Source organism: Ambystoma mexicanum, chromosome 10, assembly GCF_040938575.1.
Source record: "Ambystoma mexicanum isolate Mex_15411 chromosome 10, UKY_AmexF1_1, whole genome shotgun sequence".
Taxonomy (NCBI): Eukaryota; Metazoa; Chordata; class Amphibia; order Caudata; family Ambystomatidae; genus Ambystoma; species Ambystoma mexicanum.
In genome coordinates this window covers 785306808-785595165 of record NC_090932.1, presented here as the reverse complement: position 1 = coordinate 785595165, position 288358 = coordinate 785306808, and the positions used below count along the sequence as shown (strand labels likewise).

General features: G+C 46.1%; 1 protein-coding gene across 1 annotated transcript; it reads right to left on the bottom strand.

Moving 5' to 3' along the window:
• Positions 1–100527: 100527 nt before the first annotated feature.
• LOC138491748 (lysosomal amino acid transporter 1 homolog) lies at positions 100528–256902 on the bottom strand. Its single transcript, XM_069618445.1, has 7 exons — positions 256479–256902; positions 192909–193038; positions 174385–174472; positions 156136–156257; positions 120456–120551; positions 115153–115338; positions 100528–109790 (listed from the first exon to the last, which is right to left on the bottom strand). The coding sequence occupies exons 1-7, from the start codon at positions 256655–256657 to the stop codon at positions 109689–109691; spliced, it is 903 nt and encodes a 300-aa protein (XP_069474546.1). The 5' UTR covers positions 256658–256902; the 3' UTR covers positions 100528–109688.
• Positions 256903–288358: the final 31456 nt, after the last annotated feature.

Sequence of the window (288358 nt, the reverse complement as noted above, 5' to 3'; positions counted from 1 at the left end):
CACACACACACAACACACCCATAACACCCCCGACCCACACCCTCAGCACACCCCCACCCACACCGCCAACCTAAACAAAGCCCACTAGCCTTCATCTTCACGCTGGGTTCCTACAGCGCCAGTTCCCTTTCACTTCGGGAACCAGCGCTGCAGGGTCCTTTTCTTTTCTTTTATTTTTAAACAGAAGGCTGCAGGGGTGTCCCCTGCAGGCCCCGGTCACTATACCATAAAGTACAGTGAGCGGGGCGATGCAGGGGACACCCCCGCAGCCCCTCTTCCTCTTTAAACGGGTGTGCCCCGCAACCCCCGCTCACTATACCATGACATGAAGTGTAGTGAACGGGGTGATGCGGATGACACCCCCGCAGCCACTGTTTTTTTTAACAATGCTACCACCAAAGGTGGTATTTTGGTGTTCGCACCTTTGGTGGTAGCATTTTTAGAACTTTTGGTCATTGCAACCATTTTTTGTCTGTCAAATCGGCCTATACCGAAGACAGTCAGTACCTATTTGCTTTAATGCGGAAGGGCGGTCCTATGCATTCCTTTGGACCCCCTAAGGTTACACTGAAAGCCCAAGTATCCACAGCCAAGCATTGAAAACACACATAGACATGTTTACACCTACTTCAAATACCATACTGCTCCAATATGTTAATGATTTGTGGATAACTATAGATACCCAACCGCAATGCCGGAATTACACTGTGTGGTTATTACAATTTCTAGCACCACTGGGACAAAAAGTGTCCCTAAAAAACGACAGTTCTGCAAAACTCAAGTCACCTATTTGGGACACCTATTGTGAAAAGGGGAGCGTAGATTACACCCTCAGCGTATAGAGGCTATAATGAAAATGCATGTCCCTATCACACTTAAAGATGCCAGAGGGTTTTTAGGGATGATTTCATTTTGCAGGCAGTGGATTCCAAATGTTTTGCTTTTAGCAAAACCACTGTTGGAACTAACACTGAGTAGCACTACAGTTACCTTGCCATGGACTGCTGCTAAGCAAGCAAATGTTGATGTTTTAAAATCTGCATTGACTAATTCACTTGCTTTAGGCACTCCTGATTATAAACAATTTACATTGTTTGTGCTTGAAAAAACAAGGCTGTGCGTTATCTGTACTAACTCAACAACAAACGAGTAAAAACAGACCATGTGCATATTGTTCTTCTACATTGGACACACTGGCAAAAGCACTTCCAAATTGTTTGAGGGGTGTATCAGCTGTAGCCATTTCTATGAAGGAAGCCAATCCCATAATATTGGGACACCAAGTTACAGTGTCTGTGCCACATTTGATATGTTATTGAAAAAAAACTAAAACACAGCACCTGAGCTGACGTTATTGGCTCCAAACATTGGCATACAACATTGTAACACTCTAAATCCTGCCACATTGGTACCCCTCCCATTAGATGAAACATAAGTAATGCATTATTGTGTTTTAACAACAGATAATGAAACAAAGGGACGGGCAGATTTGGTGGATACCCCGATCGATAAACCTAATGGTACATTATATGTGTATGGATCATGCTTTAAATTACCAGATGGTACCACCACGACAGCATATGCTATTACAACATTGAACACCATTGTTGTGGCTTGTAGGATATCTCAGCATTCAGCACAAGCAGCTGATATGATTGCCCTCACCCAAGCTTGTGACTTGAACTCAGGTCTTGCAGTTAATATTTACACTGACTGTCAATATGCATTTGGAGTAGCTCACAACTTTGGCCGCTTATGGGCTGAGAGAGGATTTTTAACTTCACATGGGACAAAAATACAGCATGGTACATTGGTTTTGAAATTATTGTATGCACTGACCCTGTCACAGAATCTAGCCATCATCAAATGCAGCGCAGAAAAGGCCACTGTTGGAAAAGGTACTGCTTTTGCTGACCAAATTGCAAAGGCAACTGCACAGTCCCCTGTATCTCTCATGTATGTTACACACATGATGCAACCATAGAATATCATATTTGATAATACCCCTGAGACTGCAAAATATTCAGGCTGTGGCTACTGAGCAAGAGTTTCAGGATTGGAAACTGCATGGGAAATGTATAGATGGATATTGTGTGGACTCACAGAATGAACACAGATGGAATTTGCCAAACAAATACATACCCATAATGTTGTCTAATGCCCGTAGCTCATCTCATGTAGGTGCAGATGGCATGCTTAGTCTGCTGATCACAGTATGTAGAAACACTAAATTAAGACAAGCATCAATTGTGTGTTGTGGAAACTGTCATGTCGGTGCTGTCCATAATGTTAGCAAGGGAAAAGGTGCACCAAAAGGACATTAGACCTCAAGAGTTCCCTTTTGAAGCCCTACAAATGGACTTCATTGAATTGCCTCCATGCCAAAGAAATACATAAGTATTAGTAATAGTAAGCATGGTCCGCAAATGGGTAGAGGCATTCCCATTAAAAGATAATACTGTCTTGAGCAGAGCTAAAGTACAAGTAAAGGATATGTACCCCGATTTGGGTTGCCACACACTGATTGGAGTGATAATGGCATTCATTGTGTTAATACCATGATGGCATTGGTATGTGAGGCTTTAGGCAGAAATGTCATGCCATCTACCATCCCCAAGTAGCAGGATTGGTAAAGAGAATGAACTCTAAAAAATAAACTGGTGAAGATATGCGCTAGTAGTGCCCTCGGATGGGAAGATGAACTCCACTAGCATTATTCTCTATGAGAACTATTGTGTATTCAGGTGTTGGATTGTCTCCTTATGAAGTAGTCACGGGCCACCCAGCTAATGTATGGGGTGTGCCGATTCAAAAGAGATTGAGTACTGTACCTTACCCTTTGTTGATAGATTACTGTAAGGAGCTTACTAAACTTTTGTCGTTATCCGCAAACAGGTCACTGACAAATTGCCAAAACCACTGGAGGGGCCAGGACACAGCATTCAAACAGGCGAGTGGGCCTACATGAAGAATTTTCAGCGAACATCTGGATTGCAACCAAGTGAAAGGGCCAAGGGCAGGTGCTACTAACCACTCAGACAGCATCGATGTGCAGCAGCCACAAAAATTGGATCCACTCTAGTCATGTGAAGCCTGAACTGTCCTCTTTGCTACCTGCCCCTGTGGATAATGCATTGCCTGGTAAGGAGACCCAAAAGCCCCCTCCCGGTGGTAAAACTATTGACTTTTGTAGTAACATTGCTAGTCCCAAAGACATTGCTGGAGCAACAGAGGGGCCGCAAATTTAACTTGAGACCCAGGAAACTGTGAACCGACAGCTACTGAACTACAAACTGTGAATAGGAATCCCTGTCTGTGAAGGACAGCTACCAGGTGGTCTAGACAGCCATCTTTAATGGACTACTTGGGGGTGAGGTAGTAATAAGAGACACTCCATAGAAATTACAGCGTGCTTGCAAGCTGTGCCTTTGCCTTACCTAATACATGGTTGACAAATATAATATACCATGACAAGTGCATACCATCAAATCACTCCAAAGAAGTTCATCCATTAATGACAAAAATACTGAATGTATACAACAAAGACTTTTATATATACTATGTTGATTCTTATCATATTGTGTGTTATCGGGGGTGGTTATTCGTAGAAAATGTTGTGTATCCAGCTGTTTAGAATACCACTATTGCTGTGCCTAATTTATCCACTGTACAAAAATACCACAGGAAGACATTTCTAGAGGAAAATACTTTTGTTTCACTGTTTCAAAACACACATGAAATCATCAATAGAAGCAACTGTTATATCTATCTGTATTACCCAGCCTCTGTTGGTGACGGCCTCCCGCTACAGTGGCTCTCTTTACCATTCTCTACCTCATGTTATGCGATACATGTAGCTGCGGCAAGAGGAGGACCCTCTTTCTTCTGCATATATGCTAAAATAAGTAGCACCAAGCGTAACTGGCCAGGTATCCTGTATTAGTATCTTTATGAAAATCGTCTAAATAAAGAGGGTTGAGAGAGCATCACAATGCCTAATGGAGCCTTCCTGCTAATGAACCTGTTCCCTAGAGAATGGCAGCAATAGTCCTCCATTATGAACTCTCAACTGCCTTACTGTACACCAACGCTCCACATAAGGAACAATGCTGTCTTAGGTAGTGGGTGCATCTCCAGCTATGGTAGAAAGGATACAGGCTTTACCTTAAACAGTAATTATACATTGCACCTACCGCCTAAGGTGTTGATAGGTCCTCTTCATGTAGGAGAATCAGTATATTTTATTTGTGCTACCAATGCATATTCCTGGTTACCTTCTGATTGGGCAGGGTGATGTCGTATGGGGTTTGTGCTGCCTGCTGTTACAGTAAAAGATAGCTATTGGTCTTCTCTCACATCAAAAGCGTTATGTAATACAGGATGATACTGGATCTCTCTTAATTTCAGAGATATACGCAGATTGACACCACTGTTAAAAGCCCCTATAAGTGAAACATCAGATGCCCTTGCTAATATCACTATTGAGTTGAAAGCTGTGTGCCTTGTAGCAATGCAGAACAGAGTAGTACTCAATATGATTTTGGCAGAGAAAGGAGGGGTATGTCAGATTATTGGGAAAAATTGTTGCTCGTTCATAACCAACTCCTCCCCCACAGTGTGGCATGCCATTAATAATCTCCAGAGTATTGTGGACCAAACACACTTCCCTATGGTACGTTAGATATTGGTGGATCTTTATGGTCCTTAATGACATTTGATTGGAAATTATTGTTCATTATTTTTGTTTTATTGGCCATTTTGCTTTTCATATTTCTTTGTATTAACTGTGTGCCTGCCTTTAACCAGACATTAGCTTCATGTCTAAGACCGCAGGTAACTTCAGTATGCACCACAAATGCTTTTATTATGCAAGAGAATGTTATTAGAAATATGCTGGCCATAGATGTAACAGATTGACTTCCTTACTGATATTACATTGTTATAGTACAACTATGTTCAAAAGTACCAATAGTGGAAAATGATTTACAAATAATTGTAGGCACTTTGTAAAATGAATGAACAATAGTTCTATAATAAATTGGTCTGTGCACACGGTTAATGTGTGCTTGTCTTACAGAAGAAAAAGAAACCATTTTGTTTGCACGTACACAATTATTCTTGGAACAGGTTCCGGGAGTGAAAATAGCAGTTTACAGCTCTGTTAGCAATAAACAGACCTGGCTATGTGTTCACATTTAGCCTGGTGAGTTAATGCCTGTCATGAAGTAATGTAGCACCAAATGTATAGTTGTTTATTCTCATAATAACATTAGAGGCACGGACAAACTTGCTTGTCATCCGTGCTCTATGTATTATGAATAAACTATAGCTGTGAAGATTTTGAAATGTTCTGTGCCAGTGCCTCATTCTGCTGGATATGGGCAAAGCGGGCATTATGAAAAGCATTGCCCACACCATGTGTAAAAAGCGGGGGTCATATGTCTTATCAGTGTACTGTACTGAACAAACTTTTCTAAAAGCAAAATCAATACTGTACTATTTCTGAACAATTTCAAAGCTTGGACGACCATGTTAATTCTCACATCTGTCACCATCCACTCAACTCATGGAATAGATCCTGTGTGGAAATGTGGCAGAATTCCTGGAAAAATGTGGCAGTGTCTACCCCAAAACAAGGGAGCAATATTTGTATGAACAAGAGGTGTGGCTTATTTCTGAATCTTGCATAATAGCTGCTGGTTCAGATGCAGAGCAAACAGGAGGCTTGTGAGTCTGGAAGACATATAGAGCCTGAGTCATAGAATAATCTGCATGGAAAATGTGGGACTTGCAAGTCCCTGTTCGTCGATTTATGGAACACACTGCGTGGGGCTTACCTGGGACTTTGGAGGAATCTGCGCCGGTCCAACACGTCGCTGCGACACTACAAAGGCCTTGCGCAAGACTCCAAATGAAGGGCCGGCCGAGCCTGCGCAACCACCTGAATAGGGGGCGGAACAAGTGGAATGAGGAAGCACAAGCAAAAATGTTGGCGTTACGAGGGACGTTCCACAGTCAAACAATTGCACCGCCCATACGCACGCAAAACAAATGTATTCATGGGATTGAACAGGGATCGCCGGCACGCGAAGTACACGCTAATCCCGAAACACCTATGCCACGCGATACAGGCATAAACGTCAAAGTGCACACAAACAAATAGATAAAAAGCCTGCACAATCAACAAACGCACATATACAGCCATGATGAATGCACTTGTTGCAGCAGTCATCCTGAGACACCGCAGGAGGAGGAGGATGGTCAGGGACCGACACTTCCACCCAAGCACCAGCATTTTTGGGATGCCTGATGACCAGGTCTTTGCCAGGTATAGGTTCCCCCCCATATCATGCTAGACCTGGTAACAGACTGGGAAGATGACCTCACATCACCCATCCTGTGCTCCCAAGCACTGAGCCCCTTGCAAAAGGTGCTCACTGAACTGCTATTTTTTGGCCACTGGCTCATTCCAGCAGACCAGCGCCATAGCGGGTGGCATTTCACAGGCCACGCAGTCCCGCTGCCTACACCAGGTTTCTCAGTGGCAGCGGCCATGAATAACACTGATGAATGCACGAGCACACTGAGGTTTTGGAGGTTACCATGCATAACCTCACGGTATGCACAGAGTTCCCCTTAGATGGTTTGCCTCAATTGTTGCATCTCACATTGCAGCAGTCTCCTGGAGGCTGCCTCTTCCTCTTGGTTTGCGGCTCTGTGGGTCAATAACTCTTGCCTCAGGGCTTCCCTGTGGGCCCGACCCTCTGCAAGCAGGGATACCTTCAGAGACCTCAGATCTGACCGCCGGCTCCTGCTGTTGGCCTCCATGTGCAGCCTGTGTGAGCGGCATGTGGACCGCATTGCCTGCAGCTGTTGCGCTGCCTGTGTAGCTGGTGGGATCATGGAACTGGCCACCCTATCCATGGCCTCAGCCAAACTATCATAGGAAGCACCCTGTCGGTGCTTAGCACGCAACACCTGCGGCTCCCACACGGTCTGCCCGTCCTGCACATGTTCCCCATGTGTGCGGGGCCCACACCTGCCTGAACCAAGAGAGCATGGCCCTTGATGTGATGCCACTGTCTCTGGCTGCAGGACTGCATCCCTCCCTTTGAAATCTGGCCCAGGCCCAGAAACCACAACATGGGAGCGTGGCCTTGCAGTCATAAGCACCATAGGTGGCCATGGCACCACTGACTGGCCTTGTGAAGGCACCTGCCCCTCTGCAGACTCACGGGTCACAACTGCTCCAACACTTGGTGCACTCACCTCCAACAGCATTGAGTATTCCACCTCCAGTTCAGCACCAGAGCTACTGGATTCATAAGAATCAGTGTCATATCTGGACATTCCCAGGATGGTCTGTAGCACCAGTGAATTCTCCTCCACTGGTGGTCTGGACCGGCACAGACTCTTGTTCCTCCTCTTCTTCCTCCTCTGCATCTGGTGCCTCCTCACCTGCACAAGGCCATATAAAGACATGAGGATTCATGTGAAATGTGTCAACAGTAAACATCTGTATCACATTGCTGTCATGTAACACAATGCCAGGCATGTCACCATGAGAGAAATAGCATACACGCACTATGTACAAGAAGCCATCTGATCATGGCATATGCAGACAGGCAACAAAATTCCATGTTCCTGCCTATGTAGCCAGTGGACACATTGCCATCACACATGCTCTCTCAAAGCACATTATGGCACATGGCACAGCAAACTATTGACAAATACATGCAAAATGGGCATGTCATGTGGCTTTGTAACATGCTATTACATTACATGTCAACAGGTACACATACATATTCACATCCAAGTGCACATCCATCACATGCCACACCAGTGTTGAACTGGCACAGGAAGTGCACACAATGTGGACATGGCCTGAGTGTGGAGTCCCAAATGAAGTATGACTGTAAGAGTAACACCTAGACAAGGTGTGTGATGTGGGGAGAGTAATTACATGAACTTGGAGGTAGGTAGAATGGACAATGATGCACAAGAGGTACAAGGGCATGGACCAACGGAGTGTGTGCTGAGTGAGGGAGGGTAACAGGGATGAGTCCTCACAACAATTTTACACCAGGTCATTGCCATAGATGCAACAGGGATGTGCACAGCGTACAAAAATGCAATGTCAGTCATGGCACGCTGTGAGGCCTGTTGGTAGTCTTCATGGAAGTTATCTCTAGCATGGAACCACCTACGTACATGTGTGAATGGACAATCTACACCATGCAGTGCATGAAGTGTAACTTGTGCTTCAGACGCATGCACTTGTCTAGCAGAGCAGAGTTACTGACATCACTGATGCAACTAACTAGATGGCACGTAAGGGTAGCGTGTTGTAAATGTTGTTTGTGTATGCTGGTGGGTGCTGACTACTGTCACAATGCCATGTGCAATGGATGTACGACACATGGGTTTGTATCCACTCTAGAGTACATTGGACATGAGTCAGTATACCATGACATGGGTGAGCCAGGCAGAAGCGCAACACAATCATACATCTTTGTTTTGTTTACCTACACATATTCATGATGCACAATCTTGGTCACTCACCGGACGTGCCCTCGTAATATGGAAGGCCTTCCACGCCTTGCACCTGATCCTTATGAAAGAATTGCCAGAGCAGAGGCAAGGTTTGCGAGGTTTGCACCCAGCTTGGACTTGGTGCGACGGTTGAGGTCATTCCACCACTTCATGACCCGAGAAGCAGTGCACTTCTGATACCCTAAGGAGTTTATGTCATTGTGACATGCTGCTAATGCACCATATGCTCAGCAGGTTTAAGTGAGCTCCCGGTTGCAGGCACATGTCATGGTGGTGATCGTTCATATAGTCCATGAGGATCTGGAGTACTTCATCATTGAAGTTCCTCTTCCTTAACATGCCGGCATCCTGTGCCATGCCATGGGGTTGAGCCTCTTCCTGCTGTACAGGCTTTGCCTTCTTGGCACGTGGTGTTTGGGACCACTCAGAGCCTCAGATGCTGGAACACTAGTGGCCTGGGGCATGGCATCACCCACTGATGCTGGGACAGCAGCTTCCACTGCGCGTCTCTTACCCTTCTGGGCAGGGACATCAGCTTCCACTGGACATCCCTTACCTTTCTGGGCAGGGACAGCAGCTTCCACTGCAGGTCCCTGAACTCTTGGGGGGGGCAGCAGCTTCCACTGCAGGTCCCCAAACCCTTGGAGGGCAGCTGCTTCTAAAGCAGGTCCCTGAACCCTTTCGGGATAGCAGCTTCCACTGCAGGTCACTGAACCCTTGGGGGGGCAGCAGCTTCCACTGCAGGACCTCGAACCCTTGGGGGGGCAGCAGCTTCCACTGCACATCCTCAACACCAGCCACCTATGCCACCTTTCCCTCTTGGGACCTTTCCACTAATGGTCCAGGTGTACTTGAACAAAGAATGGCACACCAAGCAATTGTCCTGGGCAATTCAAGTGAGGGGGCAGTGTATGTGATGGAAAATGTACTTATGTGGTCCAGCAATGCTCAAAAGGACCCCTGGTGACAATATTGCAGGATGGATAACGTACAGGCACCCCAAAAAATTAAAAATATAGCAAAGGCGAGACCTTGATAGCTTCCGTAAAAAGAAAAAGTGTTACGCGACATGCAGTGGCACCCAGCAACACAAAAAATGCATACGGGAACCCCGGAAAGCTACTGTAAAGGTAAGAATGGAGCACTCGATATACAAGGGCACCCAGAGTATGAAAAATGTGTACGCGACTCACTGCTAGTCTCAGAAAATAGAAAAGTAGATGTGGGTATGCACGGAGGAAAATCCCCCACCAAAATAAGAAGTTTGTTTGGTCCCAGAAGTGAACGAATTGTATGGCACCCCAAAAATCACAGTAATCCACTCCTCTGTGTACTCCCAATCGTACGTATGATCGGCTTTGCTTCTATGCGTACTTCGGTATCCCCGATTCTGGCGTACTGAACACCAGCGTGTAGTGCGTGTCACATAGGTTATGCGCTGAGGACCTTTCCTGGGATTTCATGTCTCTGTGCTAATTTTGAATGTGCAAAGTAACCGTCACTCTGTTTCCGGCTGCCCGCACATTATACACAAAAGACATCAGCTTCCACTGGACATCCCTTACCCTTCTGGGCAGGGACAGCAGCTTCCACTGCAGGTCCCTGAACTCTTGGGGGGGCAGCAGCTTCCACTGCAGGTCCCCAAACCCTTGGAGGGCAGCTGCTTCTAAAGCAGGTCCCTGAACCCTTTCGGGATAGCAGCTTCCACTGCAGGTCACTGAACCCTTGGGGGGGCAGCAGCTTCCACTGCAGGACCTCGAACCCTTGGGGGGGCAGCAGCTTCCACTGCACATCCTCAACCCCAGCCACCTATGCCACCTTTCCCTCTTGGGACCTTTCCACTAATGGTCCAGGTGTACTTGAACAAAGAATGGCACACCAAGCAATTGTCCTGGGCAATTCAAGTGAGGGGGCAGTGTATGTGATGGAAAATGTACTTATGTGGTCCAGCAATGCTCAAAAGGACCCCTGGTGACAATTTTGCAGGATGGATAACGTACAGGCACCCCAAAAAATTAAAAATATAGCAAAGGCGAGACCTTGATAGCTTCCGTAAAAAGAAAAAGTGTTACGCGACATGCAGTGGCACCCAGCAACACAGAAAATGCATACGGGAACCCCGGAAAGCTACTGTAAAGGTAAGAATGGAGCACTCGATATACAAGGGCACCCAGAGTATGAAAAATGTGTACGCGACTCACTGCTAGTCTCAGAAAATAGAAAAGTAGATGTGGGTATGCACGGAGGAAAATCCCCCACCAAAATAAGAAGTTTGTTTGGTCCCAGAAGTGAACGAATTGTATGGCACCCCAAAAATCACAGTAATCCACTCCTCTGTGTACTCCCAATCGTACGTATGATCGGCTTTGCTTCTATGCGTACTTCGGTATCCCCGATTCTGGCGTACTGAACGCCAGCGTGTAGTGCGTGTCACATAGGTTATGCGCTGAGGACCTTTCCTGGGATTTCATGTCTCTGTGCTAATTTTGAATGTGCAAAGTAACCGTCACTCTGTTTCCGGCTGCCCGCACATTATACACAAAAGACCCACGCTCCTGCCTCCGAGTCATTTAACCTGCCTCCTACTGCCCTGAGCTGCCTCCTAATGAGCCATCTGCTGCTGCCTGCCCAGTGTGTGTGTGCCTGCTGCCCACCTGGCCTGCGTTTTGTGTGCCTGCTGTCCAGCCATTGCTAGTGCTCCTGTCCTTGGCACTGTGACCACCTCAGCTCATTCACTCGACTCCCACCATGTCATACCACCACCATCGCTCCACAGCCCACCTACAGGACCACCTTATCAATCCACACCTGCCTCAGGGTTTGCCAGGTCAGCACCATAATCTTCTGACCAGAGTGGCAACCCCATGGCAGCGTGGCAGAGGGCTGTCAACTTCACCGCCAGGCAAGTAAACATTCTGGTGGGAAAGGTCCCAGATAATTTTGATGCCCTCTTCAACCCACCGATGCAACGCATCAAGGAAGGACGTCAGAGGATCTGGGATGGGATAACGGATGCTATCAATGCAGAGGGGGTGACATCCCGGACCTGGGAGGACCTTAAATCCAGGACCCACAGCAAGGCTCTGTGCTTCCTCCAGGACATCATCTGATGTGATTGATTGCTTATCACAATGCTTGAGGACTCGCTGTTGATGTGTGTGTATGACATGTATGCCACATGATGCGTGTGTGGAGCATACGCTATTTATTGTTCATGAGAGTACCACGCAGCATGATGTGAATGTCTGGAGTGATGGACATGCATGTATGTGTATGTATGTGGATTGCATGTACATGTGTGTGGTGGTGTAGGATGATGGCTGTTCCCTTGACTAGTGAACTTCATGTGAATGTTTGTATTGCCATGCACACATTGGTGCAGTACACTGATGTTTGTGTTTTGTGTCTCCTTTTCCATAGTTGCATCAGAAGAAGAGGGTGGTAGCAGTGCTATGGAGCATGGCAGCAGGGATGCCTCCACCAGGCAGAGGGGCAAGGCCCAGCCACAACCACATGACAGCACATCGTCGGGGAGCGAGGTGGCTGGGGGCGCATGTACCATCGGGCAATGCTGATGGGGATAAGTCCAAGAGGGGGAAGGTGGGAGTGGACTCCTCAGCAGCGGGGGGACGGGTGATGCAAAACAGGGGCCATCCACTGCGGAAGACGGCCCAGAGTCATCCAGGTTGGTGGGGGTGGAGAGGGAGATGGCTGTAGAAGCACAGCCCATGGAGTCAGGTCGGGGTGTTGAGGTGGACATGGCTAGTGCACTCCTGTCCCTGGGCCATGAGGCTGTGCAGGCCGCCATGGAGATGCCTGTGCAAAATATTCGCCCTGGGCCAGCAGATGCAGCTCTATGCACCGGCCGGGATGCCTCCACCCAGGCCCAACCCCTGTTCTTGGATGTGTACACATAGACCGACACCCAATGCCATCAGCTGTTGCCATTCAGGACTACGTGCTACCCCTGCAGGGCGTGGTGGCAAGGCATACAGTCGTCATATGTGATGATGTGCAGGATACACTTAAACTGCTTGCACATCATCACAATGAGGTATGCCGTATCCTCACCTGGCTTTCAACATGCCTGGTCCACTTTGTGCTGTGTGGACTGTTCAGTAATGCGACCCCCTCCTCCTCTTCCTCCTCTCTGCGCCAGTCATCCTCCGGGGTGCCTTCCGGCTCAGATAACACCAGGGTCCCCTGTGCACCAGTCCAACCCATATTGCCCAGTCTGGTGGAGCCAACATCCCTGCCCGAGTTGGGAGTTGAAGGTCAATCAGCTGAGGTGGTCTCCGTGCCTAGCCAGTCACTGACAGGGTCATCGGCAATGGAGGGACAGCAGACACCCAGAAGCAGGGCAGAGTCCGTACACCCCTCAGTATCATCATCAGACCAGAGGGCGTACAGATGAAGCAGGCACAGGGTGCTGTGGCAGCAGCAGACTTTAAGGAGGAGGCTATGTATCTCAGAGCCCATCGAAAGGGGGCTGGTGCGAGATGTGGAGTGGGAGGAACACGTGGACATCAGAGAAAGGATGTATTCTGTATTCCGGTGCTATGGGCAGCAAATTGGAGCAGAGAGGCAGCAGGCTTGGGAGGCAAGGGTTTTGATTGCCAGGGCAGAGATTACGCTCCATTGTGCAAGGAGGCAGGCTGCCATCCTTGTGGCCACTTGCAGGGAAGTGGAGGGGATTGAGAGACATATGCTGGAGGCCTTGTAAGCCCTCCAAGCAACAATGGATGCCTGCCTGGGGGAAGTGGACATAGCACTGGGTGATGCCCTGGTAGAGAGTCTGAGTGAAATTGGTGATGAGGATCTGGAGTAGCCCACTGCCTGTGTATATAGTTATTTAGGTGTAGGTTTCCTTTAGTTGATTTTTAATTTCACCGGATATTTTGGACATTCCTTTCCCTTTTTTTATGTATATAGTTATTTAGGCATATGGTTTTCATTTGTGAATTTTTCATGTACATATTTATTAAATATAGATCTTAATGTTTGATACATTCTACACTTCGTGCATTTCATTTGTGTGTCAGCCTGTTTGCTAGTTCTATTTTGAGCCAGTGCATCTCTCTATTTCAAGTCACGTGTCTTGTTGCATACATGCTTGTGTATTGTTGTTGCTGGGATGGTTGCAGATGGCAGGATGTACATGTGTCTGACATGTGGTGGTATGTCAATAAGACAAATGGGTGTGCACTATCTATTTGGATTTACATTGACATGTGCTGCATCACTCTGTGTTTGTCATCACTGTGGTTGGGGTGGAGAGAGGTGGCCTCACTGTGGGAGTTCTCCATGGTCATCGTCATAGCACTTGACTTTGTTATTGCTGTGTAATATACATGTCATGCATACACCGTCAGCAGCATGTGGAATCACCCAATGCCTTCTCTCAGGTGTTGGTCAACCTCTACCAGTTGAATGCAGTAGTGGCACATATTTCATATTCCTGAGTGGCTTCACAATTCACAATTGACCAGGATCTGGGAGTCATGCTCTCTCTCTGACTGATCTACCATCATCCATTCATGGACCGGTCATTTGATAGTTCCCTAACAGGTATTTTGTCACACAGCTCACTCATGCTCAGACTGTAACATGCCTGCCCATTGTTTGTGGATCTTGCACAAAATTCTGGTACATTTGCTTCTGTTGTGGGCACACATTCAGTCAGTGTGCTTTGATGCCATGGCAATGTGGCAATGCCAGCATACACCTGTTTTAGCAATCACGTGTCACATGTGTATGTCGGGGGTTGATTAAGGCCTGGAAGGGTGTGTGAACAGATGCACCACTCATGGATGGAGCTCCGGTAAATGCAGTTGTTTGGATTTGCAGGATACATATTAATGATTAAATTCATGCTGTGGTCACACCACAGAGGTTCAGGTGAGCAACAGACGATCATTGCAGTGGTGAATTTGTGGGGTACATTTACCCATTGAACAGAATTCCCCTCCATCACCAAGCTGCACTTCAGCGGTCACCAGAAGAATGGTTACGCTGGATCCTTTGAGCACCATTGCCTCGCACCAAAACTGCATTTTGCAGCTACAAAATGATGGCTGAACTGTCTTGCCATGCACCTATTGGGCAAGATGGAACAGGGAGCACACCAAGAAAGGCTACAAGTGTGTTTCCTTGGGTGCACCAAAGAAGAGAATTGAAAAGCAGCGCTGCTTTGCTGCTAGCTCTAAATGTCTCATTGAAAAAGGAAATATTTGCTATTTAAAATGATGGTGCCCTGATGCACTTTTTCACCTATTCAACAGTACACTGCTTTTATCAGTGAGAACCAACTATGCCCAGCCATATTCCAGTCGTGCCTTAGCAAAAGAAAGCATTTCTCACTGAATGACAGGCTGTGTCAGGCAAGATCTGGGAAATCACCAGAAACTTTACTCTCAGCTGTACGGAAAAATGCTTGACTTTTATGCTACAAAATGTCAAAAGAAACTTTTCAAAAGAAACGCTAGCTCTCTGTTCATATGTCGATTTCAGTGGAACTGTGCTTTGGACAGATTGCTATGTAAGAGAAACTGACTAGGGCTGCAAACAATGTCTGGAAACCTGATGGGAGAGAAAACCGAATTTGAATGGGACATCCCAGCAGAATTCAACACATGTCAAAATGTGCTTTTGCAAACAAGAAAAATATCGGTTTTAAAAGGGTAATGTTGAATACGGCCCTGTCCTTGCCTTGAAATGTAAGGGGGGGTTTGGGTAAAATCTAATATGATGTTTTATTTTAACAGACTTGCTTCTGATTCAGAATAAAATAAAATAAAATAAATAAATAAATGGATTGGCTGTACTGGGGAACCAGCCAAACAGGTTTCCTGCTTGGCTTCAAAGGACATTTGTGTGCTGGCAACAGGAGTGGCCTTCCCCCAAAAGGAGCCACAATGGATTTCTGGGACACCTACGTGTTACTTTTTGCCCCGGGGAAACCTTGAATGAGCAAGAGGAAGAATATAACATGCCCATCAGACTTTGTGACTGGGCTCCAGCTTGACACAATAGATTCTGGGACACCTATGTGTTACTTTTGGAAGTGACAGCTCCCATCCACTCAAACTAAGGGCTTCCAAAGACAAACTCCCAGGCAAACCCTGAGATAAACTGACATTTGGTGACAAAGGCCAGTCCATTTGGCTCAAAAGACAATTTTAATGAATAAATGTTGAGGTTGTTATTTCTACAACCGGGCAACACAGTAATGGAAACATTTTACAGTTGAAATGTCATTTTTGTGGCTTTAAAACAAGATATTGTGGCTGTCCATAGCATGTATGGGACGGAAACGCCAGGAAAATGTGAATTGTGGGAAAAGTACATATGGTGGAATGTAAAAAATTAAGGGAAATATGCACTAAAATGTACATATATCTAGAATTGTGGAATTTTGGGTGAAGCAATTCCCACTAAAAATCGCGAAAAAATGATTTGAAGGGCAAAACAATGTCGTACAGACCTGGGAATCAGACTGCCATGTGCTGTGTGAAATATGTAATCTGCCGATGTAATTTGCAAAGGTGCCACAATTGTAAAAATGAGTGATTTATGTCATAATTGATTTTGTGCAAAAATGACTGTGGGATGGCTTTGTACTTCATAAAACACAACCCCACAAAATGAGTCCCCTCCTGGAGGAGGCGACGAACATAGGCTGACCTATCTGGTTCTTAGGGGTAGGTCTAGCTTAGTCCTGCCCAACAATAAATCCTGTGAGGTCATCCGCTTTATAAAAAGAGGAAGCTCACAGAGACAGGGACTCTCTTCGAATTTTCCAGCGCCTGCGTATCCATATATTCCACTTCACTTTGGAAGAGCCCAAACTCTACTGCCAGGCCAGAGCATAGCTGACCCTATCCAGGCAGGACCATTTATCCAGGAACCCCACTAAAATCCCAATAACTAGGGGGAAAACCTATGGTACCCTTTTGGGAGTATCATGTGACCAGACCGGCTTTTAGCCCCACTACCTGCATACCATCTGTACCCTTGCTATCCAAAGACCAGACAGGCCCAGCTGTTTGCTGTAAGGAGAGCCCGCCATGCTGTGATCAGAGCCTTTGAGTCCAGAAATCTGATTGGCTGTCCCAAATCCCAAACTCAATCGCGGATTGTGAGTATTTCCCCATCCCATAGCACCACATTGCCTACCCCATCTTGATACTTTGTCTTTGTTCCACTCTCTAAGTAATCCTATCCATACCCTGGTAGCTTTTTTAAAACTGTCAGAATTATTTGTGCATCCTGTCCTTGATCTCTAAGCATTAGCTCCATTCTTCTATTCATTTCTGTCTTGCATAGATCCTTAGTCATATTTTGAATAATTTAAGTAATTCCCACATAAGGCTGAACGCAGGGTGAAAAGGTTAATGTTGCAAATTAATCTTGGAGCATACCGTGTCTTTCTTTAACAAGCTAGTCTTTATTATCTACTTTAAGTAAAACTTGTCCTTTCTTTCCAAACCGACTTTCTCTGTTAAGTGCATTTATTTTCCCAAAACTGAATCTCCTTCTACATTGAAAATCTCACCCAGGTATTCAGCTAGAGCCACTCTTTCACTTCTATATTATCCCTGTAATGTGCATCTATCACCCAGCCTAAAAACCGCATTCCTATTCTGTCTATTTCACCCGTTTATTTTTTTTTTAAAACTTTTGACATTTAAAATTGCAAAACAGTGGAAAATGCAACTGTGTTCTTACTCTCAAGTTACTATCTCTGATTTTGGCTGCACTGTGTTCTTACTCTCAAGTTGCTTTCTGAACTGTATGCCCTTTGTTGATACCTTGCCTTGTAGTTCCTATTGATATTACATTCCTGATACTGTGATAAATCATATTTACCTCATTTATTCAACCACACGTTTAAATTAATTATTTCAATTTCAAGTGTAATTTTATGCAATTGCAAAGGGTTTTAAAATCCCTGACTCCTTACTGCTCCTTTCTATCCACTCAAAATTCAATTCATTGGGGTTTAAGGGAGTATTACAGGGGAAAATCTTAACTTGGGTGCTATCTACCCGAACAGTAAATTTGCTCCTATTCATCTGTGCTTCGGTTATTAATGATTAAATTCATGCTGTGGTCACACCACAGAGGTTCAGGTGAGCAACAGACGATCATTGCAGTGGTGAATTTGTGGGGTACATTTACCCATTGAACAGAATTCCCCTCCATCACCAAGCTGCACTTCAGCGGTCACCAGAAGAATGGTTACGCTGGATCCTTTGAGCACCATTGCCTCACACCAAAACTGCATTTTGCAGCTACAAAATGATGGCTGAACTGTCTTGCCAAGCACCTATTGGGCAAGATGGAACAGGGAGCACACCAAGAAAGGCTACAAGTGTGTTTCCTTGGGTGCACCAAAGAAGAGAATTGAGAAGCAGCGCTGCTTTGCTGCTAGCTCTAAATGTCTCATTGAAAAAGGAAATATTTGCTATTTAAAATGATGGTGCCCTGATGCACTTTTTCACCTATTCAACAGTACACTGCTTTTATCAGTGAGAACCAACTATGCCCAGCCATATTCCAGTCGTGCCTTAGCAAAAGAAAGCATTTCTCACTGAATGACAGGCTGTGTCAGGCAAGATCTGGGAAATCACCAGAAACTTTACTCTCAGCTGTACGGAAAAATGCTTGACTTTTATGCTACAAAATGTCAAAAGAAACTTTTCAAAAGAAACGCTAGCTCTCTGTTCATATGTCGATTTCAGTGGAACTGTGCCTTGGACAGATTGCTATGTAAGAGAAACTGACTAGGGCTGCAAACAATGTCTGGAAACCTGATGGGAGAGAAAACCGAATTTGAATGGGACATCCCAGCAGAATTCAACACGTGTCAAAATGTGCTTTTCCAAACAAGAAAAATATCGGTTTTAAAAGGGTAATGTTGACTACGGCCCTGTCCTTGCCTTGAAATGTAAGGGGGGGTTTTGGTAAAATCTAATATGATGTTTTATTTTAACAGACATGCTTCTGATTCAGAATAAAATAAAATAAAATAAATAAATAAATGGATTGGCTGTACTGGGGAACCAGCCAAACAGGTTTCCTGCTTGGCTTCAAAGGACATTTGTGTGCTGGCAACAGGAGTGGCCTTTCCCCAAAAGGAGCCACAATGGATTTCTGGGACACCTACGTGTTACTTTTTGCCCCGGGGAAACCTTGAATGAGCAAGAGGAAGAATATAACATGCCCATCAGACTTTGTGACTGGGCTCCAGCTTGACACAAAAGATTCTGGGACACCTATGTGTTACTTTTGGAAGTGACAGCTCCCATCCACTCAAACTAAGGGTTTCCAAAGACAAACTCCCAGGCAAACCCTGAGATAAACTGACATTTGGTGACAAAGGCCAGTCCATTTGGCTCAAAAGACAATTTTAATGAATAAATGTTGAGGTTGTTATTTCTACAACCGGGCAACACAGTAATGGAAACATTTTACAGTTGAAATGTCATTTTTGTGGCTTTAAAACAAGATATTGTGGCTGTCCAGAGCATGTATGGGACGGAAACGCCAGGAAAATGTGAATTGTGGGAAAAGTACAAATGGTGGAATGTAAAAAATTAAGGGAAATATGCACTAAAATGTACATATATCTAGAATTGTGGAATTTTGGGTGAAGCAATTCCCACTAAAAATCGCGAAAAAATTATTTGAAGGGCAAAACAATGTCGTACAGACCTGGGAGTCAGACTGCCATGTGCTGTGTGAAATATGTAATCTGCCGATGTAATTTGCAAAGGTGCCACAATTGTAAAAATGAGTGATTTATGTCATAATTGATTTTGTGCAAAAATGACTGTGGGATGGCTTTGTACTTCATAAAACACAACCCCACAAAATGAGTCCCCTCCTGGAGGAGGCGACGAACATAGGCTGACCTATCTGGTTCTTAGGGGTAGGTCTAGCTTAGTCCTGCCTAACAATAAATCCTGTGAGGTCATCCGCTTTATAAAAAGAGGAAGCTCACAGAGACAGGGACTCTCTTCTGAATTTTCCAGCGCCTGCATATCCATATATTCCACTTCACTTTGGAAGAGCCCAAACTCTACTGCCAGGCCAGAGCATAGCTGACCCTATCCAGGCAGGACCATTTATCCAGGAACCCCACTAAAATCCCAATAACTAGGGGGAAAACCTATGGTACCCTTTTGGGAGTATCCTGTGACCAGACCGGTCCCCACTACCTGCATACCATCTGTACCCTTGCTATCCAAAGAGCAGACAGGCCCAGCTGTTTGCTGTAAGGAGAGCCCGCCATGCTGTGATCAGAGCCTTTGAGTCCAGAAATCTGATTGGCTGTCCCAAATCCCAAACTCAATCGCGGATTGTGAGTATTTCCCCATCCCATAGCACCACATTGCCTACCCCATCTTGATACTTTGTCTTTGTTCCACTCTCTAAGTTATCCTATCCATACCCTGGTAGCTTTTTTAAAACTGTCAGAATTATTTGTGCATCCTGTCCTTGATCTCTAAGCATTAGCTCCATTCTTCTATTCATTTCTGTCTTGCATAGATCCTTAGTCATATTTTGAATAATTTAAGTAATTCCCACATAAGGCTGAACGCAGGGTGAAAAGGTTAATGTTGCAAATTAATCTTGGAGCATACCGTGTCTTTCTTTAACAAGCTAGTCTTTATTATCTACTTTAAGTAAAACTTGTCCTTTCTTTCCAAACCGACTTTCTCTGTTAAGTGCATTTATTTTCCCAAAACTGAATCTCCTTCTACATTGAAAATCTCACCCAGGTATTCAGCTAGAGCCACTCTTTCACTTCTATATTATCCCTGTAATGTGCATCTATCACCCAGCCTAAAAACCGCATTCCTATTCTGTCTATTTCACCCGTTTATTTTTTTTTTAAACTTTTGACATTTAAAATTGCAAAACAGTGGAAAATGCAACTGTGTTCTTACTCTCAAGTTACTATCTCTGATTTTGGCTGCACTGTGTTCTTACTCTCAAGTTGCTTTCTGAACTGTATGCCCTTTGTTGATACCTTGCCTTGTAGTTCCTATTGATATTACATTCCTGATACTGTGATAAATCATATTTACCTCATTTATTCAGCCACACGTTTAAATTAATTATTTCAATTTCAAGTGTAATTTTATGCAATTGCAAAGGGTTTTAAAATCCCTGACTCCTTGCTGCTCCTTTCTATCCACTCAAAATTCGATTCATTGGGGTTTGAGGGAGTATTACAGGGGAAAATCTTAACTTGGGTGCTATCTACCCGAACAGTAAATTTGCTCCTATTCATCTGTGCTTCGGTTATTTTATAACAGAAGGTCAAACTACGTATATTTCATCATTTATTCTGTAATTATCACCCCATTGGTGATTGCTGCCCAATATTAAAATTGTGTGATCTCATTGGAATTTTAAAATAAATAAATATTGTATTCCCACCTACCGGCCTGGTTCATGGTCCATTGTGGCCTGGGGTATTTGTAAAAGAGTGTGTGAAACTGGTTGTGTGCCAGCTCAATCTGAATTCGTAGAAAATAAAGAAAAATTATTCTCTTTGAGCGCTACATCCTAGGCTAAGGGCAAGAGTCCTGGTCTGGCGTGTGACGCCCGATTGTAATCCTTTATAATGTGTCACACTGTCAGGATAATGCCTGCAGGAGGTGTCACAGGTAAGGGCTGCTGTGGGATGGTGTCCATGCTGGCGGGGGCTGCCTGCGTGGGGTGTCCCCTTGGGAGGGGGCTTCCTGCAGGGGGTGTCACAGGTGAGGGGTTCTGGGGAGTGGTGTCCAGTCTGGAGGGGGCTGCCTGAGGGGGTTGTCACTTCAGGAGGGGGCTGCATGCAGGGGGTATCACAGGTGAGGGGAGCTGGGGGGTAGTGTCCAGTCTGGAGGGGGGTGTCCCTTCGGAAGGGGGCTGCCTGTGGGGGGTGTCACACGTGAGGGGTGCTGGAGGGTGGTGTCCAGTCTGGAGGGGGCTGCCTGCAGGGGGTGTCACAGGTGAGGAGTGCTGGGGGGTGGTGTCCACTCTGGAGGGGGATGCCTACAGGGGTGTCCAGTCTGGACGGGGCTGCCTGCAGGGGGTGTCCAGCTGGAGGAGGGCTACCTGTGGGGGGTGTCACAGGTGTCACAGGTGAAGGGTGCGTGGGTGGGGGTGTCCAGTCTGGAAGGGGCTGCCTGCAGGGGGTGTCCAGTCTGGAGGAGAGCTGCCTGTGGGGGGTGTCACAGGTGAGGGGTCCTCAAGGATTGTGTCCAGTTTAGAGGGGGCGGCCTACAGGGGGTGTCACAGGTGGGGGTTGCTGGGGGGTGGTGTCCAGTCTGGAGGGGGGCTGCCTGTGGGGGTGTCACAGGTGAAGGGTGCTGGGGGGTGATGTCCAGTCTGGGGGGCTGCCTTCGGGGGGTGTCACAGATGAGTGGTGCTGGGGGGTAGTATCCAGTCTGGAGATAGCTGCCTGCTGGGATGTCCGTTCGGGAGGGGGGTGCCTGCAGGGGGTGTCACAGGTGAGGGGTGCTGTCCAGTCTGGAGTGGGCTGCCTGTGGGGGGTCTCACAGGTGAGGCGGCCTGGGGGTGGTGTGCGGACTACAATGCTGCTTGTCCAGTAGGGGGGTATGTGGACAGGGTGGGTGCCGAGGGTGCAGGGGTGAACTCACGTTTTTTTTAATGGGTGTAGCCTACACTTATGAGGTGGCGCACAATTTTGCTGGGATACGGGCTGGGCTTGTGAGGGAGGGCACGCGTTTTCTCTGGGGCGCGGCTGGTAATGTGTGGTGTTGTTGCACAATTTTGCTGGGGTGCTGGATGCTGGACCACGGATAGCGCGGAGGCTTGCACTGTGTTATTCCTTTGACTTGCTTTTTGGTGTGCGTGGGGGCATATTGGGGCCGTTCCCCACGCAGTTTGTTGTTACTTGCGCAATGGCTAGTCATGCCTCTTGAAATCCATGAATATTTGTGCCATGCACATATTTTTCTGCGCCACGGCTCGCACATGGTCCATCTCGGCACGCGGCCCTTCTGCCATTTCTGCACCTGATTCCATGAATAAGGGCCATAGTGGCATGTCTGATCAGTAGATGGGGGTTGAATTAGTAATCCACATGTTAGCTCCAGTCCATGTTTGACGAATTTTAAGCACCTTATTTGTCATTAAGCACTAGAACGTTTTAGGAAATGTTTGCAAGCATGATTGAAGTTTAATGAGTGTGGTAAGATGGTAAATTGATTGTGTGAGTGGATATGTTATGTTTATGTTTATGTTTATTGAATTTATATAGCGCTTTACGCCAAAGCGCTTTACAGATAAACAACAAGATACAACATTTTGAGAAGCTTATTACAAACGTGAAACAAACCAGAAGTACAGTATATGGAACAATTTACTCAAGGGGAGGGGAGGAGGAGGGAGGGGGGGATGGGAAGATAGAGGGTTTGAGAATCAGGATCGATGCTAGCAGGGTGGGGGACGTGGGGGAGCAAGGGGGGAGTCCCAGGTGGCCTCTTGCCCTCTAGGTGGCAGTGTCCAGTAAGGTCAGTGGGAGGAGGTGGAGGTGGGTGGAGGGGGGGTAGGGGTTTGGGGAGGGAAGAGGGGGGTAATAATATCAGCACGGATGCACTTTACACTTGTTTGGTAATTAAATGTCCACGTTATTCACATATTGTTTGTATTGTGCTTATATTTTATATACAAAAATATAATAAAAAATGTACACAAAAAGAATGTGAGTTGAATTAGAATATTTTTCATGTATTCCATGAGCTTTGAGCGAGTATGTTAGGAAGTGAGGAACGTTTCGGATGGCTGACACTTGACGATTTTATGAACACAGGGCATGTCCATCAGGTCTCAAGTGATACCACCCTCTCGTTCTTTATCTATGTTTAGTTCCTTGCTTCGAGACATAGAGTAGCACCATTGAAACATTACTACAATGTCAAATCTACAATAACGAACTTTGTCAAGTACCATAGGTTCTGCTTTTCAAATGGAAATAGTAAGTGTCTTTTGTCCTGTGATGGCTTTAACATTACTCTGTAGATATATAAAGGCAGACCTATTGCCTTTTCTAAAGCTTGGTAGAAATGTTGAAAAGATAGAGGGGGCGCTGTTGAGCAGCCAGGTAGATGACCACCTAGTTTGGGAGCTCCGGCCCCACACTATCCTTATTTGAAAATAACTCCTGCAATATCCACCGCCTAGACACACTACGCGATCACCAAAACTGGCGGAAAGGACGCAGCAGCTGCAGATCAAAATTGGCGCTCAGGTGCTGAATACATGAGACACAGGGTACACTTTCATGCGGCACCGGCTGCATGTGGTACACGGCCTGAACCATCTACTTGTTGGACTGGCCACCAGCCCCAATTGTTATCCGACTTTGTGCCGCTGGGGTAGGCTGCACTGCGAGCGATGACCAGCACCTTAATCTCCCGTGGATCCTGTCATTCGGCTCGCCACGTGTGTGGCCTGACTGAGGAGCTGCGGCCGACAGGAGCGACTGCCATGAGTCCCCACGCAGCCCGAGGATTTCAACCTGCAGCATATGTGTATGGTGGTTCGCCGATCGCGGCACTGCAGGGACGGCTTGGATCTGCCGGGACACCGCCGAGTAGCGCCCGGCCAGGTGTGGGGGATCACTGCAGGGGAGCCGACTTATGAATTTCCCAGGGGGGGCCAAATACAGGAAGTGACATCACTGGCAGTTATAGGACTGCAAATTTGCATGTAGTCGCCAACTTGGTGGAATGACGCGCGGGGGGGTGGAGGCGCGCGCAGCGCAGAACAGTGGAAACATTGGCTAGCATGTACTGCATATAGTAAAGTCAGGTAAGAAGGAGATTTAAGCCTTTGAGTTGCATTCCAGTAGACCATCACTGCCCCTACTCCACTCCTCTATAATCATCCAGGTTGTAGTAGCCCTCAAAAGGCAGAGAAACACAACTAGGATGGGAGAACGAAATGCTGTCCCATCCTGTGAGTGTGTCAAACGTCATAGCAAAGACTGTGCGTGTGCCTCCTACCTTGGAGCACAATCTCGCTAATTTGGTGCAAATCTCGCAAGTAGGAGCATGGGAATCCCCTGCGTGTGAGTGGGCTGCAGACCCCGGATCACATGCTCACTTCTTCAGTGTGAAACTCTGGCAAAGGCTCTTTGGGCAAGCATTCAGGATCGGTCTCACACCTATAAACAGTGTGATATATTGAATAGACACCTCACCCCTTGGAGCATAGTATCAACCGTTGCTGGTAATCTCACAACTGAATGTACAGTTTCACTCTTGGTCATCTCAGTGACCCCATGTATATTAATGGAGTCAGTCTCCCATCTGGGAAGACAATTATATTTCTGTTAAAACACTCTGAATTGTCACTCCAGTTTTCTCAATCTATAGATCCATACCATATTCATTCAAAGTGTGTGCAGGGGTGATAACTTTTGTCTGAGAAAGCTCATTCTTTCATTCAGGAGAGATAAAGGGGTAACAGACCCCTGTATGTGGGATCAGGCTCATTTTGCCCCATGGCCCCTCCAGAGGGAGTGAGCAGGTTTTAAGACACTGCTGATTCTGCTATCCGACAGGCTTGAGCCTTCTATCCCTTGCCCCATCACGGCTCCCAACATCCTGAGCGGCAGTTTATGGACAGCAGGCAGCTTCAGACATGCCTGTTGCCAATTGAATGTAGACAGATCTACTATTTAGACACTGGGAGAGAGCCATGAATCCACATTGGTGGTGAAGAAGCACTCAACATACAGAGCACAATGGTATAGTGTTGCAGACCTGCTGAGAAATGACAATTCTGAGCATGTGAGCAGTAGGCTGGATCATTGCTGCCCCATATAAGGTGTAGAAGCCTCTGTGAGAAGTGGCAGTACGGTCCCAATGGTGAGAAGTATAATATTTTCACATTAACTATGCTTAAGAACTTTGGGTTATCGAATAGTGCTGCTACATTCTGAGTAATTCCATCCCTTTAAATATATGAGCTCTTGTATAACCACGACAGTGTTCAGTTATTCTGATGATGACAGACTTGCTCAATAGTTCTGGTTCTGTATCATTAAATGTACTTCAGATCTTTAGAGTATCGGAAGGATAGCTCAGGGGCAACGTGCTCGGCTTGGAAGCAAGACGACAGAGCAACAGGTTCGATCCCTCGGTCTGCGCAACACAGGTTCACTCCCTCGGTCTGCGCAACACAGGTTCACTCCCTCGGTGCGCGCAACACAGGTTCGCTCCCTCAGTCCACGCTTAGAAACCTCTGGGTAGTACACGCATTATAAATAACCAATTAAAATAAAAAGAAATACATCTGTTGAGAAGTGCTCGGGCCTTGTCAATAAGAGTGTAGCAGCTCAACTGAGAGGTGCTGATGTTGTCCCATCAAAAGTATAGCAGCCCCACTAAGATGAACTAGCATTGCCTCAACAAAAGCATAGTATTATCGCTAAGAAGATTCAACAATTATAGATGCCCTGTTACAGCAGTACTATCCCATCAAGAGTATAGCGAGCTAACTGAGAAGTACCAGCATTACCCCATTTCAAATATGGCAGATCTACAAGAAAGTGCTGGCTCATACGCCTCCGCTCCCCGCCCATAGCATTCACCCTCACCACGTGCACACCCAGAGACATGCAAACAGTCTAATTTGCCCTCTCCCTGGCCCTGCTCCCTGCCCCCTCCCTCGCTTTGCATCAGTACCTCCATTTCTAAAAATACTTCTGGGTTGGGTGTACCTCTACATCTCTTCAACCCTCTTGCTAGGAGGGGTGCACAGATGTACAAATACACCAAACCCAAAACGATTTTTAGAAATTGAGGGAACGTCTTGTTTTGCATCTGTGCCTCCATTTCTAAAAATCCTTCTGGGTTGGGTGTACCTATATATCTGTTCACCCCTCTTGCTAAGAGGGGTGAACAGATGTACAACTACACCCAACCCAAAACGATTTTTAAAAATTGAGGGACAGTCTTGTCTTGCATCTGTGCCTCCATTTCTAAAAATCGTTTTGGGTTGGGTGTACCTCTACATCTGTGCACCTCTCTTGCCAACAGGGGTGCACAAATGTACAAATACACCCAACCCAAAACGATTTTTAGAAATTGAGGGACAGTCTTGTTTTGCATCTGTGCCTCCATTTCTAAAAATCGTTTTGGGTTGGGTGTACCTCTACATCTGTGCACCCCTCTTGCCAACAGGGGTGCACAAATGTACAAATACACCCAACCCAAAACGATTTTTAGAAATTGAGGGACAGACTTGCTTTGCATCTGTGCCTACACTTCTAAAAATCCTTCTGGGTTGGGTGTACCTCTACATCCGTGCACCCCGGTGCACAGATATAGAAGTATACCCAACCCAAAACGATTTTTAGATATTGAGGGACAGATGCAAAGCAAGAGCCTCTTGCTTTGCATGTGTCCCACAATTTCTAAACATCGTTTTCCCCTGCTTTTACCCAGGCCGCCACAGAGAGACACAGTATGGATGGAAAAAAGGGCCATCCATACTGCGTCTCTTCTCTACCGTGAGGGGGCGGGGGGACTCAGCCCCGACTTCAATCTGCGGGGCGGGTGGGAAGCGGCGGGCCCCGCAGCCCCCCGTACTGGGTCACTGCAAGTCCAGTGGGAGCTGTGCTTTCACATTGCATCAGGAACTGGATCATCGTCTGCCGCCCCTGCATCCCAGCGGGCCCCCCTTACAAATGCCTAGCTAACCAAGCCCCACCATATCTTTGCAGCCGGCTTTCCAGACACGCGCCTACCCGCCAGCAAAGAACGGCTCAGACCCACTGCCTAACCATTCCCAGGTTCAAACTCCAAAAGGCGGGTGGATCTAGCTTCCCCGTCCTAGCCTCTAAGCTTTGGAATGCTCTCCCTCTCACCATCCGTGCTGAAGAAAGCTTTAACGCCTTCAAATCCAAAACTAAATCCTGGCTCTTTAACCAGCCTTGATGCCCAGACCCACTTCGGCAAACGCTTGCCACAAGCTACGTCTGTATATATGTATATATTGCCTGTATGCCCTGATCACTATGTACTGTAAATGTGTTGATTTTATGTAACTGTTCGCTCATGTAACCATGTCTAAGTTGCGCCCTGATGCCTACGGGCCTGATGGTGCACGTTACAAATAAAACAAATACAAAATACAAATACTCAGCCCGATACACGGGTGGGTGCATGCAGTGACCTCTCCACAGGAATGCCTGCCCTGCCACTTGATTTGTGTGGGAACCATCATTGTTTTGCAGAGTGGGCGCGATCGTCGGTGCTGGCTGTGCTGCTGGCTGAGCCGACACCTTCAACTGGCACAACCTACTCCCGGCCTCCTGCCTGAATACACACAACAATTCCTTTTGTGATCCCTGGTGCTGGCTACGGAGCTGTAACAGAACATTGCCAGCCTATACTAACACCCGACCCCCACATTCCATCCAAGGCTGTGCCTTGCTCCAGTGCTGCGGGACTTCCGGTGTCGGGGCATGTTCAACCAACACCCCTTCTGCTTTCCCCTGCGCTCCCGACATCGAGAGGACATAAATACTTCAGCAAGGGGCTAGTGGTGTGTCACTTCCTCGGCTGTCCCACCTTCCCCTTCATCTCTGGTGGCAGGGGACTGCCGAGCTACAAATTGCAGTGAAGGTGAGTCCAGGCACCTAGGCCCCCTCACAGGACCCCACTTGCCCATTCGGGTGCTGGAATGCAATAACACAGATGCATAGTGGGCCCAGGGGAGGCACTTTCTATTGTTGCACGGTTCCGCCACTGAGTGCTTATGGTCTACAATGAATGGAGTGCAATTCACACGGCCCGCAGCTAGCTGGTGACTTTGAGGACATTGGGGCAATCCAAAAGGTCCTGAAATAGCCATTGGGCCCCCACTTGCTGGTGGGTCCTGTGTTACACCTGCTCCCCATCCCTCACATGACCTTGTGCTGGGGTCGCTGCCTTGCACTAATGCTGGCGACGCTGGAGATGACATCATAGGGGTCCCTATTCCCCATTCAACCACACCAACGACGGCGTTGGGGTGAGCTGCAGATTATACAAAACGGGCTCCTTTGCAAGCACCCATTGATGCTCATATGGGATCCCGGTGGGTGTGTTGGTGAGCGCGGTCCCTTGGGTATAAGATGTCCTGATGAGCCCACACCTGGTGGTCAATATTGTGCCATGGCCTACAAGATTCCTACGAGGTACCCTGACCCGTGTAGTAAAAGCCTGGGCCCTGGGAGCTCCATATAAAGGAGGTCAGGTTCCCCATTAAATAACATAGAGCGAGCATCCCCTCTGCTATGTATGATCTGTTGGGGCCCATCCGACAACACTCCGGTGGATACATCACCGATGATATAGATAAATTGACCTTGTTCTGGAAGATAACTGGGACGGCTCTCCCTTGGTCACAGACCCTTCAGTAAGTTTTCCGGGTACTTGGTGATGCCCCTTTTCATATAGCATATCCTGCTCCAACTCTGAGGTGAGGCAACATGACAAAGGGCTCTTGGGACAAGAAAAAAGGGCCAATGGACTTATACACTAATACTCCGGCCAAAAACTTTGGAGATATTGAGCCGGCTCTTGGTGATGAACAGACCTCAGCCTCCAGCTCTGCCACGGATGACCACTTGCTGGCGGCTATGCAAAATGGGTTTATGGTGGTCAATATGAAACTGGATGACATTGTATCCACCATAGGTTCCCCGAAGTCCAAACTAGAGAAGGGGGCGCTCATATAATGGAGGCAGAGACGAGGAACAGTGAAAAAGAGGACAAAGTTAACAAACACAATTGTAATATATAGCGCAGTTGCAACAGGAGGTAAACAAGATCTGCAATAAATGTGAGAACCTTGCAATCGCGCTCACGGCACAACCTCCACATCATGGGGATCCCGGAGGCGACGTAGAAAGTCCTGATGGAGCACTTTGTCGAAAACATATTGAAAATACTGTTTGACCCCTCAAAGTTCTCCCAACATTTCTTGGTGGAGAGGACACATCGTGTTGTGGCTCCCGTCTCCAAACCAGGAGCTCCACCCTGCACTACCCTGCCCAAGCTCCTGAACTATCGAGACAGAGATCTCATCTTGCGTCTGGCCAGAGAAAAGTGAGCACTGTGGTATGAATCCTCCGATATTCACATATATCCCGACTCTTCCACCAATGTCCAGGCTGAGCATAAATAGTACAACCCAGTCAAAAAGCTGCTACAAATGAGACAAGTCCCATACGCACTACTGTACCTGGCAAAATTGCACATTGTGCACATGCTCACTTTTTTGAGACCCTGGCGGAAGCCACAGCCTATATAGTAGCCTCAATTTCCATTCCAGTCCTGAGGCGGGACCGAGAGGGCGGTCACAGCCTGCACTCTGCGCAATAATGAGCACGATATTATGGACAATGATTGATCAACGCTTTTCTAAATGTGGATACACAAATTCCGGGAGTTGGGGCTGACTACAGTTGTGCAGCCATCTGAAAAGTGTCATTCCCTGCTCACGGTGCACCCCAGGGTATGTCCAATTATGTTCTGTGTTTTTATGGTTTCCATCGTCGAGTTGGGGGTGATGATGTGGGTGGTGGGAAGGAAGTGTGTCAGGTTTGGATTTAAAGACACACAAGTAAATCGTTGGTTACAGAGGTTACACAAGTTTTGTTTTGGTGTACGTACCTTATTAAAAATCAGTGCAGACTGTTCCTTGATCACACATTGCACTTGTATCCATTGGTTACCCCATGCAAATCTGGGCCCTCATCTAATATAACCATGATGCCATAGATAATAAGATCTAATTTATGTCATGGAACATCTGTGGCCTCAATCACCCTATTAAATCACGCAAGGTGGTGGCATACATTAACCGCCAGGCCCCAAAAGTTTTGATGCTCCAGGAGACGCATGTCAAGGGGATGCTCAATGAAGGCTTTGCAGCTAACTGGGGACAGCAACGAAGATATACTAACTACTCATCGCAATCTGGAGGGATTATGACACTGATACAATGCTCAATCCCTTTTCAGGAAACCAAACACTGTGTAGATCCACAAGAGAGATATGTTATTCTGTGGGGTGGATTAGCAAGTGTCGATACAGCACTGGTAAATACATATGGCCCAAATATAGATGACCCTGAGTTGCATGGCCAGGTGATGGGCATGCTATTGGTGGGAGCCTGCACACGTATTATTTGGGGGGCGACTTCAACTCAATCCTGCATTGCGTGCTCAACCTCTCCAGTGCCACCCAGCAAGATTTAACAAATGCAGGTCGCACAGTTTTGCATATTATGCAACAACTTGAACTAGTTGACGCATGGAGAACACAACCCTAGTATACGTGAGTACACTTACTACTTGTCGGTGCATGACACCAACTCCAGGATTGACTACTGGCTGGTTCCGGCCTTGTTAATGGCACAGGTACAGGACTGTAAGATTCTTCCTCAAACAATCTCTGACTACTCTCCCATTACACTGACAGTACTTTGGGATGGACCGGCAACTCCCGTCCCCCGTGGCACATGCCTTCCACATGCCTGCTAGACCCGGTCTTTCTAGAGATGCTTCGTATTGGAGTTACAGATTTTTTTCATAGAGATGAAGGGTCCATACAATATCACTCTATTGTATGGGAGGCTTTCAAGGTGTGGGTTAGAGGGGAGGTGATCTCAATAACTTCAGGTGCTCTGAAGAAAAGAAGATGCAAGCTGGGCAGAGCAGAATCAGCCCTTAAGAAGCTTGAGAATGAATATGGCCCCACATATGACCGAGCATTACTAGGACTCATCAGAGGTAACTTGCTGAAGTTCAGAGATTTGGCGGATAGGGAGGTTCTGTTAAGATGGATTTCTGAACTCTGTCCTGGAGGGGCAGAGGTTCAGAAGGCCAGCCTAGTTTCTTGGAACAGGGTAACCTCTGGACAAGCCAGACCAATCAGGGTAGCGATCGCGGCGGTCAAGACTAGGTCTCAAGAGGGGTGAGGGTGACTGAAAGCCCGCAACGAGCAAAAAAAGCAAGGACACTTACAAATTACTCCAAGCAGGTGTTATATTAAAAATATAGACACATTTATTACAAGGCCTTTGTAACATTGACCGCAGCGAGCAATCACAATAAAACTCAAGTAAACCAATACATCACAATCAAATACAATATATATACAAATACAAACGAGTCGAACAAGTTAGACGCACGAAATGTGTAGACCACCTAGATGGGGAGGAAAACAGACAGTGCGAATAATAGTTAGACCTAGTCTGCCTTCAGAGGCACCTAACTAAAAGGAAGTCCGAGCCCTACGAAGAGTGGAGCCTTGTGCTCAAAAGTACCTACACACTCTGGTGCCAACGGGCAAAGGGGAGTCTCTTCGAGGGAATCAGACAGATCAGTTCGATGAACAAATGAAGATGAACAGAGCTCCGCGACTCAAGCGCAGCCTCCACTGTGGGCAGAAGCAGAGTGCGAGCACGGAAAGGCGTGCTGTTAGACACAGCGGGGAAAAGCTATGGGCTACTGCAGAAGGGCGACCAGTTCCTAGCGATGCTACTCACCGGTCCCTTTTGCAGGCAGACCCAGACTTCTCCACGTCAGTTTCAGTGCTGGCAGGTTCAGATACGAGCAGGGGACGTCTCGGAGTCGTGTAGATTCCGCAGCAGCAGAAGTAGAGTGGAGGATGTCCCAAACGCAGTGAACCCGCACAGTTTGTCACCACAGCAGGGCGACGGAGCGGTCGTGTGTATTTCAGCCCAATGTACACTGCTCACTTCAGACCTGGGAATGCCAAGTGTACGAATCGTGTGAGAGTGACAAGGACTCGTAATACACCACAACCAGACGGCGGTTGCAGAGCATGACTCCTGAGTAGGCTGGTCAGTCTGCTGGATGGCCCAGAGACACTTCCTAAGGCTTACGTGCAGGAGATGGTGACGATGCCGAGAATAGTTGTTCCCACTATTCCAAGGGGTCGAAGTACCAGTACAGGCCTTCTCGTTCTATCAGAGGTAGAAAGGGTTTCACCAAGCGACAGCAGTGCAGAGGAGCAGTCCTTCAGCGGGTCACCAGCGATTCCTCGGTTCAGCCTCGTAGTTGCAGGATACTTGGCTCCTGTATTCCTTCGTTCGTGAGAACTCAGGAGATCGACATGGTAGTGGTGTTTCCAGCCTCCTCTTATCCACGGTTCCCTTCGCGCCAAAACGGAGGGGACCCAATGGGTGATCTGCTCACAAAACACTCACACCATACGTGGACCTATCACGGACTACGGTGGTCCCAGGCATTCACGACACACTAGACTCTCTGGCACCCAGGATGTGTATTGGGACCAGACATCCCAACCCACATCCTGGAGGCACACACAAGGCCTGTAGAAGCCCGCGAAAGCATCTGTGTTTCGCGGGAAAGTACATGCCCAAATAAGGAAGGCCCCAGGTCTGCTCGACCTGGGGAAGGTGAAGGGGGCAAGACGGTCAGCGGGCAGGACAAAGAGCCACGTGGTCTGGCCATTTTGGGAGCCGGGCCACCATTTTGGGCTAAGCGCGAGAAACGCGCTTAAATGCCAAAAGGAGCTCAAAAACACAAAGAAACAATTGCTGCCACCAGTCCCGTCCGTGATTCACTTGCACCGTTCATTAACAATCCAAAGAGAGTATCTAGGGCCTGTAGAAGACTAGAGACCCAAGAGAGCAGTGACTTAACTTACAGTGCCCTCTTGTGTCATGTTGCGCGAATGCTGCAACATGATAAAAGAACTACGGAAAACAACATTTCCCGGTACTGACTGTCTTAAGGGCATGTCAGTTTCCCCATAAGAATGGAGCGAAAGCCCAGAGGAGTGCGGTAGAAGGCTGCACTTCTCTGGCAAAGTCTAGATCATGGTGATAACAACAGCAAAAAGATTAGGGGTTGCCACATGGAAGGAAAATTACCCACAATTAAGAAATCTTTCCTAACACTCGCCCCTCCCAGACTATGGACAGGGGGAACTAATCCACCCCTGGATGAGTCTCTTGTTCAGGTCGGTTAAACATTCTGGACAACCCATCAGCATTACTATGTTGGACACCTGGCCTATGCTCAATAGTGAAGTCGAAGCCTTGTAGACTTATGGACCACCTAAGCAACTTTGGATTCTCTCCCTTCATGTTCATTAGCCACTTTAAGGGCTTATGGTCAGTTTGCACAGTGAAGTGGGTCCCATAGAGGTAGGGTCTCAGCTTCCGTAGGGCCCACACAACAGAGAAACATTCTTTCTCCACTGTGGACCATCTAAGCTCTCTGTCCTTAAGCTGGCGACTAATAAAACCAATAGGGTGTTCCTTACCCTTCTCATCTACTTGCGATAGTACAGCTCCTATCCCAGTATCAGCGGCGTCCATCTGCACAATAAAAGGTCTTTGATAATCAGGGGCCCTGAGGACAGAGGCCTGGCACAAGGAGTCTTTTAAGCCGTTGAAGGCCTTCTCACACTCGTCGGTCCAAGTTACCTTCTTGGGTTTCTTCGGAGTAGTGAGGGCAGTCAGAGGGGCAGCTATGGTGCCATAGTCTGCCATGAAGTTGCGGTAGTACCCCGTGAGTCCTACGAAGGCTCTCACTTGGGTCTGTGTAGTGGGGGTAGGCCAGTCTTGTACTGCTTGTACTTTACTGGGAAGAGGCTGTATCCTCCCTCCACCTACTTCATGTCCAAGGTAAACCACTGAGCCTTGTCCAATCTGGCATTTGCTAGCCTTTATGGTCAAGTGTGCTTTTTGAAGAGCCTGGAGCACAATCTCGAGGTGATTCACATGGTCTTCCCAGGTGGCACTGAAAACTGCTATATCATCCAGATATGAAAGACAGAATTCCTCCAACCCATTCAACACATGATTCACAAGCCTCTGGAAAGTGGCAGGTGCATTCTTCAACCCGAACGGCATTACCCTGAATTGGTTAAGACCGCCTGGAGTAGAAAACGCTGTCTTCTCTTTGGCATGTTCTGCTAAAGCTATTTGCCAATAGCCAGCAGTGAGGTCAAATGTGCTGAGGTACTTGGAGGCACCCAAAGTATCGACCAGCTCATCCGTTCGAGGCAAGGGGTGTGCATCTGTCTTGGTGACAGCATTCAGAGCCCTGTAATCCACGCAGAACCTCAATTCAGAAGTGCCTGCCTTTGGAACCAAAACCACAGGGCTGGACCAAGGACTACTAGAGGGTTCAATCACCCCAAGGTCTAACAGCTTGTTGACCTCGGTCTTAATGTAAGACCGTACTTTGTCTGACATCCTGTATCCCCTACTTTTGGTAGGTACACTGTCTCCTGTGTCTATGCTATGTTTGCACCAAGGTGTCAAACCAGGCGACTGGGAAAACAGGGGGGAAAACTGCCTAAGCAAACTTTTCACCTCAGCCTGCTGATCAGAAGTCAGGTGAGGGGCCACTCGGACACCCTCAAAGGAGCTATCTGAAGGACCTCTTTGGAACAGGTCGGGGAGAGGTTCAGACTCCTCTTCCTCAACATCTGAAGCCAGTAGCAGTGCTGCGATTTCAACTCTTGGGACGAAAGCCTTCAGCCTATTTACGTGGAGCACTTTTGGAGCCTGTCCAGGCCTTCCAAGGTCCACTAAATAGTTGACCTCACCCAGGGGCTCCACCACTGTGTAAAGGCCTGACCATTTGTCCTGTAAAGCTCGAGGCCTTATGGGATTCATGATCAGGACTTGCTGACCAGGTGTAAAGTTGATGAGGGAAGATTTCTGGTCTTACCAATGTTTCACCAGTGCTTGTCCTGCCTTCAATGTATCACTAGCCAAGCCCATCAGAAGTACCATCCGTTTCTGAGCCCCAGCATATAATCTACTACGTTGGTAGTGACAGGGGGAGTGGGCATCTCCCATCCCTCTTTGACTATGGCTAATGGTCCCCGTACAGGATGACCGAACAGAAGTTCGAAGGGGCTAAGGCCAACACCCTCCTGTGGTACCTCTCGGTAGGCAAACAGTAAGCATGGTAAAAGAAGATCCCATTTTCTTCTCTGAGGTTCTTCCAGAGCCCCAATCATGCTCTTTAACGTTCTGTTGAAACGTTCCAACAGACCATTGGTCTGGGGGTGGTATGCAGAAGAGAACTTGTAGGTAACCCCACATTCTTTCCACAAAGCCTGCATATACTTTGACATAAAGTTGCTGCCTCTGTCAGACACAACTTCTTTAGGGAAGCCAACCCTAGTAAAGATGCCAAGTAACGCTTTTGCAACCGACTTGGCAGTTACAGTTTTCAATGGGATGGCCTCAGGATATCTGGTAGCATAGTCGACTAGCACTAAGATAAACCTATTGCCTAAGGATGTCTGTGGGTCAAGGGGACCAACAATGTCAATCCCTACCCTTTCTAATGGTATTCCCACAACTGGGAGTGGTACCAATGGAGCTTGGATTGTTGAGCCACTCTTACCAGATAACTGGCCGGAGGCACAACTCCTGCAGTGACTTTCTACTTGCACCCCCATCTTGGGCCAGTAGAAGTGCATGGATAACCTTTGCTTGGTCCTCTTAATACCAAGGTGACCAGCAAGGGGCACTTCATGCGCCAGCTGCAGGAGGAAGGGTCTTACAGCAAGGGGAACCACCAACCTCCTATGGTCTCCTTCTGTAGACTCTGTGGGCTCACTATACAGGAGTCCACCTTCCCAATAAATCTGATGCGTCCCAGGAGGTTCACCCTCAAGCTGGGAGCAGGCCTGTCTCCTTAGGCCTTCCAGAGATGGGCACTCACGTTGGCCTTTACTGAATTCTTCCCTGTCAGGACCACCTTCTACTAACAAGTCTTTTAGTTCAGGGTGGTCATTGGGGTCAAATACTTCAGGCATCGCCACCTCCTCATGAGGCCCGGGCGATTGACCAACTTCCTCCACCGCGGTGGTAGGCGAGTTCGGGGGAATGTTCTCTTTCCCTCGTCTTGGCTTTCTTACTCCTTTCGCCTTGGGTTTCCCCTTCGGCTGGGGCGGCGTATTGGTCTTGGCCAATGCTGCTTGTGTTTGAGACCGTGTGCAGGATCTGTCGGCAGTGTCTCCTATGAGCCCTAAAGCTCTGAGATCGTTGCCTAACAAGACCTTTCCTGGGACGTTTCTCTGAATGCTCACTGGAATCCTGACTGCTGTACCCTTTAAAGTAAGATTTACAGGTATTACTGGAAACATGCGAGGTGGGCCGTCAGCCAACTTAGTGGGCATCAGAGTAGCTCTGGCAACTTCCTCTGAGTCTACCAAGATAGAATCCACTACATTTCGACTGCACCCACTATCCCTAAAAGCTGGAGTATCCACTCCATTGATCAGCACACTGTCTTTAAAGTAGTGCTTGGTATTATCTGGAATCCTAGCATAAGCCTCTGCGACTTTAGGCTCCCAGGAACCCAGGCAAACTAAAACTACCTCAGCTTCTATCCCACTGGGGAAGGAGTCTGAGGAGAAGGATGCTCCCGTAATCTCTTCTTCCTCGTAGGAGGAGAAGGCCAGATTAGCGGAGTGGACCCCCAAAGGTTTAACCTTACACCGGGGATCCCCCTTCACGTGGTCAGTTGCTCCACAAGCAAAACAAGATCCATTGGGTCTGTTTACATAGGGAGGCTTATTGTAACCAGAGTTCTGTTTCAGAGGCTGACCTCCACTACCCTGTGAGTTCTCTTGTGTCTTACCCTTATTTTTCTTTTTGTGGCCCTTTTGAGAAGAAGATTGATCAGATTCTCCATCCTCCTTATCTTTGGACTTTTTCCCTTCCTCCTGCGTACCAGGATGAGTTTTGTCCTTATGGGGCACTCGATGTGACACCCATAAGTCTGCTGCAATGGCCAGCTTCTTAGGATCTATCTCCTTTGAATCAACCAAATGCTGCTTAAGCTCCGGGGAAGAAGATGCAAAAATATGTTCTAGCATGACAAGCCTTATCATGCCTTCAAAGGTAGAAACCTTATAACCTTCGACCCAGCCAGTAAAGTTTTTTAAGGATACGGTTACATAAGATACCCAAGTACCACCTTCTTTTTTCTTATACTCTCAGAATCGTTTTATATATTGGGCAGGAGTCTTTACAAACTTTAAAATGAGAGTTTGCTTTAACATTGCGAAATCCGCTCGCTCAGCCTTCCACATTTCCATAATGGCACTACAGCCAGAATGGGGCAGTCTGCTGAGTAACCAGGCAATCTTATCAGCATTGTCAACTTGTTGAACTTCACAGGCATACTCAAACATATTCAGCCAGTCCATAATGTCATTCTTTTCCTCATACACACTGAGCAGATCTTTTGGAGACTGTGAATGAGAGGAGGCCCCAGACCCATGTCCAGGAACCTTGGATCCATTTGCAACCTGAAGCTTGGCCAGTTCCAACTGGTGATCCCTGTCTTTCTGTTTTTCTGCCTGTTCGATTTTTAGTTTGGTCATGTTGAAATCAAGCTCCTTCTGCCTAAACAGCAGTTCTTGCTTCTTGAATTCAAGCATGGCCTCCCCATCAACAATGGCAGAGGAAAGATTAGACATCTCATCCTCCCTGTCCTCGTGGTCGTGGTGGACCAGTGCAGCGGCAGAACCGTCGGTTCTACCAGTGAGAGCAGCCCCACCTCCTTCCGCACTGTCCTCAGAAGTTATTGCGTCAAGCTGTGCTTCTTGCCACGCCACGATTCTTTGGATCATATCCAATTTGGTGCCTTGAGAGGATACACCTCTCTCCGCACACATCTTTTTCAATGTTTTCAGATTTAGAAGCATTTAAAGTTAACAAGGTATTTGTTTCCATACTGTTAGATAGGACTATGGCCTTTTAAAAGTTATACTACGACAATTCACTACGTGTCCTGGTAGGAATAACTTGAAATGCCTTTGCTCGTGCGCAACACTGGATACCTTCAGTCGTATCCCACCGCTGTACACCAATTTGTTAAGATGGATTTCTGAACTCTGTCCTGGAGGGGCAGAGGTTCAGAAGGCCAGCCTAGTTTCTTGGAACAGAGTAACCTCTGTACAAGGCAGACCAATCAGGGTAGCGATCGCAGCTGTCAAGACTAGGTCTCAAGAGGGGTGAGGGTGACTGAAAGCCTGCAATGAGCACACAAAGCAAGGACACTTACAAATTACTCCAAGCAGGTGTTATATTAAAAATATAGACACATTTATTACAAGGCCTTTGTAACATTGACCGCAGCGAGCAATCACAATAAAACTCAAGTAAACCAATACATCACAATCAAATACAATATATATACAAATACAAATGAGTCTAAGGAGTTAGACGCACGAAATGTGTAGACCACCTAGATGGGGAGGAAAACAGGCAGTGCGAATAATAGTTAGACCCAGTCCGCCTTCAGAGGCACCTAACTAAAAGGAAGTCCGAGCCCTACGAAGAGTGGAGCCTTGTGCTCAAAAGTACCTGCACCCGCTGGTGCCAACGGGCAAAGGGGAGTCTCTTCGAGGGAATCAGGCAGATCAGTTTTATGAACAAATGAAGATGAACAGAGCTCCGCGACTCAAGCACAGCCTCCACTGTGGGCAGAAGCAGAGCGCGAGTACGGAAAGGTGTGCTGTTAGACACAGCGGGGAAAAGCTATGGGCTACTGCAGGAGGACGACCAGTTCCTAGCGATGCTACTCACCGGTCCCCGATGCAGATAGACCCAGGCTTCTCCGTGTCAGTTTCAGTGCTGGCAGGTTCAGATACGAGCAGGGGACGTCTCGGCGTCGTGTAGATTCCGCAGCAGCAGAAGTAGAGTGGAGGATGTCCCAAACGCAGTGAATCCGCACAGTTTGTCACCACAGCAGGGCGACGGAGTGCCCGTGTGTATTTCAGCCCAATGTACACTGCTCACTTCAGACCTGGGAATGCCAAGTGTACGAATCGTGTGAGAGTGACAAGGACTCGTAATACACCACAACCTGACGGCGGTTGCAGAGCAAGACTCCTGAGTAGGCTGGTCAGTCTGCTGGATGGCCCAGAGACACTTCCGAAGGCTTACGTGCAGGAGATGGTGAAGATGCCGAGAATAGTTGTTCCCACTATTCCAAGGGGTCGAAGTACCAGTACAGGCCTTCTCGTTCTATCAGAGGTAGAAAGGGTTTCACCAAGCGACAGCAGTGCAGAGGAGCAGTCCTTCAGCGGGTCACCAGCGATTCCTCGGTTCAGCCTCGTAGTTGCAGGATACTTGGCTCCTGTATTCCTTCATTCGTGAGAACTCAGGAGATCGACATGGTAGTGGTGTTTCCAGCCTCCTCTTATCCACGGTTCCCTTCGCGCCAAAACGGAGGGGACCCAATGGGAGATCTGCTCACAAAACACTAACACCATACGTGGACCTATCACGGACCCCAGTGGTCCCAGGCATTCACGACACACTAGACTCTCTGGCACCCAGGATGTGTATTGGGACCAGACATCCCAACCCATATCCTGGAGGCCCACACAAGGCCTGTAGAAGCCCGCGAAAACATCTGTGTTTCGTGGGAAAGTACATGCCCAAATAAGGAAGGCCCCGGGTAGGCTCAACTTGGGAAAGGTGAAGGTGGCAAGACGGCCAGCGGGCAGGACAAAGAGCCTCATGGTGTGGCCATTTTGGGAGCCAGGCCACCATTTTGGGGTAAGCGTGAGAAACGCGCTTAAACGCCAAAAGGAGCTCAAAAACACAAAGAAACGATCGCTGCCACCAGTCCCGTCCGTGATTCACTTGCACCGTTCATTAACAATCCAAAGAGAGTATCTAGGGCCTGTAGAAGACTAGAGACCCAAGAGAGCAGTAACTTAACTTACAGTGCTCTCTTGTGTCATGTTGCGCGAAAGCTGCAAAATGATAAAAGAACTACGGAAAACAACATTTCCCGGTACTGACTGTCTTAAGGGCATGTCAGTTTCCCCGTAAGAATGGAGCGAAAGCCCAGAGGAGTGCGGTAGAAGGCTGCACTTCTCTGGCAAAGTCTAGATCATGGTGAAAACAACAGCAAAAAGTTTAGGGGTTGCCACATGGAAGGAAAATTACCCACAATTAAGAAATCTTTCCTAACAGGTTCAATTGATATATTATCCCTTTCAGGCATGGCGATACAGGGAGGCAGATAGACTGGGCCGGCTTCTTGCTAACGCTGTTAGATCTGGCAGGAGTATGCAACATATCACAGGGATTAGGGTACTGCAGAGACTTCAGTAGCAGGCCTTTGCATCTGGCCTTCGCAGGTGGCCGGCTGCACTTCCCAGATTGTTGTGGTTGTCAGAGACAAGACGGCAGCTGGTCAATCAGCTTGCTCAAGGTCAGGGGCAGGCTGGGATCCTGCTGGTTGCATCAGCACAGTGGCAGCCACTTTACCCAGGTCTTGGGGCACAAGTAGTGAATAGTAGATGGGGAAAAAGTTGCATTTAGGTGCAATTCATGTGCCGGTCCCTGGATGGGAAATAGGACCAGCAAAGACTTTGGTAGCAGGCCTTTTCATCTGGCCTTAGCAGGTGGCCAGCTGCAATGCACGTCCACAGTCATACGAGTCTACTGAAAAGATATCTTGGAAGCCCAGGGAATACCTATTTCAGCTTCTGTCTTTGCTCCTCAGTCTCTCAGGCTTCAGCAAGATTGATCCAGTCTTCAACCATCTGTTTGAAAACTGGAAAGACCTTAGGCATGGCAATTTCAGAGGTATCCTCCTGTTGATTGGGGTGATCTTTATTTTATGGTCTTCACCTGCACAGGACGTTCCATGGATTCGAGGTAGTTATATTAACTCTGAACACCCCCTCATCCTTCCTGATGTCACAGGTTACTTCTTCAACCCTACAAGGGCATGAAGAGTACATCGAGAAATTCCCCCTGTGACAGGAACTAATATTTTCTGGAGGAATACTGTCTTTGATCTTGAAATAGGAGTGAGGAATTGGTCCGATGATTTTGTTACCTAAATCAATAGAATAATTATCATTCCAATAAAGGTGTCTGCACCCAAAGCGATACGTTGGGGGTCGCTGTTATCCGTCAATATTTGAATGGTGTTGTGTTCTAGATCCACTAGAGGTGTTGGATGTAAATACAGATCTTGTTGTCGGAGGTAAGAATTCAAATTTGTATAGGCGTCCTGATTTTTGAGGTTCTGTCCTAGCTTAATTTTTAGGGGAATGGTAACCTCTTCTCGCACTTGAAATTCAACCACGTAAGGAAGTAATCGAGCCCACTGGAATAATTTTTCAGTTTTGTCAAAGCCTATGGGGTTATCCCCCCCGTATTGACCATACTTTATTATTCATTTGATCCAAATTGATTGTACATTGATTGAGAATATCTCTACTTAAATGAAATGCAGATGGGACATCTCTCATGACCCAACAATTGTGTTCTATGCTTTTATTGCCGATGGACATTTTTAGCATACACCTGCTATGAAGGAAATGTTTTCATTTGGGGTTTCCCAACCTACTTCCCATTTATCAATCAATTTAAATGTGGGAATGGTCTGATCCTTTTGGAGTTTCCTGAATAATCATTCAGTGATTAAGCTTTTTCCATTGTCCAGGCATACTCTGGCAAGCACTGGCTCCTCCCTCTCAATTATCTGAAAGGGGAAAAACACATTTTCACTCTTTTTCAGAACGTTGGTCAGACTTTGAGATGGTTTTTCATTGGACTTAGACTGTCTTCTGACTTTGGAATGTATAAAATATCAGGGTGCTCCCTTCCAGCGTGGAATGCCACTTAAAACTGGGAGGAAGTGTTGGGGTGATTTTCCTGGGGGCAGGAAGAGCCGTCCGCGGACCTCTGGGGTGGGGAGGCCCCAACTCCTCCCATGTCCCAAAAGGAGTACGAGACACACCCAAGTGCAAGGTAACAACTGCTATTTATTAGAGTAACGGCAGGGATATGCTCAGACCGTATGCATCCGGAGAGGCTCTCGTACTTAGTGGGGCTCGCAGGCCCTTTTTACAGCAGTATGACGCGCTACTTGCGTCACCTGGGAAAATCAGCACAAAACCTATGGCCACTTCGGGTTGGTTCCCCGAGTGGTAGGGTTAGTATAGTTACCCTATGGGAGGAAATGTTAGTGGATAAGGACGGGTCAGGTGGTACACTTGGGCTGTCCCTAACAGTTGCTACATCAAAATTGTTTCAAGGGGACCCTTGGTGATTGGCTAAGAGTAATGGCGTCAGTGATGAGCCCCCTGTATTCTGATTGGTTCTTCCGCGAGCCCCCAAGCCTGGGACCATCGCCGTTGCCAGCTCGCGGTGTACCTGACATTAGCAACAATGTGCAACTATGTGTTTGTGGGGAACAATGGACAGGTCTGCGTACGGGCTGGTGAGCATGTCTTTCCCATCGCTGTAGGTGTCCAACTTGCCGCTTCATTGTTGCAAACGTGGGACCCTGGTGACTTTCTGTCTCGTGAACTTGTGTTTTTCGGCTCTGAAGGCTTGGCACCGGCAGGTATAACCTTGGCGCTGGGAGCGCACATGTGGGTTGCAACATCGTGGCCTTGGCTATGAGCTCTCGTTGGGGGCTCGTTCTGCATGGTCAGCACTTGTATTTTCGTTCTGGGAGGATTTTCGTATGCGAGGCTCCTGCCTGGCGACTCTTGCTTGCGGCCTACTTGGGCCTAGTTTGTGGGTGGCGGTACATAATCCATACTATGGAGGTTGCGGGGTGACAGAGTGTCATACAGAGCATTAGGTATACATGGTGGTGTCTTCATAGGGATAGGTAGCGAGAAAGCACCAGCAAGCATACACACAAGCTCTTCAGGCGTCTTGCGTTTCTGTGGTGCTGTAGAAGGCCTATGTGAAAAATAACAACGATGCATGTCTGTGGGTATGTAGTCCGCTACGTCATAGCACTGAGTATATTCTTCGTGTGTGTTGGTGTGTGAGTGACCGGTGTGCATGGTGGCACGTGTGTTCTTGTCTGTTGGCTATGTCATCATGGCATCTTTAACGATGATGATTTTCGTGGTTGGTGTCTAATCGAGCTGATCCATGGCGCAGGCGTCGGCCTGATCTGGGCGTGCTAGTGGGCATGCTCCTCGTTTGTGTATGCTTTTGAAGCAGGATACTTTGTCATCTGGTAAGGAAGGGAATTGTTCGAACTCCTCTCGTGGGGAGTGCTTGGGCCTTGATCCCCTAGACCATGGTCTGGATGAGACTGGGGGGAGGGTGCTTTCCCATTCTCCTACTTCAGTCCCCCCTCTGGTCGACTTGTCAACCACAAAATTATCCTTTTCCGTATCTCCTCTTACTCTCCATACTTTCGTTATTCCAGCCAGGTGTCCATAGTGGTTGACGTGATCTTCAAATGACCAATAAATACATATAAACGCAGCCTCCACCGGGTTTGCAGTAGACCCACTTTCCATCGATTTTCAAGTATTTGCTTGCGCAACCTTTCTCGTTCTTGTATAATAATGTCTGTGTGCTTGTCATCTTCGGCTGGTAGTAGGGTGTGCATGCCAACCATTTCCATCATTTCATCCGTTGTACATGCTTTTCTTGCCTTCCAAAACCTCATTCCTATTAACACAGCCATTCCCACTATTATACATCCTACTATTAATTTTAGTCCATTTTACAGCCATGATGGCATCCATGACCATAAAAATGAAAACCAGCTGCCATCTTTCTTCACTCCTTTCCCTTCTTCTGCCATCTTTGAGTGCATCGTGGCAAGTTGTGATACTGCCTCAGTAAGTGTTCAATTGTCTGCGTCATTAGCAGGGTTCAATGTGCAACATGATTTTCCAATTTTTGCACAAACACCTCCTTCCATTGCCGTAAGGAGGTCCAGTACATATCTATTTTGTATTGCTTCCATTCGTACAGCCCTCAATTCTTCTTTTATTGCATTAAATCCAATGACGGTGGAATTTATTGTCATCATTAGCTCGCATCGGGTTATTTGGAGCCATTTCGCATTTGCATATGCCTGCAGTCCTGGATGTATTATTGATAAAACGAACATTGCTGCTCTGCTAAACAGTCTGTGTCCTGCAGGAATGTCACTGAAAGCTGTTTCCGATCTTCCCCACAGGTATTTTTCTATCAGTGGTTCTCCTTGTCTTTTCACTCTTGACAAGATGCCTGTGTCGTTTCTTCCTGTACCTTCTTCAATAGTCAGATGTCGTCTCCTCCTTTTGTTCCCTTCGTCCATTTTAGGGAAGTTGCCCAAGTTGACATGTTTCTGAGGCACAACCAGAGATGGTACGTTGATGTGTACCATAGTGCATATTCCATTCCAAAATGGTGGTAATCTGTGGTATGCCTTATCGCCGCAGGCCCAATAGTGGGCCATTAGAACTGCTGTGCCAACAACCCCCTCACGTATCAGTACTGTACTTTTACAGTTGTTGTTACTTCCAACATCAACATCGCTGTTGTGTTGGTAGCACAGTGTGGGTGCAGTTAGCGGTAGTATAGTTATTGGGTCTTCGTCTTTCTCCAGCCATGTTAACAGTGGTACACTCTTTATCCATTCCGTCCAACATTTGTGGTTTGTTTCATTCATTCTGTGAATATTTTCATTTGCGGATGTTACCATATTGCTCCCCACAACTCCCTCTGTCCATCCTTCATTCGTGTATATCTTCCCATATATTACTATCAGTGGTCTTTCCCAGCAACCTAGTTCCCCAGCATTTTCACTTGCATACCAATCACACGGCAGGTATTTCAATGTTACTTTCTTTGTTTCTCCTTTTTCAGGACCATCCGTCACATATCGGAACCCTTGAGTATGTTGGCGGTAGCTATTGTACATCATAAGTGTTTTGATGAAGTTGTTTTCATATGGGTATGAGTCCCTTGTCTTCCAATGCAGCGATACTAGTATCCCTTGAAATCATCCTTTTGTTTGGAACATTGCCAGATATATCAGGCATTCTGCTGTCTTTGCTGGCACCTCAGTAGCTACAAATGTCCTTGATGCGCTTATGGCGTATGGGATCAACAAGCACACATAGCAGTAGTCCTTGGTTGTCTGCTTACCAATTTTGGACATGTGCTGATACCACATGTTGTTTGAGATGTGTGCTGAATCTGTAAGATATGTGTCAATCCCATTATTATCTGCATATGTGCTACGTTTAACCCTTTCCCTGTTTATTCTCGTTCTGCTTGTACCATCTGACACCGTACCTGTTGCAGCCATGGTGGGGGGTAAATTAGTTTTAGGTGCAGCCATAACATGATAAGCATAGTGCGTCTGCCAAACAGAGGCAGTGATAACCAACACACCTATTAGTTTTATTACAATAGCTAATATCACTGGCATTTTCCTCTTACCTTTGCTGCGGTCCTGCAGCTTATTATCTTTGACGTTATAGTTCTCCGCCGGAAAATTTCTAAAAATATGTGTTCATTTGTTAATTTTCTTTAGTCAAGCTCTCCCTATCAGGTAGTCGTTTAATGCCCAGGCGAAAAGCTGTTCCCACGCTAATCTCAGTGAACTATCTCTCAGAGCTGGTAAGTGCTCGTGGAGATGTGGGAATGATAGTTCTATGGCCAAAATGAATGTGTTGTAATACACACGTATCCTTCTCCTTTTTAGATATTTTGGGCTTTTTATAGAGTATACAAATTGGCGTGACAGTGCTTCAGGGGTATTATCATCTGTGGGTAGCATTTACCCCTGGGCAAAACGCAATGTTAGTTTCTTCACTTTTATTTATACATAAACAGTTGTGTGCAATACCTGCATGTGCGAGACAAAAAGAGAAAGAGAACATGCACATGTCTACAAGTATGGTGCAACGTGACAATTTGTTAGGAAATGTCCTTTATTTAGGTAGTGGCAGGGGCGGGCTGGCCGGGGCAGGGTTTTGTTTGATCTGGGATCTCGTGACCATGGGGTGGGCTATGGGTGATTGTCCAAAGTTTTTAGGGGTGTCTGTAGTTGGGGAGGGCTCAGGGCCAGTGTCGCAATTGTCTTTTGTTGCAGTTGTGCTTCGTTGTCTTTCGTTGTTGTTGCTGCTGCGTTTACCCTGTCGTCAACGCAAGGGCGGGTCTGATCTTTGTAGGGCTTGACGCCGTGTAAATGGTTCCACATTTCTTATCTCGCAATTTAACAACTCTAGGAGCTACTGCTTCCACCTGGTGGGGCCCAGTGAACCGGGGGCTATTCCACCGGCGGTTGAAGTTGCGTAGGAGGACGTGGTCCCCTTCCGCAACAGTCCAGTGTGCTGGTTGTCCCTGTTCCTCGTTTGTTTCTTCTTGTTGAGTGTTTTTTTCGACCTGCCCCGCGTGCGCTCGAGCTGTTGAGAGATAAAGGCGACACTAGTAATCAAGGAGGACACATATTCGTACATTTCATCACCAAAAACATTTGCAGAGCTATCATAATCGGTCATGGCTCTTGATGGTGGCTTAGTGGAAGGTGCATCTGACGTCTAGTCACCACCTCGAGGGGTGTGAGGTGGTGATCTGACCCTGGCCTATTCCTTAATTCAAACTGGGCCAACGGGAGGCAGTACAACCAGCTTTACTTAGTTGTCTGCTGAATTTTAGCAATTTCTTCTTTCAGGAGGTCGTTCAGTCATTCACATAGACTGTTAGCCTACGGGTGATATGCGCATGCAAACTTGTGTTTAATGCCAAGTAGTGCAGTTATGTGTTGAAACATTTCATTGGCAAAGTGCGGGCCATTGTCTAACCGCAGCACTTCGCAAACTCCCCACCTCGGGAAGACCTCCCTCACCAGGAACTTGGCTGCTCTGAAGGCATCTGCATGAGAGCAGAGCCCAGCCTCTATCCACCTTGAAAATGGGCATACCACTACAATCATGTGTCTGTGTCCTTGACATACATTGATCATGTCAACGTAGTCAATGTGCAGGTGCAGAAATGGTCCTTCTGGCCGGTGTATAGTACCTTTCATCACTTGCAGCGTGTGACCGGCTGTGAACTGTTGACAGGTTAGGTATTTGCTGATAAAGTTTGCAACATGGGAATTTAACTCGGGACAGAACCAGGCCTCCTTTATTCGTGCTGAAATCACTTCCTTTCCTGTGTGTGTGGGGTGGTGTAGCTGAGCCAGGGCTGTTTTCAATAGGACTAGGGACATCGCTACTTTGCCTTTATTATTCTGACGCCATAATGCATCTGTGGGGGACATTGTGCACCCTCTTTTGACCCATAGCTCCTTTTCCGCCATGAGTGCTGCTGCCTGCAATTCCATAATTTGAGTTTCAGGGATGTGTGTGTACCCCTCCTTCATCAGCATCTGTCTTGCTCCCGCCCTCCCCTTATCTTCTTGTTTTTCTGGGAGGTTCCAGATCTCGCTAAAGTACGCAGCATGTTTGGCATGTGTATTGCTGTTTCATTACCTTTTGAGATAGGGTCATCCCCGTTAGTGCGTGCCTGACACTTCACCAGGGCTATTTCTCTAGGGTCATTAATTACTTCAATCGGTTCAGCAAGTAGGAAGGCATGTTGTACTGCGGTACCATCTGCTCTTCTGAACCCCCTTCATTGCCATTTTATTAACCCTGAGTGCACCGTCGATGTGACGTATGCACTGTCCGAATATATTGTTACCCTCTTGTCATTGCTCTCATTTAGTGCCAAAATTAGGGCCACTAGTTCTGCTGCTTGGGCTGAGTAATGTTGTGGTAGCTGAACACATTTTACTGGTACATAAATACAATTGTCTGTCAGCCGAACCACTGCTGCTCCTGTCCTTCTTACCCCATCACTCTGGTCAATTGTTGGGGACCCATCAATGTACATTATCTCTCCCCCCTCAGGGGCATTTTCCTCAACCTTTCTTGCGCTGGAGTAAATTTCAATGGCCTGATTGCAATCATGAGCGTATTCACCATCTTCAACTACCTCTACTATAAATCTTGCTGGATTTACATTACTGCACCTAACAATCGTTAATTCTGGTCTTGACAAAATAATCTCATAGCCTTATGCCCTCTGTGTGGTCAATGTCGAATTGGGCTTGTTCAGTATGGCAAAGAGGGCCTGTTCCACAAATAGTGTGGTAGGGCATCCCATTGTTATTGATGATGATTTTTCCACCACAAAGGCTGTGGTGGCCAGGCTCTGTTCGCAAGGGAAGTAACCTAACATTACAGGGTCCAAGTGTCTGCTGTAAAATGCTAAAGGCTTGTGTCCCATGCTTGTTTTTTGTGTCAGTACTGCCTTCATTACTGCTGAGTCGCAATGTGAGAAGATGAAAAATTGGTGTTCATAGTTTGGAGTGGCCAGCACTGGTGCTGTTGATTAGGGGTGTCACGGTATTAGTTTTATGACGATACGATAACCTTCTTGGCAAATGACAGTATATCATGGTTATCGCGGTATAGCAGGTGGAGTTAACTAATCTCAACAAATATTTTCTAAAAGGTCATAAATTGTCAGATTTATCATCACAAACAAAACCAGGCACCCAGGGTCAGAATTGGGCTTTTCAACATACTTTCCACTGAAATGCCACCCCTTGCTTCCACGAAACACAAACACACGTGTGGAGAGGAGGAGGAGGAGGAGGGGGAGCCCTGCTGCGACTGGCAAAGCAAACTGAATAGCTTTTCTTAAGTGGTCATTTAGACTTTTAGCTCCCCCACTGGCTACTGGTGAAGATGAACATGTTGCTATCTTGATAACCTGCATGCCACAGATCAATGGAGGCTGATGGTAGTATGCGCTTGTGCACATACATACACACACACACACACACACACACACACAAACACACAAACACACACTCTCTCTTTACGTTACAGCCTTTAGTTTACTTGAAGTCCTAAAGGTGTTCAGTAATCATGGACATGTTACCCTTTGGTATAGCAGCAGGGACTACCCACAGAGATGAGTGAATTTCACAGTGTGACTTATTATTTGTAAATTCAATGATAGAACCAGGGAAATCGCCCATTGTAATATGTTTAGCAGACATTATCCATTATAAATATATAAACCCCAAAGCCGCCAACCCAAAGTAAACCCTTTTCCTTCTTGGCACTGTATTTATTCTTCCTATTGCTAACATATTGATTTTGTGTCAGGCACGTGTGGTTTATGGAATGACATTAAACACTGCTCCAACTGAAACTACTTGGCAGACAGCACACCCAACAGTGCAAGACCAAGACTGCGCAGCACTTGCTTACTGCAGCCTTTCCAAATCAGATTGAAAAGCACACTTATCGGTATGAACCGTATACTGGTATAAACAATGTGATGGTTATTATTGTTCAATTAAGTGGTTCACGATATCTTTAACGGTATACCGTTATACCGTTACATCCCTACTTTTGATATGGCGTGTTTTAATTTGTCAAATGCCTCTTTCATTTCTCTTGTCTACCCCAACCTTTGTTCCCCATTCTGTGCTTCTCTGAGGGCCTCGAGCAGGGGTCCCACACCCTGCAGTAGTTGCATAGGCCCAGAAACTACTGTAACTCTCTGTCTGTGGTTGTGGTGTGTTTGTTATGGCTTGTGCCCTTTGTGGTGCAATGTTCCTTCCATGCTGTAAAATGAGCTGACCAATGTAGAGAACCTGTTCTTGGCAGTACTGTAACCTTTCCTTGTCTACCTTGTACTCCTTCTCAGCTAACACTGTGAGCATCTTTACTGAGTCCTTCCTGCACCTATCTTCTGTGGTGCTGCAGATGATGATGTCATCCACATATTGCTGCACTGTGCTCTCCATCTCAATGTTTCCCATTTCCATTTGTATCACTCTATTAAAGATGGATGGTGACTCACAGTACCCTTGGGGCAACCTTGTGTGTTTCCATTTTGTGTTGCGGTATGTGAAGCTTGTCAGGTCCTGTGAGTCTGGGTGCAGAGTTATCGAGAAGAAAGCATTTTTGAGGTCAATCACAGTAAACCGTGATGCCTCTGCTGGTATTCCACATAGTATGGTGGCTGGGTTAGCTGCTATGGGGTACTCTGCTTCTACAATGTAGTTCAAGGGTCTCAGGTCCTGGATAAAATGGCAAGACCCTCCTTTTGCTTTGCGTACAGGGTACACAGCAGTGTTGCATGGTGACTATGGTGGTACTAGTATACCATTGTTTATTAGGGCTGTTATTGTTTCATATATGCCCTCATCCGCCTCTTTTGATAGTGGGTATTGCTTCACTCTTGGTAGAATTGCTCCTTTTTTCAGTTTTATTTTTACTCCACCAATGCTTTTGATGCAGCCAACGTCATATGGACTGGTGATCCACAGGGATGTTGGTACAGCTGCCATGTCTTCCTCATAAAATGGCACTGGTGTAGGGGCAGGTGCCTCTAGTGCCATCGCCATGTTTTGTGCCACTTGCTTGTATGTTACCTTTCACCAAATGTTAATGCTCATCCCAAACACCATCTCTCCCTCTCTATTGTCGTCTGAGAAGAGCTCCTCATCAGATACCTGTGTAAGCCTGCACCCCTCTGCCAGTGCTATTACAGCTCTCCAGGCCCTCCCCTCCCTGTCCTGGACATGTACTGCGATGTAGTCTGAAGTTGCCATAATGCTCTCGATGCTTACTGAAATCATTTTCCCCTCCTTTTCACTTCCTGGTGTTTCCTGTCTGAATAGGTAAACTGCTGGCCTCCTCCAAATTTTGCCATCAATTCCAGGCAACCATGCTATTGCCATGTCTGTCCCATATTGGAAGAGGTCTCCGTCTACTGGCTCAGCCCGGGCCACTGTTGGCCGCAGTAAGCCTGCAGTATTTGTCATGCTGTGAGCATGTTGATGCCCGGTGTAGAGCAAATTATGCCCTTCTCCGTGAAGGAGATGGTCATATTCAATCTGCTCATTATATCTCTTCCAAGTATGTTTACTGGTGACTGCTTCGAGTACAGAAATGGAAGAGACATGTTGTGATCTCCTATAGATAAGGAGATGTTATCAGTGAAAGGAACCAACCCTCGAGCCCCAGAAAATCCTTGAGTGTGCATGGCCTCGCCTGACAATTTAAACTTCCCCTCCCTTATGCAAGACCTAGTGGCCCCGGTGTCAACTAGGAAGGAAAGATTTTTGTCACCTATGGCCCCCTGTATGCGTGGTTCCTCCGCAGTATTAGGTGTTACTGATAGGATGGGACACATCAAAGACATCTGTGGGCTGTCCTATTGTGGATATAGTGACTGACCGCTTCCTGTGTAAGGGTTGCGACCCAATGTTGTCACCTTCCCCAGCTGTGTCTGCTGTAGGGGTGCAACAGTTGTTGATACTGCATTGTCCTGTATTTGTGTGAGCTGCTGTACCGGTTGTACTTGATGTTGTTGTGTTGCTATCGCCTGTTGCTGTGGTGGTGTGTATGTTTGTACCTGTTGCTGTGGTGGTGTGGATGTTTGTACCTGTTGCTGTGGTGATGTGTATGTTTGTACCTGTGTCTGTGGCTGTGGTTGTGGTTGTTGCAGTGGCGCTTGTTGTTGTGGTAGGCATTGTTGTGTTCCTTGTTGTTGTTGGTAAACTTGTTGTTCCCCCATAGGCCCTTGTTGCCCTTCTTCCCCCCAGGCTGCTTGGGTGGGCCTCATCCTGCAAGTGCGTGACATGTGTCCCACCATCCCACAAATCCAACATATTGGTGGTTCTCTGGCCTGCCATGGGAAACCCCCCGTGTTTTCTTGGTATCCTTGCTGTCCGTTTGGGTAGTAGCTCCGGAACCCTCCCCCTTATTGTTGTGCAGGCGGGCCATAGCCCCTCCCTCTCATCATGACACCCCTCCCCCTGCAGTTGTTTGAGTACCCATTTCCCATCTGCATATATCCTCCTCCTGCGTACGCGTGTATGGTGGGGGTGGGGGCGGGGGCATCTGTTGTGTTATTATTTGTGCTGGCTGCTGTAATTGTGCTACCTGTTGTTGTGTTGTGTCTTGTGCAACCGTGAACTGCTTGGGGGCTGGTGTTGCTACCACAGGTGTTGTTATTAGTGCTCCTTCCATGGCATATTTAGATAGCTTCTTCTGTACCAATTTTCCCTCCTCTGCCTTCCTATCTTCCTCCTTTTGTTTCATCTTTTCCTGCCACATCCTGCAGTGGTGAACTATAGTTAGTTGTATTTCTGGCCAGGCCTTAACTTCCATCCCCACTATTTTCTTCAGCTGCCTTTGTTCTTGCTCCGGGAGCCCTTGATTAATATATGGTAGAAAATTGCTAGTGTTGGATGTAATCAACAGGATCTTCATTCTCACGCATCTTGCATGATGTTGTTGCTCCTATGTCTGACGTGTCTGTGTACTGAACCCTCAAAGCCTGCCACACCACATGTCTGCAGTTGGCAAATGGCGCTCCATCATGTGACGTGCCTGTTATTGTGACCACTGAGAAGCCCCATCTTTTCCAGATGTCATCTGCAGCATTCCCCAATATTGATATTAGGAGCCCCTTCACGTCCCCCACCGCTAGTTTTTGCCCCCCAGTGTGTTTTTCCATCTCATATATCCACTTTCCTGCTCCTCCACTTAGTGATGGGAGTCTGCATTTTATGTTCTCTTTATCGGCATGCTTCCAGGGGACATATTGTGGTTTGGCCCCTCCCCTTTCCAGAAGTGGCATTAAAGTGTACCCCCCTCATTTCCCCCAGTGCCCCTTGGGTTATGTCAGTGTATTCATCCTCTTCCTCTGTGTCAGGTAACTCTGTAATTATATCAATATCACAATGGTTTGTTCTATCGTCCCTTCATCCTTCCTCCCTCTCCTGTTACCCTCTTTTCTCACCGTGGGCATGCTTGACCGTTCTTCCTGTCTGCATCCTGGGAGGTCTCTAAATCTGCCGACATATGGGTTGTGCGCAGGGGTGGGTGTCAGTGGGCATGGTGTTTGTACTGGTGTCGGTGTTAATAGTTGCAACATTGTCCTTGCTACCTCTCTTGCCTGTGCTTCACCTGTGTTTTCTTCTTCCCTTCTTCCACATGCCCATGGTGACTTGCAGTTAGTGAGTGTAATGTACAGTTTATCTAAACTCTCCCTATTGCCACCTCGTCCACTTTTTCCCGAACATTCCTCCTCCTCGCTGCAAAATCCATCAGGAAAAGACAATCCCCACTCTGTGCGTTTTCCCCCCACTGTTACCGTCCTTAAATCTAGTAAGTCCTCTTCCTTGTGCTCACCTCCTTTAACAGCTGCCCCCTGTGTTGACGTTGTAGCCACCTCCGAGTCCTGGAGTGTGTATGTTCTTACTCCGTGCTCCACTCTCCTATCTCCTCTCTCGTCTTCCTTCTTTCCCATTATTTCACCGCCTATTTCCGTTCGCTTCATGTGTAGTTCTTCCATTACTTCTGCACTTACCTTCGCTAATATCCTCTCTTCTTCTTTGCTTCTCTCCCATTTTCCCCCTTCCCTTTTTAATATTCTCTCTATTACTTTACCTTCTTCATACTTCTGGGCGCTTTCAGATAGTATCTTCTTTTTCCACAGTTCCATTTCCCTATCCTTCTCTTCCTCCTTCTTTTTCATTTCCCGTTGCTCCTTGCGTGACACCCTCTCTGCTATTGCCCTCAAACGCTCCTCCTCCTTCTTCCTTTCTTCTGTTTACTCCTTCATCCTCACCTGCTCGTCCTTATTCTCCTTTCTTTCCTTCGTCCTTCCTCGTGTTCCTTGCTCGAACTGTCTGATCAGTGCGCTTCGTACTTCTCTTAATTCAGCCAACCTTACCTCCAACATTTCTTCCTCTACCTGTGATATTTGGCCTTCTCTTGTCTTATTCACCTCGGTCCCTGTCTGTGTGTTGTCCATTTCTTCCTTGTTCACTTTCCTCACTGCGGCCTCTTCTTCCCTCAGAGCTTTAGAAGCACCTGTGCTGCTATCCATTCATCTGGTCCTATGGTTGCGATGTGTTCCCCAGTTCTCTTCCCTCCCCCCGTGCCTGCCTGTGTGGTGTTTAAGTCTATTGTGCCTGTCGTCGCCGCCGCCCCCCTCTGGTAGCTATCTGTAGGGGCGTATGGTGGAGGGCTGTACACAGGGTTTGAGTACCCCTCAGTGGCTGTTAATTGTTGTCTGGCGGCTTCTCTTAATTCTGTTACTGGGTACAACCCTCCTTCTTTCTTCTTTACTACCTTCGCCAGAGGCATATCGTCTGTTCTTTCCTTTTCCACCTTTGCTTCTGATACTGCAACCGATTCTTCTTTCTCCTTCTTGCCCTCTTCTGTGCATAGTGCATTGCTGCTTGCTCTGCCCACGCCCCCTCTGTTCTCCTTCTCCTCTTTCCCCTCCTTTGTTTCTTTGCTCCCTTTCTCCTCTGTTGCCCCTTCCATAGTAAACATTCCCATTGCCCCTGGCCTGGCTCCCTGGAACATCTTCCATAAGTTAAACACCTCTATATGGTGAGCTAATTTCATTCCTTTGTATGTGTTGTGTATGTATGTCAATAGCGAGTGTTGGGTGTATGAGTCAAAGCTGCCGTTAGGTGGCCACGGTGTTAGTATTTTGTTGTCTGTCCCTTGTGTCCAGTCAATGCTGTACTTTATAATGTTCTCCTTGTGTGGTGATAGTGATGTACAAATGTGCTGGAGGGGTGTAGTTAAAGCGTTTCCCCTCACTCCAGACCCTGACCCGTAGTATGTGGCCATGTTACAATTTTCTTTTTCCCAAGATCAACCTTTTTTACCTGGCCCGTAAACTGGGGACTTCCGAATGTCCGCTGACAAGTAATACAATTGCAAATATACAGTTCCTTCTCCTTTATTATTTGTCCCCCTTGATGACACTAGTATGGCCCCCTGCGGCTGTGGCGCACAAAGCTCCCTGCGGCTGCGTGCCCTCTGTGGCATGCTTTTACAGCTGCCCCACCTTCCCTTCTTCGTCAAACCTCTCCCTCCCTTTTCTCAACCCCCTTGCTGAGCGTGACTGGCGTTCTCTGTGAGTGTCCACCTCTCCCTTTTTCGCCCCTCCCTTATCGAGTGCTGCCGGCGTTCTCTGTGTGCAGCCTCCTCTCCCCTTCTGTCCAGCCCTTTCCCACTTCCTGTCCCTCAGCCACCCCTTGATCAACACGAGATGGTCGCAGTGTCCTATACAAGCCCTACGGGTGATGTCACCAACTTCTGCAAACTATTACTGGTAAGAAAACTTCATAAAATCAAAAGAGCGCGCAATATGTTCTAACCCTCTTGTCCCCCGTAGATCCCACAGCTGTCTTCCCACCTCGCCAAGAGTGGAGGATGCAACAATCAATTAACTTATTACAATCGGACTGCGCACGCTGCATCGCCTCGCGTGTGATACGCCCCCCTCTCTCAGGGAGCTTAACCAGCCAATCGTCTTCCGCACTTGGGAACAAAACTAGTTACCTCCTGCGGGGAAACTTCATCTACCTAACGAGCTTCAACACTCAATTAGTAGGGATCCTCGTCTACTCAATGATCTATAACGCCAATTCATAGGAAAGCCACACCCCTCCCCAACAGGTGCCCCCGATCTGGACAAATCAGTGCTTTCTAACAACCACACGTGGTACCTTTTGGCTCCACCCAATTCACTTTGTGAAGTGGTAGAAGACGGCCCTCGTGCCTGTCCAACTACCGCTCACTCGTCTATCACCACTTATTAGTTAGTCAAACCTTCTGCAACACAGTGTAAACACCTCCCACCACCCTTTTTCACAATGCCTCCCCCCTCCCACACAATATTACATTGCTTGTTGGGTGTGTCATACTCACCAAGTCCTCGTGAGCCGGGGCCGCTCGACCGCATGCACCCCTCCAAAGCAGCTCGCCACCTCCCCTCGTCTGGACCACGTCTGGACACTCGCCAGCCGCGGGCGGGATACTTTTCAAGTCGGCTCCCGAGGGCCAATATCCGGGTTCCGCTGCCCAGTCTTCTCGCAGTTCCGCGATGGTCCTGTAGTCCTCAAAAGGGAGCAACGGTAGAGGGGGCCGCGCTGCTGGCTTGCTTCTTTGCAAGAGACCTTGGAATGATGCTCTCAGGGTAATAGACCTCAAACACATCTCAGCAGTGCCTCCAACTTGTCGGGGTGATTTTCCTGGGGGCCGGCAGAGCCGTCCGCGGACCTCCAGGGCTGGGGAGGCCCCAACTCCTCTCGTGTCCCAAAAGGAGTATGAGGCACACCCATGTGCAAGGTAACAACTGCTGTTTATTAGAGTAACGGCAGGGATACGCTCAGACCATATCCATCCGGAGAGGCTCTCGTCCTTAGTGGGGCTTGCAGGCCCTTTTTACAGCAGTATGACGCGCTACTTGCGTCACCTGGGAAAATCAGCACAAAACCTATCGCCACTTCGGGTTGGTTCCCCGAGTGGTAGGGTTAGTATAGTTACCCTATGGGAGGAAATGTTAGTGGATAAGGACGGGTCAGGTGGTACACTTGGGCTGTCCCTAACAGTTGCTACATCGGAATTGTAACAAGGGGACCCTTGGTGATTGGCTAAGAGTAATGGCGTCAGTGATGAGCCCCCTGTATTCTGATTGGTTCTCCCGCGAGCCCCCAAGCCTGGGACCATCGCCGTTCCCAGCTTGCAGTGTACCTGACATTAGCAACAATGTGCAACTATGTGTTTGTGGCGGACAATGGACAGGTCTGCTTACGGGCTGGTGAGCATGTCTTTCCCATCGCTGTAGGTGTCCAACCTGCTGTTTCGTTGTTGCAAACTGTGTCCCAGACGTGGGACCCTGGCGACTTTCTGTCTCATGAACTTGGAATCTTGTCAGTTCAGCTTGGTCACGTGTGGGGACACCGTAGCTGGAGCAGAATTGTGAGCATTAGATTTGTGTTTTTCGGCTCTGATGGCTTGGTACCGGCAGGTATAACCTTGGCGCTGGGAGAGCGGCATGTGGGTTGCAACATCGTGGCCTTGGCTATGAGCTCTCATTGGGGGCTCGTTCTGCATGGTCTGCACTTGCATTTTCGTTCTGGGAGGATTTTCGTTTGCGAGGCTCCTGCCTGGGGACTCTTGCTTGTGGCCTACTTGGGCCTAGTTCGTGGGTAGCGGTACATAATCCATACTATGGAGGTTGCGGGGTGACAGAGTTTCATACGCAGCATTAGGTATACATGGTGGCGTCTTCATAGGGATAGGTAGCGAGAAAGCACCAGCAAGCATACACACAAGCTCTTCAGGCGTCTTGCATTTCTGCGGTGCTGGAGAAGGCCTATGTGAAAAATAACGACGATGCATGTCCGTGGGTATGTCAGTCCGCTACGTCATAGCACTGAGTATATTCTTCATGTGGGTTGGTGTGTGAGTGACCGGTGTGCATGGTGGCACGTGTGTTCTTGTCTGTTGGCTATGTCGTCATGGCATCTCCAACGATGATGATTTTCGTGGTTGGTGTCTAATCGAGCTGGTCCATGGCGCAGGCGTCGGCCTGACCAGGGTGTGCTAGTGGGCATGCTCCTCGTATGTGTATGCTTTTGAAGCAGAATACTTTGTCATCTGGTAAGGAAGGGAATTGTTCGAACTCCTCTCATGGGGGGTGCTTGGGCCTTGATCCCCTAGGCCATGGTCTGGATGGGACTGGGGGGAGGGTGTTTTCCCATTCTCCTACTTAAGAAGGTTGTTATTCAAGAATTGAAAAAGTTACCTTTACCAGTTTGTTCTCCTACAGAGATAACGGTGATGTCTGGGACCTGATTATTCTGGAATTGAAATTCCAATTTCTTGGAACGCTGTTCGATTAAATGGTAGGTGCCATTCAAACTCGCATAATTTGTACTCATTTTTATTTTTATAGGCCTGTTAGTCTGGTTCCTGAGTGTGATAATTTCCAAAGGAGATTGATCCCCTGTAAACACGGTGTGTCCTCTGGAGTCACAGCTATCACCGGATGTTTTAAACAATGTCGCGCAATTTTTATTTCTAGATCTGCAGTCCTTTGGCAGAAATATCTTTCCCATCAACATTTTGAGGTGTCTGGGAAGAGGTATGGGTGGAATCTGGTGACCCTCCCCTTCGTATATTCAGTTGGTTGAATGCCTTTTTGCACATGAGGGTGTCTTCGGATCCAATATCCACCAGAGCTAATTCACACTGACCCTGTACCATGACCAGGGCATAACATCTGCCCTCTTTCTCCTCAAGGGTGCAAAGAAAGTGCAAGTTATTTGCCAACTCAGAGGTCCTTTTCTTGATATTAAATGCCAAAACTGTGTGATCTTGGGCGATTTTCCGTGTCGGAGATCGGGAATCTGTAGGAAGGAAATTAGATTTCTCAATGTGCATAGTTGGGTGATCTTCTTTCTCCCTGGATTCTTTGATGTCCCCCTTCACCTGAAGACAATTCTCAGAACCTGCTTGTCGGCAGGATACCTTTACAGTTTCTGTATAATATGGCTTGCATATTTGGGGTCTAGAAATCTCTTGCGCTGAGTCGGTGTCCATATTTGCCCAGTCGAAATATGGGTCCTTTGGGACCCATTTTTCTTTGGGAGAGATTCCCCCATTCCCAAACAAGAAGATTTCTTTACCTGATTCCCCTAGGGATTCTTCTCCTTCAAAGGGGATTATCTTGTTCCGGTTCTCCATAAAGTGGGTTATTCTTTGGCCTCTTCTACTTACCCTCTGTTTTTTGGGTTTGAAGGGGTAGAAGGGCCACTGGCAGGCTGAGAGGTTTCCAGGGGTTCTGTTCTGGGAAGAAAGGACACTTCCTCTAGTGCTTGGCATCTCCCGGTCACCCTGACCCCACCCTCAGGAACCTGCTGCTTGTTGAGACTTTCCTTCAGTCATTCCTCACCAGGCCATCAGACCAGGGTGTTGGGGGATTCTGGAAAGCAGGGTGAGGTTGAGGGTCTGAATGAGCCCTCAGCATGCACCACAGTTCATCAGTCAATTGCTGGACCTGTTGTTCCAGCTGAGTAACTTTCTCGGGGTGCTAGGAAAGTATCTGTTCATATCTTTGCTGCTCCCTAAAATGGTAAATATCCCTCCACACAGAATAACTCAGGTATTGGAATTTTCCCCGATAATTTGCTGTCCTAATCCCCCCTTGTTATGTTATGTTGCATATATTTATTAAGCGCACATTCGCCCGGAGGCACCTTGGCGCTAGAAGCAGAAGTACAAAGTTTCCTTCGAGGCAATTGAAATAAAAGAGTTTTTAGAGACTGACAAAATCTAAGATGGTCAACTGTTGCATGGAGAGAAAAAGGCAGGGGTTCCAGGCCTTAGCGGCAGCCACCGAAAAGACACGACAACCCATCCGAGACAATCTCACACGAGGCATCCAACACTTGGAGAACAGACTGAGAACGGAGACATCGGGCCGGAAAATAGCGAGGAAACTTAACCTGTAAGTATTTTGCCCCTAATACATAGAACGCACGATGGACGATACACATAGTGTTGAAAAGAATACGTTTCTCCAATGGCAGCCAATGAAGCTGTCTCAGTAAAGGCGACATGTGAGCCCCAAACGGAGAAAGTAGCATGGCTCTAGCTGCGGCATTCTGAAGAAGTTGAAGCCAGTTAATAAGAAAACAAGATAGAGTGAGTTGCAATAGTCAACAGCACTCAAAACAAGTGCCGCCTGACATATTACTGGAATAAATGGAAGAACTTGCTGCAAAGTATAGAGCTTAAAATGGCCACTCTTACAGACAGCAGCCACCTGTTTGTCCATTGAGAGGGAGGAGGTAATGTTTACCCCCAAATTTCTCACAGAGTGTGACGGCAAAGAGAAGGGGCATCAGATATCTGGTTCAGGGATCTATTTTCCTGGAACCAAGGAGGAGGAGGAGAATTGTTCTTGAATTTCTGATTTTGAGGGTACCTGTTGAATAAATTCAGGGTGGGAGGTGAATGGTAATTCCCTCCTAGGGGAAGTTTGGAGGGATGTTTCCTGGGAAAGTACTTACCTGGTTTGGGAGGGGGTGTTTTCACATACCCCAGGATTGGTTTTGTACCTTTATATCAAGGGTTTACACAGGTGGCAGGTTCAGAGAGGTCATATTTTTGGAATCCGCCTGACTACCATATGGCTAAACCAGGGCAGAGGGTTCCATCTGCCTTTCTTTCGACTTGTTGGCAGGAGTAGTACTTTTAGGCCCCCCCATCTCCAGGTCCAAAAGAGGGGTAATTTTCACCTCTGTCACCTTTGCAGCGGCTGGTGTGGTAGATGGCTTGGTGGTTTTGAGGTTATTTTTCTTGTTAGTGTGCTTCTGGACTGCATATCTCCTGGTGGCTTGCTCTATTACCCCATCCAATGTCCTGCGCTCATGGAAATCATGCACTTACTGGGTAATTATATGCTTGGGAAGCGCATGGAAGTAAGTGGTCACACATTCCCTACTATTCATATTCACATGCCTGGAAGTCTGCACAAATGCACGTTTTATTTGTGTACAAACTCTCTAGGCACCCGACCTTCCCAACATTGCAAGTTATATTCAGCCTTTCGGGCCTCTTGTGGATTCCTATGAGTGGAGCAGTGGTTCAAAATGGCTGCCTTATAGGTGGACCTTTTATAATGATCCTGGTCCTGCATTCCTGAAAAGAAACAGGAGTACTGAGCAGAAAATGTCCATTTTGCAAACTCCATGCAATTGACATCATGTTCTATCTAAAATGATTACATCATTTGCTCATAAATTTCTAAGTGCACCCATACCAAATACTCTTATGGTATGGGTCTGGAAGCTCTTTGGGGCTTTGATTTGTCTGATTGGGTCTTTAAAAAAATCCTTTCTCTGTTTTGCTGTCTTTCTTTGCCTTGAGTCCATTCACCTCCTGATTTAGAGCTGTGATTTGAAATCCATTCCCTGTCTCCTAAGTGGTCCCTATCTGTATGAGATTGGAAATACCTCTCAGAATCAGGGGGTCTGGACTCCTCCTGCCTGTGCCACTGTGAACTCTAGGGGCACTTTCCCTGTCGTCACTTTTAGGCCCAGGATAGAACACATGTGGCCCTCACAGGTGGTCGGCTGCACCTCCTGGCTTGTTGTGGATGTCACAGATGAGGGGCAGCTGGCCAATCAGCTTGCCTAAGGTCCGCGGCAGGCTAGGAGCCTGCTGGTTGCATCAGCACAGTGGCGGCCCTCTTACCTAGGTCTTGGGGCACAAGTAGTGAATAGTAGATTGGGAAAAAGTTGAATGTTGGTGCAATTTGTGTGCCATTCCTGGATGGGCTTTAGCAAGATTGATCTATTCTTCAACCATCTGCTTGAAAACTGGAAAGACATTGGGCATGGCAATTTCAGAGGTATCCTCCTGGTGGGTCTTCACCCGGACTGGACTTCCCATGGATTCAAGGTAGTTATTATTAACTCTAAATACCACCTCATCCTTCCTGATGTCACAGATTACTTCTTCAACCGTATAAGGGCATGAAGAGTACACCAAGAAATTCCACCTATGATGGGAACAAATATTTTCTAGAGGAATATCATCCTTGATGTTGAAACAGGAGTGAGGAATTGGTCTGATGATTTTGTTACCTAAATCAATAGAATAATGTTGGGCATCAACCATCATTCCAATAAAGGTGTCTGCAACCAAAGTGAAACTTTGAGGGCACTGTTATCCACCAATGTTTGAATGGTGTTGTGTTCTAGATCCACTAGAGGAGTCGGATGTAAATATAAACCTTGTGGTTGGAGGTCAGAATTCAAATTTATATAGGCGTCCCGATGTTTGAGGTTCTGTCATAGATTAATTTTTAGGGGAATGGTGACTTGTCGAACCTGTCCTGGGATGGTAACCTCTCCTCACACTTGAAATTTAAACACATAAGGCAGAAATTAAGCCTACAGGAAGGATTTTTCAGTTTTGTCAAAGCCCCCTGGGGCTACCCCCCAGTCGTGACCATACTTTATTATTAATTTGATCCACATTCATTGCAAATCGATTGAGAATGTCACTAACTAAATGAAAGGCAGATGGGACATCTCTCATGGCCTAGCAATTGTGCTCTAGTTTCATTGTTGTCACTTTTATGCCCAGAATAGAACACAGTCCCTTCTTCAGACCATTGCTAATGGATACTATCCCCCTTCCAGGTGGTCTGGGGAAATCCCTGTATTCACCTGAATGAGTGGAGGTTTTAATAATGCCCTTCTTAGGTTGAAGTTTAGAATTTTCATTTTCTGCAAAGCAGGTCAGATGTTCTAACTCTCTGGTTTTCTCATCATATGAATTTTCAGGGTCATAATTTCTCACTTATATTAGCTCTCAGGAGGACACATTGGTCCAGCCACCTCCCTTTCTGTTTGGTAGAGGTAAATAATCATCAATGTCAGATAAGGACTGGCCTTCTATATCAGTTTGGCAAGGCCTAGTTAAATCCAGCTGCCTCATGTTTCCCTGTTCTCTATAAGTGGTATGCATGAGATCAGTTCCATTATGTACATGGTAGGTTGTGGATAACTGGCATGAGGTCACTGATGGGAGGGGTGCCTCAATGACTGTTTTATATTACTCTATTTCATTGGTTAAACTCTCACACTTGCCTCACTTTTGTTTTATATTTCTTTATTTCATTGGTTAAACTCTCACACTTGTGTCACTCTTTCTCAATTTCCTGTTTATATTCAGAGAGCTGAATGTTTAACTCTGACACCAAACCTTGCTGGCTCGGAGCCACCATTCAATCCTTTATTTTCTGTACTTCATCTAGAAGTACCACATATTTCCTCTGAGAGTCTTGTGTTATGCACAGATATTCAAGGAGCTTTTCTTTCAAAATAGCAAGTTCTTTCTCTTGAGCATCTCTACAATGCGATGCCTGTGATAGGCCAGCTTCTGCTTACCCCAAATGTTCCATAAAATCTACATTCTCTTGCCTAATTCTGTTCAGTCCCTGAGAACCCGACGACCCTTTCCTGCATCCATTTTCAACTGATTTACTTTTTGTATTGGGCCCCTGTTATCCTGGTTCAAGAGGAATCTTTCCTTAATCAGTTGTATGTTCTGTTGTTTCAGAGTATTTACATCTTGGTGTATCTGATCAAAGTCATTTTGGGAATCAATCTATTTAATAATGAACTGACAGTTTTCACGTTTTAGTTAATTTATGGTGTGTTTAAAGGCCATAATCTCATCCAACAAAACTCTATTGTGAATAGTTTTATCCTTGAATTCGTGTTGAAGTTGGCTCATGGTTTCTGCACTCTCTTTATGTGTGCCTTGCAGTGCAGAACACTGCATTTCCCGCTCAACACTCTCCTGCTGATATGCTTTTAGCTCATTTTTTAGCTGCTCAATGAGATCTTCATATTTGAGCTCTAAAATCTGACTTTGCTGTTACTTATCATCTAATTGCTGAAGTGATTTCTGGGCATGTTCCAGGTCTCCAGTCTGATGCAGCATACTGGCCTCTTTATTTTGCAATCTCTCTTCACATACTTGCAAATGGAAATATAAATGAGATATCAGCAGAGCCATTTGAATTTGTTCCTCCCAAATATTTTGGGTCATGCAGAATCCCTCTTTGTATAGCATCCCACCTTCAAGTCAAATGTCAGTGCTAGGTAACCTCATGTATCATTCTAGCTTGTCATCCTTCAGCGTCCATCTCTGTCCACTTACCTCAAAAAATACCTTAGCTGGGAGATGCTTTATGGCCTGATCCATTTCCATGGCACTCATTTTAAAAGTGGCTTTTTTGCAACTTTGTAAACTCTCTTTACACCTTAACAAAAACCTTGCCCATTATTCCTATAAGATTTCCACAATCAATGTCAAATCAAATCAGTTCACTTTTGTGTTACTCTGCACCATTTTATTCCTCTGTACACCTTACATCCCTGATTCTCAGGGGTCAAGCCACATTGTGTTTTTAACAAAGCATGAACAACCTGCCATACACCATACTGACTTTGCAGCCAAATGACTGGCCTGCTAAACAATGCACTTGTCATGAATCAAAAACAGAAAGCTAGATCCTGACTGCGAGTGCCTACTTGTAACGATATGTAGAGAAGGAGCCAAGTACCCCCATGACAACCACTTTGCCCATATTCCCTATAGGTTGGGAACCAGAGCGTGAGACACATGCAGCAGCATTAAAACTACAGATACCAAGGAGAATCCTGGAAGCAAGGTTCCCGTTGAGAAAGCCATACCTGCATACACAACAGTATGTTGCCCATTTTAATGAAATTCCAGAGGCAACAGGCCAGATGAATATAAGAGAACAATGGTGATATCACACATGATGCAAGGCTGACATACATAGAAGAGATGCAGAGACAAGCGAATGCAGATATTGTATAAGGCATCAAGAAAGCGTCAAAGATAAGTGACATCTTGGGCTCAAGATGAAGAAACATATGCTAGAGAAACGATGAAGATATCAAGTCCTTTTATACGTGTACATATACAAAGAAATGCAAGCAGATGAAGTATTCTTGAGGCTAGCTTTATAGTGGATACATTGTGGCATGTGCCAACGTATACATATATAGGAGTGAGTAAAGAAGGGATGTTTCCACTACGTATTATAGCAGTACTGTACAAGAAAGGAAAGTCTTTCCAGTGTGTCGCAGTTATAAAAGAAATTCTATTAACAGGAGTGAAACTCAGAAAGGCGAGGCTGGATGAGCCCCAAAAAGCCAAGGTCGTATCAGACTGGGATGAACAGACATTGGAAACAAATTGTCTAAAAGAACAAAACTCCTGTTCAGAAGGCATGGACAAAAACAGGGAATACATCAGAGGTCTATAAGAAAATAGTATTTTAAATACACTAGAGCTCAGTTTTGTGGACTTCAGTCACATGGAAGGATGAAGTTGTACAAACATGACGACCACACCTACGCATGGAAGCAGAGCGTGCCTTCACTCCCCTAAATTCTCCAGAGCAAAGAACACTCCCAAGGACAAGTTCAAAGCCTTAATTGACAGCAGCCCACTGAAGTGATGATAGATGAAATGCTCATTGGTGAGAAACTATTCTTATGACCAACTCACCAGCACCTGGAAGCCAAGCCTGCATGCTGCTAATGTAGGTGGAAAAGTACTGACAGATGTACGAATGCCAACCAATTGTAGGGCGCCGTGTGATTAAGGGTCCTATAGTTTGTGTAATCAATGGGACATTGTGTATTTAGTGACGTTCATAGTTACCTGTTTTAGGGGAAGGCGTAGTTGCCCCACCTGATGTTAAGGAGCCTATTACTCCCTTAGACTAGTATGGAATGTATACTAAGATGTTCCCGCCAGTCCTATCACTTTCTTCAATAGGTTTTTGTAGTTTGCTACGTAGGATGACGTTGGTAGATACGTAGGTTAACATCATCAATGACAAGCTTTTGTTATAAAAGTAAGCTTTTTTTTAAAGATGCATTGAGAAACCATGCGCTGAGACGTCCATTGATGTCCGGTGTACTCCCTGTTTTAGATAATTGATATTAAAACAGTTAACCTTTTTGCAAATTACCCGAGTCGTTTTGATTATTGATGTTTGAGTAACTTCTGCATCCCCATTCCTATCCAGGGTATCATTACCTCATCTTAAAGGTTTGGGCAGAAACCACCAGTTCAGATATAAAATTAGTACACATGCCGCCTTCTCTGTGGTACAAAACAAAGCTTCAAAACAAAACTCACTTTTTGGGATTTTACTTTTGGGTCTCACTCTTCTTCCTTCTCTCCCTGAAGCAATACAAAATCTCTCTTCTATCAGGGCCACGTTCTCACTCTCAGGAGAGAGTGTGCATTTTTCAATTAGGAACTACACTTAGTTTCTTTTAGCAAAGCACTTCTCTACCCAGCACCAAAAACCCAGACATCCAGTTACATTCAGCACCCCTCTGCTTAAAGGCCAGGTCTGAGGAATGGTGACAGTTAGGAATTTCGTTTTCAGACAAGGATACCCCTTCTGGGGTTGATAAAGTAAATAGGTGTTCCTTATTACATTAACAGACTATAGTTTTTATTCACACTGGGAGTGATTTTTTTTTCATTTCGAATGATAACCAAAATCACTGCGTTTTATTTGGCTACAGGGGAATTCATTGAATTATTATTTTTCTAAATATACTAAGGGTTTACTTCCATACCCCCAATCCATTAACTAAAGGGAAGGAATTAAATCAAGCTAATCGCCACACTGGGTTCTGTTGGACAAACTACTTAGATTGGATTTCTGGTTTCGGTGCTCAGGAAAGACATCAGCATTTCTGGGTCCTCTCTTGTGGAAGCACAGGGATCTGGTCAGGCACTTCTGTCATGGATAGCCGCCAGTATTCATCCCTATATTCTGCTCTCCTTGCAAAGATCCCAGCCTCTTCAGTCTTTCCCAATTGCTGTCTCAATGTAATGTGAAGTATGCAGCATGTTTTCAATAGTTGCACCCAGATGATTATTTGGCAGCTCTCTGACAAGGTTACATCCTGCAACCCACTTTCGGTATTCACCCTGATGATGTTATGCAGTTATTCCTTTTCTGGCTTGTGCATCCACTTTTTAAATTTAAAGCTACATCTCCAAAACAGTAAAAATAGGAGGAGTTAGCTTATTAACCCTGAATTGGACCCCTATGGTCCTCTCCACCCCCAAGGCCAAGCACCTCTCTGTGGATAGGGCCCTTGACTTATGTAGTTGAAATGATGGGAGGGATGAATCCACCCACTGGAGCTTTCATTTGACAATTTTCAATGTTTCACCCAGTAAGTCACTACATGGCAGCTTTCTTCATTTTAAACATAAACCTAACATATATATGTCTGGGTCCCTCTAATCATACCACTCATAATGGACAAAATCCTATCTCAGTAGGAGATTGCAGGTGTCAACAGCAATTCTTCACAGTTTATAAATAAATTACACTTTTTATCAACCTAAACTTTTCTAGGCTATCTAATTTTTTAAGCTGCCCTCTTGTCATGACCTACAGAACGTGCCCCATTTGGACTTCCTGGTACTTGTCTCAACGGGGCTTGTACTCCCTGGTACTCCCAACATGGCCGTCCAGCGTGAAACACCTTCCTCGCGCTACACATTGCACGTAGCATGTTCTATTAATAGACCACACCCGCGCGGCTCAATGCTATTGCGAAGTAGCGACCAGACTGGTGCTCCGTAGCTCGCGGTATTGCTTCCCTGATTCTGTCCCTACTATCTCCATTCCTAGTCCCTCTCCTTTCTTTCTTACTTCCTGGACTTGTGTGCTGAGTAGTGCACTTTCTTCATTTCCCGGATTCCTGGATCATGGCATCCCGGAACTTTGAACGCACGCTGGAGTCGGAAGAGACTTGTGCAGCCTTATTCAAGACCCGATCCGTCCGCAAGAAGGCATCGACCAAGAAATCCAGCAAAGATCGGGCTCAGGTGAGAAGGGGGGAACTCCGTGACAGTTTGAGACGCCACCCGACCGAACTCGATATGGACATTGAAGCGGCCGTTCAGGACCTGATGCGTGGCAATCAAGAACTAACAACCGAGGTACAGAATCTACAGGCGGAAAACGCCGCTCTCAAACAATTATTTCTATCTCGTGATTCTGTCACAAAAGAAAGTGTGATGCTGGGCGGCATTGTTGACAAATACGATGGGTCGGCAAAAACCCTTTGTGGATTCCTGGATTCATGTTTGGTCCACTTTACTTTTAAGCCCTACTACTTTTCGACTCCCAGGGCTAAGGTGGGTTTCATAATTTCTCACCTTTCAGGAAATACCTTAACATGGGCTACGCCCTTCCTTAATTCGGCGATGCTCTCCTAGATGACTATGATGGGTTCATACAGGCTTTAAAACCATGTTTGACCGCCCAGAGCAGGTCTATAGTGCCCAGGAATGCCTGTTAGACCTTCAGCAGGGATCCCAGGATATGCTCACCTTTGTAACCCGATTCAAGCAATTGGCCAAGGAAGCTGATTGGTCCCCTGAGGCGAGTTTTACCCTTTTCAGGAGAGGACCGAATGAGGAGATTAAGGATGAGTTGGCCAGAGTGGCTCGCCTAAACTCATTCCAGGCACTAATGGACCTTGCTATGCAAATAGACTTTTGTATCCAGGAAAGGAAGGCAGAGAAGAAGAAATCCAGAGGAAATCCTCTGAAAGTGTCCTTTGAGAGCACCACCAAGACGGACACAACCCCATGCTCAGTCACTGAACCAGAACCCATGCAGATAGGAGCCTTCCGTGGACCTATATCCCCACAACAAAGGATGAGAAGGATTCATATGGGGTTGTGCATGTATTGTGCCTCAGATAAACATTTGGTTAGGGAATGTCCTCTAGCCCCTCCTCGGCGTTCGGGAAACACAAGCTCCCAATCCTAGATGCAGCAGAGCTTCGGGAGAGAGAGGTTTGCTCCACATCAATTCCATCCTTGAACTCTCCTGGACAAAACAATTTGGTGATACTGCAGGCCTTCCTATCGCCCTCCAAGAATAAGACCTGTTCCATTTTGGCCTTGGTAGACTGCAGAGCTATGGGAATATTCATTGAACAAGATTGGGTTGTTAGTCATCACATTGCATACGAGACACGAAGCACCATGCAGCCGGTGGAAGCAATCAACGGAAGACCCCTCACTTCAGGGCCCATAAGCCTGCAGACTAAAGAGATCCAGCGTTCTATAAATCATCACCAAGAGCGGATTAGATTCGACATCATTAGGTCAGCTCATTACCCCATGGTATTGGGTATGCCCTGGTTACAGAAGCACAATCTGTATATCAATTGGACAGCAGGATCACTATTCCTAGGCTCAGAGTTTTGTATGTCTCACTGTCTATTCCTGGATCCCTCCTTGACACCCCCTAAAGAACCACCAAGAGACCAGCAAACACCACTCATGGTTTCCAATATCATACAAGTCCCCGAGGCCTATCAGGGATATGCTGATGTTTTTTCAACTGCCATAGTCCAGGCCTTACCCCCTCACAGACCTGAAGACTGTGCCATAGATACAGATCCCTCAGCAGTGATTCCCTTCGGCAGAATGTTCATCCTTTCCGAACCTGAGAAAAAGGCCCTCCGAGAATACCTGGATACCAACCTTGAAAATGGCACCATAAGACCTTCAAAATCTCCAGCTGGTGCTTCGTTGTTCTTTGTTCCCAAGAAGGACACCAAGGAACTCAGACCTTGCCTCGACTATCGTGGCTTAAATCAATGCACTCTCAAAGACCGGTACCCATTGCCCTTGATCTCGGATATCCTGGAAGCTGTGAGAGGTGCTGTAATATTCACAAAGTTGGATCTCCGGGGTGCCTACCATTTGATCCATGTCCGGGAAGGAGACGAATGGAAAACAGCCTTTAGAACACCCTTTGGTCACTATGAATATCTAGTCATGCCCTTTGGACTATCTAATGCCCCCACAGTTTTTCAACGTTTCATGGATAGGGTGTTCTCTGACATGTTATTCCTCTTCGTCATTGTCTATCTGGACGACATATTGATCTTTTCCAATGACCTTCTAAAGCATGAAGAACATGTAAAGGCAGTATTACAACGACTCCATGAACACAAACTTTTAGCCAAACCCGAAAAATGCTTGTTTCACGTTACTTCTGTTCACTACCTAGGATTCATCCTTAGTCCAGAAGGAATTGGTATAGACCCTTCAAAGGTAAAGGCCATACTGGCATGGCCCGCTCCCATGTCCGTGAAACAAGTTCATTCCTTCCTGGGGCTTGCCAATTTCTACCGGAAGTTCATATCCACCTTTTCTGAGATCGTTCAGCCGATCGTTGCTCTCTTGAAGAAAGACACCCCCTTTATCTGGTCTACACCGCAAGATAAGGCATTCCAGCATTTAAAGGCAGAGTTTACGCAAGCCCCCATCTTAGCCCAACCCGACATAAATCGACCATTCCGAGTGGAAACGGATGCCTCTAACTACGCCATAGGAGCGGTGTTGAAGCAGGAATTTGAGGATAAACTGGAACACCCCATTGCTTACCTTTCTCGAACCCTGACTCCCAGTGAGACACACTACTCCATCCTGGAAAAGGAACTGTTAGCCATCCGCCAAGCCTTCACTGAATGGCGACATCTACTTCTGGGTGCTAGACATCCAGTTCAGGTCCACACGGACCATCGGAATCTTCAAATTCTACAGTCATTGGAGTGTAGGAACAGTCATCAGGCGCGTTGGGCCTACTTCTTTGCCCAGTACCAGTTCCACATCACTCATGTTCACGGTTCACAAAACCTGATTGCTGACGCCTTATCTCGATGTCCTGACTATGTAACTACTGAAGATAGGGCCTATCCTAAGATGTTTCCCCACACGATCTTTGTAGCTCAAGCAGTCAATCTCCTGGAAGAAATTCGAGTGCAAACCCAATCCTCTGATCTGTGGAAGGATATTTCAAGGAAGAATCAATGGAATCTAAGAGTCAAGGGAGGATATTTATTCAAGGATAATGCACTGGTCATTCCCACACAGAAATGACAACAAAGACTAATAAATCTCTGTCATGATACCCTTCACTCCGGACATCGTGGCATAACCAACACCCTCCACCTCATACAAAGACAGTTTTGGTGGCCTGAAATGAAGACCGACGTACAATAGTACATCCAAGCTTGTGCTATCTGTAGTCAAAATAAACATGATAACAAGAGACCGGCGGGACTTCTACTGCAACCTACACTGCCAACAAGGCCATGGGAATTCATTGCTACAGACTTCATGTGGAATTACCACCTTCCCGAGGATACACAACAATCATGGTTACCATTGACTTGTTCACTCATATGGCTCATTTTACACCCCTGTGTAAGCTACCATCCTCATCCGACTTGCTGGAATCTTTCTGGAACACATATTCCGTCTGCATGGACTTCCTTCCAAGATCATATCTGATCGAGGACCTCAATACGTCTCACAATTCTGGAAACTTCTGCGTCGCATTTTGGGAATCCAACGTGCCCTCTCATCAGGTTATCATCCCCAAACCAACGGGGCCACAGAACGTGCTAATCAGACCCTGGAACAGTATCTTCGATGTTTCGCCACCAAGGTTCAGGATGAATGGTCGCTCCTGATACCAGTGGCTGAATTTGCCTACAATTCCGATCATTCACCACTAAAGACCAGTCCCTTTTATTGTAGTCAAGGTTTCCATCCATCGGTTCTACCCTCTGTTCTCCCTCATCCCACACCGGTACCTACTGTCAACTCCTGGATCGAAACCCTCACGTACACCAGGAGGCCAAGGAATACTTAGAGAAGGCCAGAACACAGACTAGGAGGTATGCAGATTCCAAAAGAAGACCAGGGCCTTCTTATGCAATTGGTGATCAAGTCTGGTTGTCCCTGAAATTACTACCCCCGACATCTACGGCCAAACAAATTGGCCCCTCGGTACTATGGTCCCTTTCCCATCAAGGAAATTATAAATCCAGTCTCATACTGGATCAAACTACCCGACTCCTGGAAGGAAATTCACCCAGTTTTTCACACATCCTTATTAAAACCCTACATCCAATCCTCCCGGAAATCCTGCAGACCCCCTCCTCTGATAGTCGACAACCAACTGGAATATGAAGTGTCCCGAATATGCAACTCCAGGTATAAACGAGGTCAGCTTCAATACCTGGTTGAATGGAAGGGATATCCTCCTAGTGAAAGAACTTGGGAACCACTTTCTAAACTCAAGGCCCCTCGACTGCTCAGAAAATTTCACCTCATACACCCGGGCAAACCTGGAGGAACGGGTCTTCGGAGGAGGCATGCTGTCATGACCTACAGAACGCGACCTTTTTGGACTTCCTGGTCCTTGTCTCAACGGGGCTTGCACTCCCTGGTACTTCCAACATGACCGTCCAGCGTGAAACACCTTCCTCGCTCTACACGTTGGATGTAGCGTGTTCTATTAATAGACAACACCCCCCGCGGCTCTGCACGTCTCAATGCTATTGCGAAGTAGCGACCAGACGTGTGCTCCGTAGCTCGCGGTATTGCTTCCCTGATTCTGTCCCTACTAACTCCATTCCTAGTCCCTCTCCTTTCTTTCTTACTTCCTGGACTCGTGTGCTGAGTAGTGCACTTTCTTCATTTCCCGAATTCCTGGATCATGGCATCCCGGAACTTTGAACGCACGCTGGAGTCGGAAGAGACTCGTGCAGCTTTATTCAAGACCCGATCCGTCCGCAAGAAGGCATCAACCAAGAAATCCAGCAAAGATCGGGCTCAGGTGAGAAGGGGGAACTTCCGTGACACCTCTCCCTGACTTCTGGCTTTGGATGTTTTCTGGGGAGCTAGGAACACATTTTAGGTTGTAGCATGAGTTCTCAAGGTTGAATTTTGATGGAAGGTGTAGCAACAAAATGGTCTACTTGCAAAGATCCCAGCATATTTAGACTTTCCCAATTGTTGTCTCCCAGGCCATGTTATGTCTGCAGCATTTTTTTAATAGTTGCACCCAGATGATTAATTGGCAGCTCTTTGGCAAGGTTACATTCTGCATCCCTAATTCCATATTCACCCAGATGATTGTTTGCAGTTCTTCCTTTTCTGGCTTGTGCATCCACTTTTTAACCTCAAAGCCAAACCTGGTTTTAGCTTATTAGACCTGAATTATAATTGGACGCCTACAGTCCTCTTCACCCCCAAGGCCAAGCACCTCTGTGTGGATAGGCCTCTGTAGTTATGTAGTGATGTAGTTGAAATGATGATAAGAGGGATGAATCCACCCACTGGAGCTTTCATTTGACAATTTAAAAATGTTCACCTAAAAAGTCACAACATGGCAACTTTCTTCCTTTTACACATAAACCTAACAAAATATATATTTTTGGGTTCCTCTAATCATGCCGCTCAGAATTAACAAACTCCCATCTCGCTGGAGATTGCAGGAGCCAACAGCAATTTTTCACAGTTTGTACAATAATTACACAAGTTATCAACCCAAACGTTTCTAGGCTGATATCAAATTGTTTAAGCTACTACCTCCACGACTTCCGGACATTTTCTGGGGAGCTAGGAACACATTTTAGTTTGTAGCTTGCGTTCTCAAGGTTGGAAGTTGATGTAAACAGTGGCAACAGAATGGTCTTGGGATAAGCTTTAAAATGATAGTTGTGTCATTTGTCTGCGATGTACGGTTCTTGAGAAAACCAACAAAATATGATACTTAATACAACTATGTCAAAATAATCACATTCATATTTCAGTTTTCACATTACATCTCTCTAAGCCTTAATTGGTGGTCTGGCCACTGGCTTCCTTTGTTAGTGTTCCAGCTATAAAGTCCATTAACATTCTTACAAGGTCAAAGATCAGGCCATGGTTTTGCTTATCTTGAACAGCATAGCAGATGTCCCCACCTCCATGCTCAGGGAACATTTCCCTGGGAACAAACCTGTGATCAGAAGCTCTGAGCTGGCCACACATCGAATTTAAATATATATATTTTTAAGAGTTCAATCCATTTAATGGGAGTCTTTCTGTTGACCCAGCATAGCAATAATTTCCTCTGTCATGCACGAATACATCTCTTCTTTCTGGCCTTGACACTTCAAAGCAATTGTTTTTCAGATGGAGAGCCTGAGCAGAGCATGCGATGGGGAAGGTCACTGTTTTTAATTTTGAGGGCAAGAGCCTTTAAACTCACACAAACCTTCTGTGTGCTGAATAACAGAAATACTTGCATTCCAATCTGCCACATTAACTCTTCATGGGAGGCCTTTTAATATCTTGAATCATGCTGTCACTTATTTTCTCATCATGAAATGTTACTTTTGGCAAGGGGAATCGTTTACTTTATGTGTTTATTATTTCAGCTGCAAAATGCACCCACTTTCATGATCACAGATTCTGTTTTGCAAATGCCATTCTTTTCATGTAGAGCAAGCCTTCAATTGTTCTTGACTTCATCAATCACATGCAAGGCCCAATCGATAAGTGGATTTCTCTTTATTTGAAACAGCATTATGATATGTTGCAGATGCAAGTGAAATACTGCCTTTCATTTTGACATTCATCTCGGCATGTTTTCAATGACCTGCAATGTTTAGAACCAATGTGGCTAAATGCAGTTTCCTTCTTTTTGGGACAAATATATCCCACAGTAGATGGTAATTCAGGTGTAGGTTGTCCCAAGATGGATTATAAGACATCCACAGAGTCCATGGAGTCAGACTGCAACAAAGTAGGAACAGAACATGGACAAACAGCAAACACCAGCCAAGTGCAGAGAAATACTGGAAGGAATAGTAACTACCAGGAAGGGTTAAGGAAATTAGCCAAGCAGGAAGGCAAGGGACAAGCAGAAACCAGAATGCAAGAAGTGAGGAAAGCCTGCCAGGAAGCAGTAACCAGATGGCAAGAGGCATGGAGGACCTGTCAGGAAAAAAGGAGGAGAAGACAAGGCAGCAGCCAGTCAGGAACAAAGTCAAGCAAAAGGCTGGTATGGAGGGCCGAACACATCGCAGAGTGGAAAGCATTGAGGCATGCCTCCCGCTAAGCTGCAGGGGTTTAAATACAGACACTTCAGTCACAGCGAGGCCACCAGACCATGGCGGGACACCATGGCAACCATCAATGCCACCTATGTATTGCGAGCATCAGGACATTGCTCACAAAGATGAAGGATAACAAGGGGCTGAGTAATCAGCAAAGAGACAGTCTTCGGATATACTCTGGGGCCACACAGCACCCTTTCCACTCCTGTTAAAGCTGCCAACTTCCGGCAGATGGGGAAGTGTGTAAAGCGTGTGTGACACTGTTTAGTATTTCTACTCTGCACTTTAGGTTTCAAACGGGCACTCCTCTTTCTTTTGTCTGCTCCTGCACTACTTTGTTCACAATCGTCTTTTCATATTTCCTGTCCAACATTTAGTAATTAACTCGACTTTGTTTTATAATTGCATTCAAGGCTACAATTTCTTCTAGCCCTTATGTATCCTCCTAAATAAATATTTCAATTGACACTGTGACAGCGTGTGCCTTGTAGCATTTGCAGAGGTTTTGCAAAATGTTATTTTGTGTAGCTTTCCTTCGTGTACAAATATTTTTCAATCCATGAAGGAAATTTCAGGTTTACTATGTATGTACTTTATGCCAAATTCATTGCTATTTAGGTACTCAAAGTAGCCCAATAAAGCCTCCTCACTTCCTTTCTAAATAAACACTGCATCCTATATACATCTAAAGTATTTCATTGCTATCCTCATGATTTTCTTGTGTACAAATGTGTTGAACTTGATCCATAAATTACTACTAAATGGGCACATTTTGAGCTGATTGCAACCTGTTTAAATGTTTGTTTTTTTTCTTCATAAATTCATCGTTTACTATGTGCAATTTCATTTGATGCAATTGCAGACCATGAGGAAGTGGTATACAGTGAACAGTAATATTAACAAAATTTAGAACAACGAATAACTTTTATAACAAATGAAAAATAACACAAAACAAATGTCCAATTCTTTGTTTAAAGTATATATGGAGGTGGGGTAAGGGATTAAAATGGGTGGGGAGGGTGTTGGGGTGGGGTAATAAAGCGGGTGAAACGTGGGGCTTCTGGAGGGGACCCCCCAAATTGAAAAAAACAAATTAACTTTTTCGTTGTTTTAATTTCGTTACAAAAGTATGTGTTATTGTTTGATTCGTTATATGACGTGGAACCGAAGAAGTGTACATTTTGGACTACACGTTATGCACTATAGTGTGAAACAAGTGCAAGCTTCAAGGGGCATTCGGGACCACTTTATATGTGATTACATTTAGTTATAAAGAATAGTATGTATCCATATGTATTGCGTGCAACGTTATAGTATAGTAATCAACAAAGACGAATTTTAAATTTAACTTTAGGATCTGGATAATCCCAAAGTCATGTGGTTAGTTGATTGTCCAATATGCATTTGTTTTTGTGCTAATTTTTAGGTATTGTGAAAGAAAGTTTGCTCTCTGCCAGCCTACTGCAGGGGCATATTTAGAGGGAGATCAGCTGCTTGATCAGGCATTACGTGTGGAGCTTGCTGAAAGCTCATTTCCAACAGCAGCTGTTTTTGGTCCATTAAACGTTGTCCACATTATGTTTTTATTACATTGTACTTATGTTACTAATGCTGATCAGTGCTTATGTGGGTTGTCAACCTACTAACATCTATAATGGCTGTCATTGCCCAAGCAATTACTACAGTCCTTTATGAATATAACTGTAAACGAGCACACATTGCAGTGTTTTGGGGCTGTCTGTAGAGCCTCCTTGGGCCTCTGCTCTACTTGGCCCAGCACCCTGGATCGCCAGTCAAACATTGGATTTCCCTTGAGGATGTGATTGGCTTCAAGCAGGCAACAGGTGCTTGCAGCTCTGTCATTGTTTAGCAGCTCGCGCCTTGGACAGTGAATCGGGATGAGCAGCGGCTATAGCTGTGCACCCCATATGAAGAATGGACGCATCCCATTAATAATAAAAACTAGCTGCAGCATCCACGGCAGCACGCAGGTTTTTCTTTTAGACACACTCTGGTCACTTCTAAGTATTTTCCATACCTTGTATTCAGATTCTGATTAAATCAATTGGAAATAGAAATGCCATCAATAATCTCTCAGTGAATGGTAAAAGAAAAATGATTCCCTTTTTATAGTTTTAATGAGTGTTGTGTGAGGATGTAGGAGTCGGCTACAAGGGTGGTATGTTGATTGGCAGAGACTTTTATTAAAAGTAAAAACGAGGGGGAGGGCGGGGTGATGAAATCCTAACTAGGCCCAACTCCAGTAGGGGTTTCCCTTGCTCAACAAAACAAACTAAAAAACTGCCTTGCTTTGCAGTTCAAAAGTCAAATTCTAAAAGTGTGGAAAACATAGCATATGACTCCCCCCCGCCCCCTGAGTCTTTTCACGTTTTCTCAAACTGTAGAGGGTCCCAGGCTTTTATAAGCAGACCTGGCTCCCAGGTACTCTGATGAAGAAGAACAGCCTGGATGCCTTTCCCAAGCCATGTGGAGGGTTAGAGACCCTTGTAAGCAGACTTCCAGATACTATGTGCAGCGTTCTGCACAATCCAGACCGCAGCAGACTTCAGCAGACCAGGAGGTAGGCTTCAGCGCTTTACTATCTTTCTATCAGATATAAATATATCATGTCAAAAGCGCTACCGCGCTTGGTTGCAATACGACCCAGATTTTCTGCCGCTTCCCGGCGCGCTCGCCCATGTTTTACTCTAACTTCTCTACTGCTTAGTAAAATGATTTAATAAGTGCACGGCAACTTATAGTTCACATCAATGTCTACGGAACGCCCGTTCGTGCGCACTCTACGGTTATTTCAACCTATTTGTGTCAGACAAACTTGTTTTTCTGATATGCACACTTAACATTTTTGGCGCATATTTTGGTTTGAATAAATTACACTCCATAAACACAAATTCTTTCTGTTTAAAAGCTATGGCTTTTTAAACCACACATACCTATAATGTGTTATTTTTGACGTTATCTTTGATATGATTTCTCATAGGGGGATTTAACCCATGACTGTGTGTTACACCCAATTGAAACCTTTTGACTTGAGAGTTAGGTAAGGCCGGCAAGGGAAAAAATCTCCAAAAATGTCAATCATTCAAGCAATTGTCTTTTTTTCTTTCGATTATTTATTTGCTAATAACGTTTTTGTGTTTTTTGTCATTTGTTTTTGTTTATTTGTTTTTTCTCAATATGACTTATCTTTGACCTCCCTACCCTTCACCCCTCCTTTTTTCTCTGTGACTACACCGCACCATGATTTCTTTTTTCGCTATGGGTCTTGTTCAATTTGATTTATCATGACCTATGATTGTAATGCATATCCGTCTATTTTGCTATATGTTCACTGTCTTTATGCTACCTATCAGCATTGCCACCAGCCCTGATTTGAAAAAGACACTGGTGTGTCGAAACACGTGTCATCCGTAAAGGGCATTTTCAATTTAATATAATAAACCAACCTTCTCTTTACAAATACTCAGTGTGGCGCGTTTTTGAGGTGTGGAGAAGTCTTTTCAGATAATTAATTTGTGTCTGTTTGTACAAATATATATTGTTCTTTTTTTTAAATCTCGTATTGACATATGTTAATGAACCAGTCTGAAAACAATAGTGAGGCAGTACCATGCTAAATTCTCTATATTCTTGAAGGAGCCATAACGTAAGGATTATTACATTACATTACATTTATTGGATGACCCCTGCGTGAACAGTGTTATAATTTGGTTTGGAGGGAGGATGTATGGGCCTTGCCCCCTGACAGCATCTGGCACCAGAGGGAAAACCACTTAGGGAAGATTGAAATCTCACAGTGTCAAGAGACCATGCAACTGGCAGTCTATGCGCTTAACAGATACTTTGTGACATTACACAAATTAAAAGTGTTTGTTAGTCTGTAATATATTTTGGTTGTGTTCCTGTTCTTGTGCATTGATGATCTAAAACAAAATCAAAGAAAGGTTTTAAAAATGTATGATTATACCACTCTTACATGGTGGCAGTAGGTTTGGGAATCTATGTAGGTATTTTATTTAATTAGATGTAATCTTGAGTATTCTCTGCCAGTCTATTGTGGATCAGCGTTCAGACTGCGGGATTTTGCCCACAATGACTGGGGCACAGCTGGATTACATTGATCCACAGGAGAGGATCGGGGTTTACTTTCATCACACCCCCCACATCTTGGGCTGAGGTGGGATACAGTGGCGTAAAACAAAATGTGGGCCGCCGCTGCAATCCCTGCTGAGGGCCCCTCAAGCTTCTCAAAGAATCAGAGGTTGTACCAGTGTACTACAGTCTTCAATGGCTGGCCTGGGCCACCAGGCATGCGCAAAGCATAGGTGACCAAGCTGCTGATGGGAGGTGCTGAGCACTGATCTAGATGTAAATTTGTTTTAATCAAACCTTACATCATTCATGGAGCAAAAGAACAAGGGAGTGACAGTGTCTGTGCCCAACAGTAACAGTCACCCCTGTGCACGAACCAGTATTACTATGCACATGCTAATACTATTGGCAGCTTTTTGGTGCTGGGAGGGTAGGTGAATCCTGAGGGGCCACTGGCATTAAACAATTTAAGTTCAACGGTGGCAGGAAAAGATTTTTAGTGGACAGCCATAAACATCTCCCACAAATTGGTGTGAGCCACCAAAGGTAGCGAGGGAACCCTAGTTATGTAGGAGGTATAGATGCTGCTTTCTCCCGCAGACATTTTTAAAGAAATAGGGAAATAGGGTACAATTGGTTCTCTAGGATGGCAGCTGACAGAAAATTAGTCAATGCTTTTTCACCAACAGTACATGCATGTATTTTTACTTTTTCTTGATGGCCGTGTCCACAACATATGCCAGGATTTCCACTGTAAGTCACTTTTGTGAAGCTGAGGCCACAATCTATCTATGCCATGTGATATGATAGGTTATTTATAACACGCTTAATACCCAGAGGTTTCTAAGCATGGACCAGGGGATCAAACCTGTGTTGCTCCATGTCGTCTTGCTTCCAAGGCGAGCACGTTGCTCCCAAGCTATCCTGCCAAATCTAAGTTAGAAGGAGACATACAATGATGTGCCATGTTCACCAGTATTTGATTTAAATAATAAAGAAAATGCCTAACTTTCCTAATGCTAAGGGTTCCCCTACCTAACGTAACTAGAGTAGAGTGCTAGTCATAAGTCAAAGACGAAAGAAAATAGTCTGTGTTCCATCCAAAAAGCCCTACTCCAGTCCTACGGCTAAGACAAAAACACCAAAAGACTATGAGAATGACTCCCTTCTCCTGTGATGCTTTTCAGCACAGTTCCTTTTAATAAGGTACCTTCCAATAGTCTCTGCCTATTCCTCTTAATATCCCTTTTAGTTTCTTCAAGGTATCTTCCCAGGCACTTGTAAACCTGGTCTCTGCACTCTTCAGAATATTTCTCTTGAAACTGAGAAATGTAGATAAAGTCTATGTTTGACTCTTGCTTATTCTGTACACTTGGTCTTTACTAGGACAACTATGATGACAACTATGACTCACATACTTTTGGTACTCTTGCCAACTACTGAGATGGGCATGCAGGGTCCCTGAGTGACCTTCACTCTTCTTATGCCTTGGCAATTCACTGGGACGAGTATGCAGGATTTTGGAGTGATGTTTAGTCTACTGATATCTTTGTCACTGACTGGGTTGAGTATGCAGCATCCCTGAGTGATCTTTGCTCTCGTTATATCTTTGCCCCTTATTGGGACAACTATACAGGATCGCTGAGTGATTATCTACGTCTCGTTCCCCGGGCCTCTCACCTTCCCCTGTACCTGTACCTGTAGTGTCAAGGGGTCTACATTACCAGATAAGCGTGCTTTTCTTCTTTTCCATACTCGGTCAGAGTGGTTCTCTGGTTTCTTTTTCTCTCTGCTTCTGACAAGCTTTGCTGTGTCTCAGCAGTATCAGTGACAAAAGGGGATTCTCCTGGTTTCCTTTTTACACCACCACCTCCTTCCTTTTGCAGGATTGCAGCCCTCGTGTATGTACAGGCATCAGGTCTGTTCCTGGCATGCAGCTTCTCTGGCACACTGACAGGAGGGCACTCCTTTGGCCCCACTTCCTGCTTCTCTGGGTCCACATCTTTTTATGACGCACTGCTGAGGCTTCCCAAGTTTATCAGGAAAGACCATCCTTTGTATTTGTGACACATTCATCATACCTCTTATCTTCTTCATCTCAGTGTTTAATAGACAAGCACACTTTATTCCTCCTACGCACTTGCTGATCACAGTACGAAGGCTTTTTCAGGTATAACATTACAGTAGTGTATGTAAGAGGAGTCTTTAAATGTGTTATTCAGTAGTGCAGTGTTGGACTGTGGAGGATAATATGAAGAGAGCTCCTCTTGGAAAAGGGAGTCCTTATCCCCAAGAAGGAAGTCTCTTCCTGTGAGGTCTTCCATTCTGCCACCACTAGGGGAATGTTTGCGTAGTGTGCTCACCTCTAGCCACACAGGATCGGGCTCCACCTTTGGAGAAGTGACTGAATGCCTCGATTCATCATAGCCAGTGTCTGTCACAAGAAATACATTTCAAAAAGCTGGAGACACAATCTATGCCAGTATAGTGACTGTCATGAACAAGCAGTCACCAACTATGCCAGTAGGGGGACTGCCAAATCACTATTTCATGAACATATGAACACAATATATGCTAGTGTAGTGACTGTAATACTCTCCTGAAGCTGCAAACAAAATCGTTTTAAGTTCCAGTCAATACAAATCACTTCCTTTTTCACCTTCCTCAAAGAAAAACATGTTTTTATCTCCTCTGTATGTATGGATGGCATCAAGACCTTTTAACCTTTTCAGTTGAACTGAGCACCATGTTGGCAGCCGCATAACATAGCAACATTCTCCTTTAACGCATGAAAATAAATGTATGCTTTGCAGTGTACACGTTCCAGACTGCCTTTGCTGGTACCCTAAGGCCACCACCTCCCTCTGGCCACTTGCAACCTCCAGCAATGTTTTTATCACCTGTTTGCCTTTTTACTATAACCTTCTCTGTAGAAGTGATTAATACATTTTCAGTGAACATTTAGTATTTCTGCTCCCTGCCGGTTGCCTGTCCCTTTATGATCTGCAGTGATTAATCCCCTTGCTGCATTCTTTTCACTCTGTTATAATATGCACCCGAAAGGTAGCTTGGATAGTTTTTTCCAGGTGAAAGGAAGCCCCCAAAGCTATGATGTGGCTTATAGATAGGCAACTAAAAATCAAACTACGACAAAATGATAAACAGGGCCAAACAAAGTTGAACCCCGATTTGTGGACCCAATAAGGGAAAAGGGAGACCATGCAGTCCAAGCCTGAGGTCATCAATACTTATCACAAAGAGGCAGCCTCACCAAGGCCCCTCTGAAGTCTGTAGAGGCTTGATTTAACAATAGGACATGTCTACGTATCAAGGAAACCAAAGAAAGCCCCATGAAAATGCGGCAGCGCAGGCACACACACACCCTCCTAGTAGTATATATTCAGTGAGCTGCAAGTTAAGACAGCCTCCCTGATGACGTGTATTGGCACAGAAACCCATCGGAGGAGAACACCAGTGGCCTGGAAGGTTGTGTAGGGAATTGGAGTGCACTCCTTCCTTGTTTTTTCGATTTTTGCAGGATCTTGAAGTGTGGAATCTCCAAGACCTGACAGGGTGCTGCACCAGGGTGATATATGCCCAGCTTTGGAGTGCCTCACTGTAGGCTACTCCCCCCCCTTTCTCCACTGTGGGATTGGGCGTGAGCATTTTCCTTGCTAACCTGATGATAATCTGGTGCAAGGGCTTCTGGTGGATGTAGTCATCACCTGCACCTGCGGTGAGCTGCAACTTAAGACAGCCTCCCTGATGACGTGTATTGGCACAGAAACCGGTTGGAGGAGAACACCAGTGGCCTGGAAGGTTGTGCAGGGAATTGGAGTGCACCCCTTCCTTGTTTTTTCAATATATTTCATGGCCACAGTAGTGGCCATGTAGTTATGGTTAAGTTGCTGTTTCCATAGGAAGAGCACTTTTTGGGCGGCTTATAACTTCCCTCTCCCTGGACGAATCCTCACCAAACTTTGCAAAAATAGTCTTTGGGTCACTCTGAAATTATTTGCAAAGTTAGGTGAGGATTCGTCCAGGGGGGGCAAAGTTATAGGGGAGGTCCCAAAACGTTTTTTTTTCCCATAGACATAATGGGAAAAAACTTTGCTCACGCCTACAGCCCAAACCACTGGACGGATTTACACCAAATTAGCGGCAGGAGCGGTGGCTTGGTCCCGAAAGCGTGCTTTGCTTTATTTGGTGTAAATCCGTCCAGTAGTTTTTTAAAAAAATGACAAAAATGTAAGTGAAAAAAATTACTGATATCTGTGTTCGCTTCGCGGACACACTTCCCTGTTCGCTCTGCGGACAGGACGGTGATTGGGCAAGCAGCTTGCGTGATGTCCGCGGACATCTGACGTGCTCTCTCATTGGATGCGTGAAAGCGTGCAGTGCGTCTGGCTTCAGAGATGCCCGCCATCTTTGTTCCTCGCATGAGAGGCTTTGTATCCCACCTGCACAGTAAGTCCCCCACTCCCGCTCATGCCCGTGTGTCTCCTGTTCCTCCCACCCCCCGCTCATGTCCGTGTGTCTTTCTCCCTCCCGCCGCCGGCTCATGTCCGTGTGTCTTTCTCCCTCCCGCCCACCACCCGCTCATGTCCGTATGTCTTTCTCCCTCCCGCCCATGCCCCGCTCATGCCCTGCTCGTGCCCCGCTCGTCTCTCCCAACCGCCCACCCCCCACTCTTGCCCCGTGTGTCTCTCCCACCCCCGTGTGTCTCTCCCCACCCGCCGCCCACCCCCGCTCATGTCCGTATGTCTCTCACCACCTGCCACCCACCCCCCGCTCATGTCCGTGTGTCTTTCTCCCTCCCGCCCACCCCCCGCTCATGTCCGTGTGTCTTTCTCCCTCCCGCCCATGCCCCGCTCGTCTCTCCCAACCGCCCACCCCCCACTCTTGCCCCGTGTGTCTCTCCCACCCCTGTGTGTCTCTCCCACCCGCTGCTCATGTCTGTGTGTTTCTCCCCACCTGCCGCCCGCTCATGTCCGTGAGTCTCTCCCCACCCACCGCCCACCCCCCGCTCATGTCTGTATGTCTCTCACCACCTGCCGCCCACCCCCCGCTCATGTCCGTGTGTCTCTCCCCACCCGCCGCCCACCCCCCGCTCATGTCCCGTGTGTCTCTCCCTCCCCTCCACCCCCCCTCCCGCCCCATGCGTCTCTCTCCTTCCCCCCACCCCCACTCATGCCCCGTGCGTCTCTCTCCCTCCCCCCCACCCATGCCCCGTGTGTCTCTCCCCCTCCCGCCCACCCCCCGCTCATGCCCCGCGTGTCTCTCCCCCTCCCGCCCACCCCCCGCTCATGCCCCGCGTGTCTCTCCCCTTCCCCCACCCCCCGCTCATGCCTCGTGTGTCTGTCTCCCTACCCCCCACCCCCGCTCTTGCCCCGTGTGTCTCTTTCCCCCTCCCGCCCACCCCCGCTCTTGCCCCGTGTGTCTCTTTCCCCCTCCCACCCACCCCTGCTCTTGCCCCGTGTGTCTCTTTCCCCCTCCCGCCCACCCCTGCTCTTGCCCCGTGTCTCTTTCCCCCTCCCGCCCACCCCCGCTCTTGGCCCGTGTCTCTTTCCCCCTCCCGCCCACCTCTGCTCTTGCCCCGTGTGTCTTTCACCCTCCCGCCCACCCCCGCTCATGCCCCTTGTGTCTCTCCCCCTCCCGCCCACCCCCAATCATGCCCCGTGTGTCTCTCTCCCTCCCCCGACCCCCGCAGTCTAGCAGTGCACGGTGGTGGCGCGAGTTATGGTTGCTTAGCTTGCCATAACTGGCGAATTTCAAGGGTTTTTCGGTTTTACTTGGAACCATAACGTTCCTTTGACAAAGTTTTTTCACTGAATTCCATAGGTTTTTAGTAGCGCAACTTTACCATAACGTCCCTTTAACAAAGTTTTTTCACTGAATATACATATATATATTTTTCTTTTGTATGTGTTTTGGTTCAGACATTACTGTGTAAACCTTTCACTATTGTACAAAAGAAGCAAAAACAATTACAGAAAGAAAAAGAAAAAACATTCTTCAACAAAATTACAGATATATTTTCTTTCTCAAACTTAAAAAAGATATCACATTACTCAAGATCAGTTGGGTAAGCAGATTCGTAGTTTCTTGCCCTAATGACCTAGCTCACCCATTTTATTCATTATCAAGACAAGGAAACCACGCAAAGCCAAGACAGAACTCTGTCGTTGGCCACTCATCAAGCCAGACCACATGAATTAATTGACAGTTTCCGTCCCCATGTATCTTTTCCTTTGATGGAACAATGCCGAGCAGTCTGCTACTAAAAGCTTGATGGTTTCTACGGTATTCGTGTTGTTACAGAATCTGCACGAATGTTCACCCAGGCCCTGACCCCACTTGCTCATGCACTCCCAGGTGGGAAGTTGATTCAGCCTGAATCGGAGCTAGATTGCTCTCATCTTGGGACAAGGAAAAATCAGAATGTACTTTGAATGCTCTTCTCTTTTGGTGAGGAACTTACTGTGACCAAGCTATAGGAGAGCTCTTCCTTCTTTGAACCTATCAAAGAGAGTCTATCGTACATTTGCTCTTTGAAGTTCGTAATAATGACCACCGATTCTCTGGTTTGTTCCGTACCCAAACTCTGATAGAGGGTGGATTAAGTAGTTTTGCATACTCCGCCATCTTTCTCCATTTAGCTCTGGCAGCCAGTGATATTAAACCCTTGATTTAATAGGACATGTCTATGTATCAAGGAAACCAAAGAAAGCCCATGAAAATGCAGCGGTGCAAGCATGCACACACTCATATTAGTATATATTCACAGGCATAGACTTCTAGTTCCAGAAACGTTTTGTTTTGGCAATATTAATTTAGCTGCTATTTGGTGCCAGAAATTGTGAAACAGGTGGCAGGTAGATACTGCAAGACCTTACACCGAGGAAGGTGAGAATACTGGTTCTGCAAATGAAGTGGCACACTAAAATAACAAATCTAAACCCCTTCCTTATATTTATTACACACATTAAAATGCTACAAAAATGAACTGAGCAAATCAAGGAGTGCTACAGATATTACAGAAGCACTTTCTTTTTTTTGTTATTATTTAAAGCATGTATCAGCTGCCAGCCCTACATGCATGCAGGAATGGCATGTGGGCCTTTCAATGTTTCTAGATGAAATGGGCCTGATATTCAGGGGGTAGTCCAGCAGCTGCCCCATGTTGGCAGTCATCAGTCCTGTGAGACTACAAGATACTCCTTTCTTTTAGGACTTTACATGGTCGCTTTGCAGTGCACACATTACAGGCTGCAGTAGCCCACCTGTAGGGTCTTGCGTTTGGATAATAATGTGGTTTATTCTTTTGCGTTGCGATAGCAGGATGCCCTCTGAGGGTGTCTGTCCACTTAGAGGGTTAGGTTCAGATGTTCCTCCATCCATGGGTGGACTGTCTAGGCGGTGTAGTACGCGTTGGAAGGGGTGGCGAAGGTGGGTATGGGAGTTCGGCTATGGGTTCCTGGTTAACTTGGGCAGTGATCTGGTTATAGTTACCAGCTTTTGGTGATTGATGAGAGTTCCTGGGTAATGCGAGGGCCTAGGATTCAATGATGGCAGGCAATGATAGAAAACACCTAGACTCAAGACTCCTAGATAGTGGGGGAGAGTCCCAGGCTCCACAAAATGGCAGGCAGTGATAAGAAACAGTAGTGAAAATAGCTAGGCAAGCTGCTGCACCAGGAAACAGCACAACAAACATGGCTCGAACAACCGCTGACCCGGCACCCACTTCAGGCTCCAAACTGAACAACAGGCATCGTGAGCCATCCCCACCCAGAGCCAACACTGACCGAATGGTGGCATGCGCCCATGCCCTACCCTCCATCGGGCCCCGCCAAGGCACATTCATGTCTTACAAACGAGAGAACCACAGGCTGAAATTCTCTTACTAGTCTCTCGGGCCCCAGAATGTATATACAAATAAGTACCTAGACAGGACTTTCTGGTGGTCTCATCTGTTCTCCAAAAAATTATTTTCGTGAGGACTCCAATATCTATCGATTAATCCAACAAAATGTCATTCATTAATTTACCAAAAACCTAGAAAAACATACAGTAATGCTCTTATGATGAAAAACTTCTATATACAAACAGTTCCTGGTTTTAAAAAACATTCCTTGATCAACAATATATTTTTTCAATGTGGCTTGAATGCCTGAATTGAACTTGCTCACAGCTTTGAGACCTATCTTGGATGTTATGCCAGGCTTGCCAAGGGACTGCAGTAGGAGATTGGTGAGTGCCTCCATGGTCTCCACAGGCTCAGAGTAAGTAATATACATTTTTTGGTGTTTTCCCCCCCTCACTTAGAATGGAATTGTTAAGTGAGTGCTATAGGAAACCCTGAGCAAATGGGTGACTCGATATTTTTATGAAGAAAAAATAGTCACCCTCAAGCTAATTTCCAGCGATTATATCACATATAACCGAGAAAATGTATGCTACTGCTGTTGTAAATATTGCAATTCCCTGCAACATGATTCTTTATTCTCCCACGGCTCAGATCTCAAAGTAGGGACCATTACCTTAGGCTTCATGTGACCAAGCCCGTCCTTGAGATGGGGACAAAGCCGGGGTGATCAGGGGATCTCCCCACACTATCTTGAGCCTCATTGTCTGCTATCGAGAGGAGATCCTTTGCCTTCTCAGTCATTCCAAACAATGTCCTCTGGTCCAGGCATAGCACCTCAATGCACCCACACTTCACTTTATGGTGCATTTCCAGCTTCGGTGCCAACAGAGAATAGGCATTTTCCAAAGTGTGTCCCTACGACACCACAATTACTCTCGTGTAACCCAGCCTTAAAGGACGGTCTGACTTGATTCATCCCATGCCAAGGTGTGTGCCACCCTTTGGTTTAATGGTAGCCCTGGATTGTCCATGCCGAGGGGTGTGGGGGGGGAGGTCGGAGTGTGGAGGGGCTGTGCCCCCCCAAGAAAACGTAAAGTGAGAGCTCCAGAGACTTAAAAAAAATGAAAAAGGCGCAAGCTCTGCACATGCCCTACAGGTGCCATTTTTTCTATTTTCTTTTGTGCGCAGAGCTTATTCCTTTTTTTCTCTCCTCGGGAACCTTGCTCTATTGTTTGCTATGCAACCTAGGGCCCACTCGTGCGCCGGCCAATGGTGAGCAGAGCACATCTGACAACATTATTCCTCTGCCCTGGGCACAGACCGGAGACCAGAAGCAGAGTCGTGTGAAGTTGATGTTCCATGGTCGGGTACGTTTAAAAAAAGTGTTTGTATTTTGTGTGTGTGTTTCAGTATGTTTCAGTATGTTTCAGACAGTGTTTGTATTGTGTGTGTGTGTGTGTTTCAGTATGTTTCAGACAGTGTATGTATTTTGTGTGTTTGTGTGTTTCAGTATGTTTCAGACAGTGTTTGTATTTTGTGTGTGTGTGTGTTTCAGTATGTTTCAGACAGTGAGTGTGTGTGTGTGTGTTTCAGTATGTTTCAGACAGTGTGTGTGTGTGTGTGTGTATATATATATATATATGATTTGTAATGCGTGTACATGTGTATTTATGTGTGCGTGCAGGGTCAGTCCTTTGCAGTGCGATACGAAATGTAGCAGGACCTCTGAAGAGGTGAGCATAGCAGAATTGTGCTGGACATGGTAAAGGAGGGGGAGACCTTTGGCATGATCACTACCAACTTGCATGCATCTCCAGCTGACCTAGAAATTACAAATGAACAAGCACCAAAGCTACTCAGGTGCTGGGTGCTTACTCGTAGGTGGGTTTGGGGCTGTCGCCCATGCACACCCTCATGGGCTTCCTAGCCGAAAAGCTATGGACTGGGGAGCTTTGGCAGTACCCGGCTCATGGACGGCTTTTGGAAACTGCATGGGCTGCATCCTTCCCAGCCATGGCACACTTAAAGCCCTGGTGGGGTCCCCATGTATAGCCCTCAGCGCTACCACCCCCTCAGGTACGTATCTGCAATTGGCGGCGGGTAGTTGATAGCTGCAGATTATCACGAGACGGGCAGCCAGCAGGGAGCCGATACACCAAAGGCCCATTGAAAAGCTATCAATCAGTCTTTCTCATTAAGGGGCTAATGTAGACCGAAGCGGAGTAAAAAGACAACAAGGTGATGAAAGCGTTGCTGGACCACATCTACCCCACCTAGACAATCCACCCATAGATGGAGGAACATCTGAACCTAACCCTCTAAGTGGACAGACACCTTCAGAGGGCATCCTGTTATCGCAACGCAAGAGAATAAACCACACTATTATCCAAACGCAAGACCCTACAGGTAGGCTACTGCACCTGTAATGTCAAATACTCAAACCATCCTTCTACCAAGGACACAAAATTCCAAGCACAAAATTGGGTGCCGCCAAAGAGAATTGGAACAAGCATCAACCCGAACGGATCCACACCCTCACACTCCTCCAGTAGTCGCCACCACGAATACAGAAAACACCGCACCAAACAATAAAACCAACAGAACAAACATAAGAGAAAAATCCCAATACCTTACAACGGACCTCACAACAACCGCAGAACCTTGACACTTCAACACCACCGAAATGTCCAGACAAGCTGAAAAACAATAGGAACGATGCAAAAAAAAAAAAACAAAAAAAAAACAAAAAAAAAAAAAGAATAGAGGACCCTAGAAGAGAAAGCTACGATACCAACGCCCTTACTCAATATATCACTAAAATACAAGAGCACTGCCAACAACCACATCAAAACACAAAAGACGATGAGGAAGCTGCAGAATTCATCTACACAACTATTAATCTAACAGACGGCCGCAACGATGAAGCCGCATCCATGGAACCCCAACCAATCTACGACAACAACACAGAAGCACTCCACTGAACAGCTGCAAGTTTTAAAAAGATCCACTGCAATCTAATCAATGCCAGGTAAATGTCCAAACATGCCACCAAGATCTACAACCTCCTCCGCAACTGAGGTTTCGACATCCTATTCATAACCAAAACATGGCTGGGCAACAATTACACAATCACACTCCATAAATTTCTCCCGACAACTTCAAGTGCACACAAGCAAACAGGAAAAACAAAAAGAGAAGGAAGACTGCCAATAGCATACAAGGAACACCTGAAAATTAAAACAGTAGACCCACTAAGCATCGAAAACTGCAAGTCCCTAATCCTTCTATCAACAAACCTCAAATTCATCCTGGCACACAGACCACTGACAAGCGATGCTTCATTGATGCTTTCACAGAAGCAATCACCAACATAGCCATCACACAGGAACACCTGATAATCCTTGGTGACTTCACTCTGAAGACAATGAAACTACATCAACTAGTCAAATGAGCAATTCACACGGCAGGACATACACTAGACACAATCTTCGCCAGCAAAAACTTCATTACCACAGCACTACTAATACAGATTCTCTGGAGCGACCACTTCATCATCCCCTACGTCATCACGATGGCTACACCAACAATCAAACAACCCAGAAAACTGCCAACTATCATGAAAAGAAACTGGAGGACTATTAAAAATAGCAACCTAATTGAACTACTGGAAACCAACAAACCATTGGCAACAACAAGCTGACCTTGAGAAAAAACAGAACTACTTCACAAGTGGATCACCCCAACAATATAGAGATCTCCAAGGAAAAACCTTTTACCCCATCGTGCAAAATAGCGACAGCAAAATGGTTTGCCCAGCTACTCCGCGCTATGAAAAGGAAAACAGGAAGCTTGAACTAGAATGGAGGAATAACAACAACCGGGACAATACATTTCAATGCCAACAACAAATCCACTCATTAAAAAAAAGGAAATCCAAAAGGCCAAAAAGAAATACTTTGACAACAGAATCGCCAAAGCTCCCAACACCCAAAACAAACTGTTTAAAATTATAAATGAAAGGATAAACCCCCCCCCCCTTGGCTGCAAAAATACAAGAGACCTTTGCAACAACCTTGCAGACCACTACAAAAACAAAATTAGCACCATCCAATAAATCGTACAAAGCAGACCAAGCAATCTCAACATGTAACCCGCCCACCCAGCCGAGGATCGCTAGAACCAACGCCAATGCTTCCCCCAAATATCAGCAGAGACATTCATCAAGCTGGTAAACCGCAGCAACAATGCAGGCTTCCCCATGGATCCGTGCCCCCCAGACATACACATCAATCCTCTCACAAGGAACACCCATAGAATACTACAGAAACCTTTTCAATCAATCAATTTCAATAGGGAAAGTACCACAATCTTTCAAATCAGCATACATATGCCGCTCCTCAAGGACACATCGGGCAACGTGGAGAACCTCTCCAACTACAGACCCATCTCCAACATCCCATACCCAGCGAAACTACTCAAAACTTACGTATATAGAATAATACAAGAATTTATAGGAGAACACCTACTGCTGGACCAGGCACAAGTAGGCCTCAGACCGATGAAAGGAACAGAAACGGCACTGCTTTCAATCTGGGATGATCTAAAGGCGAATGCAGGCGCAGACAAAAGCACAGCTCTAATACTTCTGGATCTATACGCAGCATTTGACTCAATCAACTACGATATCCTCATTGGAAGAAATAGGAAGGATTTAATCCATAGTAAAACCAGGTTGGTAATTCCTAACAAACAGAACATAAACCACATGGATCAAACCTTTCAAATCCACCTCAAGGGAATCCACCTGTGGAGTACCACAAGGATTAGCTTTCTTCGCACTGCTTTTCAACATATACTTGGCTCCACTAATCAAGCTCATAAAAAGACACAGCCTCGCATGTTACAACTACGCTGACAACACACAAATAGTTTACAAAATACAAGACACACAGGAAGGAAATTCAAAGCAGGAAGACTGCCTACAAGAACTCTACAAGTGGGTGAACTCAAATAAACTCAAACTCAACCCGGGCAAAACTGAAATAATTATCGTATCCAAATGCGGAGAAAACAATCACTACATCCCATGGCCGACAGAACTTGGTACAGTACCAGCTCCATCAACGATAATAAAGAACCTGAGAGTTTTGATGGTCAACGAACTAACACTGGAGCCACAAGTAAACGCTATAATCAAGAAATGTTTCTTCCCCCTACACGCAGTAAAAAGGATCATATGTTTCCTCTCTTTCACCCACAAAACACTCAACATCATTGCACTCATGTCCAGGGTACACTACACCAACAGCCTATAACTAGGAATGGCAGAAGGGCTGTTAAAGAAACTCCAGCACATTCAAAACGCTGCAGCCAGACTACTGCTCAAACTACCACGAGGAGAACACATTACCCCAGCACTCAAAATGCTACACTGGCTATCAATAAAACAGCAAATAAAGTTAAAATCAGTGTGTTTAAAGCACAGAGCAATGCACGGGCAACAAGCAGAATTCTTAAGCATGAAAATAAACACCCACCACCCAACAAGAGCACTCAGATCAAGCAACAACATCTGCCTAGAACCAAAACCATACAACAAAAGGAAATTCAGAGGATCATCTTTCTCTAACCTGGAATGAGCTACCAAAACACATATGCAATACAAAGCATCATCTTCAATTCAGAAAACTTGCCTCTTTGCTCCAGAACCAGAAGGAAATGAGTAGGAAGAATATATGCAGCGGAAAACAAGAATCACAGAGAGGGAACCCATCATCCCTAACGTAATCTTCCCGAACAGGAGGGCAGGGGGAGGATGCCAATACCACTAGCCCACAGATGAAACATAGGTAGGCTAGGACCTCATAGGGGAATGGGCAAGGAGGGACCAGGAGGGTAAGAGGATGATGCCATGTCCCCATACCGCTAGTCCACAGAGGAAACATGGGTAGGTAAGGATGACCCACACAGGAATGGGCAGGAAGGGACCAGAATCCTTTAAACTAAAGATCGCCAAAACCAGGGAGGGGGAACCAGACTAATTCAGCTAGGTACAAAAACCATTAATATAGCACAGACAAAAACCTTGGCCCACTCCATACCTAGACAAACAAACTACAATACCAAACTCACAATCTCTATGCAGCAAAGAAACACAAAGACTAAGAGGTAAGAAAATAAAAAAAGAAAAGAAAACCCACTAACCCAACTATAAAACCTCAACTTTCCACATACACTTCTCATACAGAAACCCAAACAACCACTTCTACCCACAGGAGTCCGCACATACCTCACCAAACTACAACAACAGAACACATAACCCGGATCAACAGCTCATGGGAACTCCCATCTACCCGATAATCGCACTCAAGCTCAGCAGACAGTGCAAACCGAACTGAAGCTGCCAACAGGACATCACAACTCTCACTCTTCTATTCCCACTACACCCTACGAACCCCTCACCCCTCCTTTTCAGATCCGCCAGAGGGCCTGGGGATCACTCCGGTGGTGATGGTGCATGGTACAAATACCTTTAATATTAACGTTAACTTGGGCCTCAATGACCCTATGACCATATGACCATCAAGCCACCTCACTGGCTAATGCCCTCGAAACCCTAGGCTTCAGGCACTGCATCACAAACCCTAATCACGTGAAGGGCCGCACAGTGGACTGGATAGCTGACAATACCTGCCAAGTCTCAACAAGCACCAACACTTCCTGCCCTTGGTCTGACCACCATATTATCAATTTCTCCATCCACCACCTGGGGAAACCTGAACTTACAGCCTCACCACTACCGCCGTCAGTCACGCACAGCTCACAGAAGCTTACATAAGAAAATATCATGCCTTGGCTGGACACACCTAGCCTTAAAACCCCATTCGGTGCCAACCCCAATTCACTAGTGGACACATAAACCTCAACCTAACTAAAGCAGTGAACACCATTGACCCCCCCATAGCTCTTCGCAAAACTAAACCGGTCAGACACTCCAACTCATGGTTTACCCCCAACCTCCTAGAACTCTAACAATAAACGGCAGGAAGAACTAATGTGGAAAAAAAAATCCTTCTACCACCCTGAGAGGAGATTTTGCCAAAAACTCTAAGCTCTATAAATCAGCAATAATCCCAGTAAAATCCACCTCCTTCAATGCCAGAATATCCAATGCCAAGTCCGCACCAGAGAGATCTTTACCATCTTTAGGGAACTGGAGACCCCAGCCGCACATACCTCCACCCTTACCAAGGATGAATCCTGGTGCTCCAAAATCCAAATGTCAATGCTCAATAAAATCGACACCCTAAACAAAAAAATTCTAACCAATCTAGCCGACTGCCACAAGTACCCCCTATGCCCCAGCCACAATCACCCCTACCACCACCACCGGACTGCCCTAACCTCTTGATCCCCCAGTTTCACTTTTAGGAGATCTCAGAGACTGAAGTCCTAGCAATAATCAAAAGTCTAAAACCCTCGTGATGCAAAGGAGACATATGTGCAGCACCCATCATGAAAAACTGTGCAGGAATCCTACCACCACTCATAACTTCATTCATGAAATGCCTTCTTACCGACAAGCACAGAGCCCATCAGCTTTAAGGAAGCCTGGGAACTCCCCCTCCTAAAAAAACAAAATATTTAGACCCCTCTATTCCTACCAACTACAGGCCATTAACAACTCTCCACTTCTTACTAAAAATACTTGATAGGGCAGCCTACCTACAAGTTCAGCACTTCCTTGAAACTAACTTGTCCTAGGAGTGCAGCAGACTGGCTTCTGCCCCGGCCATGGCACAGAATCAGCCCTGCTAGACATTAAAAATAAATCAGCTGGATGAGATCAGGGATGAGGGAAAGTCAGCACTTCTCTTCCTTCTAGATCTGTCTGCTGCATTTGACCTGGTCAGCCGCTAAATCTTATGCCACCACTTCAATACCTCTGCCGACTTCTCCCCCATGGTTACTGCCTGGATTGCATCATTTCTGGAAGGATGTGTCATAAGGGTATTCTCAGAGGATGCCAATGACTCACCATCCCCTGTCCCATGTGGGGTACCACAAGGTCATGCATATCCCCAACAAAAACAACATTTTCACTAGGCCCTTCTTCGACATCCTGGACTCCCTTGGCATAGCTTACACTAACTATGACATCCACATTTTGTTCCCTCTCACAGATAATTAGAAGATTCCAATACTGTCAACAGTACATACTCCTTGATACAGTCATGGATGGCAGCTAACCACCTGTGTCTTAACAGTGACAACACCGAAATCCTGCTCGTCGGACCACCCACAGCGCTAAAAAATCTCAATGAACATTAAACTGCCTTCCAGATCGATAACATCTTTGCCCCTGTCTAAGCTTCTGTAAAAACCCTAGATGTGCACCTTGACGCCACCATTACGACATCCCACCATGTGAACACCATTGCCTCCTCAGCAGCCTACGCCACCAAAGTATTAAATGCTGCTAGGCCTTTCCTCTCTAAAAACAGTTGTTTAACAATTCCCAGAGCAATCATCGGGTCGAGAATTGATTACTGCAATGTCCTCTTCGGAGGCACCTCTTCTAGAAACATCCCAAAATTACAAGTAATACAAAATAATGCCCACCGTGCAGCGATGAACATTCCTAAAAGAGAACAGATCTCAGCAGCTAGAAGGGAGGCTCACTGGGTGTCCATTCGAGAATGAATCATTTTCAAAACCTTGCCCATCATCAATAAGTGCCTTTAAAAAAACATAGCCCTCCCCCCAACCTCTCCCAGAAAATGGCAAAAGCTCACTCTACAAGACCCAACAGGACACTGGACGTTGATCGCTTACTCCTACCCAAAGTTAAACAAGCAAAAGCAGGTGAAAACAGTGGAACTCACTCCTCCCTTCGCTGACAGAAGAGACATTTTACTGTGTAGTCCGAAAAGCACAGCTGTTTGCCTAAACTGAGCCACCTCTGTGCCCTGCTCCTTTTACCATTTACAAACATATTGTATATTAAAGTCTAATGTAAATAACCTTTATCTGTAACAGCGCCTTCATGCCTCCGAGTTGTTTGTATGCTTTATAAATGAAATAAAAGGACATTTTTGAGCATGTCGAGATGCTCGATGTGCAACCAACTGCAACGCTGACTGTTGTGAAGCCGCAGTCGCTTAAAGACACCCGAGACATCTCGACCAGTGCTTCAGAACCACTGATCAGCACTTAGACAATTCCTGACCCCTAGCCACCGTGTAGGCCAGCCTGCAGCCGTTTGTCCAGCTTCACTTGCCGAACCGTCTTGCCGCCCGATACCCGCAGCTGATCTCCGTCTTGAACTCTGTCACAGAAGCCTGGATAGTGCCCTAAAGCCAATTCGACCCTGTCGAGCACCAATGACATCTACAGCACAAGGTGCATTGTGGTCCTGTCCCTCTGGACCTTCCCAGAAGACCCCTAGAGACATATTAGGAACCATTGTTCCCTTTGTGCTGAAGCCAATGTATGGGAGCAAGGGTCTTTTTGACACCCCTACATTCTGTATGACGTGAATCTTATGCTCATGCAATCATTGGAGACGTTCTGAGATCCTGGTGAATGGAGCTTGGAATCCATTGCAGGACACACATCTAATTCATTTAGTACGTCCCAAGACTCCATTTTGTATAATTCCCGACTCCATCTTTTACTAGACCGCACTGGGATTTCTAACAAAGCGCTCCCTCCCTTCTCCCTGCTCCGCGTACAGCTCACTCCCACCTCCTCCTCCCCTGTCTGCGCCACAGCTGTCCAGTTCTCACAGAAGCTTGGGTGCGAATTGTTGCAAAGTGACAATGTATTACTTCTCTTCCTCTGAGATCATTGCCCTGTGTGTGACCGGGCCAAAGCCTAGCTTGCGAAAACCTTTTTTCTCCCCAAACACACCACAGCTCTCCCTCACCCCCACCTTTAGGACTTATTGCCTGTGTAACCCCTGGGTTCCTTTCATGTAACAGATGGTGCAACCCGTTTCCCATGGGCCACCCTAGATTGCCCCCCATATAACTAATCCAGAATGACCATATATTCTCCATCCCCTTGTTTGAACCATGAAGAGCCATGCACATGAAATTAGAATCACACTCCCAGATATGGCACCTGGACCACTGCACTCCTGTCCCCACTGGAGGTCCAGGTCAAGACTGTACGCAGTTTTACTACAATTTATAGATGAGCCTGCATTTCTGTGCATATTTTATGCCTTATATTAATCAATTGCATGTCGGTGATTATTCTGTAGTTTAAATTAGTTAGATGACCGACTGAGTGGACTCGGCCTGACCTGTACTGTTCCCAGAGGAGCCTGGCTGACCCACATTCCACGAGAAGAAACACATTCAGCAACAGTCAATCAAGCAGCACAGTCACCTTACATTGTATACTGAACTAGCCAAATGAGCCAATGGAGTTGCGCTATGTAACACTTATAGAAAACGTCATAAATGACGCTTATTGTGCTTATAATGTAATGTTTCTGTATTGTGGCAGAGCTCTCTCGGAGCAGCAGAGTCCTCATCATGTCTCATTTTACTATTATATAAACATATCTTACTTTACTCGCACTCTCTCTCTCTCTCCTGGTCTCATTCCCTACTGGGGTGTGTCCATTTATTCTGACTTTTGGGTTTGTATTTTTGGGGAATGGCCACTTTCACAAAGTAAACTTAAACTGTGGTGGTTATAAACCATATCAGCTATCCTCCTTTCAGAGTGCATCCCTTTTCCTTCTTTGAAACCGTCCATCTGCATTCACTTACAGAATGGGCTGTATTTCGTAGTGTTGTTAGACTGTCTGTTGTGATATAAATTAATTAGAAATTTTTGATACAACTTTACTGGACAGTCCCTTTTATCTTTGGGTAATAATTACTTTTTCGCTGTGTTGCAACTAACGATCCACAACCTTTCGGAGATAAGCCTGCCGTTCCATTCACGTTACCGAAATTGGACAAGGAGGTTCATAATGTGCTTGTTACTCCAATCTGTTCGGCTCCCTTCTGGTGTATTAGAGGTGTGGGGCTGATTGATGGTTTAGAAACCGATATTCACCCCTGGACCACTAGTACCCCGGAAGGTGATTTGTCACAATAAGCATCAGCATTTTCGTATTCAGGACTTACTTCACATGCAGATAACCATAGAGCAGATGAGAAAACATCTGCTACTGCTAACAAATTGAGTTTATCCCATAGGATCAGGTGCAAAATATATATAAATATCTACGCATCTGCAGAGACCTGTCAAGATCCAGGTTCTAACTGCTTACACATGTTTGATTCTTGAGAGAGCCAACTCTTCCCCTTTTTCAAGTTCTCGTAAAAAAAAGCTACCATTGGTTTTGATAACAGCTGCAGGACTCAAACTGTGATAGTGTTATAGAAAGGAAAGCGGGTTAAATAGTCATGAAGGAGGAAAGCAGGGAAGGCAGAAATTGAAGAAGATTTTAAAGACTGGCAAAAGACTGGAAGGGGGTTCAGTGCCAGAGGGGCGGTATGAGGGAAAGTGACAGATCTGATTTGTTAAGGGCACCGGTCTCATCTCCGATTTGTTTTTGGGAAGACAGCGAGCTTCGCCTGATGTCACTTCCACTTACAACGATAAAGTAAACAAATACCCCCTCCTGGAAAATCCATTAGTTCACATTGATGGTAAAGGCCCTTCTAGTTCTATTCAAAGTTGTATGTGGTCAAAGTTGTAAGTAATGAGGAAGTTGGGGGGTGGGAGGCACTACTAGAGATTTGCGATATATATTCAATGGAAATTTGTGCTAGTAACGCAAATATGTAGCTAGTTAGTCTAGAGAAGTAAAAAGAAAACTTCAGGTGCAGCTGGGCAGATCTCGAGGCCACTCGGGATCCAAGATACAAGGAACAGAAAAACAAACTCTGGACATTGCCGACCAGAAACCCAGTGTTGCACTCCTAACAGGAAAAAATCCCATGTAAAGTTTTACACCTCAGAGGCGTAGACCCTAGAACCATGACCAGTCAGTCATCCCTAGAGGTTGAGGCGATAATATTGTGGTTTAGTAGCGAGCACTCAACAAAGGCTCATGAGTAATTTATAACTGTGTAACCATTACAATGTAACCATATATTAATATTTCTGTCCGTCTGCTGGAGTATAGAGAGGAAAAAACAACCACACTAACTCTGGACAGGTTGAACATGTAAAAACACAAGTATTTATATAACAAAGTTATTTGAGATCACACTGTTAGCAGCACAGTGTGTTGTATAACACGTAGAAAATATCATAAAACAATGATTCAATACAACAGTGGTACAATTTTTGAGCTGAAAAGCTGCTCAGAAAAACACAAAAATCATAATTTGAGTTATATCACAATTACACCATTGTAAATAACTTTTAAAGTTTGAACATCAGTAAGCACTCCTAGGTCTTGTCTGGTGCCAACGCGTTTCGGATTAAACTAATCCATCTTCAGGTCTGGATGTGCTCATCTTTTATACTGTATTCAAGTACAGACTTTCTTGGTGAGTCCTAAGAGTAATCAAATTACACTAATCAGTGATTGTATTAGGATGGTAGTTCGAAGAAGGAAAAGCTAGTAAAATCACTAACCTAAATTGTCCAAAGTGTAGGACTTGTGAATGTGGACTGGTCAAGCGGCCAGACCGCAGAGGAATGGTGGCGGGATTAGGTCTCCCTTGCAGGCATCTGCAAGAAAGGAGGGAAACACGCAGTTAGAGCAGGTGGGGAATCCATTTGGGACATTCGTTAAAAGTCCCCCACAGTAGTGAGTAAGCCTGGATTAATGTTATAATACGGTGTACACTTTCTCTTGAATTGATAGTGCACAATGCAAAAATCAGGACATCGTTTCGTCATTCGATTACAGTATGCTAGTGTGTGGTTCATAAAAACACGTGCCGTTTGAAACTACGACGCCGTATGTAAATCGGATGGCAGTATGAAGTACCATTCCGAGCCCGGTGTGTATAGCGGGATCTCCTAATTCAAAAATTCTTTACCTGTCATCCGCGAAGCGAAGGATGTGTCGAGTCGGCCATCACCAAGACGGGTCGCACTCAACTGAACAATGATAACGCTGGTTGTCAGGGACGCCGCGCATGTGCAATCACGCTGCGGGCGCCATATTGAAGTGGGCATAAAGTAGTACGATCTACGGTGTTAGCAAAGACACCGCGGAAATGCAGCTAGTGCTGATATAGAACGCTGCAGTAGGGCAGCAGTAAGGGTCATGAGGAGAGTCAGATGTATTTGTGTCATCACCTCAGTGGTCGCTATTAGCACATAAAATGGCAATGTGTCTTTTCTCATTGTTCAACTATAAATACGTGTGTTTTTACATGTTCAACCTGGCCAGAGTTAGTGTGGTTGTTTTTTCCTCTCTATACTCCAGCAGGCGGACAGAAATATTAATATATGGTTACATTGTAATGGTTACAGAGTTATAAATTACTCATAAGCCTTTGTTGAGTGCTCGCTACTAAACCACAATATTATCGCCTCAACCTCTAGGGATGACTGACTGGTCATGGTTCTAGGGTCTACCCCTCTGAGGTGTAAAAATTTACATGGAATATTTTTTCCTGTTAGTAGTGCAACACTGGGTTTCTGGTCGGCAACATCCAGAGTGTGTTTTTCTGTTCAAAGTTGTAAGTAAGCAACATCAAATGGTACATTTCAAAATTTGGTTTAAAAAAAAAAAAACAAAAACGAACAGTTGATTTCACCAATTATCATTTATTTTACTTTAGTTGAAACGAATGTAAAAATGTTCTACACAATCAGATGTTTATTATGTTAAGAAACGAATATGGCTTGTTCCTATGGTTGATGGTTGCTCCAGTATTATGCGGTACAAAGTCCATCTTGTGTGCATCGCCGCCAGGGAGCGAGGATAGCCAAACTGTACACACACCTAGCAGTATCACACACTTGCTATTACATATTTAGATTGATTGTTGGTTCAGAGTACTGTCAGTTCATTAACGATTTCACCAGTTTTCCCGCAATGGAAGCTCAGACATTATTAAGTTGCACTACAGTACAGTTCTATGTATATAGGGAGAATAATGCATACATAGGAAATACAATACATGAGCTGCTATGTTAGCGTGCTGTAAACATGTTAACATGGTTGTAGAATTCAAGCTTTAGGCCAATAAATAGTCTATACACGTTTTTTGTAGATATTTAAAATGAACTATTTCAGAAAAGAAAAAATCTACACACAAGTTCAAATGTATTGTTTTAAAAGAGGTAGTGTAGCCGCATTGCCCATTTCAAGTGTTATTTTGCCAGTGTTTTAGCAAAGAATTGCATCTTTTCCCTTTAATATGTTTAAAACCTAAGTTTACTTTTGATCACAGTTTCTGTAAAAACTGATGACATTTTTCCACTTTAAGAAACAGATTTGTCTGGAAGATAGACACTCGGCTCTGCAGTGATGTCATTCGGCTGCCTTTGTCCTCTATTATAGACAAACTAACAGCAGTTTTGCAGAGACCCCAACTCTATCCCAGTGCGAATCCATCGAGAAAATGTGGAAATGAAAAAACTCATGCTAAAATGTTTGCAGCAAATAGACCAGGGGGAAAGATCTGGAGTGATGCAACAATCTAATCCTGGAAAGATGTCGTGCTGACCACTGTGTTAAACTAACATCAAATATCTTCTATACTGTTCTTTTACAGACAATATGGAACAGTGATCCCCTCTTCTAGTTCTTGAATGTATTAAATACAGTACATGCATAGCTACCATATAAAAAGTAAGCAACAGAAGACTAGCACCATATCAGGTTATCCTGCCTCAAAAGTTCACCCGAACAATCAATGGCACATAGGCAGTTTGCACATGGAAAATGGGTGGGTGCAATCATGACTAGCAAACCTCCTGCAGCAAATTATTCTATTGCTCATGATGAATAGGCTCCCTGTGCATGTGCCGCGTGGGACTGCACAGACTGGCCCATGCACACACCCAGAGGGTTAGAGTATGGTGCATGTAAACATGGTGGAGGGCAGTTGACTGCATTGGTCTGGCATAGTCCACTTGCACCATAAACATTGCTTTCTTCCATTAAACAGGAAGGACCAACTCTGGCAGGGCTGCTCACACTTCTGGCCAAGCAGGCGCATTTAGTCACTCTCTCCCGGAGTGATCACTTTCTCCTTAACTCCCAGCTCACCCTCAGGCCACGCCAACTCCAGCATTGCCACCTACCTTCTCGGTTATCCAACCCATGAAGCGGGTGTCAGTTGTGGCTTTCGCTGCCACATTCCCCCTGCACCCCTCTCGGCTGACTCACACCCTGACGCACCCCTTTCCATACTCCACTCTGCTATATCTGATACTCTTGATGTTCTTGTCCCCATCATGAGGGTCCACTTGAAACCCAAAGCCAAGTCCAACTCTTGGTTACGACTCAGACCTCATCACCCTTAAACTTAAGTGCAGGGTGGCTGAGAGGAAATGGCGCACATCCAGTACATCCTCTGACAAACTGGCCTGCCGCCTGCTCCAAAGGCAATACCGGCTCTCTGTTCACACCAAGAAGAGAGCCAACATCCAAGCCTGCGTCGCGTGGCATCTAACATCTCGGCCGAAATCTTTAAATTCTGCAAGTAGCTGGCCATCCCTACTGCAGTCTCTACCTTGCCGGTCCCCTCCGAGGCCCTTTGCACGGCCCTGGCTTCTCATTTCATCTCTAAAACTCTGAACATCCTGTCATCTCTCTCTTCCTGTCCCCTTCCTCCCTCTACTCCCGGCTCGTCCTCTGGCCCTTCTCTGGCCACCTCTCCTCCCTACTCTGCCTTTCCGCTGTTCTCCTCAGATGAGGTTTCTAGACAAGTCTGATCTATGAAAGTCTCGTCAAAACAGCTTTACCCTGTTCCTCCAAAACCATCAAGGACCACATTGACACCCTGGCTCCTTCTCTGGCTGATTTGTGCAACCACTTCTTTGCCACTGGAGTCTTCCCCCCTGCCCCTGAAGCACTCCCTTGTGCACCCTCTTCTTAAGAAACCCTCTGCTGACCCTTCCTGCCCGTCTAAGTATCGTACAATCTCCATCACTCCTTCTCCTTGGCAAACTCCTGGAAAAGCTGGCCATCTCCCAGCTTAATCTTCACACTGAATCTGTTAGTTGTCTCCATGACCATCAGTCTGGCTTCAGAGCTGCCAGAAGCATGGAAAATGCCCTCCTGAACATCTGTGAAGGCCTGCTCTCCAACCTTGATTGCAACACCCCCTGTGTCCTCATCTTACTCGATCTCTCTTCTGCCTTTGACAGTGTCAACCATGCCATCATGCTCAATCGTCTCCGTGATAACTTCGGCATCACCGGTGAGGCCCTGGCTTGGCTGACCTCCTTCCTCTCCGATCAACCCTCCCAGGTCCAACTTGGGTCCTTCCGCTCCTCTATCTCTACCTGTGGTGTTCCCGAGGGATCTGACCTCTCTCCCTGGCTGTTCAACCAATACATGGAACTTCTTGCCCACCACATTGCCACTCTCTGCCCCAATTTTCAGTGCTATGTGGATCACCCTCAACTCATTTTCAGCTCCCTTTCAGCGCCCTTCCACCACCTCTTCTTCTCTCATCTCTGAATGTCCGCCATCCAGGAGTGGTGTGCCGCCAATGATCTCTGCCTTAATGCCAGTAAGACCGAGATTCGCCTCAATGGCACACCTGCTCCCTCCTTTCCGGTCACTCTCTGGCCAGCATCGCTTGGCACTCTTCCTGCTCCCACCTGTGAGGCTAAAAACCTTGGGGTCATCTTCGACTCCACACTTTCCTTCTCTCCTTACATCTCGGACATCTCTAAAAAGTCACATTACAAGCTGCACCTCCTCAGAGGTATTTTTCCTTTCCTCTCCTTCCCCCAGAAGCTCACTGTCTCCAGGGCTCTGGTTCTCGGTAGGCTGAACTACTGCAACAGCCACTTTCTAAATCTGCCTGCCCCTACTCTCCGTCCTTTGCAACTCATCCAAGACACGACTGCGAGACTTGTCCTTGGCCTTAAACCCAGGGATCGTATCTCACCAGGACTGAAATCTCTGCACTGGCTCGATTAAGTTCAAAACCCTCTGCATTGTCCACAAGGCCTTCTGGGGCCTGGGACCTCAATACCTTCAACTCTCTCTTCCTACATATCTTCCTTCTCGAGCTCTTCGCTCATCCGCCTCCAACGGCCTCAGGGTCAGTCACTTCTCCAAGCAGCAAGTTAGTGGTAGATCTCTTTCTTCTGCTGGGGCCTCCCTTTCGAACAGCCTCCCTGCATCTCTGAAACTTAAGGAGAACCAGCTACGGTTCCGGAAGCACCTCAAGACCTTCCTCTTTGCTTCTGCTTTCTCTCCTCCTGTCCCCTGCTGAGCTCCTGGCTGAATCTGAACTGCACTGGTTACCTGGCAACTTTTGCACTCGGGGACTGTTTCTGTATCCCTACAGCCCCTACTAGCACTTGACCCCTAATGTCTGCACTTGCCACCAGCTGGCCACACTTTTTTATTTCTTATTTCACTGTTATCCTATGTACTGCACTGCCCCATCCACTTTCCCCTGCACTTTTCCCATTCCCCCCTCCCCTGCACTTGCGCAATCTCAATTTCACCTGACCTAGTAGGATCGTTGTCTGTCTTCCCTGTTTCGCCTCCCTTCCCTCTGCGCACCTTGAAACACTTGCGTATAGGCACGTTATTAATGCCATATCAAAGCAAAGTGAGCGAAGTGTGTTCACAAATCATAGGAAATAATGGACCATTGAATCATGTTTGATTGAATTCAGGAAAAGCCCATAGGACACGTAAATTTGATGCACATTATGGGCAGTGCATATTGAGAGGTGGTATTGTAAAGAAAAAAGAAAAAGAAAAAAAAAAAGGCTCTCCCGCTCTTGTACCCACTCACTTGATCCTCAGCTAGGTGCCCACTATAGAAAACCCCGAAGAACATACACACCTCTGCAAAGGGGCAGAAGAGGCAGAGCAACCATTTTACGTTCATGTATGCTACAGTGCCTGGAATACACTACTATTTAGTTTACAAATGGCAACCATCCCAGTCTCACACAACAGCAAATACGGATACAGATCAAAAGACTGATCAATTAGAATTACGGTGATCACAAAATGCATCTTTGGAAAACGTTCACATTAGCCCGAGAAGCATATTTTAGGCAGCATGAACTAGTCCGCGTGGGGACAAACACACAAAAAATACCAAAGAAAGACAATGCCCCATGTTTGCTGCTACTGTAGAATAGGCTATACATACATTTAACGTATTTAAAATGCTTTACATTGTACAGACTTACAGGAATAGTCATTCTGTTGTGCACTGTCAGATCTATCGCTGGTACTCATTAGTAGGTAAAGGCTTGGCATCTTAAAATAATAAATATCTATACTCGTGTGAAATAACCAGTTTTAAATACCATGGGCCTCATCACGAGTTGGGCAGCAGTCCTTAAATGCGGCGGTAGCGCTATTACCACCGCATTTAAGGGTCCGCCCAATCATGAGTCTGGCTACATTTATCCCCAGCTCCAAGCTGGGTGTAAATGCGCCGACTTAACACCCATTTACAGATGCAATTAACGCAGCGCTATTAGCTGCGTTAATTAGCGCTATTAGCAGTCCATTGGGTCCAATGAACTCAATGGACCGGGTGGCAATAAAGTTATTACCCCGGGCAGTATCCCGGCAGTAATACCCCCAGGATACCGCCCAACTCATAATAAGGCCCAATTTGTGCCATTTTTAATAAACTAATCAGGATATGTACATTTCAAAAGCTGGAAATAAATATTGATTGAACAGAATCGCTCAATAAAAATCGGTTCAAATTACATACGCAGTAAACAAATGTAAAGTAATGGACCATATGAAAAGTATTGCCCTTTATCCTACACAATATTATATTTCTAAATATTTTTGCAATTAAAATATGCAATCATTTTCAACAAATCTTTCTAAGGGGCCATCGTGTGAATAGAAACAAACCATGGTCTGCATGCCCAAACCATCAACCTCATTCGCAAATAAGGATCCAGAATGTCCACTTCAACATGTCCGCTTGGGTTTTGAGCCCTATTGTAAGATCATTCACAGGACGGCCATATTGTCTTGGTTTCTATTGGGGGTGGCAAAATAAATAGAGGAAAGTAAGACGGACAACGATATACATTTTTGGGTAAAGCGATGTCAAGTCGCTACCCAGGTTAAAGTGTTGTTGACTAGCCCCACATCAACAGGAGCACCTTTACTCAGGCTGGCACTCACCCACCCATAACGCCAGTGGAAAAAGCAAAATAAAAAGAAAAATGTCAAACAAAGCAAAATTATGTTGGCTACAAATCCGGGTTCAGGTCAAAGTGGTCCTGCTGACATGGTGGGGCAGTTGTCAACTCTGAGCGTGTAAGGTGCTATTCAAAATCCTTGTTCCGCATTAATTGAACCACACGCCTTAACAAACAACTTATGGAATGGATCTCGTTCACGTAAAACACCGAAGCTCTATTTTTAGAACTCGCTTCCTAGGTTCTCCCAATGCTACATCACTGGAGCGGAGAGGCATTCGCAAATCCAACAGCTGGGTAATGCTTGCCGAGTTACACTATCTTGCCCAGTTAAAGGGTCTTCGGTTTCCAACGTCCAAAGAAGTATGAAATGTAACAAGATCCAAAATAAGGAAGCACAAATGTAAAAACGTTAAACAAAAAACACAAGCTATTCAATTGCTGGTTGCTCATTTTTTCAGCTCGCAAACTCCCACCCAGGGCCCGGAATGTCAAAATGGCCGAGGGCCGATTCATAGCAAACAGAACAAGGCCCACTACCAGGTGCAATTTCATGACCTAAAAATTGTATGAATGCATACTCCACTGGGCGAGTGAACGGAAACACAAATACAGTTGAGACCATAACAATACAGAATAACGGTTTGATGTTTTATGAAATGGATTCTTTTTGGTCTTAAACCCAATTGTGGATTATTTTTCGTCTTTAGAAAAATGTGATCCATGCACCTCGTGTACAGAAAGCTTCAAATGCTGTGCAACATCCATCCTGTATTGAGCAACATATGAAAAAGAAGAGTAGAAAACAAAATGGCAGGGTTTTACTAAATGGCATACTGGGAACTAAAGTTATGGTCTTAACCATCTCCCTCATGTGCTTCGTGAAGACCATTACAATTCACAATTAATCTCATTCTTCAAAGAGTTAAGAGCCAGATTGAGGACTGATCTCAGGTGACTAGTAGTTCTGTACCCTGGAAAGGCTCTGTGGTACATTTAATATAGTGTATACATTTACAAAGCTGTTTGTGATAGATCTACTCTAACAAGTCTGTCTGTTACCTAATCCTAGATTGGTGGCCCCTGCCCTAAAAATCTTTTCTCATGGATTCATTACCTCACAATCTTGTTTAATATTGAAATGACAAAGACTCACAGTGTCAGCAGAGCAGAAGAAGTGATTGCCCATTGACGACATTCCCATACCCCTGTCCACCATTCATCCCCATCACTGCATGGCCCAGTCATCAAGCTGTTCTGTTGGGTGATGTTCAGTGGCTGCAGGATTGTGGGCAATTGCAATCTCTTCCAGTGAAGAGTGCCTCTAAAACCATAACACCTCAGCGTCAAAGATTGCCCTCTAATCATGCCACACCTCCACGCAAGAGTCTACATATATATTCGCATTCACCAATCTGGTACTAAAAATCGGTAGACATATTCTGCTTACACCATTCTCATTTGATCCAAGATGGCATGACAAAACCGAGTCTCTGATCTAATTTTTACCATATTGTCATGTTCCAAATACAACTCTATCCACATTGTTATGTGGAAGGCGGGGCTACGTTACGTCAGTTAGTTAAAATAAATGTTGGAGTTGAGACTGGTACACTTGTGTGGGGCTCCTTAATTGTGTGCTGTATATATACACGCAGGCACGGCATTCCTCCGACGAGGGAAAGTGCTGACTTCACAGTTAACGCATACAAGCAATAGATAATTTATAGATCTCTAGCCTTCATCAACAAAGATAACACCAACACTTGTACACGGCACAATGATCTGTTGTTTTGAGGAATTTGTAAAAACAGCCATTCAATGCTGTGCCTTCTCCTCCATTTGTAGAGCACAGACATATTTTGGTTTGAGGTACATCAATAAAACGTTTCTTCACTATCCCAGGAAATCTAACATTTGACCAATGGTATGCGCGTTCAGAATCCTTGCACACCGTCACTGCTGTGACTTTAAACTGTTCTTTATGAACGTATACTAACACACGTTTGGAAACGACTCTGGATTTGATTGATGCCTTTACTGTGTCTCCAAGAACTATGTTAGCGGCTCCAGATCCACTCGCCAAGAGCAACAACCATATACCAGATATTAATGATAGCCAATGACTCTGTAACTAATTCCCAACTATATGGACTGTATCCATATTTCTTTTATCTAGATATCCTCAAAACACGGGGTGGATTTAGCTCTTGAGGACTTATATTAATACAGTAGAATAACATTATTGCACTTTTCAAATATGCATCAGCTGCGACCAGTGCATATGACTTATTCAGCCAGTTCTGGAATCTATCCCGAGCCTGTGACTCTAGTTCTATTCATGAAAAGCATATTTATAGAACATTCACCTTGAGGCTGCACATGTTTTACACGGTTTACTCAGCGCTAGCAAACCAGGAGTAGGCATTCATGGTAGCCACATGAAGACTGCACATTATTTGGAAACCTTTTTAGGAAAGTACCGGTGCCAAACAGAAACAGATAACATCAAAAGGTAGAATTGGCCTCAAACAGAAAAGCCCGCATTTGATCCAAAATTGGAACACACTTCAGCACTTGCATTGAAGGACTGGCCTTGTAATACCCACCCACAAAAAATACATCCCAGTCAGGTTTTTGGAATGACCCAAAATATGCAGCTCCATGAAATTCCTTATATATACATTTGCTCTACAGAATGTCTTGTGGTGATAGTGAACATGTGACTTGATTTCACTATTCGGTGAGATAATGGGCCCATTCCACTTCCATACAGTGCGTGTGATGCTATCAGAATGACCCCAGACAAAAGCCAAGAGATGGGAGGGGCATGAAGACTACACAATGCCATACACCACAATGTTTAGGTCACCGAGTGCAATTGGAGGAGGCTTATTCATTTATCCACGGCATTTCTTTAAATATTTAGAAATGAAATCTGTTAAATGCCCTATTGTACAAAAATAAATAAAAATAGCTACTTACTGATGAACAAATTGCATGTAGAGATATGTTAGACCTTTGGTAAACCATTTTACCTTAAGGCTCCTTGTCTTTACGGGACAGTCTTGGGAAGGAGGCTTTGCAGTCCTAAAGGTCCTGCTCAGTTGTTGTCCTACGGTGATCAGCAGACGCACACTGGTTAAGACAGGTACAATATTTTGTCTATGTCTTCAGCGACTGCAAGCGACCACCCTGAATTTAATTTCTATTGTTAACATGGACACGCTTACTAATAGGGCATCCTTGCCCCAATTTGATCTAACCTCAACAAGAGTGTGGTGCAAAGAACTCAGAAACAAGCAGCATTTTAGATATTTTAAGCCGGTATTTTAGGGAATTTTTCGATGCCACCTTTTCTTCTATGCATCAATTTAAACTGTCATTTTCTTAAGTGCTTTCAAGATGCATTTCAGTGGTCTGCACCACCACACCACCACCAACAGGTGGAACGCTTTGGTCTAAACAACCAGCTGTCACAATGTCTTCAATCAATAGGATAATGAGGTAATTTGCATTGTTGCCAAAGGTGCGAGGGTGACAAATGTAAACTCCACCGCCAAGAACACAGTGCATTAGACGTCAATGAGAGGAGTCATCCACCAACAGAGGTTCCTCCTCGAAGGACATTGTGTCCGACTCCTCGTTCTTGGGCTTCCGGTATAGGATGAACTGTGCAGTTATCTGTTGCATCGTTAAGGAAGAGAATTTCATTTGAATGCATTTTCATACGGATTACAAGTGGTGCGCTCGTCTCAGAGAGCACACAGTAACACAGTCTGCCTCCGTGACCACAATTCCCCTCCCCCAACCCCTATTCTGAAAAATGCTCACCACAGCACTGTCTGTCAGACACAGATATAGATGTTTCCCATTCCTGGTTGAGCAAGATCCAGCGCCAATCCAAACGTGTTGCATCTTGGATTTGCTAGTCTCAATCTCTGCTTCCCTCGGAACCATAATGCCTCAAAATAAAGCATACTTGTAAAAGGAGATGAGCCACTCTGAGATGAGAAAACCTTTTTCTTAGCTTGAAGCTTTTGCTTGGAAGGACTGCACCAAAATAGACAGGTCTTCTCTGTGTTGAAGAGCAGGTGCCTAATTAAACCATGAGTAAATAAACCAACCCACATTTGTGGGCATAATTGGAATGTATTCATTACTTTTAAGTTGATGCAATCCCACCTCTGCATACACATCTGTCTAGGTCATGTCATCTGCTGCGGTCCAATAGAATGAACTTCACCCATCAGACTATTTCACACCACAGAATCACAAAACTATCCACAACTTGCTTCAGAAGCCACTAAAGCAAACCTTTCCAGAACGCTCATCATGCGAACATTGAGTCCTAGTTCTTCGAAACTCACCCTTCACGATTACCTATTTCAGGAGCCGATTGTGGCAATGGATGTTCCTTCTCACTAAACAGGATGGCCACGACTCATCCTGTGAAAACATAAAAATTGATATGAGGCTGGGAAGCCCAAAAGAAACACACCAACACAGGTTACAAAGGACATACAAGTGCTTTATTAAAAAGCTACAACAGTTACCAAAGTCAATTGACAAACGGATAGCTATTCGGCTCTCAGAGTAACGTAATGAACTTCAACGAGGGTTCAATGCATTAGTAGAGAGACCGTACATTCGGAATACTGGGGCTTTTATATCCTTTATCCAGCCCTTGGCCAACCCCCCTCGCGGGTTAACCATTCTTGGGATCAGGCCTAGGGTTCCTTGCCAGGTCAATCCTATAATGTATGCATTTTGATCAGTTCCGCTGATACAGTTGTTCATTTACACATAGGTCAGTGATAGGACAAGGTCTTAGTTCGCGACCCCGACAAGTGGCCTGCAGGCATATTAATTATTCGTGTGTGCGGAGGTCACAACGGTCAGAATCTCACTCAGAATGTTATTCAGCCTCCATTTTGATGTTCAGGGTGACTTCCACATTACAAGAGAACCTAAAATGGCGGCTAAATCCAAGATGGCGACTTACATTACTTTTCGTTGAGGTCAAGACCTTGCCGCGGAGTCTATTTACATGATATTTTAGACAACTTGGCGTAGGCCAATACACATTCAATTACTGCGATTGGAGGCATAATATTATTTCAATTCCAACAATCCTAGCTAGCAGAGCATATTTCATTCAATGTATACACCTGATATTGTATCTGTGCTTAGGGCAAGACCACAGCTTTTAATCATCCTAATATATTTTCCGAGTAATCTCGTATGGGAAAATGTGGCACATTGCCTCTAAAATGGTTTACACGTACATACTTATGTTTTTGCAACATCCTGTCATTCAAGGGGATCCTGATCAACATCGGAGGGTTCTGTCTCCCTGGCCTACAACACTCAGGACTCTGCCTCCATCCTGAGCACTCGCTGGACTCCTGCTTCCACGCACAGGGATCCTTTGACCCAGTGACTCTCCATTCAGCATAGAACTGTTATTAATGAATAATAAGGGTCATTCCTGTTTTGGGCCTGCTGTCTTGGTTGCCTACTGACCCGATCAATCCCAACTCAGGACATCTACCTGTTCCTTTCCAGCCAGGCTATCGACCCTCCCCCTTTTCTTGCCACTCACTCATCTACCCTCTCTCTTGAGTTGCACCCTTCCTGCACTCTCTTGACCTGCCTACTTGTTTTAAGCTCCCTCGTGCACCTTGACTTCGCTACTTTTCTCCTCATTCTCCTCCTTTTGAATTGTAGCCTACAGTGACAACTCTGTCTAACTTCTACCTCACTCTCCTTTTTTCTCATCTCATTCCTCTTCCCCTGCACCCACAACCCTTCAAACCAGATGTCTCTTTCTCTGAGGATCACCAACCCCAAACACCCTCCTACTCTCGTCATTAACTTTAATTTCTTGAATTTGGCCCCCTCAAATCCTTCTCTGAATTGAACCGTCTCGTTGTCATGCAGGGGGAGTTTAACATACCCATGTCCTCTGCAGCCACCACCTTGCCCTTCACTCCTTCAGATCTGACCACTCTCTATAATCCCTCCACAACCAGCCTACCTAATCTGTTGGGAACTCTCTTGACTTTGCGTTTCTCGCTACTTTGTCTTCCTAACCTTCCCATTTAGCACTCTCTCCCCCTCATCAATCCATTTGATTATTTTAATTCCTCAGTCCCTCCGCCTCTGCCTCCTCTCCCTATTCAATGACCAAGAGGAAGTTCAAGCAGGTCTCTCTTACCCCTTACCTTGTTGATGTGATCATCGCTCTCCAGTCCCTCTCCCCTATTCAGGATTCTTCTATATATCATGTTTTTTCTGACGTAACTATGCAGTGAGGACTGCCTTTGACCAACACTGTACTGCATGTACATTCACACCCTCCCAAACCATCCTCCGCACTGGATCACATCTGAGATCTAGACCATCAAAACCATTATGAGTCCTGGCTTACAAAGCTGGAGCAAATCCCAGACACCTACCCCCTCCTGGACTAAAATACTTACCTTTCTGCCCTCACCTCACACTGGACTTTACTTCAGAAACCTAATCTCCTCCCTTGCAAACTTGAATTCACCCTCCAAGCTTTGATGACACATCAGAAGCTAATATCCACTGCCTCCTGCATCTCTGCAAATGCTTTTTCTCACTACTTTTCCTCTAAAATTCATGACTCACAGCCCTCAAACTCTCGCTCAACCCTCCTACCCCTTCCCTCAAGTAAGTCTCTCCTACTGAATAAGCACCCTATCCTTTGTAGTACCAAAACCATCTTTCGTTCTATCAACTCTTTTAAGCCTCAAAGGGTTAACCAGTTAATACCAATCACTTGCCTTCATTTCCGAGCTCTTTAACCTCACCTCTCCCCCTGCTAAACTCTTCCCTGCCTCCAAATCTGCAACTGTCCTGCTCAATTTTAAGAAACCCAAGCATCTGGTGAACTATCGCGTGGTTTCCCTCCAACTGAATTATTCAAAGGGTCTTGAATTGCTGATATTCCTCTGGATCAATAAGTACCGTGAGGAGAATAGCCCACTTCAAACCACCTTCTTCAGTACACACACTACCACGACTGCACTCATGCATGATTCCAACTTTCTCTCGAATTCTCATCACTCCAACCTTTCGCTGGAAGGTACATGCCTTTAAATATCAAGAACTGACAAATCTTTGACCCTCAACCATCTCCCTGTAGGCATCCCCTAAGGATTGGCCCTTGAAGCCGTCCCCCTCTGCCACATGTAGACTTATCCTTTGACTTTCACCATCTTTGCTAATGATGCACAAATCTTGTTCTCCTTTCCCTCCTTCACCAAGCCTTCTTGGAAGGGATTACAAAATGTCTCGCTGTTATCCATCACTGCATGGTTCCATGCTGCCTCATGCTGAAATCTTCAAAAATTGAAGTCATCTTTCCCCCGGCTTCCAACACCATCCTTACCCTTCCCTCGCATATTTCCTTTCTGTCCGACCTTCGTGCTCCCTCACTAAAGGCATGTAAATTTGGAGTCTTCTTTGACAGGGACATCCAACTGCAAGGGTTCATCATCAATACCCCCTTTTACAGCCATATTAATCGTCAACATTAAGAAAATTCGTCAATTTCTTACTCACCATTTTACAAAAACTCTAAATCTGCACCTTTGTGCTTCACAAACTCGACCACTGGTCAGGCCTACTGCTTGACCTTTCTCTACTCCTTTCTCCCTCTAGACAAATCCCTAAACTTCACTACCCGCACGGCCTACAACATAGCCAGGCACCTGCCCCCACTTTTACCTACTAACACAATGCTGGTTGGCACTCCATGCTCTACCACTCCTTTTTCATGTTCCTTCTCCCAGTCCACAAAGCTATCAATAGTCTTGAACCTCAGTATCTAGCTGCCTGTGCATCAGTCTACTCACCATCTCGTTCCCGCTACTTATCAACTGGCTACAACCTCATAACCCAAAGCTCCTGTGACTGCTCACTTCCTCTCGTTCTCTGTACTTGCCTTTCTCCATTCGAAACCCACTGCCCATCACAATCAAAGCCATCCTGAATGGATCTCTTTAAAGATTTGCTTAAGCTTGGCCTACAGGCCACTGAGGGTGTTTTCTATCCCGTCTTCCCCATCCCACCTACGTGACTCCGCCACACCCTCCAGTGCAGTTTAATGTAATTGTATATAGTTGAACTTTACTTGTCTTTAGTTTGCAGCACTTGTCTGAAACCCATTGGTAAATGTTACCTTTAAGTCATCTGTTGCTTTTTTTGTCTTGTTCTTGCTGTATGTCACATTCTGTTCACACGTTTATAAACTGGCTCACACTTGTTCTCATCTTTGTGTTATTGTACAGGTAGCCTTCTGGAAATGCCTCCACCATCAATAAATGGATTATTATAAATTATGTTTGATCGAAAAGGACATGAGCGTTCTTCAAATAAATACAAAATAGATATTCTTGATGGGATTAGAAGGTATCTGCAGGATCATAGGGGAAGATTACTACTTTAAATGTACAAATACAATGGTTGCTTATGGCGTTACAAAACCTTTGAACCACATGAGGGGAATAGGCGTATCCTTAGTGTAGCCAGATATTGTAATTCTAATTGGTTATTTATAATGCGCTTAATACCCATAGGTTTCTAAGCGCAGACCCGGGGATCGGACCCGTGTAGCTCTGCGTCGTCTTGCTTCCAAGGCGAGCGCATTGCCCCTAAGCTATCCCCCTCCTGGCCCAAATTAGGGAAATATCATTACTGCCCGGTAAAGTGGTGCTGCTACTCTGAGTACTTGTTATAGTGTACAAGAGATTTAGAGGTTTCCTTGTACAACTGGGAAGGAGAGAGAGAAGAGAAGAGAAGAGAAGAGAAAAGAGAAGAGAGAAACATTACCCTCCTAAAGCGTGATTGTATGTATATGTTTACGATGAAATAAAGAAAAGCTCATATTGAAAAGGTATTCTTCAATCTACATAACTCCATATGATCAGGCCCACAAAATCATACCACACAAAAGTGAGGGAGCATCGTCCCTTAAATATGTAAGGTAGCATTTACTTTCCCTAATAAAGGATACACAAAAGTCAAGTAGGAGAACTCCAAAGCTTCCTATTAGCCAGGGCAGGTGATGTATAACATAGAGACTCTTGTAATGTCTGATGGCAGGCAGCTTTAAAACAAGGCTCAGTCCATACGTGCAGTTGCCCATCATGGCCAATGCAAAGAGCATATAGGAGGTTCCCTCTGTGGACTTTCTCTGAAACTGAAGAGAAAATATTAAACAAAAGACAAAGATGCAGTGCACTGGTAACAGGTTACAATAGCTCAGCCGCTCACTTATACTATTAAATCTTATTATTATTATTATTATTTTTAGAGTTTAGCAACCATCCAGAACATCAATTGTTAGCACATAAGGTGAGGGTTGCATTCTGAAGAGAATGATGTACAATAACAAGCACCAGAAGTGGAAGGGCAGAACCAATCATCCACGGCTTCTGGCAGTATGTGCCTTTGTAGCGATGAATCCTTCCAACTGGCAGAATCCAGCGTTCACTTTGTGCTGCCTTTCCTGCAACCTCTCTGTCCACCTCCTGTGCGCTCCCCGCGTCCGTCTCACTCTGCAGCCGTGCACAGACACCCTCTCCACCTGCCCCTCGGCCCATCCTCAGTTCGTGTCTCTGCACGGAGCCTGCTTTGGTGGGAAGATCGTCCCTTCCCCTCACTCTGCGTCACCCATGGAGTCTGCAAGGAGAAAGGGGACTTGCGCTCACGGACCACTGAGAAACAGACGCTTGTTGGACACCTTTGCAGCTTTAAACTCCTTTGGCCCCTGCACCTAGCAGTCGGCCAGGTGTTAATGGCCTTTTTGATGACATCTTCTAGGCAATGCACCCGCTTATGGTCCCCTCCCCCCAGCCCTCCTTGTGTCCTTGGTTCGTTCTGGCCCACAAGTCAAGCTTCAGGACACAAGAGCAAGATTGCCCTCAATAATGCTTAATTATTGATGACCTCTTGCACTGCAAACATACATTGACCAAGGTCCTCGTTATTTTATACGACAACATTTTTCATGTTGTTAAATAACTAACAACAACATGATGAAACAGGTCATGGCAGCCAAATCATGACAAGGCAGCTGGTAGACGTCCTCTTCCTCATAGAGGCTGACATACCACTACCACCTCTGATGAACTCTTTCTTGGCAAAAGATTTTACTTTGGGATGCTAGGAAGATCTAGTGAAAAACCAAGTCCTCTTTCCTTTGAAAAGTGCCGTCAAAACTCCGGACAATATTTTAAAGTGGCAGTATTTTACTTCCCATTTTTAAAGTTGGAAGTAAAGCATTTTTTTAGATTGTAAAAATGAGTATGTTTTAGGGTAGTAATATATTTTAATTTGTAAACAGCTTTCTATTTGTAATCCAAACTTATTTGCAACTCGTAACTCATGAAAATTAAATGTTTTTTTAATATAAAGTTCCTCATAAACCAGGCTGTAAGAATATCAGCGCTCTTTCCTCTGGCAATGCACAGCAGTTAAGACCAATTAAGACCAATTTAAACCTATCCGTTGAGATGTGTGGATGGAAGCAGGAGGAAGGAGTTTCTGTGATTGTCTCAATTTTTGTTCAGAGTATTTTGACTGGGAGGCTGAGGCAAGGGGAGGGACTGATAGGTTTATTTTAATGGACATTTGTATGGCGCCTATACACAGGTGTTTCTAGGTGCCACAAGACAAGACAAGGCATGGGAAATCATGAGAACAACAACAAAAAAACGGTTTAATTGGTCTTGGGATAATCCTACCGTGCAGTGCATGATGAGGTGATGAGTGCAAGGGGGAGGAGGGGGTAGGGGGAGAAGTGCATGAGTGGGGTGCTCCCATGGGAGGGGGCGAGCAAGTGCTGGTTGGGCCGAGGCAGCAAGTGCCAGGGGAAAGAGGGTGGGGAGCAATGGACAGGAGGACTACGTTGGGATAGTCTGGGAAAGGGAGCCCAAGGGCTTGTAAAGAGATGAGGAGTGGAGAGCTTAAGAGGGGGAGTACAGTGTGATGCAGTCAGCGAGGACGTACAGGGCGAGAGCATGGATGGATTAACAGGGTAGCAGCAGGAAGTTAAAGAGTGATATTGCCTGTACAGCCATTCAGGTTGGTGACAGTAGGTGGAGAAGGATCTGGGACGTTTGAAAAGGGTGTGTGTCTTTACTGAGGGGAGCATAAGAGCAGAGGACTAGACCCAGAACTAGAGTTGCGCAAATAGTAGAGTTAAGTGTTTCATTGAGTGGTGCATCAGGTGTGGGCAGATTATTCTAATAATTAACAGGTTGTGTCAAGCTTTCGTGGGAGCGACCATTCTGAAGTGTAAGAATTTAAGGTTGCGGTCAATGAGAACCCCAAGATTTTAAACCCTGGACAAGGAGGTCAAAGGGCTGGGGGTGGCAGAGGGTAGAGTGGGACTGTTGTTGGAGGTAGGAACAAAACATAGATTCTCTCTTTGAGGGCTTTAGCATGAGGCAGTTTAGAGCCATCCAGTGCTGAATGACCGGCAGGCAACTTTCTTGAGGATTCAGAAATTTCAGGACTGAAAGAGGGGACTTGAAGAAATGAATATTGTCAGCAAAGAGGATAGATACATCCAAAAGGAGTACATTAGTTTGCCAAGGTGTTTGGGGGGTGGGGTGTAAAGGTGAGCCAAGGACTGATCCATCACTATTGCACACTGGGGGAGTTGTGTCAGTGAGGTAGTTCTGGAGTCCCATTAGATTGCGAAGGAAGAGGACACCCAGTTGAATGCAGTGTTCTTGAAGCCAAAGAGGCGAAGAGTTTGGAGGAGGGACAATTGAGGAGTGTGTGATAAGAGAATTGGGGGCATGGACAAGAGCAGTTTCAGTGGATTATCTGGAGCAGAAATTAGATTGGACTGGCTCAGCAACAGGGTGTACCTTGAGATGGTGAACTATGCAGTTGAAGACAACCACCACGATGATTTTGGATTGGGAAGAAAGTAGGGGAAGAGACAGATCTGCAGAATAAGCAGTTGTTGGGGTCATTAGGGGTCAGAACACTTGGTTTCTTTAGGAGAGGTATGACTGGGTATTGTGTTACAGGCTGGGAAGCTGCCAGTTGAGAGGTTGAATAAGGTGGAGATGTGAGTAAAGGTGACAGGTGCAAGCTTTAATTTGTTGTGCAAAGGGGTCAACTCGAGCACAGGATGTTTTGGCAGATAACTTAGATGTTAAGTTGGGGAGAGGACAGAAGTAGGAAAGAGAGAAGAGTGTGGGGAAAATGGGAGGGGGATTTGTAGGGGGGTCTTGGAGAGAAAAGGATGGACAGGGTGTCCCGTATTCTGGCGATGTTCGTGGAGACGAGGAAAAGTCAAAAGCAAAGGCAGAGGAGGAAAACAACATGCGTCTTGAAGGTGGGGGTGCAGAGCATGGCCTAAAGGGTTAATGATATGTTGTGATGGTATGAGGAAAACAGGATTATTGTTAATATGAGGATTTGGCTAAGCTGAGTGCTTCAGTCAAGGTCAGAAGAGGTTTTATAGGAAGCATGGGGAGTGGCAGGGATTGCTTTTGTGCCAGCAGTGTAAGCAGCAACACATGATTGTCCGGACAGCTAGATGGTCTGGGGAGATTCGTGGTTGAGGATGCGTGCAGGAGAGTTGGGAGGGGTAAAGGAGTGGGCATGGTAACAATGATTACATGGGTTGGTGAGTGCAGAGTTGAATTCAGTAATGCCTGGATGAATTGAGTAAGCTGGCCGTGGAAAAAGAGCTTTGGAGCAAGATGTCCTATTTTAGGCAGGAGATCTTTGAGTTGGGCTTGAATTTACGTTGGGCGATAGTTGAGGGTGGGGGGAATAGAAGAGTTCTGGAGTTATAGATCTGGTGAAGTGACTAGGAGCAATCAGAGGTGCAGGGATCAAGTGTGGAAGCAGAGGGGATCGGGGTGTAACATAGGAATCTGAGATTGAGAATTGCCTTGAATGTGGGTTGGAAGGTTATGTAGGTTGAACCAGTGAGTTGTCGGAGGTTGCCCACTGTGATTGCAAGGACATCAAATGGCATAGATTGAGTTACAGGTCAAGGTAAGGAAAGAAGAGCTTGGGAGTGACTAGTGGCCAGTAGAGGTGTGTAAAAGGAGTGTGAGCAAGTTGTTTTATAGCAAAAAAGGTGCAAAAAAGAGGAGGGAGTGAAATCAGAGAGAAAGGGTGTCAATGACATTTCATAGCTAATGAGGACACGGACACCACAGCCTTTTATGGAGAGAGGGGTGATCGAGGCGAAAAGGCAATGTTGGTGGTATGGAGGGAAGTGAAAGGGGCGGGGGCATTGAGGACATGAGTTAGAATGAGAGGAAAAGAACAGTAAGGAGTAGGATTGTCAGGGGGCATTATACTCATTGGACGATTGTAGTTGCAGGGAGCATGGCAGGGTCCTAAATGACCACAAAAAAAGAACACAGTCCTAGGTGAGTAAACACTGCATATTAAATACTTCTGTCCTAGGCAACCAACTATGCATTTAAAAAATGGAGGGTCTTAAGGCACCTAAATTGTGGTTCCTATGTGACTAAAAATCTAAATAAAAAAGAGGGTTATAGGGTACCAAACATACTATTTTAAAAAGGTGCAGGTGATCTATGCATTTGTGGCAGATCATATCAGCGGTTTAGGAGGTTTAACTCATGATGGTTGTGAAACTAGATGGAGGCGGAAAGCAGGGCAGAATGGGTTCCCCTAACATCTGCCAGAACCCAACAGGGCCAAACAGCCTTTTCCTTAAGGCCTTACATTGAAACACCAAGTGGTGTGACACCTAGAGCTCATCTAATGTGGACCTCGTTAGAAGGACATGCCTAATCAGGGATGAGGATGATGCAGGTGAGCAAAGAAGGTGGGATCTCTGTGCTCAGCAAGGGCCTATGCTGTGATGATGACTGGGACTTCCGTTGGAGAGGGGAAGCCAACTTCTCAAGCTCACAACTTGGTCCCCGTCGACTGCGCTGCAACCCTGGCAGCTCTTAAACAAGCCCTGGAGGATGCAGGACAAAAGGAAAATCTTCAAAGAACTCAAACAGGTGTTATAATAACACAATGTACTGGTACATAATACATCAACCTTCGAAGAAAATTGAACCTGTGACTGTTGGTCGCATTCACACACCTCTAAATTCACAAGCTATTTAACCAGATATTTTCCTCAGAGTAATTCCGACTAGCTAAAGGCTAAGAAAGAAGGACCCATATTTAGTAGTACCGGACCCTCTAGTTGTATTTTCTGAATGAATAAGACTGTCACTATGAAAAACACCTTGATGATGAGAAGCTCAGAGAACTCTGAGAATACTGCAGTTTTAATATCGAAGAGATACTTACATTTTTGTAGAGCTGCGGGAATCTAGATCCCAAGTAAAACACAGAGGATATGTAGCCGCATATAAACCCGGACATTTCCCCAATTCCAAGAGATTCCTAAAAAACGTAAAATAAAAGTAGTCAGAGGGATAAGTAATCTTGGATTTTGTGTACCTCCAGCATGCATGTTCATGTGCAGGCAACCACAATAACAGAAGTGCACATTACTGCAGTACTAAGACACAAGACATGGCCAAATATGTGCGTGTGCATAGCTAGCATGACAATAGTTTAATATGAACAGGTTGCTCTGCGAGAGAAGCCGAACCACGTAACGCAGGTTCCACCAAAAACATAACCAGACAAAGACTAAAACTAGTAACTTAAGTTTTTAATTCACAAACAAATTTCCTCGCCGGTGCACATAAAACGAATCAACTATACCTGCTCAGGAGATTTGGCATGAGTTACACACATTTCATGTTCTTTGGTATTTAAAAAATCCAAAACTGCTCAGATGCCGTCACGACCAGTTTGACTGCAGCCCCTAAATGGGTTTCCAAAAGACAGTCTGAGACATAGCATTCACTGTGCACAACCAAGTAGTAGAAGACTATCACAAACCCTCAATCAGTGGGTCGAGTTTCAGAGCAATGACCTTGCCCAGGGGGGGGGGGCGTGCGAATTGGAAAGTGGCATACACAAACAAATGTGCAACTTCCCATGCACTCAGAAAACATCAAAGCGATGTTAGAACCTTTCCTGAATAGGTTTAATTTACACTTGGACATGTTATGTTAAAGTGTTACGTGAGAGCTGCAAATTGCATGAGAATGCATCCAAGAATTTGGGGTTTGTGGTGTAAGAAGGGAGGTGTGGTGGAAACATTTTTGAGAGGTTTGAAAATGTTTTTGCAAGTCACATTTTTCTTATCCTTGCTCAAAATGAGCTTCCATTGAAGTAAGGATATATTATGTCAAACCACTAATGTTGTGCTTAAGTTGGACACTTTTTGTGACTCGGGTACAACTGATCTTTTTTCTGACAGCAGCAAGATACACCGATAACGTTTGGAATACAGTTTGTCATCAAGAGTTTCAAGCAGCCAATAAAGGTACCACAGGTCTAGGATACTCAAAAATAGAATTCTTTATGAAGTTAATCAATGGACTACAAAGAAAGATGCTTTGACAAAGTAAAGCTCGTGTGGGGTACATGGTATCCTACTGATTCTAACCAGGAGCATTTAGCCAAGATTCAGCGTTGTGGAGGAGGGCATGGTCTTGGACATGATCATGTATGCCGTGAGCAACCTGAGTTTAAAAGTTGTGGGATGAGGCAGCAGGGTTTTTGTTCCCAGGCCACATCAATGCGGAGTGGCCTGGGTGAGCCATGCTAGCGGAGGGGCTCAAGGGGTGCTCTTGTGTTAAGAGGGAGCACTGCAATAACAAGCCCTGCTGCAAGCACCAACCACCACCTATTCCCCTGGGCTTGTTGCGCAAGCAGATTGGCTGCCAGCATGACTCTCCCATGCCGCGCATGTAGCCATGCTGCCAGTGCCACATGGCTCTCAGTGCGGTGCGCCCCCTCACGAGAGCCCCTTGCTGACAGCCATGCTGTTAAGCACCGCAATCCTTCTCGTCTAGGCTTCATCAGATAGATGTGGCCTGGCACAAGAAATCACCCACCCCTCTCCATACCTTGTCAGGGTGGGGGTGCAGCCATTAGCTCCCCTTGCTACCAGCAATCTTCTCAAGTCAGCACCTTGCAGACACAGCCGGGTGAGTTTTTAAGCCTAGCCCCTCCTTCCTCATCATGTTAATACATGGTTGCTGGGAACAGCAAGTTCCCGGAAACCACTTGAAGGATGTCGAAGAAGGAGGCTGACACAGCATGTTTGTGGTTCTAGACTTGCATTAATAACTTGCAGAAGCACCCGTTCTCCCAACAGGTTCTGTAGACAAACCTAGTAACACTGATCCTTTAGGTCACTTTTCCGATTCGCTTATCGCTTGATGTGCTTTGCACCCTGAAGTAAAGTGCACTGAGAATGGGTGTGTGTGGCTGACTGACATACCACGGAGCAGACTCTGAGGGGAGACGAGAGTTGGTGTACTGGTGCATACTGAGACCTTCTGTGCTCTCTCCCTACCGGTCGTCTCACCCTGGCATGGTGAAGTTTATTGCAGTGCAAATATCTTGGAAACCATGCATCCTAGGGCCTACACCTCGAGTTTTGTTCACTTTGTCGGGACCGGTTCAACTACGACCACATTGATGTTTCGCCGATTTCAGGCAATGGTCTCATGTGTGAAGGTGCTGAAATCTGGGAAAAAGGGTGGGGTGTCCAAGTGTCATGTAGCTAGTAATGACCGGAGGGTCCCAACAATAGGTAACTATTCAAAATGTGGTGCACACTGGTAAAACAGTGTGAAATTGTATAAGTAACAATGCTTTTCCAAGCCACAAACCTACAAAAAATGTTGACATGTGCTGAAATCGGGGAAACGGGTGGGGGTGCTCAAATGTCATGTAACCAGTAATGTCCAGAGGGTCCCAACAGGTTACTATGCAAGGTTTGCTGCAGATTGGTGAAACGGTGTGGAATTGTATAAGGAACAATGCTTCCCCACACATCCTGCCACAAACCAACCAACACATTTTGACTTTTATGTGGGATACATTATTCACCGTAATCGTATTTCTGATGCTTGTATCTGCTTAGATTCACATGCTGTGCATAGGCCGACATCTAGAAGAAGCTGCAGAGTATTAAAGTTTGTTTTTAGAAATTCGAAAAGGGGCGTCGAACAAGGGCATGCCAGTAATACCATCACTAGTATGACGTCCACTGTACCCATGATCCCTCACGCGTGTAGGACCCTCAGATTGTATTTTTTCTGACATGAGGTAGCATGAGGAGTAGCATGAGTACAGAGTATCCAAGCAGATAGATAGATAAGACTACAAGAATCCATGCACCTTCTCTGAGGGGAGGAAGGGCGGGCACATATGAATCTAAGCAGATACAAGCATCAGAAATACGATTACGGTGAGTAATGTATCCCTTCTGAGGCTTGTGGAATCTGCTTAGATCACATGCTGTCCATAGATTAGCGAGCAGTGTTAGAAGAAGGAGGAGGTGGGATGTGAGAAGGGTCATGAGCGAACAAATGTCTTAGAACCGCTTGTCCCACTTGAGTATCTATGGAGTAGTGCTGAGTAAAAGTGTGAATAGAGCTCCATGTAGCTGCTTTGCAAATGGTGTCAAGGGGTACATTTGCAATGAAAGCCAGAGTGGCCCCAGTACCTCTAGTGGAGTGGGCCCTTGGCATAAAAGGCAGTGTCTTTTCTGAAAGGGAGCAGCACAGCTGGATACATTTAAGTATCCATTTAGAGATGGCACCTTTAGAGACGCGATCTCCTTCTCTGCCAGTTGCTACGGAGATGAACAGTTGATCTATTTTTCTTAGCGGTCTGGCCTTGTCTACGTAGTAGAGGACCGCTCTTCTCACATCTAAAGTGCGTAGTTTCACTTCAGCAGAACTCTTGGGTTCTTGGAAAAAGGCTGGTAGCTCAATGGACTGGTTAACATGAAATTTGGAAATAAAGTTGGGTGAGAACCTAGGGTGAGTTCGTAAAACCAGTTTATCCTTATGTATAGTAAAGAAATGATCTTGCACTGACAGCGCCTGAATTTCACTGACCCTTCTTATGGATGTAATGGCTACTAAGAAGGCTGTCTTATAAGTCAGGTGTTTGAGACTAGCTTTATGCATGGGTTCAAAGGGGGGGGGGGGGCATGAGTTTAGCAAGCAACACATTAAGGTCCCACCCTGGTGGTTGGTTAGGAATTGGTTGTTGGAGTCTCTTCACCCCTTCCATAAAGACTTGGACCACTGGCACCTTCCACCATGACACCTTTTTAATGGGAGCTGGTGTAGGCCGACAGCGCCGCCAGGTGTACCTTGAGTGAATTAAATACCAACCCTGCGTCTAGTAGGTGAAGCATGTAGGTGACAATATTGGAAGGAGTGCAATCAACTGGGTTGATTTGTTTATTCTGGCACCAAATAACGAATCTTTGGTATCAGGTAATATTTTCGCCACCAAAAATATCGCCGCACATATGGTCGTCGGGAACGGCCATAGGCAATATTTTTGGTGTCGAAAAAATATTAGGTGCGGGGGTTGCGGGGGTGTCCCCCGCGGGGTCCATGTGTTATTTACGCCACAAAAATATGGCGATATTTTTGCATCGCGATATTTTTGCGGCGAAAATATCACATGGAACCGAATCTTTTCCACTTATCAAAGTAACAGTGTCTTGTCTTAGGTTTCCTTGATTCTTTTAAGATACCCATACATCTCTGTGGTAAGTTGAGCTGGCCAAACTCTATGACTTCAGGAGCCATGCTGCCAAGTTCAAGTTGGGTTGAGGATGCACTGTTTGTTCTCCGTGTGGGAGAGTAGGTTGTACCAGCACGGGAGTATGATGGGTTCGCACACTGCCAGTTTGCGCAGGTGCGGGAACCACGGTTGTTTCGCCCACATAGGAGCAAGTAGGATGAGCGTCATCGATTCCCTGTGTATCTTGTTGACCACCTTCCTCATCAGAGGGGTTGGTGGAAAAGCGTAGGCAAACATCCCTGACCAGTTCATCCATAGAGCGTTCCCCTTGGAGCCTGGCTGTGGGAAGCTGGATGCGAATCCTGGGCATTGTCTGTTTTTGCTTGTGGCGAATAGGTCTATAGTGGGGAAACCCCACTGTGAGAAGGTCTCCTACGACTTCTTCGTGTAGACACCATTCGTGTTCTTCTGGGAGGGGATCTCTGCTCAAAGCATCCGCTAGTGAATTGAGATCCCCTGGAACATGTTGAGACGACAGGTAAATGTTCCGTCTGAGTGCCCATATCCAAATTTTCTGGGCAAGCCTGGACATATTTGGCGAACGAGTGCCCCCCTGTTTGTTTTTGTAAAACATTGCGGTCGTGCCGTCTGTTAGGATCTGCACTGACAGGTTGATTAGGTGGGGTTCAAACAGCCAAAGCGCTCTGAAGTCTGCCAGAAGTTCTAGCAGGTTGATGTCATTCTGACCCACTGTGTGAGACCAGAGACCCTGAGCTGTGTGGTGAAGGAGGTGTGCTGCCCACCCTGACAGGGATGCATCTGTTGCGACTACGGACTGTATTTCTGGATCGTAAAAGGGTTTCCCCTTTGAAAGATTCTCTTGTCCACCAGCGAAGACTCTGTACTAGTGTTGGCGAAACGACCACTAGATCGTCCCACTGACCACTTGCCCGAGACCCCTGTTTCGCCAACCATTCCTGCATGGGACGCATGCGCAGGCGCGCCTGGGGAACCAGGTAAATGCATGATGCCATCATGCCTAGTAAACACATCGCTTTGCACACTCTTATCTGGTGACCGGACTGATATTGAGGAATTTGCAATAACAGATTCCGAATTATTTCCTCTGATGGAAAGGCCAACCCCTCTTTGGTGTCTATGACAGCTCCTAGGAACTGTTTGGAGGTGCTTGGCACCAGGCTTGATTTTTTTCGCGTTTATTGAGAAGCTCAATTGAAAGAGGAGGTCGATAGTTCTTTGAATGTTGGATCTGCAAATTACGGGGGTTTCCCCTGTTATGAACCAGTCGTCCAGGTAAGGGTACACTGGGATTGCCTCGCTGCATAGGTGCACCGCCACCACCGCCAGTACCTTGGTGAAAACCCTTGGAGCCGAGGCTATACCACAGGGCAGCACCTTGAACTGGTTGTGCTGGCTGTCTACCTTGAAATGCAAGAACCTTTTGTGCGCTGGGAACATGGAAATATGAAAATAGGCATCTTTCATGTCCAATGTTGCCATGTAATCTCCTCTTTTTAGTAGGGGGGATTACATCTTGGGGTGTAGTAATGCAAAATTTCTGAGGCTTGACATACTTGTTTGCAGGGCGTAGGTCTAATACTGGGAGCATCGTTAGATATTTTTTTGGCATAAGGAAGTAAGTTGAATAAATACCCTTGTTTACCTGGTTGCCCGGGACAAGTTCTATCGCGTCCTTTGCAAGAAGAATGATGATCGCCTCGAGGAGGATTCTTTGGTGCTCCAAGAAGTGTATTTTCTGTCTTGGAGGATGGTCATGGGGGCGTTTCAACAGTTCGATACAGTATCCCGCGGACACTGTGGACAGCACCCATCAGTCTGAAGTGATCCCTTCCGATGCATGGGTGAAGGTGGAAATGCGCCCCCCTACTGGGGATGCATGGGAAGGGACCCGGAGCGGAATGTCACTGTTTGTTGGGAGGCGTAGTGCCTCTACCTGGCCTACCTCACCCCCTACCACGGCTCCTCCTTTGACCTCTCGCGAAACCCTGAGTAGCCTGTTGGTTGCCTCCTCACGATGTACCTTGGCCTTGAAAGTAATTAGACCCTCTCTGAGAATTTTAGCCGCGAGAGTGACGAAAATTATTATTCCCTCATTGGTTTGTGGGTTTATTAGTTAGTGTCCAAGGGACTTTAGGGTGTCATATTCGTCCTTGGCTGTTTTAAGCACCTCCTCCACCGCCTTTCCAAACAAGACATTTGGTTCCGCCAGCATGTCAATGAGGGTGGCTTGGGTCTCGGGTTTAAACCCTGACTGCCTCAGCCAAGCATGTCTTTTGATTACTGTGCTCTCTGCGATAAGCTGCCCTGCATTGTCTGCTGCGTCAAAATTAGCCTTGAGAATGCATCCGGACACCGTTCTTCCTTCCGACGCAATCTGGGCCAAATGGCTCTTTAGAGGTTCAGGTGCGGAGGCAATGAGGGCAGCTACCTGTTCCCATTGGTGACAGTTGTAACCAGCAGAGTGGTGGTATTAGCAATTCTTGCCTGGTAAGGGGAAGTGGAACCCACTTTCCTTCCTGGCCCATATATCTTTTTGCTCTCCTTGTCTGGGGGAGCTTCAGAAGATGCTAGAGGTGTCCCCGCCCTCTTCCTGGTGGTTGTAACCACTAATGAGTCGGGTTTTAGCTGACCCCTTATGTAAAGTGGGTCGGAGGGGGCGGCCCTGAATAATGTCTCTATTCTTGGGTTAACTGCCCGGGTAAGATTAGGGGTGAGCAAAGAAGGGTCGATTCTGCGTTGAATAGACTTCGGAATTGGTATGGCTTGGGCAATGGATTTTTTATCCCCCAGAATTTGCTCTGCAAAGTCCCTCTCTTCTTGATCCCCCTGACTGTCTATCTGGAAATGGGCTGCAGCTTTAGCTAAGACCTCGTTCAGCAATGGCCGATTATCCACAGGTGAATCATTCACCGGTGGGTCCTTGGGAATAGGGGAGTTGAGACTATAGGCCTTTGTCTCATCTACCTCCTCCTCATCCTGGTCCTCATCGTCTCCATAATAGTCGACCCCTGCCTTGTCGTCCAGTTTTTGTATCGCTGGATCCTCACCATACTGCTGGTAAGGTTCAATAGTGAATGGGTCTGAAATCAGCCCCTGAACTGGAGTCTCAGTACAGAGTCTCTTAGTAGGAGGTTGAGGGTCTTTGGATCCCGAAGGGGCGGAGGTAGCAGGGGTATTCTGATAGCTCTTGAAGTAATCAGGGTTTTCTTTTGTAAAAATTTGCCATAAAAGACATTCTCCTCATCACTCTGTCGGTGTCTTCCGAGCTCCATTCTTTGGAACTGGGAATGACCCTTTCCTGCTGTGGTTCCTCTTCTATTCTCATATCCTGGGAAGAGTGGGAGGGACAACTTTAGGCCTAGTGACAGGGTCATGGGTCTTGGACTTCTCTAAAGATTTGGGGCGTTTCTCCTTCTGAACCTGGTGTTCAGAGGCTTTTTTCTGTTGTTTCTCCCCTTTCCCATGTGTAGAGGCATGTTTCCCTGACTCTTTGGCTTTCCCTGAATCTTTTGACACCTGGCGTCGAGATGTGAAGCTGGGTTCACAAGGTTCTTGAGTCTTAGAGGAGGGACGTCGAGTCTCGGAGGCAGACGTCGAAGAAACTGCCGGAGTCTACTTTGAACGTGCTGCTTGGGGGTAGAGGTCGGATTTGTCTTCCGACGACCATACCTCTGTGACCTTAGATAATGTTGCACTCTTCGCAATCGTAGACGGTTGCTGTGTGTCATGGGGCAACCATGACCTGGAACACCCAGAGGACACAGATTCTGTGGACCGCTCTCTGTGTGCCCTTTTCTGCCGATCACTCGACACACTTGTCGAATCTCGGGTGGGGTTAGTGTGCTTAGATGAAGGTGTGTGGGTAGCGCTCTTGCCGCCGAGTGTTGTCCCCATAACTGCCCCGCCGGACAGTCCTCTGAGGTCGGGGGCTTGCGCTTGGGTGCCTAATGACACCCCTGTGCCCTCGCCATCCGATACGGCGGCGTTGCTGCCATCACTGAAGGAACCCACAGCGTCCATGGCCTCGAGTTGCCTGGCGTAGTGGGCCCAACGTTTGGTGGAGCGGTCCTTAAGTGTCTTTGCTTTGAAGAGCTTAAAAGCTCTGCAATTTGCTTTGGGGCGGGCCCTAGGAAGACACAGATTACAGGTGTTCAGCTCATCTGCCCAAGGGAACTTATGGTTGCACTTGGGGCAGAATTTAAATGGAGTACTCTCTCCATATGTTAATATCTGGCAGCGGGCGAGTGTATGTAGGAAAATAAACGAGTGTGAGTATGTCCACCCCCCACTCTCCCTACTTGCAGGGCCGAGGCCAGAGGCCTTCTGAGGCCCAAAATCCATCGGGCAGTCTCGTCGGCTGTTCGTTCTCCAAGTACCGGCATCGATCTTTGGAATCTCGACTTGGGATTCGAGGAACAGGGATTTTTTGTTAAATTTATGATAAATGGCTAAAGCCAGGGAACTCCGTAACTATGCTTCCGAGAAGTATGGCGAAAAAAACAATCTGACGGTCCTACACTCGTGAGGGATCATGGGTACAGTGGACGTCACACTAGGGATAGTATTACTGGCATGCCCTAGTTCGACGCCCCTTTTCGAGTTTCGAAAAATAAACTGTCATACTCTGCAGCTTCCACTAGATGTCAGCCTATGCACAGCATGTGATCTAAACAGATTCCACAAGCCTCAGAAATATATATATCTATATATAGATAAAAGAACCCTCCCTATCCCTATCTCTAAGAGGGGTTTCCCTGCCTCAAACCAATACTAAGGATCCGTCCGAATGTCAGTTCAAATGAAAAGTCCACCGTCATTAAAGACTAAGATAATCCAACAGAAAGTTCCTTCTCCAGGAGAATGAATACCGGGAGAAGGGATACGGATGGCGATTCCTACATCTCTTGTAAAAAGGTACTATGGGGAGTGACTTCTTTCCCCTGGACTGTAACAATTTAACAGAAAGTTCTTTCCCCAGGAGAAGGACTCCCTTCTGGTATATGGGTGGTGTTCCCAAGAGGTCCTTTTGTAAACAAAGACCAGGGGTAATGACTCACTTCCCCTGGCTTGCAGTTCCAGCACTTTGTACAATCAACCGTTTACACCAGGAGAATGACTCCCTTCTCCTGACACTGGTTTGCAATTTCCAATACAGTTCACAAGGCTTCACAACAAGGCCACAGGGAATGCCTCCATTTCCCTTGCAACTCTTCAGTGTACTTGAAAGGATTCAGTTCTCTTACCAGGAGAATGACTCACTTCTCCTGGGATTTGCAAGTTCTTTCTCAACCTGGGTTTTATCTTGACACTTTTTCATTACAACAACAAAGTACTTATATCAGGGTCGCAGACCCTTCTGTTATAGCCAGTGGGCTTTTCTCTTCCATCGATACAAGGAGGATTGCCTCAGATGCTTAGCTCTCTTCTGTTGGGGTCCCTGAACATTCTCTGGTGGTCAGTGGACTTCTCCCCATCACTGGTACTAGGTAGGTTTCCCTCAGATGCACTTGTAGCCCTGCTGTTAGTCCCTGGCGCTTGATGGCCCTCTGATTGGTCTTACGCTTGCAGCAACGTGAGGTGGAGACCGCTCTACCCCCCCCCTCCACGTCCATACCAGTCCGCCTGTGCTTCACATTACCTACTGGGACTTGCATGCACAGCACCAGTCTCTCTGGGGACAGTATCAGTCTTAATCCTGCTTCCCACAGCCATCTCCTTTGATACAGCTTCTGCGGCAGCTCTCTATATTGTGGCACCTTGCAGTCTCAGCACCATTAGGGGACCGCATAGCCCACCTCCTTCTGGCGGTCATGCCACTGCCTTACTTGCTTGCTTGCTTTCCGTTGGGCTCGATCCTGTCGCAGGACCTGTTCCGGACTCTCCCAGCCACTCGCTGGGGTCCTCTGAAGCGCTCTCTCTTCAGGTCGAGTGCAGACTTCGAAACTCCCAGGTTCTCTGACGAGGATGGCAGATAAAGACGCAGAGTCCTCCTTCTCTTTTCATTATATGGAGCTTACTCCGCCCCAGTGTAACATCAATGGCTCATTGGTATTCCTCATTCCTCCTGCGAGCCACCTCATCTCAGTAACAGCATGTTTTCTGTGCTCTACATCGTCCTAGTATTTTCTGACTTGGCTGTACTCCAGGTCCTACAGAAATACATAGGTTTGCTTTCAATATAGTGGTTTGAAATGGAAGGGTGGTTAAGGTGTGTGGCGGTGTGATGTTGCACAATGGGTTGTACCCAAGGTGATCGTCCTTATCCCCAGAGGGAGAGTCCCTCCCCATGAGGTGCTCCCGCATTAAACACCCCTATGGAGACTATTGGGTAGCAGCCGCACCTCGCTAGCCTCATGGCAAAGGGTTACCCCCGGAGTAGTGACAATACTTGGAGAATCATCACATACCCTTCCCCTAATGCTGATGGATTCCCCAAACTCCCTCTAAAGGAAATCGGGAAAGGAAATCGCCATTTCTCTGTTCTCTGCCTTTTCTGTGTTCTACATTAAAACGGAAAGACTGGAGATTGTGGAACCAGCACATTATTTGTGGGTTTGTATCTTTCCTTAGACTGAGACAAGCGGAGAGTGGTCGGCCACTAACTTGAATTTTCTACCCATCAGATAGTATTTCAAGTAACCCACCGCCCATTTGATTGCGAAGGCCTCCAGCTCCATGGTCGCATAATTGTTCCCACTTTGGAAGAGCCTCCAATGGATAAAACTGGATGCTCTATCCCTCCATTTCTTGGGGTAAAAGGACTCCTATCCCCACCTTGGAAGCATCAGTGTGAAGGATGAATTCCTTATTAAAATCGACAACCTTCAGGATGGGTTCACAACAGAAGATGTGTTTCAGTGTATTAAAGCTAGCCTGATCTTCCTTTTGCCATCAACGTTCTTGCGGCTCAGCATTTTTCACTTTCTCAGTGAGGCAAGATGTTACGGCCGAATAATTAGGAATAAACCTCTAGTAGTATCCAGAAAGCCCTAAAAAGGCTCTTGGGTCTCTTTTGGCCTTTTGGTGAGGTGTTTCTGCACAGCAGTGACTTTTTCCACTTGGGGTTGGACTAAGCCGTTTCCCACAAAAATAGCCTCTATATTTGATCACGGTCTGTGCTGCGTGACACTTTTTGGGAATAGCAGTAAAGCTGGATTTCCTCAGAGCGCGGGTGATTTCAAATAATTGAAACAGGTGTTCCTCCCAGGTTTTACTGTGGATCACGATGTAGTTCCGATATGCACCGCAGAAGTTGGTAAAGGGACGCAGTATTTGGTCCATCAGTCGCTGGAAGGTTGCTGGGGCTCTGTGAAGTCCAAAGGAAAGGACTTTGAACTGAAATAATCTGGGGGTGGAGAAAGGCATCTTTTTTTATCAGAGGGGTTCAGTGGCACCTACCAATAGCCCTTCGTTAGATCAACCATGGAGCTATAGACAGCCGATCCCAGTCGGTCGATGAGGTCATCAATCCGATGCATCGATAGTTATCACACTGGGATACAGCATTCAACTTCCGGAAGTTTATACAAACCCTCCATGACCGATCTAGTTTGGCCACAAGGACTATTGGTGATGACCACGGATGCTGTGATGGTATAATTATATCTCAGCTAACATTTTCTCCACCTACTGGAGGAGTACCTCCTTCCATGCCTCCGAAATTCGGGAAGGCTTCAGGTTAATAGCCTTAACTGGGGGTGTGGGAATGAAATGCATAATCCCTTCAACTCACCCTGGTTCACTATTGAAAACATCTGGGAATTGATCTATTATATCTTGGAAGTCCTCTTGTTGTTGTTCGAGTAGATCAGAGGGGACCAAACTATGTTCAGAATTTTCCTCAGTTGATAAGGTGGCCATTAGGATAGAGGGGAACTCCACTGGGTCCTCCTTCCACTCCATTAGAAGGTTTATATGATATATTTGGGTTTTGAGCCTTCTGTCCAGTTGGGCAAGCTTACAGCTATATGGACCAGTCCGCTCTACTATTTCTTAAGGTCCTCACCATTGTGAAAGCATTTTGCACTCCGAGGTGGGCAAGAGGACTAGCACTTTTTGCCTGAAAGAAAAGGACATTGGTACTGCCTTTTTATCATAATGGGTCTTTTGGCTTTCTTGGGCCAGCCCAAGGTCCTGCACTTTGGCCATGTGCCCTTTAAGCCTTTGAGCAGTTTGGAACATGGGTAACAATGCCTCTTCCCTTTTCCGAGCTCAAAAGGAGAAAACGCTAGGGAGGCCTGGGGGCCTTTTGTGATAGCAAAAAGGGCCCGTGGGATCATGGTATCCCAGTTGCATCCCATCTGCTTTTGATCTGTAAGATCTTCTTCACTTCTGCCATAAATTTTGACATAAAGGTACTCCCTTGATCGGTCTATATTTCTCTCGGACAGAAAAGAGATTAGGTGTTTAATCTGTAGTGTGAGGTATTTTCTTTCATTGCGAAGGCCTCCGGATACCAAATTGCCTAATCTAGAATTACTAGACTATACTTATTCCCTAGTTTGGACGGTTCTTATGGTCGCGCTAGGTCCATGCCAATTCTAGAGAAGGGAACCTCTATTATAGGGAGAGGTTATAATGGGGCTGGTTAAGGGGTGTGTGTGTGTGTGGAGCTGTTTTCTGGCATATGGGGGCACGTGGCTATGAAGTTCTTGATGTTAGTGTAAAGCCCGGGCCAATAAGACCTGCTGATAATCTGCCACTGAGTTTTTGCTGTTCCCAAGTGTCCCTAAGTCAAATGGGCATGAGTTATTCCCAGGACAACACTTCTATGGCACCTAGGGGTGACAATCTGGGTCCTAGTTATCCCTTCTGGTGTGAGATCTTCTTGATAGAGAAGGCCTTGTTTCGGAATAAAATGAGCCGTCTTTAGCTTTCAGTTTCTTCAACTTCCAAGCCCAGGAGTAGGACTCCCTTCTCCGGTTATTGGTCTGCACACTCCAATATAGTGCACAAACAAGCCAGAGGGAGAAGGACTCCCTTCCTCTGGTATCTCTTGAGTGTATCAAAAAGGCTTCAGTTTCTTCACCAGGAGACAGACACCCTTCTCCTGGGGTTTGCAAGTTCTTTATCGTATACTTCATCTTGATGTTTCTTTCGTCCTCTTCTTGTGGAATGAGCAAAGTCCCAACTCCTTCTCGGGTCCTCAGTGGACTTTTCCCTGCCGCTGCGATGAGGATGCTTTCCTCTGATGCCTAATACACTTATGCCAGGGCCCCAGACCCTTCTCTGTTGGTCAGTGGGCTTTTGCTGCCACTGCCACGAGGACGTTCTCCTAGGATATACAGTCCACCTTTCCCAATAGTTTGATTGTTTATATTGGGCCGGCGGAAAGCCGATTGAGCCTGCCTCTCTTCTACCCTGTGCTCCCTCCGAGTCTCTCGTACCTCATGTTACCTTGTTTGGGACTTTGGTGTCCTACCTGTGCTTCTTGTGAGTGGGGTGTGTATCTCCAGCTCTTCGGGCTTCTCTCCTCTGCTTCTGCAGCACTGTAGCAGCTCTGCACTCTTCTGGATTGCTCAGCTCCCTCTTCCTGCTTCGTATTTGGGCCCACTGCAGCTGGACCCCTGGAGAACTCCCTTCTCTTCAGCATCACCAGTCAGCCGACAGAATTCGAAAATCCTGCTCTGATTGATTTCCACACCTGTTAGCTCATACCGGCTGGGCTTGACAAAATCTTCAGGCCTTCTCTTCTTACATTGTTGCCAGTCCCACCCTGGCAGATGGTCAATGCCCTTTGTTGTTCTTGATAGATTGATCTTCATGCATCCTTGTGTCCAATCACACAGTCAGTAATCTTCATGTCTTCTGTGTTCTTCGTCCTGGTACTTTCTGTTTAGGCTGTTTCACCTACACTACAGAAATACACAGGTCTACTCTCAAGAAAGTAGTTTGGAATGGAGGGGGGGTAGGGAAGGTTGGGTCATGACATTGGCCTAAGGGCTGCACCCTCGGTGATCATCCTTATCCCGAGGGGGATTCCCTCCCCTATGAGGTTGTGCAGCATAGAAACTGCTCCTAGGGGGGGACCATTGGGTAGTGGCCGCACCTCCCTAGCCTCATGTGAAAGGGCTCCCCCTTGGGGAGAAGTGGCGATACCTAGCGAATCATACCCAATGTACACTGTGCAAGGCCATAACGCAGCCTTAAAAAGTTGGTGGCAACAGAATTATACATTTTACCAAAAGTATATAGCGGAAAATATGGTCCCTCTGATGGGTTAATTTAACCCATGCCCTTCAACTATTCTAGCTCACACTGAGAAACCTATAGCATCTGGTAGAAAACAGAATTATACAACACCCATCTGGAGAAACTGAACAACCCAGCTTTACACAAGAATGAATTGATTACCTGTTTCAGATTCTTGAACAGATAAGAGGAAACTCCACTTGAATGCTTAAAAACAACAATCCACCCTACGCTCAGCAGAGTAAACAACCTGTTTTTAAAAAGAAATGGTATCTCCCAATTTAAATTGTACTACACATTATATACACATTCATGAAAACAGCACTAGAAAATAGGTCACTTAAGAAATACAGAGTGACTATAGAAACAACAAATGAAATGTTGCCCATTTACATATTGCTACCAAGAAAGAGCGAACACCAAATATAGTCAACATCATACCTTATTATATTCCCATTCAATTCAAAATATGTATGACAATGCTATTGATCAGTCTTCAGAACAGGGGCCTGTTTTTAAATGCAACAGAGTTGTAACTCGGGCTTGAAAACGAGACTATATTTAGCCTCCAAACTGTTCAGCCTGTATTTGGTGGATGACATGAATATTGTACCAACCCAAGATAAACAATACACATGATAACTGGCTGGACTTCACAGATGACATGTGGGACCACATTCAAATGGGGTTACAGTGTAGTCTACAAGAGCTGAAGACTCATTCATAAGTAAATGACCTAAAAATAAAACAAGGAAAAAACAAAAACATGGGCGTTTTGCTAATAAGAAAATGTCACAGTCATATAATTGGTCTTTAGAGAATTCAGCATTACAAAATGTTGACGGGAATCACTACTCAAGTGTTTATATAAGTGACAGGGATCATTAGATTCACTATAATAAAATAAAGCCTGTGACAGCAAGTTTGGGCTATTTTGTCTGTTCATTTGGTGGTTATACTGCTCTTCCATTAACAAAAGGAGGATTGTTAAAAAGTTACACCAGTAGTGTTTCATGGAATATAAATAAAGAAGACTCTAAAAAATGGTTGGTTGAAAAAACTGGAAGCTTTGATATGGAAAACGCATATCATACCTGGGATATCTGTCAGGCATTCTATACTGTCACCTTAATTAGGATGTGACCTTTGTTTTAAAAATGAAAGGGACAATATCAGGAAATATGTTATTCGTCATAAATAATCTACTGTAGGGAAAGATCCATTCTGTAAAAAAAAAAAATGGTAGAAGAGTGAAAAAACGTATGATGTCAAATAGACTGTCAATTGAAAGAAGATCTGGAAATTGAGGAAAAATTAACCTTGTTAAGAAAAAAGCATCACTATGGGAGAACCTGTTTGACAGTTTAAATAGGAGCACCTCCATGGTTTTCAGAAACAAAGGAATACTTTCCTAGCAAGAAAAAAGTTAAGATTTGTTATGCTCACTTTTTTCACTGGTCTAGATTTTTTGTACAGACGTGGTGCACGTGTGGGGATACCGAAAGATAAAATGATATATCATCTGAGTAGGCAGGCTGATCACATAGAATCCTTGAAGCATCTTTACATAAAATGTCAGGTTTTAATACAAAAACATGACATTTTTGCAAAATGTGTTAGAATGAATTTGGAAAGAGATTTTGGTTGAGGATACTGAGAGGTGATCAACTTCCGCTAAGTTTAGTGTCACTAGCCTTTTGGCAATTTTTAGAGTGCAAACAGAGTTTTAGAATGTTTACAACACAAGAATGTGAAATCTCGTAATATTTATATTTTCTTGAAATCAGGTGGTTATTTGTATTGGGGTATTTGTATAGGTTGAAGTATATTGGATGTTTCACTAATGGATGACAAATGGATGACATGTTTTAAAGTATTTATGTTCTGTAATTAGTATGCAAGGTTTGATATCAACATTAACTAAAAATACAGGCAAATAATAAACAATTCTGAAGAATGTATTTTTCTAATCGTTTTATTGAATTTAAAATCTCATGTTGCAGCATTCACAAAGGCACCCAAATCGTGTTTCGATTTAGTACACTTGTGAAAATGTCCACATACTGACAATGTAACCTTAGTAAGTCATTGAAAGCATATGCATTACAAGTCCACATTGTCAAATATATGTATCATATAATCATTGGGTTGAAAGTATCTTAATTTATTGTATATTTCATGAGTTTCAGAAAGTGGTTTGAAAAACTAAAATGTCTGGTTGCATACAAGAATGCTGTTGCAGCCCTTTAGAAGAATATGCTTTTGGTTTTATTCTTTCAAAATTAGAATCCCACCTATGCCCTCTATATGATATAGCAAAGAAGTGTGTTGGGTTTATTTAGCAGGCAAAGGTCTTCACATGAGTATCAGGTCTTGGTAAGGCAACTTTCTGTGATGCCAGGTGGCATCTTAAATACAGAAAGACCCAACCACTAGTGATCACCCGAGGAATTAAGTTATGAAAAAGAATTATTTCACAGAAGAACCTTTGCAGTAAATTAGATTATAAAACAATGGAACCATTTGATCACACTAGTATTCTATTTTAGTACTAATTCTAAAGAAACTGAAGTTGCATACAGTACATCAGGGCACAGTTTAGGATGGTGGGTCTGGGAATATCCCTCTGTATCGTCCCGCTTTCACCGGACATACGTCTAGGGTCCTTTCCGCTCTGGGTGATGAGCCTGGTCCCTGCAAGGCCCTAATCAGTTAGTTCATAGAAGTGGATATTGAAAGTTCTCCCCCTACTGGGTGCTGAATACATCTATCGGCACTATAGTTTCCTGTGTCCTGAAAAAATCTGGCTTGGAGCATTTGATTAGTGTCTTGTCCCAAATCTTTGTCATCTTGTTTACATGGTTTCCTTGTTTCCTTCACTATTACCCTTGGCTTAGAAATTAAATAACCACTGCCAATTAAAACATCTCTGGTCTGGATTGATTCCTTTGGTGAGAAATATCATAACCAAATACCCTTGTTAATCTACCCCAGAATCTGCTCTTAGGCACATATTTCGAACCCCCCATATACTATGGGCAATCGTCACATGCTCATATTTCTCCTCTTCCAGAAAACTACCCTTTCTGAGGCAACAAAAGAGTTTACTTTTACTAGAAAGTTCAACTTAACTTTCAACACAGCAATATGAATTAATCTGACACTTAATAGATATGTTGTAATGTGGTTATTTTGCCTTCCTTAAAATGCTACACGTTAGAAGTGTGCGGCAATGACAGAATCCAATATATCAAACCTTTGCATCTAGGTTAAACTCTGATCCATTTTATATCAAGGTTGTAAATTCTTATCGCTCAGATAGTGCATTTTGTAACCCTATAATTACTATTACTGAATTGTTTATTTTGGATTGGTTATGGAGCTCTACGAGAACGGCCTGCAACTGCTTTAAAATGTAACGGTTTATCGTCCTGCACACCATATATGGCTGACCTCTGTCAAGTGATCGGAATGCTGCTTCACAGGCAGTGCCCTCCTTCCCGTTTTGAGATCATGTGCCATCTCCGGCAAGCATTGTGTCTTTAAAACTGAACATATATCTATTTGACAACTTAAGGGAACATAATAGTGTGCAACATCAATTTCAAGTGTGTTGCTTCGTATGGTGTAGTTTATACATGCAAACCCAATAATCAAGTCACTTGTTGGCAAATCTAGCTTAACGGGGTTCTTTTAGACTGGGCTGCTTGAGCTAAAATAACTTGAACTGCTCAAATCAACTTGCCCTGATGGGTACACTTCAAGCTACTATAAAACCAACAGTGACAACTTAACACCTCAATTTACAGAAGTATTTAATGACGCCCTACAGACGCACTAATCCTCAGACACCATTAAAGAAACAGGACAATTCTGATTACAGAAACAAGCAAAGAACCCTTGGACAACAATAGACTAATTTTTCTAATCATCAAGGACTCAAAACCACTTATTAAAATACGAGTAGAAAGATTAGTCTCTTTCATAGGAAAAGTGTGCCACTTGAAGTAAGTCAGCTTTATTAGACACAGAAATGGGAGTGCAAACCTACGTCAAGCACATCTCCTACACCATGCAAGGCACAGGAGCACCAGGTCATGGTGCACATGGAGAGTGGGGAAGCTTTTGAAAATATAGAGTGGGATGACGTGCTTCAAGTCTTGTTAAATATTAACTTTAGAAGGCAACATTTATGACAATGAAAGAGCTCTAAAAAGAGGAAATAGCTACATCAAATGGAAATGGCGTTCTCCCAGAGAGGATTGTGTTGGGGAAAAGGCATTAAACAGGGCTGCCCTCTGTCACGGCTAATGTTTGACATCACACTAGAGCCACAAGCCAGAGAAAGGAGTAGAATTCAAATAGGCACAGAGGAACAAAAAGGTACTACAATGTGTGGTCAATATGCCATAAACTCAAGCACACTCTGCAAATAGCCTGTGAGCACTGACAACTTCGGTGAAATGCTTTTACAAGGTTGCAGGATCTCGGATGAAGTGGTCCAAGTCCAGCATGATGAATATGCCACCAATTATCCACAATGCCACATATGCTGAACTGCCATAGAGGTAGAAACCAAAATAGATCAAATATCTCGACTAAGCCCAAGAAAGCCTCAGAATATATACGAACGTACAAAACTCAGAATACTGCCGGACTTGGACATTATTAGATAGAGGAAACTCCACCTTGCCAGTAGCTGTAATGCCTTGCATGGCCCACGTCATCCTTACCAATGCTGTGTACTTTGATTCAACATTAGCCACGCTCCATCTTGTCCAGCAGCCCTCCTCCTTCGAACCTATGAGACATAATTTCCCGGGGGAAGGCCCAGCGAAGCTTGGGATGTCCCCTGTTGGCTGATGTGAAGCGCTGTAGATCAGCCTGGCCTAACAGTGTGGACTCCTTCACAGACATCATCCAGCTGACCTTCCCATTTTTCTGTTGTGGTTCTGCCTGGAACGTGCATAGAGCTGTGGTCCCTTGCACGGCATACATCATCCTTGCCTACACTCTGCCCTTAGTCTCATTAGCTACTGCCCCCAATTGTCCACCCGCCCACCTCCCGGATCCTATTTGATATAATTTCTGGGGCAAGGTCCTGGTTAAGTCCCCTGCTTTCAATGCATTGCAGCGTTTTCAATCCATGTTGTTTATTATCTCTACTCAACCAAAGTATTGGGGGGACTAATACTCCGCTGCACAAACCACTCTTAAATTGGTTCTTTTATCTAATATCTTGAATTAACCCATATTGGAATATGTTGTTGCTGCAGGGACTACTACCAATAGACTTAATGTCCCCTAAGGAGCATGACAAAAGACAGCAGAAAGCAAGAAAAGGGTTTGGATTGTCCACTGCGCATATCCCTCATTAACTTCAATTAAAGGAATATATTCATATAGCTGTTATGTTATTTGTTTCTTACGTGCCGCAGCCGTCAGGGCGCGGAGAGGACTGATCAACAGATGGAAGGAGAAGGAAAACTGCATCAGTAATTTAAAGAGAATAAGAATGTTTTCAGTGTCGTTTTGAAAGCAGGAAGATTTTCTTCGCAGCGCAGGTCTATTGGCAAATTGTTCCAAGCTATGGCAGCCCTCACTGGGTAACACCTATCTTTCCCTTTAGCTCGCTTAAATCTAGAACAGATCAATCTCTTGGAATCTTTGGATCTCAGGATCTTAGCAGAATTCTGGGCATTGATGCGTGTTTTTAAGTAAACCGGATCTTCACCGAACAGACACTTATGGGTCAGGGTGTTGATTTTGAACTTTATCCTGGCTTCCACCGGAAGCCAGTGCAGTTTTCTTCTAAAGGATGATTTATGCTCCAAGTTAGACTCTATTCGTCCCGAACAAGGCATTACAATAATATAATATTGGCAGAATCAGGGCTCTGGCCAAAGTGATGCAATTGTTGTCTGAAATATAGGGCTTAATCAAACGCAGTAGCCTTAAGTAACATTGTACGCTTTTTGTGACATTGATAACTTGAGAATCAGCGATGAGTGATGCCTCAATTACAATGCCTAGTGTCTTTACTTGATTAACTGTTTTTATAGGATGCTGCTAAATGTCAAAGTTGGCATAGGCAGGGCCAAGTTTTTCCCTCGCTTGAGGTGAGCCAAAGATAAGAAGCTCAGTCTTCTCACTATTTAGGCACATTCCATTTCCAGTCATCCATGTTCAAATTCTGTCATAGACAGACCTGACAATGCAGGAATCCTTTCTGTGGTCTCCACTCAGCTTAAATACAAGCTGAGTGTCGTCAGCCTAGTTTGTAAAGTATAGCCCAGTAGATCACATAGAGGACGACAAAAGATATTGAAGAGAGCCGGGGATAAGCACGCTCCCTGAGGGACTCCACAAGTGATAGGTTCTGGGGATGAGGAAGGTTCTGGGGATGAGGAAGAGTTTTCCAAGACAAACCTCGATGTCCTGTTACTAAGAAATTCCTAGAAGCATTTTACTGTATTAGAGGAGCATTTGCCTATATCTTGAATTCGCTGTAACAATATAGCATGGTCTTCAGGATCAAAGGCTGCCCGATACACTCTTGTCAATAATGTTCAGCATTTCTGTCTGTAGGTCCAGCCTAGCAGTCTCTGTTCCGTAAAAACATCTGATGCCTGATTGTTGTTGATGGAGTATATTTGACTCCTCTAGATGTTTTTGAAATTAAATGGCAGCAACTTTGGCCACTAATTTCAACATGAATGGAACATTAGCTATAGGCCTATAGTTTGAGTGGAAGCAAATATTCACAAACTGTGTTAAAAAAAGGTACAAAAGTGACTGAATGTTCTAAGACAATTTTGGCAGTGTAACGCTTACTTGGGACTCCGCGGGAGCGTAATGCCTTCTCAGCCAGAGGATGTTATTTGGCTACTTTTTGCATTCATTTTCTGTGAAAACGACAATAATAACAATAGAAATGCTATAATTTCTATTTTGCTGGGAAAAAACTGTATAGCAGTGTGCCTTTGATAATCCCTCCCTTCTCACATGTGTTTATGTTTTGAAGAGCTCGCCATCCTGTATTCTACAGGAGCACGTTGATATGAATACTTTTAACTTGAAAGGCTGCAGTGTTCAAATTATTCTTGTCAGAATGATGTCCTTCTAGAGTTATTTTGGGTAAGTATTTGGTGAAAAAATATTATAGTTGGTTAGATTCTGAGCAGTCCTTACTGAGAGTGATCTCTCTTTCTAATATTTTCCCTTTTAACTTACAGGTTCTTGGTTCTCAGAAAAGGTTAATGGCTGCAGAATGGCTGCGACTATACTCGGTTGAGGAAATGTTTAACAAACGTAAGTTAGTCTTAACTGAGTAATTGCAGCCTTCAGAGACAAGCGCGGTAAGAACCAAGCGGAGAACACTTGCTGGAACTTCAGTTAGGCAACATAGATAAAACTCTTATTTCTATAAGTTCATTCATTAATGAAAATACCTTTTATTTGCAGGTTTTCGGAAAGCTGTAGATGAAATACCTTCGGACAATGCAGAGTCTGCTGAGGGAACTTCTGAATGAAGGCACTGCGACCGTGAACGAAGACTGCTGCGAAGAAGAAGATGCTGCGGCTTTGAAGGAACTTCTGGCAGAAGATGCAGGGACTACGAAATAATCAGCTGAGTGAAGAAACGCTTTGGAAATACTTCGGTTCGGTAAGTCTTTTCAAAAACAATGGAATTCTGTTTATTTTCTGTGGAAACTAATGTCTCTGAACTTTCTTTTCTTTGACAGGTTCTATCAGGAGATCGCTGGTAGCGTTACCCGCTGTTAGCAGAGAAGACGCAAAGCGATCGCTCAAACGGAGGCGGGGCTTAAGTAGCTCCCTCTGCAATATGTATAGTATGTGCTGTAAGTTAACAATGGACTTGGCGGCGTCCATGTATGAAAACCAATGTAAGCGCTATGTGAGCCTATGGGTGCAATGCTATGAATGAGACAAATGCCATTTGTGCCAGGCTTGTAGCCACTGTTGACGTGAAGTTCCTTGCTTCCCTGGTATGCCTGAATGGGAACTGTGCTCCTTTACTGGGATCATGACAGGCGGGGAGCATATCTGCCTGACAGGAAGTAGGGTGCATGTCTTTAAGAATTTTCATAAGAGTCCTCTGACAGTTTCAAATTAAAATCATCGATTTTCATGTTTTTGGCAATGAATGGTGGAAATCTGGGGGCTACTGTTGGCATTAACCTCTCCGGCGCCAATGTTATTATGTTGTGCTTTAAGTATTTTATCAGCAGACGCTTTTTGCATTGCCTCACAAACTTAGTTATTTGGAACAAACTTTCTGATTTGTGCTTTCAAATAGTTTTTTGGTATTGTTTGTAGAGTTGGAGATTTCTACATCATAAAAGCCTTCTTTTGCCTGAAAAATTTTGGCTCAATAGCTTTCCATTTGTCTGCAGTGTTTGGAGACGGAGTTTTTATCCATAAACGTTCGGCTTTTCTCTTTTCCGGCTTCATCGTACTCATGTGTTGAATATAGCTAGCAGCAGAATCATGGCTAGAGGTAGATGTCATTGAATCATTGAAGCATGTCTGTAATTCTACCGGTGTAATTTTATTATAATTCCTGCTTGTTAAAGTTCGTGCCTTATTAATTCCGGGAGTCGCCTTTTTAGGGATAAGAATAGTGAAGGTCACTGTGTAATGGTCCGACCAAATGCAAGGCAATGAAGCAATTTGGAACGCAATTTTGAACGCAAGTTTCTAATTGCCTCCCAATCAAGTGCATTATCACAAGTATGTTTTGGTTCTTTGCTTAGTATAGTAAAATCATGGATGTGAAACATTTGCTCCAATTCATTAGCTTCCATGTCTTTGGGTTTGCCCTGCCATTTATTAAAATCTCTGTAACGCTCACCTGATTCCCACGGAGGCGCCGACCCGTTCTGGACTGCTACAACTTCTTCCATGGTAAAGCGTAGTGCTTGGAAGATGGACTGGACTGGACCCCCAAACCTAGTCTGTCTGGCCCGTAGAATAATCCTTCTGTAGATGGGAAAAGGGAGTCAACTGTCTGCTAGATTGTGTGTGAGATTCCCCCCTTTTTCCCCTTCTCACCCTCCTCGAACCCTAGCTGTGCCTTCCGCAGACTCTCACCTTAATTTCTGTATGGACGAGCTCTCCATCCTGCTTCTGACGCAGGGGCGCGTAGATTTCCAGTTACTTCACTGGATCTCGGATTTGGCGAGGGTTCGATGTCTGCTTGCCTTTACCAAAATGCTGCCGTAAGTATATAGTTCAAAAGATCAAGTCTTTTTTGTCCCTTGGCCTTTGTTTAATTTTCAAGGACTAGGTGAGGAATCCGTGTGGAGGAATGGATTCGCCGAGGTAAGCTCAGGTGAGTACTTTTAATGAAGGTGTGCCGTAGTGGTTTGCTCCGACACCTTAATGAGTGTGTCTTATTTCCCCATGGGGGCCGGGGTACGGAAAAGCCAGAAAAGCCGCTCCGACCCAAAAAGGGAACTGAGGTCCCAACAAAATTCAGGTAAGACTTAAGGTGAGTAATCTGTCCTTTTGCAATTAGTTCGTTGCTCACCTTGTTTTGTCCTTTTTCTCCGTAGGTCTTGAATGCGACCGATGTCGCCTATGGGCGCTGAAAAGGTTGCCGGCGGCACGTTAAGGTAAGTGGAAGCGGCGCGGCAGCGTGAGAAGCGGAGCGCTTCTAACTATTGTCTTTCTTTTCCGCAGGTGCTGGGATGCGGCCGATGTCGCCTATGACCGCTGAAGAGCTAGACAGCGCCACGTGACGGTAAGTGGAAGTGGCGCTGCAGCGAGCGATGAGATGCGTTTCTAACCCTTGACTTTCTTTTGCAGGATCGACGGAGTGAAGAATCCGGATGCTGGATGAAGGTAGGTAATGTCCTAATGCTTGCCTTTCGATCCTTGCAGGTGTTCCAGGTGCTGGCAGGCGTGGCAGGAGCCAGGATGCAGGAGCCGACTCGGTGAGCGTCCTGCTGCAGATGCAGAATAACGCGAAGCACGTGTGGCCATCCGGGCGTGGTTTAAATAGCCTTGGAAGAGCTTCAGGTGAGTGTTCTTCCACTGGCCCCACCCGAGTAAGAAAAGAGTTCCTGAAAGAAAATAGATCCTCCCAGCCTTAGTTGGCTTGGAGCTTCAGACAGCATGGTCTGCTTCGGGTGAGTATGCAGCATGGTCTGCCTCAGGCGAGTTCACCCAAGCATTACCATATGTTCTGCCATGATGAGCCTGGCGCCTATGGCGCCAGGAGAGATGCCTTTTATGAGCCTGGCGCCAAAGGCGCCAGGACAAGGTCCAAAGAGCCCCTATAGGGGTTTGCTGGGTCCTGCTTGGTGAGTATGAAGTCTGCTTCCGGGGACGAAGGGCCTGACCTGGCTCCTCGGGAGCAGACATCATGACAGCACTCCCCCCCCCCAAGGCCCCTCCCAAGGTTGTTTTCCCCGGGGGTTTTGGTTTGTCTGGGAAGGTCCGGTGAAATTTTTTAATTAACTGAGGAGCATGTACATGGTCATGGGGTTCCCATGACCTCTCTTGAGGCCCGTAACCCTTCCAATCGATTAGATAGAAAAGCCTTGATCTTATCATTTTAGAATCTAAAATGTTCTTCACCTCGAACTCAGGTTCTCCCTCCACTTGAATGGGTTCTGGAGGCTCGATTAGTCTGGTTCCAGGTTGCACAGGTTTCAAAAGTGACACATGAAAAACAGGATGTATTTGCATATGAGCTGGTAAATCCAGTTTAACGGCCACAGGATTGATTATGGCCGTAATGGAATATGGTCCCAGGTATTTGGGATTAAAGGTTCAAGGTCCTTTGAGTGATAAGTGTCTGGTAGCCAGCCAGACTTGGTCCCCAATCTGGTACTGAGGTGCCTCACTTCGATGCCGATCAGCACTTTTCTTGTATCTTTTCTTGGCTTGTTGTAAATGTTCAGTTGCTTCTTTGAAGGCTTTGGTAATTGCGGTATGCAGCTGGTCCACTGCGGGTGTTCCGAGATCATGAGGTGGATCCAGCTCAGAGGTTCGTGGGTGAAGCCCGTATAAAGTGTAAAAAGGACTTAGCCCAGTTCCAGAGTGCACAGAATTATTATATGCATATTCAGCTATCCAAAGAATGTCTTTCCAGTTACTTTCAGATTGTTGCAGCATACAACGTAAATATTGTTCGAGAGTCTGGTTCGTTCTTTCTGTTTGACCATCGGTCTGGGGGTGATGACTGGTTGATAGTCTTACATCGATTTGTGTCAATTGACAACATCTACGCCAAAAGTGGGAAATAAATTGGCTTCCTCGATCTGAAATCAGCACAGACGGAAATCCGTGTAACCGGACAACATTTTCAAGGAATTCTTTAGCTAGAACTGAAGCAGAAGGTTAACCTTTTAATGGAATGAAGTGTGCCATCTTGGAGAATAAATCCACAATAACAAGAATAGTGTTATATCCTGAACAGGGGGGTAAGTCTGTAATAAAATCCAATGACAGGGTGTGCCAGGGCGATGGTGGAATGTCTAACGGTTGAAGAAGACCGGCTGGTCTTTTCTTTTGGCCTTTATTTTGGGCGCACACACCACAGGACATCACAAATGATTTTACATCTTTTCGCCAAGAAGGCCACCAGAATTGTCTTTTCACCTTTTCCTCAGTTTTGGCAATGCTGGGGTGTCCCTCTATTAGTGTATCGTTATAACAAGAAACAACTAGCTTTTGTAAATCCGTGTGTGGAGGAAATAATCGTCCTCGGAAATAACGTAAATCGTTATCTATAGTAAAATCAGATCCCTTTTGAACCCAGTCCTGCAAGTCTGTTGGGTCCAGGAGTTGTATAACTCCAGTTTGGATATTTTCTAGCGATTGTGAAGAAGTCATACCTAAGATCCTCTGTCCGGGAATTATCGGCACAGGCTCCGAGTTAGTGACTGTCCCCCATTCCAATTCGGGATATAGCATCCGCTTTGCCATTCTTACAGCCAGGACGGTAGGTGATCATGAAATCAAATTCAGCAAAAAACAGAGCCCAACGGAGCTGTCGAGATGACTGAGCCTTGGCGGTTTTCAAGTACTGTAAATTCCGATGGTCAGTGATCACCGTGATGGTATGTCTTGCGCCAAGGAGATAATGTCGCCAGGCCTTAAAAGCAGATTTAATCGCTAACAGTTCTTTGTCCGTGATGGCGTAGTTAATCTCGGGAGCTGAGAATTTTCTGGACCAGAACGCAACGGGATGCAGTTGGTTAGTCTCTGGGTCCCTTTGAGAAAGGACAGCTCCCATAGCTAGACTGGATGCGTCGGTTTTGACGATATAAGGGAGATCCGGGCGCGGTTGTTTCAATACGGGTGCAGAAGTAAATTTAGCTTTTAGTTCTTGAAAGGCTTGCTCAGCTTCTTTAGACCATTCAAAATGTTTATTTTTTCTCAAGAGTGCAGTGATGGGTTGAACCACCCGTGAAAACTCCGGAATGAACCTGCGATAAAAATTGGCAAAGCCAAGCATGCTTTGAACACCTTTTACAGAACTGGGTGATGGCCATTTGAGGATAGCATCCACTTTTCATGAGTCCATGTGGACTCCTTTAGGTGTCAGGATAAAACCTAGAAATTCGACTTCCGTGACATGGAAAACACATTTTTCAAGTTTAGCAAATAGTTTGTGTTGGCGCAATTTCTCGAGGACTGCCCTGACATGGTTTTGATGATCAGATTCTGAAGAGGAGTATACAAGAATGTCATCGATGTATACGATAACACAAACATCGATGAGTTCCCTGAGGACATCGTTCATGAAATATTGTAAGGCAGCCGGTGCATTGCACAGTCCAAAAGGCATAACTTGGTACTCGAACAACCCATATTTAGTGCGGAAGGCAGTTTTCCATTCATCGCCTTCTTTGATTCGCACTAGATGGTAAGCCCCCCGGAGATCTAGCTTGGTGTATATGCAGGCATCTTTCACTTGGTCAAGGAGTTCAGGGATCAAAGGCAAAGGGTATCTGTTTTTGACAGTTATCTGGTTCAGTGCGCGGTAGTCAATACAAGTTCTGAGATCGCCTTCTTTTTTTGGTACGAAGAATAAAGCCGAGGATGCAGGAGACTTAGACGGGCGAATAAAACCATTGGCTAAGTACTGGTCCAGATATTGTCGTAAATGAAGATCTCGGGTTCGGTAAGGGCATAGATCGTGCTGCAAGGGGGTGTTGCACCGGGTAGTAGATCTATCTGGCAATCGTATGACCTGTGGGGCGGTAGAGTATTGGCCTGTTCCTTTTGGAAGACGTCTTGAAACTCTTGGTACTCTGGCGGTATTTGCAAACTGACAGGAGTTACGGTAGCTAGGCCAATGCTTGTATTTCGTGGATAGCAGGTTTGTACACACTCTGGAAAGGTTATCCTCTTTGCTCGCCAATCAATTTGAGGATTGTGTGTTTCCAACCAAGGGATTCCTAGAATTACTTGAAATTGCGGAGCCTTGATTACGTCAAACACCATTGCCTCCCGATGCCCGTCTTGACCCAGCAATGTCACTTCCGTGGTGGAGTGAGTTACCGGCCCAGAGGCGATTTCGGTTCCATCCGCAGTGGTGATGACATCTTTATTGGTTTTAGGGCAAAGAGGGAGGTTCATCCTAGAAGCCAATTCACGATCCACGTAGTTTCCTATAGCCCCACTATCGATGTATGCCTTAATTGCATGCAACTGTTCAGGCTGCTTTGGATTTACAAGGACCATTGGCATGGTGAAGTGCGAGGTCAAAGAGTTGGTTTTTAAGCTCGGCAAGCGGACCTCTACGCTTGTCGGGCGTGGTCGTTTCCCGGCTCAGATTCTACAATATCTTTATCCGTGGCTCCTACCGCCTTTTTGGGTGGTTTTACAGGGCAGTCTCGTAAGAAGTGTCCTGAGGTTCCACAGTAGAGGCACAATTGCATTTGCCGTCTTCTTTCACGCTCCCTTTGGGTCAAAGGTCCCTTGACTACTCCAATCTGCATAGGTTCAGTAGCATCGACACCCTTGGGGTGAACCTGGTCTTTGGCAAAAACCCGGGTTTCAAACCTGGACCGATCTGCTTTTCTGTTTTGAAGCCTGTGATCCAGTTGGACCACTAAGTCAATATAGTCCAAGCAATCCTGGGGTGGATTTACGACCTGGGACAAGACATCTTTAAGTTCTCCACATAGACCTCGATGGAATAGCGTAATTCTCTTATCCTCAATTAGTTGTTAGTTGTTTCCACAACTAACCTATTGAAGGTCGCAATGTAAGCTAAGAGGTCCAGATTACCCTGTCGTAGAGATAGGAGTTTGTTGTCCAGGGCCTGTCCCTGAGAATGCCTCGCAAAAAGTCTTTCCATACTTGTCTGGAAGGCTTGAAAGTTCTGAAGGATCGGGTCGTCTTGAGTAACCAACGGGATTGACCAATCAGCTGCGCTGCCGCTGAGATAAGAAAGTACAAAGGCTACCTTGGTTTGGTCATTCGGGAAGGACCCAGGTCTGCAGAGGAAATGCAATCGGCATTGATTCATAACTACTGCAAATCTTTTGGGATCTCCAGCAAAACGTTCAGGCGAGGCCAGTGGCACGTTTCCAGGTAGATTGATTTGCACTGGATTAGATGACGCCACGGGGGTGAAACTACCTCCTGAACTTGGTAGAGGAGTTTGACCAGCTTGACTCTGCAACAGCTGGCGGGCAAGATCATCAGTTCATTCCTTTGACACAATTAACTCCCTCCTGAGGGCATTCGTCTCCTGTCGAGCGGAATGAACTTCGGCCCGTAATTCCCCTAATAGCTGGGCCAGCTAGTCTGTCTCGGAAGTTTCCATGGCGCCTGGGTAGGAGGTTATTGGTAGGCTTCGCGTTCTGTAACGCTCACCTGATTCCCACGGAGGTGCCGACCCGTTCTGGACTGCTACAACTTCTTACACGGTAAAGCGTAGTGCTTGGAAGATGGACTGGACTGGACCCCCAAATCTCGTCTGTCTGGCCCGTAGAATAATCCTTCTGTAGATGGGAAAAGGGAGTTAACTGTCTGCTAGATTGTGTCAGGCCTGGACTGGCCCACCGGGAGTTTCCCCGGCAGGCCTCGGTCATAGGGCCTCTTTGCTTGCTTGTTGTGACGGTCCCGGGTCTTGGCGGAAGGATACATAAATATGTGCCATTGACAAACAAACACACAGGCCAGCCTGAGTAGTTTGCTTGGCTCTGGCTGATGCATTTCTTTTCTTCTGTCCTGTCTGGGCTTGCAGCGCACCTGCGCATTAATGATGGGCAACGCCAGGGGAACGTACCGCACGAGGCCCTGCAGCAAGTGATGTGCATTGTTTGTGCAGGTGCAGCAGAAATCAGCCAGTGACCCGTGCTGACTGACTCGGGAGCAGCATGCTTTGGCCAGCAGCGGTGCAGGCACTGTCTGGCAGCCATTTGATTTTCAGGTGAGGTGCGTGAGCAAATCTGTGCGAATTGCGATTGCTAAATATATGATTTATTTTTATTTTGAACTGTGCAGTCAAGAGTTCCCGTCCCATTTTCCCCCCATCGCAATTTCCGGTCCAGCACCCACTGATAGCGCAGTGGTTCCCGTGGGCCGTCAAATGAAGCATACCACTGGGTTTCATCGAGTACATTTAAGGGGGAGTGTTTTTCCTCCTGAAAACTGTTTTTAAAGCAAAATCAACGTGCCGCGCCTGGCCCAGGATCTCAACACACAGTTGCGCGCCGTTCGGTAAAGAGGTATGCTGATGCTTCTCAGTATGTAGGGTTAATGGGCCGACCCAGGAACGTTTGTTTATATAACACTTTGGCATTATGGGGACTTGATTGTTCAGAGAGTAATGCATCAGGATCTCCACACACAGAAGTTGAGCGCCTTGACATGATGAATTTTAGGATTAGTTCCACACTACTTGACAGCTAAAGCCATTAAACACGCACCTGCCAGGAATATTAAAACCAGCTACCACGACCCACCGATTTCCAGGCATCCAAAAAATGCAACCACTTGACCTGCATATGCCAACATCTGTGCTGTGTTTCTAAAGCCAACTGCAGGACTACCTTTTCCAAAAATCCGCCCAGCGGTTGTGTCCACGGTGCCTCATAAGATGGCAGTGCATCGCCATATGAGGTTATACCTAGTATATGATGGCAGCACTTTTAGGTCTTTGGGATTGTGCTGTTGTCTTTGATATTGAATAATGTTCTTCGGACATGCCATCCCCTTGAAAAAAACGAATACCACTGACCATTCTTAAACTGACAACAACAAATGAATGAATGGATCCTTATCCCTTAAATACATTACGTTAACACTTAAATGATGTGTCTATATTGGAAAAGTCAAAGGCAAATATTGTTGCTCGCATTTGCAGAATGACATGATGACAGAGCACTGCAGCCGAGCAGCGGGGTAGCCTGCAGGTTGCTGGAAAGGTAGAAAGGGAGACTCTGATGGAGAAATGAACGTTCGGCATGCACAGCAAACACAGCAAACAGGTACTGCAGGCAGTTCCTGTTAGTTTAGTAGGCAGTCCCTAATTCTCATTATCCTGTTATCCCTTTCCTGTTCTCCCTCCCTCACACTCTGTTTTCATCTTCCACGTGCTCTCTTTCCTCTCTCTAGCATTCTTTTACTCCACTTATGCTCACTCCTCTCTCTAAACATGTATCGATTGCCCCCTCCTAATCCCTGACAATGTTTTACTCTGCTCTCTGATTTTATCTCTACAATGTACCATTCTATCATTATACTTCTCCTCTCTGCTAGAATCTGTCTCATCCCCCTTGATCCCCTTTGTCACACTTTCTCCTCTTTTTTGTTCCTTTATGTGTTTTGGCTCTCTTCCCCATATATTTTGAATGTTGTCACTGTTTATTTCCCTACCTCCATTTTCCATCACCAAAGCAGGGAAGGGTGGTGCTTGTCAGGAATTTCCATAAGTAAATCTTCAAATGTAGACCTCCCAGCCACTCATGGGGTCAGCAATCTGGGCAAAAGCAGTGGGATCATGGAGGAAGGGGAGCTGCAGAGAGTAATGCTACAGATATTTGTTATTGTGATTTACTTTGTGGATTGCATGGTTGCCCATTGTATACATCTACAGATGTGCAGTGTATAGCATCTCTCATATATTTCACATTACTTTACTCACCTCTAAGTTTTATTCAAAGATCTTGTCTGACCGATCTTCTCGCCCCACAACATCAACTCCCTGAATCCTACTATCCACTTTCTGACCATATGTGCCTTTTGGGATACCACGCTTGTAGATGTTGGTTATTGACCCACCCATTGGCTGCCCATGTCCATGCTAATCCCTATGGGCATTTCCACCCACTTTCTGCCCCTCCCCACCCAAAACACACCCTCTTGGGAGGTTTTTTGAGCTAGCATTTTCGAGTCTTACCATCAAACTTTGCACTTAAAGTTCCTGCCAGTTTTTTCTCAAAGCAGTCTTCTGAGAGTTAATAACTTGATTAGAACTGTAAAAGCGCTACTGTTGACATAAAAATGTCAACCAGGTATGACTTCAGCCACTCGATTTATAAGCACTATACCTGTCCTTCACTGAAGTCCTGTTAAAAACAAGCATTGGCAAATCCAACAGTTTAAGCTTGTGAATCAATATTAGGCATTCAGCAGGCACTGCTATTGTATACCCCTGTACTCCCAACACTTTGCAGCTACCACTATGGCAGTGCCTGGCAAAATGCCTTTCCCATGCCTACACAAAAGCCAAACATGTCGGCATTGCCAATGCTCATTTAAGAATGCTTTTTATCTGTGTTCCCTCTCCCAGCATGGGAATAGGATGAAATAGTTTAGGGAATGGATTAAAGATGCAGGTTTTCTGGGCATCTTTAATACCGGATACATTTGGTTTTCTCATCTGCAAGATGTGTAATGTCACAGGTCCCTCTATGATTGAATCCATATATGTTTTAAACATGCTTTAAATGCACTCATGTTGACTAATTTGATCAACAATTTCTTGGGGTATACTCCCAATCACCTCATAGAAGGGTTGGACTCACGCACTGTGTTCGCTCGTTCGGCGAACTATGAGGCCACTTTCAAAAACATTTCCTGGGCCTCTTTTGGTTCCCAGTCCGGCCCTGGCTTGTGTGTGAGATTCCCCCCTTTTTCCCCTTCTCACCCTCCTCGAACACTAGCTGTGCCTTCCGCAGACTCTCACCTTAATTTCTGTATGGACAAGCTCTCCATCCTGCTTTTGACGCAGGGGCGCGTAGATTTCCAGTTACTTCACTGGATCTCGGATTTGGCGAGGGTTCAATGTCTGCTTGCTTTTACCAAAATGCTGCCGTAAGTATATAGTTGAAAAGATGAAGTCTTATTTGTCCCTTGGCCTTTGTTTAATTTTCAGGGACTAGGTGAGGAATCCATGTGGAGGAATGGATTCGCCGAGGTAAGCTCAGGTGAGTACTTTTAATGAAGGTGTGCCGTAGTGGTTTGCTCCGACACCTTAATGAGTGTGTCTTATTTTCCCCATAGGATCCGGGGTACGGAAAAGCCAGAAAAGCTGCTCCGACCCGAAAAGGGAACTGAGGTCTTAAGGTGAGTAATCTGTCCTTTTGCAATTAGTTTAATGCTCACCTTGTTTTGTCCTTTTTCTCAGTAGGTCTTGAATGCGACCGATGTCGCCTATGGGCACTGAAAAGGTTGCCGTCGCCACGTGAAGGTAAGTGGAAGCGACACGGCAGCGTGAGAAGCGGAGCGCTTCTAACTATTGTCTTTCTGTTCCGTAGGTGCTGGGATGCGGCCGATGTCGCCTATGACCGCTGAAGAGCTAGACAGCACCACGTGAAGGTAAGTGGAAGCGGCGGTGCAGCGAGCGATGAGATGCGTTTCTAACCCTTGACTTTCTTTTGCAGGATCGACGGAGTGAAGAATCCGGATGCTGGATGAAGGTAGGTAATGTCCTAATGCTTGCCTTTCTCTCCTTGCAGGTGTTCCAGGTGCTGGCGGGCGTGGCAGGAGCCAGGATGCAGGAGCCGACTCGGTGAGCGTCCTGCTGCAGATGCAGAATAACGCGAAGCACGTGTGGCCATCCGGGCGTGGTTTAAATAGCCCTGGAAGAGCTTCAGGTGAGTGTTCTTCCACTGGCCCCACCCGAGTAAGAAAAGAGTTCCTGAAAGAAAATAGTTCCTCCCAGCCTTAGTTGGCTTGGAGCTTCAGACAACATGGTCTGCCTCGGGTGAATATGCAACATGGTCTGCCTCAGGTGAGTTCACCCAAGCATTACCATATGTTCTGCCATGATGAGCCTGGAGCCTATGGCGCCAGGACAGATGCCTTTTATGAGCCTGGCGCCAAAGGCGCCAGGACCTGGTCCAAAGAGCCCCTTATAGGGGTTTGCTGGGTCCTGCTTGGTGAGTATGAAGTCTGCTTCAGGGGACGCTGGGCCTGACCTGGCTCCTCGGGAGCAGGCATCATGACAGCCTCCCAAGATGATAGTATGGCTGAAAGGCTTAGTACAAGTCGATAATATACCTGCCATTTCATCCGTCGGCGAAGGGTAGAGCAAGATGAGATTCAGGCAATTATTAGGAGTAATGGTGTCTTTCCAATGTAATATTTTGCATCCTGTACATGAAATAGGTGCCTGAAACAAATGTAATCCTTGTCTGGCAATATTTGCCACTCCGCCTCCTCTACCATTTTCTCTATGTTGTGCATAAAGAGTAGACCACTCCGGATGTAGCAAGACTAATGTTAGGCCCACTAGAATCTTTGAACCATGTTTCTGTGACACACATTATATCTATGTGTTCCTCTAGGGCATGGTGCGCGATATTAGTGCCATGTTTCTCTAGGGACCTAGTATTAAGTAAGCATATTTTAAGAGATTGCCCATCCTCTTCAGATCTGTAGGTTTCACATCCCGTGGTATCCAGGGTAATATCAGACATGAGCCTGAGCAGGAGTCAAGATCAAACCCTTCACCCAGAGGGACAATCACTCAGCTGCTGCCTGTTTTTGTTTTTACAAATTGAACCACTGTTTGGTACCAATTATAGACAGTTCAAGTTTTCTTTAAGTATTATTTGTATTTAATCCATTCTGGTGATTTGTATGATCCTGCCAACACGTGTTTCAACCTCAAAGTACAAAGGTCCTTTTCAGGGCTGGTAAATCACCTTTCTCAAATACTAGGTGCAAATGCACAAGCTCCAATGCTACATTCACTCTTCTATTGTTCGAGTTGAGTTGTTCTCCACCTTCACAATAGACTGCAGGTTATGCAGACTTTCTAGACAAGCTTTGACAAATGCTGTGAGTTAAAGCCGAGTCACTTCATAACTCGTTACTCTTCTTCTGCACATAACTGCAGAGGAAGAGTGACAAGTTATGAAGTGGTAACAAGAGCAGATAGAGGTTAACCAGAAGCAGCTTTAATTCACATCATTTGTCAAAGCTTATCTTAAAAAAGGCTGCATAACCTGCAGTCTATTGTGAAGGCAACAAATAGCATGCGCCCACCAGTTGCTAAGTGAGGGTGCAATGCAATCAAAGCTAGTTTTTCATCACCTTCTATTGCCAGCATTAGAACTGTTCCGGCTAAAATAAAGGATGGGTAAAAAAGTTCCCATGAATGTCCCAATGGAAGTGTGCTGGAAAATAGCAAATAGGCTAGGAAGCTTTGTTATCTGGCATTCTGCTCCATTAACCAACACTTTGCCACCCAAAAGCACAACATTTAGTTATTCAGCAGATTTGCTTCACTGATGCCGCCTAACAAAGCTTTTACTGTAATATGTTTCTGCTATCCAGGAGCACTAGAGCAGCTGCGTAATTCTGTTAATGTAGTACTTAAGGGATCAAGAGTCTCAAATGAATTAAAAACCATTAGATAGCAAATGCGATACAAAAGTAAATTTGAATGGGTAAGTTAGCATGAGGCCCCTCAGGTTTCAAGTAGGGTAATCTGGAACGGATAGGAGATAACCGGTTAATGTGAAAGAAGCGTTATGTAATCTTTTCTGAGTGGGCATCCAACAGTGATGATATGGTTGAGCAAATTACCTGTTTGGTAAAGTACTAATAGACAATTCAAGCACGTACTACAAGACTGTTCTGCTTTATATTTGTGTGTAACCAAATCTATATTTACCAGGTCCGAATTCAACTCTGCACTGTGTTCTTCTTCAAGAAACAGATGGCCGGGGAGAGTTATAGACAGTGTGATGAACACCGCCACCCAGGCAAAGCAGGCGGTCTTCAAGCTGGAGCTTCCTAATTAAACAAGAACATTGGAAAGGGAACACATTCATTTTAGTTCAAAACAATAGTGGAATTTGAGGTTGTCTGAGCTGGGAAGTTCGCTACAACAAAAAGAAATCCACATAATATCTAGACTCCACTTCATCTATTTCACAGGTGCTTACATGGGGTAAACTAAGCCCTAGAGATAAGCTGCATACCAGCCAATTCTACCCCATAAAAGAAAGCAAATACTACCAAAAATAGGAATTATTAACTTTCCTTAAAAAAAAAAAAGAGAGAAGACCAAGGAAAAAGTCCCTGCCCCATACTTCTGCCTATAGAGCTCCACTGATATGTTTGAGTTCATTGTACCAGCAGAGCAGTGGCACAGAAGGAGCTTTACTATTGTAACAGCCCTATTTGAAGAAGAGAAACGTTGGGTTAAAAAATACATTTTAATTTGCATAAATTACTAGGTGCAAAGAAGTATATATTACAAAAGGATATCTGTTTCAGACATTAAATATTTTTACTTTACTATTAAAAAAAATATAAATTGGGAAAACATTACTTTTAGTCCCTCAACACATATTTTACTCCAAACTTCCAAAAATAGAGAGCAAAACACTCTACTGAAAAATCTTACTTGAAGACTTTGCCAAATTCCCCAGCATGCACACAATGAACCCATCATATAATTCTATTTGTGCCATCAGTAGGAATATGGCGGTAATTGTACAAATCTGCTACTTAAAACGCTTCGTAGGAATCACATGCAATATTTACGGCATGGAGTACATAAAAAGTACTGAGCAGGATAACATTCACCCCATGCAGTACGTTCCATATACCGCTTGCAATCATAACCAAACTAGGCGTTGGTTTGATTTAAAAAAGGAGGAATAGAACAATATCGTTCCCAGAATTCCTCGGTTAAATTCACAGTGCACAAAACTTTTAAAATATTCCTCTTTTCAATAATAATGCTGAGTATACAGTGTACAGATATTTTAATGCCTCAACACTGAGATGACAACATCTACAGTGTCCCCGGGTTCTTGGAATATTTTCTTCCTTCTATGGGGATAGAGTTGAAGGATTTCAACTCCATCAAAGATTGTGAAAATAGACAGTACATCATTAGATTATCTCTAGTCTTGATCCAATCAAGAGACCAGAGTTTCTTTTTCACAATAACTGCATTATATAACGATAATGTCTCATGTATGGGAACGGCTAGTGGGGTGAATTCACCAAATTCTACATAACCTATAGCAGTTGCGAGCTGTTTGAGACAGGACTGGACCACCTGCTGCAACTCCCCAGGGTCAGACAAGGCCAAATCCCCAGGGTCAGACAAGGCCAAATCCCCGGGACTGGTACTCCCAAAGAGTCAGGTAGTTCACTGGCTCCACCCAGTTGGCCATTATCCAAAAGCAGGAACAGTACCAGCATGCCATAGTAACAGACACCTGAAGGGATATGGGCCTCAGTAACGGTATAAGCTCTCTCCAGTATTGTGTCAAACAACATCTGAATGGCCCAATAAACAGAGATGTTATCATGCTGCCGGCAACAGAAGGCAGCAAATCATGCAACCATGCGAAAAACCGTGGTACCACTGTCAGACGGAGGGATTTCCAAGATGGTACTGCACATCACAGATGTCTCAGAAACCTCTCAGTTGCAGACTAGAGGGGAGGACAACGATGCACACATTGGCCAACACCTCAGACAGGGGTAAATATGTGAACTTGTAAGCTACTAGCTAGCCAGAAATAGTCATCGCCACCTGAATTCGCCAATAGTTAATTATCACTAGCCAATGGCTAGCGTGGAGTGCAAATGTTGAGCCCTAAATTAAAATCAATCTCGAAGATATTAAGAGGAAAGCTTATCACAGAGTATAACCATTCCCAGAGAGGGAGACAAAGCAGCCTAGGAAGTAACCCGTGCCAACTGCGCCTGAAGCCCCCGAGTATAAGAGGGGCCAGGATAAGTCATTCAAGTTCCTTGATTTGAGGAAATCAGATTTAGCTGCTATGCTCCTTTGATACAAGGGGATACTGATAGAAAGAGGACTATGGGGGAGACAGCTGGAAAGACTTCTGCCTAGGGGTGGGCAATGCTAGCCTGGAGAGGCTGGAAGGAGAGGAGAAGAGCTTTTAAGCCCTGGAAGCCCCTCACAAATCATTGGGGGAAGTAGGAACCCAAAGCCTGGGGATTTCCTTCAGGTGCCCTGGGAAAGGGAAAAAAAGGTCTCAGGGCCTGGCAGGGGGGCCCAGGCCTGTTGGGACTGCTGGATCCAAGGCCTAGGTGAGAGACATGGAATGAATGCTGCACCTTAGGCCTCTGAGAGAGGTCCAATTTGAATCAACTATGATACAAGGGGAGGCAGAGGAGAGAAGGCCCAGGAGGGACTTGCCGTGAATTCTGAAATCCAAGATCCTGGTTGGGGGGGAGAGGGTGTTAATCGTGAAAGGCCTAAGGAACACATTTGTTTGTTTTGCATTACAAAAAGGCACAGACTTTGAAGAGTAGGTTTTAAACGTTTCTAGGAGAAATGCTGGGCTCACCATTGAGATCAGACTATCCGGACAGCTCATTCAGAGGTCGATGTAGAGTGTCCCTAGTGTCTTAGACGTTTATTTAACCCATCCTATTCTGTTAATCAAATTAAATGTGTTGAACCATAAGTCAAGAGTGACATGTATCATTGCCTCTAGTTTCCCTCAATAGTTACAAATAATGTTTCGATCACAAGAATAATATACATTTTTCCAAATTATCATATATTTTTACTTGAGTACAAATATGCGAGTCAAAAATGACAACTATATTTTGAATCCCCCCAAACCATGTTAATCCCCACTCTCCCAAAACAAAGCATAGGTCTCTATCTCACCTGAAATGTATATCATGAGCTCTACCGTCAAAGGCCCGCACATTGGTCATGTGTTGAACCTAATAATTATAACCAGCTATACCCAGGACATCGTATGCCTTTTTTTCCTTCTCCCCCTCTCGTTGCCCTCTCTCAATCTGGGCGGGGGTAACATTGCAAGGTGCATGTTTGCTAGAGGCTCTCCAGATGTTTCTGACAGCAGTGCAACTAGAGACCACATATCTTGAAGGTGGGCTGCTTTTGGCAAAAGAAGCTCCAACTAACTGTCTAACAACTGTCTAACAATAGCACGTGCACTAATCTTATCCAAATTACATTATTGCAACATGCTCCTAATGGGCACCTTGGCCACTACTCTAGCAAAACTACAATTGCTCCAGAGCAAAGCGATTAGAGCCGCACTGGGACTCGAGCGTACCAACCACTTCTCTAACACCAGAAGAGAGGCCCACTGGCTTCCATTAACAGCATGGATTGAATTCAAATCTCTCTCCCTCACACATAAATGCATCTATAAAGTAGCACCCACCTACCTCATTGACATAAAACAAGGGGGACAAGTCCTCAGATCCAACTCCAGTACTTCCTTGGTGACCCCCGCTTCAAAATCAAAAGAACAGGTGGCGGCAGCTTCAGGGTCACTGCACCCTCACTCTCAAACTCCCTCCCTAACAACATCAGAAATGAGCAATCGCATCATGTAGTCAAAAACCTTGTAAAAACCTGGGTTTTCAACAAGTACGAATAACCAATGCAGTCTGTAACAAAGCAACGCTTATCCTGCACTTGCAAATTTTCTGTTAACATGGCTTTTCAAATTGTGCTATTAACCAAGTCCATTCTGTAACTGTGTTCTGCTATGTAATGAACGTAGCGTAGTTTAGGCGTTATACAAATGTTATAAATAAATAAGATATCAAATACACATCATTTAAATGTAATAACATTGTAAATGGACTTTTCTAAAGTTTCACAATGATTATTTTTCTCGATCACTTCCAGTACATTCAATAGTCCTAATAAGAGAACATACTGGGAAAAACAAATTATCAACATCTAGAAAAAATATAAAACTATTTTCTGATCGAAGTTTGATTCAAGATGGAACATCTGGCATACTCCCATTTTACTTTTTTGAAATAGAATATCTTAATTGCAGGTAATAGTTTAAGTCCTGTTCTAGCACTATATCAATTTTCGAATGAATATCATTTTGAATTGTGCCCAATGTAAAACTTTGCAGCATATCCAATTACAAAGGCCTGCTACCTGCCCCTGCCTTCAAACATGTACTATAACATGAAGGCAAGTCAGGAATAATGTGTGAAAGTTGTACATATATTTTTATATGTCCTATTTTAACTTATATGTACTTGTAAAATCACTGAAATTAAAATTACACGTAACATCTAGAGGGATAATTATAACTTCCTTAGTTCCACTGCTTGCATCATTTCTTGCAAGTCAATAGTGGATTTGTGTTGGACGCAATCTGTTACTTAATGACACCACAAATAATCTCAGCCAACACGTGATTCACCGCATAAAACATGAAGTCAACTATCCTACAGTGAACTTCTTTAGGGATATTTCCTTATGTACAGTATCAATCTATATGTACTACATGATAATCCTAAAATGAGTCTGTTTCATATTTCATTTAGTCTCCAAATATATCTCAAATTTGTAAGTATGGTCAGAAGCTAAGTGCCTGAGTTGGATGCAATCCCTGCTAAGTAACTGAGAGGAAGGGAACAGGTGATCATGGCTTCCAAGACAATAATTCAAATTAGAACATGGGAAATCTTAAAATGGATTTGCCTTCTTTCCAGACAAATCTGTAGCAGGGAAACAACCAAATGCAGTTGAAAATATTAAATTGTGAAAACCTATTAATAACTAGTGGGTTATTTGTAAACACTTTGGTACAAATTCATTGGCAGTGTGTAACCTTTTGCAGGCAGACTCTGCAGAGGAGAAAGGGACACATATAGGGGCAAAAGTAGTTCCCATAGGCAGACAGGGGTAGCTCTGGCAGACGCGTTTACCCTATTGCGAGGAGTGGAGGGCGGTAAAGTTGGCATGTCATTCAAGCAAGGTGGGGCTTTAGGGCAGTAGGGCATAATGAAAAGTCACCATACTGGGCATGCAAGCAAAGCTGGCCAGGTTAGGAGGAAAAACACTTCATGCCACTCAGGCCAAGAAAACATCTGACCAACCATTGCTTTGAGCATGGTGTCCTATAGCATCGTTTCATGATTTTCCATGCCAAAAGTGGAGTCACTTGGTTGTACCAACTTTCAGTCTCAAAGTGTGGCTTGCCTGCAGTACCTAAACCAGGGAGAAGGATGATGCAGCACAACTGAGATTTAGAAGTTCATTAGACTGGAAAGAAATGATCATGCCTTTCGGCACAGCTTGTGTTCCTAGGGATCTGGCCAATAAGAGCAATCCTAGATTCAGGGAATGAATTTTACAATATGCTTAACACTCCATTCTTATTAGTAAGGTTTTTAGGATTTCTTTCCCCCGTTTTCACCAAGGAGGCTACCAATTTCATCCAACATCAGTCAGAAATCACCCCATTTAACTTAAATATATTGAACCAGCTCCCACTATGGTATGTCATGAGGGTAAACCAGATTTCAACTAATTCTTCTATTCCGGCCCGATGGATCAGATTTTGCTTTTGCTAGTTTTCAACACTTACTCACTCACTCACTGTCTGTTATTATATTGAATTACCATGGACTTTGCTTCACAAATGAAGGTCCAGCATGCAGCACAGGAGAATTATCCCATTCGGACAATTCTTCAAATGGAGCATAATCCTATTGAGTGAATCAGGTAGGGAACCACTTTTTCCATTGGAGTTGAATTGCATTTAATCATGTTGCACCCCTATTCAACCTCACATTGCTGTGCTTGATGTTAATCAACTTGGGGTGTTCCATTGGCTCCTCCGGTACGGTGTGCATGCATATTGTCATAATGTCTAATATATATTACACCCTTCACTCTTACATGTGGTACCATACCCCAATATCTCACTCCCTCCTCCCAGCACACCACCACATAAGTTGCATCCTTTGAGGTTTTGGGCATTTGTTTCCCCTTGCATATCCTTCACAATCACAGTGGAAACAGATGCTGCAAGTAAATGGGCAACTTGCTTCCTTGAACCATGGAGGTCATTATATGGTTCGAGGATATAGGGAGTAAACACTCAAAACCCATTAATGTATGTGTTCAGTGATTCCTTTTTTAACCCCAATGCCAGCATTTAGTATAGTGACCGTGTATATTGAAAACCAAAATACACTTTCAAACTGTGACAGGTCAGCGATGATCACAAATGTGTGGTATGGGGGCAACGCACAGTGGTGTGAAGAAGGCCGCACATTCCTTTGGCTTAGATTTTGTGGAGTATATTTACCAGCTGAAGACTACATGCAAGGGCAGGATATCTTGGTAATGGGCACCTAGGAGTGTTTTAAAAGGGGTGGTGTAGATAGCATTTGTCACGTTTAGTGATCTTGGCATGTCAGAGAGGTTTTGCCATTTCCCAAACACAGCGCAGGGAAGCAAACAGCAGTGATAAGGGCAGGTGGCTCTTGAAGAAGGCCTCTCTAAGTGAGTCTTTCTGGGGTACTTACATCGTTGAGAAATAAGAGACATCATCAATAGAAAAGAGAAGAATCTCAGTTTTACTTGCTGATCCTTATTCTGTCCTAGTGAGACTAGTCAGAGTGGTATCTTTGGACGAAAAAGTGACAGCTAACAATAGCAGAATACAAAACACATTGGAGATAAAAGTAAGTGGTGAATGCAAAGCTCAATCTTGATCAATGTGGAGCAGCTGTGATCTTCAGTGATCCGTGATCATAACAATTTTAGGACTGGCTGCAATCTGTCGAACACCTGCTTGAGTGCTACTCTGTAATCTTTTAGTAATAAATCCCTGTGGTGTCAGCAGAATTGTGTAGTTTTCATTTGCTGATGACATACAGGATAGTTGTTGCAGATCTCGACTTCCAATAGTCCATGAGGGTTGGGTCAGGGGACACAGTGGGATTCTGGCGTCTGGCAGAAACTCTTATAGAAAGCAGCACGATTAAATCATTGTTGAAAAGTAAGAGAATCCTTTCCATCATGGGCTTCAGCGGTCCCTTAAAGACCAGAGTTTATGATGCTGGATTAGAGGAGGCCCATGGCCCCAACTGGAAGTACAGTCCTCCAAAAATTGATGGTGACCAATTGAGGGAAAACATATTTTTGTAGTCCGGGAGGTGGCGGAAGGCTTTGTACAAAAAGTAATATCTTAGAACATTGGGGGATATTTCTTCCCACTCATGGGCTCTGCTGGCAGTGGTTGGATTTCTAGGCGTCATACCAGCACCATTTTCTGCAGTTTGGTTAGCAATACATGGAAGGGCCGGATAAATAGCCCTAGTTTAGCTATTGCTAGATTTCTGAGAAGCAGATCTTGGGACAGTGTGTTCTGTGTCCGCTGCTTTACCTTCTCATATTCACCTACCCCTCGCTCCCTTTTACTAGATACACAGGTGATTATGGTGGGGAGGGTTCCCAGCTTGACAAATACATTGTGGACGGCTGCTTCCATTTGGATTTGTTATGTGTTTGGATATGCTTATTGGTGTATAGCCCAATGAAGAGATTCAATGAAGAAAACGATTGGTCTGAAAGTCTGAACGTTCCGCCATCCCTGGCAAACTCTGGTATGCTGATCAGAAACAACTGCATGCCCTACTAAAGGACAGATCTTTATTCGAGTCTTTAAAAAGTAATTATCAGATTTCTGTGAAAAATAAAAAAAACACTGCTGGACATTGTACCATAACAACCATTACAGCACTGATGATCATTTGCACTGAGCCAGATCTGGCAGACGGTCACCTGGGTCAGGCTCGCAAAAGGATTCCAGAACCAAATGTTATTTTATTGCGTGCTTAAGCAAGGAATACTTCTGCATCAGACATGTTATCTTCTCTCTGGGAGATCTGGTGCAAAAATGCAGAAGAGAAAAATTACTAGGCAAAATGTGTTGACAAACCTTATGCACCTCATTGATTTCCTCGAGTCTGCCACTATTCTTACATTCCATAGACAAACCTTATGCACCTCATTGATTTCCTTGAGTCTTCCACTATTCTTACATTCCATAGGCACAAGTGTCAATCTGGCAACATGTGAGATAGGTTGGCAACCAAATAGTAATCAGTGTATGCACACCAGCAACAAATATTGGAGCACTCTGTCCATCCTGCATTGGATCTCCTAATTTGTGTATCCAACAGTACCCCTACAGAGACAATTTGCAGACCATTCATAATAGATGGCAGCCCTATTAATTCATGCCCATCTTCCGTTCATAACTGGGTGTAGATTAACAGCCTGCAATTGAATGGTTACAGAAACAGATGTGTCCATCCACAGAGTTAAGAGTCTGCTTTGAACAAACACCTTGTTCTTAGGCCTGCCTGGGCATACGTTCTTTGTAGTAATACCCTCTGAATATGAACCTATACTGAAAATTAAGAAGCTAAAGCAAAATAAACCAACTTCATTGTAGGTGAAATTATTGTATCCTATGGAGAAAAGGGCATTGTAAATTAAAATAATTACATTTTACCTGGTTTTCTTAACAAGGAAATTATATTCAAATAAATATGTATATTTTGTTTTAAAAATCTGTTTTGGTTTCTTATTTATTTAGCAGTGCATGTGGAAACCCAAACGTACATGCCAGTTCAACTCATCACTCCATTTCACCCTAGCTATTTTCATCTGTGAAGTTACATGGAGTTCCCTTTCTACCTCCATTGCATCCATGCGTCCTCTGTCTTAGAAGCTAGAGACTTGCGGTAGTCTGTGTCTGGGCCCCCAGTGTTATCACCAGAAATGCTTCCAATGCACACACGTATTGGTGACAACATATGATGATTGGATTGATTAATTGACTGTTTGGCTTCAGGCCAGAGCCTCAAACTAGTTCAGAATCTTGTGCCTTCATTTTCCAATGAAAGAATTGTAAGCTACCTTGCACTCTGACAAACCGCTCCAAAGAACCCACTCCATTCAAAGATCTCACAAGTGGGAGGGCTTTCTCAGTTCAGGTTAAAATGTGTCTACGTAAGCCTTGATATCTAGGCGAGACAGCATTTACTGTACATACTCGTGTGCCTTTAGATCAGTCATCTTGCGAATCATTGTTTTGAGGTGTACCGTCCATTAAGGAGTTCCTGTGTTCAATAGACTCATCCTTTCTCAAGAGTGCCACATGATAATGGATTGAGATTTCCACTCCCTCTCTGACCCACTGTAAGGTGAGTTACATTTCTCTATGCCCTCCATCATTCTCACTCGGAGAGAAGTCTGTAGCAATTCTGTTTCCACCGGGATTACACACTGTCACCATTTAGTATTGTTTGCAGATCATTGTTTGGGTGGTTAAAACTGCAATTTGAAGTACCTCATTGAGGTGTGCTCATTAGTAGTGCTAGGCCAAGACACCTCATTCTGCTTGTTGAAGACATAGATATTGCTCCTTGAGATCGCGTCCTCCTCCGCTTTAGGGTCCCTACTTCACGTAGTATTAGTCATACCTTTAAAACTCAACTCAATCTGTAAAATACTTAGAAGACATGAAATCAGACACACCTTTACCGGTCATTGTGGAGAGGAGTATTTTGCCATCAAGATGTGTAGATGGTGAGCACGCAACTAACGGGAGTGGAGTGGTGCCGTGGTTGGTAAACAAGGCCAACAAGTAGAGGGGAGTGGAGCACAGCCATGCTGGGGCCGACAGGATTGAGCAGGGGCACCACTGCATAGGAAAGGTGCACAAGATGGCCGAAGGGCTGACAGCAAGCAGGGCAGTGTGGGTGTGAAACAACACTAGCCTACAATGTGTGGTCAGCTACTCTTCTGAGGGGGGCAGCAGTTGGGGGATTGATGCTGGAACATCTCACCATATGTTATGTCTGAGTTGATAAGAAGGCGGTTGGTTGTCATCAAGCGTTCGATCTCGGAGAGGCAAGTTGCGGGATCAAGAGAGGTAGAGGAAGGGCTATTCGCGATTTTGAAGAAGAGTTGGGTGTTTGCATAGTTGTAGCATGATGAACCGTGAACTCTAAAGAGGGCAGGCATCAGGCTCAGGTAGAGGTTAAAGAGGAGAGGGGAGAGAGAGAGAGAGAGAGAGAGAGGCACCTTGTGGCACCCCATGGAGGACTTGGAGGGATGCTGAGGAGAACAGAGGCAAATGTACGATTTGTGATCTGTTCGAGAGGAAGGAGGATATCCATTTCAGAGCTAAATCCCTGGTGCCTAGAGTGTGTAGTCTTTCAGTGGGGAGTGAGTGGTCTATGGTATCAAACACTGCCGAGAGCTCAAGCTGGATTAGGGCAGTTCCATCCATCTGAGTCAGAGTGTCTTTTTAGATAGTCTCCATCTGAAACTAAGCAAGATTATGTTCTCGATTGGGCAGCTGCTAAGATTTTGTTGAATTCTAAGAAGAGGCATATTTGTGAGTAAGCCGCTCAGTCAGCTAATTTGGGTATAGCCATTATTCGATATGGGTCTGTAGTTGGTCGGGTCAAGAGAGGCGTTATTTAAGGAGGGGGCTTCATGGTGGAGGTATTCACTCACTTCTGCTATTTTCCTAATAGAAGTTAAGCGTAGACGATGGATCGTGCGAGATTGCCAGCAGAGGTGAATTGCAGCATTTCTTTTAGAAGGGCTTGAGGGCAGGGGTCTCCTGTGAAGCCTGATGGCCGGCTAAGTAAAAGTAGTTTGAGGAATTTTGGGGGGTTGCGGAGCGGTGAGGAGAGGAGAACAGTTAAAGAGTACTAGTTGTTTCTGTTCCGGAGACGAGATAGTGTGGGAGAGGGGGGCAGAGACTTTAGAGGATAGAGGTGTGTCTCTATAGGGCTTTGTTGAGGAAGTGGTCTGAGAGAGAGTCACAAAGGGATGGAGTGTGGTGGGGTGAGTTGGTGGAGCATGCAGGTTGCTGAATTCAGGAATCCATTTAAAGAGTTCCCTGGTTGGGTGTTGGTCTTTGGAGACTTTGATCCTGTAATATGAATTTTTGGCATTGAGGACTTTTGCATGGTAGAGTTTGAGCTTGGAGGCTTAGGCAGGTCTGATGATTGAAGATGGGTCTGCATGCGTTCTATGCTCCAGGCTATGGTTCAAGGTTTTCAGTTTTTTGGAGGGCTAAGGTGAACCATCTAGGTGAATGGCAATATCAAGAATCTGATATGGGAGATGGATTTAAGTGCCCCGGAAAGCCAGAAATCAAAGTTAGAACTGCTGACCTGACCTGGGGAAGAGGGTGTTCTGTGACCCAAGTAGTATATCTGCCAGGTCAGGAGTCACTTTGATTTCCTTCCAAAGGCGGGATTGGGTTCATTGTCTAGGGGCTGCCAAAGGTAGGGAAAGTCGCCAGAGCATAGGACGAAGATGATGGTGGAATGGCCTGAACATACGAGCGGGCATAGTGTTGAAGGGGTTGGGGGATACAAAGGTTGCACATAGGGTGTAACCAGCAGAGTGGGTTGGGGCTGGGATTAGCTGTGTTAGCTGCAAAGTTTCCAGGCTGTCCATTAGTGATCGGGTCATTGGGCATACCAAACCAAATGTTGAGGTCCCCTAATACGATTAGGTGGGGTTGGGAGACAATGATGGCTGCGACTGAGTCGGTTAGGGATTCTGAAAAGCGTATATTGTAACCTAGGGGTCGATATATAAGCAAGAAGCTGTGTTTAGATGAGGGTGAGAGCAGGAATTTGACCAAGAGGGATTTGCACCCTGAGTTAGGGGGTGGGCTGTCAATGTGCGAGGCAGAGACAGTGGCTTTGTGGAGGATGGCAATACTGCCTGCTTTTCTGGCCCGGTTTTGGATAATTAGTTTGTAGCTCAGTGCGAATGCTTAATGTACAAATCAGCAGAAAATCTTGAGAGAACCAGGTTTAAGTGATGAAAAGGATGTCGGGGCATTCTTTTAAGATTAGGTCATAGATATGTCAAATTAATTTAGACACATCTGGCATTGATGAGAATCCATTTCAGTCAGCTTTTTAATCACATGTTTGAGGATGGGGGTTAGGTTCTGAGTGGGAGCTTGGTGTGGAAGAGGGAAGCCCCAGAGGGAGGGGGTTGGCTGGAGGCCGATGGGGAAGAAGGAGATGGCATACATAGTGTTGGAGGTTGTGTGGGGAAGGCTAGAGTGGGTGGTCGATTGATAATGTGGCTTGGAGAGTTGGGGGTTTAGGTGACGGGTAAGAGCTTGGTGTATAGGAACGTTGTCCGCAGAGTAAAGCGGTTGACACGAGGGGGGAGGAGGCAGATGGCAGACACAGTTTGGTGGTTGTGTGAGGAAGGCTAGGGTGGTTGGAGAGGTTGTGGTAATGTGGGTTGGAGGGTTGAAGGAGTAGGCGAGTAGGCGAGGGAGGGAGTGACTTGATGTGCAGGTTGCTGGGACACCATAGGTCTGTGCAGGGAGAGTTCGTGGTGTTACTGGGAAGGTTGGAGGTGGTTGGTGTCTGTTTTGGAGCTGGAGTTCCATTTGGTGTGAGAAGTCAGGGGACAAACTCCTTGGTGTGGGAGGTGAAGTGCTTAGAGATTTTGGGGTTTAGCAGCCTGAGGATTGTATGTGTGTGTGTTTTTATTATGTCTTGGAGGAAGGTAGGGGGAGTTTGGCTCAACATGTATGATACAGGAATCCAGGTGTGTATTCCTTCTGTTTTTTAGGGTGCTGGGGATGTGAGAGAAAGAATAGGTGGGTTGGCTGAGTTGGGGGGATGGAGGCAAGAATTGATCGCAAGTTGCTTAGTGATGCAAGCCGAGGGTCTGATTGGGGTGGCCGTGGTGCAATAGGGGGAGGGGGAGTGATGCTAGTTGGAGTGAGGGTGATGTGGTTTACGATAGGGTGGACCAGGTGGGTTGGAGAGAGCTCGATTGAAAGCCTACATGTGGAATGGATGATGATCGATGAGGTGCTGTAAGGGGGATTATATCAGGGAGGGAGGGAGATCGTGGGGCTTGTGAGGATTTTGGAGAAACACTAAGATGTGTTGAGGTGATCCCCCTTGGATGGGAGACGTGATTTGCTGTTAGAAGAGGTGGCGTGTTCAGAGTGGAACTTGTGAATGGCGTTATGTGGGGTAAAATTTAGCGATGTGGGAGTGGAGATTGGGCTGCAGTGATGGCAGTTTTGATGAAAAGGTGATGGGCAGGTGGTGCAATGAGGTGGAGGAGGAGAAGGAGTTAGGGCCGGAGGTGGGGAGGTGAGTGTGCCAGATGGAAGATTGATGACGGTAAAGGAGGGAGATTGGGTAAGGCGTGTTTTGGGAAGACACTGAATGGGAAGGGTGGAATTGTAAGATGTTAGCAGGGCAGGGGGATTGAGTCTTAGTCGAGAGGCTCGAAGGGGGATGCTCGAATTGCATGAATAGCAATGGTGTAGAAGTGGTGGAATATGTTGGAAGTGTTTTATCATCAAGGAAGCTTAAGTCCTGGAAGGGGGCGAGAGTAGGTTTGTTGCAGGAGGGTTGTTTGTCGGGTGTTAATATTAGGTGTTTATCTCCATGCCACTGTCATTTACCTTGTCTCCAGGCACTTTGGTTTGATTAGTCCGGTTAAGAGGGAAAATGCGAGATTGCTGTGCTCTTGTGTTGATACATGCAAACCAGAGTATAAAGAACACACGTTTTTTGTTTGGAGATTGTCGAGTTTTTACCCAGAATGGAGACAGTGGGCCTCATTACGACTCTGGCGGTAGCTGTGCCGCCAGAGTCGTTTTTTTCCGGCACCCGGGAATGGGCAATTACCGGTATATTACATCCTCGGCGGAACCAGTGATTGCCCATTCCCGGGCACCGAATAAAAAGTGCTGCCCATTCCCATTTCAGCCCCATAGGGCTCAATGGGAATGTCAGATGCATCAGCACCATTCGTGCAGAGAGGCCCAGCTTCACCTCATTGAGGCCAAACAAGGCTGAAACATGTGTAGGGGGTTGCTGTTGGTACTCTTGTTCAGAGAGGAATTGCCATAGCATTTCGGTGCAGGACGGCCCATGTGGGCGAGACGAGACAAAGACTGATGTGCAAATGGATATTTCCCATCTGTGAAAGGTACAGTGAGCAAAAAGCGTGTGCTGCAAACTCTCATCTTAGAACAGGTCATCATGCCATGCTCTTTCTGGAGAGAGTGCCTGCTACCTTTTTTGAAATATTTGCAAGGAACTAGGGGTTGGTCACCCTGTGTTACCTGGGAGCATCCAGAGGTGGACTCGCTGCTCACTGTGCTCAGAGAGGAACAGCTTCACCTCACTGATGAGGCCCAAAATGGCTGAAACACGTGTATGGGGTTGTTGTTGGTACTCTTGTTCAGAGAGGAATCGCCATAGCATTTCGGTGATGGACTGCCCATGTGGGCGGGACAAAGACGGATGTGCAAATGGATATTTCCCATCTGTGAAAGGTACAGTGAGCAAAAAGTGTGTGCTGCAAACTCATCTCAGAACAGGTTATCATGCTAGGTTGTTTCTGGAGAGGAGCGCCTGCTACCTTTTTTGAAACAAGAATGATTAGATGTTGGTGTTCCACCACAAAGCTTGCTACTGTATCGTAGAGGTGTTATATGAAAGTGGGATTAATGGAGGGTGGTCAGTAAATGAGCAGCCAAGAGAGCCTAGTTTGACGATTAAGGATAAGATGGATGAGACTAGATACACAGTTAAGGATGTCCATGGGAGGCACTGTTGAGATTCTGAGGTATTCCTTCTGTCCCATGGCAATCCCTCATTTACCTTTGGGTTTGCTTGCAGGAGTTTAACATTGTTTGTGATTTTTCATGTGCCATCACTTTGAAGTCATCCAATAACCATGGCCCTGTTTCCATAACGAATAGAAGGTCAGTGCCTCACTTGCTGAGAATTTCATAGATGTTCATTTTGTGCTTAGACATTGATAGAGCGTTGACCAGAGTGAAATGTAGGTCATGTTTTATCTCTGGTCCCAAGTTTTTTGGACTCCTGTAAGAATGTGCAAGCAAGGCCTGAGCCAGTCAGAGGCCTGTTGGGGATGTGGCCATTCCAAAGGAACACTTGAACATATGTTAGGGGATTGCTACAGAGTCGGACCTGACGGGCCCCTTCTCCAATATTGACATACGGGGTACATTCCTGCCAAAATAGGAGTGCCTGTGACCAAGTGACGGTGGGTATTTTGGCTGCGTAAAATTATGTCTGCTGGCAGAAGGAATTAGGCGTATTGCTTAAAATGGCTTGGACAACCACTATCCGGTGTGCTCGGCTCACCTTTCCATGACGTGATTTTCAGCTCTCGCTTGCCATAACAGTGTGATGTGCAGGCCAACTATGCTCGTTACCTCAGCCTCAATCCTTGAGGAAAATTGATAAATAGCTTCATAGATCTGCCACCATACCATTGCTCTCACTCCATTAGCAGGATCCATGGCCACTTCACCTTTTTCCATCAAATGACCCACTCGGCTTACAAGGCTGTTTTTTGGTGAGGGTATGTCTTTCTGAACGTTAGATTCTGTTGTCACATTAATTTGTGGTATTCAACAGGGAAAGAACTGCATTGCACCAGTTGGTCATGGAACCTTTCTGGTCCAGACACAGGAACTTTCTTTTTACTGGTGTCATTCTGTGCTGCACATTCTTCTTACTCTGTTACATATTTTGTCTTATATCCATGGTTTTCCCTCTATGGCTCTTTTTTCTTTTCTTCTTGCTCTGTCCACTTGTCACCAACTCATTTATCTTGGTCATGCTATATGGGTCACGCAACAGCGCCATGATACCCACGAGTGAACACTATCCAGTAATGGGACTGCAGTATACAACACCACACACATTTTTCAGGGCTGAGTTTATCTCAACGAAATTTACGGGCAATATAAAGTTGAAAAATTGCTCAGATGGTAAGTTTGGGAAAATGCATAATGATGTGTTGGCGTTTTGATACTTCGGTTATAGGCAAACGGGGGCTGCAGGTTGACCCGCATGTTGCTGCTGCTCTGAATTGGAGAAAAATAAATCTGCAAAATTTCAAAAAAATATAACAATCAGGGGTGGACTGGCCTATAGAGAACTCTGGAGATTTCCCGGTGGGCCTCTGCACCCTGGGCCTCTTTTCTGTGGTATTTCCAAATTTTCTCATATGAAAAGCATTGGGCTTGCTGAAAATGTGTTATTTGGGGCCACTTTGAACTTTATTTCCAGGGCCCCTTTTGGTCCCCAGTAATTATTTCCAGGGCCTCTTTTAGTTCCCAGTCCAGCCCTGATAACAATCTGCAATGAAAAAAAAATAAGAGCAGTAAAAACGTATGGAACCGAGAAAACTAGGGTTGTAACATAAATTAAAACAAAATTGTCACTGATTTAATTAAAAGACACATGAAATAATGCCTTCGATCTTTAAAGTATATTTTTCTCACAAGAAAGTGTCTAAAGGCAACAACACCAAACATCAACATTTTGCATCATGGGCAAATATACTGAAAAGGTACATGCTAGACTAAAGGAAAGGTGGTGGCTCTATTTTACGGCAGGTGCTCTCCTCATATTCGTTAGAAACTTAGATTTTGTGTTTTATTGATCAACTTCACAGTAAAGGAGGTGTGCTTAGAATATTAAACTTCTTAACAAAATAATGCCTTTAATAATAAAACTGCATTGTCAACGTTCATCCAAAGGAAGTCGCAATCAGGCTTTGTGGGCAATGTTATAGCCAATTATCTACAACTCTTGCAGGGAAAAACCGCGCCACTCTGAACTTCAGTCATGTCCTCTTAGTTTTTTGTTGCACACTTCATAGCACTAGCATGGACAGGAGCTTCTTTCAAACAGTATAACGGGCACTAATGAAAGAAAGGGTTCTCTTCTTGGGAACATCTTGAAGTCAAAACACAGCAATGCAGTTTCACTGGCGGCAAAAGATAACTGTAGGTTTCTTATGCTTACTCAACACACAAATGCAGCATTTTACAGAGCATCACTTAAATATCGTGCATGTCTCGAGCTTTTTGTGTTCGCTCTTTAAGGACAGAAGCTTTTTAAGGTTCTCATTCCACATGAGACTGTCTATGCTGCTGATCGTTAAAACGTATCTCTCATTGCTATAACATCTACTTTTACACAAGATCAATGGTGTGCAGATCAATCCCCTTAACCTTTAGCAGAATCGAAGAAAGCATCAGTGACGTCAGCAGTTTTATGAGATTTAATGACTCTCTGGATTACATCCCTACTGTACAAAATCTACAGGGCCTCCCGAGACTGTGCTACTGCAACAGCATACATCTCCTACTGTACAATAAAATATCACCACAAAAGAAACAAGTTTCTACGCAAGTTAGAATTTAGATTATAGAAAAGTGAGAAGACTTATTTTAGGTAAAAAAAAATAAACCAAAACATACCTGAATACAATAAAGGACTCGCCAGACTCTCAAATGGTCAACATATCTCTTTCAAAGCTCTCCATTTGCTACCGAGACTAGGCCTACCTTTCTCAGGTCGGGGCACAACGCGCCAAGGACAAGGATCAGTATTTTGAAACAACTACGTCGGTTAATTCGACACAGTGCAAAAGCACAGCAAAAAAAAAAAAAAAAAACACCACCACAACTAAGGATACAAGAAAAGCTGAAAGTACCACACTCATGCTTTGCAAATACACTACCAGTAAATCATTTTGATCAGCACACATGATTTTCTGTATCAAAGCTAAATGTAATTTCAAATAAATTAGTGGCAGGTCAATCTAAAGTTGAATCGATCCCTGGAATGGTTATAAACAAAAAGATTCAATGAAAGCTTCAAGGACTTCTACAAAAGACTAGAAATGCTACCTATTATTCTAATATTTATGGCATCAGGAAGTTCTAGTAGGTCTCCTTCGGTCCCCTTTCATCATTCTGTGATTATCTATTATGTCTGTGTACTGACTTGGGGCACAAACCTAAAACTGAATCCATCATTGTGAGGACATTACACAAGAGAATAAACAAACATTGTCAATGCAATCAGATTGACTGCAGTTTTAGTTGATGTGCTGCGAGAAGTTGTTTATGTATGTTAAATGCTGTATATTTGATTTTCACGAAAATATGCATTAAAAGGAATAAGTAAACAGGGAAACGTGAAATTACATCTAATCAATGGGCAGTAATTCAACTTGGACCAAGAAAATACTTACGTTTGATCTTCTGATGCTTTAGCCTGTAATAGGCAAACTGTGAAATCACGATAATGTCCATGTCGATGTAAAATATAGCTGTAACAGTCTGAAACAAAAAAATATATACTCATTAGTAGTGAAAAGCAAGACCTAGACAACCAGACAATAAAAACACTCCTCTAGGGGAAAAAGGCTTGGTGCACTGCTTTGAAAAAGACTAAAAACAAATGGCAGAACATGAAGATGTTGGTGAGAGTAAGCACCAAGGCGATTGCCTGTACAAGATCGCAAATTAAGTAAGCAGTTAAAACTATTTTTATTTTTAAATACTAGCTTCTATTAGGACAGACCTGAAGCTTGGAGGTATCATCTGCACACAGTTTGCACTGACGATGCAGGTCAGAAGATGTATGGTGCTGTTCAGTTGAGTGAAAAAAAGACACCAGAAACTGAAGTTGAATGGGTGCATCCAAAAAAAGATGTTCATGGATATGCCAGAGTATATCAGAAAGACAGAGAAGCCGGAAAAAGTACATGCCTAGCTAAATGCAGAAAAACGACCAGAAACAACACGAATGAGCAAGTCCAATAGAATTCATGTTATTAGATGCCCTTTTGAACGGCACGATTGTCACTGTGGCAGATGCCCAGCGGCATTGCAAGGATATCGGTTACTCAAAAGGGTGCTGAAAGAGGAAGATAAGATATTAGAATAATTCCTTGAAAAGTCTTATTAAAATGTAATTATTGACACAGATATAATTTTCAGAAGCTGGTGATCCATGGACTGGACAAAGGAGAGCCTTGTAGAATAGGATAGAAACCATGGTTCCTCCACAAGAATGGAGGGTGCACTTATCCAAGATATATCATCAAGAACGGGTAAGTACTGAGGAAGACTTTTCTGGCACACTTTTTTTTAAATATTCCAATCATATAAACTTTATTGAAAAACAATTGCATCATTTAAAGGAATTCATCCTCCCAGTGTTGTTGATGCGGCCAGAGTACAGTCAATCTGATGTGTTTTGCCACTGTCGCGATAAGGTCACCTGTTCATTGGCTCCGATTAGGAATGGAAACATTTTGTGGGTAGGGAAATTCATCTGTTCCATGGTGCAACCTGTGGAGGTGGTAAATGGAGGAACGCCCGGGATCTCTCAGCACTTTCATTTTGGAGTCATGGGGAAAGGCAATGCCAAGTATAAGGAAGGGTCCCTGTGGGAAAAGAGTAGGCATCTGTCTCAGAGATGGCCACATTATGGCAAATGTTATGATCCCAAGAACTTTATCTTCTCAATTTAGAGCCAGAATTTTCCACTTACAATATTGAAGGGTGATTGTACGCGGGCCATGATGCCCATTCGGGGCTGCATGCAAAGAATGGGAGACAAGTGTAAACATAAGCCGAGTTTGCAAGCTTCCGGCATGGACTTCAGAAGAGGGCTCCACAAATATCCTTCAGCGATCATACAGACTCAAACGCTTGTGGTCTGTGCATCGACAGCTTCAAATAACTATCTTGCTTACAGAAACGTGAAGAGGCACGCAAGTCAGCGCCACATGGTGTCCTTACTCTGCCCTCCCAATTCCAACATGGCAGACAGTATTTATCACATTGGGCCATGGGAACTGGGGCTGGGGCTGATCCTTGTTAATCCAATATACACCACACAAGCAGGAATCATGATTGCTGGCCATAATCATGGGTAGTATGTGAAACTATTGTACAAGGCCCCCATCACGGGGTACAAGCCAATAGGGAAGAAGATCCACAAGTCAGAACCCTCGCTTTTGTAATTATGTAATCAGTTCAGGTATAAAAGGCGACAGAATCTTCATAAATGGGTGGGAGATAGGACAGTCTTCCTAGGATGGAATGCTGCAGGGGAGTGAATCTGGGATAAGGTGAAAAAGAAAGCATGCTGTGGTAAATTAAAAAAGGCCAGTGAGAGCAAAAAGTGGAGTAACCTGAGCCAGTGGAGCCTAATCTCGATAGAAGACTGGGTTAGACAGAAGGATACCTTCTGGCACAAATATTATTATATCTTTAAGCCTAGCCAGTGAGGAATGTCTTCAGATAGAGATACAGTTATCAGAGCTAGAGGCGGCAACAGTGCATTTTAAAGGGTAGCAAATGTCCTTTCCCAGGCTGCATACAATCGAATAATTCAAGATGATCGCAATGGTGTAGATAGATATCTAATGTAATGTAATGTTTTAATTGAAAGAGAAGCTTTCACAAGTTTCCAGCTTTTTGGGGTTTGGCCTTTATTGTTCCAATTTTTAAACTAGCGTTGGCAAAGCCAATAGTTTTGAGCGATGTAGTTTGTTGCATGATATTCTTAGCATGGGAAGGGGAGAGGAAGGACAACGAAGGGGAGGATGAGGAAGGACAATGAAAGGGGGGGGGGAAGAGGAAGGACAATGAAAGGGGGGAAGAGGAAGGACAATGAAAGGGGGGAAGAGGAAGGACAATGAAAGGAGGGAAGAGGAAGGACAATGAAAGGGGGGAAAAGGAAGGACAGCGCGGGGGGAAAAGGAAGGACAGCGCGGGGGGAAAAGGAAGGACAGGGCGAGGGGGAAAAGGAAGGACAGCGGGGGGAAGGAAGGACAGCGGGGGGAAGGAAGGACAGCGGGGGGAAGGAAGGACAGCGGGGGGGAGGAAGGAAGGACAGCGTGGGGGGGAAAGGAAGGACAGCGTGGGGGGGAAAGGAAGGACAGCGTGGGGGGGAAAGGAAGGACAGCGTGGGGGGAAAGGAAGGACAGCGTGGGGGGAAAGGAAGGACAGCGTGGGGGGAAAGGAAGGACAGCGTGGGGGGAAAGGAAGGACAGCGTGGGGGGAAAGGAAGGACAGCGTGGGGGGAAAGGAAGGACAGCGTGGGGGGAAAGGAAGGACAGCGTGGGGGGAAAGGAAGGACAGCGTGGGGGGAAAGGAAGGACAGCGTGGGGGGAAAGGAAGGACAGCGTGGGGGGAAAGGAAGGACAGCGTGGGGGAAAGGAAGGACAGCGTGGGGGGAAAGGAAGGACAGCGTGGGGGGAAAGGAAGGACAGCGTGGGGGGAAAGGAAGGACAGCGTGGGGGGAAAGGAAGGACAGCGTGGGGGGAAAGGAAGGACAGCGTGGGGGGAAAGGAAGGACAGCGTGGGGGGAAAGGAAGGACAGCGTGGGGGGAAGGGAAGGACAGCGTGGGGGGAAGGGAAGGACAGCGCGGGGGGAAAGGGAAGGACAGCGCGGGGGGAAAAGGAAGGACAGCGCGGGGGGAAAAGGAAGGACAGCGCGGGGGGAAAAGGAAGGACAGCGCGGGGGGAAAAGGAAGGACAGCGCGGGGGGAAAAGGAAGGACAGCGCGGGGGGAAAAGGAAGGACAGCGCGGGGGGGAAAAGGAAGGACAGCGCGGGGGGAAAAGGAAGGACAGCGCGGGGGGAAAAGGAAGGACAGCGCGGGGGGAAAAGGAAGGACAGCGCGGGGGGAAAGGGAAGGACAGCGCGGGGGAAAGGGAAGGACAGCGCGGGGGAAAGGGAAGGACAGCGCGGGGGAAAGGGAAGGACAGCGCGGGGGAAAGGGAAGGACAGCGCGGGGGAAAGGGAAGGACAGCGCGGGGGGAATGGAAGGACAGCGCGGGGGGGGAATGGAAGGACAGCGCGGGGGGAATGGAAGGACAGCGCGGGGGGAATGGAAGGACAGCGCGGGGGAAATGGAAGGACAGCGCGGGGGAAATGGAAGGACAGCGCGGGGGGGAATGGAAGGACAGCGCGGGGGGGAATGGAAGGACAGCGCGGGGGGGAATGGAAGGACAGCGCGGGGGGGGAATGGAAGGACAGCGCGGGGGGGGAATGGAAGGACAGCGCGGGGGGGGAATGGAAGGACAGCGCGGGGGGGGAATGGAAGGACAGCGCGGGGGGGAATGGAAGGACAGCGCGGGGGGGAATGGAAGGACAGCGCGGGGGGAATGGAAGGACAGCGCGGGGGGGAATGGAAGGACAGCGCGGGGGGGAATGGAAGGACAGCGCGGGGGGAATGGAAGGACAGCGCGGGGGGAATGGAAGGACAGCGCGGGGGGAATGGAAGGACAGCGCGGGGGGAATGGAAGGACAGCGCGGGGGGAATGGAAGGACAGCGCGGGGGGAATGGAAGGACAGCGCGGGGGGAATGGAAGGACAGCGCGGGGGGAATGGAAGGACAGCGCGGGGGGAATGGAAGGACAGCGCGGGGGGAATGGAAGGACAGCGCGGGGGGAATGGAAGGACAGCGCGGGGGGAATGGAAGGACAGCGCGGGGGGAATGGAAGGACAGCGCGGGGGGAATGGAAGGACAGCGCGGGGGGAATGGAAGGACAGCGCGGGGGGAATGGAAGGACAGCGCGGGGGGAATGGAAGGACAGCGCGGGGGGGGATGGAAGGACAGCGCGGGGGGGGATGGAAGGACAGCGCGGGGGGGGAATGGAAGGACAGCGCGGGGGGAAATGGAAGGACAGCGCGGGGGGAAATGGAAGGACAGCGCGGGGGGAAATGGAAGGACAGCGCGGGGGGAAATGGAAGGACAGCGCGGGGGGAAATGGAAGGACAGCGCGGGGGGAAATGGAAGGACAGCGCGGGGGGGAAATGGAAGGACAGCGCGGGGGGGAAATGGAAGGACAGCGCGGGGGGGAAATGGAAGGACAGCGCGGGGGGGAAATGGAAGGACAGCGCGGGGGGGAAATGGAAGGACAGCGCGGGGGGGAAATGGAAGGACAGCGCGGGGGGGAAATGGAAGGACAGCGCGGGGGGAAATGGAAGGACAGCGCGGGGGGGAAATGGAAGGACAGCGCGGGGGGGAAATGGAAGGACAGCGCGGGGGGAAATGGAAGGACAGCGCGGGGGGAAATGGAAGGACAGCGCGGGGGGAAATGGAAGGACAGCGCGGGGGGGAAATGGAAGGACAGCCGGGGGGAGAACAACCACACACGAGAACAACCACACACGGGGGGGTGAACAACAACCACACAAGGGGGTGGGGAACAACAACCACACAAGGGGGTGGGGGGGGAACAACAACCACACAAGGGGGGGGGGGAACAACAACCACACAAGGGGGGGGGGGGAACAACAACCACACAAGGGGGGGGGGGAGAAAAACAACCACACAAGGGGGGGGGGGAGAAAAACAACCACACAAGGGGGGGAGAACAACAACCACACAAGGGGGGGGGGAGAACAACAACCACACAAGGGGGGGAGAGAACAAACACACAAGGGGGGGAGAGAACAAACACACAAGGGGGGGAGAGAGAACAACCACACAAGGGGGGGAGAGAGAACAACCACACAAGGGGGGGGAGAGAGAACAACCACACAAGGGGGGGGAGAGAGAACAACCACACAAGGGGGGGGAGAGAGAACAACCACACAAGGGGGGGGAGAGAACAACCACACAAGGGGGGGGGGGAGAGAACAACCACACAAGGGGGGGGAGAGAACAACCACACAAGGGGGGGGGAGAGAACAACCACACAAGGGGGGGAGAGAACAACCACACAAGGGGGGGAGAGAACAACCACACAAGGGGGGGAGAGAACAACCACACAAGGGGGGGAGAGAACAACCACACAAGAGGGGGGGAGAGAACAACCACTCAAGGGGGGTGGGAGAGAACAACCACACAAGGGGGGGGAAGGAATGCTTGGCATAACAAAAGGGAAAAATCAAAAAACATAAAGGGGACACCTTAGTTATATAAATATCAAAAATAAAGGGGTGGTCCCCTAAATTAACCAATTGAAACACCAATACAAAGGAGCCACACCGTTATATAAGAGGAGGCTGTCGTGGACTTTATCAAAATGAATCTGATAGAAGGCACACATATGAATGAAAAAAAGTATTGTTTATTTAGTAAACTGATGGGTCCTACACGTTTTTGAAAAGTTTAAATTCCATAAAATCTGCTTCACAATAAACAAATAAAGCAAAAAGCAGAAAGACAAGATCACAAAGGGATTCCACAGTAATTCAGCCACTCACCCCTCCTCTTCAAAACCTACATGGACCCACGTATAGAAAGTGTAAGCAGTCACAGACTTCCTTGGCACAACCACGCAGATGACAGTCACATTATTTACAAGTTGATCCGGATTCAACAGTACACTGAATGGACTTATCCATAGAATTGATAACCATTAACCGATCTAAGCTCAATCTAATGAAAATCAAAATCATGATCTGCCATTCTCAGATAACGCATCCCACATCTAATCCTCGACCAGAGACAATCGGAGATTGCTCCCAGTCCAGCACAATGGTCCAAATCTTTACATTGCTCTTGGAAAACTCCCTTGCCTTTGAGCTGCAAGTCAAAGCAATAGTCCGAAGCGGTTTCTGCCACATTGATCTGATGCATCATGCCATGCTCATTGTTCACTCACAAGACACGGGCTGTTGCACTACTCTGCTCAAGACTGAGCTAGGCCAATAGCCTCTATACAGGCTTCCCAAACTATAACTCGCCATTTTCAGAGATTGTAAAGATAGTAACATCACCCAGACGGTTTGGATCCTGCACTGACTCCCCGTCAAACATCAAATAAATTTCCAAATCATCTGTGTCATACACCAACCCTTCCACATAGTGCCCCAGAAATCACTGCAAGGAAGTGCACCCCTTGGTGACAGACAAGAGGTCTCCTATGCAGTCCTGAGCGCTAACATTTAGAACTCCAAGCCCAGGAAACGCCACACACTGAAAGACCACCCGACCTAACAGAAATGCTTAGAAACACTGTTGTTCACTCACTAGGCTGCAGGAAAAGAAATGCCACAGACGCGAAGCTATCGCTCAAGGTCAGGACAAACGCGCATAGATTAGACTTGCCCAAAGGACAACTCCATTAGGAACAATGATGAGAGGAAACCTTGTCTCCAGGATAACACCCCTCATTCAGGCATACCAACAACAAGACTCCGTGGCATAATAAAGTTTCCAGTCTTTCAAGACGTCAAAGAACAGGACCCCCCCCCCCCATCCCCATGCACTTCCCCCTCTTCACTAACCCGCTAGTCATTCTTTTTGTCACCTTAAACTGCATAAACCAGCAGGCCACACAATCTGCAGCAGATATTCTGCATGTGCCTGCCTACCTGCCCATTAAGGACCATGTAAACATTGCACCTTTCTTCCATAGAATACTTGCCTTGCCCAGACCCACTTGTGATTGTAGGTCAAACTTTGTAAGCACAAAATCATGCTAGATAGCAAAAACAGGTCCTCAACTCTGACATCACATAGCCTACCTACCCCATCAAAACTGACTTGCAGCCTAGTTTTCCTTTGAGGTGTGGAATCGGTTGAAAGGATCCAGACTGGCAATGCTTTCTTAGTGCATGGTCTTCCAACGGGATTTTAATGATGCACTGCTTCATGAGGTGCGAGTAACAGGAACCAGGCAGTACCCCAGGGTCCTGTGGCTAACGCCAAGTCATGCAGAGAATCTGATTAGCGTTCCACTGTGCACACACCACCGAGACCACCTATGGCCGCCACCAACACCACTACAACAGATATATATGTACTCTACGAAGTAGATAAGAGTCCATATGGATCCCTTCCCCCCAGCCACATCAGAACACTACTAAAGGTGGACGCACATATGAAAGCCCAGCAGAAAGCTTTACATTTCACAGCAGTTATCCCACCATATTTCACAGTCTGTGCAGGGAATCAAAAGAAGATGCTGGCAAAAGTAAAAACTCCCAGAAATCATTTGCAGTGATTTCACGCATCCACACCATAGCATACTCTTAGGAAAATGATGGCATTCGAATCTTGTCGGCCCACAGGCTACAACCATCAGGTTTGCAAGTTGCCTCTCCTTTTCATCTCACTAAACCCAAGCCTCCCTTCTCATACAGGACTTTGGGCCAAGATGCCATTCAAACGGCATAGGTCACCCTATACAATATCCAGTTACATTACTTTACAATTAAGGCAGCATGAAAGGACGCTATTACACTGGGGAGGACCTTCTATCACTCGTAGAGTGCCAACATTCTCTGATGCATAAAGGCCACTGATTAATGCAGTGGCCCTATTTTTTTTTTTCACAATATTAATAAAAAGGGAATTCATTTTGCAATCTAACCGTTTTATTATTTTCATCTTCCATTCTGCACTCAGGCCACAGGCAACACTGCTATGGGACATGCTTTAAAATGGAATCAGCCTCTAGGCTTGATAGCTACACCTGCACAAGCATGCATAACGCTGTAACATGTATTTTATAGTTTGTCGAATGAAAAGTTGCTCCAGACTTGAATGGAATGTACTGGCTTTAAACCACGGCATCAAATTACAAATCCTGAGTGTTGTGGGGAAATCCCTGGCCCCCACTGTGTTGTTCCGTGAGCCCGGGGCCCCCTCCGTTCCAAGCACTCACACGGAGACATGCGTCAGGCTCAGGCTCCCTGGTCGCAATGCCGCGTCCGGGAATGCCCCTTTTATTTATAGGCCACGCGGCGGAGTGCAACGTCACTCCGCTGCGTGCTATTCCTTTAAAGGGGCAGCACCACACTCCTCCTTCATGAGGACAACAAATAATAACACAGCACACAACAGGACTACAATTAACATCTACAACACACTAACACCCTTAACCCAAACAACTAAATCCCCAATGAGCCCTTTATTCACAGCCACCCCTCTTCTCCCCTTGGCAAGTCCCTCCATGGCGGGCTCCATTATGAGTCCAAGACAAAGTCACTGAAACGAGAAGGTTTCCCTTGCCCTGTCCTCAGGGGGTACCTCCTGCTCGCCTCGGGGGTGGGAGTTGTGCCGTCAGCTGGCGTCCTCACAGGGGATCGAGGGATGGGCTCCGCACCCCCGCCCTCGTCAGGTATGTCCGCAATGTCCTGGTCCACGGGCACCTCGGTTCTGGGCTCACCCAGCTTCTTGAAGAAACTAACATTCCTGGTGACCCAGGCTCAGCCGTCTGACGCAGTCACCATGGACTCCTTGACTGCCATCACGTCGGTTCATAGGTTAGCGGCAGTTTCCCGCGGGGGTGCCTATTTCTTATTAGCACTTCAACCCCGGGCACGAGATGTTGGCGGAGACCCCTCCTATCATTCTCCTGCTCAGTCCGTAGTTGCTGCTCCAGCTCCACTTGTGGAGTGTCGATGACCACCGGCTCCTTCTCACCCACTTCCGGCAGCAGACCTCTCGGGCACCGCTTGAAAAGAGCTTCGGCCAGGGCCACTCCCATTGAGGTGTGCGGTGTTGTTCGATACACCCGCAGGAATTGGTAGAGGGCCCTCTCCAAACATTGTCTTGGCCTTGCGCAATCCGAAAGACGTTAATGTGTGCATCATCCTTTCAGCCTCTCCATTGGCCCTCGGCCACAGGGGTGTAACCTTCCTATGATGTACACCATAGCCTTCCATCAGGGCCGCAAACCGTCCTTGAAATGGAGCCCCATTGTCAGATCAGAGTACTGTGGGGAGACCATATACCTTTTCCACCACCACCACCACATGCTCGAAAGCCACCGACTGGATAAACTCCACCTCCGGATATCTGGAGTACTCATCCACCACCACCAGGAAGTGCGTCCCCTGCGACGTGGACCCAAAGTCAGCATGCATCACCTCCCAGGGCCGCGTGGCATGGCTTCGATGGCAGGCTCCCTCTGGGCGGGCAATGCTGCCCGACACCACACACGAGGCGACATAGTCATCCACCCATTTCTCGAGTTCGGGGAACCACACCCTCAGGTGTAGCCGGGATTTGGTCTTTGCAGCCCCTTGATGGCCTTGGTGTGCCTAGCCTATCACCTCCTGTAATTTGGCCTGAGGGACAGCTCCTCCCGCACTCTCCACAGCTGCTCGAGCACAATCTTTGCTTCCTGTGTGCGCCCAGCCAGCGACTCCAGGGCACTCTTCCATTGCCCTTGCTGCAGTGCCGTTCTGAGGATGCAGAAGCACTCGTTGGCAGCCACCACTTCCAGTTTTTCGAGAGGTAGGGCATTCCGGGTGGCCGCTTCAACCACCAGTCAGTGCGCAGGCGAGCCTGCACCTTGGCCACAATGGAGTCTATGTGACCGGCAAAGGGAGGAACTCAGCACTCGAATATTCAGATAAGTGTCATCTGAGCGCGTTAGTGATACTTCTCAAACACTTCTCGTGGAATCTGCTTGATCTTGCTCCATTCTAAACCCGGACTCTAGTACTACTAGGCTTTTAAGGTCCTTATACTGATCCTTGTTGCCTACACTTGCAATTCCTTTCCCAGAAAACCAAAATCCAGTGCTACTATAGCAGTTCAAGAACTACCTGTACAACTTTCTGTTAACAGGTAATTCTGTGATGCTGTCTCGAACTAAGTTTTCTTTAAGCCAAAGAAGCCTCCAATTAATGTTCCTTCTACCTTATGAGCTGACTTTGCTGCATGCATCTGCTCCAGAGATCTCCCTTTAGGTTGATGATTTCTGTATCCGAATCCATCTGTAGGTTCATATGTTGGGTCCCCAGGCCGGGTGAAAATAGACGATTTTGTTTTTATCGGGTGAGAGCCTATTGGATTTTATTGATAATTAAGGTCTTTCCAGTTGAGAAATGATTCAATGACAGGTGACACCGGGTACACGCGTGCAAGGTGAGGGGTCTGCATCAGATCTACGGGACTAGTTTGCCCTCCTGATGTTTAAAAAGTAACCCTTAATGTGTTCGGCCAAATCTTGAGATCTAGGATTACTAGTTAGGATGTTACAGGCAGAGGCTTAAACAGTGTAGGGCCTGAGCGGGCAAGGCCCACCCAAACTCTGCAAATGCCTACTAGCAACGCTGTGTGGGCATTTGCAGATGTTACTGTCACTGTGGTGGGCCCAACTACATTAGCTTCAGGCCCCACTTGTTAGATAATGCTGGCTACGCCTCTGGTTACAGGGGGAAAAAGAGACAATGCTGTAAAAACAGTTTAATACATGGTGGTCATATTAAGCCACCATGTCCTGTGTAATTTGTCTTAAAAACTCTGGCAATTTTAGTGCATGCCCTCTCCAATTTCAGTTTTATGCCAATTTGGTTGCAATATTCAACATGGAATCCCTTTGAAGTGACATGTTTGATTGCATGCATGACCTTATCCCCTTTCATACCCCACTCCTCAAGTGCCCTGCTCTCTACCACCATAAACGAGTTACAAAAAATTGTGAAATCTTGACGGGAATTAGGAGCATCTCCTTACGTTAACATCATACATGGTACACAGTGGTCGAAGTGTACGAAAAGAAGTAGGCAAACTATGTCGCTTGCTGGCCTGCACCCGCTCCCCACAAACCCCACTGCCACGTCCGCTCCCACGCGCAATAAAAACCTCTGAACAAACGCACCTGCTATTCACTGGAACGTTCAGTACAGTGCAAGTTTCAACTTCTTCCTACACTTTTATTTTAAAACGAAATCTTAACGGAACGGTTTCTTTTTAAAATAAAAGTATAGCAGCGCTCCCGACCACCCCCGCCCTCTTCGACCACCGGTGTAAGATTGTAAGATTACTTCATAATTGGCCCCAGTCATAGGTCATTGAATGGAAGGCGGATGGAAGACCATAGCTTTATTTACTAAGTGATTACAATACATCATGTACTTTTTCCTGGCTTTGCACTGGTCAGGATGTTAGTAAAAGAGAAACTTTGAAAATGCTCCATTTTGTTAGAATTCAATTTATATACCAAATCGCCTTCACATGCGAGACCCCAGCACTTTTTCCTGGACTCTTTTTCTAAGTTTCTGAGTTAGTGGAAAGCTTTTTCCCCACTCACCCTTTCTTTTACTCTTTTATGGGTGTCATTTTTCTGACGCTCCATAGTACATTTTTGAATCTATACTTTATAACTTTTTGGACATCCAGATTTTATTATTGCTGCACCAGCACATACATCTTTCTGTGCAGTGTTGCTGGGGTGCCGCTTGGGCTTTTTTTTTACTTTCTCTCGACTTATCTTGCAGAACATATGCTCTCAAGGGTAGAGAGGGATTTCTATCCCCCTCCACATTTTTTATTGTGAAATCAGAACACCCCACCTTATGTTGAGTGCTGGGGATATAGATGGTATCCCCTTTCTAACCGCTACTGTAAAACGGGTGTTACAGTAACAAGCTTCCTATTATGGCTGGTGGCAGTGGACATACTTTACTGACTTTTGTGTGATTTATACTCCCAGGCTGTCATTACCACTGCAGTAATCAATGCACAGAAGGGTCACCATTCTGCTAGACTGGTGGCTTCTTTCTTTTTTCACCATTCTTAGTGTGCTTGCCTTTTCTTGGGACGACTTCTGCTGTCCTAGGTGGGAGTGGTCCTGGTTGAAGTTTTGTCTTTTGGCGGGAACCCTTTGTGTTTCCCGCCAAGGCTCCAGACTGTCTGTGAAGACAGGAATTGAGGGAGGACTCAAACTCCACTCACCTTTGTCTTCTGGTGTACCTGAGAGAATCCAGCCGCCATGGGGGGTTGGCTGTCCGGATTGGACAGCCACCCGCCTCTTTCTGTAAACTGCAGGGAGAGTTTGCAGAGGACGAGTGTGGGTTCCTGTATAAATGGCTTGGATCTGGAAGCTGAAGATAAGTAGACCACTGGAGCTGAATCCAATGAAGAAGAGAAGAAGATTGCTATAGCTCCTTCCAGCAACCGGAGATGCCTGCTGTGTAACCGCTGCCTGTGCTGACCCCTTATTTGATGCGACATAGGAGTCCCAATGATGATAATGAACCATAGACTAGTGAGACCAATCAATCTTAGGACGACCTACATTTTGAACCATGCCACGATGAGCTGCGACCTTCCTGGGCTGCAAACCATCAATACCCTGGGACCTGGAGTCTGAGTGCTGTGCAATTTCTTCGAAAAACGAATCTCGTTGAAATGTTGGTGGTCTCCTGCTGGACCTCCAGAGAAACAATTCCACTCCTTGAAGTCCCCTCACCAGAGTGCTGGACTAAAATAGCAAGGCGATTCCGATCAGTGACAACTTTCCTTCATCTGGCCCATTGAAGAGGGTGCCAAAATCACAAGAGCCAGGAGAAGCACTGAAGAATCCGTTGTTGGAAGCCTTTTCTGTCAAATGCTGCAGCATGATCCCCCATCCAGTGTCCTGACTTTCGTCACCACAACCAAGTATCCAGAGACTGAGTCCTATGCTGCTGCATCATGAACGCATCCGTCTACAAGCTCTTCTTCACTGCTGAGGTACTCTATGGCTTAGTGTAACACTTACCTAAAGTCTTGTGTTGCTCCTGTGTAGTTAGGGTGGATATTCAGGTATTAGGGGATTTGCCCATACCACTTGCCCATGCCTAATGCTGGAACACCTATATGGAGCCTTCTACTACCTCTAAAGTTGGATACTTGTCGGACGAGAAATCCTTTGGAACTTTTGACTTTCCTACAGTTCTGCATTATCCTGACCTGCCCACAGCTGGCTATTGGACCAAGAGGGCTCCCTTCTGCCTCTGAGAACAGTCATGTCCTAGAATAGGGAAGGTGGCAGAGAGGAAATGGCGTGCTTCATGTTCATCCTCTGACAAACTGGCCTGCCGCCTGCTCCAAAGGCAATACCGTCTCTCTGTTCTCACCAAGAAGAGAGCCCTTATCCAAGCCCGCATCTCTGCGGCATCTAACAACTCGGCTGAACTCTTTAAAATCTGCAAGGAGCTTGCCAACCCTGCTGCAGTCTCTACCTCTCCTGTCCCCTCCCAGGCCCTCTGCACTGCACTGGCCTCTCACTTCATCTCTAAAACTCAGGACATCCTGTCCTCACTCTCCTCCTATCGCCTCCCTCCCTCCCTCTCTTCCCAGCTCTTCCTCTGGCCCTTCTGCAGCCACCCCTCCTCCCTCCTTCTCTGCCTTTCCCCTTTTTTCTGCTGACGAGGTTTCCAGACAAGTCCGATCTATGAAAGTCTCGTCTAAACAGGTTCACCCCTGTTCCTCCAAAACCATCAAGGACCACATCGACTCCCTGGCTCCTGCCCTGGCTGACTTTTGCAACCACTCCTTCGGCTCTGGAGTCTTCCCATCCCCCCTCAAGCACTCCCTTGTGCACCCTCTTCTTAAGAAACCCTCCTCCGACCCCTCCTGCCCGGCTAACTATCGCCCAATCTCCATCACTCCCTTCCTGGGCAAGCTCCTGGAGAAACTGGCCATCTCCCAGTTTAACCTCCATGCCGAAACTGTTGGTAGTCTTCATGACCATCAATCTGGCTTCAGAGCGGCCAGAAGCACGGAAACTGCTCTCCTGAACATCCGTGAGGACCTGCTCTTAAACCTCGACTCCAACACTCCGTGTGTTGTCATTCTGCTCGATCTCTCTTCTGCCTTTGACACTGTCAACCATGCCATCCTGCTCAACCGTCTGTGATAATCTGGGTATCACTGGTCAGGCTCTGGCGTGGCTGACCTCTTTGCTTTCCAATCGACCCTCCCAGGTCCAACTTGGGTCCTTCCTCTCTGACATCTTTTTCTCCACCTGTGGTGTTCCCCAGGGATCTAATCTCTCTCCCTGGCTGTTCAACCAGTATCTGCCACTCCTTGCCCACCGCATCGCCGCTCTCTGCCCCAAATTTCAGTGCTATGCGGACGATACCCAGCTCATTTTCAGGCTACCCTCGGCCTCCTCCTCTCCTTCCCTCATCTCTGACTGTCTGTCTGCTATCCAGGAATGGTGTGCCGCCAATGACCTCTGCCTTAATGCCAGTAAGACTGAGATTCTAGTCATCGGCACACCCACTCCCTCCTTCCCTGCAGCTCTCTGGCCAGCCTCTCTTGGCCCTCTTCCTGCGCCTACCTGCAAGGCAAAAAACCTCGGGGTCATCTTCGACTCCACACTCTCCTTCTCTCCTCATATATCTGACGTCTCTAAGAAGTCACACTCCAGCTGCACCTCCTCAGAGGTATTCTTCCCTTCCTCTCCTTCCCCCAGAAGCTCACTGTGTCCCGAGCCCTGGTTCTCTCGAAGCTGGACTACTGTAACAGCCTCTATCTTAATCTGCCTGCCTCCACTCTCCGCCCTCTGCAACTCATCCAGAACAGAACTGCAAGACTTGTCCTTGGCCTCAAGCCCAGGGACCGTATCTCTTCAGGACTGAAATCTCTACACTGGCTCCCAGTGGCTGCGAGGATTAAGTTCAAAACCCTCTGCATTGTCCACAAGGCCTTCTGGGGCCTAAATACCTCCAACTCTCTCTTCCTAAATATCTTCCTTCCCGAGCCCTTCGCTCATCCGTCTCCAACTCCCTCAGGGTCAGCTGCTTCTCGAAGCAACGAGCTGGGGGTAGATCTCTCTCCGCGGCAGGGGCCTCCCTCTGGAACAGCCTTCCTGCCTCCCTGAAACTTGAAGAGAACTATCTCCGGTTCCGGAAGCACCTCAAAACCTTCCTCTTTGCTTCTGCTTTCTCTCTCCCTCTCCCCTGCTAAATTCTTCACTGAACCTGCACTGAATCTGCAACTGGGCCACTCCCACCGACCTCGGTCCTGGGCCCAGCCACTCTCCACTTGCACTGCCTCCCTGGCAACCCCTGCACTGCGGGACTGTCTCTGTATCCCTACAGCCCCCCCTTCCCAGCACTTACCTTGCACTTGCCACCAGCTGGCCCTATTTATTTATTTTTATTCTACTTACTTTGTACTGCACTTCCCCCCTCCCCTTCCCCTTGCACTTTTTCCCTTCCCCCTACCCCTGCACTTGCGCGGTCTGAATGACACCTGGCCTAGTAGTATTGTTGTCTGTCTTCCCCTTGTTCCCCCCCTCCCTGCCTCGTCGCGCCTTGAAACACTTGTGTATAGGCGCGTTACAAATGCCATATCATATCATAACATGTCATATGACTCAAAGTATAAGGCCTCTGCAGAGAAATTATAACACGTGTTGCAAAGTACTTACTTGCTTTCCACGTGTTAGTGATGCAACCTTGATTCCTGAAACAGAATAAGTTAAAGTGCTACAAAGTTTTTACTTATCTATGAATTTCTTATTGCCATTCTGAAAAGTATACAATGTTATTTAATTGCCCTTGTATACAACGTTATTTACTTGCCCATGTAGTGGGTCCCCACGTTTAAAAAGTAAAATTGGTGTAACTACATATTCCTGAAATAGAATAAGTGTAAGGGTTTACGAACAAAAGGGATTTACTCACCTTGAACAGCTTACTGCCATTCGAAATGTGAACCCTTAGGTTTTGCTTACCGGCAACTGCTTACTGCCTTTCTGAAAAAGTCTGATAGAGTTCTTGCTTACCTTAGAATTCCACTATTCTGAAAAGTAACATTGGTATAACCACATATTCAAGAAATAGAAATGGTGTAATAGAATGTATTACAAAAAGGGTTTACTCAACTCACCTTGAATAACGTACTGCCATTCTAAATGTGTATATGATATGATATGGCATTTATAAAAACGCACCTATCCACAAGTGTTTCAAGGCGCAACTGAGGCAGATACTGAGTTCTTACCCTAGAAGTGCACACTGCCCTCCTGAAAAATAATTCATAAGTTCTTGCTAACCTTAGAAACAAAGGGTGGTGTCCTGCCACATGCATTTATCTCTTTACATATATATTCTCTGTAAAGAATATTTATTTTTTCATGCTTTGTATTGCTATAGAAAATTCTGCTTTTTGCTAACTTTCAATCAAATAGAAGAGCGAGAACAGTTATTGAGTACACATAGCTTTTTATTATTTAGCTAATGTTGAGATGCAGTTGTAACCCACAAATGTTTCTGTATTTAGCACTGTAGTGCCTTCTATTATACTGATTGTATGTTTTTGCAAAGAAGGCACACTGCAATTGTTTACACTGCCCAACAATTTATTGTATTTATGTACCCTTTTGCATCTGTTTGTCCACTTGGTTTTGTACTTAATATGTTTGTTCTACAATTTACAAAATAAGAGTATAACAAGAATGCAGAACTAATTGATGACCCAAAGAAAACCCTCTTCATTTAAAATAAAGCAAGCCATTGCGTTACAACTGCATCTTGACACTAGCTAAAAAATAAAAAGCTATGTGTCCTCTGTTTTCGCTCTTCTATTTGATTGAAAGTTAGGAAAAGCAGACTTTTCTATAGCAATACAAAGCATGAAAAAAATAAACATTCTTTACAGAGAATATATATGTAAAGAGATAAATGCATGTGGTAGGAAGCCACCCTTTGTTTCCAAGATTATTAGCTCATAAGTCTTCCCACAAAACTGAGCAGTCCTTCTAGTTACCCCTTGCTTACCTTAGAACTGTGTTCCACTATTCTGAAAAGTAATGTTGGTGTAACTATATTATTCTAGAAACTGAATAAGTAACATAGTGTACTACCAATAAGGTCTGCTTACCTTGAATTACCTATTGCCATTCTAAAATCCTAGTAAAGTGGCGTTACTCCCCTTGAATAGTACACTGCTATTGTAAATGTGTATCACTAGGCTTTGCTCCCCTTGAACTGCATACTGCTATTATAAATATAGTTTATGCTTTAGTTTACTTAACATAAGCATTGTGTTGGTTTTTATAGTATGTTCATGATTTATAATTGTACTTACCTTTCTGAAGAATTCTCTTTGACTGTATATATAAAATAAACCTCTATGTTTACTATATATCAGTGTATCAGCAATTCTTTGTACGTATCTACAGCCTTCACTCCCTCCTAAGATAAGCCTGACTGCTCTGTACACGCTACCAAAATAAGTATTACAGGTCTATACTAAGAGTTGGAGTTTACTGTATTGCCTAAGTGTTCGTTTTGAAAAGCCCCTTGTGTGGACCTTAGAAAAATGTCCTAACACGCTACATAAACGAATAGAGGGAAGCCCCACAATCAAAATTTAAATAGGGTCGTTGGAAGGCTCATACACAGTATGAACCAGATCTTGTACCCCCTGAGATGAAAGATAGGGATCAACCAATAAAGCGATTCACAGTGATCTATGCAAGGTAACTCAAGGGAATGCAGGGTACAAGGCGTGATCCCAACCTTTAGAATTTTAGGGTCCCTCAGGGTACACATCGGTTTACACACCACAAATGTGCGGTATCATTAGAGCTGGTCAGGAAGAGAGAGAGGAAAAATAAATGTAACAAAGTACAGAGACGCACATAAAAAAGCAGAGACCATACCGCAGAGTGGCAGCTTGGCATTTTCATTCTTATGGGGCTCGATGTAGGTGGTTTTGAAAGGGGATGGGTGGTGACTATAGTTATTAGTAATCGTCATTTGCACCGATTTATCTGAAAGGTTGACAAACACAGGATTACCGCACACCATACTAATGCACGAAACTAGAAGCTTGGGGCGGCATGCAATTTTCTCGAAAGGTTTCAGTAACAATTTAATCAGACTTTAAAAACTGGTTTGGGGGATGCCTCTAATCTTGAAATAAAATTGCAAATCAAAAACAGACCATGCAAGAAAAGAATGATGGGATATTTTTAGAAGCCAGGGTAACGTTATTGGAATCAGTTTGGCATCTGTGTAGCTTAGAAGACATTGAAGACAGACTACATAATGACACAGTTTACCTGAATTGGCAGTTGATTTGTCAAATAGCAGCCGATAAAATTAGTGACATCACCACACAGCCAGCAGAGGAGGAATCCCAAGGAAAGGGCTTGGTGCACATTCTCATTCTTGTAGGCAACATACAGCTGACTAAAGAGAACAAAATAAAAACACAAACAAAATGTTCACACCAAACCTACAAACAAATGTTGCTGCATAGACTAAGCAACTTGAAAAAACGTCAACTTTGTTTCAATTTATACATTTTCTGTCCAGGGCGTCGACATACCGTACACCTTTACAGTTCAAAACAAATAAACCCGAATTCTGAAACATTGGTACACGGAAAAGTGGCGTGCCCACAAGGGCCCCACCAATTTCCTGTGGCACCATTCTAAGGGGAGCACAAGGAGTGGCCGGATCACGTTGTGAAGGAGTGGCCGGATCGGTTGTGTTCTTGTTGCAGAAAAAACTTGAGGCTCAAGGACATTACAGAAATTACAGTTTTCTTTTTTGGTTATGTTATGTTAACATAACATTTTGTCGAAAGTACTGCAGACATCTGGATTCATTGTCAATACTGGTGTGGTGTAGACTTTCTGTGCAAAGTTGAAATCTATGACTACTCCATCCAACAGTGATTGAAACCGGACACATTAGTAAAGTAGAGCGCAGAACTGGTTACATTTGAAAATATAAAACCCCGAGATCCTCCGGCATGCGCACGCCTTACTATAAACTCTGCCCTCACCTCACCCTAGGTTAAAAAAAGGTGCAAATGTGCATGTGCGATATATATTATAAAGTGGTCGTCACCGCACTATAGTATCGAGATACATAGAAAACCCAAAAAAAGAATTGCTAATAACTTTGACTGGCATGACGGATTTGGCTGAAATTTTGAAATTAAAATACAGGCCCTCACACCCCCCTCCAACCCTCCGCTCCCCTTTCCATTTGGAAATTTTGGGAAAGATCTGTTAAAAAAATAAAAAAGTTGTTAAAGTTCAAAACTGCTGTTTTGGCCTAGTCCCCCATTCAGCTTCCCATAGTGAAAAAGTAAAATGTTACTCCAGCACACAGCCAAAACCCCTGGACGTAATTGCACGAGGTAAGAAACAACTTGGGCACGAAGTGTCGATTGGCAGGAGGGGGCTGGGGTTATTCAGTCCAGTAGTTTTTAAATTATTTGACGGAATAGGGGGTGCCCACTTCTCCCAACATTTTAGCAGCATCTCCCATGGTGCTTTGCAAGAGAGGTTTTTCAGAAATTAAAAAGCTGCCATTTTCTTCCCATTTCATGAGAGAGATGTTCGCAACATTTTTGAAATATTTGCGAATGTTCAAAAAAGGAAATGTTGAGTAATAGAGGTGGGGAGGGGGAAAGAGCACACCATGTGAATTTGGGGAGTTGGGGGGTGGGGAGGCCTCTGGGCACCACGTTCAGAGTTTGAGCATTTTCATTCAGCGTCATTTTTTGCATATTTGGGGTTATTTCATACTCAGGTTTATTTTTTGCATATTCCCTGGCTAGCGGGCCCAAAAGAAATGGCTACGAACAATGGCCTTGGCCACCTCGTGGGTCCAAATGGAACATATTCGAGGAACATGTACAGTGGACACGGCCAAAGGCCATGGCTTGTGGCTTGGTAGTGTTTTAAAATATACATTGGCCACAGTCAAAGGTAGTGCTCACTGGCCAGGGCCAAAGGCCCTGGCTAGTCTGCCTGAAAGACATGTATGGCCGTGGCCACCTTGTGGGTTCCAAAGAAACATATTGTGGGAACATGTACAGTGGACACGGCTGAAAGCCAGCTCACTGTCCTAGTGGGCCTGAAAGACACGTATAGTGGGCACGGCCGAAGTGCAACTAGTGGGTTCGAAAGAAACATATTAGGGAAACATGTACAGTGCACACCTGCTGTGGAGAGCTGTATGTACTTGCAGGCCATAGTAAATACCTCAGGAGGATAATGCATGTTTTCATTGAACTGGATGCAAAAGGGCACATATTGTAAACCCAGTATAATAGCTAGTGAGCCTAAAAAACAATTATGGTAAAACAATGGACCTATGTGTATTTTCCCTGGTCTGCCGCCCCCTTTACCCCACTACCCATGGAAAGAGGCCTGCTAAAAAACTTAAAACGCAGGCACAGTGTACACCCGACTTGCAGTGCAACCCTGTGCCTCTACAATGCCGCGACGATACAGGAAAAACACCCTTCCTTATAGATCCTCGTCACACTTAAATACTAGGACACTAGAGTATCATACATTTGGGAGTGCAAAAGTGGGAGTCAAAGAACATAAGTGAGGAGAATACCCCTGCAAAGTAGATACTCTGGGCCTGACTCTGAGCTACATGTTGAATAAGAAAAGTGTCAGGGTCTGATTCTGAAGTGCATTTAATATCAGAAAAGCGCTGTTCCTTTGAAAAACAGCACTTTTCAATCTGTGACGGAACAACACGTTTTTATTCGCTCCATATTCTGTGCCTATAATTTAATAGATACAAAATATGACGCAAATAAGTGTGTCGTTTCATCAGAGAATGACGCTCATCTGATCTCAGAATCAGGCTTTGTTCTGTCGGTCGTTGCCATGTGTTATGATGTAAGTGTAAATTAAAACAAGTTCATAAAAATGTATTACCAGATCCTAGTTAAGCATTGAGCTGCACTATGAGCTCATTAAGTTCTAAGAATGTTATTCTAAGAATGTTGATGGGTTACAGTTCAGACTGCAGGGAGAGAGCCATGTTGGCACTCGGCTCTCATAGGCCGCTGTCGCTGTAATGAAATAAATTACTGTTTCTTCATCACTGTTGCCTGGAGCCCTTATTTCCTCATTGGCGACGAGGATGGCTCTCAGCAGTGTGTCAAGCTGATTGGCCCGAGAGGAACGCGTACCTGTAGTCTTGGTGGTTGGTCTCGCAGAGGTCGCCAGTCTGGAGTCCAGGAACTGATGAGATAGCGGCACGAGGAATCAGCCTCTCCACCACCCAAATGAGGAACTGGGTGAAGGATGGACCAACCCCCAATGTCACAAAGGCACTCTCCCAGGTAAGCGTGACAAGAGGATGTAGGCTCAGATGGAGGGAACCATAGTCCAGGTAGAGCTTGTTGTCCAGACCATGAATCTTCCAAGAACCTCAGTGCAGCGACAGTTGATAGATAGACCAGTGTAGCAGAAAGGTATTCGTAGTAGGCAAAGGAGCTTGGCTGGTGCAGATAGTTCCAATGGTACACAGGATGAGATTCGGAGTCAGGCAAGACAGGAAAGAGTGAGGACAGTTGGAACTAGTTGTCTGGCCAATTAGAGAACTGTAGGAACGTGCCCAAGATGGAACAGGGGGAATGCAGGCTAGTGTGGGATAAGTCCCCTCTACACAATGATGACTCAGGACAGAACTCCGGAATGGGCTGAGGGAAGACTGACCCAGGGCAAAACCTAGGTAGTAGCTGGAGGCTGGCTGGCCCAGGGCCGAACCCAGGTGAGGATTGAAGGCAGGCAGGCCCAGGACAGGACCCGGATAAGAACTGGAGTCAGGCTGGCCCAGGGCAGGCCACAGGTAAGGACTGGAGGCAGGCAGGCCCAGGACAGGCCACAGGTAAGGCTGGAGGCAGGCAGGCCCAGGACAGGCCACAGGTAAGGCTGGAGGCAGGCAGGCCCAGGACAGGCCACAGGTAAGGCTGGAGGCAGGTAGGCCCAGGACAGGCCACAGGTAAGGCTGGGCAGGAACAACGAGGAAAGCGAAGCAAACCGCGTTGAGACGCGGGCAGCTTTGACTAGCGGCCTCTTTTATGGCCGCCGGCGCCCGAGAGGCCTGGAACGCAAACCGTTCCGTTTCCGGGCGCCGGCGAACCCAGAACGAGGCTTGGAAGGCAAGCCCCCACGGCGCATGCGCGGAACCGAGAGAGAGGACCTCCGCGCATGCGCCGAAGGCCGCCGGCCCTGTAATCCGTTGCTCCCCTCCCGGCGAGTCCCCAGACGCGAACGCGCGGGTAGACTCGCCAGGAGGAAATGGGAGCGGCAGACCCCAGTCTCCCGCGTGACATGACACTATGCCCCCTCCCAGGAAGACCCGGGGCCCCAGGCTTCCAGGGAAACCGTACGTAGAACTCACGTACCAGCCGGGGAGCATGCACGTGCTGGCGCGGTTCCCAGGTACGATCACAGGCCGGGTACCCCTTCCAGTCAACCAAATAGTGGAGCACCCCTCTACGGTACCGGGCATCACAGATCTCGTGTACCTCAAACTCAGGGCCCCCCTGTACCAAAACAGAGGCCGGACGAGGAGAGGTGCGGCCATAATCATCGACCACATAGGGTTTTAACAGGGACACGTGAAAAACGGGATGTACACGCCAGGAAGAGGGTAGGTGAAGACGGAAGGCTACAGAGGACAACCGTTTGGTGATAACAAAGGGTCCCAAATATCGAGGGGCCAGTTTGACGGGCAGATTGCGGAGAGGCAGGTTCTTTGAGGACAACCACACCTTGTCGCCCTCCTGGAAATTAGGTTCTGCACTCCTCTTCCTGTCTGCCTGTCTCTTCATCCGATCCTTGGCTTCACTTAAGATCTTGTGTGCAAGTTCTTGCTGTTCCCGGATGTGTAAGACCAGACCATCAGCAGAGGGAACAGTACTAGACGGAACTGGTTGAAAAGGCATTAACCGAGGATGTAGACCAGTGGAACAGAAGAATGGGCTGACTCCAATGGAGGCATGAACAGTGTTGTTGTAGGATACTTCGGCCAGATCTAGCCCACCTTTCCAATTAGACTGTGTGGCATTGGCAAAACAGCGGAGGTACCCCTCCAAAGTCTGATTGGTCCTTTCGGTTAGCCCATTTGTCTGTGGGTGATAGCCTGAGCTTAGAGCTCTATGTATTCCCAGATGACCACACACCTGTCTCCAAAATGATGAAAGGAACTGGGTACCTCTATCCGATATGATTTTCTCCGGTAGGCCGTGCAACCGGTAGATGTCGTGCAGAAACGCTGAAGCCATTTGAGTAGCTGTAGGGATTTTCCGGAATGGGATGAAATGGGCCAGTTTGGTGAAGCTGTCCACAACCACCATTATACAGGTGTACCCTTCAGATGGAGGCAAATCCACAATGAAATCGGTGGCGATGGTATGCCATGGATAGGGAGCCACTTCGGTGGGCATTAACAAACCCAATGGTCGTCTTCTGGGAACCTTGCACTGGGCACATATTGGACAGCTGTCAATGTACTTCTGGACCTCGGTCGCCCAACCAGGCCACCAGAACTGTCGGGATATCAACTCTCGAGTGGCTCTGACCCCGCGATGTCCTCCTATGGGTGAATCATGGAATCCGTGTAGAATGCCCCTTCTAATGGCTCCTCTGGGTATGTAGAGTCTTCTTTGAAAAAACAACAGTCCGTCTCGTTCTGATACTAGTTGCCGACTAAGAAGGGACGTTCTTTCTGGATCCGACCGAGTGGCTTCCGCGATGGACTTAAGGTGAGAGGACAAGGCCAGCAGAAAATGGCGAGGAGAAATCAGTGGCTGTTCTGGACAGGGCGTCCCATCTACGTTTTCCAGGGACCTGGAAAGCGCATCCGCTTTCGTATTGGAGGTTCCCGGGATATAAGTAACATGGAACTCAAACGGAGAGAAGAAGAAGGCCCACCGGGCTTGACGAGGAGTCCGACATTGCAGAGAGCGAAGATATTGCAGATTGCGATGGTCTGTCCGCACCTCCACAGAAAAGCGTGCTCCGAGGAGAAAATGTCTCCATTCCTCGAATGCGGTCTTGATGGCTAACAGTTCCCTTTCAATCACCGCGTAGTTTCGTTCGCTGGGACTCAACTTGCGAGAATAATAGGCTACTGGATGTTCTACCAACGTGATAGGATCTTTCTGAAGAAGGACTGCCCCTACAGCAAAGCTGGAAGCATCGGCCTCCACTATGTAAGGCAACTCTTCCTGGGGATGGCGCAGGATCGGGGCAGCCATAAAGGCCGACTTCAATACGTCGAAAGCCCGGGAAGCCACGAGATCCCATTCGAACGTGATCTTGCTGCTGGTTAGCCTGGTGAGGGGCGCCGAGATCTGTGAGAACTGTGGGATAAAGCGCCTGTAAAAGTTTGCGAATCCCAGGAAGCGTTGGAGAGCCTTGATATCGTGTGGATGTCTCCATTCTTGTATGGCTCGCACCTTCTTGGGATCCATCCCAATGCCTTCTTGATTGATAACAAATCCCAAGAATTCAATGCTGGGTTGGTGAAAGCTACATTTCTCCGCTTTGGCGAACAGGTTATTGACGGACAGCCGATGAAGGACCTCACGAACATGTTCCACATGCTCGTCTAAGGATTTAGAGAATATCAATATGTCGTCCAGATAAACCCAAACGGATAACCCTAACAGGTCACCAAAGATGTAGTCCATGAATCGTTGAAAAACAGCGGGAGCATTACATAGGCCGAAAGGCATAACCCTGTATTCAAAATGCCCAAAAGATGTCTTGAAAGCTGTCTTCCACTCGTCCCCACTCCTGATGCGCACCAAATGATAAGCTCCGCGGAGGTCCAACTTGGAGAAGATTCGCGCAGTATGCAGGGTTTCAAGGATGCTGCGAATTAAGGGTAAAGGATACCGGTCCTTGGCTGTTATGTCATTCAACTGCCGGTAGTCGACACAGGGTCTCAATGTACCTTCTTTTTTCTTTACAAAAAACAGGGGGAATCCTGCAGGCGATTTCGATGGCACAATGTACCCCTTTTCTAGACTCTCCGACAAATACTCCTGAAGAACTAGCTTCTCGTCACGTGTCAAAGCATATAGTTTCCCATGGGGAATAACGTGGTCCGGTAGCAGGTCAATGGAGCAATCAAAAGAACGGTGTGGAGGAAGGGGTATGTTGCCAGGTTCAGAAAACACATGTTTGAATTCGGAATATTCCTGTGGGACCAGAGACGTGGAACATAGATGAACCCCATTGCTGTCCGTTATTAGAGAAGTCGAGACGGTCCTGGTGGGAACGGGTAGCTTGCATTCTTGAGCACACCGTTCGGATGAAAAGGTCAAGGTCTGGGTTCTCCAGTCTATCAAAGGATTGTGGTGTTGCAACCAAGGTAATCCCAAAACCATCTTGTAGTTCGGTGACTTGATAACATCAAAGGCTAGTTCCTCGTAATGATCAGCAATCAGAAGGGCCAGTCCAACTGTGAACTGACTAACGGGTCCAGAAGACAAGGGAGTACCATCAATAAGCTCCACCGACAGAGGCGTGTGTCTGGAAACGAGTGGTATCTTATGTCTGGTGACGAACGTTTCGTCGATGTAATTGCCGGAAGCCCCACAGTCCAGTAGACCGGATACTTCCAGGTTCTTGTCTGGTAGTTTAATTCGGACCTTCAGGGTCTGTAGTACCGCTGGTTGCATGGGCAGACGTATAGAACAAATAACAGAAGGGTCTGAGGAAGGAATGGGACCTGTCGTTGCCCTTCCTGTATACGACAGGTCTCCTAGTTTCCCGACTTCTTCTTCTGCGGACGCAAAGGACACGTACCCAAATAATGTCCAGCTGCTCCACAGTAAAGACACAAACGCAAAGACCTCCTTCGTTTCTTCTCTTCTTCCGTCAAAGGTCCCCTCATGGCTCCTACTTGCATGGGCTCAGGTCCGGACTCGGTCGACCCAAACGAACCAGCAGGTGTGTTGGTTGTCCGGGGACCGCTTCTGTCAAGCCGACGTCTCTCAGCCTTTCGTTCGGCTAGCCTTTGGTCAATACGGAGTACTTGATCGATCAAGAGTTGAAGGCTCTCTGGTTCAGGGATGTGAAGTAACTCATCCTTGTACTCCTCTCTCAGGCCTCGACGAAACAGTGTCTTCTGTGTAATTTCGGGCCACTGGGAGTCAGTAGCCAAAAGTCGGAAACGGCTGATGTAGGTGATGACGTCATTGCTTCCCTGTTTGTAGTCCATCAATTGATTCTGTGCAACGGAGGCCAGGTTCGGCGTCTGAAATACCTCAAGAAAGGCCTTTTCAAAGGCAGCAAAGTCATTCAAAATAGGACTGTTCGTAACCACAAACGGAGTTGCCCAAGCTAATGCGTTCCCAGTTAGGTTCCCCAAGATGTAACCAATCTTGGCCCTATCAGTGTTGAAGTAGGTAGACCTGAAGAGAAAGTGTATTCTGCAGTGGTTACAAAACTCCGCCACCCGTCTAGGGTCTCCGTCGAATTTGATGGGTGTTGTATGAGCCAATGATCCCTCTCCTTGAGAGATACTAGGTGCTCCTTGCGTTATCATTTGTCGTAATGTTTGATTCTCCTGACGCAGGGCGGTCATCTCGGCCCTGAGCGCTAGCAACTCGTTCCTCATGTCCTGCGATTCATCCATCTCTGAATCAGGAGGAAGGCGTCTCAATCTGTCAAGCTGATTGGCCCGAGAGGAACGCGTACCTGTAGTCTTGGTGGTTGGTCTCGCAGAGGTCGCCAGTCTGGAGTCCAGGAACTGATGAGATAGCGGCACGAGGAATCAGCCTCTCCACCACCCAAATGAGGAACTGGGTGAAGGATGGACCAACCCCCAATGTCACAAAGGCACTCTCCCAGGTAAGCGTGACAAGAGGATGTAGGCTCAGATGGAGGGAACCATAGTCCAGGTAGAGCTTGTTGTCCAGACCATGAATCTTCCAAGAACCTCAGTGCAGCGACAGTTGATAGATAGACCAGTGTAGCAGAAAGGTATTCGTAGTAGGCAAAGGAGCTTGGCTGGTGCAGATAGTTCCAATGGTACACAGGATGAGATTCGGAGTCAGGCAAGACAGGAAAGAGTGAGGACAGTTGGAACTAGTTGTCTGGCCAATTAGAGAACTGTAGGAACGTGCCCAAGATGGAACAGGGGGAATGCAGGCTAGTGTGGGATAAGTCCCCTCTACACAATGATGACTCAGGACAGAACTCCGGAATGGGCTGAGGGAAGACTGACCCAGGGCAAAACCTAGGTAGTAGCTGGAGGCTGGCTGGCCCAGGGCCGAACCCAGGTGAGGATTGAAGGCAGGCAGGCCCAGGACAGGACCCGGATAAGAACTGGAGTCAGGCTGGCCCAGGGCAGGCCACAGGTAAGGACTGGAGGCAGGCAGGCCCAGGACAGGCCACAGGTAAGGCTGGAGGCAGGCAGGCCCAGGACAGGCCACAGGTAAGGCTGGAGGCAGGCAGGCCCAGGACAGGCCACAGGTAAGGCTGGAGGCAGGTAGGCCCAGGACAGGCCACAGGTAAGGCTGGGCAGGAACAACGAGGAAAGCGAAGCAAACCGCGTTGAGACGCGGGCAGCTTTGACTAGCGGCCTCTTTTATGGCCGCCGGCGCCCGAGAGGCCTGGAACGCAAACCGTTCCGTTTCCGGGCGCCGGCGAACCCAGAACGAGGCTTGGAAGGCAAGCCCCCACGGCGCATGCGCGGAACCGAGAGAGAGGACCTCCGCGCATGCGCCGAAGGCCGCCGGCCCTGTAATCCGTTGCTCCCCTCCCGGCGAGTCCCCAGACGCGAACGCGCGGGTAGACTCGCCAGGAGGAAATGGGAGCGGCAGACCCCAGTCTCCCGCGTGACATGACACAGTGTCTCCCTACTCCTTTGAAGTCTCGTCATAGCGCGGCCTGCATTATTCCACACTCCCGTGCGACAGCGGCCGCTGCAGGAGGGTCAGGAGGAGCGGAACAACAGGTCAGCAGGCGCGTCCCCTGGGGGTGTAATCTTGTCTTCCCCATTACTGTATTGACTCTGTCTCAAAGCAACAGTGTTTACTTTCAAGGATCCCCGGCTCGAGCACTAGTCACTGAGCAAGGAAGTGGGCGTGGCCTCCCTAGCATTGACATTATCGTTGCTGAGCAACCTGCCCATGCAGTTCTGGCAAGTTTCAGGAGCCAGCCATTATGACATGTATCCATTCTGTGGATGAGCAGCCATCACGTTTCAATTCAGACTGATGTAAGGAGGATTGTGACATCATACACAAGGGATTGTACTCATACAAGACTGATCCCTTTGTCTGCATAGCACAGCACTGCTCAGTCTGTGCATCCACTGGGCATACTTGAACTGATCCAGAGTCTATTGGTTGCATCTAGCAAGCCCACTCTTTACCACCTTTTTTTACCGCTTAAGACATGGCAGCTTCAATACCTCCGCCAATGTAATTTTTGACTGAACCTGGACGCCCCCAAGTTAGGTGGGACAGGTGGAAAGACATGTTTGAAAACTACCTGGTGGCAATGGGAGGAGAGAGATTCAGCTCAACTCGCAAAAAGGCATTATTATTTCACAATCTTGGTGTGGAAGGCCGTGCAGTGTTTGATGGGTTAGGCAGTGCACAAGCTGGTGAAGCGGAGGACACAGATGAATATGCCCTTGCGATTAAACAACTCAAGGATCATTTTGAGCCAAAATAAAATGTTACATTCGAGAGGCACAAGTTCTTTCAGCGTATGCAGGAGTCCTCAGAATCCGTGGAATCGTAAATAGCCTCATTAAGAACATTAAGCCACTCCTGTGAATTTGAACATCTATCTGACTCGTTAATTAGAGATCAGTTAGTGAGGTGCACAAATAATATTAGGATACAGGAGAAATTGTTGGCAAGAGACATGAAGTTGGATGAAGCAGTGGACCTAGCCAGAAGCATAGAACAAACCTCACAATATGTCAAAGAACTGAAGTCTGACAGAGTACCCAAGCTGTGTGCGCAGTTGATCACAGGAAGAGACTTAATGTCAATACAAGCAGGAAAGGAACATGGGGTGCGAAGTGTACCAGATGTGGCAGTGTCAAGCATGGTCCGAATTACCCTTCGTGCCCAGCAAGGAATGCTGAATGTTTCAAGTGTAGGACCAGAGGACATTTCGCTAATGTATGCAAGAGGTCATCAATAAATCTCTTAGAAACCAGAGACACCCAAGAAGAAGGTGCTCACTCAGCTTACAACATACAGGAGGTATACTTCTCGCAAGACAACCCCAGACATGTCTTCGAGATTTCGACCATTGGAGGAGGAGACAGCAAAGGTCCAACAGATGTTTTTGTAATTGATGGTCAAGAAATACTCATGAAAGTTGACACATGTTCCCCATGGACCATCATTTCTAAAGAGACATTTAAAGATGTTCTAAAAAAGGATGAATCAATGCTGGATCCACCAAGAATTCCGCCCTGCGGCTATGCGGAATCCCCTATTGAGATGCTGGGACAGTTTACTGCAAGTGTGCAATACAGAGGTGGAGAATGCATAGCTGACATTTTGGTTGCAAGAAAGGGAGCCTCCCTTTTAGGTTGGGAGGAACAAAGGAAGTTGAGAGTTAGGGTGCAAGCAAGTGTCACTGAGCCTGTCACCATTGCAGAGATTGATGATATGTGGTCAAGAGAGTTCCCAGAGGTCTTCACCGAAGGTCTGGGCAGACTCAAGAACTTCGAACATCATATTAGACTAAAGAAAGAATCTCAGCCTATTGTTCATAAAGTGAGACATGTGCCGTTAAACATGAGAGCGCAACTACGCAGTGAACTCGATAACTTAGTAGATAAGGGTGTCATTGAACCTGTTGAGGCCACAGAGTGGTTGTCCCCCATTGTCTTAGTGGCCAAAAATAATGGTAAATTAAGACTCTGTGTAGATTTGCGCAGTCTTAATCACAATATTCTGGTGGAGAGACATCCCCTACCCAACATTTCCGAGACACTCTCCACTTTTGGCGAACCCAAATTGTTCTCTGTCATTGATCTCTCTGCTGCCTATCACCAAGTTCCCCTTTCCCGAGAATCGCAACATCTCACTGCCTTTATCACACCTGAAGGCACTTATAAATACAATCGCATGCCATTTGGGTTGGCCTCGGCCGCATCTGTGTTCCAAAAGGTGATGGAGGAAGTGTTAAAAGGGTTGGAAAATGTTAAGGTGTTTCAAGATGACATTCTGATTTTTGCAAGTAATGAGCATGAGCATGACAGAGTACTTAGGGCAGTACTATGCAGACTGAAAGAGGCTGGGTTAACGGTCCAAAGAAGCAAATGTAAAATAAGTGTTAAGGAAGTGGAGTATCTGGGACACAAAGTTTCGAAAGAAGGTATTTCTCCCAAAAAGTCACTCATAGAAAGTATTAGTAATACTCCTCAGCCCCAAGACAAGGACCAACTACGTTCTTTCATGGGACCAGCGGAATATTACCATAAATTTGTGAATGGCTTTGCATCCATCTCATCTCCATTGAGGGAGTTACTAAAAAAGAACGTGAAGTACACATGGTCCAAAGAGTGTCAGGAAGCATTCTTGCAAATCAAAGATTGTATAGTCAAGGCCCCATCCTTAAGTGGATTCATGTTTGGCAGGAAAACGTTGCTTTCAGTTGATGCTAGTACCCTTGGTTTAGGAGCAGTTTTGACTCAGTTTGACTCAGGCAAAACTGAATACACAATTGCATTTGCATCCAGGCCACTTAGAGGAGCAGAAAAAAATTACTCGGTCATTGAAAGAGAGGCACTAGCAGTATTTTGGGCAGTCACGCACTTCAAGTTCTTTCTATGGGGTCGACCTTTTATTGTCAGATCAGATCACAAGCCTTTGGTTCAATTGATGAACGGTTCTGAGTGGGCCAAAGTGTCTCCAAGAGTTTCGAGGTGGATGGTAGAACTCTTGGGTTATAATTTCAAGGTGTGCTACATTCCCGGGAGGAAGAATGTGGTACCAGATTGTTTATCCAGATTACCTGTATGTGATGGTGAATTGGAGGGAGCACCTGAATTTCAAGATGTGAGCATTGCAGAAATTGAGCATGATGCCATTGATAAAGAGATGTGGATAATAGCTGGTGAGGAGGATTTAATATTGAATCAAGTTATGATTTGGACCAGAGAAGGATGGCCTCACAAGAATGTTGTGGGAAAAGAGTTTGACAGATATTTTGGTGTGAAGGACGAGTTAAGTATGTCTGAGGACGGATGTAAACTTAGAAAAGGAAATAGGATAATACCCCCCAGTGGAGTCAGATCTCATTTAGTAAATATAGCACATCAAGGTCACCTGGGCATGGGAGGAACAAAGAGATATTTGCGGCAATATTTCTGGTGGCCCGGGATTGACAGCGATGCAGAGAAGTGTGTTAGGGGTTGTAGAGAGTGTGGTAAGAGTGACAAGACCAAGATGGTTAGAGTACCAATAAATCCTGCCAAAGTACCGAGTGAACCATGGCAGAAAGTTGCAGTTGATTTGATAGGACCATTACAAAACCTTGACAATGGGTATAAATACATTGTTGTGTTAGTAGACTACCATTCCAAATGGATTGAATGGAAGGCTTTGCGTGAGGCAACCACTGCAGAGATGGTGTTATTCTTCGAGGAAGTGTTTTACAGGGAGGGTTTCCCGACAGAATTAATCACTGATAATGGAGTACAATTCTGTTCTGAAAGGATGTTAACTTTCTTGAAGAAATTTTGCATCAGACACACTAGAACTGCTTTTTATCATCCAAGGGCCAACGGCCTCGTTGAGAGAGCCAATAGGTTCATAAAGGGTGGTTTGCAATTGGCCATGGCTTCTAATCTAAGATGGTTTGGTCTAGTAAGAGAAATGATATGGAACTACTGTACCACACCACACTCAGTTACAAATGTATCTCCGTTCATGTCATTGAAAGGGAGACAACCTGGAACAAAACTATGTCCAGGGTGGATGGACTTAGCCAAGAGTTCCAACACTGATCGCGAGAGAATTATGACTCTCATCAAAGAAGCACAGGATGTGTACAAAGAAAGATTTGATGAGGACAAGAGTGTCAAAAGTAATACCTGGAAAGTGGGAGATTGTACTCTCATAAAGAACCCTAGATTCACTCCCAAATGTGTAGAAAGCAAATACATTGGTGCCAAGAAAATATCTGCAGTAAGAAAGAATGTAGTAATTGTAGAAGGGGGGGGGGAGTGTTGGTCAATGTCCAGAATTGTGAAATGTCCAGAATGCATGAAGGACAATGCACATGATAAACATGACAATGGTGAACATGACAATGGTGAATTTGCTAATAACAGTATCAGAGACTCTAGTGTCATAGATAAGTGTTCCAAGGATGACAACAATTCAAGGTCTGCAGCAGAGACACATTCAAGTAGAGTCAAGAACAAACCCAGCTGGTTTAAGGATTATTATGTGCAGTAAACAGCTGTATGCACATAAGGGATGAGATGTGTTATGATGTAAGTGGAAATTAAAACAAGTTCATAAAAATGTATTACCAGATGCTAGTTAAGCATTGAGCTGCACTATGAGCTGATTAAGTTCTAAGAATGTTATTCTAAGAATGTTCATGGGTTACAGTTCAGACTGCAGGGAGAGAGCCATGTTGGCACTCGGCTCTCATAGGCCGCTGTCGCTGTAATGAAATAAATTACTGTTTCTTCATCACTGTTGCCTGGAGCCCTTATTTCCTCACCATGCTGCAACATCTTTTGCAAGAGCCCTTTTAGCTACACTATGGCAAATGTATGATGGCCACACAAAAACAGACACGTACTCCAACAGCGGTTCTTGCGATTACCAAAACAAATGCAGGGACGTTTCAACACCCTGGGAACGAGGAGTTGCTTACAGTGATACATGTCATGAAGTGTACTAAGTCGCATGAGCTATGGATACGATAGGGCGCACGGTGGCTGGGCCCAAAATAATTGTATACTTTTGTCACGACATCATTATCTGCCATTTCAACTCGTATCATTCACATATCCAAATACGCGCGTGCGCGCAGACACACGCACACAAACAAACTAAAGCACCTTTAAAATTGCTGCTGTTCAGCACATCTATAAAAGGCAATGCAAAAGGCTTTCTTTTATAATAGGTGGGAGTTATGTTAAAAAAATAAAAAAAGCACACCATAAAAAAACAACATGACAAAATAAGAGACCAATTCATTCAGAACTAACTGTCAGGTTCCATAGTAAATGGGTGGTAATTAAAGAATTATTATCCTTATGTTCTTTGTTTATTTCATTGTTAGGTTTAAAAACTAAATATAGTCCTTTCACTGTTAAAATGGTTGGGCCTTAACTTCCATATTCAGAGTACTGCAGATACCCCAAGCCAAGATGGAGGGCAGAGGCAGGAGTTCTGATTGGGTGGCAGGTTGACAATGGTGTGACTCCCAACATTCTAAACTGCCTTTCATTAGTTTAGTTTCCTGAGCTGGTCATGTTTCTGTTTATCTCCTATGTTTTGGGCCTTGGAAAACTCTTAAGAAAATATCTTCAACACTAAAAGAAAAAGAAACAACTCATTCAAGTTACATCTACTCTAAAGAAATTAATTTTCCCTGTGGGAGAAAATGCTGAGAGGTCTTCTAAAGCAAAAAATAAGCTAAGTACTTTTTATGTAATTAATCTAAATGAACTGCTTAAGTTAGCCTTATCTTCTGTTATTTTCTCCTCTGAAGTGCAAGGATTAAAAGACGTTGTGTTGTGAAGCCAGTGTTTTTTCATGGCAAACTCATTCATCAGAGATTAAGTCATGAAAACATGATATTTAAAGGCTATTAAAGTTAATGACTGCACAGGCAACCTTGTTTTTTAAAAGCAGCACCAAGAAGGATATTTATTTTTGAGCCAAGGTATTTTTAACAAAGAGGAAAATATATAAGACTTGTTTACCATATTATATGAGGAATCTTCCAAATGCATCTCATTACATGCAAAGACGTTTTTGAGGAATAACTACTTTAAAACTGCACTCAACATTAAATGGTATTTCCTTTGGTTGTTGAACTATTTCCATAAAGAGAGGTAACTGAAATGGAATGAACTGATTAAGGAAATAGTATCATTTTAAGGAAAACAAAAGATTATTTCTGTGTTTTCAACTATTTTTTCAAGTGTGCTTCATTCAAAAGACTCATCTTCTTGAGACATTCTGGAGTTTGTGTTCGCAGTTTTATTGACATTGTTTGGAAACACATTTTCTTTTCTTCAAGTTCATTTATTTCCACAAGGAGCCTCCATCAGTTTAGTCACTTGTAATGACATTCAGTTCATTGGTTTTCAGCAGCACAGTTATGAAACATGACCACCAAAGTTTGCTTTTAGGGTAAAAGAGTTGGAGTTATTTCAAAACTAAAAAAAATATATAGAAATAATTATCATCCTCTGGGCTTTTTGCAGAGGGTATTCAGGTAGGATTGTTGATATTCATAAAATAATAGTTGTTTAGTTTTGTAATATTATTTAATGCTTAACAATTTTCATTCATGCAGAGACCGGATGAAGATAGAAGATCCAGTATCTGATTTGTTATTTTATCCACTTTTCCCCCTTCCCCCCAGGGGTGTCTAGTACTCAGCTGTTCAGTTTAGTTGTGAGCTAGACATCTTAGTGGGATCGTGGGACTCAGCAGCTCCTGCGTTGGATGTGGATATTACCAGCCTGACACTAACAAATTGGCTGTAGGTCTAAAAATTGCATGTACAATGTAACCTACCGGAATACAATATATTTAAATTGGTATCGAACTGATTCGGGAGTAGAACAGTATTTAAAACACAAAACTCTGAGGCACCACTTTCAAAAGAACATAGATCGCTGAAACACAAAAGGTTTGTATACTGGTATGCGCACACATTTAGAACAATATCAAATAAACAGAGAGCTCATCAGTGTTACATTTGTAAAGTCCATTTGCACAGGAATATGCACATTCACTTTGCGAAGACGTGAAATAAATGACATTCCAAATTCCGGGCATTCTGCTGAATTTCCATTATTTCCTTCCGATTCATGCAGCATGTCCGTTATCCTTCTCGCAACTACCCATCAAGTTGTACATCTTGGTAGGTCTTCGTTTGCCTTCATGTAGGTTAGTTACGCCAACAGAGTCCCAATATTGCAAAAAATACTTCTTAAATGGTAAGCAGAAACTAAAAATGGCTCGGCCTCTAGAGGTGGCACGTTAGCACCACCACTATGAGACAAAACTAATGCCATGGAGCGGAGAGGGGAAGATAGCATTTGCCGATGAATACATACATGTACCTGGTCTTTGCCATGCTTCCCGCTCTGTGCACATTCCGATTACTGCTCATTTGTTGTAGGCACATGCACGTCATTACATGATATGCGCTGGCTATTTTGCAACCGCCATCGCCGATGTCCGTTTTTCACAGAAAGCGTGCTGGCTGCAGCTATCAAGGTTCACAAGACAAACGGCCAACTTGTGTGTTCCCTCCCCTGCAGAACACAACATTATTTCACAAGCGCTCAAGATAATGTTTATGTTTTGGAAAAAACAACTACCTCCCCAACTCTAAAAAAGAAGACAAGTTGACTGCAAAGTCCTGGCCAACTGCTGCCAATGCGTCTTACTTTAGGAAAGAAATGGGTAACAATGACAGGAGTAAAGCAAAACTCAATCACTTAACTGGACACCAAACCGGCTTCAACCAGTTTTGTGAAGGCTTAATTCCCCTGCCATTTCTAGACAATAACCCTGCAACGCAAAAGTTCTGGACCATGGTGCATTTGACACAGACAACCAAGGTACACTGATCAAAAGACTAGACAAATCTTTGGGTAGTTGAGGCCACACCCTTCAAAGGATTGTCCCTTTCCTTCAAAAAAGAGAATCAAGTGAGATCTGGACTCTTGTAAGGATCAGTTAATTAGTACTTCAAGCCTCTGGTTTTGTCTCCTTGGCTCTTCAATAGCTACATGAAGCCTCTGGCTGAGCCTCATTACTCCCTTTTCCCTCCAAACATATGCAGACGACACACAGATTGCTTTCAAAGTAGGAGAAAACTTGTCGATCTCCCAGATTATCTCAGCCTGCTTCTAGCGAATCCAGGATTTACATTGGTCTCTGCCAAAAGGCCTCGAAAGCAGAAATGATCTTCATGGGCATGAAAATGTCCCCCGTTTATCCTTCTCCTGCACTTCCACAGTGCCTACTTTCAGCCATCGCCAATGCAAAGAAAACTGGTGACCATTATTGATAACAATTTCATCTTCTCCCCAAAACTTTTTGTTTTGTTTTGGGGGGGGGGGTAGGTTACATTTGATCACCTCCACACGCCCAAATGCCTCCTGGCATTCCTCAATGTGTCACGCAAAATTAAAGCTATGAAAGCAATGCCTCAGACCCGTACTGACTAATTGAACAGGCTCTTTCTTCTCTTCATCATCTACCCAGCGCTACAGTCTAGGCAGCCTTCCAAACTGGGTGCCCTCTATGACCCAGACTAGCATCATGCTTGATTATCCTCACCATCACAGCCCCCCGCCCCAAATTTCGTGGATGATCACTGCATTAGTCCTACTCAGAGTCACCTGTAATACTGGATCGACCCGTTGCCTCCAGGACCGTTGCACTCTGAACTGTTCCCATCATCTGGGTCGTGCAAGTCCTTACCAATAGGGTTATATGCCATGTTGTGTTTCTCCTCCCACCTCCCCCCTCTCCGAACTCCCATCCTCCACTGCACTTAACTGGTTGTGGGATTTACTTTTTCACTCCCTAAATCATGTTTGTTCCAACTTCAAAAAATAGGGAGTTAAATACTCCCAAGCAGGGCGCAAAATAATGTGCACTAGTCATTGGCTAGTTATAATTGAATCTTGGCAAGTAAGAAATGGTGTGCAGTTTGTATAGATGGAGGCAGAGAGTGCTGTTTTATTGCTGGCTACTAGCTTGCAAGTTGAACATTTCCCCCCTGCCTGCTCCCACTTGAAAATCTTATCTGGAGCTCTGAGTGTACGAAAGGCTACTTTGGCGTTCTAAGCCCCGTGAATTTTTTTATTTTTTTTAAAGAATTTTCCTAGACCCGTTGAACATGTAAAGATCCTATATCTAACTTAAGGAGTCTTAAAAACTGAAAATAAACTTTTAGGGCTATGCGGGTGACTTCCTTTGCCAAATAGAGCTTCAAAATAACATATCAAGGGAAGATGCATGGATATTAAATTGTGCTTGCGTGAATATAGTATTGTGTCTATGTCTGAGCACAACAGGGTGTTGCACCTAAAGCACAGCACCCATTCATTTTTTGCAACACAAACCTTTAAAAATAAAAAGGCTAGAAGAATTTAAAGAGATTAATAAATAGGACTGAAGACAACTGCATACATGGAAGCTCATAGCGAATGAGATCAGGATTAATGTACATTAAAATAGTTGATAGGATGATAAGGGAAAGAAGATGGTAAGATCACAAAATGTATCAAGTATGGAGTACAGTGACAATTGAGCAATACAAGCAGATGTAGGACATAGATGGAGCTTTGAGACATTACTTCTAGGTAATAGACATGTTTGTATTTGAACCATTACAATTTTTGAAAGAACGCAACAGGTGTTGTTTTAGTGAAGGAAGTGATCAATAGTAAACTTAATTTGAGGATAAAGTGTAGAGAATTAGTAATTTCACTGATTGGTCTTGTCGCCAGCCAAGGCTTCAGATAAAATTTGTAGTGAGGGTGTTCTTAACCATTTATTACAGTTCGGAGTACATCAATATTTTAGAAAGTAAAAAAGTTATTCCAACTCCCAATGGAGGCATCGTTCAAGCGAATAAAAATATACTTGGACTATTAATTTGTAAACCACTACTCTTTGCCCCTAGAAGCGCATGCACATTGGAAGATGCCTTTTTACCTTAAAGCTGCTCTTCAGATCAAGAAGTGATAAATAGTATTAGGTGTCCTTACTGTGACACCCCTATATTTGTACCACTGATCTGAACGTATTTTTAGTGCCATGTGGTAATAGGGGCAGTATCCTCCGAGTTAGTTATCCATTTGTGGTTGCAAGTGTTAAACATCTTTTTTTTATGTTTGAGTATGCACATGTTTTTAGGGAGTATAAGTGGTTGGTACACCACTTATCCGCAGGGTTGACCCCAATCATACCAGCCTTTCGGAAGAAAATGCATGCCATGTTTCCTATAGGTTATTCTCGCTTTGCCTGTCTGGAGCAGTGATGGGGGTTGTTTTGTACTCTGCAGGAGCTGGGTGAGGATGAAGATGGAGAATGGTTAATCAGAGAACTGTTGGGGGAGAGCTCCCAGTTACGCTAGAGCGATACTGGAAGTCTGCGGATTGGAGGGCCCAACACCCTCCCCCAGTATACACGGAGAACTCATTCAATGGCAAACCGACAGGGATTGACACAAGAACTCAGAAAGATTCCAGCATGTCACACAGTAAATGGCGCGCAGGCCACTTTTGTCTTGCAAACACGTCACTGCTCCGCCATTACTTAGGCCTCTCTCCAGAAACATATTGCAGCGTGGGATTGGCTAATAACCTATATGGGTACCTATACATGTTATTCTATTGGCTCTTCCATGTCAGGTGGCTGGCCTGTTCGATCTCCAATTCAATAAGTATAACATTGTTGCAGTGCTGTGGACTTAGCATTGGTTGTTGCCCATTGCTACCCACCCCTAGGGTACTAAACTGTGATTGGTTAGGACCGACGTCCCCAGGCCTGGGACACAAAATGGTTCTCAGCTGTGGACATTCTCAAGGTGATGAGAATGATTAAGTGTCTGTATTGTAACTTGTGTGCACCACCTTTGCCTTATGAAAATATTCTCCTGCTCGGCGCAACACTTGTTGCATACTTGTTGCAGTCCGTGTCTGTATGGCCGAGATCGGCTCTCCTTTCTCACCACCGATCACTGTCCATTGTTTGCTTCAGCTGCATCACGTGTTTAGAGACCACGAAATTGAGCTCTGCAGCTCCAAATTATGAGGATTTATTCCTTTTTTCTTCAGCTGTCCCTTTGTCATCTGGGGATTACAATGTCTTCTGTATCTCTTGACCTTGGCTGCAGGTCCTGTGTCACAAGTCTTGCTCTCTGTCCAGCCTGAACCAGCTCTGCTCGTCCTTTGCTCAGTGATATGAGGCTGCTGTAATTTTCCTAAACATAATGCGGCGTCTACATTGTCCACGCTATACTAAATTCTCCATAGGTTAGTCACACTTGGCTCTGTTAGGTCCCATAGGTGCTCCTGCAGTTCTATAGGGTTATTTGTGTTTAAGCATCTGCAAGCTTTACTCAGGATCTCTTGTGCCTTGCGGTTTCTGCGTTGCTGCATTTGACTAATGGCAAAAATAATAAAAGTGAAACAGTATGTATAGGTATCTGTCCTCTAAGTGAGTGTGTACAAATATATATATATATATATATATATATATATATATATATATATATATATATATATATATCTCATTGGCGTAATAGGGCTTTGTCAGAAATAGAATGGGTGATTGCAGTGTTTTCTGGCCTTCCGTCTTGTCATGAATTTGATGGGGGTCGGGGGGGGGGGGGGGAGAGATCCTGAATCCCTCTTCAGAACCCCCCTCAAACTTCTGCTATTACCTGTTGGAAGTTCAAAACGGAAATGATAGAAGATGGCAAACATTCTGAGTTAGGTGTGATTTTATTGTACAACGGTAGATCAGGTTTCGGGTTGGAATAAACGCCTACAGGATCTAGGGCATGATTCTAAAAATAATTAAGGACACATTTGAAAACATACTTTCATGGATGATGCAAAACAAAGTATGTTTTTCTTTCTAGCTTCGTCCCAGAACCATGGAATGCCAATTCAAACAAACATCTTAAACCTAGTCTTAACCAATCTCTGTCCCTCTGCATGCACCATAGTCTGTCAAACGAACATCCAAAAGTGTTGGCTAACATAACATTGCAACCCTACTCTGAACAACCAATTCACCCTCCTGTCAAAGCCACTGCTTCCAAACAGAAATGTTCCAGGTCTTGCCCGTGTGAAAGTTTCACAAAGCTATTTTAATCAAGCTATTATATGCTTCCCTGCCTATGAGACCTACTACAGTGTCTCTGCTTTTAATAGATTAGAGATCCTAAGTTAGGCTTGGTGGTTCATCATTTATCTGGCGCCTACTTACAGTTTGTAGCGGCACACCTACTTGACATCAGCTGTCCGTGCCTACTCACTTAGTTCAATGTACGTGCACCAGCCAACTGGCTATACACTTCTGTTCCTGTGCCTGGTCACTCTATCAGTAGCCTGGCCCCCATTTAATCAGCACACCCTAGCCCAGTGCACCTCCATGATTCAATTGCTGGTAACTATGTCACCCGCATTATTTCTCACTACCCCGTATCAGCCAGCTATAGTAAGTAACTACTCTCCTATCGCCATGTCCCCAGGCCCCCAGCAAACCATCACCTCCAATCCCTCTGGCTTGCCATCACTTCTGAATCCTTATTTGAATTCTACGGCCCTTTGGTTGAAACACTTCACTATCAAACCTACACCTAATCAGCCATGCACATTACATCTCAGGAATCTGAGGCTAGGTTCCAGATTTCCCCACATAACTAGGCGTTCCCACACCCTCTCTACCATGGCTAAATTTAGCAATACCCTTGACCATAGCTCACTAAGTCTTAAGTCGGTAACCATTAAAAACACCCATCTTAAAGTCGCTTCGAACCACAGCAACCCCACAAAACACAATAAGCCATCAATTAAGGGTGCCCTTATCAATGCCAGGTCCCTCCTTGCCCACGGGTTGGACATTGCTGATTTCATTACAGTCCAAGATTTAGACTTTTTAGCCATTACCGAGTCTTGGCTACATGCAGCAGCCGGTCCCTTACTTTCTCTGGCTATCCCTTATGGCTACTCCAGCCTGAGATGTGACCGCAACACCAACCAATCTAAAGGCAGAGGCATGGCCTTCATATTCAGAGGTTCCTTTGCCATGAGACCCATCCCTAATCAAGATATCCCCTCAGCAGAGCTACTCTGTCAAAATGCCCAGATCTCCCAACAAAGCTGACAGGATTCACCTTATCTACAGGCCCCCAGGTCCGGTCACCTCCTTCATAGACGACATTACAACCTTAGTAGCAGTTAACACTAAGCCTAACTTGCAAATTCTCCTACTGGGTGATCTCAATATGGGTTTCCAAGACCCCATTAATGCCTTGGACTTAGTCAGTACTCTCACAGATCTAGGATTCTCACATCACATTCATGAACCTACTCACAACAAAGTGAGAACCCTAGATTGATTGGTCGACCTGAACTGCAACATTAACTTAGTGTCCCACACAGCCTGCACATGGTCTGAACACAATGCTATTAACATTCAACATCAAGGCTAACAACAAATGTACCAAACAGAATATAGCACCTTCCATTAGCACCAGGAATAAAAGAGATATAACTAAGGAGAAACTACTGCCTATAATCCTTCCCATACTTAATGCCTCGAGGACTTGTGCCAATCCTACAGTCTTATTTGATACCTATAATCAAGCTATCCTGAAAGCCCTCAATACTATAGCCCCACTTAAACAGTGGAAACCCAAACCCTGTGCACATATCAATTCCTGGTTCATGCCTCACTTAAGAGCACTGCGCAAGGAAAAGACAAATGCAGAGGCCTGCAGGAAAAGCCTTCCTTCAGATGCCAATAAGAACAGCCTCTTCCTAGCATCACTCAACTACAAAGTGGCAATCTTCAAAGCCAAAAAAGACACAACAAACGCATATTGCTAGCAGAATCAAACACCAAAGAGCTTTTTAAAATACTGAAAGAACTTGAATCTCCTGCAGTCAAACATGACACCTGTAGCCATGACAGTACATGGTGCTCTAACTTTCAAAAAGCACTCCTCGACAAAATCTCTTCTCTTCAATTCAAAATCAACGCAAAAAAATGTAGTCTACTGACTGACACACATTTAGGTAACCCTTCCATTAGCACCCTCACACCTCCACATACATTCAAACCTTTTAGCTACAAATACCCGGCTGTAATCTACAAACGAATACCATAATTGCTTCCATGGGCAGTTCTTCCGGGGAGTATGTTTCTGACCTCTTTACCAGCTCTTGGCTTCTTTACAACCCTCCATTTTTCTTCTCTTCTCCAGACCTCTCCACAGTCGTTTGGCTTCTTTGCACTCTGTTTTCTACAAGTCGAGGGTACTTGTGTCTCCCCCTTCCTTTGAGGAAGGGTGGTTTTCTTTAACAGAACAATATACATCTTTGCCTCCTCTGTATACAGCTGGTATCCTCCTCGTTCCTTCATGCTCCTTGTAAGGCAACAGATGTAGTTAGCCGTGTGCCAAAGGTCTCTCCCTATTGGGTTGAGGCTTCTCTCGGAAGGGCCCAGGCTTCAAGTCTTCCTAGTTCCTCCAGATTTATGGACATAACCTGGCTATGGGTTCCACCTCCTTCACACGGTCATTCTCTTGTTTGTATCTAGCAGAGCTCCTACTGGGCATTCTTTAATAGTTAGGCTACCTAATCCCAGATAGCAATCTCCCTGTACCTCTGGGCAGTGGGGAGTAGCAAAACTGCTTCCTCCCAGCTTGCTCATCTTTCTCGCTTCCTACAGCACTTCTTAAACACCCTTTGTGGTTTGTTTTTCTGTAAGACAACCCAGGATTAGTCTCCCTTGGGCAGCCTGTTTCGGGTCACTTTATTGGGCGCTTCTCCATTGCCCTTTTAAAATGGGACCTCAGTGAGATTATTATCCTTGACATATTGGGTATGAGGAAAGTTGTCTTTGTTACTCTTAATTATTGACTCTCCATCTTTAAATACACGCTGTGCCATTAGCGCCATCTTGGAATTCCTTACGTGTGGGTTCATGGTTCTGCGGTACTCTGCGGTTGGATTTGTTCACTGGGTAAAGGGTGCTGCATCTCGCATGACTACATGGTCCGGGGTAGACTTGGAATCATTTCCCCTTTGCGTGTTAGATGATCCCATTAAGCCTTTGTGGTTCTGGTTTGACTTTGCTCCGTAAATTATCCCGGTCAAGGATAGCAAATGATGGGACATGAGGTCCTGTTGTGATGTTTGAGACTTCCCAAAGGAACACCATGGTATTGTGTCTCAGATGAGGGGATAAGCCTAGGGAATCACACGACATCCACCCTCTGTGAGGCACATTAGTTATCGGTCAGACCACCCTAGTCATATTCTAGTGCCCCTTGTTCACCACATACCCTACCACAAGCAGCATTGATCATTCCCTCTACCTCCTAAGCTATAGATGCTGGAGTCTTCATGCAGTGAAGAATCTATATTCGGTAGAGTTCCCAACGCAAGGTGTAAATTAAATTCCCGATTCCAGTACTGAAAACTGGAATGGCAGACTGAGTGCACAATCCACTCCATCTGCCATTTTGTCCTTGGTGCAGAGTTCAAATTGTTGTCTCAGTTGTACTCTCATCAGGAGACTCTAAGATGTCAACAATTCCAGCTGCAGGGTGAACACAGACATTTTGGCCAATCGGGAGGCTGGAATATGCTCTGCATTCCAGGAAATCAAAGCAGACTGGCCATTCCAGAATCCTGATACAATGTTCACTAGCCAAGACCACCATCATGCAAAGATACAAAGCAGAATCCCAGAAAACCACTCTACCAGTGGCGTGGAATCCGGACTGGCTTCTGATGATTCTGCTCCTTCAAGCTAATCTCCCTCAACCCACCAATTTGTAGGTTATGTCTCAAACTTTGGAAGAGGAGGGAAGAATAGAAAAACAAATGCCAGAGAAAATTCTGCCCACCTATAGAAAATCGAGGCGAGGCAATGACCGCCATATCAGGTCCTCTGAAAGGCTGACTGCTCTGGGGCACATTAGGTTGCATGTCAGGACAGTATTTAAAATACAGACAAGGCTGGGGTATGCAGTCACGTCGGGCAGGATCTTATACAATTCTGACTTACAAATGCCCATCGGAATTTCAGACGTATGGGATTGTGAAGGGGCCAGTTTACAAATTTGTAACTGGGACATGATGTGGGGAGGGGAGTAGAGATGACCAGAGCAGTGATATATGGCATCAACTCTGACCGAACCACAAACATAACTAATTGAGGCCCTGATTTCACACTAAGAAGAAGTAAGTTGCACACCTTCATATTGTTAGGAGTATAAATACCTACAGTGTCTGTGTGACCTCATACCTGGCCTGCAGGTTCCTCTGTTTCTGCCTAACTTCAAAAGGGGGAAAATATCAGATATTTTTCCCTGTTGATAGACCTGACCTGGCCTGTTGACAGATGGATATTTGCAGAAGATGAATCTTGGAATCGCAGAATCCATGGTGCATTTTTAAGCATCTGCTCTCATGAATTCACAGGTAAATGAAATGGAGGGCAAATTACTCTGAGTATTACACCTTACGAGTAGGTCTTATTATGGAACAAGTTATACATTGTGTTAATGGGGGCCTGTGACTATGTGGAAGAGGGAAATCAAATTTGTTTGGCAGGATGGGGATGTCAAGAGGAAGCAAAGTGGAACCACTGAGGATGTTGAGCTAAAAAGAAAACACATATCAATTACATTATTTGCTATGGCCTTGGGGGGGGTATATATATATATATATATATATATATATATATATATATATATATATATATTAGTCAAGTGACTCCAATCAAGCAATCCCACTAAGTCAGTGCCTCGTCTGGGACGCCCAAGGGAAGCCCTTATTTATATATTTTTATGACAAGTTATACTCTGGATGATAAACCCTTATAACGCCCCTCTCTTTAAATCCCCCTGACCTCACTGAGCCAAGAAGTAGGTTTCATTTGCAATTTAAAAGATTTATTGGAAAAATTAAACAATATATATATCACACTTTTATAATAAATTAATATTTGGTATCACACTTAGGCATATGAATATAATGTTGATCGACAATAGATAATCTGACACTAGCACACTTCTTTACAATCAATGAGGAGTTAGTATAGGAAGGATAAGGTAGCAGAAAATACTTTTATGGTTTCAAGGAAAGCAATGAGGGAAAAATGCAGCACAGAATAAACTTGATATGATTTCAACAAAAGATAATATGATCACTTTTTCTTTGACAATTCCCTCCCCCCTATGCAAGATAAGGAGATGGAAGGAGAGCACACAATTCTCAGGAATACAAAATGCAATACAAATTTCCAGTTCCCCCCAGCGAGCATAGAGGAAAACAGGTATGATTTTAAAGCAGGCAAGATCCTTTTAAATGTGGTGGCAATGAAATGAAAAATATGCTGAAAATCCTTTTAATTCCCTCTAGATGTTCAGGGTGAGTGAGAGATACTTTAAATCAGTTCAGGTCAGCCGTACCAATGATTCAGGGATGGTTATCGGGTTGAAAACGGGATTCAGTAATGGAAGCAAAAGACAGATATTTTTACACGGTTGATATGAAGCAAACTGTCAATTCGCGGAACTATTTTCCGAGTGCGTCGATTGCGATTACGGCGGAACTATAAGGAGTAGCAAGTCGGTTTTAAGCTTGTTGGAAAGCTTAGAATCTTAGCTTTAAGGTGAAAGTTAAACCACGTTCCTAGCACCTACGATTCCAAAGATACAGATGATTTTATGAAGGTAGTTTTTCCGAAATGAAATAATGATTCAAAATGGCAAAATGACACTTTACAGGTTTAAAATCGGAGAAGGGACAAACGATTCTATGATGCAGTTCTGGACAGGTTAAAAGGGTTTGGATCAGATTATTTTAGACTAAGAGATTGGTTCTGGCACAGTTCTAGCCGAGTACTCACACTAAGAATTTGAAATAAGCCGTCAGGGTCTGGTCAGCAGGTTGGACTGGACTCCGGGCGGTTAGTTCTGAAGCCACAGCTATCTGGGTCAGCTCTACTCTGCTGGTCTGGATCTCTGGTTCTGCTCACAGCGATCTGGTCTGGTCTGGTATCTCTGGATACAGCACTGCTTTCTGGGTCTGCTACCGGTTCTGGCAAAAGTTCTTGGCAAAGAATCCAACAGCTCGCCCGGCTGTAGAATAGTTTGGTTGGATTTCTGAATTCTGAAGGCCTTCTCAGCTTGAGGGTTAGGCCTTTGCTTTAAGTTCTGTAGTCTATCTGGAATCTAAGTTCTGGATGTTCCTTCTAGATGTTGTGTGGTCCGGCAAAATGCTCTGCAAGAAAATGAAAGTGAATGTCTTGCCTGTCCAAGCAGTCTCTTTTTATGTGTTTTGAAAGTGGGTGGGTCGGATCATTCTGCATGCCCAACCCTCTCATGATTTGATAGGTCAAGGATTCTCTGTGACCTGATTTGAGAAGGGATAGTGTGTCAGAGTGAGTGAGAGTCTTACAGTCTATTGAAGAAACGCCCCTTTGCTTTTACTTAGAAAATTAATTTTCCATAACTGACCAGGTTTCCCAGATACACACGTCGTTGAAATTACATACACATTTCACAGATTCATTTAAGATACACTCTCGCCCAACTCTGATCCCCCTCAGAGCCTGGGTTCACAAATGGCAACATTTTGTGCTTTTTAGTGACTTTCGCCATTTTGGTTTTTCCTCAAAATTTACACAGACCTGCACCCCTTCCCTGAGCATATTACTGGAAATTACTATGTCTCTATCCTAAACACAGTGTCTGCAATATTAATAATTACCGGGGTTCGGTCCCAGAACACCGTACAAAGTGGAATTTGGGCTCAAATCATGAGGGCATTTTTCATTTTCATGATCCCCAAATTGTACATTTCTGTGAGCTTAATACAAGATTTTAGAAGCATTTAACTTAAACATATATTTGCTGCAATATGAATCCACAGTCCTGTCTGGCCCGCCCCTAGGAACTGGGAGGAGTCAGGGATCACATGTCTCTACTTCCAGGCAGAGCTCTGTTTACAGTCCACACCCAAAATCAGCACACCCCATTCAATTGCAAGGGTCTATTGTGTTGGGTCCAGCAGGCTGCAGGGAAGTCCCCTCCCTCTCAATCAACAGGGCCATATCATATCCTGCCTCCTGGTGTGCGTCTCTGGGGTGTTAAGAGTTCTCAGGAAAGGCCAGTCTTTTGAACTTTTAATTACATAAGACCCCCTTCTGTTCACTGCCCAGTTCTGCAAGACAGCTCTCCTGTCAGGATTTATAGAGCACCAGCGCCGATCAGTGTCCAATGGCGGTACTGCACCTATTTTTGACAGCTGTCTTGAATTAATACATTTCAAAAGGAAAGGATTTTACTTGAAAGTATATGATCCTTGCTTGACATGGCATTGATGTGGATCTGTAGTAGAGTAAAGTAAAACACTCAACCATAGTTGGATTTTTGTTTGGTGGTTTCGGGCCCATGATCTTAGCAATTTTTGACATTAATAAAAACGGGTTTTGAACAGAACCATCTTTCTTTGCACTGGTGGGTGGCAGGTCAGGGGACCATTTTGGTGTGTGCAAAACTGCACGGTTCTCCTGGATTCTGGCGCAAATGTGGGCTTTTCCGCCCACTTGGATTTCCTAAGCCCACGGCACCAAATGTTGCAGCATAATAGTCCAAACATGGGTCAGGACACCTAACTGTGTCCTGAATTGTCTTTAGGCGTGTCTCTCTCTCGATGAGTGAAAAAGCTGTGAAGTGAGAATGGAAGAACAATTACATCTGTGAGGGTGAGGAATCTGGGAAGAATAGTTGCTTTACCAGTACTATATATAATTTATATATATAGTACTGGTAAAGCAACTATTCTATATATATAAATTATATATAGTACTGGTAAAGCAACTATTCTTCCCAGATTTCCCACCCCTCACAGATGTAATTATTCTTCCATTCTCACTTCACAGCTTTTTCACTCATCGAGAGAGAGAGAGCGAGAGAGAGACACCCATAAATGTCATGATGCCCGCTCCCGGGGAGCCGGTTCAAGCCCTGCGTCCCCAAAAGTGGACATCCAGTCCCCAAGGAAGGACCCAGCAACCCCATATAGGGGCCCTTTGGACAGTGTCCTGGCGCCTATGGCGCCAGGCTCATAAAAGACATCAGTCCTGGCACCATAGGCGCCAGGCTCATTATTCAGTGCTTGGGTGCACTTACCTGATGCAGACCATGCTGCAGGATCCCGGCCTCCTTGAGGCCTGAAATGAACTACTTTACCTGTGGGACTAATTTACTTCCCGGGCGTGGTCGGGGAAGGATACATACCTGGAACTTCTTCCAAGGCTATTTAAACCCCACCCGAACAGCCACACGTGCTTTGCGTTGTTCTGCATCTAGCAGCTGGACGCTCACCGTGTTTGCTCCTGCATCCTGACTTCTGCCACGCCTGCCAGCATCCTGGATCACCTGCAAAGGAAGAGAAGAAGAGAATAGAAGAAGGAAAAGTCCTTACCTGCTATATCCGCATCCCGGAGACATCTCACCGACGATCCTGAAAAGGAAGACTTTAATTTAAAAGCTCATTGCGTCGATCGCTGCAGCGCCGCATTCCACTCACCTTTACAGGGCGCCTCCATATTCAGCAGCGATCATCCGGATTCGCAGTCACGCCCCAGCGCCTAGGGAGAAAAAGACCAGAACAAAAGGTGAGAGAGAAGGGAATAAGGAAAGCTAAATCTCCATGTTAAGACTTACCTGTTGATTCATTCCCTCTTCATTTCGGGTCCGCGCCGTATCCTGGCATTTCCGGACCCCGGCCTCTAAGGGGAAAAAGAGACATCAGCGTTAATGAGCGAATGAAAAGACATTACCAAAAAACGCTCATTAAAGACTTACCTGATTTCTACAAAGATTTCATCTCTCCTCTCGGGTCGGTGCCTGTTCCCCGGCATTCCGTACCCCGGCCCCTATGGGGAAAAAGACACTAGCATTAATACATTAATGCATGGACACAAGGGGAACCTCTTATCAAAAAACTTACCTGGAAGCCAAGCAAGTTTGGTTCTCACCAATCCAAAAATCCAGTGAAGTAACTGGATACCAACGCGCCCCTGCATCAGAAGCAGGATGGAGAGCTCGTGCTTCCAGACCCTAAGGTGAGACGCTACGAGAAATCACAGAAGGGTTTCGAGGAGGGTGAGAGGGGAAAGTGGGAGGCCGATTGCATTATCCCACATACAGTTAATCCCCTATTTTCGCCTACAGAAGTATACTTCTGCGAGCCAGGCAAGCCAGATTTGGGGGCCCGGTCCAGTCCGTCTTCCGAACCCTGCGCATCACCTTAGAAGAGGTCACTGCAGCACGAACCAGGCCAGCGCCTCCGTGGGAGTCAGGTGAGCGTAACAATAAAAGATATCAGGACACAGTATGTGCGTTGCCAGCAGCAAACAGAAAAACAAAAAACAAATCGCTTTTTATTCTTCACGATATTTCCAGTTCACCCAACTTGGTGTTCCCACTATAGCAATGTCAATAAAAGGTGGCTGTGTTGGCAGAGCAATAGGGGAACAATGCAGCAGCCATATGTGCAGCATATAAAGTTAATTGATGGAATTTTATACAGGTTTGTGGCAAGGTTCTCTCTAAAATGACCACCATGGTCATAGACTCCTCACTTTGAATTTCAGACAAGCCTGATCAATCAGAAACCAAGATGAAATTCACCTGCTTCTTAATTCAAAATAATGCGTCACTGACCCAGTAAGGTTGACTGATTTTATTTACACCTTTGGCTAGTTAGGGCTTTCGAGACAGCAAAAAACAAAAAGATAAAATAATGCATAATTTTAAAACCAAGTACAATTAAGACACAGCCATAGACCTAAAACATATATATATATAGTTTCATAACAAATCCCCTGAGCCTAAAAAAGACTGAGTAAAATGCATAGTGCATGAGAAAATGAAGACAAATCTCAACACTAAAGAAGACGATCACAAGAAGGAAAGAAAAGGAAACATCAAATGATTGACTTACGATTGCGGCCCCAAAGACCATAAAGCCCAGGCACCCTGCCCTCAATGGTTACTGATCCCGTGCCATAAATACAATCTGCAGTTGATTTAGTGATGTCTCGATCACCAAGTAAGAGCTCATGTCTCCAGGGCAGCGACCTCATGAACATTACGTCATCACTGTGCAATGTGGCATCTTCCATTGGTGTCTGCATTATATGATTGCTGTTTAAATTGGGCGTCTTATAAAAGGGTAGGAGAACGTTTCCCTCTCAGAAAAGGCCTTTTGTAAAGTATCCATCACAATCTCAGAAAAGGCCTTTTGTAAAGTATCCATCACAATCTCTTAAAATACATAGTCTGCCCGTAGTCATTTAATATCTCCCTTCTTGTATTTTCCAAACACCTTCGTTAAAGTCCCCCGTTCCTTTGTATTCAAATCTCCAAAGTCCACATTAAAGGAAATCATATGTTAATCTTTCCTCTTCCCACGTACTACGCTGCTCCCTAAGTAGGCAATTGGGGCATTCCATTGGTCATCCATATTTGCTGCAATGTTCGCAGCATTTCAAACTGCTCTGTCTTGTATAAAGTGCAGGAATTGCTTCCGTTTTGTTCTTCTTGTACAATTTAAGTCATTGTATTAGGCCCTTCCTGTTCTCGGACTTAAATATGGTTATGTTAGTGTGCATTTGTATAGCGCCTTATATACCATTGGTATGATCTCAAATTTCTCTGGGTTGAATGCCCTCGAGGACCGTAGTCCAGTTCAGTGGAGAGAGTAGGGTAGTATAAAGTGCTTGGGTGCACTCAGTATGTGTGCACCAAGTGTGGCAGATTCTAATGGTAGACGTGGTGCAGTGGCTGTGCGAGGTCAGTAAAATGTGTGCAGCAAGAACGTTGACTTTCTGGCATTCTGCATTCTGGCAGTGGAGGCGCTTGTGCATGATATTATGCGTGCATATGGGTCGATTTTCTAGTGGGGTATAGCTGCGTTCTAAAGACTGTTGAGGTGTTCATGGAGGGGAGTCGGTATGTGTGCAGCTAGGCCGAATTGATCGAGGGGTATAGCTGCATTATATGGTTTGTTTGTGTGGAGGAGAGAGTGAGCATATTGGGATGTTCGAGTGTGTGGATTGTTTGGAGACCCCGGTTTCTGACTTCCTTCCAGTGTTCATTGAGCTCAGCGTGTCTATTCTAGAGGAGCATTGGTTCTCTGAGAGAGGTTCGCTGTCAGATTCCTCGCCAGCTTCAGAGCGTCTTCCCATGAAGTGGAACAGACTCAGTCTGTTTCAGAAGCTCAGTTAAAAGTACTGGTGGGCCCATTTTCCGAGTCCCGGGAAATAGTTTGTGGCAGGTGGGTGGGTATTACCGTCATGATTTATGGTTTGAATTGTGAATTGTATCGCTGTATTGTCACTTCCGGTAGCTCCAAGTAATCGAGAGCTCCTCGGATCGGAGGATGTAGTGCATATCTGCAGGAGGTTAGAGCAAGTCTAACCAAGTGTGGTTGATACTGCGCCCGAGGTGTAGGAATTAATTGCATCAGTTCCTAGGCAGATCAAGATGTGGCAGAAACCATCCAGGCACCTTCAGATGCCACATCACCTGCATTGATTAAAGAGGAACACAATCCACTGCCCAGACGACTGCTGATGTTCCTGAAAGGCCCGGGTCTAAGGCCATAGCCCCTGTCTTAACCCATGGTGAACTTTTACAAGACTGCATGGCTGTTGTCCACTAAGCCCAATGCTAGCCATTGCACCTGGCATTCTCCACCTCAGCCGCCGCCCATTCTGGCCCTGTGGAGGATTTCAGCATGCAAGCTGACTGTGTGCGATTGTCCCATTCCACCCTGCCACCGTCGACTACCTTTCTGCCTTTCCGTCTCCCCTGCGCTGGGACGGAGTTCTGATGCTCTTGGGATGTTCCCATTGTGACACTTTCTGCCGCTGTTATCCAGCATTCCATTTTCTTTCCAGCGACATTACCATTAGAGCTGTTGCGCATATTGACACTAACCAATGTTTTGCTCCTATTCGGGTAGCCGCTTTCCTACGGTCCCGATACCACCTCTATACAACACACCCTTATCAGGCATGATGCCACCGGTTCGTTCAAAACACTGTATGATACATAATGTCCCCCGTATGTCTGTCAGACCCGACGCCGCACAAGGTTGCCATGGAAACCAGAAGACAACTTTAATCAGTGTTTCCTACGCGACGCTCGCTCCCGTTCAAACTGTCTACACGCCGAAAGAATAGCAGCATATTAGGGTAAGTTCTATCTGCCCGCTCACAAAATGTAAGACAACGAAGGCTAGCTTACACGTATACTAAAAGTAGGTTATTTGATTATTTTTCTACAGAGCGTTCATTGACAGAGAAACGTAACAAGAGCAAATTCATACGGGTAAGCCTTGAATCCTTTTTTTTAGGGTGCACAGCAACTCGTACGAACTTAAAGAATTTAGCAGCATCTCACTAAGGGCACGTTATTTTTGTTCTCATCATTTACAGTTGAATCGTTGAATGTGCAGGGTTTTCTGCCCTGCAATGGTGTTAGACACCACAAGGAATCGTGAAGGTCATTTAGTTTAACGTCTGACATGTTAAGAATTGTGAACAAAATGCTCATTACCATGAGGTTTTGCAGTAACACCTGTCTAACGAGGATACCAAGTCATTTTTTTCACCCCAAAATCATCTCTTCAGAAATTCACTTTTGGAATTTGCCATTAATGGGTATGTACTTTCACATTTGATGATCTTTTTCATATATTGGATTATTATCACCACAATGGCCTATTATGGTATTAATGTATATATATTTGTGAAACGTTTTCATATCATATACACTACATTTGATTTGTGGAACATATGATGGATGTATCTTTTGATTTTTTTCAACCTTTTCAATTGATGTATTAGTTTTTGAATATATTAGTGTGGTTAACGCCCTGAAGAAGGAGATTCGCTCCGAAATGCATTGGCATTAAACTAACTCCACAAGAAACCATATAATTCTGCTTCTTGTCTGAATGCCTAGCGGTGTACGATTTGTGAATCCATTGCGTATTTGAATGTTATCACTAAAGGATAGTACTAAATACGCATATAAATATGAAGAAAGTGTGAAAAGAACTTTGATCAAGATTACATGAACTCTTACAAAGTTATTGAATAAGCTCCATGAGAGCCAACAGAGAGCGCCAAACTTAGTTGGATGAGTCCATTCAACTTTCTTTTGCACAGTCTGTCAGACCTGAAACCTTGTTGCACGATTGCTGATGCGCCATGTGATGCCATCCGACTTATGGTGATCACTGTATACTATGCTGCACACTGAGTGACCTTAGACTATATGTGACCATCACTCCTATTGTTCCTGTTGCCGCATGCTTGTTGACGCTATTCTAGGTGTACAATGCTCTTCGTGCCTCTGAGCTTTGCTTCAATCCATTTACCGTTATATTGCTCTCGCTGCAGGCCTCGCTTTTCACCATTGTGCTTGTAATAATGTATACTACATCTCTCAGAAGGTGCAGAAGTGCACAGTAATGTTGTTCAATTCTATTTTTATCACAAGCTCCTTGCCTCTCTTCTCTGATCTTCCCTTCCCTTCCCATACCTTCTAGTTATTTACACACAGAGGGCACTGAGTCCCACTGTGCTTTTTCTCCCTCTCGTCTCTGGCTCTGGCTCTTGCTACGGGTACCCCCAATTGGCCAGATGCAGCTTTTTCTTTTACTTCCCCTACGGAACCGGCAGGCGACGCCAGCCCCGTTAAGGGCCCGAGTTTGAGGCCTTCTTTATTACTCCTCTCTGGCCCCGTTGACTACAACTTCTTGTTCACCATCCTCTCCCACGCTCTCCTGGTATCCCTACCCTGCAGCTCCCTGATGCATCCAATTCCTGCATTTACCCTCTATTTGTACCTACTTAACTGTGCTGTCCGCTTGTTACACTACTTGTTTTGCAATTCCTCAAAGGTTTTTGTCCCCGTTGCCTACCTTCTGTACTTGCTGTTATTACCTAATATTGCATCTTTCTGTACATCCCTGTACCGATATGGCCCCTGTACCCAAGTTGTGGCTGTCCAATGTTTCATTTACCAACTTATCTTTACGTGACCCAAAGCGCCTCTTGGCCCAATAGGGAGATTGTCTGTCCTCCTTCCCCACTTCCCCTACCCCCTCTCCCCTGTTCGCATCCTATAGCACTTGCACGCTCAAGACCTAGTAGAAATGTTCTTTCTTTGTTTTTCACTTCTTCATCCCAGTTTCCCCCTCCCCGTTTGTCTTGATGCGCCTCGAAACACAATTCTGCTGTATAGTGTGCATTACAAATAACCAATAAATAAAATTAAAATTAATAAAATATCATCTGGATTTCTTGGACGTGTGGTTCAGAAGGGGGTGGGATGTGTCAGTGATGGATGGGACTTGGGAGAGAGTTCAGGGGTGGAGAAGAAGAGCGTTGGTTTAAGGTACTGCCCTTGCATGAGTGTTTGATGAGGCAAGATATGCAAGGGTCCTTGCGGTTATGGCTACAACTCAGAGGGATGGGAGTGTGGAGAATGAGATGGAGGGAGGTTCCTAGAAGGAGGTGCAAGTGTTGTGGTGCAGGCAGGGTGGTTGTGTTGTTTGGAGCATCAGAGGGCTCCTCTGGTCTGAGAGTTGGTGGCAGTGTGATGAGAAGAGGTGGGGTAGGGTAGGGTAGGTCAGATTATAGGGTTCGAGTGGAAGGGTTGGAGATGAAAGGTTTGTGCAGCGTGTAAGGAGGGTTCATGTAAGAGGGTGCAAGGGTAAAGGAGATCGAGCAGATAGGATGCTGCTTGGATTGCCAGAGTTCCTCTTTTTTGCGTATTAGAAGGTGTATGGTGAGTGGCTCTGTGTGGGAGTTTGACCCCGGACGAGCGTGGTGCTGAAGGCCCCTGAATTGTGAGGGGGGGGAAAGACAGTGGTCTAGGTTGTAGTGGTGTTCATCTCAAGTTGAGATTGGCAGTCATGGTCGTATAAAGGACCACCACAGCTAGTGGGAAGCGCCTCAGTTTGAGACAACAGCAGCTAAATTTGAGATACCCGAATTGTGGTATTGAATAAACTTGTTAAACTTATGTAAAAACCAATTCAATTGCAGTACTAGAATTTAAAAGACTTGCATGATGGAGCAAATCAGCAGCCAGCGCCACAAAATAGAGGCTATCTGGGAACCAGGGAATTAACCTACTGGTTACAAAGGAGACAACTCCAGAATCAGCTACCTCTATGTAAAAATTAGTCCTCCTATGCAGTGCTCACAAATACTTCTTAATTTACATATACCTTCAGATAACACCACTATGAAGTCTTTATTTCACAAATATATTGCTCATTCACTAACTCACGCAGGTACCTGCTTATATACAACCTTAAAAATACATTATATTTATTTCTCGTGATGGCTAGAGAAGCAAAAAAAATATGTCCTATAAATCACAACTCCTGTGACCACTGGTTGTGTTATCCAACTTCTTTCCATACAGACAATGTGGGAAATTAGCAAAGAGACGGATGCAGTGTTATGGCGACTAAAATCAAACACCATATTCTTTTTTTTACATGTTAGCAGTTAATTAACTGCCAGTCTGTCGGTGGATCTTCACAAGCTGAATGAGCGATGCGGGGTACCGATCCAACACCCTCCCGACAATATACGACAGGACAGGGCAGAACCAGCTCCCAACGCCACGGGACAGCGCTTCTCTGATTATCGTGACGTCAGGATAGTGTAAACACTGACAGAGAAGGCCTGGTGCAGTCCGCTGCAGAATAGGATGATCGGATCTTCGGAAGTATCTTGAAGAAGATGATGTCAAAGGCACAGATACCGGCAGGGCACAAGATGGGTAGTAAGTCAGGAAGGTTTAGGGAAGGCGGACCCCCCAGAATAATGAAGGGCCAAGGTGTGGAGCAGAACCCAAGCCACCCCAGGACCAGGCCCCAAGGAAGCCCAAAGATAGACAGGTAACCCCAGGAGAATCCCGGCAGGGAACACAGGGAGACCCAGGCAGAGGTAGGCAACTAGGCAGGGAAGACCCAGGAATGGTTAGGCAAGAGCTGGTAACAAGGCTGGGAAACCCTCCTCGCTACCTGCAGGTGCAGGTAGCGAGGCAGACAAAACCCAGAAAGGGCACAGGCAATTGCCGGTAGCTGAGAACAGGGGCACATGGCAGGCAGGGCCCCCAGCAGCGAAAACACGACCGGGAAACCAACCGGGCTGAGACGCGTTGGTTCCTAGCTTGTGGAGCCTAAATATACCCCGGGGGCCAAAACGAGGCTTGGATCGCAACCCACTGTCACTGCGCATGCGCGGTACATCAAACGCTGATAATCGCGCATGCGCAGGACACCCTCAATGGCAGCACCCAGGGAGCCGGGAGCCCGAGCCGAGGGACACCGGCGAAGACGCCAGCGCGGGTAGAATCTCCAGGAGGGAGACTGCCGGACCAGAGGACCCCGAGCCCTAGAGCAGGTAAGTGGCGTGACAGAAGCTCTCTTTTTGTGCAAACTGCGATCATACACAGAAAGGAAAGGAACCCAAATGATCTCTGTATGATTAAAGGTAACACTTTCAACAACACTGAGCACATAGTTAAGCTCTAGCTATGTGTCAGTGTTTGATTTTAAACGTGATAACTCTGCACCCTATACTAGTTTGTATGGAAAGAAAACTTGTAGGATAACGTGACCTATGTTTGCATGAATTTCAAACAGGGAATATTGGGAATTATCAGAGAATACATGGGTCGTAATTAGAATTGGTTGACCAGGAGCAAAAAGCATCTCCTGGGTATCAAGCATCACCCTTTAGGCAGGAGCTATGTCTGGGGAACCAGGAGCTAGTACGTCCATTATTTTTGTCCATTATAGAATATCCAGTATGCTTTAAATGTCTCTTAGGTGTGTCCTGTATTGATACGCATTTCCAAACCTACACAGTTAATATTACATAGCTATGTTTATGAAGCACCACTTGCCTGGGGATTCACAAGTAGCTCCTTGTATCTCTTGGTGTCAAGCTAGCTAGGCGCTGAATATCTCCCAGGTTCTGCCAATTTTAAACACATATAGATGTTCTATAAAACAGTACATTTCTCGCTTTCTGGCTTTCACAATCAGTAAAAAGGTGGAATGTTTTTAATGTTTGCGGTAAATGGTAAATGCATGTTTCACAGTGTGTGTGGTTAGCCTCTGGGTTGCAGCAGTGCACCAAGTATGAAGTGAGCTTGTGATGACATGCACTATGTCACAGAAAGCACTGGTAAAATGTCACCCGTCATTAAGGGTCGAGTGCATTTCTCTTAGGCCGAGTAGGTAAACAAAGTAACTCGGCCTGCTTGTCTAGTGGGATTTTAAAGAATTTGTGAGGCCTTTGTCTATAATGAAGTGCTTTTGGACACATTTATAAAAAATATTGGAGCATAACGACTCGTATATATATGGATAAATCGTTAGTTTTCATTTCATGTAGAGATGCAAGTATGCATGCCCAGCTGAGTGGCCTGTTCTTTTTCTTTATGTGGTCTAGAGAAGGAGCCGTTTTTTTTTTTCGTTTTTTTTTCTCCTCGCCATGTAGCCAGATTCACCAAGATCTGGAAAAGTCTCACAGAGAATTACTTCCATAAGCAATTCAATTATGATATTATATTATTGAAAGGTAAGGGTTCTTTTTCCACCATGCATGCTGTAGAAGTGCTCCCATAAACAGGATAGGCCCGACATCCCACTGCTTTGCCTGGTTCTCTCCACGCATTTCACATCGGTAACTCTCTGCAAAGTCCCCCTGTCCTACAGCCCACTGAGATAGATCTGGTTCCTTCAGGTCCTTGCTATGATCTGCAATATCGAATGCTGGTCTCACTGCTGGCCTAATGTGCGAGATGCATTTAGATCCCCTCTTTTTTCATAAAACATGGCTCCCAATGACTGGTCGGCAATGTTTTCACACCTTGATCGCCGATAATGACTATTGTGTAGGCCAACATAGAATCAGGGTGTGGGGAGGGCTGGTTATTTTTTTTAAAAATTAGAAGAGATGCATTCCTTGCTTTGCCCTTCTCCTCCTTCATTGGACTCTGCAGAGTTCATGGCAATTACCTTCTATATTAACCATAACTGGTCTATTCAAATCCTTCTTTGCTAACAGTGAACCCTGGTGCGTCCTTTTTCCAGCTATTTCTCATCTCCTTTATTTCTGGGGCCTTGTAGACTCACGCCTACTCATTGTAGGTGAAATTGACAACTGGGTGGATGCCACCTTAAAACAGATTCCGCTGGTTTTCTCCAACTTATCACTACACATGACATGAAGTTCTGTCTGGTTTACCTTCTCTGAAAGGCCATTGCTTGGATCCAAATATCTCTAGAAACATTGAGCTTTCACTTCGGATCACCCTGCCGTTCACATGGTCAGAGCACGTTTTTTTCGCCAATTCCTTATTGAACACAGCACTAATTGATGCCCACTCATTGCACAAACTTAGAAAATTGTTTATCAAGCACTCCTAAATATTGAAATGTCTGGCCACGAACATCTCCAAGGGTTGCCAGGTATTTCCAATTACTCAGTAATTATGGTTATGCTCTCAATGAGATGATAGATGGCAGCAGAACACAGCAATGATTCTGCTCAATTTGACAACATTGATCATCCCGTCATCCTTTGCAGCTTTCATAAAATCAATGTTCTACACCTGCCACTGAATTTGATGGGTTTTTTTTTTATTAAAAGAATGACAGTCTTTCACCCTTCTCTTTTTGAATTCCAGTCCTCGACACTGCCTAGCTGTGTTCCCTAGGTTTAAACTCTGGCTCCATTGCTTGTTTAAAGTATATTTTCAGCCGCAGGCTGCTTGGATTCATTGCACAATGTCTTTTTATATATACAGCGATGATGCTCTGATCCTCCACAGACTTCATGAGGGCTGGGGACAGATAAACTTTGTTGCATGGAAGAAATGATCTCTTTGGTGTATGTGAAGTAGGGCTAGATGATATGGACCAACAGTCATATGTCAATATTTTTGGCCTGAATGGGGATATATATCTCGATATTGTTTATGTGGTTTAATGCTCAGTTGTAAGACAACGCAAAAACAAGAGGGATCCTGGGAGTCCCTTTGCTGGCCAATAAATACCGGTTTCGAGAGTCTTACACAGATTCATTAGCTCACTATCTCTTTCATAGAGGAGAAATATCCATAACACATCAGTCTTTGTCCTTGGCCAGTCCAGCACCGAAATGCCAGGCAATTCTCCACTGAACAAGAGTACCAACAGCAACCCCAGACATGTATTTCGGCCTGGTTAGGCCTCATCAGTAAGGTGGAGCTGTGCCTCTCTAGGAGCAGTGAGCAAGGGGTCCACGTCTGGATTACCCTAGTAACTGCATGCAAGATGCCAACAGTACCAATGCTACACAGTAAATACATAACACAACTCTGACTTTAAGCGTTGGATAACCTCATACTAAAATTGAAATTGATTCAAAAGGACATCATTTGAATAATAACGCCAATACTAAGACAAATGCAAGTAGGATACCAAGCCACACATACACACTGAAGTAGGCATTAAGTGACATTTTGTCAAATTGATTTGTCATCTTAATTTAATGGGTGACAGATATATTTATACCCATCTCTATGCTAACATTATTGTCTAATCCTACATCGCCTTTGAAAATATATCTATATATCTCCAAAACTATATCACTCATCCCTAATGTGAAGGACCTAAATTCAATCCGTCCAAGTCTGAAGTCACTATCTTAGGTCCTTTATGGTCCGTAAAACACATCCTCACGGACCATATTCATTTGGTTTGTGGCCTTTGGCAGTTTCCCCATGTGCACAACGAGGGTGCGATTATGAATTCAGAACTTACTCTTGCAGCTCAAAGAAATAAATCTTGTAAAATAACTTTTTTACAATTTTGTTCTTTTATCCAGGAAATGTGTTTCTGGGGGCACATAATTGTAAATGCTGTTCTCCGATTTCTAGCTACAATGTTTTCAACATAGTGCAGGCTGCTGAATCTTCTCTTTGAGAGGGCCGGTGGAATACTAACAGAGTGAGTGGACAGGCCTGTGGAGAAGGCCAGTGTGAATGGTGGTTTTGAGTGGCTAGGCATGTGGAGAGGGCCAAAGACTGAATTGGGCAAAATGAGAAAGAGAGGTAAGTATGCTCGCCTGAGATATGAATGGGGGTGTGAATGGGGAAATGAAGGCAAGAGGGGGACAAGGGTGAATAGGATAAGGGGAAGGGATCATAGAGTCTAGCCGGAGGATGAGGACAGAGGGCTCTCCGGGATATCCCCCTCGATCATGTGTGAAAGGTTGCCCCAATATAACAATAAAATACAAAAATTATCATTTTCAATGGGTTCAAGACACTGCGGGACAGTATTTCCATGCATTGCCAGGGGAGGGAACATATGCCAGCAAGAAAATAGAACATATTTTCTCATACTTATAAAGAAAGTACAAGGAGTCTAAGCTTAAGGGCAGACAGAATATTTTAGGGATTTGGAAGCTCCACGAAGAAAAAAGGAGGAGCCCACCAAAGCAGGCAACGAGACAGGTGGAGTAACCAAAGAACTCAGCGCCCGCCTCTACCGTATTGAGTATACCCAGCATGAAGGCCTGCAGCAAGGTATACAAGCCTGCATCGGGTCTCCCCAGACCAGAGGGAAGAAGAAAAGCATGGAGACGAGACAAGGGGACAAGCATGACCGGAGAGACAAAAAGTACTTTGTGGACATAAAAAGGTGCACAGGACAACAGGTGGATGCTTTGTTCAATGAGGCAGAGAGAGTAACTGAGGAGGAAGTGCAGAGAAAGGAAAGAGAAAGGGGGGGACACAGGGGACAGACAAAGGTGGGCATGTGGAAGGATAAAGTTCAAATTAGATAATGAGGAGCACAACCGGGGGAGAGGGGAAGATACAGAAATGTGGGATAAGAACATTATGTCTGACGAGGATTAGGAGGAAGAGGAGGTCAGCGAGGAGGCCAAACAGTGAACACCAGATAAAGAGAGGGGATGGGGCAAAAGCAGAAGAGAAAGGGTGACAAGGTGTAACCCAATAGAAACTGGTCAAAAATACTCTGCAACCAGAAGGAAAAGGTGAAGAGCGGTTTGGCACAGGCAAAGAAGGGGGGAATGAGAAACAGGACCCCGGGCAACACAATTACCACTATTGGAGAAGGTAAAATGAGATGCGTGATACGTGAAATGGCAGACAATTGACAGAGACATCATTTGTAGCTTGCCCTCCCTCATGGTGGGGGCTAGCAAGTAGATCTAACGCTTGAGAAAGAAACAGCAGGTGTGACGCTAGCAATAGGGGACATGAAGAGTTTATTTTCAACAATAATAGGGGTGTGAAGGGACAAAATATGGGAGCAAACAGGGCATAATGGAGAAAAACTGAGCACCAATGCACACGATGGAGCACTGTTCAACAAATGCTGTGCCCACGCTTGGAAAGTACCGAGAAGTATGTATCCGGACAGCTCAGATTTAGGGGCGGTCATGACCCGCATGATGAAACTGGACGAAGATCCTGCAGAATATATACGACCGGTCCAAGAACTCTGGAAACTAGAGATGAATATATACCTTTTTTTACCATATATTTGTCACGACCCTCGCCCAAAACCCCCTCTGGCAAACCCATTGGCCAGGTGGAGTCAGGACTCGGGCCTCTAGAGAGTGGCATCCTCTTCAAAAGCCCTCATGGGGCCAGTCCTGGCGCCTATGGCGCCAGGCTCATACACCATGAAAAACAATTTGCTTGGGAACTACTTTATTGTATTGTCAGCCAACATGGAGGCATCCACATAGCTTGGTTCCTAAGAACCAAGCTATGTGGTCTAGTGTTTTGGGTGTGGTAGCCTAGGGACTACTTTACCTGGACTATTTTGTTGGGGCTATTTAAAACCACACCTGAGCAAGACAACATGCTTCACGTTACTTTGCAGCTTGCAACATGACACTCACTGTGTCCAGCTATTCCCTCGGAGAAGCAGAACCTGCAAGGAGACAAAAGGAACATCATTAGCAGCAGCATTTTACCTGCAGTCTTCATCTTTAAACACTCGCAGCTACTGAGAACAGCTTCCTCGAATCTGCATGCTTCCCGGACAGAACGACCTGAAAGAGGAAGATAGAGGCAACATTATAGAAAGCAGTAGAGACATTTACAAATTACGAACTGCTCAAAAGGCTTACCTGGCTGGTCGCCTCTCAGCTGGCACCACTCCGGACATTCCACTCGCGCTGAAGAACACCACGACCTACAAGGAAGGAAAACACAGGTTAGCAAAGGCAAGACTTTGCAGCGCTGCGCATAGCGCTTACTTACCTCATCATAGCGCTCTTAATGCGCCATCATTTACCAGCGGGGTTCAACCAAGCCAGTTCGCCGCGCTGAAGCTCTGCATACCTAAGGGAGAAAAAAAGAGACGTTTTAAACAAAGAAAGGCATGCAGGATAGCAACAAAACTAAAGAACAGCAATAAGACCTACCTGAACAATATCAAACGGGCCGGCGTCAGTGAAGTAACTGGACCGCACTCGCCCATGAAAGACGTGCCCCTGCAAAGAAAGCAGGATGGAGAGCACGCCTAATTTTACCACAAGGTGCGGAGAGGGCGCCAGAGGGATGGATATCATACGGGGGTGGAGGGAGGATACTTACCCTATATGGTCAGTCTTGAACACAGTCCTCCTGTATTTTCAGGCAGAACCTTCCCCACAGACCACATCAGGGCAAAGCTGAGAAGCATACCGGCGAGTAATCCGGCTGGGTGGCGTCCTTGTGGATACCAGGTGAGCGTAACAATATTGGTTAAAGGACTCCAATAAGATGAGCAGAGTATTCCTAGATAAAATATTGGGTATAGAGGCAAAGAGATGGCCAGAAATACAGGCTACCATAGTGCACTATTGTAAGAGGAAGCAGGAGGGTGAGAGACAGGCTGCCGAAAATGCAGCAAAAGTGGAAAACATAAGAAGCGTGGCAAGTTTACGATGGAAGGGGCAATGCTTATACCTGATGCTGCTGCAGTGGGTCCCGCCCCACAGGGAGGGTTCCCAGCGGAGAGTGCACTCCAGCACGGGTGATACAGGCCACCGCAATATGTTCTGCAACTGGTGCAACTGCAGGGAGTTTATCCACAAGGGCAATTGAGGGATTGTACCTGCCCATGGGATATTATCCACACCAGAGAGCATACTCACAACGGGTGAGGGTGGGGGATATAGAGGTGCAGGGTTCTGGTTTCTTGGACCATGTTTCATATTCTGGAACCAGGGACATTTTGCACACACCTGCCCCTTTGGGCAACAAGTGCAAGCATATCAACTAGAACAACTGCAGGGTCCCATCATGCAGCAAATACAGCCACAGCAGTCCTTGCAGACACAGCCCCAAGTACCCACACAGCAATGGCAACTGCAGCCCTCACAGGTGCAGCCTCAAATACTGACAGACAGGTGGAGGTCCAGGGGAAACGCCAGAGCATACTGCAAGCGCTCGCACAGACACCAGAAAGCACAACAGTGCTGGCACAGAATGTTGTACCCCACTAAACTGCAGTGAGCATTCTGGGAAGGAACCAATCCCGTGCCCTTCAAACAGAACATCACAATAGTATAGCCCTGAGGGAATGTGCGTGTGTCCAGTCGTAGCAGTATCTGTAGACCCAGAAGAGGAATCAGAGATAGAAACGAAAATGGGACAGAAAGAGTTCTCGTTCGGGTGGATTCCCACAGTCAAATAAAGTTATGAGCATGCAGGGCTTCTCTGGGGCAATTTTCATGGTTCCATTAACAAAAGATTTACCATTAATATTGTACTCAAAAGACACCCCTCTCGATATCCTGGGGAGGGACATCCTAAGCAAGTTAAATGCAACAATTTAATTCACAGAAAAGGGCATGGTGTGCTCAACACCAGGGATGTATTCCGCCATAGTGGGCATAATCCTCCAAGCTATATGTGCCCACATTGCAGTACAAGGGCAGCCCATATACACAGACATATGTATATATGGGGTCCAGATATTTCTGGATCTGGAGTGGCTGCCAGGGATAAAAGGAAAAACATTCCGACTAGCTCAGACTTTATCCTCCAGCCACAGTGCCACAAGGAAATTGCTCCGGGGCAAGTACTGCTGCAACTTGAAGTGATCACTAGAAAAGACATGGTGATGCTATGTGGAACAGATGAGGAGGACAGAGTGGCGTACAACATTATGTACTGATCCCACATTGACAATAACAGGTGTGACAGACTAACAGTTATTTTAAGATGCGGAGGGGGAAAAAAGTGTTCCAGCTACAAATTCCCCGCTCCATAAGTGTATTAGAAAGGGCTAGTGCCACAATTAACACAATTGGTGGAAAAGGAGGCTGTATACGCACAGGAAGACTTGAAGGTCGCAGAGAAGCTGTGGACAAATGGACCCCATAATGTGGGCATACTAAAAAGGATCGGGGCTGTGAGAATAAAATTGAAATAGGGAGCAAAGCAGAACCCTCTGTACCGTGAAGCAGATGAAGGCATATATGCCATCCTCCTTGCACTATGGCAACAGGGTATAATACAGACATCCACGTACAACAGCCATTTACCCCATAAGGAAATCAAAGGGGGTCTGCGTATACTCATACAGGACCTCCACCCTTTAAATAATATTATAGAGGCCGAGTTCCTGAATGTGCCGAACCCAGCCACAATACTGTGTAACATCCCACCAAAAGCAAAGTACTTTACAGTGATTGACCCCAACAATGCCTTCTTTGCATCCCAATGCACCCAAACTCCAGGTATCTGATGGTGTTCACGTGTTGAGGAGTCTGATTTCAACACCCAAGTTCACCAGAGGGGTACAACGAATCCCACAGTATATTTAAAAGGGTGATCCACATGACCGTGAGTAATTTGCAAATGTCAAGCACAGTGATGCACTACGTGGATGACCAGTTGGTATGCAGTGAAGCAGAACAGACAATACAACGTTTAACTTTACTGCCCAACAAAGGATACAAGGTGGACTGGGACAAGCTACAGTATTGCTAGAAAGAGGTGGTGTACCTGGGACAGATTATAACTACAGAAGGACGGAAGATAACACCAGAAAGTGTAGAGGCAATACACAGAACTCCACCTCCCTGCACAGTAAAAGAGATGCAGCCATTTCTGGATAGGGCAATTATTGTAGGGCATGGGTGTTCGACTACTCCACGTTCAAAAAGCCTCTCCTCCAGTCACTGAAAGAAGCACAGGAAGAGAAGAGACACATTGAATGAACTGCAGAAAGGAACGAGAATGTTGCAGAACTCAATGTGGCATTGGCCCATGCGCCAGTGTTGGTGATCCCCAACTACAAAGAAATGTTCTGCCTATTTTCTCATCCAGACAGTTCAGTGTTGACAGCAGTCCTCACACAGAAGTAACCATATGGGCATAAGCCGCTGGTTTACTACAGCTGTCTTTTTGACCCAATGATACTGGGACATTTTCCCTGTGAGCAGGCACTCAAGGCTGCAGTGTTTGCCGTAGAAAAGGCAGCAACGATTGTCATGGGGTGGCCCAGTGGTTTTCTACATGGAGCACTGTCTTTTTGCCATCTTGGAGAAGTCCAAATCCACTTTGACCACACAGAGGGCTTCAGGTTACGAGATTATACGGACAAACCCAGCCATTGATGTTGTTAGGTGCAGCATGGTGAATCTAGCCACATTCATAGCGGAAGCAGCCGTGCCATAGGAATATATGCACAAATGCGCAGCATACATGGATAGAAGGGAATGCTCATGTAAAAGGAGAGGAAATAGAGGGAGGAGATATGGTCTTTATTTATGGGTCCTCAAGCATAGACCCAACTACAGGGAAAAGGCACACTGGTGCCGCAGTAGTGTACAATAGGGATGGGGAATTTCAAATTGCCTCACGAATGAGATTGCAATCACAAAACTCAGCACAGGCAGCACAACTAGTGGCCATGTTAAGCATGTTACACATGACAGAAGGGCATGTAGGAAACATCTTCTGAGACTCAGTTTATGTCATGTCCACTCTACATTCAGGTCTGGCCAGGCGGCAACGGAGGGGGGGTTCAGGAGGAGCGATGGGTCACCAGTGCAACATGCAGAGTTATTGAATGAGCTAATTCAAGCATTAAAACTGCTGCAAGAGAACGGCCTGGCCGATAGGCCACCTCTTTTGCTGCTCTATTTACCTGAAGGGACTACTAGGTTATACACAGATGCAGAAGGAAAGGTGCCAATGATGCTTTCAGGGGAGAAAAGGAACAAAGTGCCAGAGAACACACAGCATTTCTGCGCAATACCCATTGTACAGATAATTGACTTACAGAGGCCGACCAGAAAGAAGGTTTTATGTGTACAGGGGGCGGTGTTCACTGTCTCAAACAGATTTGTTTTGGAGAGAGAATAGCACAGGGAAACTGGTGATACCTAGGAAATAGATGGCTGTAGAATTGGAGCAGCTCCATTTCCTTGCCCACGTGTCCAAAGAGCATGCAACAGGAGAAACACATGAGGATTGGTTAGTCCCCAAACTCCATGACCTAGTGGCAGAATATACAGGGAAATGCTTGGTGTGTCATAAATGTGTGGCAGGTCATACATTGAAAAAAATACTACCATGACCAGAAGGGCCCTTCTGGCACTTGCATTTTGACTGTCAATTTTCAAAATATAGGTACATGCTTGTTGTCGTCTGTCCATTTTCTCATTGGCTTGAGGTGGGACCCCATGCTCATAATGACGCAAAGTCAGCAGCCACATTTTTGGTGCAGACGGGTTTTCAAGATGGGAGTATGTGATGAACTAAGATCACAGAATGGGCAACACTTGCAAATTACTTATTTAAGGAGGGTAGAACGCTCCTAGGGATAAAGCACAGCCTTTGTACAGTGTACAGACTGCAAGTGAATGGCATGGCGGAAAGACTAAATGGCCTGCTTAAGGAACGCTTAGCAAAGCTAACCAGCTTTTGGGGAAAACTTGGCTTTATTGCCTCCCATTAGCGCTTTTTGCACTAAGCAACTCACCTGGTGTGGATCACCACTTGGCGCTGCATGAAATTGTTACTGGCAGGATCATGCATGCACCCTCCTGTACAGCATTTACAATTTTGGATGCTAATACAACAACACAGTTTCTGGGGGAAGAATTCAATGAATATTTGACTGAGCTCAATAAATCATTGCTCTCGCCAGGTTCAGTGATCTACCAGCCGGCCGGCCACAAGTGCACACAATGAAGACTAATTTCCACAAGCAACATCCCTCTATACTGGAGAAACGGTATTAGCATGCAACTTTCTGCAGAAATGGCGCAAACCTAGATTCACTGGCCCCCATGAAGCAGTGTTTTCGACACCTACAGACAGCTGTAAAGGTCAAATATAGAAGAGCATGGATACAGATGTCGGAGATTCAAAAAGACAACAGTGCTGCCTCCGGAGCAGAAGAGAGGAGACCAACTAAATGGGGAGTATAACGCAGTTATCGCTAACACTTTTTTCTGCCATAAGATTTTACAGGAGTGCAGTAGAAGAGATGAAAAATGAGTATGCAGTGGGTGGGGTTAAATGGAAGAAACTATATAAAAGATGTGCCATGCATAGGAGTAGGATTGTTATGCTTGTTTCTGATGTTTCTCTTTCTGTTATGGTTTGTATTGCATAAAGAGTCTGCCAAAAGGCTTAAAGAAAATGAAGAGAGTACGCAAACCAGAAGAAGTGTATTTAGTGCAGTCAAATTTCATGAGACGATAGAGGGGGACAGGACACCGCATCAGGGAACAGGTGGTATGAGGAAATGAACTGTGTGAGATGAGAGAGGGCTAATGACAATTGCTATATGTATGCTCCCTAATCCAACATGTGACGGGGACACCCAGGCTATTTCTGCCTCGGGAGGTATTAACAGGGGAAGAGGGATGCATAACTAACCTGCTTCTATGTAAGACTCTGGGATTGTTTCAGGGGAGAACAGTAGCAGTTCATTGGATAGAGGAAGGGGAAGAAGTATACACAGAACAATTGGAGAGCATGTCCAAAAATGAAGCCATCAAGCACATAATACTGGAATATGTAACAAACGGGGCAAGAAGGGGAGAACAGATGTTCACGACCGACAACAAAATATACTTTTTAAAAAGTGATGGGACATTGATATCCCATGGTACCACACTAGACCCCTGATGAGAATATGGGGTTCTGTGTTTCATGAGGCAAAATGGGAAGGGGGACGGTGCAGTGTCACACGGAGGGACTGGTGGGATTTGAGGAAGGTGTGGCAAGAAAGATAAATGACAGTTGTCAAGTAGTGTGGAATAACTATATACATGTCTTAGCTTGGATAGATGAGACATCAATCAGTCCACATAAAGCCTCTTAAACGATTCCCTTTGTGTTTCAGTGCCATGGGGTCGACCGTAGTGGGGGTGAATACTGGTAGCGAGAAGACGATGAGTATGCCGGCACTGCAGAGTGGGACAGCGGCGGTGATGGACAATTGGTGGGCATGCTGATCAAAAGCATATGCTCAGCTGCCCACGGGCAGGGGTGGGGTGTGCTGCCTAGTTACACTCCATAGAGCTGCATTTGTTGTGTCTAAAGCAGTCTTATTACCCTTCAACGACCACTCTGCATTACAGCAAAGGAAGTTTGTAAGAGTGCAAATGGCACCAGAAAGGGAGGAGAATGTCATGAGCAGGAGGAAAATGAATAGCAACTACCCATCGGACGAATCATCGCAAAGTTTGAATGCCATTCCACATCACTTTAGATTATTCAGCAAAGTGTATTTTTTTTGTTTTGCCTCGCTACTACTCCACAGGATGCAAGCAGCCAATAATGCCAAGTGGCTGCAGATAACCCAATATGCATTTATTTATTTACACATTTACAAAGCACACCATGCCAGTAGGCAACTAGTTTTGTAGGCCTGTCTAAGAGGTCTTGTCAAGAGTGTTTTTTGAGTTTGCTTACCAGGTAGGGCAGTGCATTGTTTAATTGGAATGGTGAATGATGGAGAGGATCTTGAAATAGACCTGGTCTTTGACTGGAAACAAATGGACGACTTTTCTTCTGAGAGAGGTGTCCTCTCTTGCTGATGTCTAGGGCTGCTCTGAGGGTGTTCTGTATCGTTTGACGCTTGCTCAGGTTTTTGACAGATGTGCTGCTGAGCAAAGAGTTACAATTGACTAGTTTTGAGCAGATAAGCGTATGTGGTATTTCTAGCCTGTTCTTAGAAGTGAGGAAGGGTTTGCTGGCAGTGATAAAATATGATAGTTTATTTATATAGCACCTATACACCATGTGTTTCAAAGCGCTCCAAGGCAAGGTAGGGAACAAGGGAAAATACAATGACATTCTTACAGGCCATGAACAGTAAGGATGTGAAATTAACTATCGTACTTGGCCTGACAACATTTCAGATAGTGCAAGAGCTAAGACATAGTTAAGGAAGGGAGGGGGACAGTGGGAAGGAAATGGAAACAGACAGGCGACTACCGTACTAGGCCCGATGACATTTCTGGTAGAGCCGGAGAAAAACAAAAAGGTGAGGGAGAGGGGGTGACGAAAAGGAGGGGAGGAATAAAACAAGCGACTATCGTACTAGGCCTGACGACATTTCAGATAGTGCTGGAGGGGTGGAGGGGGGACAAGTAAGGGGAGGAGGGAGCAGACAGACTAGGTTGCTATCATACTAGGTCCAGGGATAATTCTGATAGAGTAAGTGCATAGAAGTAAGGGGAGGAGATAGGAAAAGGGAGAAAGGGAGGAGGAGAGAACAGGGTAAGCAGTCAAAAAGAGTGGAGAAACAAGAGGGAAGAGTGAATATAATTGCAGAAGTCAGTAGTAACATATAATGTTGCAACCCAGGATACAGGATGAAGATGGGAAGAGCATGATTCAGGGCCACCATGAGTACAAGATGCAAAGGAAGTCCAGCATGAGAGTTGAGAAAGGGTGATGCACCCTGAAGCAAATTTGGTAGCGTAGTCTGACATGGAGGCGATGCGATTGACCTGGCGAGACATATTTAGTGTGGAGTCCAAATATAGTCCAAGGGTTTTCACAAATGTGGCCACTGGAATGTTGTCACCATCGAGGACGAAGGTTTTGTAGTCAGGGTGCAGTTTGGCTAGGCGCGCTGGAGGACCGACAAGGAGCATCTCTGTCTTCTCGTCTTTAAGGCATAGGCTATGTGAGGCCAACAAAGATTGTACGTTTTTATAGATGGTGTTCACCTTGATGGCATCTTGAGTATAGCTGCCAGAGAGGGATGGGGTATATGGTCAGTTTAATCAGTGTATGAGATGCCTAACAAGTCCAGGTGATCAAAAAGTGGTTTGGTGTATATGGTGTATATGTTGTATAGGGTGGGAAAGACGCAAGAGCCTTGTGGTAAACCGCAGGGGGGTGAGTGGGGTGCGCAGCAGTTTCACCTGCGTAGACCCGAGAGGTTCTGTCAGCAAGGAAAGATGTGATCCACTTTGTCGCAGTAGGTGAAAAGTGGGCTGAGGTTGTGAGGTGGTGGCATAGTGCTTGATGGTCAGCCATGTCGAATGCCGCAGACAGGTCAGGATATTTAGTGCTACAGCTAGCAAATGCAACTGAAAAAGGGTTGAATGCAGTGAGAAGGATGCCATTCCCTACGCCTGGTAGCAGTCCAAAATAGGTTTGTTTGGGCATGTTGACAGCCATAGAAGGCGGCGTCCGTCACAAGATAGGAAGCAACTGCTGTACAGCACCCACCAATGATGCAGTCAATTGGACGTTGACTGAGGCCGCTGATGAAAGTCATACCCTCCACGAGAAGATGACCAAAGAAACACACAATACCACATAGGACAGTTGGCTGGACACACTATTTGCCTGGGTACCCAAGTGGCTGGCTGCAATGTTTAAGGTGACTGTACCCCTACTTCTCTTGATGCTCATCGGCTTCTGTCCCGGACAGTTACATAATGTCTGCTACTAATGGGGAAACGAAGGTGGGGAAACAGATAACAAAAGAAGGTTCAACATCCTGTAATGAATGATGGTGAAGAATTAGAGAAGGTGGTCTTTGCAGTGCCACCACCAAATGCAGAGGATTATGATGCATTGTGGGTAGTGTGTTCCGTAGATGGGCAGGATTGCATGAATATAGAATCTACCTTGGAGGGATATGAGGAAGATGGATGGAACATGGACATGGATGCCCAAAACAGTAAGCAAAGAAATAGTGGTCAAAAGAGTGTCCATCGATCGAAGGGGGGAAATACAGTGGGGGTGCTGATTCAGTGCTGCCAAGGGGGGCATAACTACCAGTTGCGGGAATGAGAGCAGGATGGGCACTCCTAGGTGGGATAGAATATCATTGACAGCTGTTATAAAGTTGCCTAAGGCTCATGTATAGCTTGAGAAGTGCAGGGATGAGGGGTTATCAAAGGGGGGGGAACATGAGAGGGATGTGGGAGGTATGGGGACAAGATAGCTAGGGTGACCTATTGCAAGGGGAATAACATGGGATTAACACTGACAGGCCCCGCTGGGTGGGCAAATGAACGCTTTGCGGCAACAGGGTGTGGGAGGACCGATGGCAGCTGACGTTTCCCAGGAGATATAAGTTGCTGAGAACTAGAGTCAGCAGATACATACAAGGTTTATGAGCAGGGCTCATGGGAACTCGTTGGGACCAGGGAAAATTACACTCATAAAAACATGTTCTGGGAGCACGGGGTTGTCAGTGGTTTCAAATTGCCCCCTGGCAGACAGACCGGGGAAGAAGGATGTGGGACGAGGGGTTGATATGGGGGAGGGAAATTGGAAGGTGAGTTTTGGTGTCCCGGAAAGGTAACAAGGATATTGTGCTCCAATTTATGCCTGCGAGGCGCCTCATTGGTCGGATGCCATGTGATAGTCTCCCTTTCCACAAGCTTAGGATGTCCCGTGCTTTTCCTGTGTGCGCTGACCAACGGCAGAATAATAAAATGTATATAATTATTTATATTATTTTGATTTTTTTACGCGAGACTGGCTCCATGCATATTGCATGAGCCCAGACTTTGGTGGCTAAAAAACACATTTCGAGCCCCCCGATTGGTTGATGGTTGAGGGCCTTTCCATGGATGTGAATAACTGATTATAGAGCAGAAGCAATGTTTTCTTAATATAGGACAATAGAGATATGACAACTAGCCTGTAATAGGAACATTATTTACAGGCTATGAATTAAACCCTGAACAAGAAAGTGCTGATGAATTTCTATGTGTACATTCAAATATAAAGCTCAAAGTTTATCCTGCACAGCTAGTTCTGTGGCAATTATGGGTGAGAAATGGCTATCGCGCTTGCACAGAGTTTCATCAGCATTTGGACTATAGAGTAGAGGAGGTTCCAGCAAGGCTACAGATTCAAGCCTGCCATTGCAGGTCACAAACACCGAAACGAGCACTGACTGAGCTATCTATCCATCAATGCACACAAGAAAACGTTTATCTAGATGTGTCTATTACTTAAAAAGGGCCAGTTGACACGTTGGCCTCCGAGTCTAGCAAGGCACTGCACTACTTTCTGTAATACTTGTGAGATATGACCTATTAATGTGCATTGTCCCTTTCTACAGATAGAGCTAACTTTACTCTTACTCTTATGTACCAGCACAGATGACTAATTTTAGTAAAATGACATAGAATCAAGATTCACCAGAAAGATAATGGCAAACAAGCTATTCTTTAGAGGTGTATATTGCTGGGGTTAAAGTTTTCTTTTTTGGTGTCCAGTAATAAAGTCACCTATAAAATGGCCGCCTGGGGGCGACATTGCCCAAAAAACGTACCCTCGTTAAAATCAAAACACTTTCCACAAATATTCTACATGGTACTTTTTTATATATTTGGGAAAGTATTTTAGGGATCAGGAGAAAAATAAAGTCACCTACCTGGCGACTTTTTCCAGGCTACATTTTCACATGGAACCTCTCGAGCCGTATTTATATGCTATAATGCATAATAATAAATCAATGTATGCTTGTTTGCACACTGGGCCGAGGCTGCTGCCACCGTCAAAATGTACTCGGGTAACATTTAGTGGATATCGTTTTAAAAAGCATATGGGTTCGCACCCGTTTGTTTATACCTTGTTGGCTGAAGTAAGTGACACTTTCCCCTCCGACAGCATCAATCAAAATGCACTGCATACATACAAGCAGACCAGGCCAGGTCAAACAGCCCCCAGTGAAGTCACAAGTCCAGCAAAATCTTTTGGGAAAACAGGACAGAGTATGCGGACGGCCCACGACGAAGTGACGTTGAAAGTAAGCGCAGGACCAAGGCCAGAGCTAGGATTTATGTCAGCCTAGCTAGGCGAAGTGCCATTTTGGCACCAGCCACCTTTATAATGGGAACTTATTTGACATGCTTAGGATAAAATGGTGCCTTTAAGACTGCACTCTCTTTTGCTGGCACATTAGTCAGCCGAGCATTACGGTCGGGCGTCTAGCTCTAATGCAACATGTTCGCCTTGGGAAAAGGCAAGTGCTGTGTGGAATAGTTTGATACCCCAGTAAGGCTGACTCAGTCCTTCATCCTCCCGAGGTTCCATCAAGGGAGTGCAGCCAGTGGGTAATAGCAATGACACTGAACCCTGAAGTGCCAAGAAACTGGAGGAAACCAACATGACGCGCTATATAAATCAGCGCATTATTTTTAACCCATTCATTGTAATGAAACATTTTGTGCAACTGAGACATGTTGGAAAAGTAAAATAATGTATTTGATATAAGTAACATAGTAACATATAAACCCTATTTGGAGAACAGTGCACACCCCACCATGCTTACTGTGTCACAGTTGCAAGCAAATATGAAGATTATTTTACGTTTTAAGTATTTACATTCCTCCGGCCTCTGCATCAATCAGTTCTGACTGAATAGACTTTTTCAGGCAAGAAACTGACATTATTTTAAAAAGTCGACTGACAGCTGCTTGAACAATCTAAGGAGATCTCTTACACACTGGGCACCCAGAGGAGTCCAGTGCCATTTCTTTGGACTTGGGCATCCCTTTTTAAAATGTATTGTTAGCAGGTACTTCACTCTAACATGTTCAAATCAAGTTAACCAAGACTACAGTGCCCATAAATCATTAGTTATTTAAATTAAAGTCTGGGAATGGAACTGTTAAGATGGATTTCCAAAATCAGTCCGGGTGTGAGGAATTTGGGAGATCACCCTATTGTGGTCAACAGGCAAGACACCGAGGGGTTAGCCAAAACCCCATCATGGTAAGGTAGAAGAACGGTCATGGCTTACTATCAGGATGGGTATGAGAGTGGTCTAGGGGTACAAGTAGTCCGCACAGAGCAAACCCAGTAATTCCAGCTAGACAGTAAGTATATAAAAATAATTAGACCTTTAGTTTACATACTTAGCATATAAAAAAAAAGAATAGTCACAGCTCATTGTCACACAAAACCTTATGAAACATATATGCAGATCTACCCATAGGAGAACGTACAATTGGATATGAAACAATTACCAGTGCAATACAGAGGAGTAGTCGAATGCATAGGAAAAATAAGAACTCATCATACTCAACCCAAACAACTTCTCTCAACCTTATAAAGTCCAACCGTCAACCAGAAGATGGTTTGGGGTCTTGTGCCAAAAAAAAGACACCAGTTCCAAAGTATATACTTCTTCAGGTACGTTCTTATTTGGGATAGCAGTACCAGTGGTTATGATTAACTCAATCCAATATACTAGAATGGGCCTAAGGAAGGGTCCTTAACCCAAGTTCCACCCCCAAACGTCAGGTAAGAGTGGGTTTAGGGCCAGGACTTCTGCCCAATGTGGAGGATAGAGGGGCAGAAACAGTGTACATAGACACTTAAATGCAGCGAGCCACTGTGCTCTCTAGATCTGGTAAATTCTGGTACCTCCATGTACACATTTACTTCTCTACTGCTAGACTACCCAGAAATGACTGACTCCTGATATACTCTCTGTCTGTTTAATTCCAACAGACCGCATAGGATACTTCTACCCCACGAATATCCCATCTGATGAAGGCCCACACCACCTAAGCTCATCTAGCTTAACTTAACTTAGGGCCGAACACTGTCGTGTTGACCCGTTTTGTTGTTGCTGTTCAACCCCACATTGTGTGTCATGCAATTCCGCTGATGATGATTCTGCTACTATTTCACTAAATTCTCTAGGTTCCTTCCCAAGGAACACATAGAGAATATAGAAGCAATAAAACTCTGCCCTGCAAATATTCAACATTTGTTCCATGTAACCAAGGTACTGAACCTCTAAATTTACAAATGTTGAACTATCCCGTGCTTTAGAAATACAAGTGTATCTCGAACACTGACTGCAAAAACATTAATGTGTATAATTCTGTGTCCACTACATTAAACTGTGACAAACTCAAGAGTTTATCGTTCCTTTGTCAGCAGCGAGGCTCGCATGTCCTTGCTCATTTTTGTTCTTTATATGGGGCAGAAACAATTATGTTAACTTACCAGCCGTGACAGAGATTTTTTCAGAGACCACTACAAGTATTCAGAAATATGTTGGGGAAACAATCCTCTGCGCTTGGTCCAGTTGAGGAAGGCCTAAGGGTGGAAGACCCTTTTGACATCAGGATTTAGTTTTGATCTGTTGCGATGCATAGGAATAAGTTCCCGACAGCTTCCAGTAGAAGAACCAAAACGAGGAAAGATTAAGACTTCTGCAGTACAGACCTTCTCAAGACACCTCACAGGACTGAAGAAGTGTTGCAACGGGAGTGCCCACGGTCTGCGGCCAAAGGCAAATCTTCAGGTGGCAAATGCAGGACCAGCATAGCTTCTCTTGAGTGAGACAGCAACAAACGCGGGAGCAGGTGGTTTGTGGCACAAGCCGAAGATCTGCAAAGTTTCAAGGGTCTGCTCAAAATGGCAACAGCCCCAATAAGGTAGTCCAGGAGAGACCTGGTCCAGGGACACTTTTGAAGGCTCAGCAGGCACGGATCTTAGAGAAGGGGGTCGATCGTGGTTGTTCCCACCAGTCCACTGTTCAAAGTACAACAAAGGTCTTCTTGAGATCAGGTCAGAGGAGAAGGGTTTTCACCAGGACAACACTGGAATCGATGATGGTCAGTTGAAGAGAACGTCTTCGGGTCATCAGCAGGCTGCTCTTCTTTATTGAGGTCTTGATTCCAACAATGATCTGATTAACAATCGCCGGAGCACTCCTTTTATCACATCTGCACAGCAACAGACTTTCAGGCCCCAAAAAGATGTTGATTGGGAATGGACAGTGTCAACCTTCTTCTCTGGGTCACATACACAATGCCTGTAAGCCCACGAAAGGCACAGCTTTGCCCTGAAAAGGGATTTCCATATTAGGCATTTCCTGACCCGAAAAGGCAGGAAGAAGGCCAAAGAACAATATGGCCAAAGAATAAGGAAACGCCTTGTGGCACCGCCATCTTAGAATGCTAGCCACCTGTAGTAGCTATTTGCGGGAAATGCACAAGTGCACAGGGAAAACAACACGGAAACTGAAAAATATCACAGCTGCCACCAGCTTGATTTAGGCACATTGTAGAAGTAACCAAAAAGCCATTGTATAAAAAGATATAAGGATATAAAAGTATACTAACTGCACTTCACTGTAAGGTGCAATTGAAGCAATACAAGAATTCATAAAGAGAGACATTGGGCCTCATTCCGAGTATGGAGGTAGTCATGGTGCTATTTGCGCCATGACTACCTCCCATACCGAGTCCGGGTCCGACCTGGTTCAATGGGGATTTACCGGTCCATTCCGACCCTGGAGGGACCGGTAAGTCTCCATTGTAAATTCCATTCCCCATTCCCATTGAGCCCTCCATAGGGCTCAATGGGAATGGGGAAGTAGCTAATAACGGTACCGCAATTTGCGGTACCGTTATTAGCTCTCTGGTCCCTTAGCGGCTCCGTCTAAGGGCGCCTGGTAAAATCAGCTGCCCATTGCAGGACCCGCTAAGAGACCTCGGAATAGGGCGCAAAGGGATTACCGGCACTGATGTCCTTAACGGTGCCCGGTATCCCTTTGCGCCCACCTCGGAATGAGGCCCATAGTCTCTCCCCACTGACAGTGTTACGGACTAGTCAGTTTCACCATAAGAATGGGCAAACCAGGCAAGGGAAGTAAAGCATCGCGGTTGCTTACGATCCTGAAGTTTGCAGCACTGACCCGATTTTACACCCATGGTTATCCGGCTTCCTTGGGGCTAAAACACCACCAGTTAGTGAGCACAGTTTTTCTCACAAACTATTAACTTGGGGAGTGCCAGTAGAAGAAGGTCAGCATTTTAAACAGGTACGTACTTGCCTATCATTAGTACCTGCACTTCTTTAATTTAAAAGACATAGTGCCAGCACTTCTCAACAGGAAGCCAATATTTAATGTAGGAGTACTGGCACTTCTCAGCAGTACGCAGGCACTCGGGGATAGGGAGTACATCCACATCTGTATTTCTATATAGAGCACAGCTGAAGTTTCAACCGTCTCCCTGTAGTTGTGCTATGGCTACAGGGAGCCTCAAGCTTCCCTCAATTAATAGCTGGCCTCATCATTCCAACTCTATGCGAACAACATGCAAATATACCTTGGCTGTCATCACCTACCATATGACAAGCAATACAAATCAAAATGAAATGACTTACAATAATCCAGTATTTGATGAACGACAACAGCCTTTGTGCATCACAGAAATGTGGTTATCATTTTCTTCAGCAAGGACCTCTTATTCTCATGAAGTAAAGCCCGGGTTGATGGGCTTTAGTCCCCTCTCCCTTTGTGGGCGACTTAAGTGACCCTACGTGTTCCTCAACTCTGAAGGATCCTTCACCCTAAGGGTTAAGGAGGTGACCCATAGAATCTACTTTCAACTCCATATACTTAGGAGTATCCTACCATTTTGAGATGAGTCCAGCAAGACAGAATTGTTCAGAGTTCTTCTTCACTCTTTGTTTAATTATTAGCATAGCTATTCCCTGGGGCTACCCAAACAATGGGCCTCATAACAAGTCTGGCGGTAACCGTGCCGGTAAAACCAGCAGGTTGCCACCGGACTTGCAAATTTTACCTGCGCCTGGCTTGCCAGAAACACCAGGGCATTACAGCCCTGGCATTCCGGGAAGTCCCCATTCCCATTTGAGTTCGATTGGACTCAAATGGGAATGGGGACCACGGAAGCAAAGGCACTGTTAATAACGGTGTCAGTGCTTCTGTGAAACTCTGCGGGCGGGTGCCGTTCACCCGCCAGGTCAGACCCTGGCGGACCTGTACCCGCCCGCAGAGTGGTACTGTGCCGGTCCAGTAACAACAGTGCCGGTCCGGCAACAACAGTGCCGGTAGGCCTACCAGCACTGTTGTTAACGGACCGGCATAGTTAGAATGATGCCCAATGAGCCAGTCAGCTCCAGCTTCTCAGATTTGAGCTGTCAGACTAGTTTAGTTTTAGGCCCTAGACAAGGAGAAGCAAAGTGGAAAAGAGGATGGAATAGCAACTTTTTTATTTTGCTCATGAGCCTTCAGTGGCGAAGGCTCTGGAAATGTAAAACGAGGTCTCCACAAGCACATGCCAGGTAAGAACGTAAGCTATGCGGCTAACAGAAAAAACACTTTCAAATGTCTTTAAACCTTCACGGTGTTAGGAGCAAAGCTCTGTAACAACAAACGACCCACAGCCTAAGAAATTCAGGAGACTGCTTAAAGGCAACTTTTCCCAGAATTTCTAACTCCTCAGATCATATTATGAAAGGGCCTCATCATTGGAAATATCAACACATAATGATACCCAATTGCAAACGCTGTAACATATTGGTTGCTTGACTGGCTCTAATCATTTCACGTGTTGCATGCACTTTGATCAACTTTAATGGCCTGACTGGCTGCATAACAGTAATCTTCATTACTCCAAGTCTACGTCTACCTAGTGAGTCCTTACCATCCCTCCCTCCTGAGGACCACTGAGGTTTGAAACTGCGTTTTAATTAATCAGGAAGCCTTGGTGAACCAGAGGTGCTGTTATACCCAGATCAGAGCATTCAAATAAATTAATTACTAAAAATGGGACGAGCAAAACTTTTTTTATGGAGGGCTTATGGGGTGCCCACCGCTCTGGTGAGGACTCGACCGCGGGGAGAGGGAAACAGACGAGGTAATGTGGCACTTTATTCTCTTTATGGATAGTCCCGCTTCATGCTCATCCCTTCAGCTTTAGCAACATGAGGCGGACCCCATTCCTAAAGGGGCGCCTTCCAAACATTAGGTCATGTTATATATGCATATACTTGGACACCCCCGCCCGGCAAAATAAACTACCACGCTGCACGCTTTTACCACATGCCCTGCAAAACTCGCTCGCATTCCGCAAAGTTTCCTCAAAATGTCATTTCACAGCTGGGCGCTCTAACGTGGACACTGAAATGGCGCCCCAAACTTTCATATATCAGCAGCTTGCTACGTACGGCCATCTGGCACAGACTTGCTACATGCACAGTGGGCCTGCCACTGTCTGCTTGCACGGGGATGCTCACTGTGCCCCGGGGGCGGGGTGGAAGGCTTCTGTAATGTTAAACCCGAGAATACTTTGGTAATGCAAATCCCAGCACAATGTAAAGCGAGCATACTTCGACGTTGTGCCTCTATGCCATCCATGCTATGCTGCATTGCGATTAATAACCAACAGCCTCCACTTTAGTTCGCAGGCTTGTATTTTAATGTACACAAAGAGTAGAGAAGTTAATGGATTTTAATAGTGTGGGCTATCTGGCATCTATCAACATTACGCATGAATGGGTATTTGTTGTTGACAATGGGTCCGAGTCAATTTCAGTCTGTCCTTGTCCTAGCTATTAGCTAACAGTGCTTTGAATTCTGGGATTTGTAGTTTCGTCTGAGCCGATTGGGCACCAGCAGTAGATGGCATCATGTCTCACTTGGACCCACTCCTGGCTTTTTAAGCCAATTGCACTTTGTTTTAAAGGAACTTGTAGTTTAACTTTTACCCTTATAACTACCTCCAAAGAATTCAACATACAGGGTCTCCTTCTAGGAAATGCACAACACCGGAGCATGTTAAGAGTGAGCTTTGAGGTCTCTCTCAGCCAGCCAACCAACCTGCTAAGCAAGGCTTAATGGGCGACTGCGGGCCCAAATCTCGAATAGCCCTTTTACTGAACAAATCTTGTCTGCCATAACCCCAATGCTAGATTAAACTTTGGGGAGGCCCCTAGGTAGTCGAAATGTCGGGCCCCTAACACAAATCATCTCCTAATAAGTTTTTAATTTTCTGCACCGCTTTATTTTGTTCAGTTGTCGCGGGGCCCATGAAAAGAGTGCAGCCCATAGGCCGATGCCTAATGGAGGATCACTGCACTGCATAACCCTTAACTGTAGCTTTTGGTAATTGACTGGAGTTTACAGACTGCCTCCCTCCCCTCATCTGCCAGTTTGCAGATGCACGTGTCACAGTGCATGGGATACAATGCATCAATGTGAGTGAGCGAGAAACAGAGTGAGGGATTGACAGGGGCAGTTTGAACGTGTGAAGTAAGACCTGCATGCAAGAGGCCAGTGGTTGGAGTGAAGGTTGTTTTGCCTTGTAAAGCCTACTTGCCGGATGCCCCCGTTTCCCCTTTGAGACCTCCTACCACCTTACATTACACACATATACCCTCCCACAAACGCCCACCACAGGCCTAGCTCATGGCACATCAACACTAACCCGTTAGACCCAAAGGGTTGTAGTATATCAGATCTGTGGCTCCTCCCTACGGACAACTACTCCCAAGTTTCCCATAGAAAGCAGATTTGCACTCAGGAACCGGGTACTTCTGACCTGCACCCATCAACACCACAGGATCCGCATATCCCTGTCCCACTAATGAATCCCAGTTCTCACTTTTGCACGGAAGCCACCAATACTGGCAGACAGGCGCTATAACAGACCCCTTCCAATACATTACCAATAGTGTCATTTAACAGTTAGTTACTTTTGCTCATTATTCCTGCTCTTGTTTGAACAGAGTTTGTAACATGGGCCCTGTGCTATAGTGACCCTTTTAGAAATCCCACAAAACTAAATTATGCACACACAATCACTTATACTGAGAAGGAAAACTAGGGAAATCCACTGGATGACAATCACCAGGGATTTACGGCTGATAAATGTCAAGATTTGATTAGACAAGGTATAATTATCCTCATTTACCAAGTTACACAGTGGATGTCATCGACATCTTTAAAAGTGGAATTTGATTTAAAAAAAAAAAAGATAAAGAAAAGAAAACGATCGCAAATGTTCCAGGATAACATACTATTGTAACATATGTGTGAGAGCGTTCCATAGTGCCATGCACGTTGTCTTGACAATGCCCTGTTACACTTTCGCATCAGGGCTAGATCTCCCAGAATGCACTACTAATTATGGGGTATAGTTTTTCCCAAGAGCTGTTGATCGCAGATGGTCTGCAAATAAACGCTGCTCCAAACAAGATGATACAAGTAAACGGACAAGCACACAAACACAAAGCTCTCAGGATGTGTTCCATTCAAACGTTAGTAGCTCAGTCAGTCCACGTTTGAATTCAGGTCCTTTTGTAGTATTAATGCAGCGCGTGCTTATCCCAGAAAGCAAGTAAAATCAGAATGAGTAAACTGCGTATGCACTACAGAGAGCGCTGCTTGAAAGTTCTGCAAATCCAGAAGTGGGGTGGCAAACAGCTGTAATGTACACATGAGGGACAGTGAGGGAGGGGCACACTAGAAAGTTGAACACTTACGGTAGCGCAGCACAGAGGAAGCACGCGATGGAAAACAGACCCACAACAATGCTGCAATAGTCCCACGTATTTTCCACACACTGTTCCAAGAGCTGCCAGATCCATGGAGTTCCATTCACACATAATCTCCTGGTCGCCGCCTGGGAGGCGTTTAAAACGGATGCTAAAGGCCGATTCATTCTGCGATTTCAACTGACAACGTCCTCCAGTGAAAGAAAGTGCTTGCGTGGCCGGAATGTTTCGCGAGGTAGTTGGGGGGCATTTCCCCCCTCCTCCCTCTGTTATATCCAGTGCTGTTTCCTCCCCAGTTGTTCAATAGGAGTAAGTGTACACAATGCATCCATCGGGTCAGTTCAGTCAAAGCTGTACCGAAAGAACCCACCAAGCCGCCCCGGGCGGGGGGAACAGCCAGTCGGAGAACAGTTTCCGGAAAGCCTACGCGGGATTGGCTATAAACAGTATGTGCTGATTGGCTACACTAGCCAACCACCTTCCTTCCATGGATCTCTATTGGTCTGGAATTATGGGTCTGGGTTCGGCTCAGTGACGAAAGTAGTACATACACTAAGCATATGAGCCGAGCCGACCGGATTTCTGCGGTGGAAGCCTTTCATGTTTGGCTTTAACTGTAAGTTTGTCACAGTATCTCTAGTGCAAACATGTTCCATTGCAATACAATGTATCCCACTAGATGTGGAAATAGGATGATATTTCCGAGGGAGGTTGGGGTGGAGGGGGATTGGCAGCTAACATCAAAGACTGCAAGGGAGGGGCGAACCTACTCGTGTCAGGCCCGGGCATCTAACTTCTTTACACATTCTAATAAGACTATTAGAGCGCAGCTTCAATCTTACAAGCTGTTAACTCTCCTTCATGTCTGAAACCACACACACTTAAAAACTGCTGGCAGACGCCCATGGCGCAGCCCCATAGGAGCTAACAGTGCCAAGGTATAACAGGGCAGAGGGGGCAAGCACCCCCCGCCTCGCCTGCCGCCTCAAAAATGAGGCACAGGGAGGAAATTGGAAGTGTCTTTCCGGAACTCACATTTCTCCCTGAAATGCGTGATAATAAAACTGCGACCTTGTTATGCCACAAATGTGAGAAGTTGGTCTGGCCTCAGTTATTTAGGCAAGGTGGGCTACAACAGGATGGTATGTAGTTTACCGGACAGGGGTGTGTGAGCAGTACCCGACTGGAGATGTTATGAGCTGTTTCCTGTGCCCCTATGCTTCCAATAGATCACCTGACTGTAGTATCGTGAAGTCATGACCTACATCATGTGACCAGGGAGGGAGCCAGTAGGCACAGGGAGCGGGGAGGTTGGAAGGGGAGGGGTCACTATTTGCGGGCAGTTGTAGAGTGGGAACACGATAATAAAGAAGTATATGCCCCGAGTGTCTGCACCTGATTGTGTACTAGTCAGATTGCTGTGTGGGCCAGAGTGTCAAGGCAGGACAGACATCTGCCTCCGATTCTTCTTCTTCTTAATTATCGGATGCGTGGGCGGACCCATGCAGGCGCTTCCCCATCCTAAAGGATGATGTGCACCAGACCCACCAATCAATACTTAGCTCACATAAACTCACAACTCCTCCCACCGCCCCGTCTGCCTCACAAAATCTAACATCACACTGCTCCTCCTCCTGCCTCTCACCCCGTCACCTCCCAGCAAAGCCTTCCCACTCAGCTCACCCACACCCAGCGCAGACAACCGAACCCATATCAATTCTCTCTCCTCAACATGTCTCTCACACCTAAGCAGAAAATGTCCCACAGTCTCAGGCACCCCACACACCGCACAGTCCCTCGACTCACGCTTCCCCACTCGAAACAGACAGTCATTCAGCCCCACATGCCCTATCCTCAACCGATTCAGCATCACCTCCTCCCCCTCCTCCATTCCAGACTCCCCGCATCCACCTTCACCAACACTTTCCCACAAACACCAAACATCCACCTGCCCTTCACCCCACTCACCCACCTCTCCTGCCACTCATCCATGACCCGTCTCACCACCACAGCCTTCACCTCATCCACACTCAAAGGCAACCTCACATCAACCGCTCCCCTTCTCATACCCTCACCCACGCCAGATCCACCAACTCATTACCCAAAATGCCACTGTGACTGGGGAACCACGCCAACTCCAAATCATTCCCCCATGCACACACCGATCAATCTTCCTCCTGATGTCCAAAATCACATCCTTCCTATCACCATCCCCTGCCACAATCGCCTGCAACCCACTCAATGAATCCGAGAACACCACCACCTTCTCATACCCCAACTCACACACCCTATCAATCGCCAATGCAATCGCCACCAACTCAGCCGTACAAATAGACACATCATTCGTCAGTCGCCCCACTTTATACTCCCCAGTGCTTTCCAGATAATACGCCATACCCACTCTCTCAGACATAGGATCTTTCGAACCATCCGTGAACACCTTATATCCTTCCTTCACTGCCACATACGCCTGACCCAAAGTCTTGATCTCACCCCGCAAAGCCCGCTTCTTCGACACCACACTCGCCAACTTGATTGTACACTGACTGCAAATCGGTCGTCCCACTTGTGTCAAAGCTCAAGGCAGTCAGATGGCATCCTGCTGTGAAGGTTGGGGGAAGAGCGTCTTTTGTTGGCACAGTGCCACGGAAATGCTGACATTGAGCAGAGCTCCGCGGGTGACCGCGAAGAAGCCTGCGGACTCGCAGTACAGACCGAGCAGAGCCCGGTTCATGCAGCACAGCTCGCTCATTCGACTCGATCCAGACACCTGGTCCCAAGCCCTAGTGTGGCTGTTTTGCTGCATCAAGGTAACACAGAATATCCCCTTCTCCTGGCATGACAGCGTCTTGGCACCGGTCTGGAAAAAAGGGAGCCACGAAGAACCACACAATTATCAGCTCCTTGCTATGCTGGACGTCCCAGCGAAGACATTGGCTCATGTGCTACTGCAGGAACTGGAATCATGGGTGGATTCAAACAACATCATCCCTTTCAAACAGACCGGATTCAAGAAGGGTCACTGTACAACTATCAACACCTTGGCCCTCATCACTAGCATCAAACAGGCATGGGAAATGAGAAAGATCCCGGTATATGCCGCATTTGTGGTCTTCAATGCTGCGTTTGGTACCGTGGATAGGATACGCCTATGGAATAAACTGGAATTTCGGGGAATCCCTCAGGGTCTATTAAAAATGATCATTCTCCTACATGGCCAGACAAGGGCCAGTGTTAGGCTGGACCAGAATGGATGTACTTCTGCATGGATCCCGACCAGCGTGGGCTTAAAGCAAGGGTGCATCTTGGCATCAATGCTCTATAACCTTTACCATTCAGATCTGGGAGCTGCCCTTAAAGACCTTGCATCCACTCCCCCTAAACTTGGCTCCATCATCTTGCAATGGTTAAGTTATGCGGCTGATTTGGACATCCTAGACCTTACTCCCGGCAGGCTTCAAACCTCATTAAACAACGTAAAGAGGTATGCGGCTGACAACTCCCTGGTCATAAACACCAGTAAAACCAAGATCATGGTGTTTACGCAATAAAAAAAAAACACCACCACCAAAAGGCTTCATGGAAATTTGAAGGGGAGTGCATTAAGAAAGTGAAGGTGTATAAATATCTGGGTATCCATCTCGACTGCAGGTTAAAGGGGGATGCATTGGGATCATGTGAAAGCCACTACCTCCCTAATATTGGGACCCGCTGGCGCCTTTGCGAAAAAGTGAGGAGGATTCTCCCTTGCCACACTCCTTCAATAATACCAGGCCAAGATAAATTCATCCCTCATGTATGGGGCTGTTATTTGGGCCCTGACGAACAAGGAAGAGGTGGACAAACTAGAGCGCAACACATTGAAAAGACTACTGCGACTCCCTCAATATACATAAATCGAAATGGTACACCTAAAATGTAGCCTTATACCCATCAAACTCTGTATCCAACTGAGCTGCATTACCACATTACGGAAGTTGGCGAATGCTCCCACGTCAACTCTCCAGGGCATGATACACAACGTCCTTAAAACTAGAGCCTCAATGATGCGCGCTAGCCACATTGTTAAGATCAAAATTAGCTCAGATACATGGGCCCAGAGAGCTTCTAATGTGCCACTGGGGGTCACCTTCAATGTCTTCACAGCTCACATGAAACACATAGTGGCTGACTTTGGCAGAGAACAATCCATTGTCAATCTGGCCACCCATCATCATGAGCAGGAATATGTCCAACACATACAACAAAGGACAGCAACTGCAGCATATGTTAACTCCTTCATTGGCAACTCCTTAGTCTGGGACCATTTAAGACTCAAGTTTAACATAGTACATAGTCCAGACACAGGAAATAGAGGAGGCCTGGCTGAATACACCGAACGATGAAAGGAAGTGTAGATTATGTGGAGATGATATGCTTGAATCCAGGAAACATCTGCTGGTGGAATGTGAATCACTACAGACCAGGAGGTGTCAGGCATCTCTGGCAACGGGCCTAGAAGGGGGATACACCACGGAAGACATTTGGGTCCTATACATGAGCGGTGAGCATGAAGCATACATCATCTACTTCACTTAGCGTTGGAGGAAGATATACCACATCTTAACTATCCTAGTGCCGGTAATCCGATTTTGCTAATCGGAAAAAGCGTCTGATAAATCTGATCGTCCGATCGTCCTGTCACTCTCTGGACCTGACACTTGGGACACAGTGCATTAGGCACTTTTGGACCTTATGATGGTCTCAATGTAAATGAGATTTGTATTGTTTCTAAGAACGATGTAGGAGAGCTTTTTTCAAATGTTGTAACAAACTGTAGCACAATAATAATAAAATAAAAATAAAAAAACTGATATGAGAAGCACAAGGCGCAGCCCCATAGGGGCTAACAGCGCTAAGGCATAACAGGGCGGGGGGGGGGTATGGAAACCACCCCGCTCACTTGCCGCCTCAAAAGTGAGACTCAGGCAGGAAATAGGAAGTGTCTTTCCAGAACTCACATTTCTCCCTGAAATGTGTGATAATAAAACTGCCGCCTTGTTTTTTTTTTTTAAATATATTTTATTTTATGTAAAGCAAACAACAATACAACAAAACATAAATAAAACACATCAAACAACAGACAACACTGCAATCCCCATCCCTCCCCCTATGAGCCTGTGTGGTTTCCACCATCGGTATCCGCTCCGTGCGGTGGGGCATCATCGCCCTCAGATTCAGCCGAAGCTGACACTGTTCCAAACAGCTCGGCTATCAACAACTTCCATGCCGTGAGGGAGCCCGTTTTTTCCGCCTCCCCTGCCATACTGGCATCCCGCCACACCGCTGTCTCGGCATCAGCCCATTTTTGAAGATCTCTCCACCAGACCTCCGCTCGTGGCTTATGACATTTCTTCCACCCCATGGCGATCCTACGTTTAACAAGGACATAAGCCAGATCTTTAAGTTTCTCGACATGTCGGAGCTTACGCGTTCTGGGATATCCCCCCAGCAAGCAGGCCCAGGCTGAATCCACTTTGAGCGTGATACCCTTTCCCGCCAGCCTCTGCGCCGCTTCACCCCAGTAGCTTGCGATCACTGGGCATGCCCAGAACATGTGTATCATGTCCGCATTCTCTTCGTTACACTTGGGGCACTCCTGGCGCCCAGTGTCCCGAAATCTGGATATTCTCAGGGGGGTCATATATGCCCTGTGCGTAATATAGAGCTGTATCTGCTTAAACCTGGCATTCCTCGATACTTTTTTGTGGTACCCCAAAGCGCGTTCCCACACACCATCCGCCATCGGGGCCCCCATCTCTGCTTCCCATTCCAGTCTCAAGTGCCCCAAATCCTTCCCCACCTTTGTCATTAACATCTCATACAACCTGGAGACCTCATGCCCACCCTCCGATGCGTCGTATATTATCTCTAACGTAGCATCCGGTTCATCGGCTGTTAAGACGGATTTCCGAACTCTGTCCTGGTGGCGCAGAAGTTCAGAAGGCCAACCTAATTACTTGGAACAGGGTAACCTCTGGACAAGCCAGACCAATCAAGGTAGCGATCGCGGCGGTCAAGACTAGGTCTCAAGAGGGGTGAGGGTGACTGAAAGCCCGCAATGAGCACACAAAGCAAGAGCGCTAACAAACTACTCCAAACAGTTGTTATATCAAAAATAGATACACATTTATTTTAAGGCCTTTAAAATAATGACCGTAGCGAGAAAATCACAATATCACAATATTAAACCAACACATACCATATCAACACAATATATATACAAATACACAGTCGCAAGCGTTTAAAGCACGAAATATGTAGTCCACCTGAAAGGAAAGGAAAACAGGCAGTGCGATAATGCTTTCGACTCAGTTCGCCTTCAGAGGCACCTAACTAGATGGAAGTCCGAGCCCTGCGAAGAGTGGAGCCTTGTGCTCAAAGTACCTGCCACGCCGGTGCCGACGGACACAAGGGGAAGCTCTTCGGAGGAAGTCAGGCGGTTCACGTTAGTGCACAGCAGAAGAAGAACAGGTTCCGCAACTCAAGCGCAGCCTCCACAGCGGGCAGAAGCAGAGCGCGAGCGCGGCAAAAGGGTGCTGTTTTTACACAGCAGGGAAAAGCAATGGGATACTGCAGGAGGGCGACCAGATCCTAGATATACTACTCACCGGTCCCCGAAGCAAGCAGACCCAGGCTTCTCCACGATTGTTTCAGCAGCTGGCAGGTTCAGAAGAGCAGGGAACGCTTTGTAGTCGTGTAGAGCAAAAAGACGTCCCAATCGACGAAACCGGCACAGTTTTGTTGCCGCACAGGACAACGGAGCGGCCGTGTGTATTCGAGCCAAATGAACCCTCCTCCCTTCAGACCTGGGGACGCCAAGCGTACGAAGCGTGGGAGAGGGACAAGGACTCGCAATACAACACAACCTGGCGGCGGTTGCAGAGCCAAACTCCTTGGTAAGCTGGTCAGTCAACTGGATGGCCCAGAGACGCTTCCGAAGGCTTACTTGGCAGGAGATGGTTGAAGATGCCGGGAATAGCTGTTCCTGCTATTCCAAAGGTCGAAGCACCAGTACAGGCCTTCTGGTTCGATCAAAGGAGGACAGGGGCTCTCCGGACGACAGCAGTGCAAAGGAGGATTCCTTCAGCGGGTCACCAGCGATTCCTCGGTCCAGCCTCGTAGTTGCAGGATACTTGGCTCCTGTATTCCTTCGTTCGTGAGAACTCAGGAGATCGACATGGTAGTGGTGTTTCCAGCCCCCTCTTATCCACGGTTCCCTTCGCGCCAAAACGGAGGGGAGCCAATGGGAGATCCGCTCATCAAAACACATACCATACGTGGACCAATCACGGACCACGGTGGTCCCAGGCATTCACACCACCCTAGACTCTCTGGCACCCAGGATGTGTATTGGGACCAGACATCCCAGCCCACACCCTGGAGGCACACAAACGACATGTAGAAGCCCGCGAAAGCAACCACGTTTCGCGGGAAAGTACATGCCCAAATAAGGAAGGCCCCGGGTCGCCGGACCTGGGGAAGGTGTAGGGAGCAAGACGGTCAGTGGACAAGACAAAGGAGCCTCGCGGCCTGGCCATTTTGGGAGCCAGGCCACCATTTTGGGTTCAGTGCAAAAACGTGCTCAGAACGCCAAAAGGAGCTCAAAATAAACAATACGATCGCTGCCACCATTCGAGTCCCTGAATGACTTGCACCGATCAAATACATTCCTAAAAGAGTATCTAGGGCCTGTAGAAGGCTAGAGACCCAAGAGAGCTGTAACTTAGCTTACAGTGCCCTCTTGTGTCGTGTTGCACTAAAGCTGCGACACGATAGAAGAAACTACGGGAAACCACGTTCCCCGGTACTGACTGTCTTAAGGGCATGTCAGTTTCCCCGTAAGAAAGGAGCGAAAGCCCAGAGAAGTGCGGCAGAAGGCTGTACTTCTCTGGCAAAGTCAAGAACAAGGTTAAAAACAATAGCAAAAAGTTTAGGGGTTGCCACATGGAAGGAAAATTCCCTACAATAACGAAATCTTTCCTAACACTCGCCCCTCCCAGACTATGGACAGGGGGAACTAATCCACCCCTGGATGAGTCTCTTGTTCAGGTCGGTTAAACATTCTGGACAACCCATCAGCATTGCTATGTTGGACACCTGGTCTATGCTCAATAGTGAAGTCGAAGCCTTGAAGACTTATGGACCACCTAAGCAACTTTGGATTCTCCCCCTTCATGTTCATTAGCCACTTTAACGGCTTATGGTCAGTCTGCACAGTGAAGTGGGTCCCATAGAGGTAGGACCTCAGCTTCCTTAGGGCCCACACAACAGAGAAACATTCTTTCTCTACCGTGGACCACCTGAGCTCTCTGTCCTTAAGCTGGCGACTAATAAAACCGATAGGGTGTTCCTTACCCTTCTCATCTACTTGTGATAGTACAGCTCCTATCCCAGTGTCAGAGGCATCCGTCTGCACGATAAAAGGTCTTTGGTAATCAGGGGCCCAGAGCACAGGGGCCTGGCACAAGGAGTCTTTTAAGCCATTGAAGGCCTTCTCACACTCGTCGGTCCAAGTTACCTTCTTGGGTTTCTTCGGAGTTGTGAGGGCAGTCAGAGGAGCAGCTATGGTGCCATAGTCTGCCACAAAATTGCGATAATACCCCGTGAGTCCTAAGAAGGCTCTCACTTGGGTTTGCGTAGTGGGGGTAGGCCAGTCTTGTACTGCTTGTACTTTACTGGGTAGAGGCTGTATCCTCCCTCCACCTACTTCATGTCCAAGGTAAACCACTGAGCCTTGTCCAATCTGGCATTTACTAGCCTTTATGGTCAAGTGGGCTTTCTGAAGAGCCTGGAGCACAATCCCGAGGTGTTTCACATGGTCTTCCCAGGTGGCACTGAAAACTGCTATATCGTCCAGATATGCAAGGCAGAATTCGTCCAACCCATTCAACACATGATTCACAAGCCTCTGGAAAGTGGCAGGTGCATTCTTCAACCCGAACGGCATTACCCGGAATTGGTAAAGGCCGTCTGGCGTCGAAAATGCTGTCTTCTCCCTGGCATGTTCTGCTAAAGCTATTTGCCAATAGCCAGCAGTAAGGTCAAACGTGCTGAGGTACTTGGAGGCACCCAAAGTATCCACCAGCTCATCTGTTCGAGGCAAGGGGTGGGCATCTGTCTTGGTGACAGCATTCAGAGCCCTGTAATCCACGCAGAACCTCAATTCAGAAGTGCCTGCCTTTGGAACCAACACCACAGGACTGGACCAAGGACTACTAGAGGGTTCAATCACCCCAAGGTCTAACATTTTGTTGACCTCGGTCTTAATATAAGACCGTACTTTATCTGACATCCTGTATCCCCTACTTTTGGTAGGTACACTGTCTCCTGTGTCAATGTTATGTTTGCACCAAGGTGTCAAACCAGGGGACTGTGAAAACAGGGGGGAAAACTGCCTAAGCAAACTTTTCACCTCAGCCTGCTGATCAGAAGTCAGGTGAGGGGCCACTCGGACACCCTCAACGGAGCTATCTGAAGGACCGCTGTGGAACAGGTCGGGGAGAGGTTCTGACTCCTCTTCCTCAACGTCTGACGCCAGTAGCAGTGCTGCGATTTCGACTCTTGGGACGAAAGCCTTCAGCCTATTCACGTGGAACACTTTTGGAGCCTGTCCAGGCCTTCCAAGGTCCACTAAATAGTTCACCTCACCCAGGGGCTCCACCACTGTGTAAGGGCCTGACCATTTGTCCTGTAAAGCGCGAGGCCTTATTGGATTCATGATCAGGACTTGCTGACCAGGTGTAAAGTTGATGAGGGAAGCTTTCTGGTCGTACCAATGTTTCACCAGCGCTTGCCCTGCCTTCAATTTATCACTAGCCAAGCCCATCAGAAGTACCATCCGTTTTCTGAGCCCTAGCACATAGTCAACTACATTGGTAGTAACAGGGGGAGTGGGCATCTCCCATCCCTCCTTGACAATGGCTAAGGGTCCCCGTACGGGATGACCGAACAGAAGTTCGAAGGGGCTGAAGCCAACACCCTCCTGTGGTACCTCTCGGTAGGCAAACAGCAAGCATGGTAAAAGAAGATCCCATTTTCTTCTCTGGGGCTCCTCCAGAGCCCCAATCATGCTCTTTAACGTTCTGTTGAAACGTTCCACCAGACCATTGGTCTGGGGGTGGTATGCAGAAGAGAACTTGTAGGTGACCCCACATTCTTTCCACATAGCCTGCATATACTTCGACATAAAGTTGCTGCCACGATCTGACACAACTTCTTTAGGGAAGCCAACCCTAGTAAATATGCCGAGTAAAGCTTTTGCAACTGACTTGGCAGTTACAGTTTTCAATGGGATGGCCTCAGGATACCTGGTTGCATGGTCGACCAGCACCAGGATAAACCTATTGCCCGAGGATGTTTGCGGGTCAAGGGGACCGACGATGTCGATCCCTACCCTTTCAAATGGTACCCCCACAACTGGGAGCGGTACCAACGGAGCCTGGATTGTCGCGCCAACCTTACCAGACAACTGGCAGGAGGCGCAACTCCTGCAGTGACTTTCTACTTGCACCCCCATCTTGGGCCAGTAGAAGTGCATGGATAACCTTTGCTTGGTCCTCTTCATACCAAGGTGACCAGCAAGGGGAACTTCATGCGCCAACTGCAGGAGGAAGGGTCTAACAGCAAGGGGAACCACCAACCTCCTATGGTCTCCTTCTGTAGACTCTGTGGGCTCACTATACAGGAGTCCACCTTCCCAATAAATCCTATGCTTCCCAGGAGGTTCACCCTCAAGCTGGGAGCAGGCCTGTCTCCTTAGGCCTTCCAGAGATGGGCACTCACGTTGGCCTTTACTGAATTCGTCCCTATCAGGACCTCCTTCAACTAACAAGTCTTTTAGTTCCGGATGGTCGTTGGGGTCGAATACTTCAGGCATCGCCACCTCCTCGTCAGGCTCGGGCGATTGACCAACTTCCTCCACCGCAGTGGTAGGCGAGCTCGGGGGAATATTCTCTTTCCCCCGTCTTGACTTGTAGACTCCTTTCGCCTTGGGTTTCCCCTTCGGCTGGGGCGGCGTATTGGACTTGGCCAATGCTGCCCGTGCTTGAGACCGTGTGTAGGGTCGTTCGGCAGTGTCTCCTACGAGCCCTAAAGCTCTGAGATCATTACCTAATAAGACCTTTCCCGGGACGTTTCTCTGAATGCTCACTGGAATCCTGACTGCTGTACCATTTAAAGTTAGATTAACAGGGATCACGGGAAACATACGGAGGGGGCCGTCAGCCAACTTAGTGGGCATCAGAGTAGCTCTGGCAACTTCCTCTGAGTCTACCAAGGTAGAATCCACTACAGTTCGACTGCACCCACTATCCCTAAGAGCTGGAGTATCCACTCCATTGATCAGCACACTGTCTTTAAAGTAGTGCTTGGTATTATCCGGAATCCTAGCATACGCCTCTGCGACTTTAGGCTCCCAGGAACCCAGGGACACTAAAACTACCTCGGCCTCTATTCCGCTGGGAAATGAGTCCGAGGAGAAGGATGCTCCTGTAATCTCTTCTTCCTCGTAGGAGGAGAAGGCCAGATTAGCGGAGTGGACCCCCAAAGGTCTAACCTTACAACGGGGATCCCCCTTCACATGGTCAGTTGCTCCACAAGAAAAACAAGCCCCAGAGGGTCTGTTTACGTAGGGAGGCTTATTGTAACCAGAGTTCTGTTTCGGAGGCGCACCTCCACTACCCTGTGAGTTCTCTTGTGTCTTACCCTTGTTTTTCTTTTTGTGGCCCTTTTGGGAAGAAGATTTAGCAGATTCCCCACCCTCCATATCTTTGGACTTTTTCCCCTCCTCCTGCTTACCAGGATGAGTTTTGTCCTTATGGGACACTCGATGTGACACCCATAAGTCTGCTGCAATGGCCAGCTTCTTAGGATCTATCTCCTTCGAATCGGCCAAATGCTGCTTAAGCTCCGGGGAAGAAGAAGCAAAAATGTGTTCCAGCATGACAAGATTTATCATGCCGTCGAAGGTAGAAACCTTATAGCCTTCGACCCAGCCAGTTAAGTTTTTCAAAGATTCAGCGACATAAGATACCCAAGTACCACCTTCCTTTTTCTTATACTCTCGAAAACGCTTTAAATATTGGGCCGGAGTCTTCCCAAACTTTAAAATGAGAGTCTGCTTTAACATTGCGAAATCAGCCCCCTCAGCCTTTGACATTTCCATAATGGCACTACAGCCAGAATGGGGCAGTCTACTGAGCAACCACGCAATCTTATCAGCATTGTCAACTTTCTGGACCTCGCATGCATACTCAAACGCATTCAGCCAGTCCATAATGTCATTCCCCTCTTCATACACACTGAGCAGATCTTTTGGAAACCGTGGATGAGAGGAGGCCCCAGACCCATGTCCAGGACCCTTGGATCCATTTGCAACCTGAAGCTTGGCCAGTTCCAACTGGTGATCCCTGTCTTTTTGTTTTTCTGCCTGTTCGATTTTTAGTTTGGCTATGCTGAATTCAAGCTCCTGCTGCCTAAAACGCAGCTCTTGCTTCTTGAATTCAAGCATAGCCTCCCCATCAGCACTGGCAGAGGAAACATTAGACAGCTCGTCCTCCCTGTCCTCGTGGTCGCGGTGGAACAGTGCGGCGGCAGAACCGTCGGTTCTACCAGTGAGAGCAGCCCCACCACCTTCCGCACTGTCCTCAGAAGTAATAGCGTCAAGCTGCGCTTCTTGCCACGCCACGATTCTTTGGATCATTTCCAATTTCGTGCCTTGAGAGGAAACACCTCTCTCCGCACACATCTTTTTCAGCGTTTCTGATTTGGAAGCATTTAAAGTTAACAACGTACTTGTTTCCATACTGTTTGATAGGACTATGGCCTTTTTAAAGTTATACTATAACAATTCACTACGTGTACTGTTTGGAATAACCTGAAATGCCTTAGTTCGAGCGCAACACTGGATACCTTCAGTCGTATCCCACCGCTGTACACCAATTTGTTAAGACGGATTTCCGAACTCTGTCCTGGTGGCGCAGAAGTTCAGAAGGCCAACCTAATTACTTGGAACAGGGTAACCTCTGGACAAGCCAGACCAATCAAGGTAGCGATCGCGGCGGTCAAGACTAGGTCTCAAGAGGGGTGAGGGTGACTGAAAGCCCGCAATGAGCACACAAAGCAAGAGCGCTAACAAACTACTCCAAACAGTTGTTATATCAAAAATAGATACACATTTATTTTAAGGCCTTTAAAATAATGACCGTAGCGAGAAAATCACAATATCACAATATTAAACCAACACATACCATATCAACACAATATATATACAAATACACAGTCGCACGCGTTTAAAGCACGAAATATGTAGTCCACCTGAAAGGAAAGGAAAACAGGCAGTGCGATAATGCTTTCGACTCAGTTCGCCTTCAGAGGCACCTAACTAGATGGAAGTCCGAGCCCTGCGAAGAGTGGAGCCTTGTGCTCAAAGTACCTGCCACGCCGGTGCCGACGGACACAAGGGGAAGCTCTTCGGAGGAAGTCAGGCGGTTCACGTTAGTGCACAGCAGAAGAAGAACAGGTTCCGCAACTCAAGCGCAGCCTCCACAGCGGGCAGAAGCAGAGCGCGAGCGCGGCAAAAGGGTGCTGTTTTTACACAGCAGGGAAAAGCAATGGGATACTGCAGGAGGGCGACCAGATCCTAGATATACTACTCACCGGTCCCCGAAGCAAGCAGACCCAGGCTTCTCCACGATTGTTTCAGCAGCTGGCAGGTTCAGAAGAGCAGGGAACGCTTTGTAGTCGTGTAGAGCAAAAAGACGTCCCAATCGACGAAACCGGCACAGTTTTGTTGCCGCACAGGACAACGGAGCGGCCGTGTGTATTCGAGCCAAATGAACCCTCCTCCCTTCAGACCTGGGGACGCCAAGCGTACGAAGCGTGGGAGAGGGACAAGGACTCGCAATACAACACAACCTGGCGGCGGTTGCAGAGCCAAACTCCTTGGTAAGCTGGTCAGTCAACTGGATGGCCCAGAGACGCTTCCGAAGGCTTACTTGGCAGGAGATGGTTGAAGATGCCGGGAATAGCTGTTCCTGCTATTCCAAAGGTCGAAGCACCAGTACAGGCCTTCTGGTTCGATCAAAGGAGGACAGGGGCTCTCCGGACGACAGCAGTGCAAAGGAGGATTCCTTCAGCGGGTCACCAGCGATTCCTCGGTCCAGCCTCGTAGTTGCAGGATACTTGGCTCCTGTATTCCTTCGTTCGTGAGAACTCAGGAGATCGACATGGTAGTGGTGTTTCCAGCCCCCTCTTATCCACGGTTCCCTTCGCGCCAAAACGGAGGGGAGCCAATGGGAGATCCGCTCATCAAAACACATACCATACGTGGACCAATCACGGACCACGGTGGTCCCAGGCATTCACACCACCCTAGACTCTCTGGCACCCAGGATGTGTATTGGGACCAGACATCCCAGCCCACACCCTGGAGGCACACAAACGACATGTAGAAGCCCGCGAAAGCAACCACGTTTCGCGGGAAAGTACATGCCCAAATAAGGAAGGCCCCGGGTCGCCGGACCTGGGGAAGGTGAAGGGAGCAAGACGGTCAGTGGACAAGACAAAGGAGCCTCGCGGCCTGGCCATTTTGGGAGCCAGGCCACCATTTTGGGTTCAGTGCAAAAACGTGCTCAGAACGCCAAAAGGAGCTCAAAATAAACAATACGATCGCTGCCACCATTCGAGTCCCTGAATGACTTGCACCGATCAAATACATTCCTAAAAGAGTATCTAGGGCCTGTAGAAGGCTAGAGACCCAAGAGAGCTGTAACTTAGCTTACAGTGCCCTCTTGTGTCGTGTTGCACTAAAGCTGCGACACGATAGAAGAAACTACGGGAAACCACGTTCCCCGGTACTGACTGTCTTAAGGGCATGTCAGTTTCCCCGTAAGAAAGGAGCGAAAGCCCAGAGAAGTGCGGCAGAAGGCTGTACTTCTCTGGCAAAGTCAAGAACAAGGTTAAAAACAATAGCAAAAAGTTTAGGGGTTGCCACATGGAAGGAAAATTCCCTACAATAACGAAATCTTTCCTAACATCGGCCAAAGTAGTTTCAGGCCACCTACTCCGGATCTCCTGCACCACCCTATGATATGTTACATATTGACCCCTGTGCAGTCCCGACACCGCCTCTAGTTCTTCGAACTCCATTATGGTCCCATCATGCCAGATGTCTCCCATGGTGACCAACCCCACTGATTCCCAGTATGTCCGAAGGATTGCTCTAAGCTGCCTGTCTTCCTTCGCCAAAGCGACCAGTGGTAACTGCAGCACACACGGCAAGGGGTCACCCATCATCTGGCAGGCTCGTCGCCACATGTTCCTACCCAGGGCCAGCATTCTGGGACGTTTTCTCATACATGCATTGGTCACCCAGATCACCTCCCGCAAATAAAAAGGGGAACAGTCCCCCCCCAGCAGCCTGTGTTCAGGGGTCTCGTCATCCGAGAGCCACCTGGCCACATATTGCAATTGCGCAGCCACATAATAGGCCTCAAAGTTCGGCAGTTTAACGCCGCCTTTCTCGTAAGAGTTCTGCAGTTTCCACAATGCAACTCTATTACGTGTGCCGTGCCATAGGAAATCCCTGCATACACTATGTAACCTCACAAAAAACTTCTTAGGTATCATATAAGGGATGTTATTAAAATAATGCAAAAGCCTGGGCAGTACCACCATCTTGAGCATAGCTCCCCGGCCCATCATCGCTAAAGGCAATCTTTCCCAGAACCTCATGCATTTCTCAATCTTCCCCATGGCTAATTCGGTATTATGCTTATGTTCCTCCTCTGTCGTGTGATACACGTCAATTCCCAAGTACCGGAAAGAGCTCGTCGCCCACGGGATCTGCAGCACTGGCAACCTCTCCACGGGAGTCCCCACATAACCGCCCAGCGGAAATAGTGTGGATTTCTGGGGGTTTACTGCTATGCCGGACAGCCAGGCGTACCTCCCCATTACCTCCAAGACATACTGCAAGTTCTCTTCTGGGTACTTCAGATATAGCAGCACATCATCTGCATACAGGGATATAAGGTGACACTCCCCTCCTACCTCAATACCCACCGGGTCATACTGCTGCCGAAGGTAAATTGCTAAAGGTTCGAGGGCCAATATATACAACATTGGGGACCAAGGGCACCCCTGCCTAGTGCCTCTGCCCAACTGCCATCTGTCTGACACCACTGCACCCGTACGGACCCTGGCCAGAGGTGCACTATATAACATCTCGGCCCACCTAATGTAGCCTGGTCCCATTCCAAACCGTCCCAGAACCGCCAGCAACCACGGCCAACGAACAGAGTCGAACGCTTTAACCGCGTCCAATGCTACTATCGCCATTTCGCTGTCGTCACTACATCCCCATTCAACCACCCTGTGAAGGCGTCTATGATTGTGAGTGATGTTCCTGTTCGGGACATAGCCCGTCTGGTCAGGATGGATCAACTTGCCGATCACTCTCCGCATTCTGGCGGCCAGGACAGCTGTTAGGATCTTGCTGTCTTGGTTCAGCATCGACAGGGGCCTGTAGGAGCCACAACCGTGTCCTGGTTGATTGGGTTTGGGGAGCGGTATTATAATCGCTTCCCTGAGTGATTCCGGCAGCCGCCCCACCTCAAAAGCTTCGTTAAGCATTTCCAGCATGGGCGGGAGCACCTCCTCTCCATACACTTTATAAAATTCACTGGGGAACCCATCCGCCCCTGGGGCCTTGCAAGTGGGTAACTGCCTCACAATCTCTCTCAACTCTTCCAGAGTGATCGGAGCATCCAACGGCTCTCGCTCTTCATCACTGACCCTGGGCAGGCCTATGTCTTCCAGCACTTCGTCTATCTCCTCCCGGTTCCCCCCCTCACAATCTTCGTATAATGCCATATAATATTCTGCGAATGCCCTATTTACGCCTTCTTGGGTGTCCGCCTCCTCGCCCTTTTCGGTGATCACCGATTGGATCGGGGATCTCGGGGTCTCGCTCTTATACAGCCAAGCTAGAAGCCTACCCGTTTTGCCCCCCCCCCGCATGTAGTCTCTCAATATACTTTCTGTAGTTCAGATTACAGAGCCTGTCCCAGTGTTCCGCACACCTCTGTTGCAAGTTAGAGACCGCCTCCGTATCGATCCCACCTTCTTCCAGCTCTCTTTCCAACTCAGTCTCAGCCTTATGCAGATCGGCCAGGACCCCCCCCCCCATCAATCCCTTGGACTTCGCAATGGCGATCCCCCGCATTACAACCTTAAAGGCCTCCCATAAAGTACCAGCCGACTTAACACTCCCTGTATTCACCTCAAAGTAAGCAGTTATCTCCTCCCTCATATCCTTCCTAAAGACTGGGTCCCTGAGCGCCTCCGCCCTAAGGCGCCATGTTGGTATACGCGCTCGTGGGGGGTAAAGCTGCCATCGCAAGACCAGGGGCGAGTGGTCTGAGGGGACTCTCGCCCTGTAGTCTATATGGTCGCACTCCGCGACGACGTCCGGAGTGACGAAAAAGTAATCAAGCCTCGTATGCAATTGATGCGGGGCCGAATAATGCGAGTATTGCCTCGCGCCAGGGTGACTCGCTCTCCACACATCTACCAGGCCGAAGTCCGCCAGCAACGTCTGCAATACTTTGGCCGCCGGGCTGGGCTTTTCCATCTTGTCATGCGACCTATCCTCCCTGGGGTTCAGTACACAATTGAAGTCTCCGCCCCAGATCACCGTACCCCCCATCCCGACACTAAGTCTCGTGCACAGCGTCCTAAAGTATGTCGCCGTGTCCTGGTTGGGAGCATAAGTGTTTACAATACACACTACTTTGTTCTCCACAAGCCCCCTTACCATGACCAGCCTCCCATCTGCCTCCACAACCTCCCCAATTAGCTTAAATGGGACATGTGGCGCCACCCAAACCAGAACACCTCTAGCATAGGCGGAATACGTGGATCCCACTACTGTCCCCTTCCACTTCCTCCCTACCAGCTCCATTTTCTCCCGTGTCAGATGCGTCTCCTGTAACAAGGCTACGTCTATCTTTTGTCTTTTCAGATATAACATGACCTTGTTTCGCTTCAGGTAACTGTTAAGCCCTCTAACGTTCCACGTTAATATCCTAAGGTCCCCCATGGTCTATCAGTAGCTTCCACCTCCCTCCCAGGGCAACCCGCCTCCCCCCCACCTCACAGACACCCAATTCCAGTTTCACCCCTAGGCTCATATAAAAACTAACACACCCCACACCCCTAACCCACCCAACTGCCCAGCTTCATCCCTGGATCTCAGGCATCCCCGTGTTCAAATCTCTCTGGAAACCCGAGTAGAGAACCCGACGGGGTGTCACCCCACTAACAGTGACTAACCTAAACTCAAACTGGGGTATAAAGAACGGCCCCTGGAGGCTCCTCTCCCTCGCATCCGTATCCGTGCTCACGGACCATGTTCCCCAACTATTAACGCGTACACATTCTAATACAAATTCAATGACTATATTCCAGTCCCAATGTTCTTAGCCCAACCAGGCCCGCAGCTTCACTTATCTCGTCCCGTTTCATCAGCTGTCCGAACATCTGGCTCCTGAGGGCAGTTTTGCGCGTCCAGCTATTCCATGGCATCCTCCGGGGTGTCAAAAAACAACATCTTGCTCTTAAAGAAAACCTTCAGTTTGGCCGGGTAGAGTAACATGTATTTATACCCAGCTTCCCGCAATCGCCTCTTAACCGATCCAAAGTTCATGCGACTGCGCTGTACCAGCAGGGTATAATCGGGGTAAGCAGTTATGGTCGCCTCTCCCCGTCGTATAGTGCCTCCCTTACGGAAGTATTCAAGGATCCTTTCCCGGTCCCGATAATTGAGGATCTTGGCGATCACAGGCCTGGGCGGGTTTCCCGGTGGTGGCTTCCTAGTTAAGGCCCTGTGCGCTCTCTCAACCGCAAACCCCTGTGACAGGGCGCCCCCTGTGATCTCCTGCAGTAACAAGTTTTCAATAAACTCCGTGGGACTATGGCCTTCAGCCCCCTCCGGCAGGCCCACAATGCGGACGTTGTTTCTCCGGGCGCGTCCTTCCGCCTCCTCCGCCCTACTCTCCAAGTTGCCCACACATTGCACCAAAGCATGGAGTTCACTCTTGTGCGTGGCGCAGTCCGCCGCGGTAGGGCCCATTTCCTTTTCCAAGGTCTCCGTGCGCTCCGCCAGGGCTCGCACGTCCTGCCTTAAGAGGTTCACGTCCTCCTGCACCGCCCCAACCTGTAGTTCCATCGCGGTCTTCAGTTCAGCGACAGCGAGCTGGAGCTTGGTCTCCCACGTTGCTTTTAGGTCCGCTATCACAGCGAGGACCTCCTGGTTCGCACCCCCGGCGGCCATCTCCTTGGCCTGAGCTTTCTCTTTGCTCCTGGCTCCGTCCGGGCCGGGAGGCGTCTTGGCGTATTCGTCGAGCGTGGACTGTTTATTCTTCGCTCTCAGGAGCTTATTCGACATGTCTCCCGTCAGAAGCGTCCTTCTGGCCCCGCTCGGGTCCGAGGCCGGGAGTCACTACGAACTCTTCGGGTGTCCCCTGGCTATCACCACAACTCCGACCATCCTAGCTCCTGTTTCCATCCACCGCAGTCCCAAGGTGGGCCGGGTTGTGCTACACCGTTCGTAACGCCCCGAGGGCGCACGTGTGTTTTGTAACCCGCCACTGGGGTCCCGTTCCGCACTCTAGGCCTTACGCCCTTCCGCTGTCCCGCACTCCGACACCATATCTTAGGCTCCTGCTACCACTGAAGCCTGGCCTTCACCTCGCGTGTCTTCTGCTGCGTGCCCGCCACTCCCAACCACTGCCACCATGCTCCGCTGCGATCGTCAGGAGCTCAGATCTGTCACTCCTTTGTCCCTTCGTTAAGCGGCGGCGGCCATTTTCTCATCCGTCGAGCTCTCGACTCCAAATCTTCACTCGGCTTCTAATTACGCATTCGCGGTGCGGACCCGTGTAAAAATGTATCCACACGTGCACCCGAGCTTCATGTACGCAGTCATCTCCATCTCAGCCGAGTTGCCTCGGTCCTTGCACAGTTTTCAGTCGGATGATGTACGGATCTGCGGGAGCCCCCGTACAGACGCGTCTTTTCACATGGCTTCCTAGCCACGCCCCCCAAACTGCCGCCTTGTTATGCCACAAATGTGAGAAGTTGGTCTGGCCTCAGTTATTTAGGCAAGGTGGGCTACAGCAGGATGGTATGTAGCTTACTGGACGAGGGGGTGTGAGCGGTACCCGACTGCCCATGTTATGAGCTGTCTCCTGTGCCCCTATGCTTCCAATCAATCACCTGACTGTAGTTTCGTGAAGCCGCAACCTACATCATGTGACCAGGGAGGGAGCCAGAAGGCACAGGGAGCGGGGTGATTGGAAGGATAGGGGTCACTATTTGCGGGCAGTTGTAGAGTGGGAACACGATAATAAAGAAGTGTATGCCCCGCACCTGTTTGTGTACTGTCTGCATTGTCCACAAGGCTTTCTGGGGCCTGGGTCCAAAATACCTTCAGCTATCCCTCCGCAAATACCTCCCCTCTCGAGCTCTTCGCTCCTCTACCTCCAACTGCCCCAGGGTCAGTCGTTTTTCAAAGAAACAAGCTGGGGGTACATCTCTGTCTCTGGCTGGGGCTTCCCTCTGGAATAGCCTTCCGGACACTCTAAAACTTGAGGAGAATCATCTTGGTTCCGGAAGCACCTCAAGACCTACCTCTTTGCTTCTGCCTTCGCTCCCCTGCTGATCTGTTCTCTCTTGGCACCGTGCACCTGGCCACCCTCTGTCTTTTGGGCCCATTTACCTGCTCACCCTGCCACCCTCCCGCAATGCCTCCAGGCCACCCCTTGCACTGGGGTCTGTATCTGTACCCATACAGCCCCCCTTTTTCTTCCTGCACTTATCCGACATAACCTGTCTGCTGCCTTAAACCTAGCACTTGCAAATTGCTGGCTGCACTACCACCGTTTGTTGCCTCTATTATTTATTTATTGTTATTTATCTGTTTCTCCTCTGCTTCGCACTTTCCACTTCTCCCCCTTCCATGCACTTTTCTCCTCCCCCTCTCCCATGCACCAGCGCGTTCTCAATGTCACTGAGCCTAGTAAGATTGCTGTTTGTTTCTCCCCTGTTCCCCTCCCTTGCCTTGTGGCGCTCTGAAACACTTGTGTACGAGCGCGATAGAAATAAAATATCAATATCAATATCAATACTAGTCAGCTTGTCGTGTGGACCAGAGTGTCAAGGCAGGACAGACACCTGCCTCCGATTGTACACCAACAACGAGTCGATCGTCACACTCGTGTCCAAGCTTGAGGCAGTCGAGTGGCGTCCTGCTGTGAAGTTTGGGGGGTGAGCATGCAGCGCACTGGACAGTGCCACAGATACGCTGACGTTGAGCAGAGCTCCGCCGGTGACTGTGAAGCCAGCGCACTCGCAGTGCAGAGCAAGCAGAGCCAGGCTCATGCAGCGCACGTATGTGCTACTGCGAATTCTGCTATCAAGGCGACCGAGACGGAGATTGCTCTGTCTCTTTCCCCAGATCGAGCGGATGAGCCCACGTTTGGCAGCATGGTAAGAAGGCACGCTGAGGGAAACGAGCTAGGCCACCATTAAACAGGGCCAGAAAGCCCATGACATGAGGAGGGCTGTGCACTCTGCCACTGTCAGGTTCAAGGAGGAAGGGGTGGAACCACAAAGGGACTCCTGTGGTTCAGGCCTGGCGAGGGCTTTGGGAACGTTAGAGAAGGCAGATGAGAGTGAGTAGGGACAGTCCAGGCACGGGAGCGCTCCTCTCCAATGCTGGAAACTGGAACACATGCCTGTGAAGACCAAGGCAGCCTGATACACAGCACAGCCTGCTCTCCAGTGTGTGTATGCCGCGGAGGACCCAGAAAGCAAAGTAAGCGACCCCCAGACCGGTCAAGTGGCACAGCGAGTAGAGCGCTCGCTTTGACATCTGTGCAGAGCCTGCTAACGCAGGTTCGAATCCCGGCGGGGCCAAACTCAGCCTTTCATCCTTCCGAGGTCGATAAATGAGCACCACACACTGTGGGTAATGTGGGTAATAATAAGCAGCGCTCAGATACCTGAGGGTTCGTAGCGCTATATAAATGCCAAAATAAATAATAAAAGTCAAGAAGACGCATATGGTCCTTGAAACTTGTTTGCTATGTCTGATACAGAAAACCTAACGGTGCCTGCCACACCTCAAGGGGGTTTAGACCCAAGGCCACAAGAGAATCTGGCCATGCAGCTGCCCAGCCACTTCAATATTTCCGAGACCAGAAATTTGGGGCCTAGGTGGATCAGATGGTCAAGAAATGTTGACGTCTACATGAGCACAGCCTGCAGTCACTGGCCATAGGCCCAAGTGTGTGTGACATTGTGTACAAATGTCCTGCTGGTAGAATATTGCATTAGCCGGTCAAGTGGCACAGCGAGTAGAGCGCTCGCTTTGACATCTGTGCAGAGCAGGTTCGAAACCTCAGCCTTTCATCCTTCCGAGGTCGATAAATGAGCACCACACACCGTGGGTAATAATAAGCAGCGCTCAGATACCTGAAGGATCGTAGCGCTATATAAATGCCAAATTATTATTATTATTATTTCACTACCAATGCCAATGTGGACTATGAATGCCACATGCTTCACACCACTAAACAGAACAAAGGCTAATCAATGGATGCTTTCATGATGCGCCTACCCATCCGCCTGAAACACTGTGACTTTAACAACTATTCCAATGAGGAGGCTCTTCACTCAAAAATCATTGCAGATTGTAAATCCACAGCTTTGCAGAATTGACTGCTCCAGAATCCCTGATCGCTGGAGAAAATACTACGGTTGGCCAGCTCCAATACGGCTCTGGAAATGCAGGTGGAGGCCATGAGTAACATAAAGATGTTGTGCACACCGTCTGAGGTGCGCAACAAAATAGACACTAACCTAATGCACAAGAGCGACCCTTTTTGTTACAGATGCAGATATGATTTCCCGCACAAGGGTGCATGCTCCACCATTGGACAGCAATGCTCGGCATGTGGGGGTGGATGGGTACTCATTTCAAAGTGGTCTGCCGCGTGTCCCGCAACCAAGCATATGGGAAAGGCAGTGGCGAATGCCAGCGAGTCCCAAGCAGAGGCGCCTCAGCTCTATGAACCACCTCAGAGAATATCCAAGGAAAGGAAAGAGAAAGGGAGGCAATATGAAAGGGCAGTGCCGCAGTGGCGGTTGCATCGCTCATTATCATCCCGGACCAAGAGAAGACCAAAACGATATATCTGCTGCTTGGTGGAACAATCCCAATCAGACAGTGGGTCTAGCCACTCATTGGCAGAAGATCCAAGAAAGAAGGGGTACCTCTACATGCTAGGGAATCCCACATCGAAGGAGCAGAGCCCCATCCTGCTGTTACAAGTGAATGACCTGCCAGTGGAGTTCTTGGTAGACAAAGGGGTAGCAATAAATGCCATCCGTGAGGAAGTCTACGGAAACATTCAACACGCTCCTAAACTCAAGCCAGCAGATGTGAACATTTACAGCTATGTGTCGAAGACCCTGCTACCATGCAAGGGATACTTATAGCGGAGTACAAGTGCAAAGCACAGACCAAGAAGTTGCCCATTCATGTATTGGAGGCAGCCACGGAAAGCAGGTGCATCCCGAGCTTCAAGGCAGCGCTAGATATTGGACTGATTCATGTATTTTACCGGCTCATGCAACATAAATATATTGACTCTTTAGCGACAGTTTAGCAATTGTTCCCCACTCTCTTCTAGGGCCTAGGGAAATTTTTAAAAGTTGAATCAAGCTGCACGTAGACCCGAAGGTACGCTCGGTGGCGAAATATTAGATGGGGATCCCAGTGAATAATCAGAGGCAAACAGAAGAAGAGTACACAAACATTTGGAATGAGACAAGATTGAGCCAGCGACAGACCCTGTGGGTCTTGCCCATAGTCCCTGTACCCAAAAAGGGATAAGACTCTATTAGACTGCGTTGGCATGCACCGACCAAATGAGGTGATAATGAGGGAGAGGCATCAATCCCCAAGGATCACTGACAGGGTTCATCTCCTCAATGGAGCTCAAGTGTTTTCTAAACTGGACCTAAATAAGGGGTACCACCAGCTGGATCTTTGTGAGGAGTCCCCCTACACGACTTTCATCACGCATTTAGGTCTCTTCAGGTATAAAACACCTCAGTTTCGGGTGTCCTTGGCCACTGAAATTTTCCAGTCGGGGATTTATAATTCATTAAACACATCCCCAACTTTCTTAACTACAGTGACAATATTTTGGTGTTTGGAAAGGACCAGGACCAACATGACAACATGCTTGCGAGGGTGTGCATATTGCTGGATGCACTCATTTTATGCTCAACATGGAGAAATGTAATCTCCGGAAAGGCACCCTAAGATTTTTTTGGGCACATGTTATCAACTCAAGCAATAGATGTAGGGTGATGGTGGGCACCACTTTGATTGTTAAACTTATTAGTTTCAACACTCAAAGTCTATTGGAATTCGAATGTATACGGTAGCTTTGGCCTGGAGCAACCAGTCAAAAAAGGTCCTATGGCATCAGGACCCAAAAATTACACAAAATAAATAAATGACACAAAATAAATAAATAAATAAGCAAATAAATAAGCAAATAAATAAATAAATACGGTGACTCCACCCTATTAAAACTGGTGCTCTCAGTTGGCCCCTGGCAGGGCTGCACAAGTATGTGATCTGGTACTTACATGACTCAAAAATAATTTATTTGCAAAAAAAGTTTCAGTTAATCATAGGAATTGTTTTATTCACAGTCCTATTTTTGTATTTAAAATAGTACTTCAGTATCGTGAGGCCAAACAAAAATAATGGTAGGCTTTTAAATGTACATGTGCCAATGCATTTCAGTCATACACCATCTTCAGGGCTGCACATATTTGATAGATATAGTTTTTTAATTTGCCAAACATTCACTTTCATCAACAAGCGTAATTCAAAAAACAGGGTTATAGTCAGTGCAGTGCATAAACAATAGTAAAGTAAATCACATACCAATAGTTTTCATGTCCACGAATATGTCCCAATATGTAAATACAGGAGAGAGAGGAAAATCTATGTCAACATGGCTGTTATTCCTTAAAATCACATAATTTGTAAACCTAATCAGATTCATAGGTGTACCTTTTTTTGCGTACAAAACTTCTTCGATCGTGTATAAAAACACGTTGTGATCACAGCTCCTGCCAGGAAAAGGTGGAGCGCGTGAATAAAGGTAACTGTCTGTGTATGCAAGCTCAAGTGTAAGATAAGATGAATCTCTCACCTCTCTCCATTATTTTTGAGTAATATAAGTTACTGGACTTGCTACATTCAACACTTTGCATCAGTGAGAGAGCCATTAAGGGCCATCGCATAGTAACAGATCCCATTTACATGGTTAGAGTTGTGCGAAGCAGTGTTTCAGACCATCTGTCAGCGCATATTGTCTACTGAGAACATGGCCTATGTTAACACTGCAAGGGAGACAGAGCTCACTGTGGATGCCAGTCCAGTGGGACTCAGAGCCATTCTGGCCCAAGTGGACCCCGAAAGACTCCAGCAGAAGTCTCTCAAAGACGGAGCAGGCCTACTCACAAACCAAAAAGGAGGGGTTGGCGGTAGTTTGGGCCTGCACACATTTCCATTTGATACTGTATGGCAAGCCATTCATGATTGTCACTGAACACTAGGGCCTGTTGTTAATTTCTGGAAATCTGCAAGCAAAAATGCCTCCCAGGATTGCGAGATGGGGTCTGCAGCTGCAGGACTACCGTTTCTAAATCATACATCAGCCAGGTAAAGAAGAGAATCCGGTAAACGTTTTATCCCACCATCCCATCACTTCAGCTACAGCGGACCCGTCGATTCTGGACCAATACATGCATTACTTAGTGCAAGCCGTGACCCCATTGTGTGTTGACATCACACAGATTGTGCAAGAAACAGAGAAAGACTAGTCAATCCCGATCATCCCCCGATGTCTAGAGACAGGCCGGTAGAAACACGCTAAACAGGCGGAGGAGATTGCTGTCCTAAGAAGCAACGAGACATTGGAAGCCTGACGCTCATCAAAGACGAACGTACTCGTTCAGAGGAAGGACTACTCTTAAAAGGTGCCAAGATTGTCAATCCACAGACACTAGAAAGAAGAGTACTAGAAGTTACTCATGAAGTACACCAGGGCATATTGTCCACCTAACGATTACTGAGACAGAAGGTTTGATTTCTCCAACTGGATGCGCAGGTGGAAACTATCCTCAAGAACTGCCCTATGTGTGCAGTCATCAACCCGTATACCAAGCCAGAAACCGTACACATGACAGACCTACCCGAGAAAGTGTGGGACGAGATCGCTATCGACTTCTTTGGTCCCATTGATTAGGATGAATATGTGTTAGTGGCCACGGATGAGTACTCCCGATTTCCTGAGGTTCAACTAGTGAGCTCCTCAGCAGCATGGATGTTCACGGCTTATGGGGTACCGCAAGTAGTCCAGTCGGACAACGGGCCCCCGTTCACAGGCCAAGACTTGAAAACATTTGCAGAGTACATTGGGCTCAAGCATCGGAGGGTAATGCACCTCTGGCCACAAGCAAATGGGACGGTGGAGCGTTTCATGAGCAACATCAAAAGGAAAATCCAGATCTCCCATCTGAAAGGGGAGCCAGTAGAAAAGGCATTGTACCAACTGATACAGGACTACCAAAACACCCCTTACAGCACAAAGGGTGGGCCCCGTCTGAGATCATGTTTGGCCAGAACATCAGGATCCGTTTGTCCAACTTTACCCTCCCAGAGGAAGCATATGCCGAGGATCAGAGCATGACAGACTGTGACGCCCACGCCAAGGGGGCCATGAAGTGTCATGCTGATGCCAAGATATATACCTGTGAGGCAAACCTACAGCCAGGGGACACAGTGATAATACAGCAGCCCCGTTCCCACGAGCATACAGCAGCATTCAACAATGGGTCATTGACAGTGACCAAAATGAATAGATCTCTCATAACTGCAGGGAATGAATGAAGAAGTGTCACCAGAAACTCCTTGCATTTCAGAAAGATGGCTGGAACAGTGTTGAAGTGTTGAGAAGATCAGAGAGTGATGAGACAGATCAAAGTCGCTCGATGCCCCCTATGACGGAGATGGGGAGGCTTCCGGTGATGAAGTGGTGGACCTGTCGGGGGACCGAGTTTGGACCAGAGCCTGGTGAGTGGCACTGGCCAGCCCAAAAGAGCAAGAACCAGACCTCGTAGACATATTAAGGAAATGGACTAGATGTTCAGAAAGTATTTAAAAAGTGGAAAGGTCGTAGTTTCATGAAGCCACGACCTACATCGTGTGAAAAGGGGGAGAGCCGGAAGGCACAGGGAGGGTGGTGGACGGAAGGGAGGGGTCACTAGTTGCGGGCAGTTGTATTGTGGAAACACAATAATAAAGACATGTATGGCCCCACTCCAGAGTCTGTGCCTGATTGTGTACTAGTCAGATTTCCATGTGGGCCGGAGTGTCAAGGCAAGGCAGACCCCTGCCTCAAATTGCACACTGACATGCAAGTACTAAAACCCATCCCAATTTCAATTTCATGGCAAGGGCCTAGCCAGAGCGGAGCCTAACGGTCTGGCCTAGATCCTAGGGCCCAAATTGAGCCGAGTCCAGGAAAATGAGGTGGGTGGCTGCATCAGGGTAAAAAAAAAGGGACTGTGGGGAAGGAAAGGGATTGAGGCAATTAAAGACACTAAAGAGGTTTGGGGCAACAAAAGGGGCATGGGTGAGAACATGTGTTAAAGGGAGTAAGAGAGGGGATAAACATTACTAGGGCAACACAATTGGCTAAAGGCTTTGGGTGCTAAGAAAGGGGCATGAACAGGGGCTAAAGGGCGAGGGCCTTGGGGAAACAACATAGGGATAAAGGGGAAAAGAACAGGGATCAAAAAGGACAAGAACAGGGGCAAAACAGGCCTGGGGCAGCTAAAAGGGTTAAGGGGTAACACAAGGGGCTAAATGGGACTGTGGTCAAGAAAACGGGCAAAACATGCCTCGGGCAGCTTAAAGGGTTAAGGTGCAACAAAGGGGGCTAAATGGGACTGGGGGTCAAGAAAAGGTACAGAACGGGCCTGGGACAGCCAAAAGGGCTAAGGGGCAAGAAAAGTGGCGAAATGGGACAGGAAGCAAGAAAAGGGACAAAACCGACCTGAGGGCTGCTAAAAGGGTTAAGGAGCAACATAGTGGGCTAAATGGGACTGTGGGATCAAGAAAGGGGACAAAATGGGTCTAGGGCAGCTAAAGGGGTTGGGGCAACAAAAGGGGATAAACAGTACTTGGAGGAGAAATAAAGGAACTCACTTACCATTTTGAATTCACCGCTGCTTCACAGCACCACCAGGAAGTGTACCGGTCATGATGTGGCTGGGTCGGGACAAAAAAAATATAAGTCATGTTCCTGGTGTGGCGGCAGCAACTTAAATGATCATATCTGCCTGGCATCCTGTCCTGCCGGCTGACCTCCTGTCCTGCCCCAGCCAATCAATGAGTAGCTGGAGTGGGACCGGCAGTCAAGTGGCCTGGTCTGGAAGACAGGCAGACACGCTCCTGTAAGTGCTGTCTGCATATTTACAGGAGCACTTCTTTTTTCCCCCTTATCTTAAGGAGTGTTTGAGCACCCCGTGCCGAGAGGTGGGTCAGGCAAGAACCCTTGGTGGGGCCATGCTCAGCCAGCTCTACTCAAAATGTATGCATAGGAACAAATACCGGTGTTAACAATTACATGCTTTCCGTTAGTAATAGTCAGGCCTTTGATAACTCTGCAGCCGCTTTCACCATTTATTGTCTGCATCCTGGTTTATCCTGCCACGGCTCTGTAGGTCAACTAGGTCAAGTCAACTGAACCCAACATTTTTTGGGGGGGTTCTCTGGGGGATGGTGGGCTAAAGCCCTGTCTGCCCAATGATTGTTGCACCACTGTATTGCACAATATATTGTAGTAAGCTATAGAATTACACATTGTTTTCGAATAAATAGTATACTTTATGGCTTTTGTACTGCACTATGTGTTTGAAAATATGCCTTATGTATAGTTTACTAAAATGCAGCTAAATTGCATTAATTTGCTGAACAGAAATAAGCTGCATTAATTTACTAAACTCCATCTAATTAGAAACTGTAGTACTTGAATGGCATTTCCAGTACACTGCAATATATGCTTCAGTATATCGTAGTGCACTGCAGAATTGTACAGACGTGTACAGTTGTTTTTGCTCAGTACCATGGTGAATGCTTTCCACACTGGAGCATTTGTACAAATGAATAGTATATATTACAGAGTTGTTCAATAATCTCAGCTATATTTCAGTCATTTCTAGTTGGATCGTATTACATGAATTGGGTCTTTAGCATATTGCATTCACATATTTGTGTTATATTATTTTATTTATATAGCACCTTTATCCAAAGCACTTTTCATACACAAGAAAAAGCAGTACGATATCAATGAGAATGTTACCATAATAGCACCAGAAGAAGTACAACCAAATATTAAAACGAAGAACGATCATGTTTATATTCTTGGATTAAAAATCTAAAAATCTAGAACATCACCTGCAAGAATCATCAGTCAAAAAGTTTTCTTTAAAAATGTTTTATCAATGATTAAGAAGAAAAACGTTGATGAAGATCCTTAGTGAATGGAGGAAAAGAAAAGAAAATCTGAGTATTGTCTGCATTGAAATTAGCATTAAAGGCAAATTGATAAAACAGTATGGGCCTAATTATGAGCATGGAGGTCAAAACGGAGTCATTACCGGCATGGTGGTAATAGCGCGTCTGTGCACCCTTGACGCCACTACTAGCAGCTGATTCCGAGTGCGTGAGCACGCGCGAACCCCCATGTCAGTAATGGCTGCACTGCCATGCCGCTAAAGGCCCTCCAGCCCCCCGATAGCACCATCACGGGACCCGCCGATACCGCCTCTGTGAAGGTGCAAACCCCAGTGCCTTAAGTGGCACTACAAATCGAGCCGGGGCTCATCGAGGGGGCGTGGCCTAACAGCGGGGATCTTGATGGCCCACTAGGCCACGCCCCCTTGACAAGCCCCAGCTCAATGGGCTACTATAGGGGAGAGGGTGCTAATCTCTGTATTTATTTTCTATAGGCTTGCCTGGCAAGGGACAGCGCCTCGCCTATTCAGCCTTATCGGTGGTGCTGCCCCTCGCCAGCTGGGGTGGGACAGCATCACCATTGAGGCTGAGAGGGTGAGGCCACTGGAAGCAGAGGCCTTTTTCCTAAAGACTGAAACTCCCACGAATCTGCGGGAACTTCAGTATTTAGAAAGCAAGGCCTCTGCTTCCAGCGGACTCCCGTTTTCTCCATAATGGTGGCGCCGGCCCACATGCATCACTTGATTAAAGGGATGCCTCGCAGGTGCGGTGCCACCATTACGGCTGAAAGGCATTTTTTTCTGAAGCCTGAAGCTCTCGCACACGAGTGAGAGCTTCAGGCTGTAGAAATAAATGCCTTTTCGTGTAGTGGCCGGGGCTGCCAGGGGAGATTAGTGGGCCCCGGCAGGGCCCCGCCTCAAAACGAAATTTCGGAGCCTGCCTGGGCCCAGCCCCAGCAGGCCCCAGCCCACTTACAGCCCAGGCAAACCCTTAATAACGACCCGGTAATACCATCATGAAAATACCAGGCTCATAATACCGGACCCGGAAGTAACGTCATCGCGCCGGAACGAGAAATGCTCTGGCGGCCATCTTGAAAATCACAATCCATTGCAATCCCATGGCTACTGGCACTGAAATCCAAAACTGAGATCCCAGCCTGCCAGAAAATGACACAGTCCACCCGCAAAGGCACACCTCGACTGCGCAAACAACGTTTCTGCGACAAGGAGCTAAACGTGCTGGCTGACACCCTGGCCCAGCATGCAGATGTGGTGTTCAGCACAGACCTGCGCCATGCAACACAAATCAAGAAGAAACAGATCTGGGAGGAGGTGGCCCAGAAGGTGTCCGCAGTGGGGACAACCAAACGCAAAACAAAGGACTGCCGGAAAAGGTGGGATGATCTGTGGCTGTGTGTTCTCAACATACTGACTATCAACCGCCAGCAGGCCTAGGCAACAGGAAGCAAACCATCCTCACCCATCAAGCTAGCATGAAGGGAGGAAACGTGCTGCTCCCTGATACACATGGAGCCCATTGAAGGGGTCAGGCGTGCTGAGATAGGAGTAACATCATCGGCTGACGAAGGTGAGTGAGTGTTGGCACTACACAAAAGTGAACAGACACACCCCAACCCAAATCCGATGGCTGATTCCAAATGTCAAGTTGATGACAGCAAGTACATTGCCCATCACCAGCCACCTCTAGTCTGCCCTAACAGAAATGCCACCCCCCTGCCACAGACACACACAACCAACCCCACTGACACAAACCACCAGAGTTCCCAATTCCAAAACCAAGTACCATGAGCATGCAGACACACACATGCAGAACTGCAGCGAAGCAGGCCCCACCACTGTCACATCCCACGTAATGGTGCAGACATCTCCACCAATAAGTGTACAACAGAGCCCTAGAGACACATCACATGGGACGCAGACCCTGAGGCATGTACACTGCACGCAATCCACGACACACCCGTAATCCACCAAGCAAAGTGCATACACAAGATGAATGCGCTAGAAGGATGCACAGACACTGCACCACACACCCAACACCTGTAAGCACCATGTCTGCCCCTCCAACATGCAGACAGCAATGCACAGGAACCAAAATGTACTGACATCAATATATGTTGGATGTCCCTACA

Bases quoted from the DNA above. Each gene is read 5' to 3' on its own strand.
- LOC138491748 (XM_069618445.1), bottom strand. From the start codon at position 256,657: ATGAATCGGCCTTTAGCATCCGTTTTAAACGCCTCCCAGGCGGCGACC. The intron at 193,039-256,478 runs GTAAGTGTTCAA...TGTTCTCTTTAG, and splicing joins TTCCTCTGTGCTGCGCTACC to TCAGCTGTATGTTGCCTACA. The intron at 115,339-120,455 runs GTAAGTATCTCT...TTTTCTCTTCAG, and splicing joins TCCCGCAGCTCTACAAAAAT to TTTCAGAGAAAGTCCACAGA.